The sequence below is a fragment of the Ammospiza caudacuta genome, chromosome Z, assembly GCF_027887145.1.
Source record: "Ammospiza caudacuta isolate bAmmCau1 chromosome Z, bAmmCau1.pri, whole genome shotgun sequence".
NCBI lineage: Eukaryota > Metazoa > Chordata > Aves > Passeriformes > Passerellidae > Ammospiza > Ammospiza caudacuta.
Genome location: NC_080632.1, coordinates 45,249,458 through 45,537,815, shown reverse-complemented (window position 1 = coordinate 45,537,815; position 288,358 = coordinate 45,249,458). Strand labels below are relative to the sequence as shown.

The following is a 288,358-nucleotide window of genomic DNA, read 5'->3' as shown; positions in this document are numbered from 1 at the left end:
TTAACACCAGCACAAGGTCTTGTCTTCTCGGGGGCTGGGGAAAGCACACGCATCTAGTCCTTCAGCTTTACTTCTTTGCCAATCCTTTTCCCTGGGGAATGCCTGCTCTTGTCTTCATCACCTTCTGAGGGAGCAGACATGTACTCACACGGGAATGATGGCCTGCAACCATTTTCTTTCGGCGGCCAGTGGGATCTACTTCATGTGGATCGAGGGATCCATTTACCTGCTGCTTCTTATTGCCAGGCTCTGATAGATGGACACCTGAGGAGAAGGACTCCTTCCAAAAGGCTTTCCACACCTACGGCAAGGATTTTCATCTCATCCAGAAGCAGGTAAAGCCGCAGGACATTCTTGACCTGAGCAGATCATCAGGAGTAAAGCTTGCTTATATCTGGTAACAAACACTGGGCTTCGCTCTCTCTCTTCTCAAGTACCAAAACTGCTCAAGTAGTAACAAAACGGCACATCAAAGGCCTGTGTGAAAAGGATGATCCTGTCTCTCCAGCCCTTTTCTCCAAGCTCCTTTGCAATATGATGATTTATTCTCTCAGACTTGTCGCACAGGTCTGCTGCTGCTTCCACAAGACATTGTGCTGGCATAAGTGGAGTGAACCCGGGAAAGAAGACCTGTGCTAGATGGATTTCTTGTTGATCTGTGCATTACGTGCGCTACCACGTAGCATGATACACGGTTTACTACATTGCACGATGCCTCTCTTTCTCCATCTTGATTTCATTTTACACCCTACTCCATTGACTTCATGATTTTACTTCCCAGTTTACTCCATCTTCTACTTTTTCCCCAATGCAGCCTACCAAGGAATTTTAGATTCCTTCTTTTTCTCTTCACAACAGATCCAGACTAAGACCGTGGCACAGTGTGTGGAGTACTACTACACCTGGAAAAAGGAGCACCGAGTTGCTAGCACTCTTGCTCAGGTGAGGGGGAAGAAAATCCAGGCGTGCCAGGAGGGTGGAGAAACTGGGAGAAGGGGAGAAAACCTGCTGGCCAGCTGTGCCAGACGCCGCTTTGCCAGGATCACATCGTCCCATGCGCTGGCAAAGGCGCAGCAGATGCTGCCCAGGCCTTCCTTCTGCTGCTGCCCTGAAATACGCCATTCTGGAGCCTAACTTTGAGCCAAGGAAGCCGCACCACCACCCAAATGGGCTTTGACTCTCTACAGATGGCTTTCTCAAGGGCTGCCACCTTTGCTGACTCCAATCAGACCCTTCATTCCCCACTGAACTCCTCCTGACATCAGCAATCCCTGTGTTCAGGGAGATGTTGCAGATTTTCAGGCAGTTTTTCTAGCATCCCAGCATACTCGCCAAGAAGCAGCTGCCAGTGCTGTGGCTCCCCTCAGACTTTCCTTACCAGCAAAGAGCAATTTGGTTGGCAAGAGTGAGAGAGAGAGAGAGAAAGAGAGAGAGAGATTATTCTGGGTTCTATAAAACGTCTAACCATGTGTCTTCCCTAATTTGACTGAATTTCCATCCCATTCCCTAGACATTTCTGCAGGAAAACCCGAGGCAAATAGATGTTAGGCAGACAGGCAGAAATAAGAAATGTAGAATTCTAGATAGCCGCACATTTATGCCACCCCTTTGGCCTGTAGGAAAGAGGAGCATTTCCCTCCAAGCTCTGCCTTGGCAGCCCGCCGCAGCCCACTGGCAAAGGCAGCCGTTTCCTGAGCTCTTGAGGGTTTGCAAGGATTTGCTTAGGCCAATAGATTTTTGTGCTGGATGCAGGCATTTCCAGCTTTCTGACGGGAAGGAGACATTGAAACAGGATTCTTTGATTTCCAGGCTGTGGGCGAAGGCAAGAGGAGCAAAAGCCCCCCCAGAAAGGAGGATGGGCAGGCAGGGAAGAGAAGCCGCAAGAGGGCTGGCAGCGCCGAGTGTCCCTGCTGCCAACCGCGCCAGCCGCCCCGTTCGGCGGGAGGCCCCTTTCCCTGCGGCCAGTGCAAACGGTGCGCAAGTTCCTGCTCTTTCTGCTCCAACCTGCGCCTTGCCACTAAAACAGGCTGACCCTTTGCAAAGGCGCCGCAGGGCAAGCTCAGGCCACTTGCACCATCGCCCCTCGCAGCCCTGCTCAAGCTTACAACCCACCTCAAACCCAAACAGCTCACTTAAAACCCAGCCTTCACTATGAAACCTTGCCCTGCCCCAACAACACACACTGCATACAAGTAGGAACAGATCCATCAAAGCTGCCTTTGATGCTGCTGATCAAATTCCAAATAGCATGCAGCAAAAGGAGGAAGACATTTCAAGGCATTGAAACAAGAAAGATCCGACTCATGGTCTGATCAATTCACAACGTGCCACTGCCCAAAAAGACAGAAATTCCTACTGAAAGGGACATCTTGCCGCTTGCTTTAATGGTGTGTACTAAATTGAACAATGGATGCTTTGTTTCCTATCTTCCAGGCTCTTTGAAACCATGCAGGAAAGGGACAAACACAGGAGAAGACATGGCCCTCGCAAAGAAGCAGAGCCTCTCCCCAACAAGAAAAGACCAAATTAGACAAGCCTGCAGCTTGTCCAGCCGGGCCTAGCAAGGGTTAGGCATCAATAGGACTAGATAGGAATAGGACTGGTGTTTAAGCTTTTAGACTTGTCGAAATTCTATTTAGTTAGTTTACATGATAGGAATCTCCTCAATTTCTTACTTAAGGTACATGACTATTATTCAAGATTCATTAGTAGGATTAGATTTATCAGTCAATGTAAGAGGCTTGGTGTTGGCTACGCTGCGTCTTTTGTCATTTTGCCTTTGTTGAGACACAATCTGTCTTTATCATTAAACCATGTTTGTTCCACTTTGTCTTTTGGTCTGTATGAAATCACTCTGGCAATCAAAGACAGCACTTGCCCTGAGAGGAGAATCTGGGCACGCACGACCTCCCCAAGGCCCAGCCCCTTGCTCAGCTGGCAGGACTGGCAAAGGTGTGTCTCCTTTACTGCCAGGGAAATAACGCTGGCGCTTCATCCTTTGATTCCTAAAAATCTCAGCTGCGAGTGGAAAGGGAGGCTTTGTTTAATTCAATGAATTGGATCAAAATGTGTGCTCTGCTCTCACCATCGTTTCTGGCCTAAAAGCAAGGGCTTTAGTCCTTTTTGTAGCCCAGCAACATAACTTTGTTTCATTTTGGGGGACTGATGGACCTGACCACCTTGGAAGACCTTTCTAGAACCCCTCCAATTCTATCAAATTTGTATCCACATGCACCACAAAGGCATCAGTAGTTCACTTTCAGTTTCTCTTGAAAGCACCACTCTCCCACTCTGGGCCTCCACCAATCTCCTCAGCTAAAGCAGAGCGGCTGGGATCATGATCCTCTCTCTGGCTTCCCACAGCTTAGGTATTTGCACTAAAGAAGAAGCAAAGTCCCTCTTTCATCTAGCCCAGCAAATGGCACTGCCCAGCAAGGCTTTGCTGGCAGGGGCTGTGCAGGGTGGAGAGGGGGCGAGGGAGGGGGCAATTGCCAGGCTGCTTCTGGGAAGCCCAGGCAAGCTTGCCCTTGTCTGATGGAGCCAGTGCAGCTGGCCTTTGGAGCCTACAAAGTATCTGCCTTGCAGTGGCACTTGGTACAGCTGCCCCCTCACTTTGCTGCCCTGTGGGCAACATGCAGCCTGCAAAGGAAGCAAGACTGGGACTGAAGCAAGATTTGCTTTGCCTTAACTATAGGCCGGGAAGCAGCAAAACTGGCTGGCTTTTGTCCTATCTGGCACCTAAGTATTAAAAGAAACGCCAAGGCCATCAGTGTGGAAAGGTAATTCCATCAGTGTTCCTTTGTTAGAGGAATGCCTGAGTCTTTTGAGACAAACAGTTTCTCCAAGGCAGCTGGAAGAGGGATATAGAAAGTCTGCATTCATGTTTGCTACAGAAATGCCCCTGTGCTGTCCCTGTCTGTGTGTCCCCATCAGTTGCCCTGAGAAACATGCTGTTTCTCTAAGTTTCAAGGAAGGAGTGATGAGGTGAGTGACCAGCTCAGAGGCCCAAAGGAGGGACAACATCAAGTGACATTATTGGGCAGCAAAAGGAGATTTGAGAAAGGGGGCAGCATGAATGCCTCCACTTTGAGAGGAAGCTTTGGAGTTGCCTCTCGGCTGAACAACTTGCAAATTCTAGCTCCTCTCAGAGCTGGAGGAGAGCCAGCGGGAGGAGTCCTGCTGGTTCTCCAGGGCAGGAGATGAGGTTCTGGGCCCTTGGACACAGACAGGCTCCTGGGCACCTTCAGCTGCAGACACCTTGCAGACAAGCACCGAGAAGAGCCAGGGCTGTCCCTGCACTGCTTTTGCCCGTCTCCTCAGACGACTCAGGAGAAAAGCCCAATGGCAAGGCTCTCACAGCAAGCCTGCAGCAGCAGAAGTAAAAGGGGCAGAGGTGGCCCATGCCTGTTTCTGTCCCATGGCTCCCCTGGGGTTCTACATGGAATGTTGGGCTGTGCCCATAGCAACTGTCGTTGTCTCCTGCTCCTGCGGCCCTTGCTGGAACGCTGGTGGAGCAGCGCTGGAGCAGCGGCTGCAGGATCAGCTCCTGGGCTCTCCCTGACCAGCCACCTCCTGCACTCAGCGCCACACCCGACCTCTGCACCCACATCCTCATCTCCTCGGCTGCCTCCAGGCATCCCCACAGCACTTGGGGATCATCAAAGGTAAGAAAATCCCCGTTTGCCCTCAAAGCACTAACACAAGGCCAGGAGGCTCCAGCTGCCTCTCCCACCAACCACGACACACAGGCTGCGTGCTCACTTTCCCCACACCAGGTTCCACCTCCAAGCGGGCTGCAGCTTCTGAAGGAATCATGTTGCCTCCCGGGCAAACACAGACCTTTCCATAGAGGAGGTAGAGAGCTGTCACAGTGCAGTTGCAGATCCTCTCCACGCATCACCTGCTTCAAAGTTCTTGGCACCCATTGCAGTCCTAAACCTAGCTTGTGGTGACCCCAAAACAAATTGTTCATGGCTGACGAGTTCAGGGCTTCAGTGCCAACAAATCCCCTTATGCCCTGACTCAGCTCACACCTGCTCCAAAGCTGCAAAAACCACAATGATGGCACTTCTCCTCTGGGATCCCTCTCATTCAGGCCATGGAAGCATTTCACTGGGCTTCTCCTCAAACACAGGTGTTCAACTTCAAAAATGATCTGCTATCAGCAATCCTGATGTGCTTACATAGTTACATCTCTGATAGATACATTCTATTTTCATATCCTGTAGATACTTTTTTCAGTGCATGTAGGGCTGGTTCTACCTCATGCTCAGGGGCAGCTGTGAAATGCCATCTTCTCAAGAACACAATCACAGTACCAGAGAAGTTTCTGGCTTGGAAGGGATTCTCAAGGATCACTGAGCCCAACTCCAGGGCCTGCCCGGGGCAGCCTCAACAATCACACCCTGTGCCCAAGAGCGCTGTCCAAACACTTTTGGAGCTCAGTCAGCCTTGCTGCTGGCACCCCTTCCCTGGAGAGCCTGCTCCAGTGGCCAAGCACCCTCTGCGTGAAGAGCCTTTTCCTTCTATCCACCCTAAGCCTACACTGGCACATCTTGCAGCCCATTCTCTTGCCTCTTCCCACTGGCCCCAGGACTGAAGACAGTAGTGCATGGCCTTCTGCTTCCCCTCCTGAGGATAGCTGCTGACTGCTAGAGGCTCCTGCCTAGGCAATTCCACCTCAAAACCATGGCAATGACAGCCAAAAGAAAGGAGCTGGGACAGAGGAGCTCAGGGCTTGCAACGATGAGGTCGAGAAGGAAGGCTACTGACACATCCTTGGCGGAACGATTTCTCACTGGAGCATTGTTTGGATCTTTTTCAGGTGGAAAGGAGAGGCACAATGAAAAGGAAAGCAAGAGCCAACAATCCGCCGTGAGTTTTGCCCCAGGGTTAAAGGGCAGCAAACTGGAGGAATGGCCAGGAGGAGAACTGCTCTTTCAGAGTCAGGGTGGAATTGCTTCAAGCCTGTGCATCCACAGCAAGGCTCTCTCCAGCACTTGCCCTTCTTACCTCCACCTCCTTCTTCCTTTAGGCACATCAATGTTGGCAGCGACTTTCAGGCTGAGCTCCCACAGCTGCAGAGCAGAGCACCAAGTGAGGATGAAGAGCCTGCAACCCTGGTCTGGAAGCCCTGGGGAGAAGATGACTCTGACATGCAAAAACTTGACAGAGGTAGCTTCTCTTCAAGCTTTTCTTCCACCCCTGACATACTTGGATCTTTCAAAGTCTCCTTTTGCATAGAAAGGCAGCTTTTTGCAGGCTGCGCTTCTCTCCCTGTCTCGCCCATCTTCCCATCTACAAGTGTTAGAGGCAAGGAGAATGCTCTGCTTCTGCAGCAGAGCAGGAAAAAGAGCAAGCATCTTGCTCTCCAAATTGGTCAGGCCCATTTGCCACTGCAAGAGAGGAGATTGGCCTCCACTTCTTCTTACAGAAGCTGCTCTGAAGGGAGAGCCAGCACTGCGGGGGCCCTTGCTTCAGCTGGCCCTGTCTTTGCTCTCCTTTTCATGCTCTCCAAGCTGCTGCCTTTAGCTCCTGGCCTTTCCTTCCGCCTTGCATGGCAACCTTTGCTCTTGCTGGCCTCAAGGCTGACTTTGGCTGCCTTTTTGTTGTGCTTGCAGTAAGACAACTGCTGGACATGGCCAGCTCCCGTGGCATTCCCGGGCCAGCAGCTGACCTGGAGCGCGCCCTGCACTGCCTGCACCAGGCACGCGGCAGCCTTCCGGTAAGAAGCGGCTCTGTGGGCGCACAGAAGAGGCCACAGGGAATGCACAAGGCCCGGCCACTGGGACAGCCTTTCCTGCCTGCTCTTTGATGAAGGGTCTTCACAGGGAGCAGAGCACGTGCCGCCTGCTGTGTCTCCTCCAGCTGCGTCTGGGCTGAGCCCAAACGGCTCCAGCAGGGAGAATCTCCCTTCCTCAGGCGGCGGCGCAAGCTCCTGCAGCCTGCTGCCTTGGAAATCGCCTGCAGGTCTGGATGCTCTAAGACATTTGGAGGGGAAATTCCCAGAAGCCTCACTCAGCTGAGGCCATTCTGGCTGCAGGAGCTGCAAAATCATTCACTTGGGGAGCAAAATGCCACTCTTGGGGACCAGCATCAAAGGGCTGGGCAGCAAAAACTAGGCACTGGGATCAAATCCCAGGCTTTCACCCACATGGCATACAGTTGCTTGAATGTCTGAAGAGGCAAAGTAGCTGAAAGGCAGCATCTGTGATTTTTGGCTCATTTTGGATGTGGTGGGTCACCTAAGGCCTTTTCCCCTTGCATCTTGCAGGAGGCTCTGGAGATGTTGCTCTCAGGGGGGCCTGCAACAGCTCAAGGCCATCCCTTGGCTGATTATCATTACGCAGGTAAGCAAAGCAGAGCTTCTTCCTTCACTGACACATGCTGCCGTCCCCTTCAGTGTTGTGGCAAGCGTTTCTGCTTCAACAAATTGTGCTTAACACCAGCACAAGGTCTTGTCTTCTCGGGGGCTGGGGAAAGCACCAGCATCTAGTCCTTCAGCTTTACTTCTTTGCCAATCCTTTTCCCTGGGGAATGCCTGCTCTTGTCTTCATCACCTTCTGAGGGGAGCAGACATGTACTCACACGGGAATGATGGCCTGACACCTTTTTCTTTCGGCAGCCAGTGGCATCTACATCATGTGGATCGAGGGATCCATTTACCTGCTGCTTTTTATTGCCAGGCTCTGATAGATGGACACCTGAGGAGAAGGACTCCTTCCAAAAGGCTTTCCACACCTACGGCAAGGATTTTCATCTCATCCAGAAGCAGGTAAAGCCGCAGGACATTCTTGACCTCAGCAGATCATCAGGAGGAAAGCTTGCTTATATCTGGTAACAAACACTGGGCTTCGCTCTCTCTCTTCTCAAGTACCAAAACTGCTCAAGTAGTAACAAAACGGCACATCAAAGGCCTGTGTGAAAAGGATGATCCTGTCTCTCCAGCCCTTTTCTCCAAGCTCCTTTGCAATATGATGATTTATTCTCTCAGACTTGTCACACAGGTCTGCTGCTGCTTCCACAAGACATTGTGCTGGCATAAGTGGAGTGAACCCGGGAAAGAAGACCTGTGCTAGATGGATTTCTTGTTGATCTGTGCATTAGGTGTGCTACCACGTAGCATGATACACGGTTTACTACATTGCACGATGCCTCTCTTTCTCCATCTTGATTTCATTTTACACCCTACTCCATTGACTTCATGATTTTACTTCCCAGTTTACTCCACCTTCTACTTTTTCCCCAATGCAGCCTACCAAGGAATTTTAGATTCCTTCTTTTTCTCTTCACAACAGATCCAGACTAAGACCGTGGCACAGTGTGTGGAGTACTACTACACCTGGAAAAAGGAGCACCGAGTTGCTAGCACTCTTGCTCAGGTGAGGGGGAAGAAAATCCAGGCGTGCCAGGAGGGTGGAGAAACTGGGAGAAGGGGAGAAAACCTGCTGGCCAGCTGTGCCAGACGCCGCTTTGCCAGGATCACATCGTCCCATGCGCTGGCAAAGGCGCAGCAGATGCTGCCCAGGCCTTCCTTCTGCTGCTGCCCTGAAATACGCCATTCTGGAGCCTAACTTTGAGCCAAGGAAGCCGCACCACCACCCAAATGGGCTTTGACTCTCTACAGATGGCTTTCTCAAGGGCTGCCACCTTTGCTGACTCCAATCAGACCCTTCATTCCCCACTGAACTCCTCCTGACATCAGCAATCCCTGTGTTCAGGGAGATGTTGCAGATTTTCAGGCAGTTTTTCTTGCATCCCAGCATACTCGCCAAGAAGCAGCTGCCAGTGCTGTGGCTCCCCTCAGACTTTCCTTACCAGCAAAGAGCAATTTGGTTGGCAAGAGTGAGAGAGAGAGAGAGAAAGAGAGAGAGAGATTATTCTGGGTTCTATAAAACGTCTAACCATGTGTCTTCCCTAATTTGACTGAATTTCCATCCCATTCCCTAGACATTTCTGCAGGAAAACCCGAGGCAAATAGATGTTAGGCAGACAGGCAGAAATAAGAAATGTAGAATTCTAGATAGCCGCACATTTATGCCACCCCTTTGGCCTGTAGGAAAGAGGAGCATTTCCCTCCAAGCTCTGCCTTGGCAGCCCGCCGCAGCCCACTGGCAAAGGCAGCCGTTTCCTCAGCTCTTGAGGGTTTGCAAGGATTTGCTTAGGCCAATAGATTTTTGTGCTGGACGCAGGCATTTCCAGCTTTCTGACGGGAAGGAGACATTGAAACAGGATTCTTTGATTTCCAGGCTGTGGGCGAAGGCAAGAGGAGCAAAAGCCCCCCCAGAAAGGAGGATGGGCAGGCAGGGAAGAGAAGCCGCAAGAGGGCTGGCAGCGCCGAGTGTCCCTGCTGCCAACCGCGCCAGCCGCCCCGTTCGGCGGGAGGCCCCTTTCCCTGCGGCCAGTGCAAACGGTGCGCAAGTTCCTGCTCTTTCTGCTCCAACCTGCGCCTTGCCACTAAAACAGGCTGACCCTTTGCAAAGGCGCCGCAGGGCAAGCTCAGGCCACTTGCACCATCGCCCCTCGCAGCCCTGCTCAAGCTTACAACCCACCTCAAACCCAAACAGCTCACTTAAAACCCAGCCTTCACTATGAAACCTTGCCCTGCCCCAACAACACACACTGCATACAAGTAGGAACAGATCCATCAAAGCTGCCTTTGATGCTGCTGATCAAATTCCAAATAGCATGCAGCAAAAGGAGGAAGACATTTCAAGGCATTGAAACAAGAAAGATCCGACTCATGGTCTGATCAATTCACAACGTGCCACTGCCCAAAAAGACAGAAATTCCTACTGAAAGGGACATCTTGCCGCTTGCTTTAATGGTGTGTACTAAATTGAACAATGGATGCTTTGTTTCCTATCTTCCAGGCTCTTTGAAACCATGCAGGAATGGAACAAACACAGGAGAAGACATGGCCCTCGCAAAGAAGCAGAGCCTCTCCCCAACAAGAAAAGACCAAATTAGACAAGCCTGCAGCTTGTCCAGCCGGGCCTAGCAAGGGTTAGGCATCAATAGGACTAGATAGGAATAGGACAGGTGTTTAAGCTTTTAGACTTGTTGAAATTCTATTTAGTTAGTTTACATGATAGGAATCTCCTCAATTTCTTACTTAAGGTACATGACTATTATTCAAGATTCATTAGTAGGATTAGATTTATCAGTCAATGTAAGAGGCTTGGTGTTGGCTACGCTGCGTCTTTTGTCATTTTGCCTTTGTTGAGACACAATCTGTCTTTATCATTAAACCATGTTTGTTCCACTTTGTCTTTTGGTCTGTATGAAATCACTCTGGCAATCAAAGACAGCACTTGCCCTGAGAGGAGAATCTGGGCACGCACGACCTCCCCAAGGCCCAGCCCCTTGCTCAGCTGGCAGGACTGGCAAAGGTGTGTCTCCTTTACTGCCAGGGAAATAACGCTGGCGCTTCATCCTTTGATTCCTAAAAATCTCAGCTGCGAGTGGAAAGGGAGGCTTTGTTTAATTCAATGAATTGGATCAAAATGTGTGCTCTGCTCTCACCATCGTTTCTGGCCTAAAAGCAAGGGCTTTAGTCCTTTTTGTAGCCCAGCAACATAACTTTGTTTCATTTTGGGGGACTGATGGACCTGACCACCTTGGAAGACCTTTCTAGAACCCCTCCAATTCTATCCAATTTGTATCCACATGCACCACAAAGGCATCAGTAGTTCGCTTTCAGTTTCTCTTGAAAGCACCACTCTCCCACTCTGGGCCTCCACCAATCTCCTCAGCTAAAGCAGAGCGGCTGGGATCATGATCCTCTCTCTGGCTTCCCACAGCTTAGGTATTTGCACTAAAGAAGAAGCAAAGTCCCTCTTTCATCTAGCCCAGCAAATGGCACTGCCCAGCAAGGCTTTGCTGGCAGGGGCTGTGCAGGGTGGAGAGGGGGCGAGGGAGGGGGCAATTGCCAGGCTGCTTCTGGGAAGCCCAGGCAAGCTTGCCCTTGTCTGATGGAGCCAGTGCAGCTGGCCTTTGGAGCCTACAAAGTATCTGCCTTGCAGTGGCACTTGGTACAGCTGCCCCCTCACTTTGCTGCCCTGTGGGCAACATGCAGCCTGCAAAGGAAGCAAGACTGGGACTGAAGCAAGATTTGCTTTGCCTTAACTATAGGCCGGGAAGCAGCAAAACTGGCTGGCTTTTGTCCTATCTGGCACCTAAGTATTAAAAGAAACGCCAAGGCCATCAGTGTGGAAAGGTAATTCCATCAGTGTTCCTTTGTTAGAGGAATGCCTGAGTCTTTTGAGACAAACAGTTTCTCCAAGGCAGCTGGAAGAGGGATATAGAAAGTCTGCATTCATGTTTGCTACAGAAATGCCCCTGTGCTGTCCCTGTCTGTGTGTCCCCATCAGTTGCCCTGAGAAACATGCTGTTTCTCTAAGTTTCAAGGAAGGAGTGATGAGGTGAGTGACCAGCTCAGAGGCCCAAAGGAGGGAAAACATCAAGTGACATTATTGGGCAGCAAAAGGAGATTTGAGAAAGGGGGCAGCATGAATGCCTCCACTTTGAGAGGAAGCTTTGGAGTTGCCTCTCGGCTGAACAACTTGCAAATTCTAGCTCCTCTCAGAGCTGGAGGAGAGCCAGCGGGAGGAGTCCTGCTGGTTCTCCAGGGCAGGAGATGAGGTTCTGGGCCCTTGGACACAGACAGGCTCCTGGGCACCTTCAGCTGCAGACACCTTGCAGACAAGCACCGAGAAGAGCCAGGGCTGTCCCTGCACTGCTTTTGCCCGTCTCCTCAGACGACTCAGGAGAAAAGCCCAATGGCAAGGCTCTCACAGCAAGCCTGCAGCAGCAGAAGTAAAAGGGGCAGAGGTGGCCCATGCCTGTTTCTGTCCCATGGCTCCCCTGGGGTTCTACATGGAATGTTGGCCTGTGCCCATAGCAACTGTCGTTGTCTCCTGCTCCTGCGGCCCTTGCTGCAACGCTGGTGGAGCAGCGCTGGAGCAGCGGCTGCAGGATCAGCTCCTGGGCTCTCCCTGACCAGCCACCTCCTGCACTCAGCGCCACACCCGACCTCTGCACCCACATCCTCATCTCCTCGGCTGCCTCCAGGCATCCCCACAGCACTTGGGGATCATCAAAGGTAAGAAAGTCCCCGTTTGCCCTCAAAGCACTAACACAAGGCCAGGAGGCTCCAGCTGCCTCTCCCACCAACCACGACACACAGGCTGCGTGCTCACTTTCCCCACACCAGGTTCCACCTCCAAGCGGGCTGCAGCTTCTGAAGGAATCATGTTGCCTCCCGGGCAAACACAGACCTTTCCATAGAGGAGGTAGAGAGCTGTCACAGTGCAGTTGCAGATCCTCTCCACGCATCACCTGCTTCAAAGTTCTTGGCACCCATTGCAGTCCTAAACCTAGCTTGTGGTGACCCCAAAACAAATTGTTCATGGCTGACGAGTTCAGGGCTTCAGTGCCAACAAATCCCCTTATGCCCTGACTCAGCTCACACCTGCTCCAAAGCTGCAAAAACCACAATGATGGCACTTCTCCTCTGGGATCCCTCTCATTCAGGCCATGGAAGCATTTCACTGGGCTTCTCCTCAAACACAGGTGTTCAACTTCAAAAATGATCTGCTATCAGCAATCCTGATGTGCTTACATAGTTACATCTCTGATAGATACATTCTATTTTCATATCCTGTAGATACTTTTTTCAGTGCATGTAGGGCTGGTTCTACCTCATGCTCAGGGGCAGCTGTGAAATGCCATCTTCTCAAGAACACAATCACAGTACCAGAGAAGTTTCTGGCTTGGAAGGGATTCTCAAGGATCACTGAGCCCAACTCCAGGGCCTGCCCGGGGCAGCCTCAACAATCACACCCTGTGCCCAAGAGCGCTGTCCAAACACTTTTGGAGCTCAGTCAGCCTTGCTGCTGGCACCCCTTCCCTGGAGAGCCTGCTCCAGTGGCCAAGCACCCTCTGCGTGAAGAGCCTTTTCCTTCTATCCACCCTAAGCCTACACTGGCACATCTTGCAGCCCATTCTCTTGCCTCTTCCCACTGGCCCCAGGACTGAAGACAGTAGTGCATGGCCTTCTGCTTCCCCTCCTGAGGATAGCTGCTGACTGCTAGAGGCTCCTGCCTAGGCAATTCCACCTCAAAACCATGGCAATGACAGCCAAAAGAAAGGAGCTGGGACAGAGGAGCTCAGGGCTTGCAACGATGAGGTCGAGAAGGAAGGCTACTGACACATCCTTGGCGGAACGATTTCTCACTGGAGCATTGTTTGGATCTTTTTCAGGTGGAAAGGAGAGGCACAATGAAAAGGAAAGCAAGAGCCAACAATCCGCCGTGAGTTTTGCCCCAGGGTTAAAGGGCAGCAAACTGGAGGAATGGCCAGGAGGAGAACTGCTCTTTCAGAGTCAGGGTGGAATTGCTTCAAGCCTGTGCATCCACAGCAAGGCTCTCTCCAGCACTTGCCCTTCTTACCTCCACCTCCTTCTTCCTTTAGGCACATCAATGTTGGCAGCGACTTTCAGGCTGAGCTCCCACAGCTGCAGAGCAGAGCACCAAGTGAGGATGAAGAGCCTGCAACCCTGGTCTGGAAGCCCTGGGGAGAAGATGACTCTGACATGCAAAAACTTGACAGAGGTAGCTTCTCTTCAAGCTTTTCTTCCACCCCTGACATACTTGGATCTTTCAAAGTCTCCTTTTGCATAGAAAGGCAGCTTTTTGCAGGCTGCGCTTCTCTCCCTGTCTCGCCCATCTTCCCATCTACAAGTGTTAGAGGCAAGGAGAATGCTCTGCTTCTGCAGCAGAGCAGGAAAAAGAGCAAGCATCTTGCTCTCCAAATTGGTCAGGCCCATTTGCCACTGCAAGAGAGGAGATTGGCCTCCACTTCTTCTTACAGAAGCTGCTCTGAAGGGAGAGCCAGCACTGCGGGGGCCCTTGCTTCAGCTGGCCCTGTCTTTGCTCTCCTTTTCATGCTCTCCAAGCTGCTGCCTTTAGCTCCTGGCCTTTCCTTCCGCCTTGCATGGCAACCTTTGCTCTTGCTGGCCTCAAGGCTGACTTTGGCTGCCTTTTTGTTGTGCTTGCAGTAAGACAACTGCTGGACATGGCCAGCTCCCGTGGCATTCCCGGGCCAGCAGCTGACCTGGAGCGCGCCCTGCACTGCCTGCACCAGGCACGTGGCAGCCTTCCGGTAAGAAGCGGCTCTGTGGGCGCACAGAAGAGGCCACAGGGAATGCACAAGGCCCGGCCACTGGGACAGCCTTTCCTGCCTGCTCTTTGATGAAGGGTCTTCACAGGGAGCAGAGCACGTGCCGCCTGCTGTGTCTCCTCCAGCTGCGTCTGGGCTGAGCCCAAACGGCTCCAGCAGGGAGAATCTCCCTTCCTCAGGCGGCGGCGCAAGCTCCTGCAGCCTGCTGCCTTGGAAATCGCCTGCAGGTCTGGATGCTCTAAGACATTTGGAGGGGAAATTCCCAGAAGCCTCACTCAGCTGAGGCCATTCTGGCTGCAGGAGCTGCAAAATCATTCACTTGGGGAGCAAAATGCCACTCTTGGGGACCAGCATCAAAGGGCTGGGCAGCAAAAACTAGGCACTGGGATCAAATCCCAGGCTTTCACCCACATGGCATACAGTTGCTTGAATGTCTGAAGAGGCAAAGTAGCTGAAAGGCAGCATCTGTGATTTTTGGCTCATTTTGGATGTGGTGGGTCACCTAAGGCCTTTTCCCCTTGCATCTTGCAGGAGGCTCTGGAGATGTTGCTCTCAGGGGGGCCTGCAACAGCTCAAGGCCATCCCTTGGCTGATTATCATTACGCAGGTAAGCAAAGCAGAGCTTCTTCCTTCACTGACACATGCTGCCGTCCCCTTCAGTGTTGTGGCAAGCGTTTCTGCTTCAACAAATTGTGCTTAACACCAGCACAAGGTCTTGTCTTCTCGGGGGCTGGGGAAAGCACCAGCATCTAGTCCTTCAGCTTTACTTCTTTGCCAATCCTTTTCCCTGGGGAATGCCTGCTCTTGTCTTCATCACCTTCTGAGGGGAGCAGACATGTACTCACACGGGAATGATGGCCTGACACCTTTTTCTTTCGGCAGCCAGTGGCATCTACATCATGTGGATCGAGGGATCCATTTACCTGCTGCTTTTTATTGCCAGGCTCTGATAGATGGACACCTGAGGAGAAGGACTCCTTCCAAAAGGCTTTCCACACCTACGGCAAGGATTTTCATCTCATCCAGAAGCAGGTAAAGCCGCAGGACATTCTTGACCTCAGCAGATCATCAGGAGGAAAGCTTGCTTATATCTGGTAACAAACACTGGGCTTCGCTCTCTCTCTTCTCAAGTACCAAAACTGCTCAAGTAGTAACAAAACGGCACATCAAAGGCCTGTGTGAAAAGGATGATCCTGTCTCTCCAGCCCTTTTCTCCAAGCTCCTTTGCAATATGATGATTTATTCTCTCAGACTTGTCACACAGGTCTGCTGCTGCTTCCACAAGACATTGTGCTGGCATAAGTGGAGTGAACCCGGGAAAGAAGACCTGTGCTAGATGGATTTCTTGTTGATCTGTGCATTAGGTGTGCTACCACGTAGCATGATACACGGTTTACTACATTGCACGATGCCTCTCTTTCTCCATCTTGATTTCATTTTACACCCTACTCCATTGACTTCATGATTTTACTTCCCAGTTTACTCCACCTTCTACTTTTTCCCCAATGCAGCCTACCAAGGAATTTTAGATTCCTTCTTTTTCTCTTCACAACAGATCCAGACTAAGACCGTGGCACAGTGTGTGGAGTACTACTACACCTGGAAAAAGGAGCACCGAGTTGCTAGCACTCTTGCTCAGGTGAGGGGGAAGAAAATCCAGGCATGCCAGGAGGGTGGAGAAACTGGGAGAAGGGGAGAAAACCTGCTGGCCAGCTGTGCCAGACGCCGCTTTGCCAGGATCACATCGTCCCATGCGCTGGCAAAGGCGCAGCAGATGCTGCCCAGGCCTTCCTTCTGCTGCTGCCCTGAAATACGCCATTCTGGAGCCTAACTTTGAGCCAAGGAAGCCGCACCACCACCCAAATGGGCTTTGACTCTCTACAGATGGCTTTCTCAAGGGCTGCCACCTTTGCTGACTCCAATCAGACCCTTCATTCCCCACTGAACTCCTCCTGACATCAGCAATCCCTGTGTTCAGGGAGATGTTGCAGATTTTCAGGCAGTTTTTCTTGCATCCCAGCATACTCGCCAAGAAGCAGCTGCCAGTGCTGTGGCTCCCCTCAGACTTTCCTTACCAGCAAAGAGCAATTTGGTTGGCAAGAGTGAGAGAGAGAGAGAGAAAGAGAGAGAGAGATTATTCTGGGTTCTATAAAACGTCTAACCATGTGTCTTCCCTAATTTGACTGAATTTCCATCCCATTCCCTAGACATTTCTGCAGGAAAACCCGAGGCAAATAGATGTTAGGCAGACAGGCAGAAATAAGAAATGTAGAATTCTAGATAGCCGCACATTTATGCCACCCCTTTGGCCTGTAGGAAAGAGGAGCATTTCCCTCCAAGCTCTGCCTTGGCAGCCCGCCGCAGCCCACTGGCAAAGGCAGCCGTTTCCTCAGCTCTTGAGGGTTTGCAAGGATTTGCTTAGGCCAATAGATTTTTGTGCTGGACGCAGGCATTTCCAGCTTTCTGACGGGAAGGAGACATTGAAACAGGATTCTTTGATTTCCAGGCTGTGGGCGAAGGCAAGAGGAGCAAAAGCCCCCCCAGAAAGGAGGATGGGCAGGCAGGGAAGAGAAGCCGCAAGAGGGCTGGCAGCGCCGAGTGTCCCTGCTGCCAACCGCGCCAGCCGCCCCGTTCGGCGGGAGGCCCCTTTCCCTGCGGCCAGTGCAAACGGTGCGCAAGTTCCTGCTCTTTCTGCTCCAACCTGCGCCTTGCCACTAAAACAGGCTGACCCTTTGCAAAGGCGCCGCAGGGCAAGCTCAGGCCACTTGCACCATCGCCCCTCGCAGCCCTGCTCAAGCTTACAACCCACCTCAAACCCAAACAGCTCACTTAAAACCCAGCCTTCACTATGAAACCTTGCCCTGCCCCAACAACACACACTGCATACAAGTAGGAACAGATCCATCAAAGCTGCCTTTGATGCTGCTGATCAAATTCCAAATAGCATGCAGCAAAAGGAGGAAGACATTTCAAGGCATTGAAACAAGAAAGATCCGACTCATGGTCTGATCAATTCACAACGTGCCACTGCCCAAAAAGACAGAAATTCCTACTGAAAGGGACATCTTGCCGCTTGCTTTAATGGTGTGTACTAAATTGAACAATGGATGCTTTGTTTCCTATCTTCCAGGCTCTTTGAAACCATGCAGGAATGGAACAAACACAGGAGAAGACATGGCCCTCGCAAAGAAGCAGAGCCTCTCCCCAACAAGAAAAGACCAAATTAGACAAGCCTGCAGCTTGTCCAGCCGGGCCTAGCAAGGGTTAGGCATCAATAGGACTAGATAGGAATAGGACAGGTGTTTAAGCTTTTAGACTTGTTGAAATTCTATTTAGTTAGTTTACATGATAGGAATCTCCTCAATTTCTTACTTAAGGTACATGACTATTATTCAAGATTCATTAGTAGGATTAGATTTATCAGTCAATGTAAGAGGCTTGGTGTTGGCTACGCTGCGTCTTTTGTCATTTTGCCTTTGTTGAGACACAATCTGTCTTTATCATTAAACCATGTTTGTTCCACTTTGTCTTTTGGTCTGTATGAAATCACTCTGGCAATCAAAGACAGCACTTGCCCTGAGAGGAGAATCTGGGCACGCACGACCTCCCCAAGGCCCAGCCCCTTGCTCAGCTGGCAGGACTGGCAAAGGTGTGTCTCCTTTACTGCCAGGGAAATAACGCTGGCGCTTCATCCTTTGATTCCTAAAAATCTCAGCTGCGAGTGGAAAGGGAGGCTTTGTTTAATTCAATGAATTGGATCAAAATGTGTGCTCTGCTCTCACCATCGTTTCTGGCCTAAAAGCAAGGGCTTTAGTCCTTTTTGTAGCCCAGCAACATAACTTTGTTTCATTTTGGGGGACTGATGGACCTGACCACCTTGGAAGACCTTTCTAGAACCCCTCCAATTCTATCCAATTTGTATCCACATGCACCACAAAGGCATCAGTAGTTCGCTTTCAGTTTCTCTTGAAAGCACCACTCTCCCACTCTGGGCCTCCACCAATCTCCTCAGCTAAAGCAGAGCGGCTGGGATCATGATCCTCTCTCTGGCTTCCCACAGCTTAGGTATTTGCACTAAAGAAGAAGCAAAGTCCCTCTTTCATCTAGCCCAGCAAATGGCACTGCCCAGCAAGGCTTTGCTGGCAGGGGCTGTGCAGGGTGGAGAGGGGGCGAGGGAGGGGGCAATTGCCAGGCTGCTTCTGGGAAGCCCAGGCAAGCTTGCCCTTGTCTGATGGAGCCAGTGCAGCTGGCCTTTGGAGCCTACAAAGTATCTGCCTTGCAGTGGCACTTGGTACAGCTGCCCCCTCACTTTGCTGCCCTGTGGGCAACATGCAGCCTGCAAAGGAAGCAAGACTGGGACTGAAGCAAGATTTGCTTTGCCTTAACTATAGGCCGGGAAGCAGCAAAACTGGCTGGCTTTTGTCCTATCTGGCACCTAAGTATTAAAAGAAACGCCAAGGCCATCAGTGTGGAAAGGTAATTCCATCAGTGTTCCTTTGTTAGAGGAATGCCTGAGTCTTTTGAGACAAACAGTTTCTCCAAGGCAGCTGGAAGAGGGATATAGAAAGTCTGCATTCATGTTTGCTACAGAAATGCCCCTGTGCTGTCCCTGTCTGTGTGTCCCCATCAGTTGCCCTGAGAAACATGCTGTTTCTCTAAGTTTCAAGGAAGGAGTGATGAGGTGAGTGACCAGCTCAGAGGCCCAAAGGAGGGAAAACATCAAGTGACATTATTGGGCAGCAAAAGGAGATTTGAGAAAGGGGGCAGCATGAATGCCTCCACTTTGAGAGGAAGCTTTGGAGTTGCCTCTCGGCTGAACAACTTGCAAATTCTAGCTCCTCTCAGAGCTGGAGGAGAGCCAGCGGGAGGAGTCCTGCTGGTTCTCCAGGGCAGGAGATGAGGTTCTGGGCCCTTGGACACAGACAGGCTCCTGGGCACCTTCAGCTGCAGACACCTTGCAGACAAGCACCGAGAAGAGCCAGGGCTGTCCCTGCACTGCTTTTGCCCGTCTCCTCAGACGACTCAGGAGAAAAGCCCAATGGCAAGGCTCTCACAGCAAGCCTGCAGCAGCAGAAGTAAAAGGGGCAGAGGTGGCCCATGCCTGTTTCTGTCCCATGGCTCCCCTGGGGTTCTACATGGAATGTTGGCCTGTGCCCATAGCAACTGTCGTTGTCTCCTGCTCCTGCGGCCCTTGCTGCAACGCTGGTGGAGCAGCGCTGGAGCAGCGGCTGCAGGATCAGCTCCTGGGCTCTCCCTGACCAGCCACCTCCTGCACTCAGCGCCACACCCGACCTCTGCACCCACATCCTCATCTCCTCGGCTGCCTCCAGGCATCCCCACAGCACTTGGGGATCATCAAAGGTAAGAAAGTCCCCGTTTGCCCTCAAAGCACTAACACAAGGCCAGGAGGCTCCAGCTGCCTCTCCCACCAACCACGACACACAGGCTGCGTGCTCACTTTCCCCACACCAGGTTCCACCTCCAAGCGGGCTGCAGCTTCTGAAGGAATCATGTTGCCTCCCGGGCAAACACAGACCTTTCCATAGAGGAGGTAGAGAGCTGTCACAGTGCAGTTGCAGATCCTCTCCACGCATCACCTGCTTCAAAGTTCTTGGCACCCATTGCAGTCCTAAACCTAGCTTGTGGTGACCCCAAAACAAATTGTTCATGGCTGACGAGTTCAGGGCTTCAGTGCCAACAAATCCCCTTATGCCCTGACTCAGCTCACACCTGCTCCAAAGCTGCAAAAACCACAATGATGGCACTTCTCCTCTGGGATCCCTCTCATTCAGGCCATGGAAGCATTTCACTGGGCTTCTCCTCAAACACAGGTGTTCAACTTCAAAAATGATCTGCTATCAGCAATCCTGATGTGCTTACATAGTTACATCTCTGATAGATACATTCTATTTTCATATCCTGTAGATACTTTTTTCAGTGCATGTAGGGCTGGTTCTACCTCATGCTCAGGGGCAGCTGTGAAATGCCATCTTCTCAAGAACACAATCACAGTACCAGAGAAGTTTCTGGCTTGGAAGGGATTCTCAAGGATCACTGAGCCCAACTCCAGGGCCTGCCCGGGGCAGCCTCAACAATCACACCCTGTGCCCAAGAGCGCTGTCCAAACACTTTTGGAGCTCAGTCAGCCTTGCTGCTGGCACCCCTTCCCTGGAGAGCCTGCTCCAGTGGCCAAGCACCCTCTGCGTGAAGAGCCTTTTCCTTCTATCCACCCTAAGCCTACACTGGCACATCTTGCAGCCCATTCTCTTGCCTCTTCCCACTGGCCCCAGGACTGAAGACAGTAGTGCATGGCCTTCTGCTTCCCCTCCTGAGGATAGCTGCTGACTGCTAGAGGCTCCTGCCTAGGCAATTCCACCTCAAAACCATGGCAATGACAGCCAAAAGAAAGGAGCTGGGACAGAGGAGCTCAGGGCTTGCAACGATGAGGTCGAGAAGGAAGGCTACTGACACATCCTTGGCGGAACGATTTCTCACTGGAGCATTGTTTGGATCTTTTTCAGGTGGAAAGGAGAGGCACAATGAAAAGGAAAGCAAGAGCCAACAATCCGCCGTGAGTTTTGCCCCAGGGTTAAAGGGCAGCAAACTGGAGGAATGGCCAGGAGGAGAACTGCTCTTTCAGAGTCAGGGTGGAATTGCTTCAAGCCTGTGCATCCACAGCAAGGCTCTCTCCAGCACTTGCCCTTCTTACCTCCACCTCCTTCTTCCTTTAGGCACATCAATGTTGGCAGCGACTTTCAGGCTGAGCTCCCACAGCTGCAGAGCAGAGCACCAAGTGAGGATGAAGAGCCTGCAACCCTGGTCTGGAAGCCCTGGGGAGAAGATGACTCTGACATGCAAAAACTTGACAGAGGTAGCTTCTCTTCAAGCTTTTCTTCCACCCCTGACATACTTGGATCTTTCAAAGTCTCCTTTTGCATAGAAAGGCAGCTTTTTGCAGGCTGCGCTTCTCTCCCTGTCTCGCCCATCTTCCCATCTACAAGTGTTAGAGGCAAGGAGAATGCTCTGCTTCTGCAGCAGAGCAGGAAAAAGAGCAAGCATCTTGCTCTCCAAATTGGTCAGGCCCATTTGCCACTGCAAGAGAGGAGATTGGCCTCCACTTCTTCTTACAGAAGCTGCTCTGAAGGGAGAGCCAGCACTGCGGGGGCCCTTGCTTCAGCTGGCCCTGTCTTTGCTCTCCTTTTCATGCTCTCCAAGCTGCTGCCTTTAGCTCCTGGCCTTTCCTTCCGCCTTGCATGGCAACCTTTGCTCTTGCTGGCCTCAAGGCTGACTTTGGCTGCCTTTTTGTTGTGCTTGCAGTAAGACAACTGCTGGACATGGCCAACTCCCGTGGCATTCCCGGGCCAGCAGCTGACCTGGAGCGCGCCCTGCACTGCCTGCACCAGGCACGTGGCAGCCTTCCGGTAAGAAGCGGCTCTGTGGGCGCACAGAAGAGGCCACAGGGAATGCACAAGGCCCGGCCACTGGGACAGCCTTTCCTGCCTGCTCTTTGATGAAGGGTCTTCACAGGGAGCAGAGCACGTGCCGCCTGCTGTGTCTCCTCCAGCTGCGTCTGGGCTGAGCCCAAACGGCTCCAGCAGGGAGAATCTCCCTTCCTCAGGCGGCGGCGCAAGCTCCTGCAGCCTGCTGCCTTGGAAATCGCCTGCAGGTCTGGATGCTCTAAGACATTTGGAGGGGAAATTCCCAGAAGCCTCACTCAGCTGAGGCCATTCTGGCTGCAGGAGCTGCAAAATCATTCACTTGGGGAGCAAAATGCCACTCTTGGGGACCAGCATCAAAGGGCTGGGCAGCAAAAACTAGGCACTGGGATCAAATCCCAGGCTTTCACCCACATGGCATACAGTTGCTTGAATGTCTGAAGAGGCAAAGTAGCTGAAAGGCAGCATCTGTGATTTTTGGCTCATTTTGGATGTGGTGGGTCACCTAAGGCCTTTTCCCCTTGCATCTTGCAGGAGGCTCTGGAGATGTTGCTCTCAGGGGGGCCTGCAACAGCTCAAGGCCATCCCTTGGCTGATTATCATTACGCAGGTAAGCAAAGCAGAGCTTCTTCCTTCACTGACACATGCTGCCGTCCCCTTCAGTGTTGTGGCAAGCGTTTCTGCTTCAACAAATTGTGCTTAACACCAGCACAAGGTCTTGTCTTCTCGGGGGCTGGGGAAAGCACCAGCATCTAGTCCTTCAGCTTTACTTCTTTGCCAATCCTTTTCCCTGGGGAATGCCTGCTCTTGTCTTCATCACCTTCTGAGGGAGCAGACATGTACTCACACGGGAATGATGGCCTGCAACCATTTTCTTTCGGCGGCCAGTGGGATCTACTTCATGTGGATCGAGGGATCCATTTACCTGCTGCTTCTTATTGCCAGGCTCTGATAGATGGACACCTGAGGAGAAGGACTCCTTCCAAAAGGCTTTCCACACCTACGGCAAGGATTTTCATCTCATCCAGAAGCAGGTAAAGCCGCAGGACATTCTTGACCTCAGCAGATCATCAGGAGGAAAGCTTGCTTCTATCTGGTAACAAACACTGGGCTTCGCTCTCTCTCTTCTCAAGTACCAAAACTGCTCAAGTAGTAACAAAACGGCACATCAAAGGCCTGTGTGAAAAGGATGATCCTGTCTCTCCAGCCCTTTTCTCCAAGCTCCTTTGCAATATGATGATTTATTCTCTCAGACTTGTCACACAGGTCTGCTGCTGCTTCCACAAGACATTGTGCTGGCATAAGTGGAGTGAACCCGGGAAAGAAGACCTGTGCTAGATGGATTTCTTGTTGATCTGTGCATTAGGTGTGCTACCACGTAGCATGATACACGGTTTACTACATTGCACGATGCCTCTCTTTCTCCATCTTGATTTCATTTTACACCCTACTCCATTGACTTCATGATTTTACTTCCCAGTTTACTCCACCTTCTACTTTTTCCCCAATGCAGCCTACCAAGGAATTTTAGATTCCTTCTTTTTCTCTTCACAACAGATCCAGACTAAGACCGTGGCACAGTGTGTGGAGTACTACTACACCTGGAAAAAGGAGCACCGAGTTGCTAGCACTCTTGCTCAGGTGAGGGGGAAGAAAATCCAGGCATGCCAGGAGGGTGGAGAAACTGGGAGAAGGGGAGAAAACCTGCTGGCCAGCTGTGCCAGACGCCGCTTTGCCAGGATCACATCGTCCCATGCGCTGGCAAAGGCGCAGCAGATGCTGCCCAGGCCTTCCTTCTGCTGCTGCCCTGAAATACGCCATTCTGGAGCCTAACTTTGAGCCAAGGAAGCCGCACCACCACCCAAATGGGCTTTGACTCTCTACAGATGGCTTTCTCAAGGGCTGCCACCTTTGCTGACTCCAATCAGACCCTTCATTCCCCACTGAACTCCTCCTGACATCAGCAATCCCTGTGTTCAGGGAGATGTTGCAGATTTTCAGGCAGTTTTTCTTGCATCCCAGCATACTCGCCAAGAAGCAGCTGCCAGTGCTGTGGCTCCCCTCAGACTTTCCTTACCAGCAAAGAGCAATTTGGTTGGCAAGAGTGAGAGAGAGAGAGAGAAAGAGAGAGAGAGATTATTCTGGGTTCTATAAAACGTCTAACCATGTGTCTTCCCTAATTTGACTGAATTTCCATCCCATTCCCTAGACATTTCTGCAGGAAAACCCGAGGCAAATAGATGTTAGGCAGACAGGCAGAAATAAGAAATGTAGAATTCTAGATAGCCGCACATTTATGCCACCCCTTTGGCCTGTAGGAAAGAGGAGCATTTCCCTCCAAGCTCTGCCTTGGCAGCCCGCCGCAGCCCACTGGCAAAGGCAGCCGTTTCCTCAGCTCTTGAGGGTTTGCAAGGATTTGCTTAGGCCAATAGATTTTTGTGCTGGACGCAGGCATTTCCAGCTTTCTGATGGGAAGGAGACATTGAAACAGGATTCTTTGATTTCCAGGCTGTGGGCGAAGGCAAGAGGAGCAAAAGCCCCCCCAGAAAGGAGGATGGGCAGGCAGGGAAGAGAAGCCGCAAGAGGGCTGGCAGCCCCGAGTGTCCCTGCTGCCAACCGCGCCAGCCGCCCCGTTCGGCGGGAGGCCCCTTTCCCTGCGGCCAGTGCAAACGGTGCGCAAGTTCCTGCTCTTTCTGCTCCAACCTGCGCCTTGCCACTAAAACAGGCTGACCCTTTGCAAAGGCGCCGCAGGGCAAGCTCAGGCCACTTGCACCATCGCCCCTCGCAGCCCTGCTCAAGCTTACAACCCACCTCAAACCCAAACAGCTCACTTAAAACCCAGCCTTCACTATGAAACCTTGCCCTGCCCCAACAACACACACTGCATACAAGTAGGAACAGATCCATCAAAGCTGCCTTTGATGCTGCTGATCAAATTCCAAATAGCATGCAGCAAAAGGAGGAAGACATTTCAAGGCATTGAAACAAGAAAGATCCGACTCATGGTCTGATCAATTCACAACGTGCCACTGCCCAAAAAGACAGAAATTCCTACTGAAAGGGACATCTTGCCGCTTGCTTTAATGGTGTGTACTAAATTGAACAATGGATGCTTTGTTTCCTATCTTCCAGGCTCTTTGAAACCATGCAGGAAAGGGACAAACACAGGAGAAGACATGGCCCTCGCAAAGAAGCAGAGCCTCTCCCCAACAAGAAAAGACCAAATTAGACAAGCCTGCAGCTTGTCCAGCCGGGCCTAGCAAGGGTTAGGCATCAATAGGACTAGATAGGAATAGGACTGGTGTTTAAGCTTTTAGACTTGTCGAAATTCTATTTAGTTAGTTTACATGATAGGAATCTCCTCAATTTCTTACTTAAGGTACATGACTATTATTCAAGATTCATTAGTAGGATTAGATTTATCAGTCAATGTAAGAGGCTTGGTGTTGGCTACGCTGCGTCTTTTGTCATTTTGCCTTTGTTGAGACACAATCTGTCTTTATCATTAAACCATGTTTGTTCCACTTTGTCTTTTGGTCTGTATGAAATCACTCTGGCAATCAAAGACAGCACTTGCCCTGAGAGGAGAATCTGGGCACGCACGACCTCCCCAAGGCCCAGCCCCTTGCTCAGCTGGCAGGACTGGCAAAGGTGTGTCTCCTTCACTGCCAGGGAAATAACGCTGGCGCTTCATCCTTTGATTCCTAAAAATCTCAGCTGCGAGTGGAAAGGGAGGCTTTGTTTAATTCAATGAATTGGATCAAAATGTGTGCTCTGCTCTCACCATCGTTTCTGGCCTAAAAGCAAGGGCTTTAGTCCTTTTTGTAGCCCAGCAACATAACTTTGTTTCATTTTGGGGGACTGATGGACCTGACCACCTTGGAAGACCTTTCTAGAACCCCTCCAATTCTATCAAATTTGTATCCACATGCACCACAAAGGCATCAGTAGTTCACTTTCAGTTTCTCTTGAAAGCACCACTCTCCCACTCTGGGCCTCCACCAATCTCCTCAGCTAAAGCAGAGCGGCTGGGATCATGATCCTCTCTCTGGCTTCCCACAGCTTAGGTATTTGCACTAAAGAAGAAGCAAAGTCCCTCTTTCATCTAGCCCAGCAAATGGCACTGCCCAGCAAGGCTTTGCTGGCAGGGGCTGTGCAGGGTGGAGAGGGGGCGAGGGAGGGGGCAATTGCCAGGCTGCTTCTGGGAAGCCCAGGCAAGCTTGCCCTTGTCTGATGGAGCCAGTGCAGCTGGCCTTTGGAGCCTACAAAGTATCTGCCTTGCAGTGGCACTTGGTACAGCTGCCCCCTCACTTTGCTGCCCTGTGGGCAACATGCAGCCTGCAAAGGAAGCAAGACTGGGACTGAAGCAAGATTTGCTTTGCCTTAACTATAGGCCGGGAAGCAGCAAAACTGGCTGGCTTTTGTCCTATCTGGCACCTAAGTATTAAAAGAAACGCCAAGGCCATCAGTGTGGAAAGGTAATTCCATCAGTGTTCCTTTGTTAGAGGAATGCCTGAGTCTTTTGAGACAAACAGTTTCTCCAAGGCAGCTGGAAGAGGGATATAGAAAGTCTGCATTCATGTTTGCTACAGAAATGCCCCTGTGCTGTCCCTGTCTGTGTGTCCCCATCAGTTGCCCTGAGAAACATGCTGTTTCTCTAAGTTTCAAGGAAGGAGTGATGAGGTGAGTGACCAGCTCAGAGGCCCAAAGGAGGGAAAACATCAAGTGACATTATTGGGCAGCAAAAGGAGATTTGAGAAAGGGGGCAGCATGAATGCCTCCACTTTGAGAGGAAGCTTTGGAGTTGCCTCTCGGCTGAACAACTTGCAAATTCTAGCTCCTCTCAGAGCTGGAGGAGAGCCAGTGGGAGGAGTCCTGCTGGTTCTCCAGGGCAGGAGATGAGGTTCTGGGCCCTTGGACACAGACAGGCTCCTGGGCACCTTCAGCTGCAGACACCTTGCAGACAAGCACCGAGAAGAGCCAGGGCTGTCCCTGCACTGCTTTTGCCCGTCTCCTCAGACGACTCAGGAGAAAAGCCCAATGGCAAGGCTCTCACAGCAAGCCTGCAGCAGCAGAAGTAAAAGGGGCAGAGGTGGCCCATGCCTGTTTCTGTCCCATGGCTCCCCTGGGGTTCTACATGGAATGTTGGCCTGTGCCCATAGCAACTGTCGTTGTCTCCTGCTCCTGCGGCCCTTGCTGCAACGCTGGTGGAGCAGCGCTGGAGCAGCGGCTGCAGGATCAGCTCCTGGGCTCTCCCTGACCAGCCACCTCCTGCACTCAGCGCCACACCCGACCTCTGCACCCACATCCTCATCTCCTCGGCTGCCTCCAGGCATCCCCACAGCACTTGGGGATCATCAAAGGTAAGAAAATCCCCGTTTGCCCTCAAAGCACTAACACAAGGCCAGGAGGCTCCAGCTGCCTCTCCCACCAACCACGACACACAGGCTGCGTGCTCACTTTCCCCACACCAGGTTCCACCTCCAAGCGGGCTGCAGCTTCTGAAGGAATCATGTTGCCTCCCGGGCAAACACAGACCTTTCCATAGAGGAGGTAGAGAGCTGTCACAGTGCAGTTGCAGATCCTCTCCACGCATCACCTGCTTCAAAGTTCTTGGCACCCATTGCAGTCCTAAACCTAGCTTGTGGTGACCCCAAAACAAATTGTTCATGGCTGACGAGTTCAGGGCTTCAGTGCCAACAAATCCCCTTATGCCCTGACTCAGCTCACACCTGCTCCAAAGCTGCAAAAACCACAATGATGGCACTTCTCCTCTGGGATCCCTCTCATTCAGGCCATGGAAGCATTTCACTGGGCTTCTCCTCAAACACAGGTGTTCAACTTCAAAAATGATCTGCTATCAGCAATCCTGATGTGCTTACATAGTTACATCTCTGATAGATACATTCTATTTTCATATCCTGTAGATACTTTTTTCAGTGCATGTAGGGCTGGTTCTACCTCATGCTCAGGGGCAGCTGTGAAATGCCATCTTCTCAAGAACACAATCACAGTACCAGAGAAGTTTCTGGCTTGGAAGGGATTCTCAAGGATCACTGAGCCCAACTCCAGGGCCTGCCCGGGGCAGCCTCAACAATCACACCCTGTGCCCAAGAGCGCTGTCCAAACACTTTTGGAGCTCAGTCAGCCTTGCTGCTGGCACCCCTTCCCTGGAGAGCCTGCTCCAGTGGCCAAGCACCCTCTGCGTGAAGAGCCTTTTCCTTCTATCCACCCTAAGCCTACACTGGCACATCTTGCAGCCCATTCTCTTGCCTCTTCCCACTGGCCCCAGGACTGAAGAGAGTAGTGCATGGCCTTCTGCTTCCCCTCCTGAGGATAGCTGCTGACTGCTAGAGGCTCCTGCCTAGGCAATTCCACCTCAAAACCATGGCAATGACAGCCAAAAGAAAGGAGCTGGGACAGAGGAGCTCAGGGCTTGCAACGATGAGGTCGAGAAGGAAGGCTACTGACACATCCTTGGCGGAACGATTTCTCACTGGAGCATTGTTTGGATCTTTTTCAGGTGGAAAGGAGAGGCACAATGAAAAGGAAAGCAAGAGCCAACAATCCGCCGTGAGTTTTGCCCCAGGGTTAAAGGGCAGCAAACTGGAGGAATGGCCAGGAGGAGAACTGCTCTTTCAGAGTCAGGGTGGAATTGCTTCAAGCCTGTGCATCCACAGCAAGGCTCTCTCCAGCACTTGCCCTTCTTACCTCCACCTCCTTCTTCCTTTAGGCACATCAATGTTGGCAGCGACTTTCAGGCTGAGCTCCCACAGCTGCAGAGCAGAGCACCAAGTGAGGATGAAGAGCCTGCAACCCTGGTCTGGAAGCCCTGGGGAGAAGATGACTCTGACATGCAAAAACTTGACAGAGGTAGCTTCTCTTCAAGCTTTTCTTCCACCCCTGACATACTTGGATCTTTCAAAGTCTCCTTTTGCATAGAAAGGCAGCTTTTTGCAGGCTGCGCTTCTCTCCCTGTCTCGCCCATCTTCCCATCTACAAGTGTTAGAGGCAAGGAGAATGCTCTGCTTCTGCAGCAGAGCAGGAAAAAGAGCAAGCATCTTGCTCTCCAAATTGGTCAGGCCCATTTGCCACTGCAAGAGAGGAGATTGGCCTCCACTTCTTCTTACAGAAGCTGCTCTGAAGGGAGAGCCAGCACTGCGGGGGCCCTTGCTTCAGCTGGCCCTGTCTTTGCTCTCCTTTTCATGCTCTCCAAGCTGCTGCCTTTAGCTCCTGGCCTTTCCTTCCGCCTTGCATGGCAACCTTTGCTCTTGCTGGCCTCAAGGCTGACTTTGGCTGCCTTTTTGTTGTGCTTGCAGTAAGACAACTGCTGGACATGGCCAGCTCCCGTGGCATTCCCGGGCCAGCAGCTGACCTGGAGCGCGCCCTGCACTGCCTGCACCAGGCACGCGGCAGCCTTCCGGTAAGAAGCGGCTCTGTGGGCGCACAGAAGAGGCCACAGGGAATGCACAAGGCCCGGCCACTGGGACAGCCTTTCCTGCCTGCTCTTTGATGAAGGGTCTTCACAGGGAGCAGAGCACGTGCCGCCTGCTGTGTCTCCTCCAGCTGCGTCTGGGCTGAGCCCAAATGGCTCCAGCAGGGAGAATCTCCCTTCCTCAGGCGGCGGCGCAAGCTCCTGCAGCCTGCTGCCTTGGAAATCGCCTGCAGGTCTGGATGCTCTAAGACATTTGGAGGGGAAATTCCCAGAAGCCTCACTCAGCTGAGGCCATTCTGGCTGCAGGAGCTGCAAAATCATTCACTTGGGGAGCAAAATGCCACTCTTGGGGACCAGCATCAAAGGGCTGGGCAGCAAAAACTAGGCACTGGGATCAAATCCCAGGCTTTCACCCACATGGCATACAGTTGCTTGAATGTCTGAAGAGGCAAAGTAGCTGAAAGGCAGCATCTGTGATTTTTGGCTCATTTTGGATGTGGTGGGTCACCTAAGGCCTTTTCCCCTTGCATCTTGCAGGAGGCTCTGGAGATGTTGCTCTCAGGGGGGCCTGCAACAGCTCAAGGCCATCCCTTGGCTGATTATCATTACGCAGGTAAGCAAAGCAGAGCTTCTTCCTTCACTGACACATGCTGCCGTCCCCTTCAGTGTTGTGGCAAGCGTTTCTGCTTCAACAAATTGTGCTTAACACCAGCACAAGGTCTTGTCTTCTCGGGGGCTGGGGAAAGCACCAGCATCTAGTCCTTCAGCTTTACTTCTTTGCCAATCCTTTTCCCTGGGGAATGCCTGCTCTTGTCTTCATCACCTTCTGAGGGGAGCAGACATGTACTCACACGGGAATGATGGCCTGACACCTTTTTCTTTCGGCAGCCAGTGGCATCTACATCATGTGGATCGAGGGATCCATTTACATGCTGCTTCTTATTGCCAGGCTCTGATAGATGGACACCTGAGGAGAAGGACTCCTTCCAAAAGGCTTTCCACACCTACGGCAAGGATTTTCATCTCATCCAGAAGCAGGTAAAGCCGCAGGACATTCTTGACCTCAGCAGATCATCAGGAGGAAAGCTTGCTTATATCTGGTAACAAACACTGGGCTTCGCTCTCTCTCTTCTCAAGTACCAAAACTGCTCAAGTAGTAACAAAACGGCACATCAAAGGCCTGTGTGCAAAGGATGATCCTGTCTCTCCAGCCCTTTTCTCCAAGCTCCTTTGCAATATGATGATTTATTCTCTCAGACTTGTCACACAGGTCTGCTGCTGCTTCCACAAGACATTGTGCTGGCATAAGTGGAGTGAACCCGGGAAAGAAGACCTGTGCTAGATGGATTTGTTGTTGATCTGTGCATTACGTGTGCTACCACGTAGCATGATACATGGTTTACTACATTGCACGATGCCTCTCTTTCTCCATCTTGATTTCATTTTACACCCTACTCCATTGACTTCATGATTTTACTTCCCAGTTTACTCCACCTTCTACTTTTTCCCCAATGCAGCCTACCAAGGAATTTTAGATTCCTTCTTTTTCTCTTCACAACAGATCCAGACTAAGACCGTGGCACAGTGTGTGGAGTACTACTACACCTGGAAAAAGGAGCACCGAGTTGCTAGCACTCTTGCTCAGGTGAGGGGGAAGAAAATCCAGGCATGCCAGGAGGGTGGAGAAACTGGGAGAAGGGGAGAAAACCTGCTGGCCAGCTGTGCCAGACGCCGCTTTGCCAGGATCACATCGTCCCATGCGCTGGCAAAGGCGCAGCAGATGCTGCCCAGGCCTTCCTTCTGCTGCTGCCCTGAAATACGCCATTCTGGAGCCTAACTTTGAGCCAAGGAAGCCGCACCACCACCCAAATGGGCTTTGACTCTCTACAGATGGCTTTCTCAAGGGCTGCCACCTTTGCTGACTCCAATCAGACCCTTCATTCCCCACTGAACTCCTCCTGACATCAGCAATCCCTGTGTTCAGGGAGATGTTGCAGATTTTCAGGCAGTTTTTCTAGCATCCCAGCATACTCGCCAAGAAGCAGCTGCCAGTGCTGTGGCTCCCCTCAGACTTTCCTTACCAGCAAAGAGCAATTTGGTTGGCAAGAGTGAGAGAGAGAGAGAGAAAGAGAGAGAGAGATTATTCTGGGTTCTATAAAACGTCTAACCATGTGTCTTCCCTAATTTGACTGAATTTCCATCCCATTCCCTAGACATTTCTGCAGGAAAACCCGAGGCAAATAGATGTTAGGCAGACAGGCAGAAATAAGAAATGTAGAATTCTAGATAGCCGCACATTTATGCCACCCCTTTGGCCTGTAGGAAAGAGGAGCATTTCCCTCCAAGCTCTGCCTTGGCAGCCCGCCGCAGCCCACTGGCAAAGGCAGCCGTTTCCTCAGCTCTTGAGGGTTTGCAAGGATTTGCTTAGGCCAATAGATTTTTGTGCTGGACGCAGGCATTTCCAGCTTTCTGACGGGAAGGAGACATTGAAACAGGATTCTTTGATTTCCAGGCTGTGGGCGAAGGCAAGAGGAGCAAAAGCCCCCCCAGAAAGGAGGATGGGCAGGCAGGGAAGAGAAGCCTCAAGAGGGCTGGCAGCGCCGAGTGTCCCTGCTGCCAACCGCGCCAGCCGCCCCGTTCGGCGGGAGGCCCCTTTCCCTGCGGCCAGTGCAAACGGTGCGCAAGTTCCTGCTCTTTCTGCTCCAACCTGCGCCTTGCCACTAAAACAGGCTGACCCTTTGCAAAGGCGCCGCAGGGCAAGCTCAGGCCACTTGCACCATCGCCCCTCGCAGCCCTGCTCAAGCTTACAACCCACCTCAAACCCAAACAGCTCACTTAAAACCCAGCCTTCACTATGAAACCTTGCCCTGCCCCAACAACACACACTGCATACAAGTAGGAACAGATCCATCAAAGCTGCCTTTGATGCTGCTGATCAAATTCCAAATAGCATGCAGCAAAAGGAGGAAGACATTTCAAGGCATTGAAACAAGAAAGATCCGACTCATGGTCTGATCAATTCACAACGTGCCACTGCCCAAAAAGACAGAAATTCCTACTGAAAGGGACATCTTGCCGCTTGCTTTAATGGTGTGTACTAAATTGAACAATGGATGCTTTGTTTCCTATCTTCCAGGCTCTTTGAAACCATGCAGGAATGGAACAAACACAGGAGAAGACATGGCCCTCGCAAAGAAGCAGAGCCTCTCCCCAACAAGAAAAGACCAAATTAGACAAGCCTGCAGCTTGTCCAGCCGGGCCTAGCAAGGGTTAGGCATCAATAGGACTAGATAGGAATAGGACTGGTGTTTAAGCTTTTAGACTTGTCGAAATTCTATTTAGTTAGTTTACATGATAGGAATCTCCTCAATTTCTTACTTAAGGTACATGACTATTATTCAAGATTCATTAGTAGGATTAGATTTATCAGTCAATGTAAGAGGCTTGGTGTTGGCTACGCTGCGTCTTTTGTCATTTTGCCTTTGTTGAGACACAATCTGTCTTTATCATTAAACCATGTTTGTTCCACTTTGTCTTTTGGTCTGTATGAAATCACTCTGGCAATCAAAGACAGCACTTGCCCTGAGAGGAGAATCTGGGCACGCACGACCTCCCCAAGGCCCAGCCCCTTGCTCAGCTGGCAGGACTGGCAAAGGTGTGTCTCCTTTACTGCCAGGGAAATAACGCTGGCGCTTCATCCTTTGATTCCTAAAAATCTCAGCTGCGAGTGGAAAGGGAGGCTTTGTTTAATTCAATGAATTGGATCAAAATGTGTGCTCTGCTCTCACCATCGTTTCTGGCCTAAAAGCAAGGGCTTTAGTCCTTTTTGTAGCCCAGCAACATAACTTTGTTTCATTTTGGGGGACTGATGGACCTGACCACCTTGGAAGACCTTTCTAGAACCCCTCCAATTCTATCAAATTTGTATCCACATGCACCACAAAGGCATCAGTAGTTCACTTTCAGTTTCTCTTGAAAGCACCACTCTCCCACTCTGGGCCTCCACCAATCTCCTCAGCTAAAGCAGAGCGGCTGGGATCATGATCCTCTCTCTGGCTTCCCACAGCTTAGGTATTTGCACTAAAGAAGAAGCAAAGTCCCTCTTTCATCTAGCCCAGCAAATGGCACTGCCCAGCAAGGCTTTGCTGGCAGGGGCTGTGCAGGGTGGAGAGGGGGCGAGGGAGGGGGCAATTGCCAGGCTGCTTCTGGGAAGCCCAGGCAAGCTTGCCCTTGTCTGATGGAGCCAGTGCAGCTGGCCTTTGGAGCCTACAAAGTATCTGCCTTGCAGTGGCACTTGGTACAGCTGCCCCCTCACTTTGCTGCCCTGTGGGCAACATGCAGCCTGCAAAGGAAGCAAGACTGGGACTGAAGCAAGATTTGCTTTGCCTTAACTATAGGCCGGGAAGCAGCAAAACTGGCTGGCTTTTGTCCTATCTGGCACCTAAGTATTAAAAGAAACGCCAAGGCCATCAGTGTGGAAAGGTAATTCCATCAGTGTTCCTTTGTTAGAGGAATGCCTGAGTCTTTTGAGACAAACAGTTTCTCCAAGGCAGCTGGAAGAGGGATATAGAAAGTCTGCATTCATGTTTGCTACAGAAATGCCCCTGTGCTGTCCCTGTCTGTGTGTCCCCATCAGTTGCCCTGAGAAACATGCTGTTTCTCTAAGTTTCAAGGAAGGAGTGATGAGGTGAGTGACCAGCTCAGAGGCCCAAAGGAGGGAAAACATCAAGTGACATTATTGGGCAGCAAAAGGAGATTTGAGAAAGGGGGCAGCATGAATGCCTCCACTTTGAGAGGAAGCTTTGGAGTTGCCTCTCGGCTGAACAACTTGCAAATTCTAGCTCCTCTCAGAGCTGGAGGAGAGCCAGCGGGAGGAGTCCTGCTGGTTCTCCAGGGCAGGAGATGAGGTTCTGGGCCCTTGGACACAGACAGGCTCCTGGGCACCTTCAGCTGCAGACACCTTGCAGACAAGCACCGAGAAGAGCCAGGGCTGTCCCTGCACTGCTTTTGCCCGTCTCCTCAGACGACTCAGGAGAAAAGCCCAATGGCAAGGCTCTCACAGCAAGCCTGCAGCAGCAGAAGTAAAAGGGGCAGAGGTGGCCCATGCCTGTTTCTGTCCCATGGCTCCCCTGGGGTTCTACATGGAATGTTGGCCTGTGCCCATAGCAACTGTCGTTGTCTCCTGCTCCTGCGGCCCTTGCTGCAACGCTGGTGGAGCAGCGCTGGAGCAGCGGCTGCAGGATCAGCTCCTGGGCTCTCCCTGACCAGCCACCTCCTGCACTCAGCGCCACACCCGACCTCTGCACCCACATCCTCATCTCCTCGGCTGCCTCCAGGCATCCCCACAGCACTTGGGGATCATCAAAGGTAAGAAAATCCCCGTTTGCCCTCAAAGCACTAACACAAGGCCAGGAGGCTCCAGCTGCCTCTCCCACCAACCACGACACACAGGCTGCGTGCTCACTTTCCCCACACCAGGTTCCACCTCCAAGCGGGCTGCAGCTTCTGAAGGAATCATGTTGCCTCCCGGGCAAACACAGACCTTTCCATAGAGGAGGTAGAGAGCTGTCACAGTGCAGTTGCAGATCCTCTCCACGCATCACCTGCTTCAAAGTTCTTGGCACCCATTGCAGTCCTAAACCTAGCTTGTGGTGACCCCAAAACAAATTGTTCATGGCTGACGAGTTCAGGGCTTCAGTGCCAACAAATCCCCTTATGCCCTGACTCAGCTCACACCTGCTCCAAAGCTGCAAAAACCACAATGATGGCACTTCTCCTCTGGGATCCCTCTCATTCAGGCCATGGAAGCATTTCACTGGGCTTCTCCTCAAACACAGGTGTTCAACTTCAAAAATGATCTGCTATCAGCAATCCTGATGTGCTTACATAGTTACATCTCTGATAGATACATTCTATTTTCATATCCTGTAGATACTTTTTTCAGTGCATGTAGGGCTGGTTCTACCTCATGCTCAGGGGCAGCTGTGAAATGCCATCTTCTCAAGAACACAATCACAGTACCAGAGAAGTTTCTGGCTTGGAAGGGATTCTCAAGGATCACTGAGCCCAACTCCAGGGCCTGCCCGGGGCAGCCTCAACAATCACACCCTGTGCCCAAGAGCGCTGTCCAAACACTTTTGGAGCTCAGTCAGCCTTGCTGCTGGCACCCCTTCCCTGGAGAGCCTGCTCCAGTGGCCAAGCACCCTCTGCGTGAAGAGCCTTTTCCTTCTATCCACCCTAAGCCTACACTGGCACATCTTGCAGCCCATTCTCTTGCCTCTTCCCACTGGCCCCAGGACTGAAGACAGTAGTGCATGGCCTTCTGCTTCCCCTCCTGAGGATAGCTGCTGACTGCTAGAGGCTCCTGCCTAGGCAATTCCACCTCAAAACCATGGCAATGACAGCCAAAAGAAAGGAGCTGGGACAGAGGAGCTCAGGGCTTGCAACGATGAGGTCGAGAAGGAAGGCTACTGACACATCCTTGGCGGAACGATTTCTCACTGGAGCATTGTTTGGATCTTTTTCAGGTGGAAAGGAGAGGCACAATGAAAAGGAAAGCAAGAGCCAACAATCCGCCGTGAGTTTTGCCCCAGGGTTAAAGGGCAGCAAACTGGAGGAATGGCCAGGAGGAGAACTGCTCTTTCAGAGTCAGGGTGGAATTGCTTCAAGCCTGTGCATCCACAGCAAGGCTCTCTCCAGCACTTGCCCTTCTTACCTCCACCTCCTTCTTCCTTTAGGCACATCAATGTTGGCAGCGACTTTCAGGCTGAGCTCCCACAGCTGCAGAGCAGAGCACCAAGTGAGGATGAAGAGCCTGCAACCCTGGTCTGGAAGGCCTGGGGAGAAGATGACTCTGACATGCAAAAACTTGACAGAGGTAGCTTCTCTTCAAGCTTTTCTTCCACCCCTGACATACTTGGATCTTTCAAAGTCTCCTTTTGCATAGAAAGGCAGCTTTTTGCAGGCTGCGCTTCTCTCCCTGTCTCGCCCATCTTCCCATCTACAAGTGTTAGAGGCAAGGAGAATGCTCTGCTTGTGCAGCAGAGCAGGAAAAAGAGCAAGCATCTTGCTCTCCAAATTGGTCAGGCCCATTTGCCACTGCAAGAGAGGAGATTGGCCTCCACTTCTTCTTACAGAAGCTGCTCTGAAGGGAGAGCCAGCACTGCGGGGGCCCTTGCTTCAGCTGGCCCTGTCTTTGCTCTCCTTTTCATGCTCTCCAAGCTGCTGCCTTTAGCTCCTGGCCTTTCCTTCCGCCTTGCATGGCAACCTTTGCTCTTGCTGGCCTCAAGGCTGACTTTGGCTGCCTTTTTGTTGTGCTTGCAGTAAGACAACTGCTGGACATGGCCAGCTCCCGTGGCATTCCCGGGCCAGCAGCTGACCTGGAGCGCGCCCTGCACTGCCTGCACCAGGCACGCAGCAGCCTTCCGGTAAGAAGCGGCTCTGTGGGCGCACAGAAGAGGCCACAGGGAATGCACAAGGCCCGGCCACTGGGACAGCCTTTCCTGCCTGCTCTTTGATGAAGGGTCTTCACAGGGAGCAGAGCACGTGCCGCCTGCTGTGTCTCCTCCAGCTGCGTCTGGGCTGAGCCCAAACGGCTCCAGCAGGGAGAATCTCCCTTCCTCAGGCGGCGGCGCAAGCTCCTGCAGCCTGCTGCCTTGGAAATCGCCTGCAGGTCTGGATGCTCTAAGACATTTGGAGGGGAAATTCCCAGAAGCCTCACTCAGCTGAGGCCATTCTGGCTGCAGGAGCTGCAAAATCATTCACTTGGGGAGCAAAATGCCACTCTTGGGGACCAGCATCAAAGGGCTGGGCAGCAAAAACTAGGCACTGGGATCAAATCCCAGGCTTTCACCCACATGGCATACAGTTGCTTGAATGTCTGAAGAGGCAAAGTAGCTGAAAGGCAGCATCTGTGATTTTTGGCTCATTTTGGATGTGGTGGGTCACCTAAGGCCTTTTCCCCTTGCATCTTGCAGGAAGCTCTGGAGATGTTGCTCTCAGGGGGGCCTGCAACAGCTCAAGGCCATCCCTTGGCTGATTATCATTACGCAGGTAAGCAAAGCAGAGCTTCTTCCTTCACTGACACATGCTGCCGTCCCCTTCAGTGTTGTGGCAAGCGTTTCTGCTTCAACAAATTGTGCTTAACACCAGCACAAGGTCTTGTCTTCTCGGGGGCTGGGGAAAGCACCAGCATCTAGTCCTTCAGCTTTACTTCTTTGCCAATCCTTTTCCCTGGGGAATGCCTGCTCTTGTCTTCATCACCTTCTGAGGGGAGCAGACATGTACTCACACGGGAATGATGGCCTGACACCTTTTTCTTTCGGCAGCCAGTGGCATCTACTTCATGTGGATCGAGGGATCCATTTACCTGCTGCTTTTTATTGCCAGGCTCTGATAGATGGACACCTGAGGAGAAGGACTCCTTCCAAAAGGCTTTCCACACCTACGGCAAGGATTTTCATCTCATCCAGAAGCAGGTAAAGCCGCAGGACATTCTTGACCTCAGCAGATCATCAGGAGGAAAGCTTGCTTCTATCTGGTAACAAACACTGGGCTTCGCTCTCTCTCTTCTCAAGTACCAAAACTGCTCAAGTAGTAACAAAACGGCACATCAAAGGCCTGTGTGAAAAGGATGATCCTGTCTCTCCAGCCCTTTTCTCCAAGCTCCTTTGCAATATGATGATTTATTCTCTCAGACTTGTCACACAGGTCTGCTGCTGCTTCCACAAGACATTGTGCTGGCATAAGTGGAGTGAACCCGGGAAAGAAGACCTGTACTAGATGGATTTGTTGTTGATCTGTGCATTAGGTGTGCTACCACGTAGCATGATACACGGTTTACTACATTGCACGATGCCTCTCTTTCTCCATCTTGATTTCATTTTACACCCTACTCCATTGACTTCATGATTTTACTTCCCAGTTTACTCCACCTTCTACTTTTTCCCCAATGCAGCCTACCAAGGAATTTTAGATTCCTTCTTTTTCTCTTCACAACAGATCCAGACTAAGACCGTGGCACAGTGTGTGGAGTACTACTACACCTGGAAAAAGGAGCACCGAGTTGCTAGCACTCTTGCTCAGGTGAGGGGGAAGAAAATCCAGGCATGCCAGGAGGGTGGAGAAACTGGGAGAAGGGGAGAAAACCTGCTGGCCAGCTGTGCCAGACGCCGCTTTGCCAGGATCACATCGTCCCATGCGCTGGCAAAGGCGCAGCAGATGCTGCCCAGGCCTTCCTTCTGCTGCTGCCCTGAAATACACCATTCTGGAGCCTAACTTTGAGCCAAGGAAGCCGCACCACCACCCAAATGGGCTTTGACTCTCTACAGATGCGGTTCTCAAGGGCTGCCTCCTTTGCTGACTCCAATCAGACCCTTCATTCCCCACTGAACTCCTCCTGACATCAGCAATCCCTGTGTTCAGGGAGATGTTGCAGATTTTCAGGCAGTTTTTCTTGCATCCCAGCATACTCGCCAAGAAGCAGCTGCCAGTGCTGTGGCTCCCCTCAGACTTTCCTTACCAGCAAAGAGCAATTTGGTTGGCAAGAGTAAGAGAGAGAGAGAGAAAGAGAGAGAGAGATTATTCTGGGTTCTATAAAACGTCTAACCATGTGTCTTCCCTAATTTGACTGAATTTCCATCCCATTCCCTAGACATTTCTGCAGGAAAACCCGAGGCAAATAGATGTTAGGCAGACAGGCAGAAATAAGAAATGTAGAATTCTAGATGGCTGCACATTTATGCCACCCCTTTGGCCTGTAGGAAAGAGGAGCATTTCCCTCCAAGCTCTGCCTTGGCAGCCCGCCGCAGCCCACTGGCAAAGGCAGCCGTTTCCTCAGCTCTTGAGGGTTTGCAAGGATTTGCTTAGGCCAATAGATTTTTGTGCTGGATGCAGGCATTTCCAGCTTTCTGACGGGAAGGAGACATTGAAACAGGATTCTTTGATTTCCAGGCTGTGGGCGAAGGCAAGAGGAGCAAAAGCCCCCCCAGAAAGGAGGATGGGCAGGCAGGGAAGAGAAGCCGCAAGAGGGCTGGCAGCCCCGAGTGTTCCTGCTGCCAACCGCGCCAGCCGCCCCGTTTGGCGGGAGGCCCCTTTCCCTGCGGCCAGTGCAAACGGTGCGCAAGTTCCTGCTCTTTCTGCTCCAACCTGCGCCTTGCCACTAAAACAGGCTGACCCTTTGCAAAGGCGCCACAGGGCAAGCTCAGGCCACTTGCACCATCGCCCCTCGCAGCCCTGCTCAAGCTTACAACCCACCTCAAACCCAAACAGCTCACTTAAAACCCAGCCTTCACTATGAAACCTTGCCCTGCCCCAACAACACACACTGCATACAAGTAGGAACAGATCCATCAAAGCTTGCTTTCATGCTGCTGATCAAATTCCAAATAGCATGCAGCAAAAGGAGGAAGACATTTCAAGGCATTGAAACAAGAAAGATCGGACTCATGGTCTGATCAATTCACAACGTGCCACTGCCCAAAAAGACAGAAATTCCTACTGAAAGGGACATCTTGCCGCTTGCTTTAATGGTGTGTACTAAATTGAACAATGGATGCTTTGATTCCTATCTTCCAGGCTCTTTGAAACCATGCAGGAAAGGAACAAACACAGGAGAAGACATGGCCCTCGCAAAGAAGCAGAGCCTCTCCCCAACAAGAAAAGACCAAATTAGACAAGCCTGCAGCTTGTCCAGCCGGGCCTAGCAAGGGTTAGTCATCAATAGGACTAGATAGGAATAGGACTGGTTTTTAAGCTTTTAGACTTGTTGAAATTCTATTTAGTTAGTTTACATGATAGGAATCTCCTCAATTTCTTACTTAAGGTACATGACTATTATTCAAGATTCATTAGTAGGATTAGATTTATCAGTCAATGTAAGAGGCTTGGTGTTGGCTACGGTGCGTCTTTTGTCATTTTGCCTTTGTTGAGACACAATCTGTCTTTATCATTAAACCATGTTCGTTCCACTTTGTCTTTTGGTCTGTATGAAATCACTCCGGCAATCAAAGACGGCACTTGCCCTGAGAGGAGAATCTGGGCACGCACGACCTCCCCAAGGCCCAGCCCCTTGCTCAGCTGGCAGGACTGGCAAAGGTGTGTCTCCTTTACTGCCAGGGAAATAATGCTGGCGCTTCATCCTTTGATTCCTAAAAATCTCAGCTGTGAGTGGAAAGGGAGGCTTTGTTTAATTCAATGAATTGGATCAAAATGAATGCTCTTCTCTCACCATCGTTTCTGGCCTAAAAGCAATGGCTGTAGTCCTTTTTGTAGCCCAGCAACATAACTTTGTTTCATTTTGGGGGACTGATGGACCTGACCACCTTGGAAGACCTTTCTAGAACCCCTCCAATTCTATCAAATTCATATCCACATGCACCACAAAGGCATCAGTAGTTCACTTTCAGTTTCTCTTGAAAGCACCACTCTCCCACTCTGGGCCTCCACCAATCTCCTCAGCTAAAGCAGAGCGGCTGGGATCATGATCCTCTCTCTGGCTTCCCACAGCTTAGGTATTTGCACTAAAGAAGAAGCAAAGTCCCTCTTTCATCTAGCCCAGCAAATGGCACTGCCCAGCAAGGCTTTGCTGGCAGGGGCTGTGCAGGGTGGAGAGGGGGCGAGGGAGGGGGCAATTGCCAGGCTGCTTCTGGGAAGCCCAGGCAAGCTTGCCCTTGTCTGATGGAGCCAGTGCAGCTGGCCTTTGGAGCCTACAAAGTATCTGCCTTGCAGTGGCACTTGGTACAGCTGCCCCCTCACTTTGCTGCCCTGTGGGCAACATGCAGCCTGCGAAGGAAGCAAGACTGGGACTGAAGCAAGATTTGCTTTGCCTTAACTATAGGCCGGGAAGCAGCAAAACTGGCTGGCTTTTGTCCTATCTGGCATCTAAGTATTAAAAGAAACGCCAAGGCCATCAGTGTGGAAAGGTAATGCTGTTAATTTTAGTGTGTTAAAGGAATCAGAGCGTATTTGATGCAGACACTTAGCTTCTCCAAGGGAGGTGGACGAAAGACATAGAGATTGTGCATTAAATTGTTAAATCTATGATTACATTAAAGCATTTGCCATTCCCAGATATGTCTGTTCTTAATGTTGTCATTATTTTGAGTCCTCTCGGTATTAGGTTTTGGTACATGTTCTCCTATTAAGATTGGTATGACTGTCATCCTCTCTTTATATTATACCTAACTGTATCTGCTTACAAAATATATCTTGTCCTAAAACTCAATCATCTTCATATAATAGGTTAAAATTAGTTTTATAAAATATTTTACTTTTTGTACATTGTAGGTATTCAATTTGTTAGATTTTCAACCTGTTCTCTTGCAGCCATGAGAGACTTAATATTTGAGGTAGTCTTATGTTCCTATACTTATGTAACAGTAGATGTTAGTTTTTTTTCTACTTTATCATTATTTCTTTTGCTCCTTATATCCTCTTGTTTTCATATGACTTCCTCAACTAAATTACTTTCTAATTTTAAAAAATTCTATATTAGTTATGTACTTAGAGTAACAAAAACACAAATTAAATGGCTCCACACATGAACTGACAAATGAAGAAACAAAAGATATAGCATATGGTAATTATAATAAATGGCTTAACTAAAAATTTGTAAAATTAGTACCTCATCACTCATTTTGACTTGTCTGTCTTATTTAGATGGAGATGTCTCACCACTTTGCTGTAATTTAGCTTTAATAACATCTCTGTTAAGTAGATGCCTATTGAACAGACAAGCATTATTTAAATAGACACTTCAGCAGTGAATTAACTTTCTCCTCTGCAATTAAGTAGCTGTCCATCATATTTATCTGCTCACTAAATCATCTTTCTGTATCTTCATTATTATGTATTAGCTATGTACAGTGTCAGGCCATGTAGTAACTGCTTTCCGGTACTAGGCTTGAGTCCTTCACATACTTACTGATGGTACTGGGTAGAAGAGAGAAAACAGTAGTAGCTACTCAAAAATCTGAGGATGGGTGATTTCTAGAGTTATGAAAAACAAAGACATGTACTTGACTTCTACAATAATAAAATGCTGGGTTATTATAATTGTATCTTTTGTCTACGGTTGCTTTACTCACATTGCATGCGCATCTACAAGCTTCATATTCTGCTTCGGATTTGTCAGATTCAGATTAATTTTATTTTGCAGTGTTCATTCTGGGATGGAGACCAGGGAGAATAGGAGAAAAAGCGTATGATGCTTTCTTCAAATTCTTCCATGTCACTTACAGTATATGTTTTCTAAAACCTGAAATTCACAGAATCACAGTTGTAAAGGATAAGGTAAAATTTTCAGTTCAATGATTTAGACTTCTCATGTACCATGGACTACAAAGCCTTATATGGCTAATCCAGTTTTAAGCCAAACCCATGGACTTTAAACCAAACAAGTGAAGATGAAAGTAACCATTTAGTTTTCATCTGAATGTGCTTTTAAATTTGTTTGTTTTCATTACTATTGTGCTTACCTTGGGTAACTCCATTCTTTTTTACCATTTGCTTTGCCCTGATGAGATATAAGTACATCCTAATAAAATAATCTTTCATCTTTCTTTTGGTTGCCCAGTCAAACTGAACTGATAAAATTCTAAGTTTCTCTAAGGTTTTATCTTTTCTTTAGAGTTGTTGAAAAATTTTGTTTAGTCTCTTTCATACCCTTCTTTGTTCACTGAAATACATGTATTAGTTAAGTGGATGGGGCCACTGGTGGTCACCTAGCCCAGCCTCTCTGCTCAAGCATGGTCTGCTGCACCAATGGTACTCAGGATGCTGACAGCTTTTGAATATCTCTGGAGAAGGACACTCCACACCCTCTCTGGTCAGCCTATTCCAGGGCATGGTCATCTGCACAGTAAATAAGTTCTTCAACATGTTCAGGTAGAACTTTCTGAGCATAAGTTTCTGTCCTATTGCCTCTTGTCCTATTGCTCAGCACCACCAAGACAAGTGCATCTCCCCAGCACTTTCCCTTCAGGTACTGATGGATGTTGATGACGTCCCCTCTGAGTTCTATTTCCTCGAGGCTGAACAGGTCCAGCTCCCTCTGCTTTTCCTAAGAGAGATGTTCTCTCAACCTGCTGGCAGTGCTAAGCTGTTGCTAATGCCTAAATTAATTAATTTTTTTAAAAATCACATTTTTTGTATTCACAGCAGAACTGAACATTTTAGTCCTGTAGGTACTACTACTTATTTTAACTACTTTCATGAAATGCAGCCTAGGAGTCCACAGAAATGACAAATTTCATTCTAGTTGTGTAGCAAATTATTTGACTTTTATGTTTTCCCTTTATCCTGGGATTAGAATTCCTTCCGGTATATTTCCCTGTCTTTCTTTCTCTTGTTTCCAAGAGTTCTGAAGTGTACCATGACAGCATATTCCAATAGTACTTCAGACAGATGGTCAGTTATAACAAAGAGAATCCGCAAATATGTCTTAATTTTAAAAATAGTATCTCTCTTCAATTTTCATGTCCTTTTTCTAGTGCTAAGGTCTGTTCCATATTCAATGAAACCAAAATTACAGCTCTCTCAGGAATAGATTTATTATTAATTTTTTTAATACTTTGGTTTTTTATAGCTGTTTGTTTTGCTGCAAAATTGTGTCCAAAAGCATTAACATCATCATTTGGCATACACTTCTGTATACACTGAGCAATTTCTGGATTTCAAATGAGGTAGTTCATTTATAAAAGTTTAGCCAGGCTCAGCAAAGAATATCTGTCTGTTAGTTCCTTGCAATTCAAATACAAATATGAAAATAATGTTCATATAGTCTATTAAATGAATAAAGTAATGCATTTTTCCCCTGAAATATATAGTGGCTACAGTTTTTCAAGATTTGCAATAGGGAGATACTAAGTTAAGGTGGTAGAAGTAGTGATATTCTCCTCATTGAAGAGATATTTTTCCCAAGCTAGCTTTTGTTCATAAAGAGATAAGTTATATGCATTTACATCAAGTAAATTACTACAGTATCTCCCATAATTTTAAGATTAACAAAACCAAGAATCAAAGAAATAACTTACCAAGCAATCTGTGCAATAGAAATATTAACCATTAAGTAAGTAGCAAAAAATATCTTAGATTTCTCCTTTTAGGCAGCCTAAAACAACAGCCTAAATGGGATCCTGCCACTTATTGAATTGTGCATAGTTAATTATAAAAGCTTGGAACCATAAGATTGAAATTCTGTCTTTTTGCGACTAGATCAAGGTCATGCTCAAGAATAATCTAGAAGTAGTGCACTGCACAAAGGCAGTCCTTGAAGAGAAGCAATGAGCTTCTTCCTCCAAGAAACACATCTGAAAATTTTAGATTAGTGCAAGTCAAATAGTTGGATGGAAGAGACAGATAAATTTAAACATGTGACACATAGGACCATTTAAGTTCTTGCAAAACAGAACCTTGAATTTTTGTTCTTGCAAAACAGCGCCTTGAATTTCATGCTTCCTGACAGCAAAGACAGCAAAGTTTATTTTGGTCACATTTGGAAGTTGTGTATTAAAATTCATACCCAAAACTTCTGAGTGGTTTTTGCTGTCCCAGATAAAGTGGCTAAAATAGTTTAGCTAACTTAATCCACTCCTCCATAATCATGTTTCTGGGATAATCTAAATTTGTGCTATTAAGTGAAAGAAGAGGTGGGGCTTTTTTCACTGCAAGTTCATTAGCTTTAACCTCAATTTAGTTAACATTTTATTATCAAAAAGAGACATCCAGTAAACAATAAGACAGTTTTAAAAACTTAACTTCTGGACTGAATCTCTATCACTATTAGCCATAACTATCACAATTACCTATCACTATTTACTTGGGCTCTTGTGAAAAATCTTAACACACCACATTCTGTTCTCTTCTCCCTGTGCTGAATGGCCAAAATTAGTCTATTGGTAATTTTACTGTATCCATTACATTTTCTCAAATGAAAGCTGCAGTCAAGAGTAAACCTCTCCAGTTCTATATAAAAGTTTTCCCACTTGAATAAGCACAAACCAGGAGGTTTTTCAGGAGTTCAACTAAGTTCTGCTATGTTTAGCTTTTTAAAATACATTGTTATGCTAAAACATCAAGGCTGTATATTGCATAGTATTAAACTTTACACACCTAATTTAAAGGTAAGAGAGGTTGAGTTTGAAACAGTGATCCCAATTCATCATCCCGTTATTTTCCACTGGTTCTACATTCATTCTTCCTTTCATTCTTCATCCATCTACCTTTTTGTCTGGTGCATTTTTGGGACTGAAAAAGAAATCCAATTCAGCTGAAAAGTAAAAACTAACCTGGTTTTGTAATTTCATTGTGCTTCAGTTTCCTGGTGCAACTTATTATATCTCATATCTATCATATAACTATAAGACTACTTGCTTCACAAACAATAATCACATATCCTAGGCACACTGAGGTATTAAAAAGCCAATTTAGGTAGCTGCAGTTTAGCTATTGTTCTACACAGTACTCTATTATAGCATATGACTCTTCCTTCTATTAGGGCGCTCTTGCTTTATGTAGTAGAGAACCAGGATGCCAGCTGAACTCCAAACCTTGTTACTAAAAATGTGTCAAGTGGGTCAATCAGGATGTGAAGCTAAAAAAAAAGAACCACTGAGAAACTGTTCTGTGGTGTCAGATCTGTTCTCACAGAAGCAGCCTGCAACCTGAAACACACATTGTTGTAGCTCTACAGATCTGCCCCTTTTGGCTTCTCACTGCTTGGGGGACAGGATAGTGTCTGTGGTCTCTCTGCATGAAACAGCCTGTCACAGTCTGGCTGATACAAAAAGTGGTTCGCTTAAAGTCACACCCAGCTCCTGTAGGCAGGACTGGTTTTCCTTAGAATGGACACTTTTCCTACCAAATCTGTTACCAGTTTGTGCTGAAGAAAGTTTCTGCAAACACCCCAAGGTAAAAGGATAGCATTTTATTGTGAAAGTTTGTCTCTTTCTGACTTTTGCTGCTTAAATTCCTGAAGTATTAATACTGCATTAACAAAACATATTTGGACTGTTCATCTTGAGGGTTTCTTGACTTGCAAATATGAAACTGCATGAGCTGGAGTTCTCTTCAGTTATTGTTCCAAAATGGGCTTTCTTTTATGTGGAAAATGCTGCATGTATATGAAGAAAGTTATTAAATTAACATAAACTAGTGTTATAATGTTCATGCTCTCACTGATATGGAATAGAATTACAGAGATTTCTGTGGGTACTACCAAAAACATACTACTTGAACTCAATTTTTCTTCACTTTAAACTTCAACAGCCTGTTGGAATACAGTGAGTGGCTGACAGGCAATGAATGTTACAAGGACCAAGAGAAGGCTAACTTTTTGGTATGATTGGTATTTTGCAGTGTGTGAGACAGCATTTATAAATCATCTACCATAGCAGGGATTATGTACTCACAGCATCAGGGATTATGTAGCAGGTAAATTTTCCTCAGCATCAAACCTCTGAGGAAAATTTATCTGATAAAATTCAATACAATGACATCTGAAGAAAGTGGACGCATTGGATACAGGAATCTGCATAGGACAGTGTTCACAATGAAAATGGATTATCACAAAAGAACAGCATATATTGATGATCCATTGGAAAGTGCCATTACAGAAAAGTTTGAATTGTGACATAAATGAGAACAATTTATCCATAGGATTTCAGAAAATTAATGGCAAGTAATGACTTAAAATTTGACTCCTTTGAATTTCAGACTCCTATAATTCTCCATACAAGTTTCTCACTGACAATACAAATAAAATCTTCAGATACTAAGTAGAAATAGTGATTTGCAAAACCAAGATATCTGTCATTGACTGCAATCCTGAAAAGGCATTACAGGCCACAACATACAATAAAGTAAGTTCCCATTCTGAAACTCTCATTCATGCAAGCAACCCTTGCTCATATAAGTAACTGCAATAAAGTTAGTGTGTCCTCTAATGAACATATACACAAACCAGACCCCACTATTCTGGTCATCCCACATCAAAAAGAGACCTAGAATGAAAAAGATTCATTTTTACATTGGAGTCTGTGAGTCTGTGTAACACACAGGTATGTGGAAAAGTATGTTTAAAGCCTACATTGATGCCTTTTTTAAAAAGCAGTATCATCTTTCGGTAGCTGTAAGAAGACTAAAATACAGATATTTTGACTAATATACAATATTTTGAACATAATGGTTAATTTAGGTCGATATGCAAAGCAATGTTCATATTTGCATTAATACAAAAATATTCCATTATCACATCATTGATAATCCTCCTTCTATGCAGCTGTTAACCAGGGAATGTGCTTGTTGTCCCTACGGAAATGAAGTAAAAGTAGCATGTTGCTTTTTCTTCATGATATTAAGGAATGGAAAAGCTTTCACAATGTCAAAAATTCAAATATATAAGTGGACTCAAGTAATTCTTCCCTATGACTTCTTATTAAAAAAACTCCAAACCATATAATGTAAACTTAATATGCAAAAAATGTAATAGTGTTTAAAGCTACAGATATGTTTGGCTTTTAATCAGGTTGGCTTTTCAATCTCGGCTTTTTAATCTGTTTAGGCTGGAGAAAGCAAGAAATAACTAAGAAAACACTCCCAACCCACACAGAATGTCACTAGATTCAGCACAGGTCAGGTGAATGCCAGCAACATATACTCAATCCCGCACAAGACTGTTTCACTGTGCTTACTCTGATCTCAAAATTGCATGTAAGTGCATATAAAAATATTTTGTCAAGAGAACAAAATATTCACAAGACTGCATTCCCTGTGAAGCCCCAATGTCCCTTGAGCAAAATAAATAACCCATTGTAAATAAATGCTGAGCTACTCCCATTCTCCACATTACATCTTTATAATTAATTTCGCTTTCTGTAAATGTATTACCACATAAAACATACAAGAGGAAATTAGCAACTGCTGACTACCCCTTATCCTGAAGTATAAAAACTGACTAGTTATGTTAAGTATTTGATAGAATCAAATGTTCCATGTGAAAACATCTACCTCTTGTGCCCAAAGTTGGAACTGCCACAGACAATTTTCATTAACCAATCCAGAATAAAGCTGCTATACTATACTATACTATACTATACTATTATTATTATTATTATTATTATTATTATTATTATTATTATTATTATTATTTCCCTTCAATGCTGATTCATACTAATAATATAGTTCTTCATAGTGTAAGGATAGTGTGTATCTTTGCACAGTCCTTTTCTCTCTATGAACTTAAAAATCAGGGCTCAGTGAGGGACAGGGTCTCCTATGGAAGAAAGCCACACCAGGAAATCACCACGTAAAAAAAAGTTTCAAAAGCATAGATTTCTAACATAACTAAGTTAAATTAGATGCCAAAGCTAAGGTCATTTCAGAAATCTTAGAGTAACTTCAAGACCAAGAAGTACCTGATGAATATGAATTTCTATTTTGCTGCTAAGAGGCTTAGAATGCTGATTTTATTTAATGTGGGTAAAAATCAGTAAATGGAATCAAAATCTTTAGAGAACCAGATTTGGTGTCTTTAACCTGGTGTTTGGAGATGTTGGCAAGGTTTTCCATTCTGTATTCCTCCAACCCTTCTTCTAAAACTTTGTTTTATAGGCAATTTATTTCTGATTTTTTTTCTGTTCCATAAAGTTTTCATACTTTTTTTCCCCTAATTACTTTAGAAAAGATTTTCTGTACTGCTTCTATGTCACAGTCTCAATTAAAAGAGCATTAGAAAGGCCAGAGTGGGCCAGAACAAGAGGTCATCTCTTAGTTTCCTGCCTTCAAAAATGAGAGATTTGAGATTTCCCCCAGCCTTCCTTTATTTTTGGTATCACATTTCTAACTTATGGGAAGTTGACTGCCACTCAGAGAAAATAAAAAGGGGAAACAATGAACAGAAAAAAAGGAAGAGCAGTACTGATGTAAGTCAAAACAGTGAAGAAGGGATGCACTTAGATAGACAAATTATTGAGTACCTATATAGCTTTAAAATTATACATATTGTTGTTTCAGGAAGCCTGAAAGTTCATCTCCACTTAGAAGAGTTTTGCTGTTATACTCTTTTCTGATATATTGCCTGAATTCAGACACACATCAATGCATTTGCAAGGACTTGGGTAAAAGTAGCCTGCTCCTCTAATTACCAACTCTGCTTCAATTAATTTTTGCTGAAAAATACTGAAGTCCTCAATTCTTTTGAAAAGCAAGTACATAAGTATCATAGAACCATTAAGGTTGGAAAAGACCTCCAAGATCATCAAATCCAACATTTGACCTACCACCACCATGCAAAATAACCATACTACTAAATGCCATTTCCTGAATGTCTCCAGGGATAGTGAATTCCCACTTCCCTGGGCAGTCCATTCCAATGTTTTGCTAATCTTTCAGCGAAGAAATTTCTCCTGCTGTCCAGCCTGAACTCCCGTGGTGCAACTTGGGGCAACGTTCTCTCATCCTTTCTCTTGTTGCCTGGGAAAAGATACCAACCTCCACCTGGCTAAATCCTCCTTTCAGTCAATTGTAGAGAGAAACAAGGTCTCCCCTGACCTTCTTTTCTCCAGAATAAACAACATGAGCTCCCTCAGCTCACCTCACAGGACTTGACCTCAAGACTCTTCACCAGCTCCATTGCCCTTCCCTGGACTCATTCAATGTCTTTTCTATCATAAGGGGCCCAGAGTTGGACACAGGATTCCAGGTGTGGCCTCACCAGTGCCCAGCACAGGGGGACAATCCCTGCCCTGGCCCTGCGGGCCACAGCATTGTTGATCCAGGCCAGGATGCCATTGGCCTTCTTGGCCACCTGGGCACAGCCTGGCTCATGTTCAGCTGCTGCCACCAGCACCCCCAGGGCCTTTCCAGCCACTCTGCCCCAGCCTGTGGCACTGCCTGGGGTTGCTGTGACCCAAGGGCAGGACCCAGCACTGGGCCTTGTTGAGCCTCACACTGTTGGCCTCAGCCATGATCCAGCCTGCCCAGATCCCTCTGCAGAGCCTCCCTGCCCTCGAGCAGATCAGCACTCCCACCCGGTAGCTTGGTGTCACCTGTGAACTGACTGAGGGTGCACTTGATCCCCTTGTCCAGGTCACCAATGAGGGCATTAAACAGGACTGGCACCAGTACTGGTGGCTGGCCATCAGCTGGATGTAACTCCATTCACCACCACTCTCTCAGCCTGGCCATCCAGCTACTTTTTACTCAGGAAAGAGGAAAAAAAGAGTAAAAGAACACCCATCCAAGCTATTGTCTGTCAGCTTCTACAGGAGAATGCTGTGGGAGAGAGTATAAAAGCTTTACTGAAGTCCAGGTAGAATACATCCACAGTTTTTCCCGCATCTATTCAGCAGGCCATCTGTTCATATGCCCGAAAACTTTTAAGAATTTAAGAAGCGTTTAGATGATGCGCTCAGCAGAGGGGAAGTCTTGGTGTGACTTCCCCTCTGCAGGAATAAGAGTTGGCCTCAGAATGCTAAAAAAATTGCTTGGAAACTGCAAAAGGAAACTGCAGTTTGATCTTTGTCTCCCTCTTTTCAAGGAATTGGATATTATATACTAAGCTGTTTTAAAGAAATGCCTTTATCAAAGCAGAAGGAAGGTGTTTGGCACCCAGGGTGAAGTCTCTATGCTTTAACTTTCTTCAGTTCCCCCAATCCCAAATCTAACTGGACGTGTGCATGGGTAAGGTTGTGTTCTCTAATGCTCAGCATTATTTCTCCCCTAAAAGCAAAGCCTAATACACAAAGCTCTGCTGAGGAGAACCAGATGCAGACCACCCTGGTCATTGTGTAGGTGTATTCCCTGATGTCCCAAATGGATTCCTCACCCCACTCCTATACCCTCACTTTTTGAACTAGTGTGCCAGATTTGTCTATGCTACATGCTCAATTTTGCAGTTTCAAAGTAGTTCCTTTTCCTAGACTCCTTTTGAATGTCCTGGTAGACATACTCCTTTGTACAACACTGACCATTAGTTTGGCTTTGCTTTTTCCATCCCTTTATTTTTCTAACAGAATAATTATTACAAGCCTTGATTGTTGTGAAGCAACTCAGACCACTAATAAGCAATGTTTTTTCTCTGTAAAACACTTTTCATTTTAACATTATTCCTTGTAAAAAACATTTTTCTCTACCCAGTAAAAAAGGGTAATGGAAATACAGCTGTCTTCTTTCACTAGGATTTCATGACTCAGTCACTAATGACAAAAAAGAAAGAAGAAATGCACACATCAAAGGTTATGGAAGCAGTCTTTGGTAGAAGTTAAACCAGTCCCTTAGATAATGTATGTGCTAATTTCTTTTGTGCTTCACACAATTTCTCATTTTTCAGCTGCTGAACTGTGTTATAAAAGGAATAGCTACACATTTATCTAGCTGCAATAGGAATAGTAAACTGAAATACATAAGAACAGATGCACCACCAAAGGTCTGTCTAGCCTCAAATACTTCTAAGTATTACCAGAATCAGATTCTTATGGAAGAATATCAGAATGGGGAGACTATATAATGAGATTTCTCTGTAATAAACATGGGGTTCAGGAACTTCCCAAGCCAGCAATGTTTCAATAACCTTTATGTTCAATAACCTTTTCTTTCTTTATTTTGTCTTTTTCTTTGAACTCACGGAAACTTCTGCATCAACAGTACTTCTGGCAACTATCAAAGTACATATTCAGTTGTGCTGTAGAACAAGTATTTCTTTATTTTGGACCTACAATCTACTGGTTTTATGATAACTCCAAGCAAATGGGATAATGAGTCACATTCTCTGTGCAATTCATGACTTTATAGATATAGATCATAAACCAGAATGATCTCTATCAAATGTCTATTTTCTACGCCACAGACTTCAAGTCTATTCAGGTTTTTTCCTCTCATATATAGGTCATTCTTTATCTTGATCTTTCTATATAATTTCAAGTTTTGTTAAATACATCCTCTGCTATACTGAACAGGACTAACTACGAATTTATTTTAATGAAGCCTATGCTCTAAAAAAGGCTTGTGAATACACACTGAAAATAGTTTCAACAGTAAGAGCTTATAAATGTGCATTATACTTCCTTTATTTTAGCCTTTGAAATAGTAAATAAAAGAAATCTACTTTTCTCATCTATTTATACATTCCTTTTTAAAAGTATGGAAAAAAATGTATTGACATGATTCAGTGAGAGTAAAAAGAATAAGCATCAGAGATGTAGTCAGATATTGTTATTAAAAATTTCACTTAATTTATTTGTCTTAATTTATATATTTATTATTTAAACTTTCTTGTAATTACATGAACATTTCTATATATACCATTCAATTTTAGTAATAAATGAAATTAAAAGAAAGATAATTATTAACTTAATAGTAATGATCAGAAAGTTTATTAAAATAATATATTTTAAAAGGAAATTTTTCATACAAGTGACTACAAATTCTCTATAATTTGCATTTCCTACATTTTTTTTGAGAAACAGGACATGTTGTCTGAGCAATAACTCTTAATCATAGGAAAAAAACTTAAGACTTCGTTAACTCGATACATGAGTTAGCTTGTAGTTGTAGGGTCCTGAGAAGCCCTAACCTCATTCTAGAACAACATAGAGATATTGTTCAACAGAACACACCATTCCATGGCCTTGAGAGTCCAGGTTAGGAATGGCTGCTATTCAGATGTGACTGAAAGGGAAGTGTTTGGCAAAAAAAATGCTGGTTTGTTTGGTTCTTTTCCCCCTTTGTCTGAAATTATCTTCTTTGTATCTAGTGTTATTTCCAAGATGTTATTTCAACTTTCTCACGCCTGGTGTCTGCCAGGAAAATAATTTATTGACCTTTTCACCCCTTTAATATACAAGTGCACTTGAGTGTAGCAATTGCTTAAAGACCTTATTCTCAGCCAGTTCATTATGTTCTTTCTTGAAACTATTTATAAATTACCATACATTTAAAAAAATCTGTTACAATAAGTAACGCAAGCATTTCATCCTTAGGAAAATGTGAAGACTAACCATTTTCTAGCATTATGCCTTTAATTTCTCCCTTTGTTTCTCCTCCAATAAGAGACTATCCTATGTTTCTTGCACAAATTCTATTACAATCTTGTTAAGAATTTTATCTTCTGTGATCACCACCTGAAAGAGCCACCATAGTTTTCTGAGACTTCATTCTTCCTTTTTGCTCCTTCCAGTTTCTAAAACAAATTTCCGCTGTCTCTTACTTAATTCCATGTTCCACTTTATATTTTGTTTTAAAATACACCGATACCTCAATTAATCAGTAACAAAAGGAATATTAGGCATAATGTGAGCCTGCTACTGAATGGAACAGGGACCCCAGTGACAGAGGTTCCATAAAAAGTAGAATTACTGAACTTCTTTGCTACAGTCTTCACTGCCAAGGCTGCCCCTTAGAAACTCTAACCCAGAAGATTAGGGAGAAGGTTTGAAAAAAAAGATGGACTTTTCTTTGGTTGAGAAGGATTAGGTGAGACCATTTAGTCAAACTTAACATCCACAAGTCCACAGACATATCCATGAATGCTGAAAGACCTGGTGGACACCACTGTGAGACCATCTTTGAAAGGTCATGGAGATCAGGAGAGGTGCTGAGGATGGGAAGAAAGCAAATGTCACCCTGGTCTTCAAAAGGGGCAAGAAGAAAGACCTAGGAAACTACCAGCCAGTCGGTCTCACCTCAATCCCTGGGAAAGTAATGGAGCACTTCATTCCGGAGACCATCATTATCCACATGGATGATAAAAAGGTGATCAAGAGTCATCAACGAGGAGAAATCGCATTTGCTCAGCCTGATTACTTTCTATAATGAGGCAAGTACCTGGACAGATGAGGGGAAAGTAGTGAATATAGTCTACCTCAACTTCAGCAAGTCTTTTGATACTATCTCTAATGACAGGAAAACACAAGGTCCTGCATCTGGGGAGGAACTACCCCAGGCATCAGCACAGGCTGGGCCTGACCTGCTGGGGAGCAGCTCTGTGGAGAAGGACCTGCAGGTCCTGGTGGACAAGAAGCTCTCCCTGAGTCAGCAGTGTGTCCTGGTGGCCAAGAAGGACAATGGTATCATGGGGGCATTAGGAAGAGCATTGCCAGCAGGTCATGGATGGTGATTTGGCCCCTCTACTCAGCCCTGGTGAGGATACAGCACTCCAGATGTTCTGGGCTCCTCAGGACAACAGAGACATGGAGCTCCTGGAGCTGGTCCAGCAGAAGCTATAAAGATGGCGGGACTGGAGCACGTCAGTTTTTAGGAAAGGCAGAAGGAGATGGTTTTGGTTAGCCTGGAGAAGGCTGAGAGGGGATCTATTGATGCATAAGTGTCTGAAGGGAGGATGTAAGGAGGGTGGACCAGGCTCTTTTCAGAGGCACCAAACAATAAAACGAGAGGCAATGGGCAGAAACTGGAACACAGAAATTCTACTTGAACATGAGGAAGAACTTCTTTACTGTGAGGGTGCCTGAGAACTGGAACAGATTTCCCAGAGAGGGTATGGAGTCTATTTCTCCAGAAAAGAGATTATTCAAAAGCTGTCTGCACACACTCCCAGGTACCGTTGGTCTAGGGAAACCTGATTGTGTAAGGAGGTTGGACAAGACGACATAGGGTGGCCCTTGCCAACCATACCTAAATCTGATGATGCTTTCTGATTCTGTGATCTCCTTAAATAGGTGCTTTTCTGGCTTTTTTTCCCCCTTCATTTGACATCACACATGGTGCATGCTGTAGAAATAAGATGTTACTTTTGAAGGGTATTGTGCTCCAGCTATGGGGGAAAGGGGCATGCTACATTATCTATTAATCCAATATCAGTAAAACCTATTCTGGTACCACTGCAATGTATACCAGGACTAATGCATGGTTTACTCCATGCCAAGAAAATCACAATGTGCTTACAGCGTGCTTGTAATACACTAGCCTCCTCTCTGCCTATGACCAGTTGCTCAAAATTGCCTCCTTTCTCTTTTTATTATTCCACATACTGTAATTGCTGCTTATCCAGCAATAAACTGAATTACAATCTCAATCTCAAGAACTGAATAGAGGTTCTTTAGGAGAGATCTAAGATGACTGGAAGATACAGAAACACTTTGAGCAGATCTTATAAACCTGTTGTTCTTTTTATTTATCTCTTTATTTCTGCCAAACAACTCACTTGCAGTACCTTTAGAAATCAAACATGAACACAAATACATATTACCTGTACTAGTGTAGCTTAAAGGTAGAGCATGGAGGAGGTTACACAAGCAACACCAAGGTCGAAGTCCTTAGTAAGTTTGGCTTGACTTGCTTTAAAATCTCAGGATCCAGTAAGACACTTGAAGTATTCCAACTGTCAAGGCATGTATTTCAAGAGCAGCCTAACTCAGTGGAGAATCTAGATAATGGCAGCACAATAAAAAAGAGATGTTATAATAAGCACATAAACCACATCCATGTACCCTCTTCTTAAAGTCTTTAAACTAGATTAAAGTGATCTTTAAATAAATGTACATTACAAACTGTAACTATCAAACTAAAACACTAATTAAGTCAGATATGTTACAGTACAAATTGTTTATCTAGGCACAAGGTTTTAAAAAGTTATTTCAGCTTCCTTACTTAAACTGGTTAAATATTTTGTTGTAACTGCAGACTCCATGCTTCTCTAGATTAAGAAAAGGAGAAGATAAATTGGCAAACACAAGCTATCATTGTTTCACTAATAGATCTAAGGGGAAACCTAGAATTTATATAGAAAAGGCCAATCAAGACTGAATCTGTAACTGGTGATTTCTTCAGAATCATAGTTATCACTAGCTGGGTTACTTGAGAGAATCTACCACATCCTGAATTTCTTCTCCTACTTAAAACAAATCTGAGAAAAGGCCAAATGTTTTCATTCTTCAGGAGTAGGGTTTTTAAAATATAGGATGTCATGCAATAAACATCTGAACACAATTTTTAACATTTTAATCCTATTATTTGAGGTCTATGAACATTTCTGTCATGGGACTAATGGGAAATGGTTGGCAGTTGATTTAGGTTTCCTGCTTTGATATCATATTTGATGGTATGATATTTAAATATATGGGAAGATTAAACAATGGAAAAATAACAAATAATATTTTTAATTACAGTGGAAGTTTTGAAAACTGGTGCACCTTCCATTTACATGGATTTTAATCACCATCAAACACACCAAAGGTCTGATATCAGTATGAGAGTATCACAGCACTTATTCCATTGGAGACATTTTTATTTCTGTAATACTTTTTAATATAATCCCACTCTTTTTAATTCCAAGATGTTCTCTATCCAAAAGTAATACTTAATATTGTTTCCAGTTCTACTAATACCTATTTTGCATGTTTATGCTTGAAGAAATTAAAAAGAACTCTACAACTGAAGAACTGTTTTATTTTTCAAATGTTTCTGTTTTGTGCTCTGTTTTTGCTTTTTGCCTTCTACTTTCCTATTCATCATTTAGCAAAAATCCTCATAATCATTTGAAGGAATATTAACTGATGAAGATAAGATATATATTGTATAATTTTAGAGTTTACAGAAGAGTTGTATAATAAAAATAATAAAAGATAATTTGAAGTATCCTGATTTCAAGAGTTGATAGGCGAACTCAACTTCTGTGACATGGTAGCCAGTCCTGCTAAGAAGGAATAGAGAACTGGTACTTTTGGGAAAACCTCATTTGCTTTCATTACAGTCACAAATCTTGATTCACTTGGAGGGAGGCAGATTAAATTGTTTTTCAGGCTCAGGACTACTGGAAGCTGAGTTCACGCCTCAGACTGATAACCCATTATGTCAAGTTGGAGAAAGAGTTCTTAATTTTAAAGTAACTTATTATGCATCAGGTTTCTAGAGCACTACTGAAAGAAAAATCGTATTACAAGAAGTTTGGATTGTATCATTACTTGCCCTTTATCAATTACATTTACAAGACAATACGCTTAGACATTTGTGTAGAATCTGCAATACCTGTATATTTTCCATACATGAGAGTCTATTAGCAACATACAGAATATGAGCAAAGCTTTTAGTAGCTTGATATTTCTCTTATACAGAACTTGAATTCTGAGACAAACAACAATTAAAAAATAATTTTCAATACATCTCATGTCCTTTTCATGACAAATAACATACCAGTAATCTGAGCCACAAGAGGGCACACAATAAGCATCTGGCAGTCCAGTGGCCACAAATATATATAACTTTGTAAAAAACACTGTGAAGTATCTTGTGTAAATGTTTCAGAAAGCCTAGAAAAGTTAATGTTTGTTGGAACTACAAACTTAGTAGAGCAATGTAAATTCTTTCCCCTCAAAAGCATACGTATGCATGACTTTTGATGAAAATGCTTATGTATTTATCCATAAAAATACATCCTCTTTTCCACTGAGCCTTAGAAATTATTTCTCAGTGCAACTAACTTCTAAACGCTGTGTCCATGCTTATATGTGTACATGCTTGCATGTCTCCACATATTGTATAGTTGTTAGCTTCTGTGTGAGTGAAAAGTAAGAAACCATGTAAGTACCAGAAACTAGGTAAGTGGATTTGTAAAGATGGTATGAATAAAGGAGGTGAAATAGTTTCAGAAAAAAAAGCTAAGTGGAAAACTGAGAAGCAAAAGCCTTCTATGTTCTCTCTTTCAAGCCCTGTCTGTTAATTTTCTTATGCTGTACAAAACTTTGAAATATATAATGCTGTAACCAATTAATGTAAGTGGAGAATTTAGATCTGGAGTAATTAGTGTTCCATGATTCTGTAATTTTGACATAATTGCATACAGGTATAAATTCAATGTGCAAGTTCCTTATCACTGCAGGGTGATTTTGAAGACATAATTTACACAGGAAAAGGCTATTCATTGAACAGTCGTGGCGTATTTCAAGCCAAAACTAGATCAAGAACTGATAGCAAAAGCTCATAGCTAACATTCCTGATAGGAATTTTCAATTACACTTAGTAAATCTTCAGGTAATATTTAAGTGAAGCTCTGCATTACTGTTACTATTTCCTTCTCTTTTCATATCACAGTCCCATGTTCTTCCACTTCAATAGCCATTTGTCTTACTTTTGCCATTTGTACTCCCATGAATTACTCTGGCAAATACTACAACTCTATTGTTTTATTTTTCCATTCACTCTAAGAATACTTAAATAGTACATATAGTAAATACTACGTAGTAGATATACATGGTAAAAAAATCCCTAGTTTATTATACTTAAGGAGCTTTTACTGCTAATAAAGCCTTATTTTATGAATCTACACAAAGAAGCAACCTCTTGCCTGAGAGAACAAGTAGACAGTCTTAAGTGAAACTAGAATAGATCTACCTTACATACTGTTGACTTGGCCTCCTAGAGATTACCCCTTCCTACACTCTATGTGCCTGGCACACGAATACAAGACATAGCTAGCAACCTCTTCATGTAAACAAAACCATGTTTGGAGTCAAAGTTCAAGTGCTGTCTCTGTTACAATTTGAAATAAATAGGCACGGTCTGAAAAACAGAGACAATTTCTAAGGACTGCTGACAGGAATTCTCAGATCCTTCTGTAGAGAGAAGTGGGTGTCCATTTTTGTCTGGTTCAAATCAAATTCTCCACAAGCCTACTCTGGTCTTTGATGCTTTAAAAATCAGAATGTAGAATTCTCTCTGGCTCTGTATGACTGAGATGTGTCTGCCTCAAATCAAATCACAGGATGAGTACCAATATTTCCTGTGACGGTTTATGGTAGTAATAATAAGGTATTTCTCTCTACAGGGGAAGAAAACTATGATGACTGCTACTGTAAACAATGCAAAAGGCAGAACAATAATAGAAGTATGAAAAACCAATAGGCAAAATGGAGATAGTCAAGAATATTCACACTGGCACTTTCGCAATCTAAACCATGACTTTCGAAAAACAGTGCTACACAGGAAAAAAAAGCTGTCAGGGATCATAAAAAAATTTAAAATTGGCACCTGTAGAAAGCAGGTATTCAGGAACAGCTACCTTTACAGCAGCTCCACACTCTTAACAAATTCTTTACTGGTAAATCCTTTTATAAAAAGGATTAAATAAAAATATAAATTTAAAAAAAATTTGCTTGCTAATGCCTCAGTTTCAATCAGAAAAGTACAAGTTGCTGAAAAGCAAGCAAGTAAAAAACTGCTTCAGAGAAATATGAGACTCCCCTCCCCTGCCTTTTTTTTTCTTCTCTGCAAGATACAAAGTATTGATTGTGAACAGGTAACCTTTTGGAAATCAGTTCCATTCTAAGGAGGAAAAGGTTGCACTCCACTAGCATATGTCAGGAGATGGACTGAAGGCTGCTCTAATGAACACAGATTATTCCTGAAGAACTAAGGGAGATAGGAAAGATGGACGTAGGAAAACAGAATTGTAAAAAGGAATTAGGAGAAACTTCCCTCAGAAGACTTCTAACTATCCTTTTAAACTTCTGGCGCCGCATATGTAAGCAGCTTGCTTCTACCGTCAGCGTGAAGTACTGGCATTCGTAACACGGTCCCTAGAAGCCGCAAACGAGCCGACGCTCTAGGCCAAGCTTTGCCTGTTAAGGGCCCGGCAGAGGCCGAGCAGGTCGAGGCGCGGCGGCGCCGCCCGGCTCTTCCCTTCCCCCGGCCCTTCCCCCGGCCCTTCCCCCGGCCCCGCGGCCGCGGCTCCGGCCGCACGTCCGGGACGGGCCGCCCCGCCCCCCGCCGCGTGACCGCCCGGCTTCCGGGGAGAGCGCCGGGCCGGCAGCGCCGCGGGTGCCGCCACGGAAACTTTGGCGGGGCGGGCGAGCAGCGGCTTCAGCAGGGGCACCACCATGTCCGGCAACGGGCTCACTTACAGCGAGCAGGGCGGAGAGGCGGCGCCCGAGCTGGCGCAGGAGGTGGCTCCCACCGTGACCCCCTCGGCTCCTGCGGCCTTCGGGCTCTTCAGCAGCGACACCAAGAAGTAAGGGGGCTCGCGGGCGGGCGGCGCTGGGCTGGCGGGGCATCCCACAGGCAGGGACAGTTCCCCTGGCCCTGGCCGGGAAGCCGGGCCTCCCGCTTGACTCCTGTCGTGACTCCGCGGAAAAGTTCGCTTGCTTGCGTTTAAAGTGTGCATAGATAGTGGGTTATCTGTAAAGTGTTTCTTTTGGTTTGTTCGAAAAACTGCTTATCGATTCTCCTCTGTTTCGGTAGCTAACCGCGGTGGAATTGTCCTAATTTTGCCTTCAAATGTGTATATGTAAAAAAAGTGTTTGTAAAAAGAAGTGTTTGTGATAGTTATGGCTGGAAATGTAGTGGATCAGTGCGAGGTGGCCAGCTCGAAGTGGGTGTTAACAGTGTTAACAGTCTCTTGGTCGGAAGTCAAAATGAGGAAATGGAGAAGGTAAAAAAAACCCAGCCAAGTGCACTGGTACAGAAAGCTTTCAGCTCCTTAAAGTAAAAGTGGATTGGAGAGGAAGAATGTCCAAATGAAAGGATCAAAAGGTTTGCTAAGCTGGAATTGTATTCTACAACAAATTGGAAATCTATTCCAAGAGCAACCAATAAAAAGCACCATAAACTTAAGGTCTCATGTACATTAGAAAATCAATTGCTACGTCTTCAGTTTGATTGTTCTGCACAAAGAGAACATCTATGCTCTGGAAACCTTGACTGATGTGTTTATTTGTGAGCCACAGCAGAGTAAATCACGAAAACATGAACCTGCAGACACTCTTAATGCTTAGCTCTATAAGACAGTAGCTGATGGGCCTCCTCAGTTTGCCAGATGAGTCTTATTTCTTTTTCCCTTTCTATTTTGCTAAATACTTCACTTTTTGATTCCAGTTCAAATTTTCTCTGCTCTAGTATAAATGTGCTTCTGCAGATCTGTGTGTTTTAGCTGATTTACATTGTTTGCACCCTTCTTTCCTTATCCCCTTCCGTAGAAACAACTTGGCACTTTATTTCCAAACTATTATTTTGCTACTTTCTTTTTACCACGGTGTGGAGGGTATCCTGTTCATTGAACATGGCCATAATTTTCTAAGTAACTCATAAACATCGGACTGTTTTGCAGATACAGTATGGTTCTCTGTTTTATTAAATGCAGAAGCTGAAGTGAGTGATTCTACCCGAGGCTCCCCAGTGATCTTAGGGAAATACAGCTCTGTGGTCCTGAGATGTTTTCTACATGTATATGGAAGAACCAGCAGCTTGTGCTATGTGAGCGTGCCAAATTAATTAATTGCTCCTCTAGACTTGCTCTTACCCTTACAGGAATGTAATTCTCTAAAGGAATGACTTGAGAGAAAAACAGACATTGCTGTCTGTGGTGTTTTGTAGCTGACAAGCAAATTCTTGCTGAAATAGGGTGTTATCCACAATTCACTTAATGCAGTTCACTTCAGCTTAGCACTTGCGTGGTTAAGCTCTGAGTAGTTGAGGATTGGGTAGTAGAGGAGCAGATGCTGTACAGGGAGGGTGATTTGTGTAGTGTGAAAAACCCACTGGACTGCAAGTGAGGGTTATTGTTAGAAAAGCCGGCTGTGTGGCACTCTAGTTGGAAAACGCAGTATTCATCAAGCATATACATTGTATTTCTAATAGTTCACTCTAGTAATAGTGCGAAACCTGCTCAGCACAAGGCAATACAAGAGAATACAGGGAAGTGCAAGATGTGTCCTTACATCTTTTGCATGAATGTGTGCATTTAGGGTTAAATGAAAATTACTGTTAGAGTTTTTTAAAGGTTGTTTGCTGATCTCTCTAGATTGTCTCTCATTATTGCTGAAGTACACATATCTGATATTATTGTGTTTTTTCAGTGCTTGGCAAACTTTTTTGTTGCTGAGGAAGTGGAATTCTTCCTTGGGTCTACTGATGATACAAGAAATACTCCCTGTCAGCAGAGGGATACATATATAGTTTATGGCCCAGAACATTAGTGCAGTGATGTTAGATCAGAGCCCCGTGCTTGCCTGTTGCCAGTCAATCAGAATAATATAATGTAGTTGATGTATAAGTACCAAGATAGTATTGTAAGCACTTCATTGAAAAAGTTCCAGTCTTTTATCTTCGTTTTCCCCTGTTTGTCATGAAGAAGTAGGCCAAAATGGTTAAGAAAATAATGAAGTTGTTAGGATGAGTTGTTTTTGATCCTGATCCTTAGGAGCCCACACAGAGGCACAAATCAGTATTGGTACACTTAAATCTGAAATCCAAAGTTGGTCTAATATAAATTATTTGTCCTGGTTTTTTACTCACATTTCAGTTGGACTACTCTGCTGAAGTTCATATCGTCTAAAAGCTCTGAACATCCCTTGGTGTAAAAGCCTATGTGTCATTCTCTTGCTAAAGCTGTGTTTTTTACCTTTAGCATTCAATGATCTGTCCACTAACTTTCAATTAAAAATGTAATTTCAAATAAATTACTGAACATAGTATTTTTGGTACATGCTTGTGTTGTAGCTTGGTTCAAATATGTGCCATTGGTATTGAAGATATCTTAGTTGATCAAAATTTCTGACCTGGTAACATCTTTATCCTGACAAAATGCAAAGTTTTACTCTTAGAAGATTATTAAAAATAACTGTTTATTTAATGATCTTTTATCTTAATATAAGCAAGTTGCATTATGTTGCACGCGCCATGTGCAAGCATCGTTTCTCATTGCATAATACACTGTATGTATCCACTGCAGTGAAAGAAAATAGCAAACATAAAAATAAAATTTTGGTCTGCTTCTGTGAGATGACTACATGTTCAGGACAAAAGAGAGGCGGTAAGGAGGAGGGTTTTCTAATCTCTCTGTAGTATTACAACGTGTATATCAGGAACTGATTTCTTACTGGTGCTTACTAAACTAAAACTGTTCTTGAATAAGAGATTTCATAACAAATGTATTACACTGGTGCTGGCTTTTTCTTGTGTATTCAATCCTCACTAAAGAGGCAAAATAGAACTTGTGGTTTTGGTATGTAGTGCTGTTAAAGCCTTTTGGTTATTTAGATGAATGAAGTAGATCTGGTGTTCGGAGTATGGAATTTTTTGTGTTCATTCTGTTAAGCATCTCAATAACTAAATAATTGAAAGATCTTACATACCTGAGATGAATCAATCTCAACCTTCTTGTGTGAAAAGGGCCCTGTTGCATGACTGGAGATGCCTTTTGCTCTCTTTCCTCTCTTCCTCTTTCACACTTGTCACATGAAATGACATGTATGGTATTCCTTTATAAAAATTGTGTATTTATGTTTTAAGAATGTATTTGTGTGTCCAAATTGGCCGTTTCACACTTGTCTGTGAACTGAAATATTCTAGATATTCCCATGTCTCACATGTTTCAAAAAGTAGAGAAAGGCTCAGATTCTGGTCCCCAGAGTAATGGAAACAGTCTCCAGAGAAGTCTCTGTCCATAACAGAAATTTTCAGCAGAAAATTTGTAAGAGCTGATACGTTATGTGAATCTTCGTACAATCTGAATCCAGCATATGGGCCTCAAGCTATTTCTCATAGTTCTAGATTGATGGACTCCATGCAGTAAACACTGCCTAGCTGGAATCTCAAAATCTCCTGTTTAGTGTAGAGAAATATTATGTGATTCACATTACCTGAGTTAATAGAATATTTTTATAGTTACATTGTGCTTTATTACATTATTATTGCTCTGAGTGGAGGAATGAAAATTCTAACCACCTTCCAACATGTAAGAGTACCTGGAGAGCTACTTAGAAACACAGAATCCCTGTTAATTGCATGTATTTGGTTATAGCTATAACTGCCTACATCTAATTGCAGGTGGACAGAGGATTTTCATCTATATTAATTGCATTTTAAACAAAACTTACCGCATGTAAAATTAGAATATAATAATATTTGGTACTTTGAAGTGGTACAATTTCAGCAATAAAACTAGTTTTTGCTTTAGCTGATAAAATGTAACAAGAGGTGAACCATAGGAGTAACATCAGTAGATGTCAATTGCTAAGTGCAGTATTGAAGCAGATGGCAAAATTTATAGCACATATTTTCAACTTTACTCATTTGCATCTTTAAACTATTTCTGCCAAGCAAAATACGTTTGTAATTTATTAGATTTTTTTTGTTGCAGGTCTGGCTTACATGTTTTGTTGAGCCATTTGTCAGAAAACTCAGCAGTGCTGCAAACTCATTTTTCTTTGCAGAGATTTGCAAGCCTGTTTTGCAGAGAGCTGAAGGTGGTGATTTCATTAAGATACTCATTCCCCAGTTCTCTGTGCAGAAGACTTTTCCAAACCCATTGGAGCTAAAAACTTGCTTTCAACAGCTGCCAGTGGTGTTCTTGTAGTCTTAAATTGATCTAGTTTTGTCTTGGCATATTCTGTTCAACCAGTCATGGAGAGATTGTACATAGATTGCTGTTTGTGAAATTCTTGGAGGAGACTCCAGCTCTAATATTCAAACTTGATGCATGCACTATCTCACTGGCAAAACTACTTTCTTTCTCCATCTGTTACAATGGCCCTGTGCCCACCAATATGGTTGTATGCCAGTTTTGGTAGGATGTATAACCCAGCAAAGATGAGTGATTTGGATGAACTGATAAGTCTACAAGATGAAATCTGAACCCTCTAGTCAGTACAAGAATAGGAGCTAAATGCAGTGTACAAATGTGGGCATGCTATTGCAGAACATTTGTCCAACTGAAATCTGTCAGATCTGATGGGAAGTGCCACACAGTGAATATGTTCTTATTGCCATGCGCTTGGCACATATGAGGATGCAAACAATGAATTGTTGATTTGCTGTGGCTCTCTGTAATGCAGTCACTATATTTTTGTGGCTTTTTTATTTGCTCCAAAAGGCAAGTTTTACAGTTTTAAGGTCTTCAGTGTGGTTTCTGCATATTTACTGCATTGTCATTTATTTGTGTTAGACATTTGCTTTGATCTGCATCCTGAATGGTATTAAATAGACATATCTACAGGTCTTACAAGGCTGAAATTCCACAGTTTTAGTTCTGCTTTTTTTGAAGGCTGTTCTTGTTTGTGCCACCCCTTGATAGTTTTGGTACTTGGAGGAAGCTAGAATGGTTTTCACGTTCTGCCAGAAGATGAGCAGCCTTGTAATGCTGTTAAACAGTGTTTCCGAAACCTGGACATATATGTAAATATACTAGCATTGAGTAGGTTCTGGCAACACCACCTCTGTGGTGGTATCTTTCAAAGAAGCCTTTTCTCAATATTTTTGGGAAAGCTGGAAACACTAGGGGTTGGACTCAATGATCCTTGTGGGTCCCTTCCAGCCGAGATTATTCTGTGATACTGTTTCTCACTTATAATCCCTTCACAACTATCAAAGGCTGCAAAGAGATCTATAAATGTCTGCAAATTCTGAGCACTAGCCTCAAGAAAGGCTGTAAGTTGACTCAGCCATTTAAGTGGCAGCACCACTTCTGATTACATTCTTTCAGCCTTCAGAAAACTGTCTTCCACTGAGGAAGATTTCTCTCTGGAGTTTTCCTGCCATATTGGTGGTGTGAGTACTATCAGAAATGGTTATATGCAGTGCAGTTGCAAGACTGAATCTTTTCATCCTTTCAGACAACATTTCTTGTTGCTGGGTGAAAGTATCTTTAACTACTGTACTGACAACAGATAATGTTAGCTCAAATCACAGTCTGACCCAGAAGGGATTTCAAACTGCTTTGTTATACTAGCTGCAATCTGGTTAGAGCTTTTGAAATATAGATAGTTTACATATCTGCATTGATGATGGTGGTAGCAGCAACTTAACAGGTGTTGATGCACTGAGTTGCTCAAGTGTTGCTCAGGTTGTATCCATTCACAACAGAGAACTGGGAGATGCTTTATTTAATTTTTAACTTTACACTTTCCTGTTTCCTCAATGGGACAGAAAGAGTGTAACTAAACATCCAGATTGCAAGTGCTTTGAGAAATTAGTGGCAAAGTTAACAATTAAACTAGTTAAATTATGCTTCTGATCAGACTATAACTGGTTTTGTTCTCTGTGACTCTCACCCTTACAGGATACTACAATCATCCTGGTTTCCCTCACATCTCTAGTCTATCCTTTAAAACTATTTAGTTTGCTTTTTGCATAATGTGCTTCTTTTTCAGATTGAAAAATCAGGGGTGGCTGAAAAAGAAGTAAATTCTTACCTCGATTTCTCTTTAAACCATAGAACAGCTACACTCATAGCCATATGATTCAAGGCTTTCTTGAAGTAGTAGTTGAATTCTGTGTTGTGAATTAGAAGTAAATGCTATAATGGAAAAGAATGGTAGTACTGAACAGCACCACAAGATGTCGTTCAAACAGTTTATAGCATAGACCACAACACAGTGAAACTCAGATTTCTGACTTTCCTACTAGAAGAGAACACTAAATCAACAAAATTAACTCAAATTGCAGCATATATTTGCTACCAGTTAAGCTTCTGTGTTTTATGGGTCTGAAATTAATTTGCAGTTCCTCTTTAAATGTTAAATTCAAACTTGTTTACAGTTTACACAATAGTATGACCTAGAATAAACCAATTTATTTTAAGCAATTTGCAGTACCAGTAAAATGTCAAGAAAAAAAAATTAATTTTTTCAGGAAATGTGGGATGTTCCCTAGGATTTCATTGCTGCTTAGGTGGCAAGAGTAAAGGTTACACTGCTCTGTAAATATGTATTTTCTGCTTCAAACTTGGTAACATCCACAGTATTTTGAATTTCATATTGAAGGCCAAAAAAACAAAAATTATTTTGCTCTGGCTAAAAGTATGTCCTTCCAACTGAAGTCTCTTGAATGCAAGAACAGTGCAATTGGTACTGTGTAACTGAAGTTATACAGTGGGTGGAAAACTTGAAACAAGAAATGCATTGTTAAAACTCAATGCAATGAGACTTCTGTAGCTTCTGTTCTATAAGAGCTTTATTCCATAATATCAAAACTGGTGAAGCTTTCTTCTTCCCCAGTGGTGGATTTGTTTACCACTTCCTAATTTTTTCCTTACAGTGCTATAGTGCTATATTTGTATGTGAAGATCTTCTGTCTCACCAGGGTTTGTTTGTTTAGAATTCACTGTCCTTTCCTTGAGGGGATTACAGCTGTTCCCGAGGTTATTGTTGCATTGCTAGTTGGGCTTCAGTTGCAGTTTTGATACTCATGAATCTTCTGCTTAATTACTATGAAGGCTCATGATTAGTGGGTGACTTTTGTGAGTAACTGGCATGTCAAAACTGTAGCAAAACTTGAAAATCTGTGGATTTAATCTTACAGTGTTGCTAAAACCGATAGAAAATAAATGTGTATTTTACCAGAGTGGAGCAAGTGTTTGCTTAGTAATAGTTCTTAGGAACATGGCAATGCAGTGACAAATGCCACAGATTCTGGATTAATATTTTAGTATAACTGCAAGTTTGTCATAGTTCCTATGGGAAGGCAAAATAACTGAGACAGAGGCCCAGATTTATTGCTGACATAGCTGTTTAAACCTCAGTGATATACAGTTATGCCTACCTTTATTTTTCTGTAGAAGTGGGTAATATTGTGCATTGGAATCTGTGATCTTAGGCTTAATCTCAGCAAGATGCCAGTTTTAGTGACCAGGTGTCTGCTGACATTAGTATGGCATATTCAGAATTTTTCTTTTGGATGCTTCTTTGCCATAATCAACATGCAGAGTAAGGTGATCAAAGTGTTTTCTGGCATAGGATGCCAGGCTTTTAAAGCATAATCTTGTGACTGTCAAGATCTAAGGTTGTTTTTTGTCCTTTTTTTTGTTCCTTACACTCCATATACTTACCACACCACTACACCCACCATACTCTTTTATTTTGGGGCAGTTGTAAAGACGTGGCTTATTCCTTTTTTAATGGCAGAAGAATAGAGGCCACAAGAAAGAGCATGAGAACTAGAAAAGATTAGCTGGTGGTTTTTGTTTCTTTCTGGTAGAAACACCTATAAGTTGAGTCCAAACTGGTAGGTCTGTCACTGGTCCTACGATACTCATACCCTTATTGTGTCTATAAATGGTACGAAGGTATGAGGAAAGCAGTATTTTCATGTAGAAAGAAAAAATAGTGTATATCTTAAATGCTACAAGTAAAAAATATAAAAACATAGAAGAAAGTTAGAAACCAACTACTTCTGCTTAACATTCAACCAATGTTTCAAGGAGAACATATTTTGGATGTGTTTTATGATGTCCGTCATGTTGTGTCATTGCAAATCTGTCATGTGTGATTCCTGCTGTGAAAGTTAGGTGATGAGTTTGCATTTCTAATTTATACTACTTTAACTTTCAAATTGTAATACTTAGGAATGCAAGCCTGTGGTGCTAAAGATTACAAAGGCAGCTGGGAACTGATTTTTTAATACATTAATAATTGACTTGTTGCCTTTTATGGTAGATGTTATACAAGTACTAAAGATCATATTTCATAGCACATACTTAATATTTCATATGAGTATAATATTTCTAATTGTTGTCTATAGCAGTGCTTTCAGCTTGCAACTTTTGAGAACAGTAGGCCTATATTGAAGTAGATGTTAAGACACTAGATTATAGCTTGGGCACTCAAGGGAAGTCTCATAGGGTTCTTAGAATACATCATTGGGCAGATAGGTGGGAATCTTCCTGTTTTTCTGGGGTTTGTCTTTTAATCACTCTTGGAGAGTGATTTTAACTCTTCCTACTGCTAGGGAAAACGGCTGAGACTATATATCGATACTCTGCCAAAAGTTTGGTCTTTTTTCATCTGCTGTTGTTGGGACCATTACTTTCGTGCTTCGTATAGTTCCACATAATTTGTCAACTATCAGATTAGGTTTATTTAAACCTGGTGTTGCTCCTGAAGTAATAAAGTTTATATTTCAATCATCTATAATGTGTACCTAGCTCTGTAAGTGTAAAGTCTCTCAAAGTTTTCACAGGTAGAGGCAAAGGTATTGATGCAGCTGAGGGTTGCTTGCATTTTCCTGAGCCCCTGGCAAGTGAAAGTAAGTGATAAAGAAAGTATTTGTCTAGGATTGTGTATTGAGGAACTGTCACCTCAGCATAACTAATGAGTATAGAAACATGAACCCTAGTGTGACTGCAAAGCATACATTTATGTTTACATTTATTTCTATTTAGAGGACTTTTATTAAAAGATTGAAATTTCCTTAAAACTTCTTAATGATCAGAATATGAAAATACTTGTACTGTACAGTAAATTATATTACAAAGTACTGAAATGCATTTGCTTTTCCCATTGTTCATTGAGGCTCTGATAAGAGTTGTTTTTGGAGGGAAATGACCTTTGAAATTTGCATATGGTATTTGTTTCTGGAAGTTAAAACAGCAAGGGAGTGCATATCCTGTTACTTTGTAAGATTTTCTTTTTTTTTAGAGTAGTCCTCACTCTAGGCAGGAAACCTTGGTTGAGTTCAGTGATTTTTTTAATTGGTTTTTTTACATACTTCACTTTAAAGAATGGAACAAAACTCCACAATGCTGGGCAAAATAATTGAGGTGTCTTGCACTATTAAGTCTGCTCTTAAAGGGAAAAACTTTGGTGTTACACTGAAACCATATCTAACTGTGGAAGAAAAAAGGCTTGCTGCTGCTGGTGATCAAGATGGATGTATGGAGCAATATTTTACTCTGTAAGTATCTAATATTTGCTAATCCTGGATTATTATTTGTTAGAAAAGATATTTAAAAAACCAAACAAACCATCTATTCAAGTAACAATTGATTTCCAAATTGATTCATCAAGAACTGTTGTTTAATTTCTAATTTTTTTTTCCTTTATGTTTTCCCCTGCCACTTTTCTCATATGGAAATAAGATTGGTTGAAAACAGATCTTCATATATAAATTTCTGTGGTTTATATCTTCCCAGCTAACAGTTCAAAATGTTTTCATTTGAAGTGTATGATAGAATGTTTTCTATAAGCATTTAGAAGTAGAGCTCATCAATAAACATTCTTCTGTCTTTACATCTTAAATTCACCTTTTTCTTGTTGTTTGTTACATTCTGGGGGACAGTCTTCATCATGTACTTGGATCTTGTTGTGTGTAACTTCCTCCATTTTTGCTACTTCATCCTCAAACTCAAATTATTATTTCTACATTTTCCGCTTTGTTGACATATTCTTCTTTGTTTGTTTGTTGATTAGTATTCTACTTTCTATTGGTTAATGAATTTCTCACTTCTCATGATAACTGGTTCACATGCTCAGCCTTTCTCTTGTTCTGGGTCAGTGATTTTTTAAATCAGTGGGCTGTGGTCATAGTCTCTCCCTGCCAGAATTGCCTTTTATCCAGTTGGAGCTGATTCCACACTATTGCTGAGTTGTCTTTATTAGTTTACTCTTTGTCTTGGTGGTCCTGCAGAATGTTGTTGTGGCCCATCAAATTTGCATTCTTGGTCTGCCCTCAGGGGTGTGTCCTTCTTCCCAGGCTTTGCTAGCCTCAGCTGGGGTCTGAGATCATTGAAACATATCAAGCCCTAAACGTTAACAAGGCAATTCTACAGTCAAGTAGTTAGTCTTTCTAACACAAAGACCTCGCTGTGAACTCGCTTGTTAGCTGCTATCCATTTCATAGATTGAATCTCATTTGTTGTTGATTAGGCTTGAAAGTATACAAAGGTGAAACATCAAAGAACATCCTTTCTTAAGAAAATTTTTACAAATTTCACATTTTGCAACAACAGTAGGAAACTGGAACCAGGAGCATAGGACTAAAAACAACTTTTTGAATCAAGTCTTGTCTTTTTGCTGTGTAACTTTTCTTACCATGTTGTACAGATTCCCGCACAGGGAAGAATTATGACTTAAGCAAAAGGAATTGGAGGTTTCTGAGTTTCTGTATCCAGCTAGAGCAAAGTGTCAGGCAAAGTACTACAAGCTGATCAAAAAAACCTGAGACTTACTTGGTATCCTATGAGGAATAGCTGAGTAGGAATGGTCAGCAAAATCAGCTGTTCCTGTGGCCAAGAGTGATGGGAATAACGAGAGCTGCCAAAAATTAAATCAAAGCTACTCTTCCTAAAACGTAGGAAATGGAACTATACAGATGGATTAAAAGGTAAAAAGCCCAAATTATTAATGATATTTTATGTATAGCCTCAAACCAACAAATACTTTATTTCTGATATAAAAAATAAGGATATGGATCTGAGGGGAAAATATAGAGTGACTAAAAGAAGTGTGGTGATGTAGAGGTGAATACAAGCATCTTCGAGTCAAATCAAAAAATGTAGAGTTTAATCTAGAGAAAGGTGTGACTTTATCCTGGAACGGGAATGTGGATAATAGGAAAACACATATGGCATCACAGCATTAGTTATTTTTAACAGATCTATCAACCTTGAGTGGTGTTACAAGAAGGTACCTTGTGTGCTACAATTTGCCTTTGAGGAAGGTGTCCAGCTATAGACTTACTAAGCTGATGGGAGCAGTATGCAAAACTGCAGGACAAAATTGAATGGGACATACGTTTTAAATGACCAAATACACAATCAAACAAATGTAACAAATAGAAGACTGACCTTATAGATCTTTGAACATAGTCCATGAGTAGCTAAAGATGGTAAAAACCTTTGAGTGTGATGCAGACAAAATAGGGAGTTACCAGTGATATTTGTGAAGTGGTACTAAAGCAGGCAAGGAAATGGAATGTTTCCTTTTTTTTTCCTTTTTTCTTTTTTTTAAGAGAATCATTAAATATTAGGCTGTCAAGTGAAGCCAACATTGACAGTATAGGGAATCTCTAATAGATTGCTCCAATTATTTCATTAAACACTTAGATTTGAAAAAGGAATTAGACTTAAATTGTAAGTTGCATGTAGTTATCCTAAATTTTAGGATACCTTAGCTTAGTAGGAAATGTGTTGATTGTTTTGTTTTTGGGGGTTTTTTTCCATCTGGTTGCAGTTCTTACATGGATGTGTACTGGAATGTGGGCAATGTGGATTTCTTGTGGGGAGGCACAAAGCAGATGCAGTACTGGTTCTGAAAGTATGAGGAAATTTCTTTTAGAGTGATTCTGTCCCTTGCAAGTAGGAAAAACACTAAAGGGTTTATGACCAAATGAATGACAATATTTTTTCTCTTTGTAACTAATTCCAGCTTTGGCTTACACCTTCTCATATGAAATTATGAGAGCAGTGATAAATCAATATATATCCAGGCTCTGCATTCACTTTTAAAATCGTGTCTGGATATATTTGATCTGGCTGAGATGGAATTATTTTCCCTTGCAGCAGTCTTCATCATGCTGTGCTTTGTATTTGTAGTGAGAACGATGTTGGTAACACACCAGTGTTGTTGCTGTTGCTGAGCAGCGCTCACACAGGAGTCAAGACTGCCTCTCCAATATCCCCCTTCCCTACCAGCCTGGAGTTGGGCAAAACCTTGAAGGATGTGTGGCCAGGACTCATGGTCCAGGCAGACCAAGGGGATATTCCATACCATATGATGACTGGTCATCAATAAAAGTGAAGAACAAGGAAAATGGGTGGGCGTTCTTTCTTCTTCTTTCTTATTGGTCTTCCAGAGCAACTGCTAAGTCTACTAAAACCCTGCCTCCTGGGGAAGTGGCTGGACATTGCTTGCTGATGTGAAGTAGAGAATAAATGTTTTGTTTTCTTTTCCCTCTGCATGCAGCCTTTGCTTTTGCTTTATTAAACTGTCTTTATCTTGACACATGAGGTTTTTTACATCCTATTCTATCACCCCCATCTTGCTTCAGGAAGGGAGAGAAAGAATGGCTTTGTGGGCATCTGGTGTCCCACTATGGTCTACCCACTGTGTTGCCTTTCACTTGTTTGAAAGTTCACAGGGTTTGAACTTGGAAAGTCTTCAGAGTTCTTCAGAATATTTCAGGTGTCTCAAGTTTCTATCTACTTTTATCTTTCAGTAAATCAGGCAATCTAGATGTTACAAAAAAGCTGTTTCTTCAAAGAATCTTTTTTTGTAAACCTTCATACTCTATAAGTGCAGTTAGACTGTGATCTGTTTACTTCTAAAAAGCCGAGCAGGATGAGGTTTCTTATTAGTGACAGCTAATAAAAAGCTGTATCTACAAGAGAACATTCTTATTAACTTGATATTTTTGTGAGAGAATTTTATTTCAGCTCTTAAAAGTGATTGGACACTGTATGTGTCTAATCATCAAGCTGTCTTAGTCCTACAACTGGTAGAGCGTACTTCAGATCTGAGGCTTTTAATCCTTAGCATAGAGGATAGCAAATTGCAGTCCAGAAAGGCAGGTAGGAGCACAAGGTTATATCCGTGATTCTTAGTGAAATTCAGAGCATACTGAAGTTTGGATTTTTCAGTGACTTACATAAGCTGATATTATATTTTAACACAAACACGCCAACTTCTAGTTGTTACATCTGGCCCTCTCTGGAGGACAAGGGAGAAGTGAATGAGTTGTTGATTTGAACTAAGCTCTTCTTGTGCTTTAGGATTTCAGCCTTCGAGACAGGTTCACTTAACAGCAGATTGAAGTTGCATGGTCTTACGTTGTTTTTAGAATCTGTTACATTCTTTTGCTAAACACTTCATTATACAGAGTAAAAAAAAATTAAAAGTGGGCAAGAGGGAGTAGTGCTTCACCATAAGTTGCTGAGCTGATGCAAGCCTACAAAAAGGTATTCTGGTTTGATTTTTTAGTTTTTCTAATTGATGCTTTACTGTATTTTTACCACAGGAATGAAGACCTAAAACAAATGTTGGAAAGCAGTAAAGATTCTGCAAAGCTGGATGCAATGAAAAGGATTGTTGGGGTATGTGAATTGTTTTTTGTTACTGTTTTTATTTGTTAGGGGATATGGAAGTTTATTATTATTTTTATTTCTTGGATGGGAATAATGCTTTCCTTTTACACAGTCTTTACCAGATTAGCACTTAAGTCTTCAAATGATCTCTAAAAGTTGTGGTGAAGAAATGGTAAAATTCTTACCTTGGAATTTTGTGTAGAAATTGGTGTATTTGGATATATGCAGTCACATGCTTTAAAAATATTTATGTAACAGTGCAAATATACCTGTAAACAACTATTTTCAGTGAGACCTTGAACTGGAAATGGCTATCAAGAGATGCTTCAAATTCATCAGACTGAAAACAACAGAAATGTGCAGGAATAAAATGACAAGTTGCATTTACTATTTTTATTTTATTATTGTATGAGGTTTTTCTTTTTTGATTGAGCATCATCCCTGAATATTTGATAACTTATTTCAGGTGAATGTGTGTGATTGAATAATGTTTAACACTATTATATGTTTAAACCCTATAAACAAAACTTCATGAAGTGGATGGAATCACTTTATTTCTTCTTAAAAGCATGGGAAGAATGTACTACAGGTGATTGTTCAGTGTCCATTTGACTTTTTTGTTTTGAGGCTTTTGAATCTGTTTTCTGTCATTGTTTTTTCAGTCTACTCGGGATGTGCTTTATTTTTCTACTTGATTTTTGCATACTTAATCCTGTCCAAGTACATACCAAAGTGAGTAGATACAGGTGGTGTCATGTGATCGTGTTCTTTCCTCTAACTCCAGAGCTGGCTTCCCCCTTCATGATTGTCCAGTGATGGGAATTTTAATCAGGATCGTTGTCCTTTTGCCTGTAATCCCTTAGTCCTGCCAGAGACACCATTTACCTGTGAGGTCCGGGTAACCTATTAGCTGTTGTTTCATAATGTCTTTCTTGGGAAAGGTTTTTCGATTCATCTTCTCCAACATGATGTGGGATTGCTCAAGGGTTTGACCAGTCTGGCATACAGATGTACTGTTGCAAAAACACATGACCTTTATAAGTGCCATGGTAAACTTACATTCTTCTGCTTCCCTCAGAAAGTCATTTTTTTTCTGGTTATTGCTGTGGGCAGAAGAGTTGTGGCAAGTTGCCTCTTGCTCCCTTGTTTTTGTTTTCTGAATAGCTGGCCAAATCTTTTTCTGTATTTGGAAACTGTTGAAACTGAATGTCATTGTATATTTATATATATGGGGGGAATTAAAAAACATTAAATTGAATCAGCTTTAAATTTTAAACCAAGGCTTTACTGGGTTGGTTTTTTTATTTTCCTTTTTTCGTACAAAAAATGCTGTCATTACAAATGAGTATGCAATGAACAAACTCTGTAATTTTAGATACCTGCTCCTGCTGAACATTCAAAAGAGGTTTTAATGGCTTCTTTAATTTCCTGGAAGTGTCATACCATGAAGTTGGAGATGTATAGTTAGCAGTGATAGCTGTGATGCTTGATGGACTTTGGCTGAAGTGATCAGGCTCAAGAGGTCTTCAGTGAGGGAAGGCAGAATTTACTGGGCACATTGTTTCTTCTACTCCCCCATTTTCCAATTCTGACAATTCTCTCCAGTTTCCAATAGCAGATTTCTATCCTTTTTCAAGTTCATGTTTGTTGTTTTCTGTTCCTGTTCTAAGCGCTCTGCACTGCAGGAAGAGCACTACTTCCCCGAATGGCAGTGTGCAACCTTCTGATTTTTGGATATTTTTCCCTTGCTCAGCTGCTGCTACTTGAGGTAGAAACAGCCCTCTAGCATATAGCGCTGACCATCACTTAACAGTTGAGTTGTTTGATTTACTGAATCCTCTGTTTTCAGTTCCTTTCATATCTTCAAGGTATTTGCTGTTTCCTGTGCTATGTTTAAAGTGGGTTTCACACCAGATACCTGGCACTAACCTCTGGCTGACGTAACAAACTCAAACAATGAGCTTTACAGGTCAAGACTGGGACATTTCACAATATGAGCATCAGGCCTTGTAGCAGTGGCAATAATGTTCTTGTGGAGCACAAAGGTACTTTTGTGCTTACATACAGAGGGGACCTTACATCTCTCAGGAATGAGATGTGTTTTTCAGAGATGAAAGGCTTCCTCTAGCCTTATTATTACAGGAAAAAGGAACTCTATTGTCAGAGTATCACTGGAATGCTTATTTTCGAAGTGTTAGATAGTTAAAAAAACTTAAAGAATCCACAACTTCTCTGGCCAACCTGTTCTACTGCCTCACCATCCTCACAATGACTTTTTCCTAACATCCAGTGTAAACCTACCTTCTGTCAGCTTAAAGCTGTTATCTCTTGTCCAGTCATTACATGCCCTTATAGAAGTCCCTCTCCAGCTCCCTTTTAGCTACCTTTACGTACTGGAAGGTGCTCTAATGTCTCTCCAGAGCCTTCTCTTCTCTAGGCTGAAGCCTGTCCTCACAGGGAAGATGCTTAGTAAGGTGTCCTTAACCACGGAAGGTGGGTTAGTCTTTAAGGTTCCTGCCAACCTAAACTGCTCTGTATGACTATAATTCTAGGATACCAACAGTTGTCTTAAATATTTTAGTATTTAAGAGGCTTAACTTTCATTTGTTCATATAGGTGTGATAGCAAAGTAGCAGGAGAATGCTGGTGCACTTTTTGTGGTCGCTTCCTCCATTAAGATAGTTTGTGAACTTTCTCTTATGGAGATGGAGATTCATTACAAGTAAAACAAAATCTGTCTTCCAGAGAGTGACTTAAAACAGCATTGTTTCAAGCATAGGAGTAGTCCAGTTTTGATCTCACTTCTCCCTTTATGCGTGAAGGTACCTAAGTGTACTTTTAGCTAAAATATGACTTTCATGATCAATGACCTTTTTTTTTATCAGTGTGTTATTTTGCATGTTTCTTCTTCTTATATGCATGCAAAAAAATAATTGCAGTCTTTGGAAGAATATAAGCAACACAGCTGGTTTAGAAATAAATTTTTGTGTACATATTCTACTATATGCATGAAAACATAAAGCTGATATTTCTTTTAATAGATTCATTGATCTTAAAACAATGAGTACTAGATAGTGAAACCTGTTTGAATTTCTGGGGAAAAACCAGGGAAATTTCACTCCTGAAGATTTCAGAGCATAAGTTTAGGAAACTGTCACATGCCTGAGTTCCTCAGAGTATCATCCATGTCTGTGTGTCTCTCATGTGGAAAAAAAAAAGTACATCTTAACATTACACAGCACTTGCACTAGAATGAATGTTTTTATGCAAGAACTCCAGATGTATAAGACAACACAAATAAATGGCAAATGTCTAGGCACAGCCACAAAAATGATTTGATAGACATTAGTCTTGGAAAGAACCTTTATGTTGTTTCAGGTTAATGATCCATAAGCTAAGGCGGGTCTACACGAGTTGTTATGCAATAATGAATCAAAATACACTTTTTTAAAAGGCCTTAAATATGTATTTACATGATACACTGGAGCTGTTACGGTAGATCAATTGAATAATCCCAGTAATGCATAGAGTCATATAATTGCAATGTATCAGGGAGGTCTGAGGATCATCCCTGTTTTTGAGTATTGTGACTTCTGTTGCACCAAGATAAGATGATAATTTTTCATTCTTTCTTACTTCTCTGCAGTGCATCTTGTTGCTAAGTTCTACCTTGTCATTTTGAATTTGGCATTTATTGTGGAGACCCCCCAGTCCTGAAAGTAGTAAATCTATTTTAGATTCTTAGTTAAAAACCCCTTGGAACTCATTTAATGTGCTTGCTTTTTCTCAGTACTTGTGTCACTTCCTGTGTTTTAATACAGATGCAATGAACAGTTTAAGATGTTAAATGGGTTAGATCAAAATGTCATGCTGGACAGCTGCTCTTACTCCCTTTTTGAAAGACTGAATAATAGCTTGAGCTACAGCTGCCTTCTTTCTGGCATCCTCCTAAGCTTCTCAGAATATGCGGTTTACTAGATATTTCCTGGTTTTGTGTGTTCTTGCTTTTGTTGCATGAGATCCTAACTCTTTATGCTTTTATTGTGTTTTATCAATGAAATACACAAACAGATCTGTGAGTTGAGAATATGAAGTTTAATCAGCTGTATAATGTGGTGTAATGGTTGGAATGTAATGGTCATGGACATGAGTAACTGCAGCTGCAAACTCCTGTTTCTTTGTTGGATCCCTGGGTATTTTTTGTTGCTTATGTATCTTGGACCCCAGTGGACATTGGTGATAAGAGATGTTCCTCAGGGGTCTGTACTGGGACCTGTACTGTTTGATATCCTCATTAATGACATAGATGATGGGATTGAGTGCACTTTCACCAAATCTGCAGGCCGCACAAAACTGAATGGTGCAGTTGACATGTGTGAGGGACAGGATGCCATCCAGAGGCATCTGGACAAACTTGCAGTGTGGACCCATGGCAGTCTCATGGGGTTCAACAAGGCCAAGTACAAGGTCTGGCCCTTGGGTCAGGGTAACCCCCAGTATCAGCAGAGTTTGGTGGATGAAGGGATCAAGAGCAGCTCCGACAAAAAGGACTTGGGCGTGCTGGTGAACGAAATGGTGTCTGTGAGCTGACAATGTTCACTAATAGCCCAGAAAGTTGCCAGCAAGTTGAGGAAGATGATTATGCTGCTCTGTTCCACTCTCTTAACAGAGTCCCAACCTGAAGAACTGCATACAGTTCTGCATTCCTAAGGACAGGAAAAACAGACATGTTAGAGTGGCTCCAGAGCAGGCCACGAAAAGGATCTGAGGGCTGGAGCACCTCTCCTGTGTGGGCAAGCTGAGACAGTTAGGGTTATTCAGCCTGGAGAAGACTCTGGGGAGATGTTACTGCACCTTCCAGTACATAAAGGCGTCTGTGAGAAAGCTGGAGAGGGACTTGCCAGTAGGGCCTGTGATTGCTGGATGAGGGTGGGTGGTTTTAAACTAAAAGGCAGTTGATTTAGATTAGATTAGATTAGATTAGATTAGATTAGATTAGATTAGATTAGATTAGATTAGATTAGATTAGGAAGAAGATTTTACAAAGATGGTGGTGAAACACGAGTACAGGTTGCCCAGAGAGATGGTGAATATCCCATCCTTGTAAACATTCAGTGAGGGGCTGCCTGATGTGTGATTATCTTGAAGATGTTTCTGCTTGCTGCAGGACTAGATGACTTTTAAAGGACTATTCTATGATTTCTTAGTGAGACTTTGTGGGTTTTGATTAATGTGATGTTTGGCTGGCTGAATCTTGACCTTGAGCAAGACACACAAATTCTTAGAGATGGGAGTGCTCTGGGTCTGTATCAGCAAGACTGAAGCTGATGTAACTTGATGTAGCATCGTCCTGAAATTCCAGTATTTGCAGTTTAGACATAAGGCACTGCCAGACGTCCTACTGGATTTATATCTAAGCAGAACATTGTGCAGCTGTAGTGTATATGAAAGTATTTTATTCCTTCTTATGTACCCAGTTTCCTACAAATAACTTCCTTCTTAAGCTATTTGAACAAGACCTGAAGCTAAGCCGGGGTTTTGATGTTTATGATCTTTATTGTGACCGTTTTATTGTTTGTGACATGCCTTGTTCATGATCAAACACGAAAACTTTGTTTCAAAAAAAAATAAATTGGTGGGTTGATTGATCTTGCTTTTACTGTGTGGCTTTTGTGGTTTTTCTTTCTTTTTTGTTCTGTATAAACACTTTATGGCCTTCTGTGTTTAGCTTGCTTTTGAAAATAACTTGATTTTGTTTTTAAAGTGTGATGTTTATTTTTATTTTTCTCCTTGGTTCTGTTGCAAGCAACAGCTGTTCCAGGCAGAAGGAGCAGGACTTAAGCTTCTATGACTTCTTGGATTTTGTTGGGTTGGCCTTTTTTAACCCCTCCACCACCCAAAAGGTCATTCTGCGGGGCTTTTTGGGTTAGAAAGGTCTTTGGTTTTAGCAATTTTGAAAGCTTTAAAAATTATTTGCTGTCTTATGTGTTAAAGTCCAGTTCAAGTCCACTCCAGCAAACTCATAACCAGACAACACTGAAGAGTTTTTATTGTATGGATTGTATCCTTTAAGGTCTAGTAATTAACAAAGCCCCAAATCCTTATCCTCAATTTCATGGAAATGAGATTTGAAATAAAGATCTGTCATAAAACAACGAAACCCAAACCACATTCTAAGAATTTATATTGTTACATTACTCAGATTTGTCTCTTCTTTTTTTTTTTTTCAGATGATTGCAAAGGGGAAAAATGCTTCTGAGCTGTTTCCTGCTGTTGTGAAGAATGTTGCCAGCAAAAATATTGAGGTATTCCTCTAACTTGTTAAACATACTGTTGTGGAAAATCTGTTTATGAAAATTTTGTCTAATTGTATTAGACTTCAACATAATGCATAAAATCTCTAGTATCATTAATGGAACTTCTTAGGAGTTTATTTCAATAATGACATTATGGTAATAATTTTATGCATAAATGAAGGAAACCTGTTGGGTGATTTGGAGGAAGAAGTAGTAGCTCTTTACATTTAAAAGAAAAATTACTTAATTTTAGAAAGTTTATGAGGTATGATGTAATTGAGGAAAGTTATTGTAGTTCAGTATTTGAAGTGCGGTGCTTTTTGCAAAGCTTAGGTTTGTGCTGCCTTGTATCTTTAAACATCTGTTGCAGATCAAAGCTGAAAGGTAATGTCTGGGTAAAAAAAAAAGGTGTGTTCTTGCATCTGTATTGGGTGTTATTAGACAAAAAGTAGCTTGCTCCTGTATCTTTTTTTTTTGTTGTTGTTTCTTGTAAGAAAGCAAGGGGGGAAAGTCCATCCTGGACTTGTGAAAATTCAGATTTCCAGAATGCTAAAAAATTGAGGTTCTGTTAGAGAATGATGTGTTTAAATCCGCAGGGTTACTGTTGTATAACCACAGGGTGTATGTAGAAAATGTAACTCTGATGCTCACTAGCATTACTGCACATACTCTGACAACTTCTCTGTAGAAGTGTCACAGTTATAGTCGACTTTACAAATAAAATTTTGATAAAAATAGCATCTGTAAGTTTGTAGTTTGAGACCTCATGGTGCCTAACAAACATCAGTTTGATGAAAGTAGAGTGAACATGCAATGACTTTAGTTACTTCCTACTGCTCAGGATTGTAATTTTTAAAAAACGTGGGCAACAGTTGTTTGAAGTATTGGATTTTAAGGAGAGAAATCATTTGAATGTATGCTTCAGTTCTTCTGTCCTCTTCTGAAAATATGTGCTTCAGACTTTATTATTTATTGTTATATTTTTATTATTAGTAGGAACAAAAAAATATTTTTTCCCTGGCTTATGGCACTAAAGGTTATATTTCCAATAGTAATGGCCTCAGCAAACTCTTTTCTCACTCTAACATGCCGTGATATAATGGATGAAACATCAGTTTTCTTCCTTAGTTACATGGATGGATAGTAATAGTCAACTTTGAGTTTAATTTTAGCTTTGAAGAAATTATTCTTTTTTAGTTACTACTTTGAAATCTTTGGGTTTTTTTGTTCTTTGAGAGAGTGGATTTATTTGGTCAAGGCCAAGTATTGAGCTCTGGTAAGTCAATGAGGTGCAAATGTGCAAAGATGCTAATTCAGAGTCTTTCAGGAATTTACTGTATTAAAATAATTTTAGAAGTTGTAATTGTGCTTTTAGTGACAGGCAGTAAAAAGATGTGGGTAAAAAATCAGACTAGTTAAATATTTGGTTCAAATGTAATTTATGTTTGTAAGTTATGAGTAGTCTTAAATAAAATTTTTAACAGGGAGACCTTAGACAAAGACAAGTACCCTAAACAATATTATTTATCTGGAGTTCTTTTAACTGTTAGGGCTGGAGCCTCTAGTCTGACAGAAGCAAGACTGTCCTAGTTCAAGGCTTTTAACCCAACCAGTAGTGAAGCTGAGACTGTATTCCTGGTAGGTGTGCACGTACATGTAAATATTTTATCTGTACATACACAGAACAAATGTGCATGTAGAGAGGCACTCATGTAAATTGCCACGGGATATTCAGGTGAGCACAAACAGTATCAGCAGCTTGGCAGTTCAAGATGGTCTGCTAGGGGGAATGTGTGTATATATACAGTGTTCATCCTCATGGAGTCTGCCCAGTGCCTGGCCCATGGATCTCAGTTACCCCTGTTGATGGCATCTGGACATATGAGCCCCTAAGGCTGTAGCCCTTTCTCGTTTGCTGGTACAAATGTCTTTACACACAGGAATCCCTCTAAACCAGGACTCTTCTGCTCCCTCATGGACTCGCCCTTGCACACACAAGTGTATGCACCTCTGCGCACATACAGGTGGATCTGGCCAGAACTTTCTTGCTCCTCTACTATCTAAACCCCTGTGGTTGTGCCCTTGAAGAGATGCACAAAAAATCATGGTTCTTGTCCCTAGAGACCCACAGGCCATGGGCTTTCCTTGCATCAGGATGGGACTTCACTGGTCTGTGGCATAGCCAGCTCCTCCTGAGGTCTTGCCCATAGATGCTCACACCCACACCTACTTCCTTCCCAGACCACCCACTTGTCTGCTGGTGCAGCTTGATGCACCACAGACAAATTGGCTTGTGCTTGGTTTCACATATTCTGGTCTCTTCAGTTACACACATGCTCATGGGGCCATCTAGCTTGTGGTCCCAGCCTAGGTGCTGGCAGCCAGACCCTCACTTTTTCCAGATGCTTGCCTCCTTGGGCTTAGAGATCCCTATTGCTTGATCTAACATTGCAGATGCTGGAGTCATACTTTAATCCTCTCACTCTCGCCTCTCTAGTTGCTGGTGCCCATGGACATAGCAGCCATCCAGCCTGTGGCCTGACTGTAGGTGTAGGCACATGAATGCATCTTCACACCAAATAAAGAAAACAGTTCAAAATTAAATTTAGTAAGTCAGTGCAACAGATTGTGCTATTCACATGCAGAGAACAGAAGGATAGATGTACCAATTATCAAACTGTTCAGCCCTCTTATCCCTGATGTATTACTTTCCAGATCATGTAGATATCCCTTGCTTCTCCTTCACTTTAATTCTTCCCCAGAACATCCCATGTCATGTCTAAAATACTTTTCATCTGTGTCCCATGTAAACACCTTCAGTCTGAAAGGAGCTCTAGTCTTTGTTGATTTTTGGTGGTTTTAACACCTGGGCATAGGAGCTGCGGCCCTCCTGAGGTTTTTCTGAGAGGAGTGTGACAGGGTATCCTTTCTCTGAGTCCTAAATATGTTTTCCCTCCTATTATTTTGTTTCTTTCTGCATCTCTGAGCTGATGGTTCCTGTCATGGGCTTGGGAGAAACTAGAGCAGGATGTTGTGTGCACACATCCCTCCATCCCCCGTGTGGGAGGGATGCTTTGTGGGTGTGAATATGAGGTCTTAATCACATAACCAAACATTATTAGTAGAAGCTTTTCACTGTTTATATTTTATGGACCTTTTCTCCTATTTTAAAACAAATAGACAGTTATGTGAACTCACATGTCATCATCTGTGCTGTAGTTAAACTTCCCTACTTACCTATTTTTCCACCACTTAATGCTAACATATTTGTGCAGGAAGAGACTGTTAAACTGAACAGAGATCAAGATATTTAGTAAAGCCATCTGACAAATTTCTCTATCAATTTGAGTTAGATGACAAGTTTAGGTTGTAGTGTAGATGTACTCGTAGCCATCTAGTTAGATGTTTTCTGTCTCGGAGACTTTATCATGGTCCATTACATAGGATGCTTTATGAGAAATTACTAGATTAAGTCCGATTCTTAGTGCATTGATCCTGTTTCCTGAAAATGTTTTGCCAACTTTTTCCCTATTCCTAAGAATTCTTAACCAAATCTGTCTATACAAGTTGCTGCAATGCAGTAGCCCAAAATACACTGATTTATCTGAGTAACCCTGAGAGTAGCTCAGTTGGCTAGGGCATGGTGCTAAAAACACCAAAGTTGTGAGTTCCATCCCTGTATGGGCCATTTGTCGAAGAGTTGGACTCAGTGATCCTGGTGTCCCTTCCAACATTCTGTAATTCTGTGGATACAAATTCCGTAATTCTGGATACAAAACATTCTTTGTATCCATGTCATTTTCCTGAATTTTCTGCCCAGAAATGGCTGCTATATTTTTTAAAAATCAGGGCTCAGTGCTCTGATGCAAGAAAATGGAGATGAAGAGGTGGTATAATATGTTAATTTATTTGAAGAGATGCAAAGGACACCTTATTGTTTACACAAGTGCCTTAGGATTTTTTTGTTGTAATTGCATGCTGACCTCAGCTTGATTATATGCACTAAGTCATGGTTGGTAAGGATACAAAAAGTGACCTAATAAACAATTGGTGGTATAGAACAAAAATTAAGTCTTCATCAATAATTCATGGATTTTTATGTGCTTATATTGATAAATTAATTAAACAAATCTGCCTGTGTTCCTCAAGCCTAATGTGCCCCTGTTATGATTAGGTTTATAGAACAGAGCATTTTAACATTGAATGAAGGTAAATGGTAAAAGAATAGTGTAGTCACGGAGCTCTGAGTGCTTCCATTTCTAGTCACAAAGTGGTTTCAAGGAAAGGAGGCTTTCTTAGCACACCTGCAGTCATTCAGTGCACAGGCCTCTTGTGGTCAACGTTGATTGCTACTTCTTTAACTGAACAAAAAATAATTTAGCGTGGTGTAACCGTCTGTGATTTAATATTATGGTTTTTTGCCAGAATTGGCACAAAGATAGGTCTTCTGATAGTGACAGTAATTATTAGTACAGCTGTAGTTGAGGGTCTTTCAGAATTTTCCATTGTAAACCCCAACAGTCAGTTTACTACTCAAATGTAAAAAAATGTTTTCACTGCTTCCTGGGTATGAAGTGAATTAAACTTTCCTGGGGTAAAGTGAATTAAATTGAATACACTCCTCCCCAAAATCATGCTGAGGTTTTCCTAATCTTTGGACATTGTATCCTTTGTAGTATGCTTTGCTTATGTTGCATCTTTTGAATGCTTGTAGTCATGCAGAGGTGAGTCTAACATCCTTTGTTTTCATCCAAGATAAGTGCTTTTTTAATCAGATTTGAAAGTAAGTTACCACAGTTCATCTTTAAGTTATATTCGCTTTCAAATGTGTTAAAGTAATTTATTTTGAGTTTCAAGGTAAAATAAAATGGTCTTGTTGAAATTCTTGGCTATTTCACTTTAAACTATTTTCTATAAGAAAAAAAAATGTGCTCAAGTGATCAGTTTCCCCATGTCAGCATCTTAGCTTATTTTAGTCTTAATTTACTAGTTAATAATATAAAGCAGAACTTTGTGTTACTACTCTTCATCTGACTGTTAAATTAATTAGGTAGCATGCAGCACCTCAGGCATTTCATAAGACATTGGGAGAAGCACATGGGTGCTCTGGGATCTTTTAGCTTTTTCTTAGAAGAAAATGTTGGTAAAAATGTGAAATCTAGAAACTAGTTTTATAGAATTGTAAAACTTTCTCATTGTGAAATTCACTGTGTTTTTTCTTTTCAGATAAAAAAGCTTGTGTATGTTTATCTGATGCGCTACGCAGAGGAGCAGCAAGATCTAGCATTATTGTCCATCAGTACTTTCCAGCGTGCTTTGAAAGTGAGTGACTACTAAATAACATTTTATGGGGAATTCGTAGCTGGTAGCACAAAAATAATATATCTGTGTAAGTGTAGTATGGTAAACTAAAGCATGTAAATATCTACATCTGCTAAAGTAGTTTTAAGTTACGTGATCGACGTATTTTTTTTCTTCTACCTCAAACCTTGTCAAGCAGCTAAGTAAGCCTGAAAGACGTAAAATTGCTTCACTAAAGAAAAACAGCAGAATGGTGCTTTCAAATCAACATGCCAAACATATAATTTCTGGAATGACTTTTCTCATTCCAACGTAACTCGTATGTGTGGAAAAAAGACCCCGTTATTACCATGAACCGCCTATATTCCTTTTAGTTTAGGTCAAAAAATGAGCTTTGTGTACAACAGAGAATTGAAACATAAGGAAGACAGTAGTACCTAAATTAAAATTTTCAGTGTCTTGCACATGGTGCTTTTTCATTAAAAACACTGAAAAAGTAGCTTTTTGTACTCTTGTTTCAAATGAGATAACAATGAGAAATTGGATGAAACAGCAAAGTTTAGGATTGCCTTTGAAGTGTGACTATGGAGAGAAGAAAGATTTATTAAGTATCTGTTCTGAAATTTGGCCAGTTTTTATAATAAGAGAAGATTGGGCTTTTTGTGTACTCTTCTTGTATTCTAGGTTAATTTCAGTTATGTTACTTAACCCACACCTTGCATCTTGATGGAAGATGTTGTGATCAGAGCACCAGTTGTGCAGCTGTAGGAGTATCTCACATCAACTAGAGAGTTTTCTGTCCCCTTCCCTTGAACTTTCATCCCAATGTCATATGTACTGCCTTCACTATCTGATTGCCACAAAAAGCTAGAATTCAAATGACTTTGTATCCAGTGTTTTTTGTGATATATGTATACAGTGAACACTCCTCATCGCATGACTCTTTTAAAAGCTGTGAGTAATGAGTGCAGAGGGAGGAGTGATAATGTTGTGGCTGAGTAGCAAAAAAAGAACTGGTGCTGTGACAAGGGGGTACACACCAAATAGTGGAGATTGTCAGCAACTAAAGAAATTACTAAGCCTGCTATGAAAGATAGGTCTGTTTGGTTTTTGTAATGTTTTGTTTCTCATTTTATAATGATTCTAATTTGGCTTTATGTGTGGAGATTTTTTTTTTACCTCCCACTGTTGAAGGAACTTTTTATTTTAAACTAAAGTGGCTGCAGATGAGCTTTGCAGACTCTAGTAGGAACAAGATCTTTTTCCAGAAACAGTCAAATAAAGAGCTTTCACCATCCAGATACTTAGTACTTAGAAGCTTCTAAGATGTAGGGATTTTGAGATCTTAGTTTAATTGATAATTAGGTAATACCAGTGTGAAAATATGTGTTGCCAGCTGTCAGTCCTTGGGAGAAATGATCTTTGGGAGTTTACCTTATTGCAAGACACTGTACAGTATAGTGAATTACTAATACTGCAATTTCACTTTGCTAGATTTCAGGGGATTTAGTACTTGATTAAGCAACATTTTTCCCTTGTGTTCCAAACCCCATGATTAATGAATATGTTTACATAATAGTTCATCCAAATACAGATGTGTTGAATCTCCAGGCTAACCCTAGTATTGTAAAATTGACCAAAGGACTGGCGCAGAAGAAGAGAGGATAAGAAATAGAAAGAAATCTCAAAACATTTAGCTGAATATTTTGACATGTTCTTTGAAATTATTTTTGTTACTGGCTTCAATTTTTAGCTTGCAATAAAGCATAGAATGGATATTTGTCAAGAGCTTGAATGGGAATGTCACAACTGAGAACAACATTTTTATTTGACATTTTGTAAATACAGGCACTAAAATTGAGTTAGTCTGTCTCAGAATATATGAATTCCACTTGGATTGCAGCAAATGTATCAGATTATTAAATAAAATATTCATATTTTTATCCACAATTAACATATTTTTGCTGGAAAATTGCATTATGTTAATGTTTTCCTTTGTAAAATTTTCATATTTTCTTAATGTTTAATGTTCTGTATCTTTATTTGTTTTACTTTTTTTTGTTGTTTTGGAAGTATCTTTGTGTGAAGAAATTGTTAGCATGACCTTCACTTGCAAGTCTGACTTAGATTTACGTGTTTTAATGTGTCATCACTAATTAGTGTAAGCACAGCAGTGTATTTAATGACTTGTTTCTGCACTATCTTATTTTATTTCACCCCTTCACTCCTGTTTTTTAGGATCCTAATCAGTTAATCCGTGCAAGTGCTTTAAGAGTTTTATCCAGTATCCGTGTCCCAATTATTGTTCCTATTATGATGCTTGCTATTAAGGAAGCCTCTTCTGATTTATCTCCTTATGTGAGAAAAAATGCAGCCCATGCAATCCAAAAACTGTACAGGTAAGTGATTCTGGCAATTACTGAAAAACAATTTGCAATAGTTGTGGGCTACGTTTATAAAGACTACTGTGAATTCAGCATGTCTCAGATCTATTTCTTTAAAAGGATGGGATGGACGTAGACATTCTGTCCCTCAGCTGGTTTGGTTGTAATTCAGGCAGTTCTCTTGATTGCTAGATTTAACAGGCTAACTATAAAGAGATACAAAAAGAAACTGATGCACTACCTTTTGTTTTTTAAGATACTAGTTATTTTCATCTGTGTAACAACTATTTTGGTGGGTATTCACAGAATCTATGAATTTACTGTTTCAAGTATGTATCTTTCATCCTTGGGCATTTGCTTGAAAGTAATTTGCCACACATGTGACAAAAGAATGCTAACGTCTAGAAATTTTATCTGTGCAAGTCAAAATCTTTCAGATCTTCTTACTTCAGAAATTCTTGCTTTGTACGAGTTCTTATAAAGATGTGGGTACTGGTTTGCAGAGGTGGAGTCAATGGAACCCGTAACTTTACAAAACATTTCCAGGCATTTATTCTACTACTTCACTTTTATTTCACCAATTCCAAACAGTGGAGGTTAAGAGATGTTAGAGGTTCTGAATCAGGTAAAAAACACAGTAACAGAATCTGGAGAAACTGGCCTATCTCCTTCTATTTTCCATGTATTCCCTGTGGTAGTGAAATGGACATGGAGCTAATATGATAAAGGAAAACTAATGAAACTGATATTCTGTTTCCTTAATGGTTCAGACGGTCTCAGAGGGTGCATCCTTCAAAAGCTGTCTTCATGCAAGCATCCTAAGTATCATGATACAAGATTTTGAGCTGCTGTAGCTGGAAATTCCTCCTTACCTGGATTAGAGTAAGCTTCATGATTACTTCTGAGTGGAGCTGGAGTTAAAAATTGTGTCCTTAGTAACAGGATTTGGAAGCTGTTTATAAAAAGCATGTGAACTTTTATTTTCACATTTTCAAAACTTACAGTACAAATCCTGTATCTCATAGTGCTAGTTAACTATGGAACCAAGGGAGAGAATATAATTTTCTTGGTCACTGGAGGAAGCAACAGTATAGGAAACTGGTGAAGAGGCTATCGAATTAACCTGCCCACAGGCAGACTCAGTTGGCTTGGCAGAAAGTAAGAATTAGGTAGTAGTTAACAAGCTGTCTTTGTATACTTTGTTTAAAAAAGTTAATGACTGATAGCTAGACAATTCAGCAATACTGAATCATTGCATTACTGATCATACATTGGTGGCGAGGCTGACTATTGACCTACTGCAACAAGTAAGTCATTTCAGAATACTAATTTTTGAGTTGGTCAGAATCAAAATCCAGAAGGAATGGATTTTTTAAGTAAAACTCAACAGATAATACACTCTCCTGCATCTAGCTACTCCATCTTCTGCAGCCATTTGAATAAGAACTAGTAACTATTTATTCTAATATGTTTGTATGCTCCATTTGCTTTTTGGTTTTCCCAGCTTCTCTGCCTGTTTGATAGTTCTGTATTTCAGTTAGTACTCTAGTCAGGGTTCTGGATGCAAGTTCGATACTCCAGTCTTCCCTTTATTTAGTGTCGTAACGGGAGGAAATCACAGCCCTCTTTGGCCTCTTCTTTTATTTCCTCTTTGAAAATGGTCCCCTCCTTGTCTTAAATATCAGGAAAGTGGAGGGGGAGGAATGTAAATACATTCAGTCACGCCTTTCTGAAGTCTTTCTTGATCACATAAATAAATGGTTTTGCTGAAGTTTTTTAGCTTTAAGTATTACTTTCTCTCTAAATTTTCTGCCAGTTTTTAAAAATTTGAAATAAAACCTTTTTGAGAGACTTTTGCCTTTTCCTCTGAAGGTTTTCGTCCTTGACTGAAGATCCAGTAAAACTTGCTTTACAAAAATAGAGGTTGGAATGAAAAGTGATCATGAAAGTACTTACAAAACTAAGTACTGTTGTGTTGATTATGATGATGGTGGCTTCTAACAAATTTTTGTTACTCATTTTGCGTGTTCTGATGTTGCTAAGTCTTAGAGTCTTAGTGAAGTAGTACTCAGCCAGATAATGACTTTGTGTATCTGTACCTGGAATGATATACTGTGCATTAGGGCAGTCGATCACTCAGCATTAAAATTGAAGTATGCAATGATGACCAAATACTCCCTCATTTATCTGTAGTTGTATCCATGTTGAAATCACTTTTCAAAGGCACAGAACTACACATCTCTAAGGGTCTTTGTATTCATTTTCTATTTTCTTTTGACTTGGCTTTAAATTCTTCTGTGCTGTATAGATCCATGAAGGGGAAGCAGCTGGAATGAAAAGTTTGTCCTTACTTGCCTAAGAAGCAAGTTTGACAGTAGTGGATATCTCTGGCAAATTTTTCTCTGCTCTTGTGATGTGAAAAGATACCACAAAGGTTGTTGCTTGCAAGTTTTGCTTTTTCTCTGCTTTTGGTATTCTAGACTTCAAGCAGTCTGTTTTCCATTAGCTTGCACACCAGCTTTGTACAGGTACACTTGAATATCATGTCCACTTGAATATCATGGAATTTCTGAGTTCCAATACTTCTGACTAAAACTAGTGTTTAACTTAAAAGTGGTTGAAGTGTATTACTCAAAGCTTTATGTTGATAATTAGATAATAAAAGTATATTAAAAATCTTTGTCCTGATGTTCATTCACCTCTGAATTATATTCATGCTGAAATTAATTTCTGCAAGAGCAGTAAGAACCTTGTCATGTAGCATCTGAAGTTCAGTCACGTTATCTGTGATGTTGGTTAGCCTGTCTTAATGATTTTTTATGAGTTTTATTTTCTTATAGAATACACATAAAGGGTCTAAGATAAAATTATATTTTTAATTTAATTTTATACTTCTAACTTACTTTCAGTCATGTTCTTTTACAGTGTGTTCTTTGGAATACTTGCTTTTCTGGAAGTGGTTTCTTCAAAGTTCTTTGTTGCTAGTTTGTGTCTAAAGGTCAAAAATCAAACCTGCTTTAATTTTGGGTATATCTGACCAAGTCAGTTAAAATAATTTTATTTTTCCTCCTAGTCTTGATCCAGAGCAAAAGGAAATGTTGATTGAAGTGATAGAAAAGCTTTTGAAGGATAGAAGTACGGTAAGAAACAGATTTGTGACATATGCATTTATTTTTATAGAGTTTACTCCCAAGACTGTCATTCAGCAGTAAGTAATACACTTTCCTAACCCTTGCCAATGTGACTTTGTATGTTTTTAGACAGAAGTATCATTGTGTATTTATGCATTTATAGTATGAATGTAATAGTGACTATCCTTTAATAAGATGTAGTTTTACTTGCATCATGAGGCTGTTAATTAGTTTTTGTTAGCATGTGTTTTATGTGTGCTTCTTTAAACTTTATTTTGAAAATCAAAATTATATAATAATATGAATCTGTGCGAGTGTTTATAAATTTTCATATGCACTTTTTTATTGGGAAATTAGTTTGATAATTTCAGTTAGTTTGTAGTAGTGTAGGAATAAATTAATTGTGTATGGTGCACAGTGTGCCTATTGACATCCATCTATCCTGCAGTGTGCATGGATGTTAAAAATTATATTTGCTGTGCAGTTTGTTCTTGCCAATATCTCGATTTCCACTCTGGTAAATAAGAGATGTTCTGACATAATTTCTGTAAATTTAACACTCCTGTTATATTTAACCTGCCCTATATAGCTACAGGTTTTTCATATGTAGTCCTGAAAGTACTCCACAATCTTCAGTTCATTTTGTTTTGCAGATAAGTTCCCCACTTGTGAACTAGAAAGGTAATTGACCAAAGAATCAAAGTTAGATTTCAAAGAGAAACCAGATTTGTGAATTAAAACATTCTCATGTTCTTCTTGTTCAGATCACTGATTAATTGAATGTAATCCTTTTTTACTATGTGAAAATTTTACTACGTACCAGGTAGTGTATTGCTTCATCTGCTGTTTTCCAAGTGTTTTTGTAACTCAACTGTATCCTCCAGGATACAGTATCCAGGGCTGTATCCTCTTTTAGCGCAGTCAAGGTGTTCAGAGCATAAAAGGTGCTGTTGACTAAAAGACATCCTGTAACTGTCACCGAAGGGTTACTGAAAGAGGTGTGTTAGGGCTTAGTGGCTGAACAGACGGTAAATCAGTTAGGTCTCCTGACTGCATCTGTGCTTGATTTGACAGAGGCCTTTGAGCTTCTGTGAAGCCGCGCCTGCAGTGGTTCTTCATGTATTTTATTTCATGGTTTGTGCTCATAGTATACGTGCAGTCTGTGAATGTGGGATTAGGTTGTTAGTACCAGTGGAGGAATAAAGGGCTAAAAAATACCCCAAAAAAAGTAAAATCTCTGAGTTTGTACTCTATTTCCTGAGCCTTATAGCATATGGTAAATGGTTATCCCATGCCTAATCATTTACACATTTACTTTAACAAAAAGTTACAGAGTAGATTTGGATCTTTTATCTCCTTGGAGTTTGGAATTACTTATGGGGAGATAATGGGCTCATTGCCTATTGGGCGCATACACTGTGTATTGGACACTGTACTTATAAAGATATCAGCTGAAGCAGTAGCTGAAAATGATAGACTGGACTTAGGTCTGCTGGGTTTGTTTGGAGACATACTTGGTTAACTGCAACAACTTTTTGCTCCCTTTGATCCCTCTTTGTCTGTTCGCTAATGAGACCTGGTTCCAGTCTGAGCTGACATCTCAGCTTCAGAATTCTTACTATTTTGAGAACTAATATGAAGACTAATTATTTCAGAAAGAAAACATACATATCTCTCTTTAAGGCTCTCTGCGTCTAAGTGTGCTCTTTCACCCCAGACTCCACAGCTTATGGTGGTCTAAAATTGATCAGTCTCTATTTAATCTTTCATAGTTTTGGAAGGACTACTTTAGCATGGCAAAGCTTTATCTTAAGTAGTACTCTTTTGTCATGTACCACTAAATATTCCCAGAAAGCTTCCGTGTTTACTAACAGAACATGCATAGTGCACAAGTGTTTTGTTAGCAGGTAACTCCAATCTGAATAAGCTTATTCTTTGCCCCTAATTGGAAAATAGCAATTTGCTCACAGTGCGGAAATCAAGAGTGCCATTTGTTGCTAGATTCAGCCTTTAAAATTGGAAGAGATGCAGCTGCTTATAGGTGGTGGTCCTTAAGTACAGGTGTGGCCTTAGGCTGTCGACTTTATAGGTTTAATAAGGATGCATCTTGGGGAAATTTGTGTTAATTTGATTCATCTTTTTGAATTCTTTGAGGGAAGCTTTACTTCGTACACTTAGCCTAAAAGAGAAAACTCCTTCAATATACTTTCTAAAAGTGTTTGTCTTTTTTACGTATTTTACAGTCTTGCTGAAGAAAATTAGGATCATTTGCTGCCATATGAATTCTTCAAATGGGACCAAACTGTAAAAGAACAGCTTTTGTTATAGACTTATGAAGGGCCTGTATTTGATTAGTGAAATGTCTCAGCTTTTTGCAGCTCATGTTCTCTGTTTGACTGTCAAAGTGCCTGAAATCTGTAGGGTGATAATGTGTAACTGGAACCACAAATATTTGACACTGACCTTTGGATTCCTTCTACTTAAATGCAGAGCTGTTCCTTTACATTAATATTAGTTGCCATCTCTTGCTAGCTCTAATCTAATGTCAGTGAATCAGTATGTTCATTAAATAGTTTTTTACCTGAGTTGGAGAGTCCTAGTGACTTAGTTGAATATCAGTGGTTTTCCACTTTTGTTCACTTGATGGAAATGTCAAGTTACTTTTTGTACTTCTATGTACTGAAGGGCTGATAATTCTCAGACAAGCCATAATATGTTAACCACTGGTATGTTAACCACTGTATCTGAAATAATCCACTGTTGATTGATTATTGGTTATTTTGATTATAATGTTTTAAATATTTTTTCTTTTAATCAGTTTGATTTTTTTGATCCATGTTTGGAGGGAGAATGTAATTAGTAATATTAACTAGGTACATAACAGTCTAATATTATTCGGGTGATATTTGACACTGTATTTTATTGAAAAGTAAACTTTTACTCAAAATCTGTTTATTTTCCATAGCTATTTGACCTCAAGCAGGATTTTTGAAATTTATTGCCGTAATCTCTGTGTTAGAGATAGAATAGCTAATACGTGTAGATGCCTCTAAATTTCTGTAAACCAGGGAGTTTTTTTAGAGAGAACATGCTGTTGTATGTTTTTAATGCAGTTTTTGTTGCACAGAAAAGACACAATGTATTTCAATTAGCCAGAGTAATTTTACATTTGAAATAGCAAGACATTATCTGGAGGAGAATTTTACTGTAGTAAAATTAAATAATTTTTAGACAGTATAAGATGTGGGATTTTTTTAGATCTCAATCAGTAGTAAATTTTAATATAAGCTGAGGTAAGCAAAACTTAAAATGAGATGAGATGTAACCTTAACCCAGCACTTCATTAAAATTTCTGGTGAGATAAATGAAAAATCACTCTATTCCTAGAGTGTCTTAACACAAAGATTCAATTAAAACGCAAGCTTTCCGTTAATCTAAAATGCAAAATTATCAAGTGCAAGCCATTGTTAACATACCCTCAAGGGTAGCTGATTAGGAATTAGTCTATCAACAAATCTGTGACTTTTTGCAAGCGTATTTAAATTTTAAACAGATGTTTACAAGTATTTTTACTATTTAGGCTTATAAATTCCTAGTTATGTTTTTACCCTTGGTTAACAAGTACCTAACATTTTGATAAGCAGGTACAAGAGCATGAATACCTGCTCCTTTTGTTTTTCTAGTAAATCACTCTAGCTGAGCAGGTGATGCAATTTTGTGTAGAAGGAAAGATAAGACTATGCTGGTATTCTATGCTAAAATTATTTTTCTCGGGAAGTAATATGGCTAGTCATATGTGAAAGTATAACTGGGTGTTTTAGAGCAAACTAGTTCCCTTTTCTTCTTAGTCTATTCTGTATTGCTTCACTCTAATTCTCCTTTTTCTATTCAGTGATAACCTAGCTTTAACACATAGGGTTTAAGGCAAGATTTGTTGCAAAAGTTCCTTTTGGAAGAAAAAGATACTGTGAAGGACTGTGGTTAGCAGCCTGTGTTTTACAATGCTAAGTAAACAACAATGAAAATGAAGTTCATTAATGATATCTGAGTTATAGCAGGTTAAAGAAAAGTAAAATCCTTATTGGCATTGAAAATGAATCATGCATGTTATCCAAACCTGTAAAGCAAAAAAAACTTGTGACTTGCATTCCACAGTCTAAATTAAAGTATCCCAGGTATATTAAAAACTTCCTTACTAAAGGAAAGACAGGATGTTGTTGGGATATAGTTGTATGGATGATGGGTATATTAAAAATGCCCAAATATATTGCTGATTTGCATCTGTAGCTTTGAGTATATTTTATTTTGTATGGGTACATACCTCTTTAATAATGAATTTATTATTTTGTTCTGACGTTATAATTTTCTATTAATAATAACATGTAACTTTGCTTTAACTCCATTTTGGGGGTGAAAAGACCTTATGCAAATATGTGAGTATAGATGCAAATATGTGAGTATAGAGATTTCTTTTACAGACTGCATGGCTACCAGATAAAATGCAGATTCTTTCTCAGTGACATTCCTTTGATTAAAAGATCATCCTAGGAATTGGTGATGGCTTTGTGATGAAGATCTAACTCTTACACTAAAGCAGTGTATTTAGGCATAATGGGGAAAGAAAGCTGGGTACTCTTCAAAAGTAGTCTTCAGCTGATGAAGTAATATTTTAGTTTAGAACCCAAATGTGTGGGTAAGACAATGTTTTCTTAGCTTATTGATTTTATGATGGTAAATGCTTCAATTTTGTGGAAAAAAATTACTGAGTTTGTGCAGATGTTTCGTTGTGATAGATCTATTATCCAGCTATTAGAAGATAAATTACTGATCTTTTCCTCTTTCCTTGCCTCCAGAAAATTGAAATAAGAAGGGGAATATCATTTGGGCTGTATGATTAGGGCAGGTGGGGTGGCCATTAATTTAAGAGAGAAGAATTGTGGCAGCATGGGCCAACTTGCACTGTATTATCAATCAAACCCCGATGCACTTCTTGTGATGACCCAGCACTCTCAGGTTTTCACAACGTTAATTAGAATTCATGACAAAACAGATGCAAGGAAACGTTTTGTACCCTTCATAATTTTATAGAAAATTTATTGTTATTAGAGGAACCATTTGCTTAGTGTGATTTTTTTCATTACCAGCTTGTCAACTAGCATAGATAATCTGGAGAAAATATGAACTCCATAGATTGGGTGTCACTTTTGTTGATGGTTCATATAGTTTACCTTGGAGCACAGCTAATGGCTGAAGTTCATAGCAACAGCACAGAAAAATGTGGCATCTAGTGGAAGACAAATGAACCATGTTTATTGCTTTAATATAAAAAATACATAAATGGAAAGCAGCATTTGAATTTGATGAGCTCATTGCTAGTTTTGTTGGAGTGATTTATATTTTCTCCTTATACAAAAAGCTACTATTGACACAGTGAGATGGAAATTAACTGACTGTTTTTTAGAAACTGATATTTTTTTGTTTTATATTCTGATTGAATCATTTTGTTTTAATTTTAAATACTTTTATGGAATGTTGAGCATTTAATAAACACAGATTATTAGCTGTTTCACTGATGTTTAGATATATAGTAGGTTCATACTATAGGGGAAACAGTGTAGGCTAGAAAATCATCTCTTATTGAGAAAGCCTTAGGAAATATTCTCAGAGAAATCTGCTAGTTAGCAATGCATTTTCAGTCTGTCACATTCTTACCTTTTTTTCCACTTTCAAATTAAAAGCCAAATTTTAGAAAAGACAGTAATGGGGAGAGAGGCATGATCTTAATAATGTCATGATGAATGGCAATTCCTATATTAACTTGTAAATCTAGGGACTTGCCACAGGAATAAAATGCTTGTTTATCCAGTGCACCTCTTGCATTTCATAGCATAGTTTCAATTTTTTTGCTAATGTCTTTTAAGTGCTCACAAGTGGCAGCATGGTCATTGTAAACTTGAGTAGGAGATAGATGTAATTTGAAATAAGTAATTGTTTCAAACTCCTGTATTCCATTTTGACTCTTTCTTTGTATTAAGTTGTTGTATTTTATTTATAGTAACTGAACTTTTAAAAAAACAGCAGTGTTTATAGGATATATTCTCAGTTTTAAATTATCTGAATTAGTGTTGTATGTATTTTTTGGTCAGCTTTCAAGATAAATCATATCCAAATGAAAAAGAAGTACAGCAAAATGTGTGTACTGAACTACTAGTAGTAAAAGACAAGGGTGCTGTCTTTAGAATTACTGTTGGAAATCTGTGTTGACCTTCACCTATGAACCTAAAAGGGTATTTTTAAGCATTAGACTGAGACTGTTCTGATAGTCATAAACTGATATGTATCAATCTCCCTTGTCTCTATGAAACAGTAACCTACAAAAAGTCTCTCTGTGTGGTCTTAAAGTAGTATGTCTCTCTTTTAAAACTTCAAGTCTGTCATATTGTCCTCTGCAAGCTGACCTTAACTGTAGTTCAGAGTTCTGCATTCTGATAAAAGGATTTTGCACTTTTCTGACGGGAAAGCTTCACAGCTTCTGTGGCCTAAATGAATACCTGCTCAGGACAGGTCTGGGATTAACCACCACCTTCTGCTGAGCTTTGAGCACCCACCTTATCATCAGTTCTCCACAGTTTTTAAATACAGATGTGCTCTATCAGTAACCTATTATTAAGAAGAAAGTTTAGTACAACAACACATAAAAGAGAGCTTTTGTTTATATGATACAGCAAATTATTTTAGATGTAAAGTGTATTTAGCTCTATCAAATAATCAGATTTTGTTCCTTGGAATGAGTTGCATTCTTGTTGGGACCAGGAGGTACCAGTATGTGGATGAGGCTGGAGACAATAAATGCAACTTCACGTTTATTCTTATTCGTAATTCATAAAATCCCCACAGAGCCTGAGACTTGTTTAGCATAATAGCAAGACTATCTTCTGTGCTGTTTTCTTTCAATTGTAGTGTTGAGCGCATACTAATAAACCACATGTCAGCCAAATACAGGGAGAAAAATGTAACATATGAATATCATTGTATTTAATATTTCTCAAAAAATACTGTTTCAATAAACTGCACTTCTATTTAATTGCTTACTTTAAGTCATTGGGGAAATTATAGAGGTTGAAATGCAGATCCCTGGTGCTCCGATAGAATATGACATTAATTTGCTGCCAGAAGGCTGTGCTGCATGCATGCTAACTGCATACATATCAGCTGCTTCATATAAAGTATCATCATTTTAGTTATTTGACTTAACATGTACTCTGACACAAAACAAATCTTAATTAAAGCAATTAGAAAAGAAAGAACACTAATCTTAGGCACACAATTATATGTCCTTATAAGGCATGGTCAGCTTTTGATCTTTTCTTGCAGTTAAAGTAACCTGCTGACAGAATTTTAACTGGAACTCCAATATATATTTCCTCCCATTATTTTAAAAGAAAATACCAGGCAGAAGATTTTAGTAATCCTTGAGGTGTTAGAATATTGATAATGTATTTAATTTTCTCATAAAAACAAAGCTGTTTTGTAGTCATAGCATGTTGATCTTTATGCCTGAATAAAGAGAGGTTTCTTATGAAGGCAAAAAATTGTGTGAGAACATAGCAGGATATAAATGATGCATTCCTTCAATTATGTAACTGTTAAGGAAGTGCTAAACAGCAGGCAGAAGGTATTTGGAGGGTGAGGGGGAGGAGTGTGTTCACGAAACTAAATATAAAATTTTCTGTGACAGTTAATTTTGCCATATTGAGAGAGAAGTTTGAATTCCAGTAATGCCCGGGGAACTTGGCCCAGTTCTTCTTTATTTTGACCAGGCCAGTATTGACAGAATTCCAAAAGATATTGCTGGGCATATGTTTTACTTCTTGTTGTTCCCTGTTACTTCTGAGTTAATTGCAAGTTCTCTGTTAATTTATTTAGAAGCTAAATCTGTAAGAAAAAAAAATTATGCTTACATTGCACTGTGTCTCCAGGACTGGGAGCTAAGATTTATGTCTGCAATAGAAACAGCAAGTGTTTTCTCTGTTCTAATAACCTTACCCCAATTCTATTTTAAATAAGATACCATTTCTATGGGTTTACTTTTTTTTGTTGTTGTTGTTGTTGTTTGGTTTGTTTTTGCTGAATAGAAATAATTTGAAATTGCAGATAATTGCTAGTATTAATTCTGATTCTCGCTTGTGGTCTAACTGTATACCTGATACTGACCTTCTGGGTTATATTTTGTTTTCTAGCTGGTAGCTGGGAGTGTGGTGATGGCGTTTGAGGAAGTGTGTCCAGATAGAATAGATCTGATTCACAAGAACTACCGAAAGCTCTGTAACTTGCTGGTTGATGTGGAAGAGTGGGGTCAAGTTGTTATAATCCACATGTTAACTCGGTATGCACGTACCCAGTTTTTAAGTCCATGGAAGGTAAGTTTATGATTTCTTAAAATACTGTTGTGAGCCTGCACTCTGAATTATTTCCATTGTTGGATTTACTTAGTCTTTTAAGATGCATTTCTTTGGAGACTTCAGTAAAAGCAGAGATCAAATACGTAAGTCAGCTCTCTAAAATTTCACTAACACAAGGCATATACCTTTCTTCAGAGCCTGAGAATTCTCCTTCCAGGGTATAACCTTTCTTATTTACCTGTGGCACATTCTGTGGGTAGCAGAAAGATTCCTTTTTCTGTGGTTCGTATCACTACATAACAAACATTACACTGCTTGTTTAGGCTTTGTTAATGTGCTGAGGCACTGTGCGAAGACTTGAACATATGTATTTAAAATGTGAAATGTTAAAAATGAGGTGATTATTTTCATTTATATTGTGTAAATATGAGTATACTTCAAAAAATTTATAAAAAGAGGTTGGTCATGACACAAATTCTGTCACTTCTTACAGTAAACAGGGCACAGCTCAAGAAACATATGCTGTTAATGTTGTTTCAGTAGAGACCTAACTCTGAATAACAATTTAAATTAAAAGATTACTTCTGGAAAGAACTGTTTAAAATTGCTCTGCAAGTGTGGTTATTTGTGTTTATTAAAGGCTTGGGGATGTTACTAGTGTTAAGTTTTACCATTTGATTGGAAACTCATTCATGTTTAAAAATGTACATTTTAGTGCAGATTATTGTCATTTATAAGTAGTGCGTTAACAATTTTTTTAAGATTCCTTTTTTCAGCATTGGAATAGGGAATAACACCAACTATCACTCTATCACTGAGTTCTTTAAACTGTCTTTTAATATCCTTTGCGTGGGAAAAACGAAATGCAGTGCCATTCTGTGTTAAAATATGTGTAATTTATTGTGTGAAAATAATTATATGGCAATATATTTGGACAAACAGTTCAGTCTGATTTAGTTTATGATTATATTAACTTCTAAAAAAACCAGGGATTATAATGAATATAGCAAAAATAGAAGTCTGAAGTAGAATTATATGTATGGGCTACTAGTTAGATTCTGAAACATCTTTTTCCTTTTTTATGAAAAGTAAATTGGTTGTAACACATCTTCCTATAACATTGCTTAAAATAAGGAAAGTATTTTTAGATAATAAGACATTTAAGTTATGTTTTTCTACTGTCCTTGAGGCAGTGTTTATTACATGTTGATTATTGGAAGAAGGCAACTTGCATTCTTCTCTCTGATATTTAGAGAGAATCAAAATTGATAATCTGCTTTACCTTAAGCTTTAGTCCCACAATACAATTTTAGTCTGTAATTGGACGAAAGGAAAGTTGAAGAGGAGAATGACCTCCTGTCTTTGACTGAGAGGTTTGAGTTCTTGATGGGATTTGGTTTCTTTAAGACTAAATCTTTTTTCACTGAAACTGGGCGGATGACAGTTGCTGCTGTGGCTTCTGCTCTAGGAATGGGAAAGATTTGTGTGAAAATACTGCCTGTGCCAACCTTAAATTAGTCATCAGTAGTAAAGTATTAATAACACTTTGTTTTCACTTTCAAGATCTTCAGTGTAAAATTTAGTTTGTCTACCTACTCAGCAATCTAATTAGCAGATTTTTTTTGTGGTGCTAGTTGAAATGCATGCCTTTGTCAATACATTCTTAAATGAACTCATCATACAACGGGCCATCTTGTGCAGTAGAAGAGATTTTTAATTTAGTTTATTTGCATCATTATGGATCAGTATTTAGGCTGTTTATATGTAAATGTATGATTTGAGGAACAATTAAGTGTTGACAAAGTAGATTGCAGTCATATCAATTGCAGTGCATTTTCCATAATTTTTCTAACTGACATCTTTGATGATAAATAGTGGATGCCAAGTCAAAGCCGATTATACAGTGCACTAGGAATTCATGGCGCTGTCAGAGAGAAGACCGATTGACTTTAAATTTACATATTAATGAGAAGATTTGTTAAGAGGGTGCTTGACTATAGAAAATAACAGCATATTTATAGGGCACGACACTTTATAAATAAAGCTGATGCAGGAAAATGGAAATTAAACCTATCAGATTAATAAATTCAAGGCTGCTAAAATGCATATTTGCATTTTTATTCAGTAAAATTTTCCCTTACTTTTTGAGGAGCATATGTTGTTTTTGTTTCAGTTAAGCTAATTCCTAACAAGTAGTGGTGTAATGTTTGGAACTGATTTCTTTAGCATTTAGAAATCTAAAAGAAAGTTTTCGAATACTTGCCAGTTATGGAGAAAAATCTTTTTTTGGGTAATATGCTTTAAATTGTTGCAATTACCCATTAACCAAGAATACTTAGATTTTTATTCCTATTTCTAGATTCTTTGAAGAGTATAATTTTTAATTCTAGTTGTAAATGAAGAAAGGAAGAATGTCCTTGGTTTATCCTATTTGTCTTAAAATACTTGGGGGTGCTTTTTGGGTGGTTACATGCAAATAGCAGTTTCAGAATAACCTTTTTTTGATATGAGCTGTATGTATTCTGCTTTAACATGTGTTAGCTGAAATGAGACAAGACACTCCTATTCTGGAGTAAAAATACCTGCTTGGGAATTAAACCACCTAAGAACTATTCCAGGTTTTCTGGGAAGTAAAATACTTGATAGCAGATAAAACTGTGATGCATTTCAGCTTAAATGTTTAAATGCTTAAGTGTTGTTGCAGAAGTTGTTGGGACTGCCAAGCTGTTTGTAAATACCTCCTGAACCATAACAGCATGCAGTCTAATAAATAAAGATGGGTAGAATAATGTTGTTGGTAGTTTTCATGAATACATTGAGTTGTAGTCTAGCAGTTCCAGAACTGGTTTTCAAGCTGTTCAGCCATCCCTGTTTTTGCAAGGAGATGAGGATCGCAGGAGGTAGGAACTACTTCAGCTGTCCTGGTACACGGTTACCCCCAAACTTGTGTGATATTTGTGAAGGCAACTTCTGAAAACAGGTGACTTGATCAGAAGTTTCAACAGTCTTTGTATAGAGCAAGATGGAGCTAGGAGCTGCAGTCTAGCAAAACAAATGAGCCTCTCAGGGCCATTGAGCTTCATTTCAGACAATTGAGGATTACATAAATAAACTTTCTTGGTGTTCAGTAAGGATTGGGAAAGAATGGTGAATTTAGATTGATCATGGGCTTCAGTCATTATGAAAATCCTGATAAGTACTTATAGGAATCATGTCTCAGGCTTACATTGTAGGACTATTTATTGAAGTATTGCTCAGTTTAAAGTGCTCAGAATTTGGCATAATTGTTGGGCTGGGAGGGATTGAAGGGGAAATTAAGCATGAAGAAAACAATCTGAAAGAATAAGGACTTCTTTGAGAAAAACATGAAGTATTTGAATGTCTATATATCTAAAAGCATGAACCATGGAAAGTAGCCCAGCTCTCAGTAATTAGAGGAAGAAACAGATTGAAAATATTTATTGAGGTCCCTTCTGGCTCAGCTGTTGTGTGATCTCTTTGTCTCTTGTTAAATGTTTTATTTTGTTAAATGTTTTCTGCTCTTGCAGTACATTCTCAGAATCTTTTAGCTATGAGTTCTTAGTGTATCCCATAAAGGTCATGGTTTTGTGTGATGGAGTTCAGTGTCTAATAGATGCTTCAGACAGCTGAGCAGTATCTAAAACTGCTTTAGATGTTTTATTTTTTTTCTTGTTCTCTGTGTGGGGGTTTGCATTGAGGGACCGGTAATTGTGAATTATAAAGTTTCAAGCACAGCACACAGAAAATAGTGTCTATCCTTTACTTCTGTAGAATTTGTTAACAGTAATGAGCATCCTGAATCAGTTCTGCTGGTTTACTGCAGAGCTTAATAAAACTTCTAAATCCCCTGCTTTTAAGCTGAAGTGAGGGGTGTATTCAGAATAATAGCCTCCGGTTAACTGGGTTACATAGATAAAGCAGTAAAAATGAAACATGTTACAATACTTAAAAAGTATTTTGTATGCATATCATAATTTAATAATGAATCAGCCTGAATACGCATTTTCCTTCTTTTGTTTTCCAACACAGTAGGGGATCTACAAGTTTTATTGTGGTCTTCTTTTACTGTGGTAAGGAGGCATAGATGCGTATTTGAGAAATATACAGAATATCATTAAATCTTTAAGAATAAAATTAATTATGATATGGTATGTATTACTTATTTAACTTGTCATCTCAGTGAAGTTTCTTTGTAGATATACCAGGTGATATTCTTGCTGGGTTTTAAATTTTATTTTATTTTTTCCCCTGCCCTAAAAGATTGTGAAAGCAGAGAACTCTTGACCATAAGCTGGCTGCTAAGAGCAAAACATTATATTAGGAAAACTAGTTTACAGGGAAGTTTCTTATGTTGCTTATTTCTTCCTTTTTTAATATATCCATCAGAATCTTCAGTGTGAATTGGGGCAGTCTGGAATCAGTTACTGTTTCCCTTTTTATCAGAGTGCAGTACTCTCTGACCAGCTTCTTTTAGATATGCACCAGGTGGGGTTAATGTTTAATATAAGATTCATTTATTTGAAGATATTTAGTGAAGTGTTTGGGGCATAAAATGGACTAGCTAGCTATTTTACTCTCACATCAATTTTATTGTTTCCTTTTGTGTGCCCTACTTAGTAAGATGAGAGTAATTAGTGCATAGATTTTTAATAGAAAAACTACCTCAAGCTGATTGTGGAAAGTTTGGATTAAAGAAACTCTTCCAGCCGAAGAAAAGCTGCCAAAGGGTTAAATTTTGGGCACAATAATTCCCTGATTTGTTTTGTTTTGTGGCTGTTCAGCACATACTGTTGGTATCAGAAGTATAATCTGCAGATAAAAATGCCATTTGTCTTTGCAGCAGAATGTTTTGCTGTGGTTTCTGTTAGTCCCATGACAGAGTTGCAGAATCAACTCAAACTAAGAAAGGAACCCTTTGTTTTTCTACAAATTTGCCAGCGAAGTTTCCATGTTTCCATGCAGTACTGTAGTCTCATCTTCTTGATTCAGGCTGAGTTTCTTTTTATTATGTATATATATAGGGTAAGAGGCATTCTAGCTATCTGTTGCAAATAAGTTGTTAAAATTGGTTTTATCTCTGTCTAGGTAATTTTCTCTGACTTAGGGAAACAAAAATTAATTAGAAGGAAAGAAATATTTTTTTACAGAAATCTAAATATCAACTGTGTAACTGCTAATAATTTTTAATTTAAATATTAGATGTGGCAGATCCCCATCATCTCATGAGCCACTAAAGTTTCTAGCTTTAATTCTAGCCCTTTGAATTCTACTTGGTCATAGAAAATTGTGTAAACTGTATGAGATGAACTCTGTGTTAACTTTGAACTCTGTGTGGACTTTGAGGCCTTCTTGGGTGCCAGAATACTCATGAATTTTGTTCTGGGCATCTGTCTGTAAAATATTATCTCTCTGTCTAGTAACTTTTGCTAATTGTTAATTCCTTTTCATAATTGTACCAGGATTTTCTCTGGATAATTAGAAGAATTTTAGAATAAACTTGTTTAGCTACTTTGTGAAAATAAACCTTTATCTGCTGTGTGAGGAAGATGTGTGTGAGGTGAGACATCTGCTGTGAGAAAGCTTTAGGTTCCTGACTCTGAGCCTGTACACTTCTGTTTGTAATATCAGGTAGAATTCTTGACTGGTAGCGGCAGCTCTCTAAAGAACCATGGGGTATAGTAAATGTGAAAAATATTCAGATTATTTGGATCATTCTTCTCTTTGATAGTGTACGCACAAGTCTGTTGCACTTTATTGTTGGGAAAGTGCCAGTATCATGTACCAAGAAGAGTGGGGGTAACTGAGGCTTGAATTAGAACAGCATATCTGTTTATCAATAGAATAAATACACCACCAGTTGTTTGTGTGAGAATGCCACTCATGTAAATCAGCAGATGTTTTAAGATGCTTTCAACTTCTTTGCTTACTTAGGCATTGCATACTTACCTACTTGCAGCGGAGGGGAAAAAAGTCTGTAATGCAGTATTTAATGGCTATTGATGTTGTTTAGATGAGTATGTCAGACTTTCTAGTAAGGGTAGCAAACTGCCACCTTTCAGATTGCCAATTTAAGTACAAGTACAGTTATCATTCTTCAACAATTTAGGATAATTTTGTGTTTTAAAAATTTGAGTATCCTAATTAACATATTGAGCTATGGCTGTAGTCCCGATATCATTTAAATATTGGATAAACATTTTAGTAGCTGTAAACAACCCTAAAGCTACATGAAAATTAAAAGAAATGTATGAGTATGTTTCCATATATGGGAAACGTTCTCACTGACTTTACCTTTTAAAATCATGTATCTTTTTCTGAGAGGAAAGGCAGTTGAGTTGCTTTAAGATATATACATGGTGATGTAAGTGGAGTGTGTACTCAGAACAGTAGCAAAGGAGGAACGCAGTGGTGGCTAACAGCTGACCTGGAGGCCTCACAGTCATGGATAACCCTGATTAGAACTCAACCAGTCTCGGCCATTAGGGATGCAGACAGCTATTGGCCAGTTAGCCAGCTGGCAGCCAAATTCAGCCGTTCAGGACCAGCCGCGCAGGCTTTCGACGGCTGCATAAAGGGAACTGCGCTCTGTAAAATTTGCTGTTGCCTCGTGAATCTCGAGTGTCATGTGTCCGTCCCGACTGCAGCAGAGCACTGGGAGCAATTGCAGTTCTATACAGGAACTGCAGCATGAGTGATGTGCAGTTCTGAAGCTCTAGGATCATCCTTGTCTCTGCATACCCCCTGTCTATAAGTCATGAGATGTGGTGACTACTAATTCTAGAGCATGTAGTACCCTTCTCCTGGTTGCAGTCGCAAACTAACAAACAATTAACTGGTTAATAAAGATAAAGGTTTATTAACTGGTTTTCTTCATGGTTCACTTACTTTGCAACCCTGTGGAAGAATATTTTTTCTTGGCAGTTGGTTCACATTTGCTTGCTATCTTGATGTCTTATACTGCCTTTTCAGATACATAAATTGATACTAAATTTTAACTTGAAAAACAGGTCAAACATTTAACCAAACATCTGAATAAAAATTCCAAATTCCACTTTAATTTTTGTATTTGAGAGTAAAAAGAGTGAACTTTCAGCTAGAAACAAATGCTACCTTTTTCTTCCCTTAATCTTTCCTCCTTCTTAGTTTTATTCTGCAATGTTTAATTTATCTTTTCCTGTTCTTTCTTGTACTTTCTTCCTCTTTTCTTATGCTCTAAATATTTTTTCTGTTCTTTGCTTTGCATCTGTTAGTCTCTTCATTGTCATTGGGCCTTTTCCCCAAAAGGAGGAAGGGTTTTTTTCTTGGTAAGACTAAGCTGTTTTATATCTCACTTCTGTTTTGAGTATGGAATTGTTTTGAATAAATGAAAGTAAAAATGATAATGGATTGTTTTAGTTATATCTGCAAGTGTCACAAGACTATTACAACACCAATTGCACATTTGAGGTTGCTAAAGGAAGATGTTCATTACTGCAGCATATTTAAGTCTTAGCCCCTCTTTTCAGACGCCCGTCCTAGGTTTAATTGCTGCTTCTTAGAGAAATGAGAATGAGCACTCCTTCAGTTTCCACATAAGTTGCTATGAAAATACTTACCACAGATGTTACTGTAGTTGTGATATACTGCAAAAAATTAATGTTCAGTTGTCCTCAGACCACTGCTTCCATGCATGTGATGCTCTTGTCTCAGATGTGTACTATAAAATTTTTGTGCATATGGATTATCTTAAGGATGTTTATGGTTTTGGGGTTTTTTTGTTTTCATTAAGCTTTTATTTCATTAGCTTTTCAAGTTTATATTTAGAAATTATGTTATTAGCTAAGTGAGTTTTTAAAAGCCTCTGCAAGGCTGAGTTGAAGTATTTTAAGTCTTTCAAGTATAAATGTGTTTACATACTCATATTGTTTCAAAAAATTGTGGGGCTTTTACTAGAATGAAATAAACATGCTCATCTGAACTGGTATTATACAGGGTATTGTATACATGATAATATTATTAGTAGACTACAAATAAAACTTGATTTATGTGTTGTCGACCATGTAACTTTTATATATGCTAAAGGAAACTAAGAATGATGTAAATGAAAATACTTTAATGTTAAATTTCACCTGCCTTAGTCAGATTCTCAAGACTGAGTAGGTGTCTTAGTTTCTTTGTGTAGCTTAAGTATCAAAGCTCACTATTTTTAAAAATTGGAAGTTTTTTATAGAGAAAACTTTTTTGAATTGCAAATGAAATTTTCTCAAACTAGTAGAATTTTATTGTATGTCCTTAGCTGCAATAAAATTTAGCTTTTCTTAAGAAATATAAAAATGTTTTGCTGCGTATGAAACATGGAACTCCAGAGGTTAATATCACAAGGTAAGCTGACTTGAAATACAAGTCCTTTTAGTGAAAAAGGCCTTGCCCTTGAAGTTGCCCATGGAATTTCCATTAATACTTCAATTTTTATTAACTGAAAGCATGTTTATCTCTTTGTATAACTCAACTCTTAAAATCCACAAATGTGTGGAATCCACAAAAGCATGCAAATCTCTTATCAAAACCTCAAAAATAAAGTTAAAGTTTCCATTGTACTTTATTGGAATTATATTGCATCTTCTATGTAATTATGTTAATATATGACATTTTCTGTACAATTCTATTACAATCATTTGAATAGAGTTGTAATCTATACAGTGGTCCTTGAAAGAGGGTACTGTTTTAAGTTCAAGTCTGTTTCAATGGCTTCAGATCTGCATAATGCTACAAGTCCAGCTGAACCCTTAGGTTTTCCTTCTGACCTCTTTATCCAAATGGTAATTAATAGACTATAGTTATAATTGAAGTAAAAATTATAATGTATAAGGAAATCAGAGTAATATAACTGTGATCTTGCAGTCTATATTGATTCTTCATTACATTGTTTACCTAAGTGAAAATGCTTTTAGACTTGCATAGGAACAACAGATCTAGTCTTTGGAAGACTGACAAAATGCAATGTTAGGTAATGTGATAATTTTGTATTGATATTTTGTATATATAATATAGGCTGTGCGTTATTATTTATATTGTGCACTCCTTGATCATTGCATTCTGGAGGTCCTATAACTGACTGTTTGTTCAGGAAGCCTTCTTACAAATTTTTCCTTGATAAAAGATGTCATATCACAGACCACTAGTTATTACCCGAATATTTTTATATTTTGTGAGGTAAAAGTGATAAGTTAAGTTTCTAAAATTCTTATTCACTTTTAAGTAACTTTGTTGCTGAAAGTTGTTAATGCATTGTGTTCAAGACCACACAGAACACACTGTTCTGGTCTAATGAAAGCCAAGACACTACCTTTCTGTCCATTCAGGAATAGGCACAGTTTGTAATCATTTCTGTAACATCCTGCATCCTGGTTCTGTGACTCAGTGTTTCTTATTTGTCTTGTAATCCCCAGCCTGTTCCTTTCCAATGGTTCTTAACACATGGGCATCAGGAGTTTGTTAGGTGTTGAAAATTGTTTTCTTTCAATGTAACAAGAAAATTTTTCCGTAACTATGTTTAAACAGGAAAATATTTTGAGTATTACTGGGTAGTTTTGTCCTATGGAAGGGTAAGTATCTGAAAATTTTAACCTTTAGACACACTAGGTTATGATTATTCTGTAATATGTCTGGGTGTTCAGTGTTGTTCAAAATGCTACACCATGCCCTTGTCTTCAATTGTCTTTAGATGTCTTCAGTTTTTATGGATTTCCTGTAGGCTCCATACTTACAGAGTCTTCCCAGTTCCATGCAGATTTTTTTTTCATGTTCAAGGGAGCGTAAAATGGCACTAGAGGCTTACACTTAGGCATTTGAAATACTTCCCTATTTCTACAGGGACATCAGAGTCATTACTATATTCTGTCAGGCCATTCACAGTAGCACAAATCTTTATCACACAAGTGGTTATAAATTGCAGCTTACCTTAGAATGAGTCAGTATACTTTTTGCTGGCTGTTTAGTACTTGAAAGAAAACTATTACTTATGGAGCAGAGGATCTGGTCCCTTTATTCTTTATCTCTTCAACTCCTTTTGGCTTAATAAGCCAAACTTATCAAACTTTGCTTGTGCCTTCTAAAGCCTCTCTCCAGCCAGGCTGCAAATTATGTTGGTTACACTTTACTTTCTCTACTGTCTCAAGTGTTTTTATCATGTGAGGTTGTGCCTTTTTTTAAGACCTCTAACAATTCTTGTCAAGCTTTATCTCTGCTGAGAAACCTGAATCATATTCAAGGTTTTGCTGTTGTGGAGAAGATGAATGCTTCTACTAGCATGTGTCTGTTAACAAGTGTGATTGGTTGAGGTCTGGTCTTCTGTCAGAAACTTCTCACAGCTAATATACTGAGCAACAACAGGTCTGTTCTAGTGTTCTGAAACTCATCTATAAAGCAGGTGGAAGGTTTTAGGTAGGCATGTTCACATACAGCATCAAAATTTCAGCTCTAATGAAATGCATTAATGCTTTAAGTAGCAAACTGTTCATAGATTATCCTCCATTTTCCCTTTTCAAGGAAACTGTTTTTCATTCAGCAGGTGAATACTGATCTTGGTGGGCTAAAGTAGTTCGTGGTATTGCAGTCAGTCACCAAATAGTGACTAGTACCAAAATTATTCTTATTTTCAAAATCTAGTTTATCCAAAACTCACTTAAGAACAGTTCTTGGAAATATTAGAAAGGTCTCTGGAAGACAAATAATCCTATTTGCTAAAGATTTTGCTACAGGCATCAAAAGAAAGCTGTGAGTGTATTTCTGTATGAAACTGAGGAAAGAAACTGAAATTTGTAGCTTCAAATAATTTATACCTAACCAAGGAATGCAAATATTTGAATCATTTTTTCCACACAAGATGGAGTTAAGGCTGGCAAAGTGGGAAAATACTGTGTGTTCATGCTTTGGATGTCATTGAAGCTTTGTTTTAACTCAGTATGTGGGTGTATGAAGCTCTGTTTGGAGGTAATTGTAGTATTCACATAATACTACAAATGTAGTATTTGGACCCTAAATGGAAGTCACATTCTCAACTTTTATGCCATATTAAATGTAACTTCTAGCAAAATCTCAGTTAAATGTTAGCAAATTCCATTAGCGTTTTTTTAAAGTCACTAAGTAAATGAGCTATCTGCCTGATTCTTCATTTAAGCTGTTAATACTTTATGAGGATGTCTCTGAATTGTATGTCTGGAATAATGTAAAAAAGGATTATGCATGTTCTTCCACACTAAAATACTCACTTCTCTGCTGTGAATAAATCATAATAGATGGGGAATGCACAGAGTCTACTTGCAAATTGTAGTCTGGAATACTGTGGTCTCAGTTTTTAATCATTTTATTCTCCCAGGGTTCTGAACTTTTTAGTCATTTTGCAATTTAGAAAAGCTATTAACTGCACAATTAAATTATGTGCTACTACAAACAGTTAAGTGTATTTAATGGAGTTTAACTAAAAATTGCCACTCTTCTGTTCTCCCTTTACCACCTAGTGCTTTTGAAAATCCAGTAGTTCTAGTGATCCTATGACCACAGAGTTAGACAGATCATTTTACTGCTCTTGGTGAAAATAAAACATCCTTTCAAAAAAGCAAACAAAACAATAAACTTACACTGGACTGATTAGTTTTAAATCAGCTGTGAAACTGCATCTAAAGGGATTGAAATGACAACAGAAAGCATTGGAACATTTGAATCTACTCCCAGAATGCTCATGCTATCTCTCTATTGTCAAAAAGGATTACAGGATTGGTTTTATTTCTGATAAAGGTGCTAATATATACTGGTTAGCATCAGTCTGAGTTCTAAATAGACATCTGTGAAAGTAAAATTTGTGTGTTGCCCATATTTAGCATTTCTTCAGGGATGTGTGAAGAAGCATATTACTCAGTCTAGTGTAGTGCACTGTAGACAGTGAAGATTACAGAATAAGTGCATAGGACATCATCTGTCAGTTGTTGATTCAATAGTTAATTACTTAGTTAAAAAGTTAAAACAGACTTTCATCTTCCAGTGTAAGAGTCTTACTTTCAGTCCTCTGCTGGCAGGAAAAAATATTAACATTAATAGTATTTATATCTCCATTATACTCTACCCATGCCTGCTTTTTCTGATTAAGATTCAAGATGTAGGCCTAGTATCAGTGTAATGCCACTGAGGTCACTTTTCTTCTCCAGAACACCATAGCACTATTGTTGAGCATGAGGTGCTTTCTAAGATCACTGTGCAAAGCTTTCCCTTTTTGTTAGAACCAAGAGGCTTTGCTTGTGCTTGCTCTCCAGCAACTGGTTCTGTGCCACTTCATAAAAGAGTTACTGCTTGTCCCAATTTCTTTCTGTAGTACAGGCTTCAGTACTTGTACTGCAAGGTTTGTCTGGGGACAGAGCAACAATTCAGCTAGATGTCTTAAGATGAGGTTTCAGCTTGGTGGCCTGAAATTTTGGCAGTAATTTATTGTGTCTGAGTTTAGTTTCAGATTTTCTGCCTAGGCTTAGAATGAGTGAAGAGAATCCTAGAATTGTGTTCTATTTAGAAATAAGCTATGCAGTGATAGCAGAAATTATAAGAATAACCTAGTGCATGTCTAAACAGACTTGCTCAGGTAAATGCAGACTTCTGAGCTAGTTGGAAGAGGAAGATGAAAGAAATGTTGAAGAGGCAGATAAAATAGTCTGTGAGCAGTGAGAGATGTCTCACAGCCGATAGTCTTCATTCTCAATTTACCAGATGCCTGCTGAAAATACAATACAGTGGAGAGGAACCAGTCCACGAGGTTCCTGGAAGAAAATGCCCTGACACAACTGGTCAGGATGTCAACAAGGTAGGGCACCCTACTGGAACTGTTGTTTGTGAGCAGAGAAGGACTGGTGGGTGATGGGTTATGATGGTTGGAGACTCTCTGGGCCACTGTGATGACAAAATGACAGAGCCTTTCATTGTCAGAGAAGTAAGAAGGTGCTCCAGGAAAACTGCAGGGGGAAATAAGTATTAAGGATAAGGAAAAGACAGGTGCCTTTTCTGTAGTGAAGAGGGCAATAATTGTAAAACCAATTGTTCTTGAGGTACCCAGCCCCTGATCTGTAAGACCGAGAGGATCAGGAGGAGAATGAAGCCCCCATGATCCAATGGGAAATAGTATGCTACACCACTTACACACAAAAAAGTGTGTGGGTTACATAGCATCCATCCATGGGTACTGAAGAAGCCGGAGCCTGAGCCACATTCCATCATTTAGCAACAGTCCTGGTTAACCATGAAGATCCCAGTTCATTGGAGTTGGCAAAAATTACACCCATCTACACAGAGGGTTCAAGGGAGGATCTGGGGAAGTCGGGCATGTCAGCTTGACCTCAGTGGTGAGCAAGGGTATGGATGGACCAGGTCATCCTGAGTGCTGTTACATGGCACATGTGGGACAACCTGAGGATCAGGCCTAGCCAGCGTGGGTTTGTGAAAGGCAGGTCCTGCTTGAGAAACTTAAGCTCCTAGGGTAGCCCACTTAGTAGATGAGGGAAGGGCTGTGAATGTTGTCAAACTGGACTTTAGTAAAGCCTTTGAAAATATTTCCGCTGCATTATCCTGGAGAAACTGGCAGCCCGTGGCTTGGATGCATGTATGCTTTGCTGGTTAAAAGAGTTGCTGGATGGCCACTCAGAGAAGAGTGATGGTGTCTGGAGTTATATCCAGCTGGTGGCTGGTCACCTATGCTATTCCGTGGGGCTCACTACTGGGGCCAATCTTGTTTAATGCCCTCATTGATGACTCATGATGAAGGGCATTGAGTGCACCCTCAATCAGTTCACAGGTGACACCAAGCTGGGTGGGAGTGCTGATCTGCTGGAGGGCAGGGAGGCTCTGCAGAGGGATCTGGGCAGGCTGGATCATGGCTGAGGCCAACAGTGTGAGGCTCAACAAGGCCCAGTGCTGGGTCCTGCCCTTGGGTCACAACAACCCCAGGCAGCTCCACAGGCTGGGGCAGAGTGGCTGGAAAGGACCTGGGGGTGCTGGTGGCAGCAGCTGAACATGAGCCAGGCTGTGCCCAGGTGGCCAAGAAGGCCAATGGCATCCTGGCCTGGATCAGCAATGCTGTGGCCAGCAGGGCCAGGGCAGGGATTGTCCCCCCTGTGCTGGGCACTGGTGAGGCCACACCTGGAATCCTGTGTCCAGCTCTGGGCCCCTCATGATAGAAAAGACATTGAAATCTTGGAACAATTCCAGAGAAGGGCAATGGAGCTAGTGAAGAGTCTGGAGCATGACTCCTGTGAGGAGTGACTGGAAGAAAAGGAGGCTCAGTGGGGACCTTATCACTCTTTGCAGTAACCTGAAAGGAGGTTGTAACTGGGTCAGGGTAAAACAACATGACAAGAGGATACGGCCTCAAATTGTACCAGGGGCGATTTAGATTGGATATTGGAAAGAATTTTGTCAGTGAGAGTTGTCAAGCCCTGGAATGGGCTGCCTGGGGAAAGGGTAGAGTCAGCAACCCTAGAGATATATAAAGGACTTGCAGACATGGCACTTCAGGACATGATTTAGTGATGAACTTGGCAGTGCTGGGTTAACAATTGGACTATATGAGCTGAAAGGCCTTTTCCAACCCAAATAATACTATGATTCTGAACTTACACTTGTATCATTTTGGCATTAAATATAGTCAGTAGGTCAGCTTGAGGCTTTAAGGGTTTTTTTCTGATTGAGTGTTGTCACATTGTCTGATAACTTTTCTCCGTGTGTGGGATGATTAATAGAATTTGAAATAACAATTCTTGTACACCAAGGAGTTGCAGGTTTTTAGCCTAGTCTTCTGACTCTTTTGCATGATACTTTGCTTTCCTATCCATCACAATGTGGATAGGAAAGCAAAATCATGCACTATTACATGTCCTGTTTGTCTTAGTGGGTCCTTTTGACTACAGATTCTAAATAATTAGGAGTTCATCAACTTGATTCTGATGAATTTCAGTTCATTAAAATAATTTCCCTGGGTATTGTCATCATCCTTGGTCTGGAACATAATTATTTCATACCAGATCTTAGCAGATCTGAGAAATGAGTAATATTTTAAAATTACAATAAAATACGTGATTAGTAAAGATCATCTAAATACTTCTGCTTTTGGGGTATGAAGAAGGACCTTAATCAGATTTAAAATAAAAGTGTTTTCATAATAGGCATATGCTGCTTTTTATTGGAATTCTGCTGTTCCAAGTATGTTCCAAACAAATAATTCTTAAAAACAAAGGAAGTCAGAAATTTGAGAGCTCAAGCTGTTTCTTTGTAACAGTTATTAATGAGTTAAATACTTTTTCAAACTCAATATTCCTGTTGAATTCAATAGTACTGATCTGCATGCCTGTTAGCAGTCAAGGTGAGGATATTGAAGACTGAATCAATGCAGATTGAATTATCCTCCTCCTGTTAGAGGAAGCTTCTTCAGTGCAGGTTGTGGTGCACTGGGATCAGGAAGTTTCCTTTCACATTGCCTGTCCTGCAGGCAGGGGAGAAATTCAGTTACCATGGGACTTTATATAGCATCCTGAGTTTATAGTTTAGAATGTGACTGCCACAAAGAATTGTGGGAAGAGAAGTAAGGAAATTAAAGTACTTCAGTTGCTATTGCATAAAATATCTGAGTTTGCTAGGCATCCTGTAAAAAACTGAGAGCAAAATTGGCATAAAGTAATGAAACTTCCCTTCATATTTCTTCTTCTTAAAAAAATCTCAGTATCCATCCAAATTGTAATAAAAACCAGAATAAAATGATGGTTTTAATTCATTGTCACTTCTTTCCTCCGTCCCGCCATCCTCCTACCTCTACTAAAGACATTTTTATGGATTCTTTCACTACACCTGAATTTTGACCTAGGCATGCAGCCTTTCCAAGTTTTCTGAAGACCTATATATTATTTTAATTTCAAGTTATTTTCTAGAAATGCCAATTTTAGATCATAGGCTCTAAGTCCAAAAAATACCTGAAAATAGTTTGTTGAATAATAGTAAAGATATTTCATATGTCAGTACAACTTATTTCTAAGGAAATTTTGCTTACATTGTTAATGGGGTTTTCGTGTCAGTGCATGTACTGTTTAGAGCAAATGGGTAGAAAAGCCAAAAGCTATTTTTAAAAAACATACATAAATGTTGCATGAAACTGTGGTGCTGTACATTACTTCCTTAATGAATAAAACCTGTTGATTCAAATGTTCTATGTATGCCCGTGTCTTTTTGTCTTTTGATAGGTTGATGAAGTGGTGGATGAATACAGTGAAAATAATTTCTATGAATCTGATGAAGAACAGAAAGAGAAGGAACAGAAACTGAAAACCACCTATACTATGGACCCGGATCACAGACTGCTGTTACGAAATACAAAGCCCATGCTTCAGAGCCGAAATGCTGCTGTATGACAAATTCCTTTTTGACTAAAATCACAAATCACAAATAATATAATTTTTTAAAAATTTAAAAGATTGAAGAGTGAAATCTACACCTCTTTAAAGCTGGTGAAAATACCTTTTAGTAACTCTAGGAGAAGTGTGATGGATCTATTTTGAATTTAACTTAGGTTGTAAGTGTAACACCTAAACTGATTGTAGTGTGTGCTGCAAATAATACAGACAAACAAAATACTAGAAAAAGTATGAGAGCACTTGAATCCAACTTACATAGCATGTGATGACTCTACCAGAGGTAGCTCTTGATACTAAAACCCTCAACAGTTAGGGTGGCACCAACTGGTACAGTTTATTCGTACAGTTTTATGGAACAGATCTACAAAGAAAGTCGTACTTGTTATTCATTCATTGATTTGTTCTTTCTTTTGAGTTTCACATTTTAAAAGTAGACAATTATACACCACATTTCTAGGGCTTTTGCCCCGGCAGGGTTCCAGGATAGGTACGACATTATAAGTATGGTATGCTAGATTATTCCCATGAGATTTTAAAATACAGGTAACTTTTTAGAATGACAAAAAGCCATGCTCATGTTGAATCATTGTGATGTTAATCAGATCACAGAATATTAACTTTTTAACCTGAGATTGTCGTGTTAATTAGGACTAGATGTCTTTTGAGAGAAGTCTTCCAATGATAATGAATATTCATATCACTGCAAAAACAGTTAGTCCACCATGATTAAGTCACCTTGCTACCTAATCTTAATAAGCTAAATAGAGGAGATTATAGTTGTCCTTTGAAACATACTTTGAGATTCTAACTCATGAGTGTGACTCTTCTCAAAATCATTTATGGTCTGCCAGCCCAGCAGACTTTGGAAACAAGTTGATTAAATTTTTACAACTTTTTGCGAAAATCACTGTTCAATGTCTGTGATATTTCTTAATGTCATGTGAAGAACAAGTATGTTTGATATGTTTCCTGTCCCACTTCACTAAGAGGTTCAGTTAGTTATTACTCTCATTCCATAAATAATTTTCTTGATTAAATATGACTGTGAGAATATTGATTCTCACACTTATGATCTTTAACTTTCTGATATAAAGTTAACTGAGATGTTAAAGGGCATAGTTTTGGAAGGGGCTATCAAAATTATGCTACTTTGAATTGCTCTTACAGGGTTATTCATACTATTCACAGAATTTACCTACAATTAGTTTAATTAGTGGCTTTCCATATGTTTTTTGTCACCAGTAAAAGATACTTGTGGTATATTGCTAAAAAATTTTAAAGTTATTTCCTGGCTTTAGATGTTTTTAATTGCTTTTTATTGTTGAATAATAATTTTTCTTTCATGGGTTCTAGGATTTAAGATATGAAGTGTTACTATAAGGGCTTTACTTGGAGTCTCTGTGATTTGTTTTATTTGAAACAGAGAGTTGATCATGACACTGGTGTAGGAAAGGTTATGACATTACAATCACTAGCATAAAGATCATATTTTGTTTTTTATTTATGAGAAAATCTGAGAAGAAAAAAATGGGTTTTAAGTTGCTTATGTCTCAGTCTTCTGAATTTTGTTACCCTGGATATTGGTATACACCCCTTTAGCTTTTACTTTCTGTTGGATTTGATACTTCAAAATTTTCCAGTAAACACAGCTATTGTTTTATAAATTGCATAATAGAATAATAGAATGAAAGGTTTTGAGTGGAAACTAGATAAAAGGTGACACTGAACTTGTAGTAATAAAGGAAAAGAACATTAAAAAAACTAGTAAAGAATATTTCTTCATTACTTTGTACAGCTGATGTTAGCAATAGTGATTTATCAAGGATGGTATCACTATGTTTGTGATTTAAATTACCTAATGCTTTTTCTCTTTGTCCCTATTTCTATGACCTTCTATGTATTATAGCATACAGTAAATACTGAGAGTAAGTAAAGGTACTGAATTTATAAAAATATATTTATTCCAGTGTTTTCTTCCTCAGTCTACTTTGCTGATTTCAAAGACCACAGGTGTGCCCTTTGCTTTCTGAAGGAGAGTGACCTGCTAGTCCTGTAGGTCTGAAGAAAATGCAGTAGATATGAACGATGATTTGAAGTTGACATCCTGCTCTGAATGTTCTTCCTTTAGGTGGTAATGGCAGTTGCACAGCTTTACTGGCATTTGGCACCAAAATCTGAAGCTGGTATTGTTTCTAAGTCACTAGTGCGTTTACTCCGTAGTAACAGGTGGGTAAAGTCCATACTTCACATCACTGTGTGTACTTTTTTGAGCATATTTGTTTGGCTTATAACTAGCCATGACTATAGTTATGGCTTATAACTAGCCATAGTTATAAGAATGTAACTATTACAAAATTAATTTGATTTTGAAATTGTTCTGTAATACTCACTTTCACTCAGCAAATGAGGATCACTAAAAGTCATTCCCTCATTTTTGGTATCCTGTCCAGGGATCATTGGTTATTGTGTTTCATTCTTATGATTTTTGTTCTATCAAGAACATGACTGCCTAGTTAGTATTTAAATGGAGTCAGTACTAACTGGTTTGTTAGATATCTTGATGTTGTTTCAAATATTGTAAATTTAATTCTGTTGAGTTCCTTACTGTCTTGCTAAGCACTAAAGAAGTCTTCTGATGAACATTTTATTTTCCTGCACTGTAACACAAATCTCAAAATGGGTAAGTTTAGAAGGGATCACTGGATATTGTCCCGTCCAACTTCCTACTCAGGGAGGGTCTCCTGAAGCATAGTACTCAGGACTGTGTCCAGTCAGCTTTTGGGTGTCTCAGGGGAAGGAGGCAACATATGTGTTAAAATTGATATTGCCACTTGATACTGCTGTATCTTCTGTTTCCCTAATCCTTGGACGGTTTTTAAAGAACAAGTTTATGTTTAATTAAGAACATTCTGTTTTGACTTAATCATCTTCAATAGTATTTTGTCCGTTTTTCCATGAAAGGTCTTGTTAGCTCCATTTTATAAGAGTATTGGTGCTATTTTTTCATTTGTATTTCATAGTATTTGTGTAGTGTGCTAATATTTTCTGCACACTTTTTTCGTTCCCTATTCAGTTTTTAGATTTTGAACTTCCATGTATTTGTATGAAAAGCCTTGAAGGGTTTACATGAGACAATATAATTGTTTTCAGAATAACTTTTTAACTAAAAATGGTATTTTTGGCTGGAACTTTGCTGTGAGAATAATTTACTTTTTAAATCATTTTTGTCAAACAGACACAAAGGTTTTTTAAAAAAACTCAGTTTTGTGTGTCTGGCAAGATTGCTCATTCTAGATATACCTTAACTTTTGTCAGCCTTGCCATCAAAGAGCTGTGTCTCTGTAAAAGTTCCACAGCTCAATATCGATTTTTTAAAAGTTGGCAAAGAAGTAAAATGGGACTGTGTAGAGTATTCAGTCTTTTATTTCAGGTAAATCCCTATTGGTTTTGTGTTTGGCTTTATAGTACAGTATGTTTCCCATTCTCTTTATGCAAAGATGAGTAAAGTGCCTAAAGCAATTGGCAGATGATGTATAAATTCATAATCACAGGTTGAAAGGATCACTTGTGTGTGATCTATTGCTTGTTTGTACTCAGGTTTCATTAAAAGAAAAGTCCCTTCTTTCCTGTATCTCAACTAGTACCTTAAATAACACTAGTCTTCTGATTTTTCTGTCTTGAATGGCTCTTCTGTTTTCTGTTACCATTCTGGATGAAACATTTTTGCTTTTAGAACCACTTTGAAATAAGCTTTTGCTGTTTGCCCTTGAAGTTATTTGCCTGTGGTCTTCAAATTAATGTCAACTAAGCTATAATCTAGTTAGGGTGAGAGTGCCTGAAAGTGCATCTCATAGCAATTTCCAGTCTTGTTTCATCATGTGTAGCTGACTATTGCCATGCACCTATGTAAGAATTGCATAAAATTGGTTTAAAAGATCTTAAGTACTTCTCTATTATCACTTTTCTTTGTAAGCAACAGCTGTAAGTATCTTAGGGCTATTACACAGTTTTGAGTAAGAGGAGATAATAGGTATTATGATTTCTCATTAGGATGAGATTTGCAGCATGCAAAGATTTGAGCACTTATGGTTCAGAAAAATTGTGTGTAAGTTATTGCTTAGTTTTTAAGCAATTGGTGACACAAAATCTGCACTTTAAAAGCTTCAGAACTAGTATCTAGATTTCTCTTTGCTCAGTCATCTCGACGCTTTTAAACTCATTCTCATCATACATTAATGATGAGAATGCCCTCTCCAAACATATTTAATGTTTTAGTATTATATTATTGTCTATCTCTTGCAAAGTCTATTATGTAAAAGTATTAGTTTTTTATAGATGTATATATCTGCCAATGTTTACTGGCACAGGAGATCCTGGCGCATTTTGAGAATTTTCATAAAAATTCTTAAGAGAAAAGTGTCATAGCATTTCTTGCTAATTGTGCAGGGATTAACTGTTCTTGTAATTAATGCAGTTATTTCAACTCTGCAGATGAAGCTTGTGTGTTTTTATTCTCAGCTGCATCATCCTGAAATATTTCTTTCCAGAAGGTAGATGAAATGTAAGGCTTTTGTAAGCTATTTCCATTATGTTAAAATGATAAATGTAATTCTGATTTGAATAAATAGCCTCAGCCTACGAAAGGTACCATTGCACTGGTGTCAGTGAGTATTTTTGCGTATTGGAGTTTTAAAAAATGAGAGCCTGGTTTCATCAGGCATCTCTCTTCTGCGAATCAAATTATGAAGCTGGTAGTTGGCAATAAGCTTTGCCTTCTGCGTGCCAAAACAAATGGATAACTAACTTGATGTTCAAATAGAATTGAATTTTCTTTGCTGTATTGAATTATTCTGTGTATCAGTAATTTTGTGGAATGACTCTTATTTTTCTTTTCACGTTCTAGAGAGGTGCAGTATATTGTCCTGCAAAATATTGCCACTATGTCAATTCAGAGAAAGGTATACCCTATTTAGAATTTTTTTAATCACATTGTAAATGAAGCACAGGAGAGTTACTTAAATATATTCTGATTTTCAGGGCATGTTTGAACCTTATCTGAAGAGTTTCTATGTTAGATCAACTGATCCAACTATGATCAAAACACTCAAGGTGAGTTTATTAAAGGCAAATTTTTCTATATACTACTGGACTAATCAGTTTGCAACAGAAAGGTAGAATGTTTTTCACTGATATGACCCAGTCTATTTGGGCTGTTCCTTTATCTCACTCAGAAGTGTAGAGGTCATGAGTTGAGTCACAAGGGGCCTTCAGGCTTGTCAGGCTATCTGAAAGTTCCTGTTACTGTGTTGCAGGTGGAAGAGTGGCTATATTTTCCCCTAGAGTTTTTAGGACCTTTCAGTGATAGAAAGCATTATATTTTTTTTTTTCAACCAGGTATTCTAACATTGAGAGTTTGACTATTTCATGGGAGGAAAAGGGTCTTTAATACTGTTAGCTTAAAAAGAGGTTTAATCTCTTCCTCTGTACAAAATGGGGCAGTGCTTGAGTCCCAAATTTTCTTTGAAGTCAGCATTTGACAGGAGAAGTACTTTAGGCTTTCCTCAAGGCCACATCTCAATGCATGTTTCCAGCTGTTGCCTTGTTGTTTTCTCTGTAGTCATGCTTTAACAAATGTGAAGTCCTTGACAAAACAATGGCTAAAAAAGTGTCTACTATTATGTGCCTTTTCTCTTGTTTTGCTTTAGATTGTCATAGGCACTTATGTTTAGGAGTGGAAGGTAGTTTTCTGAAAGAAACAATATTTTCTTTTCCTTATCTGCATTTTACATGCTTATTGCACTTACATGTTCAAGAATGGTATAGTACAAGATGGCTATGCCAAAACTATCATGTTTAGATACAAAATAAATATATTTTTTGTATTTTATACCAACAATAAGACTGAAGTAAATTTGAGGCAGTTGGAAGCAAAAAGATATTCTCTAGATTTTGGGAATATTGTGAGGAATGCCTTACTGTTATCCAAGAATAATCAGTCCAAAAATAACAGAAAGATGATGAATTTAAATTCCCATATTAATTGATAATATATTGGAGAAGAGGTGGAGAAGTAGAAATTGTGGTTTGTCCTTTCATTGTTTCATTTGTTTCATGATAGCTGAAAAATTTAGAAGACCCTAAACTTTTACATACATTAAAAAATCTTGTCGTTTTCTCCCTCTTCTACTTCTGTAGTTCAAGCCTACCTATTTCAAAATAGAATGGTGAGATTCATGGCTGTAATTAATATGTAGGAGAGCCCTTGAATTATCTCCTGTGCTGTTTGGATTAACGGTTTTTTTAATTTTCCAACATCAAGTTTGCTTTTTTGATCACTGATTAGCATTGAGCTTTCACAGTAACCTATTTTAATCACAAATTCTCAGTTATAATTAATTATCATCATCTCAGAGTCTGTAGTTTTCTAAACAGTTAAGATTTTTTCCCTATTACAAGCATTACTTTGCAGATCTGTGCTGGTTTTTTTTTCTGTTTTATTAATCAGTCTTCTATTATTTGGAACTCTTACACAAATTTTCTTAGTCAGCCTTTGTCTTCATATCTCTGAAAACTGTAGCATCAGTTGAAAATTTTGTTGCCTGTCTTCTTACTTTCACAGTTCATATGTGAAAAAGGCCAGTGAAGATATTTGTGATGTTCCATTGATAGCCACCCTATGCTATAAAATAATCTCCTTTTACTCTTGCATGTTTCTCTTTTTCATTTATCCTCTTGCTTTCTATGCTATTCAAGATGCATATCTTTCAGAGCCTTTTGTGATGTGCCTTAAGAAATTGTTGAAGTAGAGGTGGACTATATCATTTGAGTATCCTTTTCTGGATGCCTCCAAGTCAAAAAATACCAACATATTTCCGAGGCATGGCTTCCCGTTGGGGGCCCGTGTTTTCAGCTTACTTCATTCAAAGTTGAAACAGCCTGGAAGCATAGCATCTTTAAAATATATGCCAAGTGTTGTATATAATCCTCTTATATTATATATAAAGAGGAGGGCTTCCAGGTATGATGTTGGTGTTGAATAAGATCTGAGGAATCTCACAGATGTAAATGTTTAATTCCTGAGTTTAAAGCTCTATTATTACAGTTTATCTGAATATAATGGCCAATTTATTTCTCCCCTGATGCAGTTGTGAGTTCTGTTATTTCTTCTTATACTGTTGTGTGGTTCTTATATGCTAAGGCCTCTTGTGTGGAAAAGCTGACAGAAGTAGTTCAAGCCCATTTGATATGCAATGAAACACTAAAGCTCAGGCTCATGAAAAATGTGTCACCGAACCTCAGTCCTGATTTGTAAACTTTGTAAGTGCTTGCAAGGAAAATATGCCTCCTGAGTGCAATGTGGTACCAGTTAGTACTGATATCTGGTATACTCTATTGAATTCTGAATAGTATTTTTAATATGTATTTTATATACAATAAACGTATAGTGTACATGTGGTACTGTTTATAATATTTTAGTTTTAACTTTTGACAATATGTCTGGCTTTTTTTTCTTTTAGCTTGAAATCATGACAAATTTAGCAAATGAAGCCAACATATCAACTCTGCTTCGAGAATTTCAGGTTTGTGCAAAAGTGTATTCCTTTTATATTTATGATCTCTTTTTCCATTGTCACATGTTTCTCCTAGGCTTAAATTTTTCAAGTTTAAGTATTTTCAAGGATGAAATGTTCCAAATATGGAAATTAAAGCATCTCATACCATAATGGCTAAAGGAGCTATTTGTATATGGAAAGGAATCCAAAAATTTTGTTTCTCTCTCATTCCAGCTACCAAAAAAGAAAAGAAAAAACGTGATGAGAAAAACTCAATCATTCCATATTCTTAAACACAAATGCCAGCAACTTCACTTACACTATAAGTCACTGTATGACAGGGTCCTAATTTTAGCAGTATTTGGCCATTAGTATTTGTTGCCAAACCTCATTTCCATCAATCATTTGATGAAATTGGGTTTATTGTCTCCAATATCTTTACGTATCACCAAGATCTTCTGCCTATATTGAGAAACAGTGTCTGTCCTTTCTTTCCTCTTTGCTTGTGACATCTATTTGTATTGCTTCAATTCTCTGGCTGGATTTCTGTGAAAGGTACTGGTTCTCAGGCAGGTAGGTTTTTCATAGTTTCGCAGATGCTTCTAATTAAATAAACTGAAACCTCTCTGAAGAGAGAGCTCATCAACTCCAACCTTGCACATAAACAAATGGCTGTTTTTGGTAACTGCCCCCTGTCCCAAGCTTTCTTGAAATCAGAGAGTTTCATGGCCATGGGTGACCAAAGCATGCAAGAAATGTCTTCTACAAGTGACAAGGAGGTGAAAAATTATAGCTTCTAATGTGCATTATAGCTTTCTAAGTTTAATTTATTATACAGTATGTTTTCCTCTTGAGAATAATATGGTACATCTTTGTTTGGCAAGAGTTATATACTGACTAGCAAAAATCCCATTTCTTTAGACTTATGTGAAGAGCCAAGACAAGCAGTTTGCTGCAGCTACGATTCAGGCAATAGGCAGATGCGCTACTAACATCACTGAAGTGACTGACACGTGCCTCAACGGCCTTGTCTGTTTGCTCTCCAACAGGGATGGTAAGCTAAAGTTCTCTCCATTTTCTGCATAGCTGATAGCATGAAACATTTTCTTAAAGAGAACCACACAAAGTTTTAGATCACATTAGGAAGTGAGATTTGACTTCTATAAGAATTTGGCTGACAACTGGATAAAAATCCTGCACTTCCAAAGGCTCTGGTATTCACTGGGTAGTTATTTTCTCTTCTGATAGAGAAATTAATTCATCATGGCCCTCAATTACATGTTTGCCTACTTTTTCTTAAAATGCTGTGATTATTAAAGTGTACTATTTTGATTATCATAGGTAGCAATAGTTAGTTACAAGTTAAGTTGCATCAAAGCAGTTGGCCTGTAGAGGGTGCTGAAAGCTTGGAAGTTTTTTTTTGTAGTGCATCAATGCCTAAATGAAAACACATATTAAAGAGTTTTAGGATAAATGGCCCCAAATTTGGCTTCCTTTTGTACTCTAGCCTTCTGTTATTTTTGGATAGCGAAACAAAATTTCAAAGCATTAGGGAACACAACAAGGAGCAGATAAAGTCAAAGAGGGTGTAGCAGCACAATAAGTCAATACCTAATAATACTGTATTTTCTCATTAGTTACCAATGTATATGTCAGTCTTATTTTGTAAGAAGTCAGTAATGTGTGTTAATAAATAATGTCAAGAAGGAGCAAAAGCATAATTGTGGAGTGTCCTGAAGTAGTTCAAATAGTTCAAAGAACTTGGCTGATACTGCTCTTGGCTTTGAAAAGCAGCATTAATGCCTCTGTATATCTCCTGGACATAGTTTTCATGGTAATCATGAGAAGGCCTTTATTCAGGACATCATTTTGGCAGCACATAGAGCTTTCTCTTACTTGTTTTATGAACTGAGTTATCATTCTCAACCGCCTCATCTTAAATCAGAAATTCTTAAGTGGCCTCAGTGTATAGCTTTGTATTTTTAATATGTGTAAATTTCTTAGTGATTTCTTAGTGCTGCAGATCTTATTTCTGTTTAAGCTTTTCTGATTATCAGCTGCATTTAAAATATCTTCCCATATTGTGTTACAAAGTCATGTCTGGACAGTGTACCTTCTTGTATTATACTGAGCAACAACCATAGTAAAAATACAAGTTTCAAAGGTTGTTCTTGGTTTTACCTGATTCTTCTAGCAACCTTCCTCTGAGTAGGCTTCCTTCAGCATGTACAAATCTCCATGTTTCTTCTGTTTTAAACGAAATAATAAAATTGTCACTTCAGAATACAGATTTTGTTACTTAACAATCTGTTTTCTTGCATTATTTTTGTTTTGCTAAGAAGAAACAAAGATAAGAGGAAGAAGTTTTTTCCTTTTATCATAGATTGTCAGTTTAATATTTTCTTCAGTGCGATTCAACATGTATATATATATTTATGTACACACATATATGCATGTGTGTGTATACAAAAGTCTGTCTCAACAAGATTAGTTTTCATGTCTGTTTCTAAGTAGTTGTCTAGCAAATAAAATTATCTTCTTGTGCTTACTGTTCTAAAAGACTGCAAAGGGTATATTGAGGATCTTTTAAACCTGGCAGCTGGCAAATTGCTTTACCATAACTGCAGTTTCTTTATTCCTTCTTTCAAGGAATGGATAGAGTGACATAATTTACATGGTACCTTTCCCCAGGTGGCAGGAAATTACTGATAGTCACAGCTTACTGAATGTAAGAGTTTTGGCATGGTAAGGGAATAAAAAAGAGCTTTAGCATAGTGGATGAGAATAGATTTAAGAGTCTTGGTTAGTCTTGCTTTCCCCTAACTTTTACTGTTAAAGCATGCAAGCAATCTTTTTGCTCTGCTGCTTCTTTCGTGGTCATTTGAAGCCTGGAAGTAGCCCTGCTGCGTTGGTGTAGCATGAAGCACAAGCTGGTAGGTCCAGCAGGTTCTGAGGTTTGTGACAGCAGAGTCAGCTATGCTTTCTCTATACTATTTTCTTATTATGAAGAATTCTGCACTTGAGTGCAAAGAGAGGTGCTCATACTAATTTTACCAAACCATAACAGAATCCTAAGGTACAAGCTTGTGGGAAAAGTGCCTTCTTATTCCATGTGCTTGTAACTGTAGATACCACCCAACACTCAGGATATCTTGGTTATATCTGGCGCAAGAGCTTTACAGTTAATCATTCTGCAGCTTGGGTGATAAGAGTCAGGACCTTATCCAGGACCAGGATATCAAGAACTGCTCTTGAAATTTTCTTTGGTTGCTTAGAAGTGACTTAAAGTCAGATTTTCCTTACTCAGAAAAGCTGTGGTATGTGGGGTAAAAAAAAGGACAACATTTGAGCTACAGAAGTGCAACAAACTCTAGAAATTTTAGTGATGAGTTGCCTTAGTGAATGATTATCGCAAGCTAAACTTGACTGACTCCTGAAGAAAGTGGTTTTGTGAAGCCATGTCGAGGGCTGAGAATTATTTTCCTTCCTCATCTGCTGAAGGAAGGAGAAAAAGAAAAGTTGCTTTCTTTCTCTTGTGTGACATTTGGCATTTGATTCATTTCCTTTAAACAAGTGCATTGATAGTTTCAACTGACTGTTTGGCCCATAAAAGTAATTTTAGATGTTAGAGACACATTATAGGAATTATATAGGGATTATAGGAAGTCTCTTGTCTGACTGTGCTGCATGTACTAGAAATCTGCAGGTTTTTCATAGATGGATGACTTCCATTTTCTGTTGAAAGTTGCCTGGTTGTAGAATGTATAGCTAAAACATTTTTTGCCCTGCAAATCTATATGAAATCACAATTCATAAAATTACTGGAACTGTTAATACATCTGGTAACTAGTACATATCTCTTCAAATTACTGTTAGAATGGCATTAAAGAAAAGCAACTTGTAGCATCCAGTTTGTATCTATTAATAGGGTTCCTGAGATTTGTTATTGATGTTATAAGGATGGAAAAGTTAGCAAGGTAAAAGCTTAAGCTTTGGCTAGTTCTGAGAAGCAGAAAGTTAGGTCGTCTGGGTATTTAGCTATAGTAATTGCCTTTTAGATTGTTTTTAACCTTAATAGCATTGTTAGTATCCCTAATAACAGAATTATTTGAGTTAGAAGAGACCTTTAAATTTCATGTAGTCCAACCTCCCAGAGACCTTTAAATTTCATGTAGTCCAACCTCCCTGCCATGGGCAGTGACACATTGTACAGACTAAGTGGCTTGGAATTCCATCTAACCTGACCTTGAATGTTTTTGGGGAAGGAGCACCAACCAAAATGGCATCGTATCCAAAACCAGTTGATGCAGTTCTGCTGCTTTTAGAAAAAGTAGTTAGACAAACTGTATACTGTGGATAAATTAGTCTTCACTTGTGTGTTTTAGTTGCTGTGAATGTGGGTTAATGTAACTGAAAGAAAATTTGATGTAACATTAATGATTTCAAATGTTTTATTTCTGAATTCACTTTTTGAATGCTTTCTGGTAATATACTCCATGCTGAGATGATTTTCTAAGGTTCTATTATAATGCAGCCAAATTCCCAATTATGGAAGAAGTTTTTAATTTAGTTCTACAGTTTACTGTCTGCTTCATTGTTAATTTTTTTGCATACATCATTATTTGACAAACTGGAACAGTGTATGACTTGAGTATATTTTAAGTTTTTGAGAAGTTGTCAGGCTGCAAGGTCTTCAGAGATTGTTCTACTTAGTCAATTCCACATCAAAATCCACATCAATTCCACTTCAAAATTGTTAGAAGAAACTAAGATTTTTACTATGACTTGAAAATTTAAACTGCTGGTACCCTGTGTAGTCTTTATTGATAAAGGCATTCCTGATCAGATTTTCTGTGATTTTCAGTCTTTATTTTAAGAATTTAATTTACTTTTTATAATCCTTTAGATATTATTTAGACTGTTTCAAAATTCGTGTGTCCGTTTATCATTGCAATGTATGGACTTCCTCTTTGATAATTCTAGTAGGAGTTACATTTTAAAATTTTCTTACTGCATATTCAGAAGGGGAGTTTTATCTCCCCTTCTAGTGTTTTACTGGAACTTATTATGGTTTTGAACATAAGTGTTTGTCTTTTATTTCTGCTCATTTTTGTATCCTTTATGTGCACAAAGTAAACCTCACAGAGTATGACAATGCCAGTCCTTATTCTGATACAAATGCATTTTGATTTTGTTTTGTATTTTTTCCCAGTATTTAGACTTTTGTAAAATAACCATATTAGTCTAAAATTGTTTACAGTCGTGATTAACAAATTGTTTACAATTCTGGTTTATTTTCTTTTAAGTTTGCTCCCACAGATAGCATGACAGTAGTTCCTATGGTGACATCTCATCTGCTGCAGTGGATATTACCATAGTCAGTTTTATATTGTCAACAAGTGTTTATAATAATAACTTCATGTGCACTCATTTTTTAGGGTTCAGTTTTATTTTTCTTAACTGTTCATTGCTTCAGAAAATACTGAATGACGAAAGTTGCCATTCCAATGTTCCCCACTATAAATATTCCAGATTGTAATTTTCAAGTTTCAAGAAGTGGCTTCCTATTTTAATATCTGGCAAAATACAGTGTAAATTAAATTGATCTGTAGGATTGTGCAAGACCTTGAGATGTTAACCTTGCTTCAAGAAGTTAGTCTAGCAAAATGACAGATGTCATGTCAAATAAAAGATGACACAAAAAGCTACAAGCTAAAATCTAAGCATTTCAGAGGCAAATGACATAATGATATGCTCAGAGCTCTTGGAAGGCCTTTTGCCATAAGGAAATTTGCCTTCTCAAAAAAACCCAAAACAGCAAGAAAAGCCCACAACCCCACAAAATTTAGACATCTCTGCCCCATACTGTTCTGTTGAAGCTTGAGCATGTTGATTGCTCAATGAGTGGTCCATGTGTCAGATTAAATCAGACAGAAATGGACGAATACGTCTGTTTAGCAAATGGTAGTTAGATTTCTTCATCTTTCCTTACATGAGTTTACTCTTCCGTGGAAGCTTGCCTCTGCTCATGTGGGGTCTTTTTAGCTTCAAAAATTGTACATTTCATACAAGCTGATCAGGCTGTGAATGTTACTTGTTGCAGTAGTTAAGCACTCCAGTGCATAACTTTGGCATGAATCTTACAACAGCTTGCTATTTAGAAGCTTCATTTGAATGTACTAGAGATTAGGTTACGGACCTGAGAGAAACTGTTTATATGCAGAAACATTCTTTGCATTTAGAAAAAATGCAAAGGAGGTGTTTAGATATTTCTCTAGCGTATGAATGAGCTGTTACTTTTAATGCAAGCATTTTTATTCTCATTGCAGACTGCAAATTACTTTTGAATATGCATCATTTTAATGAAAATCATATTTTTTTGCACTCGTTCCTCAGTTTTATAGGAAAAACCTGAATTGCAGCCTCACTAAAAAGTAGTTTCATACAGTATGTACTAGGTTGGTAATTTTACATTTAGAATGTTTGTGTCCTCTATTTGCTGGTTGTAACGTGATTCAGGAAGCTGAACTTATATTACTTAGTAGAATGGTTTACCTCTTTCTTACCAAATTAATATAATTCAGTTCTGCAAAGCGTATTTGGAAAGCTTTTACATCTTTTACAATCAATTATTTATGGCTTTTTCTTTTGCATAAATGCTTTTAAAATTAATAATTTGTTTTGTCTAAAACAGAAATTGTAGTTGCTGAAAGTGTTGTTGTCATTAAGAAACTGCTGCAAACTCAGCCGGCACACCATGGTGAAATTATTAAGCATATGGCCAAACTCTTGGATAACATTACAGTGAGTATTTGTTCATACACTCTTATTTGCCCTGTCAACTGATAATGAGATTTTTATCTCCTTTGAATTTGTGCTGTAAATGGAAGTAGGTATATTAGAGAAATACAAAATATTTTTTTTTAACATAAAATATTTCTTTTCATGATCTTAGTGGAAAGGAAGTAGAATGTATCAGATGGCTCCAATTTGTGCCTTAGGTCTGGGAAGCTATTTTTAAAGAGATCCATGGAAATGCTAAGTATTGCTAGTACTATTACTCCAGGATGAATAGCAAGTTTAGAATGTGGAGTGGGTAAATTGAAATGAAAATCATGAGTTTACTTAAGGATTATTCACCAGTTGTCTTCATGATCTGGAGAGGAGTTTGAAAGTTTTATTTCAAACCTTTTTCCCCAAATTACATGATCTTTCCATGGTATCAGATATACTGCTGTGAGTGTGTTGCAGTGTCTTGAAGTTGCATTTGTATCTTCTGGGTATTTGAGATTCTGTAGTATTTAACATTAAAATTTGAATTATTCTCCATTATCTGTCTTTAGACTTAATTGGCCTTTAGGTATGCAAATACTTAGCTCTCAAATTCTCCTCACAGGCCCAGTAATTGATAAAACATTTAGTGATTTGTCCTAAATTAGAGTGTAGCTATGACATCTAGTAGCTATCTATTATATCCTTAACCAAAAATGTCAGATTTTGATCTGTCAACAATTATTTTTCTGTTGAGAACTGTTTAATTTCATAAAATTACATATTTAACTATTGATTTTCACAAAATTACATATGTGTTGATAATGGAGCAGTTTCTAAATCAGCGAACCTTCATTTCTCCATAGTCGAATTCAGCAAAGTTTAGAGTATTAAAAGAAAAAAAAAGATGGTATTCTTGGTTCATACTTATGGAAAAATTAAATAAATCTTTGGCTGCTAAGAGCTGATGATCAGTTTGTAACTGATAGAAAGAAAATAAATTTTACTGAATTGCTCATATCAAAATAAGATACTGTTGCTAATTACATATCAAAGTAAGTAATACTTCATGTATAATAATCACCTGTATTTTCAGAAAATTTGTGCAATATTGTGATGGAATATTACAATTTCAAAAACAATGTTCTGCCACTTTACTAAATGAGTTTGGCGTCTTATTTCCACATACTCTACAAGAGAAAATAGTTGCTTCTCTAAATGTACTGTTTAAAACTTAGAAGAGTTTTGTAGCTACTTTATACAATTAATACTTTCAAGTAAATACTCCAAGTTTTGTGGAAAAGAAAATCCTTTTTTAAGTCAAATAACAAGGATGGGGAGAAGACATGCTGTGCTTAAACTACTTTAACATTCTCAGGTTTTACAATATGAGGTTATATAGAATATCAGAAAATGTTAAGTGGTAGGAGAACAGTCTGTGGGATAGAGCAGTCATTGGAATAAAATAAAAATCAAAATCTGATCCTGGCTTTTATTCAAGAACAAAGAAGTGGTGATGAAGAATTGGAGTCATGTAGTCATGAACCTACAAGGAGCTGTAGGTTCTCCAAAGTGATTTTTTGACATCTTTCTATGACATTTTAAATTACAACTTCAACACACTTACCCTTCTTGGTGTGCTTAAGACTTTGAATTAAAGAATATATTTTGAAGAAGTTCATAATTATAAATTTAAGTGCTGTATCATTTTTCTGACTGCCCTTAAAATGCCTGAAAATGAATGTATTCCTTCACAGAATGATTTGGGTTGGGAGGAAACTGTAAACATCATCTTGTCCAAACCCTTAACTCCTTACTTCTGTAAAGGATAAGTGTATACATTTCAGAATGAGTATGTAATTACTGGAGGTGTTAGTTTGAGATGTCAACACTTAATATAGTATTACTGGAATTCCTGACATCTGCACTTGTACTTTAAACACTGATCTTATTATGGCAAAAGTGGTTGTGAGTTGACATAACACAATTGCCTTGCGTTCTGTCTGGATTTTGTCAAGGATTCCTAACCATTATTACATTGACAAATGATATACATACTTACATGCATACACACAGGTGTACATACTTACTTTTCACAAGGCTTTTTGGCATTTTGGTTGGTTTTGGTTTTTTCCCTTGGCCTCTCTTCTGTTGTTGTAAAGTATTAGGATTGAAACATGGAGGACCTACCCTATAGCACTATACAGGCGTATACCCCTGTTTTTAGGGTACTCTTGCATTTGCATGTAGGAAAAGCAGCCAAATGTGAGCTTGAATGGACTGGAAACTCAAGGATGAGGGAATGTAAACAAAGAAATTCTTTGTTGCTTTTTAGAGTTGAAATTAATTTAGTACTAGGTATTACACAGATGAAAGCATGAAGAGGAAATTGTTAACAGAATTAAATACTATTAAATCAAAAAGCCCGTACTGAAAAAAGAAGCTTTTTGATTGTTCTGTCATGCTTTAGTTTAAGTCAATGGTAAAGAGCCACTAAAATAAGCAAAATTGTTGTAACCTCAGGAATAGACTTTTGAATTTGTGCCTGACTTTTTGTTATTGATATTGTTATAAATTTCACTTGTGCTAGCCTGAGATTGTGATGGCAGTGTTGAGGTGCCTGAATATCTTTCACAGCAATGTTTTTTTCAGGTCATTTACTTTTCTGAAATTTACTTGTTCTTGTTCTCATCTTCATCCACAGAAGCCATTTAGAAAGAGGTGGGATATAGAATATATAGAAGATAACAATTTTGCCTTGTAAAATTAATTAAATAAGAAGCTAAATATTAGGACCATATATGAAAAATAGTAAGACCAACTATAAGGAATATCAGGAAGTTCACCTAAAAATGCTGAACTCTTGTAGATCCCTGTCTCTAAATTATGATAAAAATTAGGTCCATTTCAGTTTGTCCTTAGATTATTTCTTACATATCTGAAAATAGTGGTTACTTTTGTTCCTTTACTTTTGTGTGTTTTCATTTGTATCTTAAACTTTTATCCCAGGTGTGCCCAGGCAAAGATCCATGAGGTCTATTTTGTGTGTGGTACTTGCTGAGTTCTTAGAGCAGTGCATAGTACAGCGTGATCTAGCTGTGTTCCAGCCTCCTTTCCTCACACCCATCAAAAGCTGTAATGGAGAAGTACATGTCTGATGGTGTCCTGAAGGCATTAAACAAGAGAATAATTGGATCTCTATAAACTTCTGTTTTTAAAAATCATAAAAACGTTTCCATTTAGTTGTCAATGTGTTAATAACATTGTCGTGCTTTGCAATTTATTGACTTGCAAAACTGTGAACCAGAGATTGGAGTAGTGCTTATTTGTGTCAGGTGTGCACTCTGAGGTAGGCTTAATTAATTTAGTGTGTACAGCTTTTATACTGATAGAAGTTTAGAAAATATACTTATGGGAAGGAGCCATTTAAAGAAGGGTCAGTTCAAAAACTGTTTTATGCATTTTATCTCCAGCAGCAACAAAATCTGATGCTTTAGGGAAAGGGTTTTAAAGCTAAGAGAAGTTCATTGTGGTGCACCTCCAGTGTATTTTCTGGAATAAAGTTACTGGAAGCTTCTACTTACTGTCCACATCATCATGCTTACTAATCTAAAAATTCCAATTTCTCCTCATATTCCATGTGTCTGATCAACTATTCCCCCCTCTCTTTGCCTTTTCCTGATGTGTGGGTTTTAAAGTAGGGTGACCATAAGCGTGCCCAGTGGTCAGATATGCTAGACAAATCTTATGCAATGATATCATGATACTGCTTGCTTTGTGCTTTTTATCTCACTTTACTGGTGTTGCCTGCCTTTTGACTTCTGCAGAACACTGACTTAACAACTCTACAACTCTCTGAAAATGTTCGTGATTCCACAATGTATTTTTCCTTAGAAATGCCTTGGGAATTCATCAGTATGTGTAGAATATGTTTTTGTGTTCTCTTCTTAATGTTCCAAGGCCAGTAGTCTCCAAATTTGTTTCTGCCTTTCATTTTTTAGAAAAATTATTTGTTATGGTACATTGTATTTAGTAAGGACTAGTATATGGGTGATGGGAATCTTGACTTCCAGTGTCACTTTTCTCTTACAGTACTGTTAAGGCAGGTTTTTTTCTTTTGATAGTTGGTGAATTCTTACATTCTTGTTTTTCATTACAGACTTATTCCTAGTCCTTCTAGAATATGAACAGGAACATTAAACAAGCCTAAAGGGTTTTCTGATCTAGAGATGAGGAAGAATACTTCTTGATTGGATAAGACATTCCAAATATAGAGTAAAAATAAGATAGTGATGTGTAATTTTTAAGAGCTTAATATGCGAGGAAAATCACATCACTTATGGATGCAATTAAATGTTATTATTTACTGTTTTGGATTGGGATTATTATTACAAGACTAGTGGACTCATAGTTTTTAACACTGCTCTGTTCACACAGATAACAAACTTGACTTTCTAGTCTTACATAAATACTGCTCATAGTTCTGTTTCTAATACGGCTTCACAGAACAGGGAGCTTGCTTTCTTTAATTTAGTTCTCCTTTCTTGTGGGGTGGAGAAGGTATCACGAACTATGACTTCTGTATCTTTGTGTGTATTTCAGTTCTGCAAGTTTCAGATTCTAGCCACATTCTTTTACCTTCTTACTTTAATAAATAATTTTTAAACTTTTGTATTAGTAATGATTTAACAAACAATTCTCATAATTTGACAATTTTTTTACTGACTCGGATATCTATGTGGTTTTTTAGAATTTGAGAGGAATATGTTGCCAATGGGATATTGTGTCCAGGGACACTGAACTTGAAGTAAATATTCTGCTTGAATAAAACACAATTTAAAAAGAAAATTGTACATTTTGTAAGAGGTGCAGTCACCAGTAAATATTCTCTTTTAAAGGAATTTTATATGTAGAGGTTCAAAGAATAGATGAGTCCTTGAAAACAAAAAATGAATACTTCTCTTTTGCTCCTATTCTTTCCTGTGTACCTTTTCTTCTTGCTGTCAGTCTGACATTTCAAATCAATTTTATTTCTCTTTCCATTTCTGATTCCAAGTAAAATTTTTAAAAATTGCTAGCATGCAAATTTTCTCCTGGATGCAGAAAATTGCACCTCATTTGCAATTTGAGTATCTTTCATTTTGTGACAGATGGGAATAACCAAAACTGGTGATTTTAAGTTCTACTTTACCCTTGTGTTTTGTTTGAATATATTGCGAGCTGAACTACCTTTCAGTAGTTTTTCAATTGTGCTGCTTAGAGCAATCTGTAAAGTCCTTATGGTATCTTTCTCTAATTGCTGTAAGTAACCAGAGTCTTGGTTTGAGGGGAGTGTCTGGCTGGTTTTTTGTTTTTCTTTTGTAACCATTTATTTATTTTCCTTGAGACAGGTAATGGGTTGAAATGGCAACAGAAACTGCCTCCTGGTACTAAAGGCTTAAAAAGTGCACTTAACCACTTGCTCGGGCCATATGGAATAAAACATCAGGCAAAGTAATTTACAATCCTGTTTGCCTTTGAGGATAATGCAGAGTAGGGCTGAATAATGAAAGTATTATTTCCTGCGTTTTTGTCAATTCAAGGTCCCTACTTAAGCTATACTGGAAAAGGCAGTGAAGGTCTAGAAGGGGCTTCATTTCTTGTTTGCTGTTTTGAGTACCCTGGAAACAACAGCTGTAGGATCATGTATTTGATATTACATGGTTGAGAACTGGAAGACTTAAACAGGGAAAAAGAAGTCTGAAAATATTGTGTGATTTTGACCTCAAATGAATCCAGTGACACAGAAACATTGGGTTCATCAGTTCGACATACACTTTTCATTAAAATGGCTTCTGCTCAGGGTTTGATTCAAAAAGTCTCTAATTGGTATTGATTCTTATGTTTAATATATATGCAGTATTTACATAGTAAGCTAACCACCTGGTTAAAAGACAGATTCTCACAAGAAATTTCTGTCTTCCATTGTCACTATTTTTCAAATGAGGTTTTGCTTAGTTTAATTATTTACCATTGTAAAACTAGTATATTACTCTAATAAATTTATTTTACAAACTGGAAAAAAGACTTGATGAGTAAAACACTGTGCTTAAATGCGCACTATTTAAATATATTTAAATACATTTAATTGTGGTTTTAAAGTGTAGTCCTGTGGTTGACTAGGAAAATACAAGAGCGATACTTGCAGGTCATTATTAATGCTATTACTGAAATTGGTCTGCTCTGTGAGCTCTGTTTGCTTTATCAAAAGACGACAATATGAAAAAGAATGTTTCTGGTAGGCTCCTGTCCAAACTATGGTACTTGATGATCTCTTGTAGAATTTTAGTATTTTAACACGTCTGTAATAAAATATTTTAGAAAAACAAATCTAGCGTAACTGAAATCTGAAGTTGCCTATATATTCTTATTTAGAGGTATCTATCTGTACAGTAGGCAACTTGAACTGCTCCAGTACTGGAAAATCTAATGTACCACTCAATTACTATTCTTTAGCCCAATTTAAAATAATAGATTGGGTGTGAGGTCTTAATGCAGTGTAACCTTTGGAACATTAGAAATAACCTCTTTCCCTTTTGAAATCAGTGCACAGTAATGGCATCAGTCTTACCATTTTGCAGACTAACATACTCTGAGTGTGTAAAGTTTTTATACATAGCAGTTTTTCAGTAGCTTGTTCGTCTCTCTCATACTGTAAATTCCAAGGCTATTTAACTTTTTGTCAACTCACATTAAATAATTCATCTGTATCTTGATCTGTATTTACTTATATCTATATATGTTAAATCACTGTGTTATACTACTCTCAGCATTTTATGTTGCCTCTATCTTAAATTTCTTCCCCATAATCAGAATTAGCTTTATCTCTTACAGAACTTTTGGTTGTTGTTGTTGGACTCTGTTCTGTCTATCCATTATGTGCTTTTTCTTTCAGTGGAGGCAGTCCTCTGTTTTCCCCATGACATGCCTGTTTATATTTTTGTTGGCATGTATATTTTTAACCATGTCAAGTACAGAGGCAAATACTGTCAATTTGACTTCATTCAGAGTTGTTTCCAAACTTTTTGGAGAACATTTAATCCTTAAAAATTCTTGCAAACATGATTAGTATTTCTTTAGTAGGCTTAGTAGGCCATTTTACCTTTTTAGAATATACTTTCATAAGTAGTACTTTCAAATGTTACGAGATTACTGAGTAAGATACTTAATATTAGGTTCCCGTTGTCATTCTGAGAAATAGATATTCATATATTAATAACAGACATGCTGGAAAAGCAATTAAAGCATATATGAAAGTTACTAAGAATACTTTGAGAACCACAATGCTGCATTTCTAAAGCACGTATATTCTGTGAATCTTATCCAAGGCAAAACTCACCCTACCATTAGTGTAAGCTTATTAATAAAGATTATTGTGTAGTATAAGGGCTAATGAAAAACGTTAGTATGAGTTTTTCTGATCCTTTTAGAAAAAGCAATAAAATTTCGTGAAATTGCTGTGGAAACTTTTCTTTTTCCTGAATTACAGTCTCTTTTTGCTAGACTGGAACTTTGAAATGTCAAGGGAAAATGTTGAACAAGAGGCTGTACAGAATGTTAGAGCACCACAGTCTGTTGGAGCACCACAGTCTGTTGACACTATGCAAGACATGCTTCTGAACTTTCTCATTGCATTCTTTCTTCCTTCTGCTCAAGGAAAGAGAAAAATGTTTTCAAGGGATGTATGTAACATAGATGCAATTTTTAACTTGACTACCAGGTACTGTAGGCTAAGCTCACCTTTTAAATAATATATAAATAATATACACATATTTTAAAAGAATATGTGTATATTATTTCATTTAAATCTTAACTGCTTCTATCTAAACTGCATGTTGCATGAGCTTCTGTTTCCCTCTGTGCTTTTCCATTTCGCCTTCTCTCTGGTTTTGGCATTGCTGTGCTTCTGAACTCAGCATCATAGACTGGGAGTTCATCTAAAAGCTACTACTGCCAGTTATTTCAGTGATACTGTCAAGCAGCTCCAAAATGGTAAGACCCATGTGAACTTTTTGGTCAGTGTTTCAGTTAAGATGGTAGATCCCATTCAGAAATTGTGAATTGCAATTTTGAACTTCTGTCTCACCAGTATTCTGAGTTTAACTGGTCTTGTTTGCCAAACTGCAAGTCTTACTGTCATAAAATTCTGAATAAAAATGAAGGAAAGCTAGAAATAAAGAAATACATATGCTTCTAAACTAGATAGCCAGGTGTTTACTATAACCTGGTGGCAGGAATTCACAACTACATCTTGAAGGCTTGGGCTGTGTTCCCAAATCTCATCAGCTTGTACTATGAATATCAACATATCACTTCTGTGTGCCTCTGTATCATCAACCTGTAAGTCATGGGTTTTGGGTCAGAATCAGTATCTTACATTTCTATGAATATTCAGTCCTCCACAGTGGCTGTTTTTAATTTCACACTGCATAACTTTTATGTCACTTGTCTTTAAATAGTATTTTGTTTAACTTGTTATTGAACAAAAGACACCTACAAGTGTGCAAGTAGTCTTTGTGACTTTGTTAACTTAGAGTGCTCAATGTTGTCTCAGGTTCCAGTAGCCAGAGCCAGCATCCTCTGGCTCATCGGTGAGTACTGTGAACGGGTTCCAAAGATCGCACCTGATGTTCTGAGGAAGACAGCCAAGAGCTTCACGAATGAAGACGATCTTGTGAAGTTGCAGATCTTAAACTTGGGTGCAAAACTCTACTTAACAAATTCAAAGCAGGTAAGCCTAAATTCAGTGTTGTATGTATTTAGAGTCATGGCAGGTTTTGTACAGTCTGCATAGATCAGTAATGATTTCTACTATAGAAGTAACCAAACCTAGTCGATATTATTCTGTGAAGTAAAGCAGAACATATGTTTTCAAGAAATGTAATAGACTAAATCTAATCATGAGTCTTTAAGTGTATGCTGGATCATAAATGGGAATATAGTGACAAGATAAACTCTTTTTTGTATGTGTCTTTTGGAAATTGTGATATTTGTACTTCACATAAATAGAGAAGATCTGTAAATTGTGTTAACTATACCAGGTAGTAGATTTTGATGATGTGATTTAATGTTTTCTGAAACCAAAACCAGAGCTTTCAAGAAAGTGCTGTCATTTTGAACAAGAAGTTGCCCATTTTTTTGTTCAGGGTATCTAAAAGGAAATGCCAGTAATAGGCCTTGTTTTCTATTTTCAACAATGCTTGATTTAAAGATAGTAACCGGTTTCTCTTTTATTTATTTTGTTGGTTGGTTGGTTTGATTTAGTTTTTCCTATATCCTTTTACCTTGCATGAGTTTTAATATCACTAGTAGTAAAAATAATCTAAAAATGTCAGATAAAAAAAGACATGAACTTAGATCCCCAAGCAGCTGAAAACAATGGCTATGAGTGGTGCCAGGTGTCTCACTCTTCCAAGTGACAACACTGTGAATCCCATCACTGACTGGAATGTACCATTTTGACACTAATTTTTCACTGGAAATCCAATTATTGCTGTAAAAGATTATAAAATCAAAGATTTTTTTTCCAAATGTAGAAGAAATACATTATCTGATATATGTACTTTTCTGGGCTGCTAGACCTCTATGTTTTAAAACAGTTTGCACAGCATAGGATTTTGCATCTCTGCAACTGTGATGTCTTCTTGTTCCTTGATAGTTATATGCAACTACAGCAGTGATCTGTCTTAGGCTTTATTTTGTAGGGCATGTGGGACATGAAGTGTCTTTCCATGCATTCAGATTGGAGTGAATGCTTTGCTTATACAGTCTAAAATGGGTCAGTAATAAAAGGTGACTTCTCTCTGGCAGTGCTCCTCTTAAAGAAAATGCTGACTGAGATAAGAAAATATTTGGGTTTACTGTCTAAACTGTCCTCTTTTAGCACATTATATTTACTAATTTTCCATATAGTTTTTGTAATTTTGCACATAAATTCTTCCACATCATATATGGTCAAAAATCTGTTGCATATGGATTTCTGTGATGCATTTTTTCCTGTGATTCCTTCAGTGCATTTCACATCTTAATGCATTTTAAGTCATCATTGTAAGTGCTCTTCAAAATACTCTTTATTCAAACATGGTAATGATGATAAAGCAGAAGAAACTGTCTCTGAGATGCCTACTAAATGATAAATTTCATCAAAGGGTGTTTTCCTCTTGTAGTTTTAGGTTATGGAAAAATAAGTTATCTCAAGCGGTCAAGGTATCCACATAAAATTGCTGACAGTGTATGTCTGGTAACTTGATTCGAAGTTCCTTTCAAACTGGAATACCATGGGTTTCCCATTAGAGACTGACAACACTCTTCCTATATCTACATGATTATTTCCAGGAGGAACTCTTCTCTACTCACTCAGTATTAAAATTACTTCCTGGCATTACTTCACTTCCTAAAAAGTCCAGCCATTTTTCAGTTTCATTTTTAAAATTTGATGTCAAATCTTGGGGAGTTGATGGCCCTGTTGTAAGTCTGTCCACCTCTCCTCAGTCACCTGTTTTCTGTCTCCATACCATATCCTATGACGTAGTAATTTTATGAATAATTCATCCGTTTCATCCAAAGTTAATGGAGTTGTGAAAACCTCAAAGATAAAATTTCACTTTATTGAAAACACTCAATGCTGACTGAGTAGATGAAAAGATCTCTTTCACCAGGTGAGGGAAAGGCAGGTTGAACTCATCTTGACTTAACTTCTGTTAAGTCTTGTTTGGAGAAAAACACAAAGTTCTGGAGTAAATAAGACTTGCTTGTTTTACTCATTTTGTCTAAGTATATTATTTTATTTGCTTGTAGTTTCCTGAAGTATATGGTGAAACAGTGAATGCATTCACAGGATTTTGAACAAGATTTCTTAAAATAAAATTAAAATGTACTTTAAATCCTGAGATCACCTCATGGACTTTCAAAGACTTCCCTATAATTTAAGGAAGTTTCAGGTTCAGTTATATCTGGATAGGTATGTAGCAAAAACAGACTTCCCTCTGGTTGTCTGTATTTTTTGATAAACTTGGTTTGTTTTTTCAACACTTAGGGTCATAAAACCCTGAGTGTGCTAGACAGCACATATAAGAGAAATATGTCATATAGCTGCCTAAGATGCTTCTTGCATGTAACAGAAAAAATAGAGATTTTGATTTTTGATAGGCTTCTGTAGTGTAATGCAGTAGGACTCCCACCAGAAAAAATCCCAAGTAGCTGTAGGGTGTAAATAGATATGTCAGTCGTGGTTTAGCACAATAGCCTTATCTTGTGCGTTCAAAGAATCAAGTTACTGAAAGCTAATGATATATAGGAGTGGATAGATAACTGTTTCTGTCTCATTGTGGAGCCTCATCTGTTGATAAAACCTGTATTGTAAAATATTCAAGTGGGGATCTACCAAAAAATTAATTACTGCTAATATAGGATAGGCATTAAATCCTTAAATAGAATTATTGTCACTAGAAAATTCCAGAAATGTTGCTAGAGGATGATTGAGTTCTAGAAATACCTAAACCTAACCCTTCTAGCCAAAACAAAATGTACAAAAAATAATAATGGCTTCAACAGTTTGGGGATAAAAGAAATTATATTCAGCCTATACAATGTGCATGGAGAGATATCAGGAAATATTGACATGTGATAATAAGTGTCTTAAATCACAGATCAAAATACTTTGTCACTATTCTATGAAGCAGTCATGGTTTGCAGAATCTGTCATGATTCACCAAATCAGTGTGCTTGCTGAAATGATTTTCAGCTTCTTTTGAGAACTCCCTTGTTGGAAAAATTTACATGTATTTGTTGGGGGTTTTTTTGTTTTTAATTAAAAAAAATTGTTTCTATCAGCTACCTCCATGTAGAAAAGATCTTCTGCTTGTTTGATTGCTTTACTAAAAGAAAATTTTTTAAAAATAGATTTCCTCTCTGTTTCCATGAAAACTATAGTGTATGTGATAATAGCAAAGAGACTTCTTGGAGACACAGAACATTCTTGTTTATAAGTTTGTTGTGTATTTATCTATATTGAACAATATGAAAATTATATTTTAGAGGACATAACAGGGAAGAGGAAAAGGGAGAAGATCATGGAGAAAATTATCCCATTAAAGGAATTGCAGTCTTTCAGGATCAACTCTTTATCTGTCATATTTGTCTTTATGTAATTCCATCAACACTCACTGAAAAAATGCCCTCTGTGACAAGGCCTTCAACTTTTCCCATCCTTATAGCAATTCACAGGTTAAGATCATTGTGTTTTATGATCCATTCCACTAAGCTTCCTGCCATGTCAGTGAGGAGTCTTGTCTTGTTTTACAGTGGAGAAGTGATGACAAAGGCTGCAGGAGGTATCCCTCATTTAGTTTAATGCATGCTACCTGGGAACCCTCCCTTCCAATTCCATTTACATTGAACAGCGTAAGTCCTGCATGAGTGCAGATTATGTAGGCTCAGTCTGATGCAGTTGTTTAAAATTTTATACCCTCATACAGAATTAGCTGCCAATAAACTGTGAAATACATATGGGAAAGTTTTGCCTTTCCCAGAACTAAGACAGTACCTCAAGAAAAAAAAAAAAAACCTTTTCACAGAGCCATTCTTGGGTATCAGAGAGAAAAAAGAAAGGAAAATATTTCATTGACAGTTTTTTTAAACTATGCTGTTTTATTATTCTAATGTATAATGACTAATTTATTCCAATCTCTGGTACCATAGGTTATTTTTTAAATGCTTGCATATGTTGCATTGATGGGGTTTAAATTAGAACCATTTTCTGTTTACTGTGTGTCTCATTTACAGGAGTTAATCAGTACTCTGAAAAAGCATTTTTATATCTCCAGAAAAAAACTTCAACTTGCATCCTCAAGTTGAAAATTATTAATCTGAACTTTTTTTTTATCAAATGGCATATACAAAAATTAACTGATTTTTTGGACATGTTTTTCTGCTCAAATGATTGAAACTGTGTTATAGTCATAGCAACAGCATGATAAACAATATATATATGCAAGGTTGTTTCTTTGTATAATGTGGATAAGTCTCTCATGATTATACGTTATTAACCATGTCTTATGCATCTGTTCTGAGCTGAAGTACCAAAATCTACTTCCTTAGGATGGTATATTACTTCTGCTCTTTTTCTTGTTTGGTTGTTTGTAGAGGAAGTAGCATACATGTTTCAAATTAATCTAGTGGATTCCAGTCTATTCAGCAGTGTTGCTCTGGTTACACTACATTATTTTTGTTTTCTGTGTTTCCTTCATTTCTTACATTATTTTCTTAGCTTAAAAAATTATCTGAATTGTTAAAATTATTTAAGATGTTAATATTCTCAAACATCAAATTAGGAAGCTGTTATTATGCTGTAAAAACCTGTGATAGTGTAAGTTGCTGTAACATAAATAAATAAATGACTGATATTACTGAAGGCTTTAAGAAAAAAAAATGGAAGAAGTCTTTTATCCTGGTTTTTAGAGGACATCAGCAGCTTGCTTTTATGAAAAAGTAACAGCTAAATGCGCTGCAAATAATTTGCAGTAATCCAGTTCAGTGATTCATGTGTCTGCTTTAATGGGTCATAATTCAGGATAAAGTAACTGAGTGCAGTCAGAGTGCAGACACTGCTTATGCCAGGGACAGTATCTCTTCATAAAACACACCTCAGCAGAAGCAGTTTGCCAGCCCCCTAATACCCTCTGATGTTTTGATGTCCTGCATATTTTTCCGATTAAGTTTTGAGTGCCATGTTTTTAGTTGTATTTCCACATTCATTATCCTCACGTAGACCCTTCAGCGGGTTTGCCATATATGATTATTTTTTTAATGATGCCTTTCTTTCCACTTCAGCAGTTTAATAATCTAGCACATGGCTGCTTCTCAGTACTCAGCATTCACCTCCCCAATACAGAAGAGGACATGTGCTTTGGCTGCAGAATTCCATTTGCAGCTTTAGAAATGCATATTCCCTGTGGAGCAACATTTGTTTGACATAACCATTCATTTTTATTACCTCTTTAAATATGTTTATCCAGAGTTATCAATAATCATAAATAACTTGTATTCTGTTCTTGTCCTGTTTTTTTCCACAGACAAAATTGCTTACCCAGTATGTATTAAATCTGGGCAAGTATGATCAAAGCTACGACATCAGAGACCGTACAAGATTTATTAGGCAGCTTATTGTTCCGAATGAGAAGAGTGGAGCTTTAAGCAAATATGCCAAAAAAATATTTCTGGCACAGAAACCTGCCCCGTTGCTTGAGTCTCCTTTTAAAGGTATAACTGCCAAAATCATTTGGTAAATGTTCATTGTGTAAAGGAATGTGGCAGCTTATTCTATTTCAAATACTCTCACAAATTGTGTCACTTAGCAAACAGAAAAGATTAATATGCAAGGATGCTCAGTCTGCTTACTTGCTTTTCAACAAGCAAGGTGCACGGTGCATTTCTCTAACAATAAACCTTGGCAAAATGATCTATTTCTATTCATGTAGATTTTAAATTTTATTTAAATAACAGCAGGTATGTCTTTTGAGGAAAACTATTCTTCAATTTAGGAAAATAGCTCTAGGATTTTACCTGGACTTAACAATTAGATGATTCTTAATGTGAGTACTTCAAATGTTATATGAATTTGAAATAAATTGAATCTCTGTAGATATTTTTTTCTCCAAAATAACAATTTTCCCTCTGTGTTTTGCCTGTTGTTTTACCAGTAATATTCATTGTCTGTCTTCTTAAATTAAAAGGCTATCAGGCTATCTAAATTAAAAATACTCTATTATTGTGACAATTTGCATTTTAGTTTTCATACTTACTTAGGTCTAGTTTTGAAGCTTTAAAAGGAGCTCCATTTTGAAGAAAAACTATTAAAATTCTGGATGTGTTTGTGCCAAGACATGTATATGGATTGTTTAACTGTGCTGTCATTCTTAATATTCACAGTAAAGTAATTTTTAGAGAAGCTACATTTCAGAGCAACACCTCTAAACACACTGACTGATTAGCTTTTTTATTGACCATTATGGGAGAGATTATTGTAATCTATGGACTGAAATCAGTTTTTTGACCTATGAAGAGCTTCCTAGTTTATATTTATTCCATGACATTTGAGGTAATACAATGGCAATTACCTTTAGCCCTGATTAAGATTGCTCCTTGTGGTATAGCTCACAGTGTTTGTGTGTTTCTTCCCCCTCCCGCTTTTTTAATAGATCGGGATCATTTCCAGCTTGGCACCTTGTCTCACACACTGAACAGCCGAGCCACTGGGTACCTGGAGCTGTCTGACTGGCCAGAGGTGGCACCTGACCCCTCTGTCCGAAATGTCGACGTGGCTGAGTCGGTACGTCTGCATCACCGAAAGTAACTTTGCTGAAGGCACTCGTCAATACAGAGAGTTAGCCCAAAACTAGAAGTATTTAAATACTATCTGTGGGCTGTGTTGAAAGCCATTGATATGTGGGAATGTCCTGTTGCTTATTTTATCTTAGAAATCAAGCATCTGGCAACTTGCTTAATGCTAGTTCTTTTCAATGACAGAAGTGACTAAACTGTAGCCACTTCTGCTTCATTTTTGGAGTAAGTAGGCTTTTTTCACCTCCATCTCACTTCTGATTTCCTATCTTTTATCTCCACTCTGCTGCAGTATGTTAATTGAGTGTAGCTGGACTACCAAAGTCAGAAATGAAGAGGTTGGTTTGTGAAAAATCCAAGGCTAAACAAACAAAAACAAAAAGGAAAAAGGTAATGCAAACAACAAAAAGCAGCTGCAAGGGATTAGATTATGTATGCTTCAAGTGTCGAGTTTGGAAGAGATGAGGGTTTACATTTCAGATAATCTGAAGAGGATTAGGAAAGTTTATGATAGGAAAATGTCAGCTACTAGTGCATTAGTCATGTGTTTACACATTGGGCTTGTCATCTACTAGCAATAGCTTTTTGTTACTGCAGTGTAAACTCTGAGGGAAAGTCATATTTTGGTACGAGAATTGTGAATTATGTGTTGGGTACCAGAATGCTGCTGGAATATCAGGGAAGGCTTTTAAGTAGTAGCTGAAATGTAAATATATTGATATATAGTGTGCCAATGGTGCTCCTGGAGGTGTGGCATTGTAACAGATACACAGAGAAAAGCGTGCAGTCCTGGTAATGAACCAACTTCCTCAGTAAGTCATAGATTAAATCATTTGCTTATGAGGTATTACACACAGAAAGAGCAAGAAAATTTAAAAAATAGGTCTGACTTACAGAAGCCAGTAGACAGCAACCTGGTAGAAAAAGCATTTCTCCTTAGTACTCTAATGTGTTTACCTTCTTATATACATTTCAGGAAAAGTGATATTTGTACAAACTTCTGAAAGTTTTTATGGAAAGAATTTTAGATAATCAGCTCAAGCAGAGGATTATAAATGAAAGGGTTGGCATGAAGGAATTTGCCAAGGTGCTTTCATCCATAAGACCAAACCCATAAGACCAAAAAGTATTGCAGGAAATTGAACAAATGGTGTAACATCCATCTACAACATAGTAAAAAAATCCACCTCAAGTAAAAAAAATCCACCTCAAACTATTTAAACCTGAAAGCCAACTGGAAAATCCTTCAGCCATGTTGGGGTTTTTGCAAATATTTTCTTTGGAGGGTATCTAATTTTCATTAATTTTGTGGTTTCCCTAATACTGCATGTGCCTACATAGCATATGTGAGTAAAGCTGAGTTAAGCTGCAATCCACATGCAAATTGTCATATATACCCAAAAGAATATTGGCATTTTCAACCAGCTTTTGGTGTTAAAGAGGAAGCCAGTGTGTCTCTAGAGCTGTTAAGCCTTTCAGGTTAGAGCCTATTTCAAAACTTAAGTCTTATTCCAGATCAGATCAGTCAATGAGGCAGGCCTGTATCACATTGTTGATAATTGATAGAATTGTCTGCCGGTTTGTTTTTCTCTCCTGTCCTGAATTTTAACATTGCTTCTCTAGTAGCGTAGTGGTATATGGAAAGAAAAAAAGTCTGGCGGAAATGCTGCCTCATTTTGGCATTCTCTTGGTGGCAAAAAATTACTTTTATTTGGAGAATTGCAATGGAAGTGAAAAATAATTTGTCTGTGGCTATCTTGAGTGTCCACATCTGTTTTCTGCAAAAAATAGGATTATTAAGGTGGTGGATTTAACCTTCATTCCAGTTGTAGTCAGCTAGATCTAGAAATACAACTCTCAGATTTCATGTTCTTTTGGCATAGAAATTTATTTATCATTACTGATGCTTTTAATCTAGCTTACTAAATCTTTTTCTGGACTACCTAATAGACATCTCTCATTTTATGGGTATGTACCAAACTTCTAGTTCTCCTAATTGTGTGAAGTAAGAGAAGTTTAATAGCTTCTCTTGACTTGCTCAGATGATTTATTTAGCAACAGCTCTGAATGTTTTTATTCGATGTGTTGTCTGAATACTTTTGTATTGCTGGTTGCAAAGTAAACTTAAATTGAAATTTATTTACAGGCAAAGGAATGGACTGGAATTCTAGGCAAGCCAAAGAAGGAGAAACCTACTGAAAAGTTCTACTCTGAATCAGAAGAGGAGGAAGATGAGTCTGCCAGTACCAGTTCATCGGGTAAGTGTTTGGAAAGCAACTTGTATTTTTGCTGCCTGGAAAACTGTGTCTTCAGAACTGTCTGGTACATAAAAAGAAAAAAAAATTGCAAACAAAGCCAGAGCTGTGTGTAAACTCAATAAATTGGGGGGTAAATTTTACATTCACCATATTTAATAAGTTAACTTTTGATTTGTTTCCCAGGCAAAAAAGCTGGCATGCTTCTTTTATCCTTTTTGGAGTCTAATATGAGTAAGGAGAGTTTGTAACTCCAGTTAAAACTGAAAGCACATAGCTGTTTGCAGGAGAAGTACCCAGATGCTTGGTTGTCAGGAACCTTAAGTCTTAAGTGTTTTTTGGCATTTGGTGGTGGTGAAGAATTATTTTGATAGCATGTGCTGCTGTGCTGATAAATGGCCAGATCTGTTTAGTTGTGTAGTCTTTCATGAGATTTATTAAACAAATTGTGTTACATTATTTCTCTGAAGTTCTACATGATGTTTTCTGTTTATTATAATGTGGATATTGATGAAGAGGATAACAGCTACCTATGAAGTTCAGTAAGCAGAGGTTCTTTTAACTGTTCTACCATTTATTGTCAGATAGGCAGTTCCCCAGGACAGCTGTTTCAGAAAATGTTAGCATATTTCAGATGTAGTAAAGATCATAATTCTTCCAGGTCCAGACTTTAAACCCAGAAAATGTCTAGCATTAGAGACTTGAAAGAATTATCAGTATCTAGTTGAATGAAAGAGGGTCATCTTAGAATACAAAGATGGAGCTGCTTCCTTCCAGTTCGTAAGCTGAGGAAATATGCAGAAATGTTTAAGAATTGTACCACTGAAATTAGTGATTTCTGAAGTAATGGAAGCATATACTCACTATAGATATTTGAATATTTTGTAACTATGTGATTAATTACAGGATTAATAATTTGTTTAAATCAGTGATTCAATCATAGTCACTATGGGTATTTAAGAACAGATTATCTAATTAAGCAACTGTTTGAGAAGATAATTTTGCAGCTGAGCGAATGTAAAGACTAGAAAATTTGAGGTCATCTCCAGCTCCTAATAGGGTTATGTAACTTTGAAGAATCCACATGTGATTAATTTATTATTCAAATTTCTAATTTGAAAAAGTATACTACTGTAGGCTGAAGAGGACAGATCTTTAACTAACAAAATTTTGTAGATATAAGGGGAAAGTAGTTCCCTTGCCTGCTTTTGGCACAGGGTAGATAATACTAAAGCTTTCAACTGGATCTTAAAATACCAAACCACTGTTTAATTTAAAACAAAATTTGATTTCTAAAATACTAATTATTTAAGCTATTTAGATCAAAATTGTAAGGCTTGTTTTCATTTCAGGGAGTGAGTCTGACAGTGAAAGTGAGAAGGAAGATAAAGAGGAAGGCAGCACTGATGAGAGTAGTGGGAGTTCCTCTCCCAGTGAAGAATCAACTGACAGTGAATCAGACAGCCAAGAAAGTGCTGCTAAGAAAACATATAGGGCTGTCAATGAAAGGTAGGTAAATGTTTGTCTGGTTTTAATTTTTTGTGATACTAGCTTATAAAGCACTCTTCCTGTTACCAGTCTGCCAAGCCTTTAATTAGGCTATTTTGGGTGTGTGTTGGCCAAGGAGTGATGTCAGGGTATGAACCTAGTTCATATTTTCATTACTCAGGCTAGTCTTATGTTTGGAATTAACTTCTGACTTCAGTAAAATCTTGGGTGGCTTGTTGAAAATTGATGTAACCTTGGGAGGCTGAATAAGTGATCAAATAGTTGTGTGAAATACTTAATTACCTTTGATGCAATTTTGCTGAGAGCTAAAATTAAGTCCTTCAACACTTTGCCATTATGTAACTAAGACAATTGATTTTTCTAAATAATGCTATATTAAAAAGATTATGATCCAAATATTAGAGGCAAGGGCTGTGAAGGGAAACGGTCATAAGATATTTAAGTGTTAGTGCTTTTAAGATTGCCTATTATCAACAGCATTATCATGTATTAAAGTATCATTAAAATTTTGAGTAATTGGGGCTAATACCTTGGATTGTATGAATCTGTTTCTTCCACTGCTGTCAGCAAGTGGCCTCTGCAGACACGACCGCCCTTTACTTTGTAGTCTGCTGCCAGCTCACTTGATGAGTTTGCAGCTCAGCTCAGTCGTGGCTGACAGCGCTGATTGGGGCGCAGTACACACTCTGCTCCTTTTATTACAGACAGTAATTAAAGCAGCTCGCCTTGCCACTTCCATAACAAACACAGCATAATGCCCTAATTATGACTTTATTAATTTAAGTCAGGATTTAATGATTTTAAAAGTGATTTATATTGTTTTTCCTGTTCAGAACAAATGAAATCTGTAGGTTAAATTAATACAGGCTTTTCATCATCGCAAAGTTAAAAAGCTAGTTACCAGTAAATTCTTTTCATTAGAATAACATCTGAAATTTTAAGCAGTAAGATAAACAATTATTACCCATCAAAACTGGCTGATGTGCGGTAAAGTAACATTTTTAATCTTCAAAGCTAGTTTTAAAGCTAAGCTAAAGATAAATTATTAAAAATCAACTTCATTTATGTAATGGGTTCACAACAACTTATTTGTTAATGCAACTAACAGCTACTGTTAAATGGCAGTGAATGAAATATGGATGTTGTCATGAATAAACTTTGAACAGTATATAGTAGTGAATTTTTGTTTGTCATTTACCTCAAACAAGTTTTTAAATGTTGTCATACTGAAACATAATTTTCAGAACCTGTTTTTCACCATGATTGTAAGAATCAGATGTACTACATTACACTGTTTTTGTGACATGTACTACTGTTCCATTTTTGGCTTTGCAAGCTTCAAATTTACTGCTTTATGCTTTTGGTTAAAATTTGGGGAAGTAATTTTAGCTTCAGTTACATGGGTAGGCATGGCCTAAACATTATTTATTTGAAATAATTTTGATTAAATTTTATTTAGGCAATTCAGTCATAGGAGGTTCTTGAGAGGAGGAAGACTTTACTCTATTTTGATCTCTGTCATTTCAGATTTTCATTTCTCCTTCTCTGTATTTTTTTCATCTGAAAACATTGCAGTCTCAGTGATGCAGCATAGTACATTCTTTGGTACTGCTCTTAAAGCTAAGCAAAAATGTGTAACAATTAATTATGAGTCCAGAGGGACTCTTAATAGTTGAGTAGTCTAGATTTGTTTAATTATTGTTGACCTTGTTACCCTTCAAGCACTTCAACAGCCAATTCATTGTCTTGGGAAGGAAGCTGAATCAGGTAGTGTATGAAACACCTGATTTAGAAGTATAAAATAGTTGTTTGCAAATCCAAGAACAGAGTGTTTTTTTCTATATGCAGTATTAATTTTTCTGCTCCATGACAACTGTTAAAAAACAATTTTCATTTCCTGTGGTAGTAACTCACCCTGAGACAAAAAGGTAACCTAGTAACTAGTTTTTAAGTATTTTTAGATGTGAACAAGGCAGATAACATAACAGCTAGCTGTTAACACAGACCAACATAATCCAACATTGGTGGGTGAACAGAATTTCACTGTGTGAAGCTGTAAGGTATTCAATGTGACCAAAGGTGTAGGAATATAACAGCTCTTGTGTATAAACTCTTTAATGTCTTGAACAATTTGTAGACATTATAGGTCTTGTTTCTAGGTGATGCAGTTTTATTCAGAAGAATTAACAAAGGAATAAACTAACTAATTTGTTTTCTTTAAGCAATATTACTGTACAAAAAGATGATTCACTAAAATTCTGTTCATCATAGGCGGAATAGTATGAAAGCATCTTTATTTTAAAGGGGGGCTGTACTTCCTTTTGTAATGTCACAAGCTTGATGCATGCAAATAATATATTTATTTGTTCACATTTTATTTGGCTGTTTTGCTGCTTTAGACTACATATGATGATGTACTGTGTAGTGTAATAGAACAGTTTTGTGTAGCCTTAAACTACTTCGTTCATAGGTGAATAGTTTTTTATTGTGGAGAAATCATGACTTGAAACTCATTTAATAAAACTTTGAAATGCTGATGTAGGATATTGCTCAAGCTGATTCCTTTGGTGGTTTTACATGTCTCTTAACGCTTTTTTTAAATATGTAGTGATTCAGAGGATATTAAAAAGAAAGCAGAGGGGATTTCCAAAAAGAGAAGCACGTCCAGTTCCTCTGATACAGAGTACACTTCATCAGATGAAAGTTCTTCAGGATCCAAATCAGAATCTGACTCTAAAAGTGACTCTGAGTCTGGAAAATCTAGAAATGCTACCTCTAATAAGGTTAGTAAGGTAAAATATGTTTTCTTAAGGCCTGTATAAAATATGAGAATGTGTATCTAACCATCTATCCTTGTTTCTTTCTGTTAGAGTGAAGATGGGTAGCAGTTTTATGCATACCTAAAACAATCCAGAATTTATGAAAAATATCTTTTTACTTTTCATAGAGAGACCAGTCAAAAAGTAGTTTGATAGTTGAAGCAAGTAAGAGTGTTTTTATAACAAAAAACATTAATTATAAAAATATAAATTACAAAATTTCAGTTTATTATTTTATGTTATTTTTAGTCCTTATAGGTGAAGAATAATAATAGAATCTTATTATTTTTTATACACAGAATATAATATTTTTCTAGTGGTCTATTATTCTTTTATAATTACATTAATTGGTTTTTAATTTAATTTTTAGGTTATTGTTGAACTGGTGAGACTTAATACATGCATGTGATGGTTATTTTATTAAAATTGAATCTTAAAGTATAGCTATAATACCTGGGTCTGAGAGGAAAGAAAACCAAGAACCAAATGTTAGTACATTGTTTTTTAAGTGTTTAAAGATGTTCTTCTAGAACTCTTAGCTTAGTTTTAAATTTTTCTGTTAAAATTGAGAATAGTATAGTTAATGAATCTATAACTGAGATGTATATATATAGGTAAGTAGCATTAATATTCCTAATGAGAAATCAACTTTTACTTGCTGTCTGTGTTTGATAGGAATATAGAGTCCTGTTACTTCAAATTCTGTTAGCTTTCTTAAAACAGATATGAAATAGCAAGCTTTATAATACATATTTTTTAAATTGGTTTCGAAATATGTGAAGATGCAAGAACACGCAACAGAGTCATTCATGTGTCAGTTTGGGATTTAATTGCTTACCGTAGTGAAGAAAAAGCGCCTAAAAGTTCTTTACTCAAACTAGTGTTATAGAATTAACTATTCATGCTATTGGCATTAATTGGTTACTATTTACCCATGTACTTTGTATTTAAAAATAAATAAATGAGGAACTTTTTGCCAAATCTCTTCAGGAAGAAGAGTAAAAGAATTTCTTACACTTATTTTTCTGTTACCAAATACTTCCTATGCAATTCTTTCTATATCTTTACCAAAAAAAAAGTTGCAGAGTAGAATTGTAGCTCAGAAATTTCCATATAAATTCCGATATATGGTATTGAAAATTAAGTGAAACTTAATTTCTCTTAATGCATTTTAAATTAAGCTAAGCCATTTCAGTCAGGACTCCTGTATAGACGGCAGATTAGTCAAAATAGACATCCTTTGTTGCAGTTCTAGCAATTTTTGAATTTGAATAGCAATTTTTGAAGCTGGTGAATAGGTGTGTTTTGATCAGTTAAGAGGTAAGGCTGTTGAGGCATGTATTTCTTTTAAATAAGGAGGCAAGGCTCTCCATTTCTCTAAATCTTGAACTAACATTGTACATGATCTTTGTTTTGCAACTTCATAGGTGTGCCTGAGAACTGTTGAGTTGTGATGTTAACTTTTAATGTGTTCCCTTCTTCAACCAAGTAGAACAAAAGATGAAGTGAGGCTGTGTTACTTGAGAAGTGGAAATGTGTTTTGATGTTTTGATCAGTTTTTTGCCCAAACAACACATCGGGTAACACACCTGTGTATCAAAAGATTTTTTCTTCTAGAGCAGCCAGACTGGATCCTGCAAAAAAATGGTAGCACAAAGAATACACCTTGAATTCACTTAGAAAAAACTACTTTAATACTAGATGGGACATGAATTAATTGTAACACTTTGCAGCCCCCCACATCATCACAGTATTTTTTCACCAGAAAGTTATACATACTCTGATGTGCTTAGTTCTGAGCAGGCACTGCAAAGCCATGTTCAAACTGTCTTCTCTCTGCTGCATTTTTCCATTTTTCTCAGGTTATTGACACCATGTAGATAATTTCTGTCACTATAGTTCTCTAAACTGTTTGGTTCTTTCACAGGATATGTGAGGACTACTAGCATAAAGAAGTTTTTTGTATTTTAAAACAGCAGAATGTGTGAAGTGAAATACACTGAATATGAGAAATGGAATGTCCAAGAAGCTTGGGGTTGAGTTGTTGAAGTCGATGGAAAGTTGTCAAAGCCTTCGATTTTAAGAGAAGAGAAGGAACATTGCAGTAGTTCTGAAGTCTTAGCACGTAAAAGGAAATGTGTTAGGAGCAAGAAGTATTTTTAAACAGTTGATAGAAGAGTTGATAAGAGTAGAGTCAAAAGACAGAGGGGAAAAATTGCAAAGCTTTTAAACATCACAAAAGACATTACAACAAATAGGAATGTGTTCATATGCATGGCAGCAAGAATAGTAGTGAGGAGATAATTGAAAAGCGTAGAGTTCACTGTGCAGAAGCTAAATCTTCCTAAAATTCTTTTTCATTTAGAAATTAGCACATTTAATATAAGGGCAACAAACTTGGCTGATGAACTGTAAACATCAATAGTCATATGTTAAGGAGTAGGGGGCAGTTAATTTAATGTCCTTGAACAAGAAGAACTGTTTCAGTATATGGTATTAATCCCTGGACCTTAAAGTTATTTTCCACTTAAACCATGTTCTATGCCTGCATTCAGGTGTTTCTAGTACTTGTTTATTTTTAGACATGTAGTTAGATAAGGTGGTGGTGGAAAAGAAACCCAGGTATTTTTTATTAGAAGTGATTGCTATGCTAACTAGCTTAATAAGGTTTTTTGTCAGAAAACTGTTTTGAGCACTGTAATGATAGATGAAGGTAACTGATGGTAACCTAGATAACACATTCCAAGCTAGAAAGAAAAAACAATTTTTAACAAACTTTAAAGAAGATTATAGTTAAAGTCTTATATATAGACCCCTTATGTGTCAAGGTACATCTTAAAAGAACCACATATATTTTTTTCTGCTCCCTTCCTGACTTATTTTCAGACCACCCAGGAAACAGATGATTTCTGCCAGACTCTCAGAAATGCGTGCTTTATTCTGATTGTTTGTCATTAGAAAAGGCATTACTTATGTTATTCTGTGTGTTCTTAATTTGGGCAGTCTATATGGGGATATTATTCATTAGGATTTCCTTTTCAGTAAAACTGAAAAGATTTTCTGAAATTAAAAAAGTTGTGGTTGGTGAGCTCTATTTTTATGATTTCTCAGTTTGCTACATGTTATGAACTACATTACATTGCAGATGTTTTGGGTGATGTTTACCGTTCCTTATATATTGTGTTGGGTGCCATTTCCATGTTCTGCAAAATTTTCTTGAAAAAAAGGTTTTATTACATTCACACTGGAGCTTAATTTCTACATACATCCATGCACTTACTGGCATTAAAATACACTACCAATAATTCAGATTATTTTCCTGAGTATGTTATTAATGGTTTAGTATTTTTTCTCCTGACAAATCATTTTGAAAAAGCTGTTGTCTTCACTGTAATTGAGCTGCAGTGAATTGAAAAGTCAGTCTCTTGTACTGCAGTCTTTTATATAATTTTGAAATATCAATAATTTGAGGTGTTCAGATACATACTATACTGTAAGCGTAAACACTGTAGAGCTAAAATGCAGATTTGAGGATGATGCATGTATAAGTAGGTGTCTCTACAGTGGGATTTTAAAATCAGCTACTGTTGACCTCCTTCTACAAGTATAATACAGTCACTCAGCTGTTAAAAACCTGATCCACTATTTAAAAAATATACAAAAACAAATTGTCTATCTTTCTGCCTGATCTCCTTTCAAGTGCTAACACAATGGAAACAGTGGGTGATCTGTCAATGCATTTAGATTGTCAGTGATGGTTTTGTATAAATATTGGGAGGATAAGAAATAAAATTCGCACAGCAGAATATGATTTCATCTGCCTTTTCTCTGCAGCTCCATGGCTCATGCTGCAGTGTGAAATTCTCATTTTACACACTTTGCAGGCGGAGCACATGAATTATGCATTGAGCAAGAGAAATCTCCTGCTTCAAGTCCTATATGCATTTACCAGGTTCTATCTCTATTATCAAGATGAATTGCAAATGGAGAAATGTTTGATGGAATATACCTTAACTTCTTTGTTTAGTATTCTGCTTTTCCCATAGTGGGCTTTCTTGGTAGAATACTGTTTGGGTTATATTGTAGGCTTAGTTTTAAGAGAAAAAAAAGGAAAAATTGTGTTACAGAGAAATGTCAGACACGTCAGAACCTTTTTATTGTCTAGATTTCAGATGCAAAGCTTTTTTCCTCAATTGATATAGATGCAGTCATTGGCTATTTATTGGTCATAGACAGCCAATCAATTTTCTTTTCTTGGACAAAACAAATTACAAATAATCATGTTTGTTATAGGCAGGACCCACATAAATAGATTTCTTTGGTGTTTTCTACAGAATTGCACACAATTAGTGTACATACCTGCAAACCTGTATGTAGAAATACATATAAGCATGAAAATATTGGTGTGGTTTTTGTATATATAGCACCCAAACACACATATGAGTAGCCCAGTGTTTTCTTAAGCTTCAAACACTCATTTGAAGTTGGAAATAAGACATGATGACACTTAAACATTACCTTTATCTGGATTTAATTAGCCCTTGATTTTACATTTCCCAAATGGTAGTCAGGTTTATGCATTTTTTGCTTTTTGTTTGGTGAAATTGTTTACTTGCTTGTTCTTTATAGTAAACTGATACTCTTAAATGCCATCTTCTGCTAAAATGTGCAGTGAAATTTTTCCTTACATTCGTTCAGGAATTATTTTTTTATTTGTGCCTTATTTTAGGACCATTTTATTTTGGTTTGAACTATAAGAAGTAAATTCTCTTGAAGGATTTTTCCCCATTTTTAAACATTTTTAATGTAGTAGATTCAAAGTAATATCAGTGCAAGGATAGATTTCACCTTATAAAAGTATGCATCAAGCCTCGTTTACTTTTTGTACTTGTGACAGAAAAAGCAAACTGAAGCATGCTATTGGTATTATTTGTGACTTAGACTGCCCATCTTAGTTGTCTTCAGTAAACAGATCCACTAAACAGTGAGGATTCTTTGGCAGTGACTCCTAATTTTTTAGAAACATGTACTGAAGCATATAGAATTCTCCTTGTAGGACTCTTGAGCCACTTTTTAGAGACTTTTAATTGGCTGCATAATAAAGGAGATGGACACAACCTATCTCTATGGAAACATTTAGCAAATATAAAACCATAACTTTCAACTTTAATCATAGTTGAAAGTAGAATTGTATCTTAAGGATAAGTAGGGACAGGTAGTGAAAGTTCAGAAATTGAGGATATTTTTAATATATCTGCCTTCTGTTTAACTGAGTTCTCCTTTAGTCTGTTTTGATTTCTGAAGAGTTTTCTAGTTCAGGAAAAGGGTTGTGATACATAATTTGCAGTAAAGGTGCTGGAAATAACCGCTAAACTCGAGATTCAGGGGTAAATATTCACCAAATGATACTATAAAGTGGCTTGGAGTTCATGAGAAATATCGTTACAAAATTGTGTCTCTGACATGAGTAATTCAAGTAGAACTTGTAGCTTATGAAGTGTACTATTTGTCCTTATTTCACAGTTCTAAAACAAAAGTAGCCAAAACAAACTTAGTGACTTGCTGATAAGCACATCTCCAAAGAAAGGTCCGGTAGTTGTGAGCAGAATGGAATTCAAGAAACTTGGTTCTGCAGGAGTCCCTCAGAAATTCTGGACAAAACATATCAGAAGTTGTATCGCTTCAATGCCATTTTAAAGCTTTTTTGTAGTATTTTCTTTGTTCAGAGGAGTTTTAGGTTTCAGATAAATCACCAGTAGTAGAACACTCAAATACCATAAGGATGAGGATCATTAAAGTATCATGATGTAAAAATAACTTTTAAAATAGTGGCTCCTGTTCTTTTCATTCCACAAGATGATTCTTCTCCCAGAATACCTCAAGCATATCTGTAGGGATCATGTAAGTGACTACTGTCTGAGCCATGGTATTTATAGGAAGATCATGATAAGTGATTTCATCATGGCTGAGGTCAAACCTGGTAGTCATTAACATCAATGGCTTCAAATAGTGACAATGTTAGCTAGGTTCTTTCATCTTCTTTGCAAGAAACCATAGAATTCCTTGCAAAATTGAAAAAAGGTAAAATTATTATCATCATTTGTTTGCAACTGACTATCAAGCTGAGAGACCAGAAGAAAGGGAATGTGCCTTGAGAAAAGAGGTGTTATTTTATTCTATGGTGCTGGTTAAAGGAAGTGGTTCTAGCTGCTGAGTTCACTCCAGGCTCTTCTAGAAATTTGTGTGCCTGGGTGTCTGAAATGCTTAAGAAATTATGGTCTAGATGGGCATAAAGAGATTTACTGATTCATTTGGACCTGTTAATTTATTCGAAGTGGTAAAATATTTCCTTATGAATTTGGCTGTCACATACTGTTTAAGAGGAAACAGGTAAACTAGAAAGTGTGACTCCTGGAAAGACTACATTTAAATTACTTGAAATAACTTGGGTAGTGAGCAATGTCTTAAGGTCTAAAGGCAGTTAATATGTTTTATAAAAAAAATTACAAAGCCTTCTGTTTGGTATGTGAGCCAAAGAGAACAAAGGGAAAAGAAATTCTTTAGCTGACCCAAATGAAAGATGCATTAGAGTGGGCAGGAACAACATGATGACAAAACTCTTTGCTACAGAAGTTTCTGGCTACATCCAAAAATCAATTCTTTATACTAAACCACCCTCTTGGCAGAGTGTACTGAGCTGTAGCACAATGAATTCTTTCCTGAATCACCACTGTCTAGACGTGCTCTGTAGGTATAGCCAACACTTGCTCTTATCAGATTTGTTTAGAACTTTTTTAGTTATTGAAGCAAATTTTGTTTAAATACTCTGTAATGGTACTGGGATTATTACTTCCCTAGTCTTTACTTCAGGTATGGCCAATTACAACTCATCTCAAGGTTAAAACTGAATTTTTTTGGTGACAAAACTCAGCTTCCTATTAAGTAAATCTCAGTAGATAATTGGACAGAATTCTGTGCTCCTAGATAAGTGCAAATTACACTGTGTTTCTTATTGAATTGCTTTTGACCTGTTTTTCATATGAAAACAGAAATGTTAGTACACAAATCTTTTGTCTTAAAGAGATAGCAGCTTTATTTTTTAATTAGCTCAACAGAAGTGTCTGATCTGTCACCAGATGTTTTCTGCGTAGCAACAATGATTAATATTAGATGAATGCAGGGGCTACCGAAATTCAATTGTGGCATTTAGATATAGTTTAACTATATAAACAAATCTTTCTCAGTAGGTGAATTCTTTGGATGCCACACCCTGAACATGGATACATTCTGTTTTATGAAGCAGTAAAATAAATGCATTTGCTTTATGAATGTACTAAATGCTTTTCTTTTGCTGATATGGTGAAAGATAAAATATTAATCTATTTTGACAGAAAGAAGAAAAACCAGTGCAAGAAGGAAAGACTCCAAAAAACCAAGACATGTTTCTCTTAGATTTAGATGATTGTAAGTATTAAAGCCTCATTTTTCCCAAGGCATAAAATCAGTTCAGTTAATTCAATGAAGTTAAATTTCTGAAACATTGATTCTGTTAATATATTGTACTAGTTTCCTGACAAAATAAATGCTTAGACTGTCAAGTTATTTTTAAGCACAGTTATTACAATATTTTGTTTTATAATTGAGGAACTGTTTCAAAATTTAGGATCTCCCACCGTATACAACATTTACTTTGAGCATTTGTATGTGTCTGGACTTGTTTTCTGTTAAAGTGGACTTATTTTCTCGGGTTATAGTGGATGTTACTTCTACAAGCCCTGTGCAATCTCTGGGCCAATTATGGTATTATATTAAGATGCTAAGAATCACATTTCTGAAGAACTGTGAAATGGTAGTCTTGGAAGGGTGAGATAAAGCTGGCTCTGGTTTTTTGTCTGTGCTTGTAGTACCCTTCTTAAAGTTTACTTCTGTAGTTGCAGCCTATCAGAATTGCATTAACATGTACTTTGCATGTAGCCTGTAAATGAAAATGTGCTACACAGTATCTATCAAACTGAAGGATAAAATAAAGGAAAAATAGGAAAGGAGGAGAAAATACTTCTAAAGTAAATCGCACAGTCTGTTCATGTGTAAGTTGTATACGTATTTTCATTGCTTATTCTGAGTATTGGGGCCATATGTCTAAAAAAGTAATCTTATATTTAGAAACAAGCATATAACATATTCTTCAAATATTCATCAATGTGAATACCAATGTATTCATCAATGAATATTGATCAAATATAAGTAGAAGAGTATAACATTTAGATGAGGACATAAAACTTTTTTGTGCAATGAAAAAAGAAATCACTGTTTTTTCGCAGTATCTTAAATTGTTTTTCCGTTTAAGTATCTCTTACCTTTTTTTCTTCTAGTTTGTTCTGTAACAACTCCTGTGGCAGTTCCTACGGCAGCTGTTTTGTCCCCAAGTTTAGCAGCAGACCTAGAGGGATTAAGTCTGTCGAGTTCATCAGTCATTGATGTAAGTAGCCTTTAAAAAGTGGAAGGGTGCATGTAAGTTTAAGAATTTCACATGTTTTGAGGACATCATTAAAGTGTTTTTTTTACAGTACTTTCACCTGTAGAAGTTTTATATGAAATTATGGTTTATATGCAAGTCTGGCAGCATTTTTTGATTTGTAATTGCATTCTGAAATGTGGATAAAAGTATGAATATTGCATGTCTGAGAAAGATGCCTTCAAGAATTTTTAACCTTATCTTTCAAATTGTCTTTTTCTTTGCCTCAGGGAAACTTTAATTCAGAAATTAAGTATCCAAACGACAGAGGTCTTTCAAATAATTAATCTGCTACACTATCAAAAATAAGCTACAAGAACATCACATACTTGCTATTAGTCTGTTTGTGTATCATACATGCTTCCAATCATGACATTTTGCTACTGGGAAGTAATTTTTCATAAATATATGAAACATAGCCCCTGGGTGCAAATAAAAAGGGTATAGATTTACAATCAGTGGTGTATCAGTATGTGTCATGATTCATTCTGTTAGTGCTTTGTAGTACTTGCCATTAGGGAATCTCAAAACTATAGGTGTAATTAGAGTTAGCAAACTCATGGAGGTAGAGGGTGTTCTTTATTGTGGGAAGGAATAGTAGTTTGTTCTCTTTCAATTGGGTTTTCTTTAGTATTTTGTGTGTGTCCAATTTTTATTTGCAATTTAAATAGAAATTGCAGTGGTATAACAGGGTGCATATCCCTGTGAAAATGGATGGATGTGACCAAACAAAATACCAGAGAAAAAGGCATTTTTTTAGCCTAGCCTTGTTTCTAATGAGGTTGGTGTCTAGAACCTATGCTGCAACTTTAATAGTCACTGATAACCTACTTGGTGCTGATACAAGAAACAGTAGTTTGCAACATCAAATATTTGTTAAGTAAAGGAGTTACATGAGTGATTGGATTGAATTCAACTTTGCTTATGATTCAGTTTTATCTTTACAGGCTTCAAGATTTGGTATTGAAATGGGAGACTTTCAGATATTTGTTGGATATTAGCTTTATCTAAGATAATTGGCTTGTAACATAAATTTCAAGCAGGCCAGGGACATGCAGTCGCTACAACTGATATGCAGTCATTGATGTGTCACATCAATGACTACATCTGGCATCTGAAGATGCCAGTAATACTCTTCCATGTTATTTTGTAGAGCAGTATACAGTCTTAGGTATAGCTGTGGTGTTACTCTTTGCACTCCGCAGTTGCTTCTTTGCCATCCTTTATGGCTTTGACAGCTTAAAACACAAGCTGTCATAGTTTATTTGGCTTTGGATTAGCTTAAGAATGGCTCTGGTGTCTTTTCTTTACTTCAAAATTATCACCTTTGAGAATAAATTAGAGATAGCAATCTGTAATGCCAGAGGCTTAGGTGTCCCTGCTTGCCAGTGTCTTTATTTCTTTCATTGTTTATAGCACATGAACATATATTCCACTCCCATATTCATGCTTTCTTTCCTCATGATTGCTGCTGTTCATTTGCTAAACTGCTTCTCCCTATTCTTCTGAAGACACCTACAAAGAAATAGAGCTGTTAGATAAACAGAGCTAGAAGGTGTAGGCTGAAGAGTAGAAGTTGTTCTGTATGATGACTGTGCAAACTGCTTCCTAAGTGTTACTGAGGTCTGGTGACCAGCGAAGAAGCTGGAACATTTCCTCATTCTCTCTGCTCTGGAAAGAACCCAGCTCATGTAAGATTTAATTGTTTCTGCCTGGATGGTGATTACATTTTGGTCTGTATTCAGTTTTGAGATCTAAACTCAGCTCTGACTGCCTTTGATAGTTGCAGATGTACATGAGGTCCTTAGCCGAGTTTTCTGCACCAGGGAGCAATGGAAATTAAATACTAAAGTTAAAACTCATTCTTTCAAATTATATCCATATGTTTAAAAAGTCTTAAGTGTGTGCAAGTAGTTAGATAACTACAATCCCATGATGTTCAGCACTGCCAGATAATTTTCTAAAAATGAAAATATAAAACTGGCATTTAAGACTTTATGTGGGAATGTGCATCTTCAAATAGTATTTTGAATTTAATCTATGATGCCTAATTCTAAAGATACTTTAGAAAACTTCTTCCTTCAGTGGGAGAGAAAGTGAATATAACTGTAGGGCACATGCCAAACTAACAGTGAGAAATTAATTTATTACTAGGCAATGGAAAGCGTGGAGTAAAAATAGATAAGTACAGTATATGACCTTAATATCAAAGAAATGTAGCAGCCACTTATCTTGGAATATGTCGAGCAGTCTATTATTCAAATCATTCACCACTGTAATTGGATACAGCTTTTAGAAAACTTTTTAACTTCCAAATTCATAGCTGCTGAGTGTTACAAAGAAAGTATAAATACAATAATGGTTTTACAGTTATAGGAAAACCTACAAAACCAAAATATTCTTGAATAAAAACTGCACAGTCTAATGCTTTGTCCTGTGGCTCATTTGTTTTTATCATCATGTTTACATACAGTACATTTCCCCCTCATATAAACGCATGCATGCGTATTATAGTTTGTTCCAGGAAAAACAAAATTCTCTTGTAATTCATGAATAACCTTCTTCCAGCTGAATGCAAAATGTAGTAAATCTGTGTGCATTCTTCTGTCTTGGTACATGGGGATTATCTTCAGATTTGAGTGAACCAGGTAACTGATCTCACCAGAGGTTTCTGTGAGGATTCTCATGGTATGCAGGCAAGTGATGGCAAAATTAAGTGCTTGAGGAAACTGCAGTTGGCGTTGATTGAGTTTCAGATTAATAATTTGCAGTTTTGAAAAATATGTGAAGATGCAGTGCGAATCAAAAACAGGAGGCAAGACAAAACTGCAAGCTTTCAGTGTGAAGCAGTTATTGGAAAACACTGAAAATGGGTGTTTTCCCCAAAAGGGTTGTTATAAAGTGAAAAAAGAGGTATTGAAAGCAAAACTCATGATTGACCTAAGGACAGAGAGGATTAAAATCTGCTACAATAATTAATATTTTGAGCAAAAATGGTGAGAGGAGAGAGAGGAGAGCTATAGTAATAGAGAAAAGCTGAAGAGGGGAGTGATCTGTTCCTCCTGCCACACAGCTGATGAGGAAAAAAAAAAAAAAGCTAAACCATGTGTTCTTTTCGAATTAGGATTTTAAATGGTAAAAATGTATCTCCTAAATGTGGAAACCCCTGAGTATGCTGCATAGGATAATTAACTGGCAAAAATGACACTTGCTTTTGTGGGTAAAATTAGTGAGAAGGAAATATTTCTTTGGTAGCAAGAAACCTGTTATGGTTCAGAACAGTGTTAGTGCAAGGAAGAACTGACAGGTCTATATGAACCGTGGTGAGAGAAGAAGTTGGATGAGGAAAAAAATGTGTGGCTGTATGTTCTGAGTAATATTTAAGGAGAGAAAATGGTTTCCCTGCCCCCAATAGGATAGTTTGGGGAAAAGGTCAGGAATGACTAGGAAAATGTCACCAAGAATGCATGTACCAAATTGGGGAGGAAACTTGTTGTAGTGGGGAAGTGCTTATAAAAATATTTGTTGCAACAATTTGGACTTGCTGTCAATTATTCTGCATATAGAATCAAGGTATAATTGAAGAAGCGATACTGCTTTACTCACTAAGGTTTTATTCAATATGTTCAGTGTTTTTTCACGATAGTTGTCGCTGTCAATGGTATGTTTTACTGTTCCCTACTACCAGGCCTTCCAGAGAAACTGTTTAGGAAGGGAGGAGTACATCATCTTGTTTTCTTTTTCATATCTTCTAAAGAACTTTTGACCAATCTACACTTTTAAGAGCTTCTTTGGAATTGTGATGTATGAAGAAGAAATAATAGCTTTTGTGAAAAGTCAAGGTCAAGCTGCAGACCTGTCAAATCAGATGATAAATACATTTAATTTTAAATTGAGTACAGACTTAGAGAATTCCTTGAGAAATAGCAAACATAAACTTCCTCAATATTTAATTAAAGGTATTTTCAGACTAGGAGAACACCTTAAATGGTATTTTATTTCTAAGTTGTTGACAGTCCTTAGAGGGGAAGACTTTCTTATAATTTAGGTGGCTTTGTCCACATCGGCTGTTTCTAATACCACTATAACATGTCTTGAAACTGACTCTGAAGTCTATTATTTTCCTGTTTGAAGCATCTCTGCTTAGAAGTACTGGGCACACAAAGGCTGCAGTAATGGGTTATATAATGGCTGTATTCTCGTATGCAGTTTGCAAGAAAGGTTAGCATGAGGTGTTTTAAGAATTTTCAAAGTCCTGCAATTGAGAAATAAATAGTAGTTATTCCAAATAGTTATTGGCATGCACTTCATGATTTTTTTTCAGAGCTTTGCTAGCAGAAATTATTCTTTAACTCTGTACATTTGTCATTCATATAAGCTCTGGTCTAAGTGCTTACTTCAGGAATCGCTGCGTCAGAAGAAACATTAACTTGTTCTTGTTATGAAAGAGACATAGTGCAACCAGTTATGATAGCAGCAGATTGTGGGCAATGGTGGTCTTCTGCCCATTGTTCTCAGGCAGATTTTGATCAATTACCATTGTTTTCAAATAATTAGTTTTGCATTTCTGTAAGTATATCCATGCCCTCTTAAGGATGCTTGTAAAATTTTTTACTCTGTAAAAAGAGGATCCTTTTAAATAAGCTTTCAATATTAGTCACATCTTCTCTTCTATCCTTAGGTTTTGTAATCCTGTATTAAGAAAACACAAGCATATGATAGAATTTTATTATTTTTATAGCTTAGCATTTGCCCCCTTGTTTTTTAGCTTCCTGTAAAGTCTTATCTCTTTGCTGTTTCATCACAACATTTTTCCCATATGTTCAGTGTTTTCATTATACTTCTGAAGCCCATGTTTTAATATACAGATTGAAATTGGGAAGGTTTGTTGTGGGGAGATGAAGGGAAAAAGTGTGCCACAAGGCAGTCTACATGTATCCTATTCCTGGGAATGTTCATGACTTTGCTTGTGTTGTTGACCACAACTGCACATTAGACAGAGATATTTGTGCAGTTCTGCAGTTTACAGCTTAATTTGTGAAGGTGGGTTTTTTCCCTGTGGAACAGTCCCTGTTGTCCCCTACAGGATTTGTAACTGGCAAAAAGCATAATTGAAACCATGTTCTACAGTGTATGTTAGTAGGGTGCCTAGGAAATTTGTATGTGTGAAGCAAGTGAAAAGGCATAGTCTTGGATTTAGGAGTTAAAAAATAACTTTGTCTTAGTGCCGCCCAAAATGCAGCTATGTGGCTGATTAGGTGTGACTGATGCTTATGGGTCCAGTGGATACAGAACTGGGTGTTACATATGGAAAATGAGTTCTATTTTTGGCTTACTACTTGCTGTGTGATCTGGAGGGAGTATCTTAATCTTTTAGTTTTCCATTTGAAAAATGAGGATAATGATGCTTACTCACCTTGGGAAAGCACTTGGAAAGCTACAAATGGATGTAGCTGCTCATCAGCAGATATTAACTTTTGCCAAGCTAGAAGAAGAAGAAATGATACAAAGACTCCCTCATACTTTTTTTTTTCTTTGTTCCTGTAAAATTGCTGTATAAGTGGATGCTCTTATATTGGTTACAGAGAAATGTGTAGCATCAGATATTTGAAAGCTATACTGTCCTTTCAGAAATTGCTTCCACATACTTCTAAAAATGTTAGCTTGGAAAATAATCACTTGCCTTGACACTACTTGTTTGTCATTTCACCTCTATTCTTTGTTTATAAATGCATTTTTAAATAGTTGTGATATTTAATAATGTTTAAGCCTTAAAAATACGCTTCTCGTGTTTATTAGATGCATTCATTCTTAAAAAAATTTGCACTTCAAAATCTCTCTCAACTTATTTTCTTCAAATATATATACACTATAAATGAGATACTGTTTATAATTATAAAAATTATATCAATATAATTTGTAATAATTGGTTAGCAACTTGTATATTAATGTGATTGTATTCTGAATGACCAGGCCACTGATTAACTTGATTCAGTCCTATATTGCTATTTTGCTGTTTTGTTATCTTTGAGTTACAAAAAATAACCCAGCATTCAAATGTTGTATTTAAAAATAAAAGTGCAAAAATAGCAAAATAGAGTGCAATTGCAGTATTAAAGTCTTATTTATAAAATAGAAATTAAATTGTGGGGATATCACAAAACAGAAGCTCAGTTAAATAGGTTTCTCTGAGGACACCTTTTGATCATTTTTTGCCTTTCATTAAAATTCAGTACTGTCCTTTAAACTAATCCAACTTTTAAAAATATTTTTTTAATATAATTAGATGCTTAGGTTTATGGCAGAGTTTAAAATAATGCTTCTTTTTTTTCCAACACGAAGAATACATTTTTTGTGCTCCTTAAAATAGAGCTGCTGTAAACAGGGTTGGTGCCAGGTGTTTAAAAACAAGCATGCGTGATGCATGATGATGATTCCATAAGTTATTCTTTAAATGTGTATTGTGGTAATGTGTGTAAAACATAGCGTGTCTGTATGTGGTTTATGCTCTGTAACTCAGACAGAAGAGAGAGGTAACCTAAGCTGTATTTTTCTGTTATTTTGTCAATAAATGTAGCTCTTAAAAATTTCAACCACATCTTTCTAAGGTAACATTTACCTCCTCACATCTTTAGCATCTATCAGACATGACATGGGACATATTCATTGACCCTAAAAATTTTCATCAGTCTCATGCACTGGAAGGGGGCAGCCCCAGCCAGACAAGAGGCTCATTTCAATTTTAACGGCTGTAATTAAAGGTTAATTCACTGAGTCAGGATTAACGAGGAAAGTACAAATGATAGGCAAGCAGCTGCCTTTATAATACAGGATTAGAACAATGCAATTACAATAAGAATTAGTAAAAACCAACTTCCTGAAAAGGTTCTGTAATAAATGAACTGCATTTCTCTGTTCTTAATTGTGGTACTTTAACATGAAGTCTCTGTGCAGCATAGTTTTTGTTGTTGTTGTTGTAATAACAGTTGATCAACAGTGTGTCTAATAAGACAGTATGCCAACCACAGTGACAGCAACTGTTATACTGATAAATATAATACTGTGCTCTACTGAAAACCTTCAGACTTACATTTATATTGCAGCTGTATGTGCTGAACACATAGATGACTGCTTTGAACATTGACATTAGATTTCTTTCTCTTATTCTTTTGCAGTTGCTTACTTTAGACACTTTCTTTAAATAACCTTAAAAATATATCGAATTTTACAAAACACTTACTGAAAAGTTCCTGTTTACATTATTCCTACGAAAATTTATGAGAAATTCTAAACATCTGACAAATAATTCTAGTTTATAAATCAATATATATCAGATGCCCTCTGACTTTAACATCCTGCTGTAACTATGTGTATGCTTTCATTGCATTAATTGGTAGAATTTGAAGTTGGTATAATTCATGGTTTCAGACAGTCCCATCTTGTGCAGTGCCAAGTATATGCATATAAAATACTTTGCAAAGTAAAGTTCTGTCACTTCTAGGAATTTGCTTTAAAATTCCTGACTTGTAAGTAAATGTATAAGATAAAAACAGCTTTGTAATAAAGGAAAAACAAAGTAGCATTCCGAATCAAAACATTAAACTACTCTCTCATTTCTTAAATTCAAAGCAGTTATAAACAGAATAACTGTGCCCAAATAAATTATTTCTCTATGGAAATAAGTAGTGTGAAATTTCTCAGACACTCCTGTTCTGAATTGCTATTTTAAAGTCCCTTCACTTCCATTTTCCCTTTAGTTCATAGATCTACCTTTTCTATAGGTATTTAACAATTTCTATGTTTACGGTTTATTTAAAATTTTTCAAGTATATGCTACCATATGTTCTTGAATATTCAAAAGATAATATTTAAAATAGCAGTCAGGACACTTTGAAAACTAAAGTTTCTTGAAAAACTATGTATTTTTATCAGTCACCTTAGAGTTATGCTGAAATATGATGAAATATACCTGGACATTGTTACTTTAGACCTAAAAATCCAGCAGTATTTTCTTAGAAATCAGTACTAAGATGAAAATATTTGAAAGTTATGTATGAAAGTTATGTTTATGTTATAGAAAACTATAAGCACACTGTCTTTTGATAATAAACAGTAATATTAATGCAGGTTGACTTTATAAAACTTTACTTATGTATTTAACAGTAGTTGAATGTTTTATCTATGCTGTAGGATGAGAGTATATTGTATAACAATGGTATTTACTTTATTCTAGGTACTGTTTGGCTAAAAAGCTGGCCAGCATGTGTTTCCAACAATATTTTGACATTAAAAGCTCCAAGAAAGCTCTTTTTGGTGAGGGCAGTTGATAACTTTTCATTCATAATTAGCTCATAGAGAACCGAGAGACATTTCAGGGAAATTGAACTGTCAGTGGGTAGAAACAAGCATTTGACCTCATCACATTGAGTGGGGCCCATCATAATTTGTTCATTTGGTGCCCATCAGCCCAGCCTCATCTCTCATACGGCACCTCGCTGACCTTCCCTCTCCAATTCCACTCAGTTCAGCTTTAATTATGACTCTGCAGACCCGAAGAAATATTGCAGCTTGCTCTCAAAAACCCTGAACTGCCACTCACCAAAAGATTGGTTTTTAACAGGTAATAAATGCCCAAAGGAAATGGTGCTCTGTCCCACACAGAGTAAAGCTGGAGTGGGGGTGCAACGTTATCATTTTTTCGAGGTATTCCTGCCTCTCAGTTGTCACTTCCCCAGTGAAAATTTTATTTCATTCAGAGAGCAGAAGACCATTTCTAGTACTATATGAATGGTTTGAGTTTGGCAATTTTAATCTTCTTTTTGAGACTAAAAGGAGGTTTTACTTGATCTGCTAACCCAGAATTGCATTCAGGTAGCCAAATATTGTTTAAAACTGAAAATAATAATTAAAGAAGAAGTGGTGTGTGAGGGAGGGTTTTGTTTGTTTGGTATTGTTTTTAAATGACGGTTACTGAAAAGCTCTAAAACTTAGTCTGACACCTGGAATTTATTTTCTTCTGTGATAGGAAATTAAGTAAGATTCTCTTATCACCATTGGTAAATCTTACTGTAAAAGTGATTATAATGTGAACAATTTAAATATATGACAATTGCAGAGGAGCTGTGGTTTGCCAGTTTACTGGCAAGTATTATTTAATAGTTTTGCGAGATAAGTGTTAAGAAGACACAAGATCTGTTTGAAGAAAATACAAATTGCTACTGATTTTAAATGTGTAGTTCCATCTTAAAGAATGTTCCCACAAATTTCTGAGCAAATAAAAATATTCAAAACTACAGTACTAGAGAGTGTATCCTTGTGGTGAATGTTAAACTGTCAGCAGGATTTTCAGGTCATTTGACAAAAAGGATACAGGTGCTGTAGCTAGCAGTGAAGGTGACTGCTAGTTTCATCAATCACTTTGCCTTTCTTTAAGTTGATACATAATGGACCCCTTCAATCAGCTTCCTTGTTCTTTGTCACTTGTTTAGGAAGAAGAAAAAAGAGGGTGGAAGGGCTGGACTTTAAAGTCAAGGTTATAAAATGAATCGTTACTTATTTACACAGGATAAGGAGGATAAGTCAGAGTGAGAACGGGCTCTTCATAAAATGTCGAGTTTGTCAATGGGTGATAATATGCAGTTTGAAGCTTCGTGCAGACCTTGAACAGTGACAGTAGTTGTCAAAGCAGTGATTCTGAACCAGAATTTTAAAATAAGACATTGTTTAGTGACAGAGACACAGCATGTACCAGAAAGCATGTTAATCAGTGTTCACTTTATTTTCAGAGGGTCGCAGTAAATGATAATCCAATGACAAAGTTTGTTTAACTGCAAAACTGGAATTATAATAGAAGCAGAATGTAAATTTATATGTCACCTAGAATGCTGTCAATATGTTTATGTAACATACATTAAATATAGTTAATAGTCAATTCAGCTTCATTACAACTGTATGCCTAATACATTACTTTTTTTGAGGTGTGGAGAAAGAATTATTTTTTTAAACTATCTATGTAACTATCAGTTCAGCAAGTTAAAATATTTCAAATTTTTCCCCATATCATACATAACATTGATAAACATAGAAAACTGAGTTTTCCGGTATTAAGATTTCTTACATTCCATCACAACATTGTGAGGTTATGATGAGTATTTTGAGGACTATACATCAGAATAGAAAGGAAAATTTTGAGCTTTAGGTAGAAATTCTTCAAAATACAACTTCTCGTAGTCTCTGCATTCAAAGACTCCTGCTATTATGGCAAAAATTCTTTAGAAGCCTTCTTCCTTCAGTTACGGCTGTGAATTGTTTGTGGGTTTTTTAAATGACTGATTATAGTTTTGGATTTTTGTACAGAGGGATGACTCCAAAAGCCGTAGGGGTCCTTTGTAATTTTAAGTTGTTTCATTCCAGTTCCACATGTATCCAACTATCCAGAGAGTCTGTAAGCCTTGAAATTAAATTCTACTAGTTAAATATAGACAGAAATAGAAATAAATGCTTTTTAACTAAGAAACCATCTTCATCGCTGAAATTTTGATTTTCTTTTTAGTTTGGCATACTTGAAAAAATAAATAACCAGGCTTTGGTTGATGCATGTGCATCAACCAACAGCATCTGCACTTTTACTTGAGGAATCACCAGGACATGGCATGAAACACCTTGTATTCAAATTATAATACTGAGATTTTTGTCCAAAAATGTTAAGAGTAAAACTTTTTTGAGAAAATAAGTATTTGATCATTGAAAGTAAAAGCTAAGCATGGGACTAATTCAGCAAGTGGAGAGATGTTACTGCTAATAGGCCGTACCTTCCCTATTGTGCACTAGTAGTGTATTGCCACGTGATTTGTAGGCTAGCAGTACAAAGGGAAATGCAAGGATGTTGCAGTTGTTAAAATGGAGTGACTTGGAATGTTTTAAATTATGTAAGTGCAGATATATTTTTATGTGCTTTAGAAGTTCTTGCTAACAGTTGCAGGAAGGGGATACCCTCCATTACCCACCTCCAAACAAGTGTTAAGGTTGTTTTTAAAAAGGTTGGTACACAATGTGCCATTGTGTTCTCAAATCAGAATAATTTAGAAGTGTTTCCTGCCCTCCTGTGCCACAGACTGTACAGGATATTGGAGAGACAGAAGACTCTAAAAGTCTGTTGAACAATGCTATGATTAAACAATATATATCACAGAGATGGGTTTTAAAAGCTTGTTTTGGTCCAGATTTTCACCTTATTTTTACATGCTTTTCTCATAATGGCTTGATGAACAGGGCCTTGACATATTAAGATTAAAAAAGGTAGTTCTAGAATCTTCATAATTCATATTGATTTCTGTGAAGTTCGTAAAAATTTTCCTTTTTAACTTTTGTTCACTTGGGTTAAGAAACATTTCCATCTTTATATGGTTGCAAGTGTTGCTTGTTGTTTCTAGTCTCTGTCATCTATATTCTTGATTTGAAAATGGCAGAAGAATTGGGGAAATGTACATTTGTAATAATTCTAAAATACATCTTTCAGTTGTGTAGTGCAGTTTAGGAGTTCATGACTGCAAAAGGTGGATTGTGTAAAACTTTACTATTACTGCATTGGAATGTTTTAAGAAAAAAATGTATAAAAATGATTCTAGTTCACTGAAGGACCTTCAGTGTAACATTAGCACCATTAGAATGTATGCTTGCTACATGAATCATAAATTTGAGCTACTATGAAATACATTTGTGTACTAAAAGATGCTTTAAAATGGACTAAGTTTTAATAATGGTCATTGTCACAGTCTTCCTGCTGCTGCATTTATGCTCAGTGAGCTAACAATCTGTGGCAGTCTTGGACAATAGTAACAGTAATACTCTACATTAGTAGGACCGAGATAATTGCAAAAGTAGATGAGAAAAAGTTACCTACCTAATTTGCTGTCAGTCGTCCACATAGTTAAAGGTCTTAACCATGGCTACAGCTACTGCCTACATTCAGTGTCTGTGTGTGTACAGTGAAGCCTTCATTAGAGACATCCATGGGGTGAGGCTTTTGATGGCAGCATGCTGTGCTTGGTGTTGCTTGCATTGTTCTGAGCAGTGTGGGTGGGATTGAGTGGTGTTTCTTCTTACAAGTGTGAAAAGAAATGTCATTGTGAAGGGTGAATATGTCTTTTGACACCACGAATTTTGTTCCTGAGTCAAAACAATAGTGCTTTTAAATTTAAACAAATAAACTGAAGGTAATTTGTTATAAATAAACCTCTTTGTTGCTTAACAGACTACTAACTAGTGCAGGATTTTTTTTCTTGCTTTTTAAGGATGGAAAACAAAGCTTAAGGAAAGCAAAACACAGAAAAACAATGTTATCGTGGCCTCAGGTCAGCTATATTTTTTTGCAATCTAAGGATTATGGATTTGTTTAGGTTAAAATATTATGTGTATAATTAAATAAAACTTGGAGAAAATTGGCACATCAATATCAAGTATAAGAGATGTAGTGTGGTACACACAGAGATTCTACTCCTGCACTGAGGAAGTGCTGATACAGATGTCTACATGCAGTGAGTTCAGTGCTTATTTCAGGTTTTTGTCCTTGTGAGTAGTCTACTGTGCATTAGGATCATCCTGATAGAAGCCAGAATAGCATGTTGCATTCTTCAACAACAGTGTAGTGAACAAGATTCAAATATAGTTGTATGAAGGTGGAAAAGATGTAATTTGTATTCTGGCATTCATAAATATCTGTATTAGATTTTTAATATAGTGAATTAAAGGTAAAATTCACTTTGGCTTGTGGGTAATACTGTGTTATTACCCACAAGTGTAATATGTGTTTCAATTAAATTATACACTTATCCCAACAGATGACGTCCTTTTCTGGGGAAAAATTTGAGCTAAATGCTTCTATTGAAAGGAATCAGTATGCAGGAGTTGTTATTGTATGAATCTAACTGTAAGATTATACGTTATGGCCAGTAGGGTACAGTGTGTTTTCACTTTAGAGGTCTCTGGAGTACTGGCTGTTTGCCAAAAATCAAAATACTGTACTAGAAACCACTTGTAGGAACTTCTTTGAAGTCATTTAGACTCAATGCCAAAATCCATATTAATCCTTCTCAGCAATGTCCACTATTTCAAATTCATAATTAGGATGCAAGGTGAGGCTGACACCTTACTCTGTTCTTCTAACTCCTGAACTGCTTCAGGTAATCATAGAATCAAAGAATCATTGAGGTTGAAAAAGACCATTGAGTCCAACTGCAAACCTAACACTGCTGAGGCCACCACTAAACCATACCTCAAAGTGCGGTTCTCAGACTTCGCTGTTTAGTGGTCAGTGGAAAAATGGAATCACTGAATTGAAGTAAATTACTTGGCTTTGTATTGGGAGAATGCCTTTTATTTGAAACACCTAATGACAAAGTGTTTCATGCTGCTTGATGAAAGTCTCACATATGCATCAGCCACCAGACCATGTGGTTTTCACCTCGCGGAATCATACATAGGACAAAAGGATAGAAAATCTTGAGATCTTCCATACACAGATATGAATTTCACCAGTTGAAGTGTAGGAATTTTCTATTAGTGTTCCTACAAAAAAAAATTTCCTTGGTGTCTTTTTAAGCCCTTTATACAGTCCACTAATGGTCCCAGCAGACCTTCTGGAGGAGAATGTGTACTTCTGAATTTATACCAAGGTTTGTGTCCCATAATTATGTGACTGACTGTAGCCCTTCCTTTCATACTTGTTTAATAACTTAGACTTAATCATGAGAATATTCTCATTTTGTTGCTAATGGAGTTTTGTCATATGTGGCATTTAAAAAGATTTTACTAATATTTTCATTTGATTATTCATGTGATTCATTGTGCTCAGCAGAAGAAAAAGGCAAAGACGCCAAATCTCACATAAAACCAGGTGTTATTGTAATACAAAGCTTTAGGCTCCATTATTTATGCAAAATGCAAGCTGTCTCACTGCCCCCCCAGTTACACACTCTGTTTTTGAAGTTCCTGATTAGTCTGGTATGGAACTACTAAGATTTTTCTGCTGTTCATGAACTCCAGGTTAAGGCCCAATTCTTGTTCCTTTATATCATATAGTCATATTCATGCTCAAAGAGCAATAGTTTCTATTGATATAGAGTAACTGCAATTGTGTCTAGTTGATTCTATTTTAAGAAAACCATATGAAAAAATCTGAGGGATATAAAAGTATTAGAAAATAGATAATTTAGTACTATAGAAGATTTTGATCATCTCTGGATTCACAGCTTATATCTGTGAGCCGGTGCAAAGCTGTGGGTAGGAGTCAGAGACTGAGGCAGCAAAGGGAGCCTTTGGCTGGGCTCTGCTACAGCCGCCTGACCAAGGGGAGCCCATGGACCACACCTTCCTGCTCCAGCACGGGAGGCCTTGTGCCCGAGGGCGGTGGCCTGCAGGGGAACTCAGCCACCCCAGCAGCTGTTGGGAAAGTAGCTCGGAGGGCTGTGGCAATCCAGGAGACTCCTGGAATGCGTGGAGGACACCTTCCTGGGGCAGGTCACAGCCAGAGGGAATGTGGTATGGGATCTGTCGGTCACCAGTGCAAGTGAGCTAACTGGACACCAGGACTGGAGGCAGCCTGGGCTGCAGGGATCACGTGCTGGTGGAGTGTGCAGCCCTGAAGGATAGGGCTTGGCTAAGGAGTAAAAGTTCAGCTCCTGAACTTTAGGAAAGCAGACTTCCAGTCCTTTGGGAACCTAGTCAGTGGGATCCCCTGACAGACTGCCCTTAGGAACAAGGGAGTAGAAAAGAGCTGGCAGGTCTTTAAGGAACTCTTGCACACAGCATGAGAGCTGGCAATCCTCAGGAGCAAGAAACCAGCCAAGGGGGGCAAGAGACCGGCATGGCTCAGTAGGAATTTGCTGGTCAAAGTTAAGGGAAACAAACCAGGACAGGTGACCTAGGAAGAGTTTAGAGATGAAGCACAGCTGTGTAGGGAGGCCATGAGAAAGGCCAAGGCAACAAAAGTGGAATTGAACCTGGCAAGGGACACAAAGAATAATGGGAAGGGCTTCTACAGGTACAGTAACCAGAAAAAGAAGGTCAAAGAAGAGGTACCCTCTCTAATAAACAGCCCTGGAAAACTGGAGAACTGGTAACAACAGAAATAGAGAAGGCTGAAGTACTTACCAACTGTTGCCTTGGTTTTCAGTGGGAAACTGTTCCCACACCTCTTGACTGGATGGATAAGAGGATGAAGACTGGGAGAGCCAGGTCCTTCCCACTGGAAGAGACGGTGAGGTTTGTGACCACCTGAGGAACCTGAATGTACCCAAGGAGGTGCATCCCAGAGTCCTGAGGGAATTGGCTGATGTAGTTGCATGGCTACAGGAAGAGAAGGTCCTGTCTGACCAAGCAGTGGCTTTCCATGATGGGTTGACTGCATCAGTGGGTAAGGGAAGGATTACAGATAGCATTTTTCTGGACTTCAGTAAAGCCCTTGACATGGTCCATTACAAGTGATAGGAGCTGGGAAAAGGGGAGGACACTAGGGTAGTAGAAGTACCATCATAACTGGTTAGATTGCAATAAGAAGGATGTGGGGATCAGATGGCATCCAGTCATGAAGAGGGATAATGGGACAAGTGGGATTTCCCTGTGGTTTTGGGCCCCCTTCATTCTGCCCTCGTGCTCTCCCTGTTTTGCCCCCCCTCTGTCTAATTGAAGAGATGTATTTGATGGGTGGACTCTTAGATGGATAAGAAAGTGTTTGGATGGCCACATTCCAGAGAGTGGTGGTCAGCATCTCAGAGTCCTGACGGACATCAGTGATAAAGTGGTGTCACTCAGGGACCAGTGTTATTTAGTATCTTCATTAGTGACATAGACAAAGGGATCAAGTGCCCCTTCAGCAGATTTGCAGATGACACCACATGAAGTGGTACAGTTGCCAGACCTGAAGGACAGGATACCATCCAGAGGGAAATGGACAAGTTCTCTCATAAGAGACTTAAGGCTATTTCATGCAGTTTACCAAGGCAAAATGCAAGGTGCTGCCCGTGGGTCAGAGCAGCCCTGGTACCAGCACAGGCTGGGCATGAACAGATCCCAGCAGCCCTGCCCAGAAGGAATTGGGGGTGCTGGTGGCTGAGAGGCTGGACATGCCCCAGCCACGGGCACTGCCAGCCCAGAGAGCCACACGTGTCCTGGGCTGCATCCAGAGCGGGGTGGGCAGCAGGGCAGGGAGGGGATTCTGCCCCTCTGCTCTGCTCTGCTGAGACCCCACCTGCAGGGCTGCGTCAGCTCTGGGCTCCCAGCACAGCAAGGACAGGGACCTGCTGGAGGGAGTCCAGAGGAGGCCACAGAGAGATCAGAGGGATGGAGCACCTCTCCTGTGAGGAAAGGCTGGAAAAGAGAAAGCTTTGGAGTGACTTAATTGCAGCCTTGTGGTACCTGAAGGGAGTGTACAAGAAAGGTGAAGAGGGACTTTTTACAAGAGCATACTTTGACAGGACAAGGGGCATGGATTCAAACTGAAAGAAGGCAGGTTTAAATTAGATATTGTGAAAGTGGTGAGGCACTGGAACAGGTTATCCAGTCAAGTTATGACTACCCCATTCCCAGAAGTGTTCAAGGCCAGGCAGGAGCTCTCAGCAACCTGACCTAGTGAAAGGTGTGCCTGCCCATGGCAGGCACATTGGAACTTGATGATCTTTATGATTCCTTCCAATCCAAGCCATTCTATGATTACCTTGAGCATGTGATTCTTCTTGGAAGGATGATTTGAAGCCATACAAATATTACAGTTAAAAAAAAAAAAAACGGCAGAGGAACAATTAATTTTGGCAGCGTTACAGAAGCAAACTGTGAGCAGTTTTGTTTGAGATCCATCTCCGGATGATTTAAAAATCAGTGGTAGCTATTTGAGCAGTTTTGGGTTTTATTTCTTTTAAATTTTATTTTTCTTGCAAGGTTTTGGAGACAAAAGTATTAATCTAAAGTATTAATCTATCAATATTGAAATCAAGTAACAATTTTGGGAACTCATTTTATAATGTCTGAAATTGTTTGAGTCCAGTAACAGTTTAAAGATACAATCAATAATATGGTAACTTTAAATTAGCTTCATTGACATGTTAATAATACAGGAAGTGTGAAGCCTAAAAGTTGGTGACAACACAAAAAGAAGGGAGTTAGGATGTATGCTTTTAGAAGATAATTGGTAGATGTAGAGCAGTTAGAGGCACCTTTGGTGGAAAGTGTTTTCCAAAATTCAGCATATGTCCTTGAGTGTCTGTATGCCTAGATAAATTAGCCCAAATTAAATGACAGTATCCAGTGCTTTTCTTAGATTGTACAAATAGGAGCTAGCTTGATTTCTTGTTTGGTTTCCTTGCTCCCTCTCAGGAGATTCTGTCATCACTTTAACAATCCATATTATTGTGACTTAGGTATGCTGTAATGTTGGGATTTCCAAGAGCCTCTTGAAATAATACAAACTAGGAAGCTGACATTCTTTGTTTGCACTTTATTTTATCTTTTTATGAATTAATAGTTGTTTTTTTTTTAAGACCTGTATAAGGAAGACATTGCCTGCCACTAGCTGACTTTTGTTTATCTGTTTTTCCACCTTTCTCCTAATACTAAAAAATTATAGTTAAGTTGCTCTCATGGCTTCAGTTGAAAGATCATGTAAATGTGGCTGGACTGTGTGATAGCCCTTCTCCTCTTGGCTGTTGCAGAGTTACTGGAGCATAGCCTCACTATGAGTGTGAGAGAGGTTATAGCTCTCACAGCTGAGTAGGTAATTCTTGGATTATGTCATGGATATTGCCAGTAGGAGGATTACTTAGATTAAATGTTGTAGTCCACTGCTTTAACAGAATGTAAATTAGAGGAATAGAATTATAATTTTCCTCATCCTTAGAAGCAAATTTATTTTCCCAATAATACATATTTTATCCAAACATATATACATTTACATGATCAAAATAAGTCTATGTTCATTATTGCAGGATTTTTATACTAAAGAACAAGTACAAAAGAAAACAAACAGAATTTTGTGTCTGTAGTAATAATAGTATTAATAGTAACAATGTTTCTTTAGGATCTCTCCCAGACCAAACCATTCTGATTCTTTGTGAGGCTATGGTACTGCAGAGAGGAATGTATGACCACCTCTCTTTTCTGTAGTAGGTTTAATAAACCATGTCGTGATTTTTATTTTAAATAATTAGGGAAAATAGTTTTTTGCATCAATGTAAGCTTAATTAATAAGAACTTACTGAGCTGGCAAAAAGAAACATGTTCATATTGGGAGGATTCAGTGGTTTGTAACTAGTTAGCTCAGTTGCGATAAAGAAAGCCACAACTACTACTGTCAATGATCTTATACTTTTCCCTTTTATCCTCCATGATTAGGGGGCGGGGGGCAGAACCCTGATGTTGCTCTTGATCTTATACAAGAGTTAGTTTAAAAATACTTCCTTTAGGGTGATGAATTATTTTTCAGCGTGTGCAGTCAGCCTTTTGGCTAGTCCAACTGGTACCAAGAAAGTATAACCATACAGTATCAGTGTGGAGTCCCTACGTGTGGTTGCTTTCAGTCAAAATGGGGTGGGAGGGCAGTCAGTATTTTAATTTTTTTTACTGTCTTTCTAAACAGCTGTATAAAAAAAGTTTTGCAAGTTTAATCTTAATAATCTAAACCCAAAAAAGCAGACACAATCTGTCATAAAATAACTATTAGTGACTAGTTTGTATCCTATAAATCTAACTTGAGTTGATAATATGGTCCATTACCAGCTAACTGCACAGAGTATTTTTCATTTTACACTCTTCAGTTACTTTTTAGTGAAGTGTTAAAAAATATGAAGCTTTTCTCCTCTCTAAAATTGCACACTGTCTGTCTGTTATTAGGGAGATAACAGCTCTTATAAATGTTTCAGTAAGCATTAAGTAGACAGTTATGTGCACTCTCATTCCACGCTTATTTGCTTACTGTAATAAACTGATAAAATATGTGTGGTTTGTCTCTGTGTATCTGCAGGCATCATGAGTCACATAGATTTCCTTTAGAAATAATGTTGTGTCTGCAGAATTGATTGGTTATTTTCATAAACCATCCAAAGGTACACAAACGACTTCTATTATTTAAACATATGCTGTGTAAGATTTGTAGGAGATTATCTCCTGGTTAGTAGATGCTTCTTGTTCTGTTAACTCTGTGTGGTTTTATTTTAACCCTAGAGTGATTGCTCGTACCTGCTCCATGGGTTTTATCTCAACTACTTTAAAAATTTTAGAATTAAAACAAGACTCTGTTTACCAGACTGATGCAGCTGTTAAATACATCACATTACAGTCACATCAGCCTTTTTCAGCTCAAAATCCTTACGAGCAAGTAGAGGTTTTGAAAACTCCAGTTTTCCAGAATTAAATTGCTTTGTTCAACATACGTATGTTTTATTTATTTTTAGCACTGCCGCATTAAATGCAAGTGAAAATTAATGTTCTGTACAAAGAAAGATGACTTAAACATAATGTCATTATTCTGAGGGTCCTGTGTGGTTTTGCTGCTACGTATAGTATGATGTTGAAAATAAAAGTGAATGGGCTCACAAGCTTTTTATTACTGAAAGAAGAAATAATGCCGAAGGGGGCATAGGCGTAGATTAAAATCTCTAAAAATTACAGAAGGATTCAGTAAAACTTGAATCAGTGTTACAATTTAACTATAGTGACAGTTTTTTTCTCTATGTGTATGCATTTTAGGGCAGCTCATCCTGGGTGCCATCATGCAGCACAGGTAGGACAACCAGGGGGTCTGGCCTAGCCAGCACAGGTTGTTAAAAGGCAAAGGTCCAAAAGGCTGAGGCCAACAGTGAGAGGTTCAACAAGGCCCGGTGCTGGGTCCTGCCCTTGGGTCACAACAACCCCAGGCAGCTCCACAGGCTGGGGCAGAGTGGCTGGAAAGGCCCTGGGGGTGCTGGTGGCAGCAGCTGAACATGAGCCAGGCTGTGCCCAGGTGGCCAAGAAGGCCAATGGCATCCTGGCCTGGATCAGCAATGCTGTGGCCAGCAGCAGCAGCAGGGCAGGGATAGGCCCTGTGTACTCAGCACTGGTGAGGCCACATCTCCGGTGTTATGTCCAGTTCTGGGCTACTCACTATAAGAAGATCATTCTGGTGCTGGAGCAAGTCCACAGAAAAACAGCAGAGCTGGGGAAGGGTCTGGAGCACAAGTCTGGTGAGGAATAGCTGAGGGAGCTGGGGTTTTTTTATCCTAGAGAAAAGGAAGCTCAGGAGGGACCTTGTCACTCTACAGCTGTTTGAAAGGAGGGTGTAGCCAGGTGGGGGTTGGCCTCTTCTCCCAGGTAAATGATAGAACAAGAGGAAATAGCCTCCTGTTTTGCCAGGGGAGGTTTAGGTTGGGTATTAGGAAAAAATTTCTTCACTGAAAAAATTATCAGGCATTGGAATGAGCTGGCCAGGGAAGTGGTGGAATCGCTAATCTTGGGAGTCTTCAGAAAGCATGTGAATGTGACACCTAGGAGCATGGTTTACTGAAGATGGTAGGGCAGGATAAACAGTTGGACACAGAACTTAGATATCTTTTCCAACCTCAATGGCTCTATATTTCTGTATATCTACTTGACTGACTTCTGACTACTTTTTAAATTTTCATTCCTATTAATAAATATCATTAATAAAGCCAGCCCTAAGTTAACACAAAGAGGCTAGTGTACTGCAAAATACTTTTGTTAACATGAATTAAACATAGATCTTAAACTTGCTTATGTAAAATGGGAGAACCATTTCATGAAAGAACTTTTCTATTATGCATGTCCTGCTCAAATTGAATTGAATATTAAAAGCCAGAGGCTGTGCTTAAAAATAAGGTTTAAATTCCATCTTAAAACTTGAGTTTTGTCATTATTTGAGTAATGGTTTAAAGAGCATGCTAATTTGACTGCTAATAACTTCTTACTGTTATTGTCTCTTTCTGTGTACCAATAAAGTATTCATTATTCAAGGTATTTCCTTTATTATTTCTTGATAACATAGGCATTTTTTTGAGAGTTTGACCTTGACAGTTATTTCTAGAAAACTAGGAAGACTGTTAATCTGTGGAAATTTGGGAATTCTATTCAAAGATGTTTTTGAGTTTTCAGTAACTGAAGGTCCATACGAATTATACCTTTTCCAGTCATTTTGTGTTAGTTATAAATCTGGTCATGTGACAGGTCATTATTTTATAAATATAATTTGAAGTAACTCTGATCTTTCCTTAAAACTTGTGTAAAGGATTCAAATTCACTTGTTTTCATATTTCCTGAACTCCTTAATTTTGAGCTCATTATTTCCTTGTCAGAAGTGTCTGGGATTTTGTTTGCACACTGAATGTCGTTTCTTTATGCTTTTTCTGCAGGATAGACTGCACTGAAACATCCTTAGGATTTTTCTTATTTCTTCTAGCAGCAAGACTATTTAAAAAGTGTCGGCATCTTTCTGCTCTATATAACTGTGTTTTTACTGTTTCAGCAATGTAATTGTTAGACAACATTTTTTGTGGTTTTAACAAGAGAAACAGAAGACAATTTCTCTCTACTTTCGCCTTACACAATGAGCTTGGCGATACCCTTGAATTCTGATGCACAGAATGTTTTTTTCTGGAAAAAACATAACTAACTGTAACTCTTAAAAAACGTGATAATTTAATAGCTAACTGTAAAGCTAAAAATTGAAAACAGATTTATAGTGGAAAGTGAGATAGCTACAACAAAGGTATTTTCAGCACCAGAAATGGTTTTAGGCTCTGTGTCTGATATCTATTACTGCAATTTGCTTATGTATTTCACAGGTTTCTGGTTCACTAAAATTCCAACTTAAAAGCAGGTGCTCTAACTGAGTGAAAAATGCAGTATTCAATTGTCATTTTTGCTGTTCTTGATTTACAGCATTTGCTAACTATTGTGTTATACTTAACAGGTTGCTATGCAAGTCTCTGTGCCAACAAAAACACATGAACTGCTTCATCGAATGAGTGGGAAAGGATTAGCAGCCCGTTATCACTTCTCAAGACAGCCAGGCATTTTGGGTGATCATATGGTACCTGTGCAAGTGACAGTAACAAATACAACTGATCAGAAGATAGAGAACATTCACATTGGAGAGAAGAAATTACCTCCAGGCATGAGAATGCATGAGTTTAATCCAATAGGTAACCATATCCTATCTTTAAAAAATCAGGTTCTTAATCTTCAGCAAAATTTCAAATACAGGAAAGTGGTTTTGCATAGTTACGTGTATACTCATATATGTGTGTGGTGAGGAGGGTAGGTGTACATATCTACACAGACACTCCTCAGCTATCAACTTGTTAGGACCAAACCTTTCTGCATCCCTACAAACTTTGATTCTCTTACTTATTTTAGACTGGCTATTATGGGCTTCTATTAAAAAGGAGGTTTGGATTTTATATTCACAATTATTTTCTTACTAATATTTAAGTGATTCTAAATGTATATATTGGTGGCTCAGAGCATTGCCATTTCCTTGTGAGCTTATCACAGTAGAGTGGTAGTCTATGTTTTAGTTTAGCTTGTGTCTACCATAGTTCCACAAATTGTGTCTGCTTAGATTAGATAAAAAGCAATGTGTAGTCATACCTGATCTAAATTGTTTTACTTTCTACTTTGTAATTAGGATGGTTTTTGGCTAAATTTCTCTGGAAAAGAGTATAAAACTTCAGAAAGAACACAGATCACAGCAAGATTTTTCAAGAGTAATACCTATATACACAATCTGCTGCCTTTGCTCAACAATTCTTTATTTTAGGACATTGTGGTATAATGGAAGGAAGGAGCAGAAGTGTCTCTGCTTCATAATAAAAATTCTTTTCCTTCAATGAGCTACACTATTACGTGAATATATATCATAATAGAAGAATACAGGAAGTGTTCTTAAAGCAGAACAGTGAACTAAAGAGTATTCTTTAAGCTTTTAAGCTTTTAGCTTTTAGCTTTTAAGTAGCTAAGATGTTTGTATTAAATGGTTCTAAATATTGAAATAATTTTTTTAACATAGAAAAGATTATACAGATTTACTACAAATAGCTACCAAAGCAGTTGTCCAGTGCTATAGTTTATATCAGAGTTTAAATTAATAATAATAACTTTTTGCATCTTGGTAATGATGCATGCTTGATCAAGGCAGTTACTTTTAGAATTCTATTAGTTTGGGTTTTTTTAAGTGAACATTTTGCTGCTTATTCCTCAAAATAAGTCCAGCTCAGAATTGAAATATCAAGCTAGTTTTGCCCATGGGCTTTATTTTATATCCCTACCTGCAAACATTTCAAAGAAATAAAGCACAAAGGCTTACAAGTATAAATCTAGAAATACTGTAAATCAGATCAGGAGATACTATAGCCACAATAGTATAGCAATTAACAGTAACCCACTGTTACTGTTACCCACAGTAACCACAGGAGATACTATACCCACAATCGTAGCAATTAACAGTAACATTCACTTGTCTCACATAAAAACATGGGGGAAAAATGTGGAATTAATTAATTATCCACTTCAGGTTCCTTGAGCTCCACAAAGCAATCCTACTCTCTAAAGTATTTATTTCCCCAAGAAAGACATTGCAGTATTTGTCTTGAAAAGCTGTTGGTTTCTTCTGCAGAAAATAAGCTCTGTAGTTCTTCCAAAAATGTTATTTTTCTTGCTTGAATGCAAATTTTCTGTATTATTTATCATTTTGTGTAGAACTAAGCCTATACACCCTGTTCTTACTACATTTTGTGTTTCCAGTGTTTGGAAAACACATCCTACCATTTACCTAGCAGACCCAACAGAAGAAGTGTCAGCATAGACAGGTATTCCTGCTGGAATATAAGTCTAGTTTTTCTTCAGTCACTGAAAGTACTGTTGGCAATTGTCCTGATTCTTCCAGTAGAAATGGTTCAAATTATTTCACCCAAATCCCTGTGCACAACACTTTCTTGTTCTTAAGTGTGTTTGAAACTCCCTTTGAAAACATTAAGCTCAAAGACTTTGATAGAGTTAATTCTGAATTTGAGCTGGAACCTTTAAACTTTCAGTGCTTTAAATAGACTCCTTGGAATACTTTTTTTCCTACTCAATTCCTGGTGTTAGTTGAGACTTCAGCCAGGAGCATTAACTCTATCTTTTCTGCATTTTTGCAAACCTAATCTTCAAATAGTTAAGTTTTGTTACATTTTGTCATGGAGCAGCTGTCTACTTTCAGTTCCTGAAAAGTATCAGGTACATTATGAATAATCTGTAAATCAGACATTTTGCTGCCTGCCTATTATTTTTTATTTTAATTCCTCTCTTTTAAGTGTGCTTTCAGCTCTTTGTTGTAATCTTGAGAAGGCAAAGTCTGCTTCAATGCTTCTTTTTACTTATGTACGAAAGAGCTTACAAGGAAGCTTACAAGCCTTTAACTTTAACTAAAAGCTTTATCTCTACAACATTAGGGAAATAGTGTGGTGATTTAGCCAAGAATCTAAGAATGAGTATGTCTCTTGATATCTTCATTGCCAAGCGTGTCTCAGTCTGCACTGTTTGTATAGCACAAAGTCATCTTCCATGTAGTGTTCATAGTCCTTCTTCTCCCTTCCAACTAATGCAAGTAGAATATTGAGGCACAAGTAAACCACAGTAATTATGAACTTTTTAAGTTCAGCTTATTTTCTATTGTGTGTATTAATGTAGATTTTATTTGTTGTATTTTGCAATTTACTAACTAAATCTGCAAACCTGTGTTATTGAAAATGAAATCTCAGTGCTGGATCTGTGCACAGTTACGAGGATGTCACTTCAAATTTTTTTTTTCTGTAGATAACTTTCCTTTATTTGCTTTTCTAATACAAGGCCTTATTCTGTTGATAGAGCTCTAGGACTGAAATGGCAGCATTTCGTGTGCATTAACAGTGTGAGAGGGGGAGTCCAGGATGCTTAAACATGCAAGTGTGACATTTGGGCAATGCCTATTTGTAATAAAACTACAACTGTTGGATTTTTTTCTTACAGAGCATTTTGGGGGTTTTAGTTATGTGAAGTTTGGGGGATTGCATCTGATGTCTTCTGTTGCCTTGCATGTGTACTTTATCTCTTAAAAATCTCTTCATGCAGAGTGTCTTGAGCCTGGAGGATCCATTATTGTTACAATGGGGATTGACTTCTGTGATTCTACCCAGACAGCCAGTTTCCAGTTATGGTAAGTTCTTGGGAGGGGGAAGGTAATTTTTTGCTCCTGGAAGGTAAAACTAATGTTCATTGGAAGTCTACTTGGTGTTATCAGACTCACTGTTTTTTTAAATATTCAAAGAATTAAACAAAATTTACAACATTATATACATCCACAATGTTTTAAGAGAAATAGCACATTATTAGTGTTCAGTTTTACTTTTAGAAGCTTTATTTTTTTGTCCCACTCTTCTAGGGATTCTTGTTAACATTGTCTGGAAAGGGGCAGTCATGTCTCACTATTCTATTTTAGTGTTTTGTGTGTGTTCTCCCTTGTAAGAAACAACAGGTCAAAATGACACACAGTGTGAGCAGTTTTACTACCCTGAGTCTTTATTATGGGTGCTTATGGTTCTTGTAACATGACTGCCTGAAAACAACCCCAAAATTTGCCCACAAAAGAAATGCTATAGATTCTTTTAAATCAACAGTGAGAATGAAACCAAGTAATTGGCTGGCCAACTAAATCTTGTCTAATATGCCTGATTTACATTTTTTGTGCTCATTATTGGCATGTGCAACATCCTCTTTCTGCCTTAGGCTAGCAGGGAACCCATTCACCTGGTGAGAGTTCTGTTACAAACTGGCATTTGAAAATGGGTTAATTTCAACATTGGGAAAAAATGGATGGAGAGAAATGGATGGGAGAAAACTTGAAACCTTCTTTTAGGGGAATGTCAGGTTTATGGAGTTTTTAAACTGTGCAGAAGCATATATAGGCCTACACAATTTAATTTTTTGACATATTTTGAAGTAATGGATTTTTTATATGTTTTGTTGCAAGAAACACAGCTTTCAATATTCAGTACAAAAAGAGGGATATTGAATAGACAGTCATATTGCTGCATTTCAGTTTAAGGGAAGCCCTTTGTGAAAGTTCTATACTTCTTCCTTTGGAAAATTTCTGTAGCAATTTTAGTATACTTATTAGCTGTGCTACTAAGCACAGCTTGTTCAACTGATAAGTTATTGGAGATAGCATGAAAATCCTAATTATAGAGATGTACCCAAGTGATTCCGAAAGTACCACTGCTAAAATAACATTTCTTGTTCTGGGGGCAAGGAGGTTTTACTATTCCTTGTACAGCAGATGCTCCTGCATAGACAGTTTACACATATTTGTACTTCCAGCAAAATCTCTGCAGCATGTAGTTTATGCACGTCATGCTGTTATAGCTGTCTGTATGCTGTCTGCTGGAATTTGGAAACAGCTTTGAACTGTTGCCTGATGTTTGTTTAGAAAGGAGGTTCCCTTTTAGGCAGTGCAGTTTCAAAATTGCTTCAAAATCATAGACTCTGACTCTCTTTATCTAAATAAATTTTGAATTCTATAAAATAGTATCTTCTTGATAGTTTATCAAGCAGAAATATTATTTTTAAAATAAAGCAGATATTTTTCTTTCAAGTATGTAATTTCAGTCTACCAATGATTTGATTTTTAACTTACACCATTTGTTGCTAAGAATCTTAGCAGTGATGAGGATAAGCAATGTAGCATAACACATTGATTTTATGCAGATCATCACCTTTATGTTTTGGGAGGTCTGCTGTATTAGTGATATATAAAAACTGATTACTTTCTCCAACATTGCCTAGTAATTGTTTATTATTTTCCTATTAGACAAACAAGACAGATCAATATTCCTGAACACCAACCAGACTATGAGTAACATCACTGTAAATAGATTTGCCTGAGACCTCAGTGGTGTATTCATTTTAATGATTTAGACAATGTGAGTCCAATGACAAAAGCGCTCAAGCTAAGTTTAAAATTAAATTAAGAATAGGAATTGCTTGCTTTGTTCGTTTACTAATTGATAGGGCCTTGTTTCTTTGCTGTTATTTCCTAGAAAATAGTATAAAAATAGGTAAAATGTTATTTGCATTAAATTTGCTATTTTACACTGAACACTTATTTTGTTCAAAAATCCTACTGATCTTCATTATCACTGAAGAAACTGTGCACATGTCTTAAAGAACTCAGCTGCAGGCTCTGTAACTTATTATACTTTTCAAAAAGCTTTTATCCAAAAGAAGGAATGACTTCTAGAAGTTTGTCAAATGTTGTTGAAATAATGTGCACACAAAGGTGTCTATATTCTCGTATTTCCTATTAACATATCTCTGTGAAAGATGTTGTCAGTTATTTTACATTTTTGCTAGAAGCATATTCAGCAGTAGTGTTCCTGATCATAAGAATTTTCTTTACGTTGTTCTAAGAGGAGCACTTTATCTTGCATCAAATGTAATTGATCCTGAAGCAGTGTAATCACAATTACTCACTTTCTTAATTGGCCTGCCCAAAATCAGAAAATGGAAACCGATCGGCAGTGTTTAAATCAATAGCTTTGTAGTAAAGCTTGTGGGGGTAGGGACATAGTGGTAATGGGTAGATCAATTGGTCTTAGATGCCAATCATGGACTGTGTGTTTTGCATAGCAAACACTACCCTTCAGCTTAGGGATGTACTGTTGTACTACTGGTTCAATAAATGCAAACTGTATAAAGAAAAAAACTAACATGAGTCATAGAATATTTAGATCTTTTTCTGAATTTGTTGTACAAGTCAAGGACAAGGAAGGAGAAACTGCAATATAGAGGTTTGAAGGAATGAGCTTTAAAAGACCTCCTGCTCAAATACTATTTTTGGTAAGCAAACCTTACCAAGATCACACATCTAATGAAAGCAGGGTGAAATGCCTCAACTTGAAAACTGTGCCTAATGAATTTATTTAGAATGTATATTAGGATGTTCACAGCATGTACTCGTGACAACATCTCTTCATTGTTATTTTTCTTATGCCACTTCCTTCCAGAGGCAGCTATTTCAGCCACACTGGTGTTCTGCATGATAATGCCTCTCAAGCAGAAAGTTAAAGAGAAATAAATGGAGGGATTCAGCCTTTTAAAAGATTTTTTGAATGTTACTCTTTGTTTTTTTGTTACTTTTTTCTCATTTTGCAAGCAGGATATACACAGTTTAGGAGTTTAGAGCAATTTGTTATTGGCTAACTCATATGCAAGGTAGGTTGCTATCTTGTTGAATTCTAGTTAAAGTTTAGTGTATTCACCATCCAAGTAAGAGACCTGAGCCTTAGCTAAGCAGGTAGGCATCAGTTGAGCAAAGAAAAGGTTGGAATGGATTCTTGATATAACAGACTATCTGCAATACTCCACTGACTGTGGAATTACTTCCTTTTTTCCCCATGTCAGATCTTAAAGATTTCCATGTTAGTTGAATCCTTGAGCTCCTAGTGTTCACCATGTCAACAATCCTACCACTTGTGTTATCTTTATTGTCTTGCATGTCTCTGCTTTTCAGATATTCTCAAGTCTTTCTCTCAACTTACTAGTTTTTTGAGATGTCTGAACAACTATATGGGAGCTCTGCTATGTCAGAATTTTGCCCATGGATCCTTGTAATGAAAATATTTGAATCCCTTGAGATGAAAGACAGGGAAGGTTATAGAGACAGAGAGTTAGAGCCCTTACATGCCCTTACTCTATTTTTGTATGTGTATTTAGCTTTATTAATTTCTGTCTATGTTTGTATAACTCAGTAGGCAAATCTCCAATTTCTTGTAGGCATGATGAATAACTAAAGGTGAAGAGATGTCCTTTTTATAACATTGAAAGCTTATCTTTACATTTTCTGTCTTATTCTTTTCTCTCCTCTCTTTCCAAATTACCTTAGTTGTTCCCAAAACCATAAAAGAGCCACAGCTTTAAAGATAAAATTAAGTTACAGAGAGCCTGGTTCTCTTCTTTTTTCTGTTCTTTTGAAAAGTACGCAGGGAGCTGTTTAGCTTTCTTTGAAACTGTTTGGTGTAGGAGAGATGTCCATGCCATGCATCTCTCTCCCTAGTTTTGATTTTGCATTTCCTCTCCATCGTTTTCTCAAGGTTTAAGTGCAAAAAAACACAACCAGAGCTCCCAAGAAGAAAAATCAAATGAAAGCAACGGCTTTTGTGCTTTTCATTCTTTTTCAAAATAATTCGGTAATTGGAAAATTGTGTGACATGAAGAGGTTTTTTAGGTGGTTACTTATACTGGCATTTCTTAGTGTCTCAGTGTCATCAGAAGGACCCGCTCCTTCTAATGAGGAGAATACATACTCTTGTATGTCTGTTCATTTGGTCTGTCCTGTACTATATAAAGAAAACATTTTGGTGATTACTCCAGAAGAGTTTGGTGTAGCAGAAAGAATCTAGCAATTCCTTAAATGAGGTAAATTCTGTGAATGAGATTTTAAAACTTTGTTCAGTCTGTTCTCTGCAGGTTTCATCTTATTTTAGAAGCTTTTGCTCTGAATTTTATTTTCAATGGAAGAGATTTTTTGCAGCATGAAATTTGCTCGCTTCACTCTGTGTTGATGTAGAAATCTTCCCAAGCAGAACTTCTAGCTGCAAAGCAAGTAAATGAAGAGGGTTGGTTGGGTAGCAGTCAGTATTTCTGTTGAATGCAAACATGCATTCAGGTGTAGATGCTTCCACAAAAGCATCTGATTAAAACTATGTAGTGGAATATGTTATGGAATATATTAAAAACTAATGTTAGAGATGCAGGATTTTCTTCGGATCACTGTCACTTGCATTTTCACTTTTTTCTTGCTGTTTCCTTCCCTAGTGCTTTCTCAGCAGATCACCAAGTTGCTTATAAATGTAAGAAAAGCAATCTGGTACTCTTCTCTTTATTTCATTACTCTAAAGTAGTCAGTTGGCCCTATTCCAGAACAAAATTATGCCAAGATAAATGACTGACCTGGAAAAAACAAGGCTGGACATGAACAACTGCTTTCATTTGTTCTATTGCTTTGGCCTTTTTCTCATGCAAAAGCAGGATGCAGTCCTTTCCTTTCTTCAGCAAGACTAAAGTCAAGTCCCCTATACTTTTAGTCAAGTCCCCTATACTTTTCTATTCCATATTTTGTTTTGCAGGAAATTAATTCTCTCTTAGTGTTGCTCTTCCTCTCATGTTCTTTTTTTTAACATGTCTGGGGATTTTTGTGAATACAAGACAAAAACAATAAGCTGGTTTGGGAAAGATATATTCTGGGACAAGCTGCTGCTAGGAGTGAAACAAAAAAGGATAGTAATCAAGAGCAAGAATATTCCCAGTCTTATTAAAATACTAATTTATTAAAAGCCTTGGAAGTTAAAATTTTAACCACTGCTATTGTGGAATTTTCAAAGAAGTCATTGACAAGTGTTAGCATTATTTACTTCAGTTTTAAAGAAGATTTTGCCATCACTGTTCTAAAGTTATGGTAGACAACTTCTTTACCAGGAGCCCTTCAAAGCCAATTTTTAAAAAAAAGCAACTAAACTGAGAGGAGAAAAGGAATAGCCAAGAGTTTCAAATGGCAAGTGCTAGCTACAGATGTGTGCAGAAATCTTTAAACTGTGCATCTTCTGAAGGGCTGAATCTTAGTCTTGCAGTGTCAGTTATCGTGGAGCTAGTAAGTCTCCCTTTGTTTCTGTGAGAGCATTATTGTCTTTGTCTCTCTTTTGTTCACCTTGATGTATGCATCAGAAGATAAATTCATGTGATACTTGCAATTGAGTCATGAAAGTGATGTTAGTCTTTTAAAAATATAATATGTACAGTTTAGCAGTTTTTAAGGAGTCAGTAAGAGTAGCGATGTGTAATGTTATTTGCCCATAAGTTCACGGTTAAATACATAACAGATTTTGCAAGCTACTGTTAGAAAGATACTGTTGTAAGACATCCCCAACTGTTTGATCCTTTTAAAGCTTCCCTCTAAGAACTTCTCATTAAGTATTCATGTTCCTCTAAGGCTGTTACTTACCAACTTATTGCACATGCTAATACCAGAAAACACGGTGTTTAATTTTTGAAATCAAAAACCACATTCTGTTGCCCTGAGAAACTTTGGGTGTTTTTTCTGGTAAGCTGCTTCACCTTTCTCTTTCAGGAAAGTTAAAGCAACACCACCTGAGAGATGCTTCAGTGCAGCTTGAACCAGTTGTCCAGTAGATTTTTAAAAGTTAATGTAATTTTTTGTATAAACATCATTTATATTAATGAGATTCTTGAAAATATAAATGAATAAGTTAAATACACTGAAATTTAGTTCACTAGGTATTGGGGGAAGTTAAGTGTTTGTATTCCAAGCCTCAATTTTATTCTCAAATTTCTTCATTAGCTATCTGATGAAATCTCCATCTTTGGAGATACTCAGAGCTCAAATAGACAAGGCCATGAACCAAGTGAGCTAAGGTGACCCTTGCTTAAGCAGGAGGTAGAATCAGGTGATTTCTAATGCCCCTTCATATTGTGGTTCTCTGGAATTATGAAGTAACTTTTGTTAAATTAAATATTATGAGTTCTCTAATATAAAGATGTAATAAAAGAGATGCAGATCAACAAACAAAAGCTGTATATTTAATCTGTGAAGTGTCTGATAAAGAGAACCTATAAGGAAGGATGATTTTCTGTAGCTGAGAAAGAAATTTACTGTAGCACACTGGAATTAAAGTAATGCAAAGTAACCCAGATGCTGACTAAAGTAAAATTAAGAACAAAGTGGTTTTGAAGAACAAATAGCAATCAGAATTTCTGTTTGTAGGCTATGAAGAGTTCATGTTTTATCAAAGAATATATATTAGCTATTTATTCACTAGAGGAAATGAAAGTGGAATGTTTGTTAACAGCAGAGGTATCAAGTGGTCCTCTTAAGCAGTTATGGACATAAAAAATCCAAGGGATACTCATGCTTTTATTCCTTCTTGTTGTGGAAATATTGTTATAAGCATTAAAGCAATCTAATAATTGATGTTATAAGTCAAGTTTATGTACAAATGGCATCTCTCCAGTCAGTGTGGGACATAAATCATTGTACACAAAATGGTTTATCTGTTTCATGCTGAATTATGTAGAGTACATCTTGCTTAAATATGAAACATAAGAGAGGTTGAACAATCAGTTGAAGAGTGTCAATGAAGGTATTGTTGAAAGTGTTAGTCTTATAGTCCAAGTAGTAGGTATGAATAGCAAAAAATTAATGAGGCAGTTGATTAAAGACTCTTCCATCAGCTCTTAAGATGATTGAGTTCTTAATCACTATTCAAAAGAAAAACTAAAGAAAAAATAGTTCTTGCTTATTTTACTGTGCACTTAATTGGGCTAGATAATCAAACAATCCCTGCTCTTTTATTATAATAATGACTTTAGAGACAGATGGCATTTAAGGTAGTACGGGGGGGAGATTAGTACGGGGGTAAAAAGTTTGAATTTGTTAGCTTTTACAAGCAGCGCTTAATAAATGATTTTTTTATAAAGGAAGTATTGGGAGTTTGAAGGGATTGTTTCCCTGTATGTGTACTAAATAGCAGTTCTCAGATAAGTTAGCATAAATGTCCCATTTTATTTGAACAGCTCATACTTGAGACTGCACTCATAAGCATAATTATAACACACTGGAAGCTAGAAAATAAGGACATACTAGTTCCTAAGCATTTCCTTTTGTAAATGGGTAATTACAATAAGTATTAGAATTGTGAGTAGAAGGACTGTAAAATGCTTCTCTGTTTCCAGGTGGCTTGTCTTGCATCTTTAGGAAAGGGACATGTGTGTTTTCTATATTATTGATCTGGTGTTTGCTTTCATCAGTCTCTAGTTTCAGAACTTTGAAATTGCAGAGTTATAAAATATCAGTAACACATATTTTAGGTTAATTTAAATAACATGGATGTTAATGGATGAAATGTATTTTCCATTCTAATGATTGTATCATTATATTTAAGTAAGATATCTGAGGCATATCACCAATCAATATATATTGACTATTTGGTACACCAGGAAAAAAAAAGGAAAGTGTTCTTTTCTAAAAATTTCTCAGGCCTTAAAGCATTAACAAAGATTCTGACTGGATGTACTGATCCTGAATTGCTAGGCAAATCCCTTATGGTACAGTTAGTCAATGAAACATAGCAGGGTGAATGTATCTTGAGTTCCTGTAGATTTGAAGAAGTCTCATACAAAATAGTTGGAAACTTAGGGAATTGAATGGATAGTGAGAGGAAGTTCACTATATGGTATTTATTTCTTAAGGAGAAATGTGTAACATTTGATAGTATTTTTTAACTCTGCCATTTTAAAAATGTTCTGCAGTTTTCCAGTGTGCTTTTACATTAACCAGTATGCTCTGTGATTTTGTTTAAATATACCAAATAAAATTGTTTAAATATACCAAAACCGAAGTTATCAAAAATATTTCTCCTTTACTAATGTATTTATTGTTTGGCTTGTTTGTGGGTTTTTTTCCAGACAATATCATCCTTTTGTCTGAAATTATATGTTTTCTATGTTTACTCCTATTTCTAGAACAGCTGTAGCTGATGACAGAATGCATAACAGTTCTCTCAAAGGATTTGTGAAATGCACAGTAATTTGTCCTTTGCAAGCATTTAGATTGAGTGTGATGCTTTGTAGGTCGCAAATAAACATTGATTTGAATAAAAGTTATATTTTCAGAAATGCAAGACTATGCCTACCACATTTGTACTGGAGAAAAATGGATCAGCTTTACTAATGTAAGAAGTTAGCTTTCAAATTTATAAGTTATAAATCGTACAGGTAGTTTTTATACTTTTTCATGATTTTACAGAAAATTTGAAACTGATATATGTGTATTTATTAATCAATGTTGAAGCACTTGCTTGATTCTCTGTAATTTCTCTTTTCTAGCACAAAGGATGATCACTTCAATGTTAACATTCAACCCCCTGTTGGAGAACTGCTCCTGCCTGTCACTATGTCAGAGAAAGATTTTAAGAAAGAGCAAGGTGAGAAATACTTCAGCAGCTTCAGTAAATTTACTTGGGAAGAGAGCTGCATGCCTTTCAATTTCCAAGCATACAGAAAGTGCTTCCAGTTGTAGGTGGTTGAGACTGTTAGTATTCACTCTGACAAGTAGTTTAAAAGTATCTTGAGAAGGATGTGCCATGATATAATGCCGTCTTTAAAGGATCAAAGCCCACACTTTACCTTAAAACAGTCTTTCGGCTCAAAGCCTTTTGGCTTCCCATCATGAACTGTGAATACCTTTCCTACCAGCAGTAAAACAGAAACTTGTGATGCCAGCTCAAGGAAATGAACCATTTATACATTTGTATTGCATCGGGTTTTACTGTTCTTTATTCCAATACTAATTTTCATACTGTTAATGTACCTGTTCCTTAGCTACTTTGAAGATTGTTTTAATCTTTTCACTTTCAAACACTTCATATATAAAAACTACTCATGATGGAATACTGTTTTTTATACTTCTGCATTCTACTAATACTGTGTTTTCAAAGAATTTAAGTCTTTTATACTAATCCAGACACAAACCCCCATAAGAGCTTTTAGTGACTTAAATATTTATTCAAAATACTGTGCTTAGGTTTGACCTAAAATTGTGCTTAGATTTGACCTAACCATATGTTAAATGGAATAGTCAATACTGCTGTCCTTAATTTGGATATGATTCTTGGATATTTTAAAATATAAGTGGTTACATTTTGGATGCACTCAAATGTAGTAGTGTTTACTCATATATCTCAATGTTTGGGGATTTACATGTGTATGTCTCTTCACATTGAGATGAGAATATGCCCATGGGATCCTGTCTCATTGCTGTGTAAGGCTCAGAAACTCAGTATATCCATCAAGCAGTCAAGAACACCAACGAGTAATGTTATATATTATTAGTTATTGCCTTTGAGCATTTCTTGCTTTTGTGTTATTGAATTATTAAGAAAGTAGTTTAAATACTGTCTAGATAATTTGCAGTTAAGCTTATGGCTGCAGTGAAAAGTTAGGATTGTGCTTTGTTTTCATAACCAATTGATACTTATTTGCTGTTCTTACCCTTTGCTGGCTAAAGCCTGCCTCTCTGCTTTATACCTGCTCAGCAAACCAAGGTGAGTGATTGAACGAGACTGTGGTACATTTATTTTAAACTGTTCCCTTCTAAATATTGTAGCTGGGGTTGTAGTGAAAAAAGGCAGGTTACTATGCTTCTTCCCTCCCTGTTTTTATGTTGGCTTGCTTTGTGGTATTCTGATGGAGTTTTTGTATGCTTTACTGTGACTGAGGGCTTTTTTTCCTTCTGACTGGCCATACAGAACCATGAACACATAGAAGAAGTGTACTTGGAGAATAGCTGTGGTCCTCTGTGGAGTTGTTGCCAAAATTCCTTTTTCTTCTGCCATTTTACTTCTATGGTTGTTGATTATTTGTCTGAATAAATCTGGCAGCTGTTTGCTATGTTTAATAGAGCAGAAAGGCTACTCTGAATAAAGCTATTTGAAAATTTGTTTATATGAAGTATTTGTAAATCCATGAAGGTCTCTTGGCATTTCTGTATCGCTTGCTCTGTCTTCCTGAATTCATTCTTTGATGCAGGACTTTGCAGGCTGGCAAATTTACTACAGGTTTAAAAACCTTTCCTATTCCATCTTTTTTCTTATGGATATCAGCTGTATCAGAATATTCTTTGTAACAGAGGTCTGAATTCTACATTTTGCATTCGTATTTATTACAAAGCTTTAGGAACAGGTAGCATATGGGAAGAATTACTTTGTGTTCTTGCTAAATGAAAAATCCAAATTACAATAATAAATGCAGGACAATTTAGAAGTTGGTATATGCTATTCTATTTTGTGTTTAACTTCAATTTGCCTGTATTCTCCAAATGAATCTGATTTATATAACTTGTTTTTCACTTGTCATGCTTTTTCCTTTTTTTTTTCCTTTTTTCTCCTTTTTTTTTTAATTTGGTTGGTTGGTTGGTTGGTTTTGTTTAGTTGGTTTTGAATGTGTTTCAAGTCCTGTATCTGGAGATGGTTTTATTCGTTACCAAAACAGATAGGTAAAAAATACTGAAGTGTTTGAGGAGAATATTAGAAATGCAAGGAGAGAATGAAAATATGTATGGGTTTTAAGGATTTTTACATCTAAATTGCATGTGTAACCTAATATGAATGCTAAAGAGAAAATAGCTGGTATTATACTGCTATGTAGAAGACAATTCATTGCTACACATCTTTATTCAATTACACTCTGCTGTTTTACATTGTCTGTTACATTTGTATATGTCCATTTTCTTCCTGATGGCATAAAGAGAGAGGAGCAGACAGGTTATTGAATATTCATGTCTGTGAAGGTTATCTGGTGGTAGCAGCAGAACCTCAAAAGCTGTTTTTGTCCACATGCTGTGCATTATATGCTTAGCTTTGCTGCACCATCTCCCCTTTCCTTTCATCCTGAGCTCAGAATCCTCTGGTTGAGTAGTTCCCTGGAAAAGCAACTGAGTTAGTAGTTGTTGTGATTGACAATTTGGAATGAATGGATTAAAATATTAAACATTCTTTACCTTTTTGCTCAAGTATTTTTTCTGATCCTTCAGGACTCAGAATTTTATACCCTGTTTTATATCACATCCCCATGTAAAGTCAAATTGGCATAGCAGGAATTCTGCATGAGTGGAACATTTAGTGTTGGGAGCTCTGTATCCAGATTTCAACTTGTCTGTTGTTTTTGAAATTCGGTAGCAAAACTCTCTTTCCCTCAGTTCAGAATAGGACTAGTCTTGCTGGCTAGCATACCTTGTTACCCATCACTGTAATTTTACCAATTTAATCTTCTTTTATTATTTAAAATACTTACATTTATTTCATCATATCAGGTGGCTAGCCCAGACTAGTTCCTGCTTTGTGCTCAGGCTAGAGTTTTCTTGGATTCTTGTGTTTCAGGCAATATTAAATGTGTCATGTGATTGTTATAGCTGAATATTAATCAGAATTTTTATGATGGCATTTTTAAAATAGGCAATTAAAACTACTTTAGGATTTTTTTTTTCTCTCAAGAGACATGTTTTTAAATAATTTTGTCAACTTTTTTTAAAAGTGTATACCTGAATCACATTTAAAAAAAAACCAAGCCAACACCAAAACCCAATCTTGGTTAAGTAAACATATATTTTACCTAATTTTATTAAAATTGTATATATAAAATTTGTTTTCCTAAAAAGCAGGATGCTAATTCTTTAAATGGTTGGATGTTTACTATTTTCTGGCCATTGACTACCCCAAGCAATCATATTTGATGCTCCTTAATTAGAGTAGCCTTTTTTATTTCCAGGTTCTTTTCCACCTCAGCAATCGAGACAATACATTTGCTTACCACGCTGCTCTCCTAAGTGTTCTTTTGCATGTAAATTAATCTTGATTCAGTTTACACTGTCATGCTGAGTGGTACAAATTGCCTATAACAATAAAACAGCATGAGTTAAAAATAAAGGGGGGTGAAAAAGCAGATTGAATGTGTGCCTTACTTGATAGGATGTTACTTTGCTTTATGCCAATACATTAGTCGACGATAATGAATCTTCTGTTCTGAAAAGCATGGTTTAGTTGATTTTTTTAATTTTACTTCAATGGAGCAGTACCCTGTCTTTTATAGAACAAGTTAGACAAACCATTAATGACAAGAGTGTTAAGGTTAAATATGAAGCAATGCATTCACTTTTCTGAGTGCTATCCATCTTTCCATTTACAGGAGCTTGACAAAAGTACTGGCTTTGTACAACATTTCCTTTAATTACATGCTGCGGGAAACAGGCTTTTAACATAAACATAGTTGCATTCATTTATTCAGCATTTGCTCTTCAGTAGAGCCTAATGGAGAAGGTTTAAATCCTAAATAAGTACACATATCTCTCAGCAGTGTTATGTCAGTCCCTGTGCTCTGCTTAAAAGCAGTCTTAGTCTGTGTATGTAGTTTGTAAAGCTTTTGCCTAATAGTTAAACAATTTGAAATAGAATGTTCTACTCAAGATAAATCTGATTGTTATAAAAGTTGTATGCCGATTTTTGTTCTCTTTCAAAAATCCTATTATTTACTCATCAGCTGTTCCATTTTTACTTTCATATTTCTTATTCTGTGACAGCAGCACATTCCGGGGCATTAAAATGCTGGATTTATTTTTTTAATTGTTCTTATTAAGCATCTTGGTACTCCTATTTCCTCTGAGTTAGAACTGTATGTGCAGCCCTAAAACATTGGCCTTTTGAGACTTTTACGTTGTTTTCATTGTTAGTGTTCCTTCAGATGCTTCATATTTCTGCCTGAAGTACCGTGCTCCTTTGTTTGCCTGCATTTTCAGCTTCTGAACATACTGTAAAAAGGCACTCACAGTATTATGTTGTAGTTACTGTTGTGTTTTAATCAACATGAGCATCTAACAAATCATTCTTCTAAACAATGGATATTGATAGAAAAGCGTGAGTTTTGTTAAAATGTCCTTGAATGTCATATCCTTCTGTACCTTTTCTTCATCATATGTTTGGATGCAATCTTTAAATTTCTGTTCCATTTTGTAGTCATATTCAAATAATTTCACTCAAACAGTTTATGTTGATATTTTAGAGAGCTGGATGCTAACTGAATTTACCAGTTTCTAATGTGCTGACTTTCTCTTAAATAACTAAATTGAACCAATTACTACTATCTGAATTTAATGATAATTTTTAGCAGTTGGATATGGAATTATAATTAAATGTATGATTGAAAGATTATAAAGGATCTTTGTGTATGTTCTCACTTAAGCTGCACCTTTCCAAATCAGTCTTACTTAATATTTAATTTTTGCGTTTGCATTCTTCTTTTAAATTAAGCTTTTTATGAGGAAAAAACTGCCTTGGTTTCACAGTTGCATTAGTATCGCAGATGTCATTGTTCGGCTATTACTAATTTGTTTCTGATAGAAGGTCATTGCAAGTAAGACATTAAAGTAAGGTAATTATGTGAGTTCTTATGAAATTGTTTTCTCAATAAATTATCCAACTTTTAATGCCTTGTTTTTTGTTTAGGTGTCTACTATTTTGGTTTAATGCTTAATAAGCGAGCAAATCTTACTGTATTCTTAATTAAATACTTAATGTTTCAGGAATACTGACAGGAATGAATGAGACATCTACTACAATAGCTGTTGCTCCACAGAACTCTACTAGACTTGTAATAATTGAGAGAGTAGTGAAAGCAGCTAACCTGGGTGTAGTTCCTTCTGGTCAAGATAACATACACAGGTAAGATTGTTTGTTATTTAAAGTATGACTATCTTTTAATATTGATTTATTCATTCAAAATTCATCAACATTTGATAATATTAGAGAAAATTTTATAACCTATACTCTAAGGAAGAAGCTAGCAAATTATACTGAAATATATAATACTAAGCATATAGTAACTTGAGACTAAGTATTCTGCAGCTCATTAATTGAGTGTATATAGAAGTGTCTAGATTTTACTGAACACAGTTAGAGGAAATTGTCCGTCCCTTTTTTGTTTCAAAGGGAAGAGGTAGCCTTTTAGAGCACAGTACTTTCTAGAAGGTTTTGGGGGATTTTTTAACTTTTGTTTCTGTTTCCTATAGTAAGTAGCCTGCTCTAGTTTTATCATCTGTGAGGAGCAACTTGTTTTCCAATATTAGTTTTTTGCTTTCCTACATATATATCTGCAAACAAAAGCAATTACCTGCCAAGAAAGTCATTGGCCCTGTCAAATTTCCAGTTTTTACTTGTAGATTAATCCATTTCATCCAAATGTTATGATACAGAATGCGAGTGGAATTAATGCAATTGTTAATGACAGCTTTTAATGTGATTAACTCAAAATATTTAGTCCTGTGAATCTGTATGGCTTCTCACTTCTGGCAGGAACACACAGATTAACCTGGTCTTGAAATAAGAAAACGAATACATTTCCCTTACCATCTACTAAAACTGTTCACTAAATTCTGAATTATCTCTAGTCCTCTGAATTTTGCTATTCAGTAAAAGCAAAGTATCTTCCTTTAAAGAAAACAACAGTCTTTTGTTTGAAATTTTGCTGACTGAGATGGCTGTTTGAAAGGGTGAGAATTCTGTAGCCTACAGAAGATTAATAACCTGATATTGTTGGATGTAGTCTCTTTTGCATTGCTGGGCAGTTGTAGTGCATTGTATTAACATTAACCCAGCTGGATTTTCCTATGTATTTGATACGGTTAATGATAAAATTCTGTTTCACCATAAAAACATGGCACAGCTAGTGCATTTGCACTGAAATGATTGTCACTCTTGACACCTGATCCTCCATGAAAGAGTCCTCATTTGTTGCATCCCTGAGGGATCCGTATAGCCTGTGTTCTCAACATCAATTCAAAGACTAGGTGAGAGTGTCAATCAAGAGAGACTGAAGTGTTTGCTGCTACAGGTGCTCTCCATCTTTACCCTATCTATCACATGAGACTTATCACATAGGCATGGATTGTTTTGTTGACTGAGTCTCAAAAAGGCTCCCTAAAATAATAGCCTAGCTCCTAACTCAGCCACACATTTCCTGGCTGTAGATAAGTTTCTACTTTGATGGTGTTTTCTTTTGCTCTTTTGGTTTCTTTTAAGGGAAGTTTTCCACAACAGAGTCTATAACCAACAGTAAATATATTGAAGGTGCACTTACTGTTGGGTACACTTCTTCAGAGACAGTGCTTAAAGGCATGTTTGGGACAAGCTGAAGCATTCAGAGTGCTTCAGAACATCCTGAAATCTTCTTTGATTTCTTAGATTCAAAATACAATGTTTTCAGTCTGCCGGAATAGTTATAGAATAGATTATAGAATAATCCATCAAGCAAAACATACAGTTTATAAGAATTTAAGTGGCCTTTGAGAAATGCCCAGCAGTTGATAAGCATTTAGAAAACAGTCCTTTATTTGCTTCACCGTAAGTAAATGGAGTTCACAGATATGATGTAGTCATAATTCTACCTAGATTTTACTGAGCAGGAACATTACGTAATTGATGCTGTGATAAACCTGTTAATCTTTAAAACAGTAATGATTCATCATTAGAGTAAATCCTAGATTCACTTGAATGAATATTTGAGATAGATATTAGATAATTAATCCTTCCAAATTGCTGAAAAAAAATGACCAAAATAGTTTATTTATACATACATATATATATATATACATACATACATATATATACATATATATATATATATATGTAAGGTAAACATGTTTGGATTAAATGAACTCTGTTATTAGAGGAAACAAAAATCAAATTTTTCTGTCAGAAGTCTCATGGGTACATGAACTGTGACTTTTATTTGATACACAATTTCAGAATAACAAAATAAACAGTCACCTTTTATCTTGTCTAAACATTTACAGATTAAATAAAAATACATTAAAAGTGAATTTTCTAATTTTTATAAGATTGTCATTTGTCTTGTTTTATTGCAAGTGATATTGCAGAAAAAAAATTACGTCCAAAAACTTTTAGTTCATCATGCTGTTCTGTGAGGACTACTTCAGCTGACTTCTTGGAAGAAGTCTTTTTACACAGAAAAATAAGTACTGTTTTTTAACTGGCATTCTGCATTGTGCAGCATAAATTACATTAACCTATTAGTTGGTCATCCCCAATTTGAGTATTGCTGCTTAATGATGGCTAATGCCAAAAAAATTGTATTGCCTGGTAATGCAATATACTCATTCAAAATGAAATTGTACAGTTTAATACAAGTGCAAGAGTATCTAATGGACATGAACAGGTGTGTTTCATGGTTTCTTTCAGTCTAAACGTATTCACATTCATGCTGAAGATGTTGTCATGCTGGTGGAATCCAATTACTGGTCCTTAAATTAATAACCCTATTAGGATTTTATTTTTGCACCAAGTAAAAACATTTAGAGCAAATATAATGAAGATTCAAAAGTAAATACTTGAAATAAATATCAACAGAGTAGCATACAGTCACCAAAAAGAAATGAAATAAGTGAAAACAAATGTCAAATACCTCAGCTATATATCTGAGCATATCGTAATGTAGCAACACTTTCTTAAATGCATTTCCTTTCTCTCTTTACCATGTGGCTACTAAATTTGTGTATTTCATTACAGTGTAATAATTTAACTGTTAAATGAATGTAGAACAAATATGCCAGGTGACATAGGTGATTCTGCTTTAAACTGTCTTTTCTGACTGGTTTTTATTTGAAGTGACAGTTGCAAAAATTTTTAACTTGGTAGCCTATAGATACAGACCTAGATATCAGCAGACAAAGGTGTAGGTAAATATTTATTATTTGAAAAATAAATTTGCTGTACTATTTTGCTTTCTTTAGAGTAGTTACGTGATCTTCAGTGGAGTTTATTCAAGGGCTTGGATTACAGGGCCTTGTAGGACAACATGAAATGCGTTTGCATGTCCTTAATAGGATTTAGCTATTTTATATATTGATCTTTCTTGCTTTTGCTAATAAGTGGAAACATTCTGTCAATTTTAAAAGGCTTCTTCTAGAATAAAGAATGTGAAATGCATTTCAAAAGAGAGATTTTCTTTAATTGGAAATGTGTTTTCTTAAATATTAAAACTTCTGAAAGAAGAGTTCTTTTTTTCCGTAAAACATTTTTTCACAAGACTGATTAGCATAATTGTTGGAATATCCACAGCTCTTTTAATGTTCTAAGAACTGTTACTTGATGTTGATAAAGTGATTTTAAAGAGTCAGCTGAGTCACCAAGCTTTTGTCTTTTGGTTCAGACCACAAGTGAGGGCACCATTTGAATATCTGAAGACAAAGACACTGCAGGGAATTAAATCTCTCTGAATAACTACCTTTAGGGAACAAGTACTTTTCAGTTTAAGTATGTCTGCTGTTTGTTGTCAGTGGGGAAAACATATTAGGAATTGTTCTGTTTTCAAGGTAAGAGGGTACGTAATGGAGGACATTTATTCCCTCAAAGTTGATTCTTCTGTAGAACATCACTTGAGCTCCCAGTCTCTACTTGGGCAGTAATGTTCATTGCTTTAGATACAACAACAACAACAGCAAAGAAATCCTGGCTGCTCTATTTCAAAATATGATAAGATGAAGGCATTATTCAAGATTTTCAGTCATATTCTATTTAACTGACACAAGATTATTTACCCAGAAATGCCCTTCATGCTAGTTTTACTTTCAACGTGTTGCTTATTCTTCTCAGATGAATATTCTAAAAGTTCCTCAGGTCTCTTCCTCCTTTATTCATTTTCATCTCCTACAAGTATAGGTAGTCATCATCTGCCTCACTTTGATTATAACAAAAGATAACAGATGGTGATAGAATGAAAAGACTAGTTGCAGACTTGAATCTTATAAAGACTTGAATGCTCTCATAATCCTCTAGAAATTGTCAAAATATTGTCTACTATTACATAAGACCCTGTGCATGAAGGAGAGATGTTTCAGGCTAAATTGGCTTAGGAAAAAAAGTAATGGAAATACACAGAGAAGGTGATTTTTCATGCTACCAACAAAAATATGGTGCAAAGCTTTTAAAGTGTTGGCAGCAGCATATGGCAGAAAAATCTGTTCAAAGCAAAGATCACAAGCTGGATTTACTTCTTCACTCTAATTTTGTTTTATACTTGTGTGCTTCTATTGACGTCAGAGTATAATGTGCAATGGGATGGAGAATCAGGCCATCTTCAACTACCTACCTCTCTCTCTACCTTCTACTTCCCAAAGCATTTCTTAAATGGGATGCATCATACTACAGAATATTACTCATTTCAATGACTGTGGCTCTAAAAGTGGTGCAAGGTAGATCATCTTTTCCACTGTTTTCATTCTTGAAGACTACCTGTGCAGTGCCCAATCAGTCAGTGAGATAAAACTCTGAAGCTAGTAGGGTGGATAATGAAGAATGAGGTTTAGTCGACCTTACCTTACTTAATGGTCCATTGCACTAGTTTGTTGCTGCTGTTGTATTCTGGAAGGAATCCTCACTTGCAAGCAGGAAGTAGCAGTATTAGAAAGTGAGCATGGTGTCATATACATATCTTTGTTCTGCAGTTCGTCAGGATGGCTGTAACCATTGTCTTGCCCTCTGAGACACACAACAGCATTAATTTCAGTCCTCAAATTTCACATTATCAATTCTATAATTTCAACAACCCCATATGGGATAATCTGAGGGTTTGGAGAAAATCAAATCTCTTTCAACAACGAAGCTCTAAAGTGTTCAGAACAGCCATTTCACATTTTAAGATAGTGATTTTAATGTCTTTCTCCATTACAGTCACAAAATGTGGCGATACTAACAGCCATCTCTTCTTCCTAGACACGACCAGGACTTGCAGAGGGAGGATTCTCATCTCTTAGTGGTGTCATAGTAGACACCTGAATTAGCAGCAAGCAAGCTAAGTTTTAAACAAAGAAGCATGAAACAGCAGTTCTGCTCATTGCTGGGGCAGATCTAACCTAGCTCAAGCACTGCAGTGCGTGCAGTTACTGTGCAGTTCTGAAACCTACGTTTTTAAGGACACTTTACTAAACCATTTAGATATGGTAGTTTCTTCAGAGCTTGCTGTAGAGAGTATGACATTGCTTAGTGTACCCTTCACTATCTGATTCCTTGAATAAGCAATTATTGAACAAGATGTAAAATACCATCCACATGTCTTGTGGAGGCTTGTGTTGCTACCCTTTAGCAAAATCAGAAACATACTGTGTAAATCATTTATTATGACAGTAGACACACTAAAATTGGTGAGAATTCATACTCTGAATAATATGAAAACAACAATACCAAATGTAGAAACTTGCATAAAATGTTCAAAATCCAGAAAATACGGAAATCTAAACTGTGTTTCACTAGCTTTTATTTCTCACCCCATGCATCAGCTTGACAGTCTGGTTATATTCACCCCTTTTTATCATTTTGCAACCTGTCATGTCCCATTTATACTATATTGGCAGACTGATTCTCAAAGGAAAGAGGGTTTTGTTTACAGACAATTTTGATTATCAGAGAATGTCGTGGTTAGTAATCAGTTATCCTCCCCACATCTTTTTAATCCAGCAACACTTAATGTGGGGAGAAAAGGTATGCCATGGTGTGTTTGTGTAGGTACATTTGTACTGAACCAAACTCCATCTAATGGGGTCCACCTGGAAAATTTTTCTGTGCATGTCATCTTCCAGTTTGCACTAAATTTGGAAGAATTCTAAGGCAGAAAGTTAGTAATCAGATCCCATCACTTTAACATAACAACCTAACAACTGCATCTACTTCCAGCATGTCTGCTGGAAACAAAAATACGCATCTATTGAGGATAAACATCATGTATAAATTTCTGAGAAATATAAATTCTTTATAGTTATTCACTTGAAACAGAGTATATGTTGTCAGTAGCTGATTAACAGGTCTATAAATCCACAAAGACTTTTTTAAAGGCCTTTTCTGTTCTGTGTGCAGGCATGGCTAAGGTTTTTTACTAAGCAGTTAGCCTGTTGGAGAGCTGCAAGGAAGTGAAACCAACCTTTACTCCTGCAAAGTACCTCCTTTGATGCAGTTACCTAAGACTGTTTTGCTTCTCTAGTTCCTTAGCTGTGGGGCTCAGTCTTCCTGTTCTACTCTTCTAGAAGGCTTCAGTGGGTAGCTGTGTAAATAAACTTGTAAGAGGCATGCAACTTTGATTTTTCTTCCTAATCTCTCAAGTACGAATTAATTAGAGAGCTAAATAACCTAGGCAAAACAGCTTTTGTGGTAGTCTTTACCTGTAGGAGACAGAATTTTAAATGGAATAGTAGTATATCCATGTCCACCATTATTTCACCTTTTATTTTAAGCAGGACTTTTAAACTCTTAATGTTTTCTTGCTTTATGATGGAAGTATTTCCAGCTTTTTGTTTTGGGAGGTTTGAGTTTGTTTTCTTTATTTTATTTTATTTCTTTATTTTATATTCTTTATTTTTAAAAAGAAAAAAAAAACCACCTAGGCTAACCATTTATATTTTTTTAAACAGGCAGGACTAGAAGTCTTTCTGCTTATTAACTATTCTTAGGTTAATTTTTTTATTACTAGAGGAAAACAAAACTGAATTTTATAAGTATGAAAGTACTCATTCTGTAGTTCCTCATATTACTCTTCCTATTACCTTAATCAAGCCTAATCAAATCCTTAATCAAATCCTAATGTTCCAAAACCTTGAAATTTTCTCTCTTCTAACAAAAGGGCCCTGAGTATACTAATACTATTTTCATGTGTAATATCATATCAAGATTTTAAATAACTGGTGTAAAATACTTGATCAAGAGAATGCCTTCACACAAAATCATTTTAATGCCCTTAACACATAGATACATTATTGTGTTAAGGAGCTTATATGCAAATTGCAAGATTTTTAAATAACTTTAGGAAATTAAATTTGGTCTTAACATCGAAAGTATATGAGTGAGTCATTTTAGATACGCTCTTGATCAAAACAGATTGTTCTAGCCTGGCTTATTTGCTCTCCACTAGAGGACAGCACTGCTTTTGTATCTGAATGGTATAAAGTGATAAATATGTGCAGCATTTTCTTTGAAAAACAAACAGGAGCCCTTTGAGCCAGTTATTTAAACAGAAAATGCTTAACACTTTAGGAACTAACTGAGCAGAAGACTGTCTTTGATTGTAAAGGTCTCTGAGTATTTAATATTTAATATTTTAATATCATTCTATAAAATAATCTACTTTCTTGAAATTAAATAATTTTCCTGCAAATTAAAATTTATAGCCTGTTTTAAAAATAGACTGAGTATAATTCTCAAGCATGTGTCATATTAAATGTTCAATTCTACAGGGGAAAAAAAAGAAAGAGTGAAGTATATGAAAAAAAATAGATCGAGTATTGGAATTAGAATTTTCAAGGTGGGAGGACCAAATACTTTGATTCAAGCTCTTAGCTCATTGAAGTTTAAGGGAGGAGATATAAATACCCACATATAAAAATGCTGATATTTTTAAACTAATGATAAATTTGGAAGACGATAAAAAGTTCATGCAGCATCTTTTTGGAGTAGTGCTATGTATTGGACAGTAAGTTCAGACTACCCACTTGCATTTCTGCATTTTTGTTAGAGGTACAGTGCAGCTGCTTACTGGAAACTGAGGACAGACTTAAAATCTATTTTAGCAATGCAAATAAACATGGTAAAAATATGTAAATTTGAGTGCAGTTTATTTTACAATTTTGTTATTTTCTACCCCCTAGAAAAATAGATAATTTTGGAAAATAATTACATTATTTTAATGAATTAGGTATTTTGAACAATTTGTTCAGAGATAGTGTTAAAATTGCATTAAATATGCAGGGAAAAAGAAAGTCACATTATCATAATATGATTTTTAAGGTAAATAGCAATCAAATTTTATTAGTAGTAGCCAATGTTAAAATCATCAGATTAAGTTCCTTCTTTTTGTGGGTATGTTTGTGTTTACAGTTTTAGTATTAAGCTCTCTCTATCCCCAGATCAGAACTAATACCCAAATACTTCCTTTTCTCCTTCTAAGACTTACTCAGAGAATGAATACAAGTAATTTTTTTTAATGCAAATAAATTCAAGTAGCCAATTTTTAGATGAGTTGCTATTTATAAGGTGAAATCTGTACATAGCAGAGCAATACAAAGATTCAGAGTACTGAAACTATAAGTGTAAGGATCTTTGTTGCCCAGTTGACATGCTGGAAGCCCCTTTGTAGTTATTCATTCTTATATTTACAAATGGAAGACTAATTCACAGCAGTATTATTTTCCCCTTTGAATATATTCATTGCATAACTTGATTACACATTTGTCAGCTTTGGACTAATTATTTTTCTACAGCTAGGGCAGGGCCTTGCATCTTCTGATTGTCTTCCTTACTAATAGGATTCTGTCTGCTTCAGCAGGCAGTAATTGAAGGCTTCATGTACAAGATTTAAAGAAAGGGCGGAGGGAAAAAAGTTTTAACCTCCATGGGCCATTGTCACCCTTTGTGGTAAGCAGTAGAACAGAAAAATAAGAAAATTTAGCTTGAATAAAAAAGTCAAAGAGGAAGAAAAGCACTGGACAGGAGAGAGTGTGTTTTAACGCTGTTGAATTATGTGTAACGAACCCAGCTCTGCTGTAAATATCCTGATTTACACTTATTCATAATCTGATAGTGAGTGTTCAGGTATAAATTTACTTTCTCAAATGTTGAATTTTAACAAGCAGGTTTTAAGTGAGTTAGTCTGCTGCTGTATATTCACTGCCACTGAAATTTTCAGAACCTTTCCTTCAAAAAATGCATCTCCTTATAGTAGCTATATCTTGTCTACAAAAAAAGAAAAAATTACTCCCGTCTGTATTCAGACTTGTCATCATTGCAAAGTCAGTGTTTGGCAAACGCTGTCACATTTTAGTATCTGACACTCTGTGTTTTCTCTTTATATCAACTATATATCAAATTTTTCTCTATGGTTATCATGAACAAATTTTATTTTCATTGGAAGTCACAGAGACTGTATGCTTTATTTTTAACTCCTGAAAGACCGAGTTATTTTCTAAAAGTATATAGTACTTTATTGGTGCTGAATTTGTTTCTTAATGTATATTTCCTTATCTACTGATAGGTACTACATTTATATAAAAATAATGTATTAACTCCTTCTCTTTTTTGCACATCACATATGCTCGGAATATTTAACATTCTTTCTAAAAAAATAAATTGTAAATGTTCAGAATATGCAAATATTTCTCATGGTTTTTTTGTTCCAATCTGTCTTGATTTTTTTAAATGGGAAAAATACTAACAGCTGCAAATGTTCCTGAATATTTTAATGATGTAAAATCAGATTTAGAATCAATATTATCACAGAATTAAATACTGCATCATAGCAGAAACAGCCATCTTGAAGCTATTAGTAAATATTTGGATTTGTTTTCCAGATGCATTCTCATTTGCTTTGGTTTTTGGGGGTTTTTTTGTTGTTTGTTTGGGATTTTTTTATATTTACAGATGGATCCTTTGTTGCAACAGAACCATGCTCATAATACATGTCTTATGTTTAGAGTTGTCCACAGGACAAATTCATTCTTTTGGACCTACAATCAATCAGTGTGCATCCTAGATTTAAATGTATCCCAGTGCAGTTTTCAAGGCTTCCTAAAGCCAAATTTCATGTTGGTTTTATTGTCTTTTTTGGTTTCGTTTGGGGATTTTTGTTTGTTTTTAATTCAAATTCTAACCTACAAAGTGAAAAATTATTACTGACCTCATGGAGAAAATGAAAGTTTCTCATTAAGCGTGAACATATGTTATTAGTGATTAATTTTTTGCTGCTGAGAGATTTTTTTCATGCCTTTCTAGGCTTCCCTAGGTGTTTAGTTGAGAACAACACACCTTTTGGAAAATTCTTGAGGGTTTATGGTAAGAGTTAGTATATAAATGCAATAGCATGTATTTAGTTGAAAAAACAGCTATTAACTAAATTCTTCAATTGCAGTGTATTTAAAACATCTAAATAACTGACAAACCAGTTTTACTGCCAGTGCCAACTGCTCCATCCTGTTATAACTGTATTCAGTTTTACACATTATACAAGTGTATTTATAACTCTCCTTAGAAACTAGATTATATTCCCTATTCTAGGGAGCAAATTTTGGTTTCCAAAGTTCAAAAGCAGCAGTAAACCCACTGAGTTGTTCTCTTCTATATGTGCATTTTTAATGGTGAAATAAGTCTTCCTCTTGCGGTCCAATTCTTCCTTCACCGAGCGATTCCAGGCGCCATATTGGTGACCATGGATAGAAGCTGATTAGCTGCTGCTAGTTATGCGTATTAACGCTTTGTGTAAAATTACCTTAGTATCAGGCCCTTTGCATCTTGCAAACCACATGCAAACTCACATTTTATTGATTTTATGTGGTTTTTTTCAGGCCTATGGAAAAGTACTATTGATCCCCTAAATGATTTTGCAAATTCACATGTAAAAATATCAGCACAAAACTCATCTCTCATGCTTTGGACCACCTTGGCTTTGCCAGAATGCTGACTTTGTATCACTTTCAGCTTTTGATAAAAGAGGGTAAAATCAAGCCTCGGGGCTATGAAGCACAGCAGGAGTGCCAACTAGCAACCTATTTATGTGCATACTCAGAGATAATCTGCTTCTGTGTTGTCCCAAGGCACAACTGTTAAGTAAATAAAGTGACTAATAAGACTATTGTTTCTATAATTATCCCCTGTGGAAGTCAACAAGAGAAATAGTCATCTTCTATCTTGCAGCATAAATAGATGAAGTCATTGATATAACTAGCTAAGTAGGTAATTTTTGTACTAGTAATATTGTTTTATAACCTTCTATTAAAAAGAGAGGTCTTTGAATGTATCTGTAATCCAGACAAAAGAAATAGATTGACCTATGATGGGTGACATTAGAAAAGTGCCCCATGTTTCCTTAATTAGTATAATGTGTTATGAGATTTTTATATGCTTAGTTTAAAAAGAAAAAAAAAAGACAGAAATTACTTCTCGTTTAAAAAGAATCTGCTTCCTGCTTAAGTGGCTAATATTTTAATTAAGTCTGGAGTGAAGTTTTTTGAGTATCTCCTGATAAACTCCCTCCTTTATGTAGATGGTAATTAAACAGATCCCCAAGGGCCTGGGTAGGCGCTTTGCAAGGCCCATGCTGATTGTCAGACAGGAGACACTGACCAGTTGGTTTGCTCTTGAATAGCCCATAGCGTGCTGTCAGCGCAGCAGTTTGATTTTTCTGTATTGTGAGCTGTTGTCAGGGCTAACTGGGTCCTATTGTGACTGAAGATGTTGCGCAAATTGAGGCAGATGGCTCTGATTCAGACACGTGTCATTCAGAAAGAGGAGGGGAGATTGGCCCTGCAAAGTGGGGTCAGACGGGGTCACAGACCTGCTCTACACTTGTTAGTGTTTTCAAAAGCCCATGTGCAGCAACTTTGTTGTTGAGAAGTAACCAAGAAGGGGGGAGAGCATGTTGTGCTCCTTGTGGAAGATGGAAGGATGGACGCTGTTGCCATCCTTGCTTCCTGTCTCTTGGGCCTGGCTCTGCACACAGAATGAATTAACAGGATTGACAGAAGTTCATTGTGCCTAAAATGGCTTTTCAGTCAATTGTGGTGCTTAAAAGGATAGTTTTGCTTTTAATTCCATGTAATTAGTGGGTTCTTCATGTCTTGGAATTTAGTAATGGTGCATTAGTCCTAACTTTTGTCTGTCTGATTGTTTAGTAGTTTTTTATTGCCTTTGTAGGATTTTTAATAATTATAAAATGTTTAAAAATATTGGCCACATTTTTATGGTTCTGGAGATAAATTCACAGAATAACTCTGTCTTGCTGCTACTGTCATTTCAAAGTGATTGTTTCATGTTTATAATTTTGACTGGTTTTAGTTTTAATTAATTTCTGGGATTACAGGAGGAGACATATTTTAGTAAGTACAATAGTTTGGCTTTTTATATATGTTCTACTACATTTAACATAGTTGTATTGTCTTTGGGGCACCAACTAATGAAAGCCCTTTGAAAATTCTATACAGCTGTAGTCAGGTTGTCAGTGTGTATGAATATGGTAGATAAACTGAAGAATCAATATTTACATTAAAATTATTTAAATAAGATTTCGTTTGTACTCCTAAATACAAAATTTTGCATGATACTTCTTTGCCCTTATAAAATGCAAAAATATTTACATAAATTATGTTTGAGGAATTTATGGGAGGTTTTATGGTTTATCCCCTGAAATGCATTTGTGAATTTAGAAGTACTTTATTATATTTGAGCTAATTTAACTCTTGCAGAAAGAAACATTGGCAGTCTTTGACCTTAAGATCCTCAGTGATTTTTCTCTTTTCTTTTTTTTTAACTTTTCCCTCCAGGTTTGCAGCTAAGACTGTGCACAGTGGGTCACTGATGCTAGTCACAGTGGAGCTGAAGGAGAGCTCTACAGCACAGCTTATCATAAACACTGAGAAAACTGTGATTGGTTCTGTTCTGCTGCGGGAGCTGAAGCCTGTCCTGTCCCAGGGGTAACCTGCTTACATCTGGACTTCAGAATCTGGCACACAACAAAAGTGCCTGGCATCCACTACTGCTGCCTTTCATTTATAATAATAGCCCTTCCATCTGGCAGTGGGGAAAGAATACACTCTTGACATTCTTGTCTTCTGCTTTAGAATGCTAGTGCATATCTATCATGTATGCAAGTCCTTTCCTTTTTTTCTGCTTGCTAACCAAAGAACATATATTTTACTGTCATTTATCTGTGCTTTTAAATGTATTTCCCATTTGTTCTACCCTAGTCCTTCCCTCTCTCTTCCCTTCCCCCACTACCTTCCTTCCCTATCAGCTTCCACTCCCCCCCATAGTGGACAAGTACTAGGTAATAAAGTTCAATGGAAATCACACTGCTTGAAAACTGAGTTCAAATGGCAGGTGGGTTCCAGCAACATACACAATGAGTATGTGGTTCACAGAGAATTTTAGCGTGTGAAAAAACAGTAAGTACAGCAAAATGGTTTTCTAGAAATGCTTGTTAACCTGAACTCTACTGAGAACGTTGTTCCTACCTACTGTCATTTTCTCAAGTATTTTGTTAAGATGCTAATAAAGTAGTGCCTATGAACAGAGGCTCCCTCCTTCTTGTTTTGGTAAAACATTGTTAACAGACATGCTGGTATTGTATATACCTGGTTACCTGAATTAAATACAAGCAAGGTGGACCCTGTACACGTACAGCAAATTGTTCTTGCAAAAGTAGCCAGTGTTTGTACTCCTATGAAATTGTCTGCTATGCGGTTACACTTTTGTTAATAAACAAAGCCAACAGCTGCCTATTTTCAAATTGGCCTGCTCATAAAATACTGATTGAATTGTTCAAATGTGTATTAAATGAAATACTGATTGTTAGACTGTTGTCGCAAATACTGTCATCTAGCTTAATGAATAGTTCAGCTTTATTTCAAATTTCTTTCTTAAACTAGACTAAAACATTTCCCAACTTTGTATAAACCAGGGCTTGACACAAAGAGAAATTCATAGCCATATCAACTGAACTAAGCTGGGGAAGACCTATCGCCTTGCACCAGTTGGTGTACCCACTTTTCTTGATACAGCTCAGTGATTTTGTCAGGTCACTGATTTTGACCTTCCCTTCACATTCTGGTTGCATGGCAGGATGGAAGATGCTGAGCATTTTCATTTCTTATCAGTTCTTCTTACTTCCCGAAATGTTTTTTCCTAGTAACTCTTGGCTCTGCTACAGGGAAGATACTTGAATAAGTGTAACCTTTCTCTGTCACCAGGACCTTTACATGGTCCTTAGATGCCCAACTAGTGCTGTTCTGGTTTAGAATTATACAAATGCTGCTCTGTTTAAAGTGTTGTCTTGCTTCACACTAAATTCTTCTGAATTTTTTGTTAAAATTTAGTAGAAATAAAAAGACGCTCCTAATGCTAAAGAGAGGTTAGGTTTTTAAGGCAGTTATCTTGTGCTTCTGTGAGAAATGTGGTTCTAGAGTTTGCTCTAGCACCCAAAACCAAACAGGAATCTTACACCCTCAAGGGAAATGTACATGTTCTTAATCAACATTCACATTTTTTTCTGAAGCCCTAATCCTGCGGTAAGTTTGCTATTGAATTAGTTTTCAACAATGATTAAAAGTTATTCAAACAGATAAAAAATTAATTGTAGAAATTACTGTTGTCTCAGGGGAACTGCAGATTGGTCTGTAGATTATCTTTAATATTAAAGACCCAGTGAGAAAATTGTGAGGAAAAGGTACAGAAACATGCTTCCTGAGCAAAGACTGAACTGTAAAAGCTTTGGCCATGATTGTAAAGGAGAAAACAAACAATAATTGCATCTCATACCACAGTATAAATCAAAGAAAAGCACATTAATGCTGTGTAAATTACACACATTGCTGAGTATTTTCTGCCTCCTTAGAGTACTTTATACATTTAGCAGTGAAGCCCAGAAACATGTATAATAAGGATATTTGTGGAGTTTCTGGTAGTAATTTATATTTTTCAGCATTCAAGTGGTTCAATAACTCTTAGTACCAGTCTTTGGCTGATCATAGAGTGGTTTGGGTTGGAGGGGGACCCTGAAGATCATCTAGTTCCAACCCACTTGCCATGGAATAGGACACATTTCACTAGACCAGGTTGTTCGGAGTCCTGTTGAACATGGCTTTGAGCACTTGCAGGGGTGGGGCATCCACAATTATGCTGGGCAACCTGTGTTTCACAACACTCACAATAAAGATTTCCTTCCTAATATCTGATGTAAACCTACTCTCTTTCAGTTTAAACCCATTCCCGCTTGTCCTGTGTCTACATGCCATTGTAAATGAATAGTCTTGCCTTCTCTTTTCCAGACTGGACAATCCTAAATATCTCAGCCTTTTCCCTCTGCTCCATCCTTCTGACCATCTCTGTGGCCTCCTCTGGACTCCCTCCAGCAGGTCCCTGTCCTTGCTGTGCTGGGAGCCCAGAGCTGATGCAGCCCTGCAGGTGGGGTCTCAGCAGAGCAGAGCAAAGGGGCAGAATCCCCTCCCTGCCCTGCTGCCCACCCTGCTCTGGATGCAGCCCAGGACACGTGTGGCTCTCTGGGCTGGCAGTGCCCATGGCTGGGGCATGTCCAGCCTCTCAGCCACCAGCACCCCCAATTCCTTCTGGGCAGGGCTGCTGGGATCTGTTCATGCCCAGCCTGTGCTGGTACCAGGGCTGCTCTGACCCACAGGCAGCACCTTGCACATGACCTTGTTAAACCTCATGCAATTCCCATGGGCCCACCCTTAGGGCTTGTCCATGTGCCTCAGGATGGTATCAAGTGAATTCAGCTTAGTGTCATCTGCAAAATTGCTTCATCCTTCTGTCTATGTCATTAATGAAGACACTGAACCACACTGGTCTCAGTGCAGACCTTGAGGGACACCACTTTATCACTGATGTCCATTGGAACTGAGCTATTGACCATGACCCTCTGGATGCAACCTTCCAACCAATTCCTAATCCACCTAACAGTTCACCCATCAAATCCCTCTCTCCAATTTGGAGAGAATATTGTGGAGTACTGTGTCAAGGGCTTTACTGAAGTCCAGAAAAATGCTATCTGTAATCCTTCCCTTACCCACTGATGCAGTCAACCCATCATGGAAAGCCACTGCTTGGTCAGACAGGACCTTCTCTTCCTGTAGCCATGCAACTACATCAGCCAATTCCCTCAGGACTCTGGGATGCACCTCCTTGGGTACATTCAGGTTCCTCAGGTGGTCACAAACCTCACCGTCTCTTCCAGTGGGAAGGACCTGGCTCTCCCAGTCTTCATCCTCTTATCCATCCAGTCAAGAGGTGTGGGAACAGTTTCCCACTGAAAACCAAGGCAACAGTTGGTAAGTACTTCAGCCTTCTCTATTTCTGTTGTTACCAGTTCTCCAGTTTTCCAGGGCTGTTTATTAGAGAGGGTACCTCTTCTTTGACCTTCTTTTTCTGGTTACTGTACCTGTAGAAGCCCTTCCCATTATTCTTTGTGTCCCTTGCCAGGTTCAATTCCACTTTTGTTGCCTTGGCCTTTCTCATGGCCTCCCTACACAGCTGTGCTTCATCTCTAAACTCTTCCTAGGTCACCTGTCCTGGTTTGTTTCCCTTAACTTTGACCAGCAAATTCCTACTGAGCCATGCCGGTCTCTTGCCCCCCTTGGCTGGTTTCTTGCTCCTGAGGATTGCCAGCTCTCATGCTGTGTGCAAGAGTTCCTTAAAGACCTGCCAGCTCTTTTCTACTCCCTTGTTCCTAAGGGCAGTCTGTCAGGGGATCCCACTGACTAGGTTCCCAAAGGACTGGAAGTCTGCTTTCCTAAAGTTCAGGAGCTGAACTTTTACTCCTTAGCCAAGCCCTATCCTTCAGGGCTGCACACTCCACCAGCACATGATCCCTGCAGCCCAGGCTGCCTCCAGTCCTGGTGTCCAGTTAGCTCACTTGCACTGGTGACCGACAGATCCCATACCACATTCCCTCTGGCTGTGACCTGCCCCAGGAAGGTGTCCTCCACGCATTCCAGGAGTCTCCTGGATTGCCACAGCCCTCCGAGCTACTTTCCCAACAGCTGCTGGGGTGGCTGAGTTCCCCTGCAGGCCACCGCCCTCGGGCACAAGGCCTCCCGTGCTGGAGCAGGAAGGTGTGGTCCATGGGCTCCCCTTGGTCAGGCGGCTGTAGCAGAGCCCAGCCAAAGGCTCCCTTTGCTGCCTCAGTCTCTGACTCCTACCCACAGCTTTGCACCTGCTCATGAGTATTCTTCAGGGACAGCTCTTCACACTGCTTTTTTTTAGGCTCATGGTATCATTTGTACCCACTTGAGAAAGTAATAGAGGGCCGTGGTCCATGTTCTTGACATGGCTACCCTCTGGCAGCATTATGGATCTTAGTCCCTGGTAAAGCAGTGTTGCCTCTTGTGACTCTGTCAGGCCAGCATGATATTGTGATTTGAAAGTTCATGCTGCCTTCCCAAAGTAGTAATCTGGAGATAAAGATTATTTAAGGGTTAGTATTTAAATAGCCATATATATTTCTGCATGTATTAAAGCTCAGCTCTTGAGGAATCTAAACAAAAGCATGTGTGCCTGTCTTACATTAACAGTGAAAGTTGCACTCAGTCATAATTCAACCAGTAGCAGTGGTTAACAATAGTTTCTTAGTTTGGTTAGCTATCATTTATACTCAGTTCTTCCATTATTTAATCATTTGTAGAGGCATATTAAGTGTTGATGCCAAATCTAAAATTCTCTGTGGAGTGATTTGCTTGTATCAGATAGCAGCAGCTCTTACCTCTGTGGGCAGGCTAATCAGTTGGGAGCTGCACACTGAGAGCCACCTGGCTTCACCAAGTATTCAAACCTGGGCACACTTGGAACATACCATCATGCACAGCTTGGGACACAAGAGCAAGGCTAAAGCATAGTACTGCAGGACTGCCGAGGTGGGTTTTGCTAAGATGGTCATCAATTGCATCAAGGTGTCGTTGAACGAGTCGGGGGTGAGGGTTATTTACTGAAATTAGCAAGGTTTCAAATGCATCAGAACATTTAGAAACAGGAAAAACAATTACAACTACCAACTCACATATGTTACCATAAAGAGACATTGGGATATAATTTTATTAACTTTAATCATATTGAAGGTATTGAACCTCGAAAAGACTACAAAATTATTGTGGTCTACTACAAGCTATAAGACTAGTGCTGGCAACTCTGAATTGAAGAATTTTTCAGCAAGAGCAAGGACAAACAGGTAAGAAAGTTTCTGCATAGTGAGAGATTGATAGTTTACCTTTGCTTTCCTGCCCAGCTGTTTCTACAGAAACACACATATTCTCCATAGCAAAGAGTAAGGGGTTTCTTTATATTTTTTTTAACAACTAAACTTTCAAAATTGGTTACTCCAATATAAACCATTTTGAAAGAATAGGGTGTGAGGAGAAATTGTTTGGTTACTGTTGATGGCAGAATATAAACATAGGCTTGATGCATGACAGTAAAAATAACGTAATATTTCTGCTTATTTTTCTTTGACATTTTATGGTGTTGTAGAAAAGGATAATGTATTTTTTCCCTTCGTACCCTGCTTTAATTCTAATAATTAATTTCTAAAGAAAAATAGCAGAAATAAAAATGGGTCTGAGGCTAGAGACAAAATAATGGAAGATAGAATAGTACGTGAAAGGATAGTGGAAATAATTAAAGTGGTTTTAGAACTGGGACATGATACAGTATAAGAAATAATGAATTACGCAGAAAAGATAAATTGAGCTTTCCTGATGATCTTTTCTACTAACTCAGGAACAAGGTGACATTTTGCAACATTTCACAACATTTCCAAAGCAATATATTTAAATTTGAGGAAAGCATTTGCTTTTACTTCCTCTGTGTTTTAAACACAACATGTACTTAAGTTCTTGTCATCCACTGCAGGTGTACATCAGCAAAGAAATATACAGACACATATTAGGATACAAAAACCCAAGGTCTCTAAATTCCCTTCATCTGAGCCTTTGGGCTAATTACTGATATATGGTGACAGGATGAAATCCTTTTGCACACTTTGCTTTGCAATAGTCCATTGCCAGAAGTAGTGTTAATTTTTTTTTTTAATATGCAATTACTGAACTGCCTGGTTTTGCATACCATATTTTACATGCTTGAATTAATTTGAACTTAGGAATTAAATGCCCTAACATGGTTTCTGGTAAGCAATATGCAGGTAAGTTAAGTTGTCCCAAGCCCTCATCTGACTTTCCATGTGTGCCCTGAAACAAGTAAGAAAGGATTGGACTCTGTTCCCTTCTTTTTCTGACAGTTTTATTGTTCTCCCTTTCCACATATTTCTGTTTGTTTTGACATTAAATTTACCCTTGTTTAACACTTACATTAAGTGTTTCCTTGTGCAGAAGCCATGCTTTGCTATGTTTACACATGTGGTTTAATTGCTGATAGGAGCCTTTGTGCATGACCCTTTGTGATAAAAGCAATAATTCTGCTGTCTTTATCAGCTGGTACACTTGTACTTTTATATAGAACAGTCCAGTGAACTATTTGGAAGAGCAAGAGATTGTGAATGCCACTGCATTTCCTGTCCCTCAGGTAAATGGTTTTGCCTCAAAAGGTGCAAGGTGAACTACTCTTCAATGGCTGGGAACTCTTGAGCCCCTGCTGTCACTGTAGTGCCACAAATCCTGATTCACGCAAATTGTGTACATTGTGGTGCATATACATTTATATTGCCACAGACGCAAGTTTCATAATGCCCAGAGAGGCTGTGGATGCCCCATGCCTGGAAGTGTTAATGGGCAGATTGGATGGGGCCCTGAGCAGCCTAGCGTAGTTAGTGTAGGGACATCCCTGCCCTTAGCAGAGGGATTAGAACTAGGTGGTCTTTAAGGTCCCTTCCAACAAAAAACATTTTATGATTTTATGATCTTTACAGGTAGTATTATTCTAAACTCCTTTTTTCTATCATACATGCATAGGAGAGAGGGCAAAACTGAGTTTTGCTGGCTTCTACCACTGCTTTTCCAGTCCTCTCCAGGTCTTGGCCTACTCTCATCCTGCTCCTGGTGACTTCCCTCCTCCTCTGCCACCTTCCCAGTCATGGCTTTCAGAGAACATGATGGTGCCCTTAGCACCATTTTATGGAGCACATGAGTTGTCAGTTGCCATCCACACCTTCATATACCCCTCTGGCTCAACCCAAACCTGTTTTTTCTCCTTGATGGGAAGTTTTTAGACTAAGCCTTGCAAAACCAGCTGACAAGTCTCACCTCATGTTCAGGAAAGAGCAAGAGCTGTTGGCACACTTGGGTCCTGGACACCTTCCCATTCTGTAAAAACACTGATGGGCTCTGGATTTGTGTCAGGAGGTGGTAAAAGGCAGCCGTGACTGCCAGGCACAGCAAATGGTAGGAGGGTGAGGGTCCTTCCAGCCACCCTGCAGAGCTTCAGCCATGTCTTGGACCATGGGACACCCACCAGCTTAGGCTCACAGCAGCACCCTAAGTCCAGCATCTGTAACATAGCAAGCAAGGGAGGTGCGGGGAAGGCAGGACCCTTTTGAGAGGCAGCATCAGCCCTTTTCCTTCTGTAACACAGCTGCTGGGGGGAGTTCTAGGCTGAGAAGTCTGTACCTGTCTGAGGCTTCCCTGTTGTGACAGCTGCCACTCTTGGAGACCCTGGCAGACCTCAGCTGCAGGTCCACAAGGGGCAGCTGACTCTGCCCTGGGTCACTGCAGACCCTCTGATCTCCTAAAAGGTGTCCAGGAAATTGCTTGTATATAACAGCATACCTTGCTGCAGTGGAGCACTTCTCTCTCTTTGCAGATGGTGTTTAACACATGGAATAGTTTGATCCTGTAGTATCTATAATCTCATATAATTTTCATTTTGGTTTTTGTATATTTATGTGAGGACTTTTAGGCATCTAATTGCTCTCTGCAGCAGTGCACAGCATGCCAGCTCTTACTGAATCCAGTTTGAAAAGTGAGTGACTCTGAAACATCAGTTGTGAAGGAGGTAGAAGAGAAGAGAGAGCAGTTCAGTTATTTCTTTAGACATTTTTTTCAATACTGTCAAAAAACCAGGAACCCATCCCACTTGGTACCAGTAATTCCTCCCTCTTCTGTCTTTCTATATGTTTGCAGATATCCCCTAAAGAAAAGCAGCAGGATCATTTGGGTTTAAAAACCTCATAAGCTTTTCTATGAGACAGCAGTGTTTCGGTGTGATTGGGGGTTGATTTTGGTGGTCCAATAATTTCACTGATACAGTTTGGAGTGCAGCCCTACAGACATTTGGATTTGACACAGCTAGGAAAGACTACACTGTGGTAAAGGCAAAGTGCGCTCCCATTCTTTTCCTCTTGCTCTTACATTGTGTGTGTCAGTGCTATGCTAGAACAGCACCAAAGTGGTTATCAGAAAACAAGAAAGGCACCTCTTTGATACTGAGTCCAAAAATAACTGTTCTGCTTCATATGGATCTGTGGGCTCTGCCAGTGCTTGGGCTTGGGCAAACTTAGTAGGTGGCTCAGCTTCATGTAATTGAAAGTTATTTTGATTTCTGCACTGTGGTGTAATTGCTCGAAAAAAACATGTTATTTGATGATTAAGATTCTGGAGTGAATTGTGTTCTTTTGGGTTCTTGCACTGTTTCTCCATCAGGGACTTGGTTTCAGTGGTGTGCAGCTGCTGGAGTTGATTTACAGTGCTGCGGCTGTGGCTAGTCATAAATAAATCCTCTTATATAGTTGTTATGAACACCTGTTAGATCATCTGTCAGCAAAGCGCTGTTCACATTTATCATGGTGCGGTAGTTATTTTACCTCAATCCATTTCCGACTGACTCGGCCTCCATCACTGGATTACTATTACCACACCATAATCGCTCGTTTCCACTCCATGTTACAACTTGCAGATAAAAGATTTCACTACTTGGCCAAATTTCATAAATAAAGGAGCAGTTCAGTGCAGTAAAAGTTTATTTTTGTCATCATTTGTCACCCCATTATTCTATAAATCAAATGGAATAGCGCTATTGCTAGCTCAGGCGTTGCTGTCAGCCCTAGGCATGGAAATGGTCCGTTTCTTCTTTTTAGATGAGATGACATGTCTTTCAGACTTAACTGGCTTATGGCTTTGTTTCACCCATTTTATTTTAACGGCCCTTCAGAAAAATCCTTGGGGACCACAGAGACTAAAGAAGTAAAATGGAATCAGAAAACACAGTAAAACATTCTGCTTTAGCTGTGTTATGTACATTTCCCTCCCCCGCAATCATTCATTTACAAACTCCTCTGCAAAAATAATGGATCTGGATATAAACAGCCCCTCAATGCATTCTCCAGCTTTACTCAGACTTTATTGTTCATGTCAAACCCTAGGTATGAAAGGGGTTTAGCATCGGAGAGGGTGCTACAAAGTCCTGCTAAGGCTTCTGCTTCTAAATGGACTTCCAGACTGCTGAGGGATTGAATTGTGGGGTTGTGCTTTTGTTTCAAAGGTCTTTGCTAACGACTTGCATTTTGGGGCCTGAACCACCTAATAAGGCTGTGCTATGCCTCACTACACAGCTTCACAACCAGAACGTTCAGGATTCAGGATGTCCCTCTATGCCTTTCCCAGCACAGTCTTCACAGAAATGTTGTTTGCTTTTTTTGGTTTTTCAATAATATCCTAACTCTAGCTATAAAACCTGTACTTGGGACATGCCTTGATTTTTTGGCTCTGTGTCTGTTACAGATGCTTGGGGTTTTCTTGATTTATTGAGAAGTTAAGAGATGGATCTCCGACTAAATTTTGAAGAAAGCAATATTCCTTGGTTTAAAAAGAGCCAGATAGGATGATGATAAAGAGATGGGGTAATAGAAAAGGGTTTATAGTTGATATTATACTTCTGAGTTGGTTCTAATTCAAGTTACATTCTTCATAGTCATTATGTAGCTCATAAATTCAATAAAGTGTTTTACTATTACTATAAAAATGACAGGAGGGGGGTTTTATGTTGTAAGTTTCGTTAGTTGCTCTTCCTGTTTTATGTTGAAGTTCTCAGGCCGTTATGTCATTAAACTCCATGGAGTCTGAAGGGCTCAGGCCCCTCTGTTCCTTATCACCGGTGCAGTATCTGCTGTGGGGTAAATGTCTGTGAGACCAGTCTCTGTCCATCATCACTTTCCTTGTAAATGGCTCTCTTTGCTTCCATTTTGGATTTGTTTTTTATTCGGAATTTCAGGTACCTGCCTTTGAGAGGAGACAACTGGAGTTTCAGGCTGGCTGCGGCCCCACTTTGGATTCTGAGCTGTGGATGTGAATTCTCAGCTCTGGCTGAGCCATTCATGCGAAAATTGCCCAATCCTCTCATTGCAGTGGATCTTAGGTAGCTGTGGGAAGAACCTGCTGGCAAAGGAGCTTGCTGCACTATGGAAATAAAATGACTTCTGAGTGTTCACACTTCCTTTTCCTTCCCAGAGACACCTGCTGAGACTTTTCCTCAACCACTCTCATTGTAAAATTCTGCACACATCTAGCTTTGATATTCTTGTTTAGTTTGTCTGTGCACAAATGTTTGCAAACATAGCCTAAAGCATTTGCTGTGAAGGTCTCTAAAGGCAAATCCAGGAAGGATTTTCCTTTTTCATTGATGGGGGAGATGAATTTTTTTCAAAGGCACTGTAGAATTTCTGTTATTTCTGCTTCATTATGGGAAAGAAGCATCAAATATCTGATCCTTGAGCCTTTGCTTTCTCCAGATGTTTGCTTTGCACACAAATAATCTGCATGAAAACAGGAACTGCTAATTCAGTGGCCAAAGTGCATCAGGACCCTAATCTAAAACCTCCCAATCCATCCAGCTGTCTGGCATTTGCTATTATAGGGCACCAACAGAGAAATGAGGCTGTGGCTTTATCACTGCACCCTGGGTGACAACTTGATTTTCTGCTTTCACCGCAGGCAGCAGCAGCCCAACATGATGGGGCTGTTAATTTGTGCATTTCATGGTGTCTGTCAGGGGGCCGGGAGAGGAGGGTTTCAGGAGAAGGGAATGGAGCATGTCCCAGCCTCGGAAGCACCTGTCTGCATTGACGGCAGAGAGCACTTCTTATTAGCGTGCAGGTCTCTAAATGCAGCCCCGGGATGACAGCCTGGCATTCCCAGCACCCACACAGTGTGACAGGCGCAGGCAGCCGGTCCCATTGTTTGCCCTTGATGAGCATGTCATTAATGGAAATGGAAGAAAGTGAGGGCCACATCAGTATTCAAATAGCCTCCATCCTCTCTGCCATTCAACCGCCTGGCTCAGGCGGCTGCAGATTTCCTTCTGCAGCTCCACTTACACGTTTCCACAGATTTATTCCCATTGCATACAAATCCCCTCCATGTGGCTCTGGCCCCATGCCCCCCCATTCCCCTCACATGCACAAACATATTCTCCAGCATCATCTGACCCACCAAAAATAAAGTGGGTGTTCTTCCCCTTCCTCCCTGTTTTGTGAATTGCTTAAGTACCATTACCAAATACGTGCTATTTACAATCCAGGAAATGGAAGATGCTATTTATTTAAACTTAAAGCATCAGCAAGGGGCTGATATGTTGTTTGTAATGTCCTTGTTTACTCACAAGCAGCTGTTGATGCTTGTCTGAGTGACCTCTTTCACTACAATACATTGCAATATGTTTGGTTTGGAACATTTCGTCTAGTAGGTATGAAATAAGAGGATTACAGGCAAAAGGAGAAATGACTAAAAAATCCATATGCCTCCTTAATGACTGAAAACACCATTAGAGTAATGCTGTCTCCCTCAAAACCTTTTTTCAAGATTCTGTGCTTTGAAAACAGCCAGACCATGGATACGTGGAGACAAATGACCATCTCACTGGGGTACATCATCTTAGGCTGCCAGAACCCCTTTGAGCTTGCAGGTACCTTGTGATCTCTTTGGAGGCAGCGGGTGTGTTTGCCCTCTGTATTTTCATGCATGGACCGCAGCAGAACACAAGTTGACCATTAGTGCTCCTGAGCAGTCCAGCAAAACAAACAACAAAATAGCATAGTGCTGCTATGAAGAATGTACCTTGAACACACTGGCATCTGGCCAGATCTTAAATGTATGTTTTTGTGCTTTAGTTTTGTGTTAGTCTGTTTCTGTAATAATATAATTAGTGCTCACAGGGGAGGCTATTGACACTACCACCAGGATCAGTTTGCTCTTTGCAGTATTTCCAAATCATTCTCGTTACACATTCAGCCTGCAGGTTGTATGTGGTACCCCTTGTCTTTGTCTGCTCTTGTCTTCTCCAACCGGTAGTTTAATCTCAAAACTAAAGCTCTCTCCACTAAAGCTCCAATTAAAGCCTGGAGTTAATAATGAATGTACATTGCTGGGTGATTTCCAAACCCTGGGACATTTTGTAGCCCTGTTTAACCCCAGGAGCTGGAGAAAGTGAGCCCAGAGATTTTTCATTTGTCATTCATAAATCATTAGTTAGTTCCAAAACTACATATTAGAAGCAGAGCTGTTACAAAACGTTTTGATAAGCAAAACCACTGCTTCCTCATTATGTCGTTCCTCACACTCCTCCCAGCACTGCTCTAGACTCAGAAATCCTACTGTGGTGTAGATATGGCTGGTCTTGGATGTGTTTGCCCTAAAGGGTGCTTTTCTTCCACTGGTGCCTGTGGGGACTATCCCAGCACTCTGCTCCCAGAAGCTTGGGTCCTGGAATAAGTGCAATTGTGGTATCCATCTGGTTTTGGCTATGATCTCTGGGAGCACGATGGTGAAACAAGTGGCAGGATGGGTTGCCACTTAGATGCTGAAGGTGCATCTCAGTATGATGATCTTTGTGAGCATAGGTGCATTCTTTCGTCTTGGCTCCTACTGCTTCCCCTGCTCTTCTTTCTTTTGCTGACCAGCTTGGATTGCAGAAAACAGGTTGAGTTTCACTTTTCTGTACTTTGTGCAGAGCACTCTGATTTCAGTAGGAACCTCTAGGTGTTGCTGTGATATAAATAATAAATTTGGGCATTCATTCAAAGAGGGCAGTTAAAGTTGAGTGAGACCAAGAGAAGAAACCTGCAAGTTCTCTTGTTTAAAGTGATTAATCCTTTCTGTTTAGTTTAATAGTTCAACAAATTGCAGAAACTGCATTTTATCAGGCTGCTTTCAGCCCAAATAAAAAAAATGAAAAAAAAGCTTTGCCATTGGCAAACACCCAAAGACCAGTCTTTCTTCACCAGAAACACATCCAGAAATGGCTGTGTAAGACTTTGTCGAAAACATTCAAATTAAAGCCAACTATGGTGTTATGGCAAGTCAAGTACCCTCTTCCTGGGTCACAGCCACAAGCAAGATCCAAACAAAATTAGGGGACAAGTAGCTCACCCAGAAAAAAGCAGAAAATTTTCAAAACTGATATATCAAAAATTGTGTTCTAGAAACCAAAATGTTACCATCTTGAAAATTAGTGGAGAAAAGTTTTATGTGGCAGCCATCCTAAAACAGCATCTTGCCCAATGTACATATCAGCGGCAACAGAAACAAGTTAAGAAAAACATTAAATTCTATTCTGGAGGAATTGGTTACTGTCCTGCTTTTAAAACTAAGTCAATTTTTAAAGTAATTTGGAAGATGTGACAGATACACATCTAATCTCTCACCAGGAGGTAGAACTTACAAATGGAGAAGAGACTTCCATAGAAAAAGTTTATGGGGTACATTTTCAGAAATAATGAGTAATTTTAAATGCATCATACATTACTGGGAACTATAGACAGCACCTGACTTTCTCAGTTCAATTCATGGTCCACTGAGGAGCAAATCCTTGGCCCATCTTCAGTTGGACACACAAAAGCTGAAACAAATGAGATGGATGTGCCTATATCCAGCTGTACCCAATGGCTTGCAGATAGCAACACTCATCTGATTGCAAGCTTGGACTGGAATGTCATTATCTCAAGCAGACTTTTTCTGCTTGAGGTGAGATTGTGGCTCCTGCATTTCTAACACCTTGAGTTGTCAAAGAGCTGCCCATATTCTGCTTTATTGCTTAGCCCTCCTATGAATTCAGTGGAGATCAGAAGTCGTCCATAATTTGTTTTCTTTGGATTTGAATAAGTCAGAGATAGATTTTATCTTTGGCAATGCAACCTAGAAATTCTGTAGATGACATCCAAAGGACAGGTCTGGATTTGTCATCTGCAGAGCAGATCTGTGCACATACAAATATGTACAATGAGCAAGAGGACAATTTCATAATCAATATGTAGCTTTTTAACTCACCAGGCTTGTACACTTTATTCTTCAGGGAAGATAATAATTTTTCCTGTGTAAACAGCTTTTTGATACAGAGGTTATACCACTCCTTTGTTGAGGATAGTGTAACAGCCTTTAGGTAACATGCAAACTCTTGTTGCAATGCCTAAAAGACACTTGGGAAGATCATAGAATGGTGTGTTCCCCATGTCCCTGATGAATAGAAAGTAAAGTAGCCAGGCTAGGTTTAGGCACAGGAGAATTATCTGACACTGGGGACAGTGCACTCACAGAACAGGCTGGCTGGAGAGGTTGTGGAAGTTCCAGAACTAGAAATCATTACAAGTTAAATAAAGAATCTGTCAGTATGACATACAGTACAGCTTTATGACACAGACAAGATAATTTCCAGCCTTTTTTTTCCCTGTGAATGTGTAAGGAATATTTCAAATCTAGTCGCTCTTTCATCCTACAAACTCCTTGATTAAGTTTATATACTGGGACTATATCACTAGGGAACAAAAAAAGTTTGTTCAGTTGCCTTCTGCTTTGCTCTTTTCTGAGCTCTCCTCTCCTGGCCAGGTGTCTGCCTTTCTTTTTCTTTGGTCTGTGAAGTGGTCAAACACATAATTATGAAGATGTGGAGTTGCATAAATTATGAATTAAGATTATGTGCGTTCCAATACTCAGATTATTGCTACTAAGTAATACACATCACACTGACTGGTTTTTGTACCACTAAGTGCTGCTGGCTCCTGCCTTTCCAGAGAAGGAACATATTCTGCACTGGTTCCCTGAAGCAAAATATCTGCCTATTTTGCTTGTCAGAAATATGTACTTCTCAGGAGGCATAAAATCTTTCTACAATTAAAAGGTAACATAACACTGTCTCTACTGCTAAATTTCTTAATTCACCTATTTACTCTTACTGCATTCCATCATATCTCTCTTGATGGCATATCTAAGCTACTTTTCTTTCTTAAAGTCCTATGATCGAAACATTTCTTCATAGCTTGGCACCCATTTTGATTGCTTCAGCTTTTCTATGCATTTTTCCATTCAAAATGTTGCAGTTTATTTACCAAGCCCTGTATTTGATGTGTTTGATGTATCTGTTCTTTTTTTAAAGAATCAGACAGATAGCATCACTGACATTACCTTTTTCAAAATACTTCTTTTAAACATGAAGAAATTTTCTGGCTGAATTTCCAGTGACCCTTAAATATTGCTAGTTTTTAATAGAGTATTTTCCTCAAGGATTTCATTTTTGCCTTCAATTTCATAATATTTAGTCTACATTCATCCATCTTTTCTTACCCTTTTTTTCCCCTTCTGGAATTCTAATGGCTGTAAGCAGAGTTTTCCAGGAAGTCTCACTTCACGGCTCCACTTCTGGAAGCAACTCCTCGGACCAACTTGCAGAACACAAAGGAAAGGGAAAGACAAAACTATTGCCACTGCAATGCTTCCAACATCCTCACTGTTTGGCTTCTTCCCTGCATCTGAAAGTAAAAACTATAGTGAGCACTGGTGAGACTGGTAGTGTGCTGCAATACTGGTAGTGTGCTGCATCCCCTTTTAAGGGGATGGTATGGTTGTATTAATCAAAAATTTGTCCTTTCTTTTCTTTTCACATACTTTGAAGTGAAAGTTGCTTTAAAGTGAAAGTTTCTTTCCCTTTAGTTCTTCATTTCATCTGCAATTAATTAATGGGTTTATGTAGTGAGTTGACACCACCTTTCCACAAAGCAGCACTGTCACCCCACTCCTCATCTGGCAGATGATACAAAATATAACAAAAGGCTCATGGGTTGAGATAAGGACAGGGAGAGATCACCCACTGTCATGGGGAAAACTGGTTTGATGGGGAAATTAATTTATTGCCAAGCAAATCAGAGTAGGATAATGACACAATAAAAAATAAAACCAAATCTTAAAAAAATTTCCTCCATCCCCCCTTCTTCTGGGTTCATCTTCATTGCCTTTTTTCTCTTCCTCCTCCCAGCAGCAGCATAGGGAACTGCAAAATGGGGGTTGTGGTGAGTTTAACACATTTTGTCACTTCTTTCTCTTCTCACTCTTCCCCTACTGCAGTGTTGGATGACTCCCATGGGAGATGCTCCTTCACATACTTCTCTAGTGTAGGTCCTTCCCATGTTCTGCAGTTCTTCATTAACTGCTCCAGTGCAGGTCCCTTCCATGGGATACAATTCTTCAGGAATAGGCTACTCCAGTGTGGGTGCCCATGGAATCACAAATTCTGCTAGCAAACCTGCTCCAGCGTAGGCTTCCAATGGGGTCACAATCCCCTTCGAAGACATTGACCTGCCTCAGAAACCTGCCTGAGGTCTTCCAGGGACTGCAGGTGGATCTCTGCTCCACCATGGTCCTCCTGGGGCTGCAGGGACACATCTGCCTCTCCATGATCTGCACCAGGGGCTGTGGGGAAATGTCAGCTTTGGTGTCTGGATAATCTCCTGATCCTCCTTCTCTGACTTTGTGTCTGCAGGGTAGGTCCTCTCACATAATCTCACTCCTCTCTGAGGCTGCAGTTTCTCTTCGGCAGATTTTTACCTACTTCTATCCTAGAGCCAGCTGGCTCTGGCTCTTTTGGACATGGGTGAAGGCTCTGGCAGTTTCTCACAGAAGCTACCCAAGTAACCCTGCACTACCAAAAGCTTGCCACGCAAACCCAATAAAGTTTGGCTGGAAGCTCCTGTTTTTTCTCCTGCACCTGCACACCCACTCTAAATTCATACATTTTCTTTATGTTTTCACAGGAATTCCATTCATGCTAGTACACCTATGGATGACCCAAAGAGATTGAGGTGATATCATTATTGCACAGAATCCAAACACAGCAAAGAAATAGGTAGCTTTAGGAATGATGGAAAAACTAGAAAAATTTTCAAACTGGTCACTAGACAAATCAGAAGAAAAACAGTATGTGTTATTTAGATTTTTGTGACATATGTCATAGTCTCTGTATTTCCCATATGAAAACATATTTCTCACAGCCCTAGGGGTGAGAAAAGATGGTTTCTCCATTTTTATTTACAGTCAAGATAAGAAGTGTGACTTTGACATATTTGGATGTATATGTCTATCTTTAAGGGGGATTTTAATGCTTTTGTGGAATTTTAAAGATAAACTATCATGCCTTATACATGTTATACTGCCTCCTTTTGCATTATACTTCCCTTGTGTTATATGAGCAGGAGTGGTGTGGTTGTCTGGAGCTGGGTGTAAAATGTTCAGCCAGGGGTAGGCATTAGGGATGGTGGGTTTTTCAACAGAAAGCAAAGCAACAGTCTCCGTAAGAAGGTGGAGGTCCACTTTTTGGGTGTATACATGTATCTCTTGTCAAACTCATCTAGGTGCCTTGCCATTTAATTCTTGAGAAGTAAACTGGAGATAGACTTGTCAACACAGTCTTGTCATGAGGAAGACTTCATTTGGAAGCCCAGCAGCAGAGATTGCTCTTATTGTGCTGTAGATTATTTGGTATGATTTTCTTTGTCATATCTTTGGTATTGTGCATGTTTTGAGAATAAGCGAGCCACAGTTTTGACCTGTTTCTTCTAGATTTTTACATTATTTAAAAACCAAACATAGATAAACATCTTTCCTTTTAAAAAGAAAAGTCTACATTGGAATTAAAACTAAACATGATTTCTTTCAAATTATACATTGGATGTTGCCCTCCTCATTGTATTGGTTTTGTTTCATTGACTGTAGTCCTTTATTCGGATTGTATACCCTAATATACCCTGATATTTGTTTTTAATGAGATGCACTTCTGTTCTTTCACTGCTTACTAACACTTTAATTTGAGAAGCTGTTTTTGCTAGCCCTGCAAATATCCAATGTTCTTTCCAAAGTCAAGTCCATTTCCTGCAATAACCTTGCTTTGACCTATTATCAGTTATATCACAAATTATTCAGTCTCTAATTGGTTCATCTTTTAACTACAAATTCACATGACTTAGCTTTATTACATAGCTCTGTGACAAGCTTATGTGGATTAAAGGAGTCTCACAATCTCAAGGAACTATCTCTAGCTGCTTGTACTTCATTTTACTGCTATGATAGATTGCTATGGTTGCTAATATTAGGTTTTTAGATATACTCTTGTCATTCCTAAGGATGTGTTGTGTGTTAGGCATTATGTGGAACTTTTTTCAAAACCTAACAGGACTTTAGCATGTAAAGCATGAATATAGCAATATGGAGGATCTTCCCTTCTCCAGTTATTGCATGCTGTTTTCTCAGGAAATCTGAAGATGCTGTAGCTTCTTACTCCTTTTAGCCAGATCTTAAACAAAGGGATGAAGTTTGCTTGGTACCTACCAAAAATAGTTTAATACTGTAGCAAGTGACTAGCATGCAACACGGACACAGGTGGTAAAAGGTTAAGTGCTCTCCCTCTGGTCCCTTACTATTTTAACATAAGAAAAAGACATTGTTTACACTTTGACATCTAAACTAGACAAAAGCACTACAGAGAAAGAATTTCAAGACAAGCCAGTAATCAAACATATCTGTTTACACTAAACATGCGCTGGAGCTGGAGAGCTAGAAAGAACTTGCCTCTGTCCCACAGTCTTTGTAGAGAATTTTTTTTTAATAAGCAAACCAAGGAGTGGTCGCCTTTTCCATACAGAACATTATATTATCCGCCATACTAATGTTTGCCTTTTTGCCTGTTGGTAAGATTCCTACGTTTTATTCAGATGCATGGCTAGGTCTCTAGCGGCTGCTCAGGATGCACCACAAAAAGGGAGAAAGAGTCTTATCCTTGATGCAGCCACCACCTAAAACAATGCTTGAAGGAGAATAGCTATTCAGTCAGCCCAAGCATCCATTCATGTTGCATAGGGCTTGTTGTTCTGCCATCTCTCATCTCTCCATTAATTAATGGTGAAAATGCATATAACTAGGAAAACAGCAAACATAAGCAGGGAATTAATTTATTTTTCATAAATAGAGATTGCCTCATCAGTAGAAAAGCAAAGACTTGAAGTGTCTCTTCATGTTCCAATTTTTGTTCTGAAGCTGCCTGTTCCATTGCTTTCTCATCTCTTTTATTTAAACCAAACAACAATCAGTAGATGATGACATTTAAAAAATATTGTGGCTAAGGAAGAAAGTACTTTTGAGAGAGATCCAGGTTCAGCAGCTGGAAATGAGGGGAAAAAATTGGGACTACACCAGTCTAATTGGTTTTGTTATAGAACAAAAATAGCTGAAGCCAAAGAGCAGTAAAATGCACTCACCTTTATTGTAAGCATTTGAAGCTGTGCTAAATGGAATGGGGGGAAAATCTGCTCTTTGCTCATGGCACAAGGCATATATTAGAAAATAAAAATAATTAGTTGTAGAAACAACAGTTGAATTGTGCAAAGTGTTTTGCCTAGATTCCAGGAATGGTGGCTTTAATGAGGCCCTACACTTCACAAAGAAGCTAAAGCTGTTCTTAAATGAGTTTTAATAGGATATTTTCACTTTCTTTCGGCTCTTTGTCCTCATACACATAGGTACCCCGAGTGTGCACACGTTATTTAAGCAAGTTCTACACAATTCATCTCCTTGACATGATGAACATGCTACTAAACATAAAACAGCTCCCTATCAGATCCTCACACAAGAAATCAGTGGCCTTCAAATCAAATCCGAGGCCTATTTGCGTCTTCTGCTCTGCATTACAAAAAAGGATTTTAATTAGCCAAGAGACACCATTCCCATCGTCCCTGAAATGCAACTGGAATCCTAATTTCTTAGCTACACCAAATAGTAATAGTAATTAACAGAATTAATTGTAATTTCTTAGCTACAACGAATAGAAACTAACTTCTGAAAAACAATGTTTTACAAGCCAGTGCTGACTGGAGTTAGGAATATGACCAGTCATGTTGCAGGACCTAAAAGATGGGCATTATACTTTGGGTTGTGAAGAAAATTGTGTGAATCCAAAGGTGAGTCCCTTGAAAAGGAGAGAACAAATACAGCAGTGCCACGGTGTTGTTCTCTTTTGGAGATGCATTGAATCTTTAGCATTACTCAGTTTTGCTCATCTTGAGGGACAAGAGGGCAAACTTGAGGCACAGATCATGTGAACAGGTACCAAAACTGTGAAGTCTACCATAAGGGTATATGCTGTCATAAGTATTGAATCATGCATGTATCAGTATTGCCCTAATATTCCAGGCTTCCTTCATCTTGTATAGGTAAGCAACAAAAGCACAAGAAACAACTTCTATTACATTTTCATCCACTTAGAAAGCATAATGGAAACCATTTTTTAACAGCAGAAAACAGAGTGTGGGAAGAGGCATGTTGGTGTTGATATGGCATTATTCTTTCATTTTTCCCTGCTTAACAATGTTATTGGATGTATTTGTTCTTTCTAAAACAAGAGATGAGGATAAAATGACAGGAAAATAATTTAATGGTCTACCATCCTGTCAACTTCTGGAACCGTTTGTCCTGAGCTGAAATCCAGGTGAACGTTCACACCTTATTAAAAGATCATTTCAAAAAGTGCATATGGGTGTGTATGAGTGGGTAGGTGGGTGTGGTGGTGTGTATGTGTTCAAAGTGGCTTGAGGAGTTTTGCGCTAAATGTTTAGATGCTTTACTTTTCAGCACCATTACTGTCTTTTCTGTTTGGAGAAAAGAAAAAAAAATCTTCCTTCCAGCTCTCTTCTACCTTCTTTTAATTATAGATAACATTCTTAATGTCTCCCTAGCATTACTAGAATATTTCTGCTTGTCAGCACATCAGAACACAAACCCAGCAGAATGGAAGGTACATGATATACACTTTAAAATATTTTGAATATTTTGGGCTGAAATATTCTGTGGATTGAATGGAGAGTTCCAGAGAGTCTGGAGAGGTTCCAGGCTTCCAGCAGGCAACTGCTAGCCTTCTCTGCTGCTACCAGCCCTGCAGCAGGCAACAAGGAGGGGTGGCCTCTTCCAAGCTATTTGAAGAACCATTTCAGTTTCTGGTGCAGCAGTTGCCCACTCTGTAAGAAACAATTATCACACTGCATCACAATTCAGAGAAGACTCAGAATGGAAATGGAGACAGGGTGATGGGACAAAATGTGTCCTCCTTCAGAGCTGAGGTCCATTAGGTGTGCTTATGTTGCTGCAGTCTACTGTGCTTGTGGATAAAAATAGGAATCTGATTTTGAAGGATCTAAAGATCTTGAACTGAGGGAACTTTAGACTGGACAGCATAAGGCAACCAGTACTTGGGAAGCAGATTCTTGAGCTGCCTTCTTTGACTCATACAAGAGTGGTGTGCAAACATCTCAACCACAACTCATTATGGAAAATATTATGTAAGTGGTGTATCTGAATAATAGATGAAACAAGCATATAAACATCCAGACAGAGTACTACCTTTATTTACCTTTGGCTCTGTCAGGAAAACCTATATAAAATTTGTAAAGGTAGCTGTTTATTCCTTAATAGGTAACCGAACCAAAAGGGAAAGTACATTCTCTTATTTTAGAGCCAATCTGTAAAACAGCTACATATTTCAATATGCTGCCTAATGAGAAGTCTTCTGGGTTCTGGTACAGACAGAGTGTCTGTATCACAGCAATGATGCAATAAAAAATGAAAATAAGAAATGCTTCACAACGGAATATCCAGAAAAATCATGTACCTGCAATTCTGATAGCAAATATTCTTTGTTAGAATAGTGTTGTTATTTTAAAGACAAGGGTGAATTAAGATCTGAGAGGCAAAATTATCACATTTCTTAAATTGTCCATCTTATCTAAATCCAGATCAGCCTGTCAAACATCTGTCAGGGCAATATATGCCTTATCCACTTATCTACCTAGAATCAGAGAAGGGAAAATACACATAATTGTATCTCTAACAGAATTGCACTGTTGCATAATTATTGAATCCATAAATGAAATCTGAAATCTCTGTAACCCAAAGCTAAATAAATATTTACTGGTTTGCAGCCATCACTCATGATAAAAATAGGTTAAGAACTGAGATTGGAGTTTAAATATATGTTTAACAGTGTCAGAAATACATACAGTTTGAATGCAGGCATATTTTTATCATCAGAAGGCAACTGGAAAGGAGAACAGCAAACAATAAAAGAACCAAGAAGATAAATAGCCAAAGCATATTGTTTATTGAGTATTGACATCAATACTCAAACGTAGTAATAAGATCTGGAAATGAAATTATGTTTGCTTTCACTGGAGAACTGGAATGAGAAGATTGTAGTACCATATTGTGGGTCTCCTGAGTGGCATGCACAGTGTTTGGTATATGCAAGTAAAATAAAGGAAATCTTGGGTACACCCAAATACCCTAAAACTATTATATTTATCTTATGTCATATTTGTAAAAGACAAGTACAAGGCTAAAGAAGATTTCGTACATAGAGAGTAAATTAATAACTTAGTAATTATCTGTCACAGAAGAAAGACATAATTTTATACCAAAGAACATAAGCCTTTTATTTGTTGTCTCACTAAAACACTAAAATGTTGAGAACATAAAACGTTACACTTTCTATCTGCTAATGCACTAAGCTTTGTGATGAACACACTATATATATTTTACGATATGGAGTTAGGGTCCACGAGAAAACTTTGAGATTTACATTTTTATCCTGCATTGACCTTTTGGCTTCACTCCCTAATTAAGCAAGGCATGGTAAAGAAAGAGATTATTATGAGGTGGCTGGGTCCCCAGGGTGTTATGAGGTACCACACACAGTTAAGCTATCTCAAGACAACCATGTTCTCTAGAGTTACTTTATTGCTATTATAAAAAATCTTTATTATGGGGAAAAATATGTATTTTTATGCTAGAAGAAGATGAAGATGACAGTTTAGGATGTTGAATGGTAGTTTCAGCTGAGCTTTTTGCCCACAGAGACTGTAAAACATCGAAGACTGGGCAGCTTTTGATTGGCTCCTTTGGATCCTAAAGGGGTAGATTAATCTTTGTAAAATTCATAGTTGGAACATTGTACCATTAACTGGCACTTTCCAGTTATCAAGATACTTTATGAAACTGAAAAAGTCCTATTACACTTTCTAAAAAGGCAACTTCGGGGGTGTGGCTCTTATGAAACCATTTAATCTCTGGAGTATTAGGTACTTTCCTCTCTGCCCTGTGCTTGATTAACCCCCCGCATGTAAACCTGCATTCAGTAACCTATTTTCGTTTCTTCTCTGTTGTTCACACCCTATATAAACATGCAATCTTATAACATGAACTTCCTCAAGGTCCTCTGCTTTTCTGTCAGAATTGAGACCATATTTAAGCCCTTGTGGGACCAAGTCTTAGTTCTCATTTTTGGAATCACAGCTCTGTTTTTAATCACGTCTACTTTTTAACCTCTGCAACAACTATATAGTACACACACAAAAGCTTGTATCTTCTTTGCATCTTAGGAGAGTAAATATACAATGGTCCTGTTGCTTTTAAGCCTTATTCAGTATGCCTCACATCAAAACATTTGTGCAGTGTGAGTAGAATATCAGAACTACCAGTGAGTAGCAGAAAATATGCATGTATTTACAGACTTTTAAAGGTAGTCCTACTTTAAAGAGCTACTCCAGGAATACAGTGATTATGAAGAAACCTGGGGTCATGAAATGCTCTTTGTAGTAAAACTGTGTGTATGCCCCATGGATCAAAGAAAGATACCGAACAGACATATGTCTTAAAGACTAGATATGGCCTGCTTGACAACACATTGATTTATGCCCACCACTGTTCTGAGGCTGGCTTAGAGATATTTGATTTACACTGGATAGATTGCCTCCTGCTAAATAAAGTCCTGTGTCATTGCTCATAAACCTGAACTGCATACAGCAGTCTCAGTGCTTTGTTAAAATACCACAGTGAAGTTCATAGTGCCTTATTAAGCTCTGTAGTTCAAAGATTAATTGTTGAAAGGATAAAAACCTTTGTGCAAACATCTAACAAGCTTCATAAGTCGATGACAATTAGCCCTGTGAAGTACTCAAGAGCTGTCTGTCAAGAAGCTCAAACAAAAGTGACAGGACTTGGTCAAAAAGAGCACCAGTTGCTCCCATCCCTATGCCTGGTGGGATAAAACATTAGCCCTCAGGGACAGTGCTTGGCCATCCCCCAACTAACAACTCTGCTTGCCAAGGTCAGACCTCATAGCTAATAGACAAAAGGGGTCCTAAGGAAGAACAAACCACCTATAAATGAAAACCAGTAAAAACTCCAATTAGCACTCTATTTTTTCAGGCAACCCAGAATGCTGGTGACACTTTTCAGGTAAGCTCAGGTGTTATGAGAGATGACGCTGTTGCAGTAGGTGGCACTATTCCCCTCTTCCAGCCACAACAGCACCACCAAACACTGGGAAGTGCCATCTTTGGGATGAGACATAAAACTGAGGCCTTGACCAGTTGCAGTTATTAAAGGTCCCATTGCACTTTCCACAAGATTAACTGTGTTAACCTCAGTGTCCTGGCTGATTGCATTCTGTCTTCCTAAATTCCCCCTGTAGTTTCAACTGGACAAGTTAATCTGCACTTCCTGTTTTAGATATCCGCGCAACTGTTGCTGTGCTCGGACACACAGCTGCTGTGCTTCATCCTGTGACATGCTCCAGTGACAGCCAGCACAGGCACACTGAACCTTGCATAGCCACACAAATTCCCCAAGGAGCATGGAAGAGGAGGGCATAGTTGTGACCTTTATTTTCAACAAAATGGTGTGACATCCTGGAGAGGGAATGCACTCTTCAAAATAGATCAATCATTGCAACACCAGCAAATGGCAATAGCAGTTACTTGGTGGGACATCCTGCTGGGTCATGTAACTCCATCTTCCCAAGGCACAATGCCTTAAGGACCACCCCTTGGCTTGGGTAGTTATGGCTGTCTGTCTTACTCCAGACCTCTTGCCTGGCCAAACTCATTCTTAGGTTTTTATCTCTGGACTGAAGAGGCAGAGAAGGAGCATGCTGCAATTTCGGCATGGTTCTAGATTAAACCCATTAGGTCCTATTTCTGAAATTCTTCTTGTGCAAGTGGCCTTTTCCAAAAGAGGCAGGAATGAAGCACCATGTGAACTAAGCAGTGAGAAATCTGGAGTAAGGTGACCTACTGTGTAAATCACTATAACTCATATATGGCTTTCATTTTTCTCTCAGTTTTGAGGTTTCGTAGCTAGACTGAAGGTTGGGCAAAATGCATTCTTTCTACCTTCAATTCTTCCTGCTGTTTCAGTTGGATACTTCCTTTGTCACATCATATCCCAAACAATTGTGTTTTATTGCTGGAAAATGCGTTTCATTTTAGTGATTGGGGATTATACACACATGTGATTGACTATAATGGAACGACATTATGTGAAGGCAAGGAATTATTATTTTTCTGCTTATTTAGAGAAAATAAAAGTTATTAATTAATTCTTCTTAACTAGGTGATGATATTAATATTTGAACTCCATGAGAAGACTGAAATAGTCTGGTTGGGTGATTGGGAATTTAAAATAAGTCAGGTGTCAAAAAAAGAAGCATATAATTATCATGGAATAAGGAGAAGTTTCTGAAAAATAAACCACAATTTGTTGTCTGTTTTCTACTTTATGATATTTCCACCGAAAATTGTAATTCCTTTTTTCTATGTTCTAGTCCCCTTGTACACAGTGTCCCCTTGGGAAGCGGGGCCCAAGAGCCCTTTCTAGGATGGGACAGGATATTACAGCTTGGTTTGTGCGCCAGCATCCTTAATATTTCCTTCCTTTCAGAAGCAAATAGAGCGTACCCTTATCTGAATGCTAATTTCCTAGTTAAAACCCTCCCTTGCTGACAAGGGACTGAAAGAGTTTTAAATCACAGATGTAGAGTATCAAATGCAATAATGCTCTTGCAATAGTGCATTGAAGCCTCAATTAATTAACCCTTGGGCTAAGTAGGCAGGTACATGGTGGTGGCCACAGGCGGTGGATGGATGAGATTTAAATGGGCATCTCATTTCCTCAGCACGGAACATGCCGTTTGGTTCAGAAAGGAGTCATTTTACACACTCGCCTCATTTACGCTCAGCTTTAATCCCTTTAATTCCACCTGAGATCCAAGCAAGAATGGGAAAAGAGAGAGAGGTGCAAAAGGCTACAGAGCTGGGCTTTGTTTACATATGTTTCCCCAGGGGCACCCACCCCCCCAACAGAGCCAAGGCTTCTGGCCTTTTCATTCGGCTGTGGGGATCCAAAGCAGTTGTCATATGGAAATGGTTAAAGAGAGATTACAGGGAGCTCTTCACTGCAATCCATCCTGTTTAGAACCTGAAAAGTAACAAGCAGGGAGAGGAGGCTGAGAAAAGAGGCTGAATCTTATCCCCGTGGATGCTGAGATGGAGCAGGGACTTAGTGTTGGAGGGTCAATTTGCAGAGCCTGTGGTGCTGAGGGCCTCCACTCGATGACAGCTGCCGCTGCCCCCTCAATGGCACATATGGGTGCATGTCCACATCGGAGGTAAATCGTGTTCTGTGGGCGATGTAAATCTCTGCCATCCCTCTGGATGGCTTTTGCATGAACATGTATATGTGAAAGCTTCCCTACCCAGAAAAGGGACTGTTCTGCCACATATCAAGCATAGCAAATGCTGTAAAAATAAAAGCATCCCCCGATGGTTTCTTTGATTTGCTTGGAGGTTTTTTGATCAGGCTGTGCTTTGCTTCTCTGTTTTGCTTGCTTTCTTTGATCCTCCTAACACAGAGGTCTGCTATCAGAACCTTGTGCCAAAATTTAGAGCAAATGTCACAGAATATTTACGGATAATGAATTTTGAATTTATTATAGTTATTGCACAGAAAATGATACCTCAGCACAGTGCACCTTCAATCAAAGATATGCAGAGAAGTGTGTGACCTCTGCAACCAATTAACCCAGATAGAATTTGAAATATCAGATATTTGCAACAAATTTCATCTGAATAAGACTGGAAATTATTCACAGAAATATTCAGTGAATGGTAGAGAATAAAGAACCTATTTTTAAAAACCCAGAATCTCTTTCTTACCAGCCACTGAAAAATAAATGCAAAATGTATTATGCATTGCTGTTACCTTAGGTGCCTGGCTATGCTAAAACAGCTGTACACAAGGTAGTGCTACTTATACGAAGGTATATAAAGAAGGTTTGAGACGCAGTCCTGTTTTTAAGGAGATCCAAGCTGTTTGTATTAAATGCTCTGCATCAGTGTGCATTTGCTCCCACTGTGTGTAGCAGTGCTGTGGAGGACAAAGCTGGACTGTTCCTGGTGGGACTGTATTGATGGCACATGCTTGTTTCTCCAGATCTTGTTCTGTGCCAGCCCCATTTATGCACATCCAGAAGCCTCTGCAGATAAACCCAGCAGTGGGTGATACAAAATGGAAAGGCATCTCACACACCCCTTTTCCCCACTGCCTGCACTGATGGCTGCTGGAGCCACACACATTTGTCACACCTGTGGTCTGCTGCCTTTTTGTGCAGTGTCTGGAGAGACGTCACCTGGGTCTGGAGCTTGGGAAGATGCACTACTGGGGATGTGATGCACTAGGGTGGGATGAAGCCTACCACAGTCATGGCCCGCCCTGTCCCACCTGCCATCCCCACTAGGCCACAGGACTCTTCATCTTATTTCCCTCCACACAATTTACCATCTGTGAGCTTGTCTTTAACCTAATAAAAATCATCTCGCTTTTGACTAACAAGAAAAGGAAACAGTGCTCATTGTGGGGTTTGGGGAAAATGGCTTCACTAATCTGCAGGATGAGAATGGAGTGATTTATAGGCGGATTTAACTGTGGGCCATGATTAGGGGGCCGGTAGTAAGTGCATTAGATGTCTAAGTGTGGCAATAGAGTAAATAGGCGTTTTATTTATCGCAGTGCCAGGGGCCTCTTAGCGGAAGAGCGCTTCTCCAAATTGAAATATAGCAGAGTTTACACTCCTGATTAGGGCTTCAAGCGCAGAGCCCAAGGCTATCAGCGGACAGAAACAACGCTTGCTGACACCTAATTGTCACTGGATTAATGTGCAAACAGGGACAGCAAACAGCAACAACAAATAACCCGGTGTCAGAGCTGCTGGTGGCAGTGTCCACTAAGTGACTGGGGGCCAAATTGAAGTTTATATCTCAGAATCCACTGAGATCAATGCATCAGCTGGGTAGACAGGGCTGGAAATATTTTGCTGTTATGTGTATTTACATATGGTACAGGTGTGGAGCTAGCCATAAAAAATATTTGTTTTCATGCCAGATGTGAACCATGTGTGCTGTATTGCCAGGTACCAGCAGAGGCTCCCCCTCCAGAAATTCATATCCCCCTTTGAATGCCCCCACATTCACCAAAGTTAATTCTGTACAAACATGCCCAACGTGTAGGTGTGATTGTACCCGTAATAAAAGAAGTAAGGCTTGTAAGGAAAGGTAACATACTGTATTAGACCAGCTGATACTTCATGAGGAAAGACAGACAAGATTCTGAGTTTTAAAAGCCTTCTTTATGCAGCAAAATTCATAATCTATATGTGTGAATTCATAAGCCTCAGAACAGGCAACTGCTTCCTTCTTTGAATTATTAAGGGGGTATGTATCAATATTATTCTATGGATTCACAAATATGCCCATTGTTATCATGTATATCATGTGAAGCTACATACCATATGCCTGTAAGCTAAGTACAGGCAATATTGTTCAATTTATTTTCTTTATGCTTCATAGCCATTCAGGTAATTTATGTGAATAAGGTCTTTTGCTCTACGATCTTGTGACTTTCACTGGCATCTCCATATAAAATTTTATAACCCTGTTTGTGAATCAAATCATTCCCACAACTACTGATTCAATCTGGGTCGCCACCTGTCCAGCTTTGGACTGGAGGAAGCAGTTTAGGCATTTGAGCTCTGGATTTTCCACTTCTAAATCTGGTTTGGCTTGCTTATTGCAAGGTATATCTACTCAAGCTCTCACTACTGCAGTAAGAAAAAAAAACACCCTGTTCTCTTAATTTATAGTAGCCACCTCTTTTTAAATTGAGAAATTAGTACAATTTCCTTGGAACAAATAAAAGTGATCAAAAAATGAGCCTGAAAACAAATGCAAGAGTAGGTTAGCAGCCATGTAGTTCAAGTATTCATTTTTTCCCATAATTAGCTGTTGAAGGAGGAAAAGTCACAAATATATGATTTATATCACTAAATGTATTTCTAAAGTTCTTAAGTTTTATTGACCATGAAAGTTGGTCTTTCCCTGTGTTAAGAAGTGAAGAAGCTATAGAGCTAGCTAGTGGCTCAATGGTGCAAAGTCTTATGATTTAATCTTGACATTTGCAATTTTTTGCTGTAAAATATTACTTTCTTTATTTCAGGACTTTAGTGTAAAACCTCATAATTTCCTTTAAGCTCCATTTGATTGTCAATTGCACAACTCTCTCCAAATCTTAAAGCTTATGATTTTCATACACATAAGATTTATTTCTTTTGTACCACAATAGAATGTTCTTTGATGCAAATTCTCCTTATTTCTCTTGCATCCTGATCTTTCCCTGCTTGTAGCTAGGATTTTTTTGTGTGTGTGCAGGTGACAGATCTTGGGTTTGTGAGCTTTGAACTTTCTTTAGATGCATTTAGAAATGTTTCAAATATCCATGTCTGAAATTGAACCAGCTGCAGATCTGATCTACTCTGCTTAATGATTTCCAGGAAGTGGTGGCCTTGCTATTGACACATTTGGAAAAGAAATAAGATCAATTTTCAATATTGAAACCAGCCCAATAGCTATTTACACAGAGTTTATTTCAGAAATTCAAAACTGCACAAGGGTAGGGAGAAAAGGTTTATACCGCAAAGTTGCAAACATTCCTGTTTTTCTCTTAGTTCATTTAGAGTCAGAAAATCATAAAACTGGGTTTGCAACAGGGAAGTCCCAAGTTCATTTTGCTAACAATATGCTTGATGAATTCAATGTATTTTTAATCCAAATGTAAAACTCTAAGGACATCCAAGGTGCTGACTAGAGCATGAAAATCTAAATTAATGCTCTGCCAGAATGACAGTACTTAAACAACCAAAATATCACCCACAGGCATTACGTTTTCTGAGAAGTTCATAATCTATATATTGTTATTGTAAAGATTGTGGTTTCATGCAGAAAATAATTCACAAATCATAATTAACATCGTTCCCAATAGGTGACCAAAGGCTTTAAATAGACATTTTACATTTTGCTGTTTCAAAAAGCTATACAACCCTGTAATACATAATTAGTACAATACATACCATGTATATTGGGCAATACTGTTCAATATATCAGCAAAGACCCATAAATCAAGGGATAGTTTTCCTTAACTGTATGTAATGTTGATATTTTATATTTTAATTACCTGAAATCTGCCAGTTAATATTTTTTAACTATATAGATTCACTGTTCATAGCCAATGAACTATTTGAAACAGGTTAGAACTGGAAAATGCTCATTTTACAGACTGTTATAAAATGGGTCCTGTTTCCCTACTTGGGCAAAATGCCCAGAGGAGATAACAGGAATTTTGCCTGAACAAGGACTGCACAATTAGCAGCAAAACATGCCAGTCAGAGTGTTTTGCACTGAGGAATTCTGAATAGTGTTGCCCAATAGAAAATGCCTGTGTCTTCCCCACAAACAGGAATGTGCCACTAGGTATGAGAATTTAGAGCCCTTCCTGCAGAAAGAGAGCAGGAAAAAAAAAAAAGATGGGTTGATTTGTAGCGCTAACAAGCAAAATCCAATTGTGAAGGACCTCACTGCGTCGTCCTGTCTACTGGTGATGCCCGCTGCCAGGCTCTGCAAAGGCACTGGGCTGCTGGCCAGCACAGCCAACTGCAGGACTGGGGCCTAAATCTATTCCTCACTAGCAGATCTGACTGCGGAATTAAAGCTTTCAGCCACAATTTTCAAGTTGATAACACATGGACACAGTAATCCCGCCCATGTGATAGCAATTGCAGCACTCAAACAGTCGATTGTAGGCTCCTCTGGACAAAGAGTTTTTGTTTTATTTATATATAAATCATCCAAGTGCATCTACCAGGCTGTATAGATGATAATAGTAAAGAGATGATCATGGCTTCCAGTACAGATGCAGCAAGGAAAACACTGGGATATTTCAGGAGGAATGAGAAAAAAGTGAGAAGACAGCAAGTTGCATTTAGTTCACTGAACTATTGAGGGAAGAAGAACAATTAAACCTTGGTTTTAACAAACCCTTATTGAGACACTGATTGCTCTGTAACAGAAATAGTTGTGCCACGCTGACATTTATTCATTAACCAGTCATGAATTTGTGTCACATATCAAATACTAGTAATGAAACAATATCAAAATGACGGTTTGCTTTTTAGCCCTAATACATGATGGGTATTAACACGCCTACACAAACATTTTAAACATCATATTAAAATATGTGTTTGAACAAATATGAGTTGAGGGTTGGTTTAAATTATTACAGGCTTCAACAAAGTCTCATTTGAACAAAAAGGGGTACTGTTGTGCAAAAAGCACAAGAAAAAAACCAGCCTTTCAAGTACTGTAGGGCTGCCAAATTACTCTGCCAAAACCCCCATTACAGATAGGTGGGCTGAAGCGGGAACACAGTCTTGGCTCTATTGGACATTTTCACACAACAAAGCGTCATGGCATAAATTAAAGTCTGGGCATGAAAGACCTAAATTGCAGAGTTTAATTTCTGTGAATCAGCTTTTTTATTAATCTTCATTTTTCCTACCACTCAGTTTTGTGAGCACCAGACTGCTAACTGTAAGTTGCAACTATTCTTTTTAGAAATAAAAGCTGTGGTTAGAAGGGTTAATAATGTGAGTTAACAAAACAGAGTATACCAGTGAGTTTGAACATCCTCAAAGAAATGTGAGTAATCTATCTAATCAATTACTGGATCCTATAAAGTGCCTTCATATTTTAGGTTTCTTCAGCATGATGGGATCTGCTAATCACTCAGCTAGCCCACAGCCATCAGGGAGGGAAGGTCCTACTTCCATTCTGTTTCCTCCCCTCCTCTCCCCCTGCTCCCAGTCAGGCACTTCTGGCACTTGTCATGCACGCTGACCGTCCCCAGGCTCCTCTGAGAACTGATTCAGCATGCCAACCTGGCAGAAAACTAATGCAGCTAAAAGGAGGTGATTTTCTGCTGGGTGACTGAACTGAAAGAAAAGGAGGGAGGAGGGATGAGCAAAGATGGTACAAGGCAGGTGGTGAGACCATGTGGCAGCAGTGAGAGAGAGAGAGAGAGGAAGAGGGAGAGGGAGAGAAGAAAGGACTAGTGAGGAGAGGAGTCAAGATCTGCCGCTCTGGGAATCAACAAACCATGAGACAGCTACTCCTACAATTGCAGACCTGGATGGTGATTTTGTTGTTTGGTTTGTCTACTGACAACACTAACTCGAAGCATTCGTGCTCCAAGACTACCAACACAAATGCCAAGGTACTAGCAATACTATTAGCATTCACAAAGAATAGCTTGTGAATTGGAGGCAATAGGGCACAAATCCAGTAAAAGCACTGGATTAAAGGCAAGTGGCAGCTTGGTAGACTGTGCCTCATCTAGCAGAATAATAATTTAATTGAATGTCATGTTGACAAGTGAAAATAAGTCGAGGTGCAGAAACCTCCTTTGGTACTTCCAATCACAGTGGGGCAGTTTTTGACTGAATGGGTCACCAGCACAGGGTCCTCTGAGAGCCCCCAGTTCAGATGTAAGGATTTTTCCATTGAGACAGCTGACGTATAGAGAGCCTTTCAACTTAAACTACACCAAACAACTGTACACCTTGTAAAATTCTCTTGAATCTTCCAAGAATGACATCAGAACCTTTTGTAGTGGCATGTCCCACTACTGGGACACCAAAGAAATTCTGATGAGGGAAAATTCTAATTTTTCTCTTGATGCATTTCCTCTCTGCTTCCATTATTTATCAGGATCACTAGGTCCCTGTCTGCCACCACAGCAAGACATACACTCCAAACAAAACCATACAGACCTCTGAAAGCAGTAACGTAATAGGCCTAATGATCTGATTTTGGGTGTGATTTTTAACATTAAAAAAGCCTGGTTTAGTTACAGGAAAATTAAGGCTATATGCAGAATAAAAAAAATACTTTTCAAGTGTATTCCAAGTTTGGAAGACGATGCTTGTTTTGGTTTTTAAGTGTGTTTCTTCACTGCCTTAGAAAGAAAACCATTTAGAACATAATAAGCTATTAGTATCATAGATGTAAAGGCCAAAATATACACTTGCCCATGACAGCAGTGGTTAGGACGTTTCACACAAAGTAAGAATTCTGCACCTGGGACAGGGCATGTATGGACAAACTGGAGAGCAAGAGTCTGAAGAGAAACTCCATGAAAAGGGATCTGTGGCAAGCTGAACATGATCCAGCAGTGCCCTGGCAGCCAGGAGGGCCACCCTTGTCCTGTGGGGCATCAGGGACAGCATGGCCAGCCAGGCAAGGGAGAGATTGTCCTGCTCTGCTCTGCTCTGCTCTGCTCTGCTCTGCTCTGCTCTGCTCTGCTCTGCTCTGCACTGGGATGGCTTCACCTCAAGCGCTGGGGACAGTTCTAGGTGTCACAATGTAAAAAAGACATTCAGGTATTAGAGAGCATCCAAAGGAAGGTTATGAGGATGATGAAAGACCCGGAGGGGAAGCCGTATGAGGAGTGGCTGAGGTACTTTGGCTAGGGATAAGAGGAGATTGAGAGGAGACCTACAGCTTCCTCCTGAGGGGATGCAGAGGGCCAGGCACTGGTTACTGCTCTGTGGTGGCCATTGACAGGACAAGGAAATGGCATGGAACTGTGTCAGATGAGGTTTAGGTTGGACATCAGGAAAAGATTCTTCACCCAGTGTTGGCTGGGCACTGGAACAGGCTCCCCAGGGATGCGGTCACAGCACCAAGCCTGACAGAGCTCAGGAAGCACTTGGACAATGCTCTCAGGCACATGGTGTGACTCTTGGGGGCTCCTTGTGGGCTCCTCCCAACTCAGCATGTTTTATGATTTCATGTAAATACATGGACTGATAAAAACACAGGAAAATTGGTAGTAAAGACATGTGGGAAACACTTGATTTTGTGTATGCATAGGGGTAGAAACGTAAAAATACAAAAAAGAGACCGTGGCTAGTGGTGGACCAACATGCTTTTTGCAACCATACTTTGAAATCTCCTAAACTAGACGGGAGTATTGTTTGGAGGCCCCAGTCTATGTAAAGCAGCTTAAATCAAAATGGGACATTGCACTCTGGGACCTATAGTCTCTAGGACTTAAAATATGAATGGAAACTGTGATCATCTGTGCTTTACATCGACAAGGTGTAGCCTCTTAAAGGGAGTGAGGAAGTCCCAGTGAGACCCCTCTGGAAAGTTCCAACCATAGGGAAGATGGACATCTTAGAAAAATTAAATTAATCCCATAATAGTATATAAATCTGTAGAACATAGCCTTTTAAAATATTCCTAACTCTCAAAAGACCTAATCAACGTGACACAAATTACAGAATCTTTTAAGAGTGTTGGTATGATAAAAAACCCCATGCTTTTGTCCCTGTGGAACGTTAACAATATCAAGACAAGCTGGTTATCCAAAATATCAGTAAAATTACATCTCTTCTGCCAAGGTTGATGAAATTATGATGACTACATGTCAGTTTTTTCCTGTTTAAAGGGAAATCTATGGTCAAGTATGCCTTGAAGTTCTTCAGGTTCATTAACAAGGTCAAAATCAATGTTATTTTACTGTTTGGAATCATTTTTGGCGGAACAATGAAAAGAAACCATAGTAGAAGTAGTCTTAATATAATCATTTTCTTTTCATTGTTCTTTATGGGAAAATAATTTGGCCCGAAATTTAGTGGTCCCATCAGGGAGGTGATATCTTTAAAAAGGTGGTCTGAAGGACAGGTTTTACTGTACTTTAATAGGCTTATAGATTAATATAAATCTTAATATTCATAATCTGTACTCTTCCTTTTCTCAATATCTCGTTCATCTATACATCTATTTGTAATGTGTGTTTCAAACATAGGTTAAACTTTATTTTATCAAGAGTACCAAGAGTACTTTAGGGATAATAATTTCTGAAAAAGTCAGCAGCTCAAATGTATAGCTAGTTTTTCTCTCAAAACAATTTTATTAAAAAAAACACTGGTGCCTTCTAGCTGAATGTTCTTTGAATATTTAGAAATACCTTATTGCCTGGAATAAAATATATCTATTAAATAGTGGTTATTGCTGCAATGAAATGCACAGTTATCAACCCAATTAGCATTCCTGATCAAAGATAAAAACCTGGAATAATTCAATGTCGAAACTACCATTCCATTTTTAATAGAGATATTTGTAAAATTAATCACATAATTTTAATTTTCAGACCAGAAATGCAGCATTGTAAGCTTCCTGTTACAGCACATCTTGTAAGTAGTGTGTAAGCCCACTTTTTGTAGCATGATTTTTCAGAGGAGATGAATGCTAGGAGGCATAGCAGAAAGATATCTAAGCACTTGAAATATTTGTCCCCAAGGACACCTAGAATATTTATTCTAGGTGCAGTGCCTTTAAATGGGACCAGTTGTCATTTGTTGTTGTTGTCATTAGTTTTTATGTAAGCTGTACATAGGAAAATTTACAAGTGCCTGCTAATGCCTCTTTGTATTAACAGAGAACAGTACTAAGCAAATGCTGCTTGTGTGAAGTGATGAGCATTACTTTATAATATCCAGCCATTATCTACTAACTGAAAAATTAGTTGAGCTTTGGTAAATTGCATGCACAGGCCAGTACTTATCTACTTTCTGCTGATTAGAGCATGAAATATTTGCATGATTTGTATTGCTTTTACAGAAATCAGGACAGAGCATGTCAAATATCCCCAATACATGAAAAAGCAACATCTGCTACATGGAAGATACTGGACCAAATCCTGTTTGTGTTCAGTGCAGATTGTGGTAACAGGCAGGATTATTTTGCAGGTACAGCCCAGTTGAGAATGTGCCCAGAAAGTCTGCTTATATTTTTACCTGTCACCTCAGCTGTGCAGAATCAAGTGATTAATGTATTACTCTACTGGCTATTACAGAGCTGTTGGTCTGTTTTGAATTTCTTTTAACTGGGCAGGAAACCACTGTTTTCTTTCTAGCATGAATACCAAAATGGATTTTGTAACTAATCAGCAAGATAGCCCAGATTTTTTTCTGCCAGCTATTAGATGGCTGATCTTGGACTGGATATACACTTAAAGCTAAAAAAAATATCCAAACTAAACCAACAATAAAACAAAAAAACCCAACCAAAACAAAAACCCCACACACACAAAAAAAAAACCCCTGCTGAATTATGTCTGAATGCTGAGAAGCATTAGCAGAACTTTGCAGCCGAGCTGACCATCTGGAATAATGGACAGTATTGGCTGTCTTCCATTAGAGGGAATCATTCAAAGTCATAACGGGCAGTGGTCACTAGGGAAAGGAAAGGAGAGAAAGCTAGTCATTCTTTTATATTTGTATGGAGTATTAGTGAAGATTTATTAAAACACTTGTCTTATTCCTACATTTGACAGTCATGGTTATTAATATCTTTAGGTACCTTTGATAAAGATACTGCTTGCTATATTTCAAAATGGTTTACAATAGTATATCAAGCGCAACCTCTTTATTGTGGGATTTTGAAGTTGGAAAAAAGGGTGGTAATATCACTGGGATTTCTGTGGTAGACAGAACAAGAGGGTTTGCTAAAGTTTAATACTCGAAGAAAATCTGGTTTATCTTTTACAACCCTACATTTCTTATTGCATTGTTTTGTGTATCATTACCTGCCTTTTCTATTAGAAGAGTTTATTAATACAGCCACACTTTGACTGAGGGTTGAAAAGAATTCCGTTTTTTGTTTTCTACGATAGTAGTTTGCACAGTGAATTACAATGCACTTCAGTTGGCAACGTCACCAGATAAAATATCACCATGAAATCTTAATCTAATCCTATGTAGTGGTTAAAATATCACTATTTCATTTTGCTATTTCAGCAGAAGAATTAGTAGCACGCATTTTTATGACAGAATTATTTTAATAATTTATTTGGTGGTGCTTCTTTATAAGGGCATTTCCTATGTTTTCTGTGATTAAAAAAAAAATCAATAGTCATAAATAAAAAGGGAGTACTGAAAAAGTTTGTAGGCTTATGACTCATTTTTTGTTAAACATTCTCTCAAATCTTGAAATGCACCATGACTCCTAAAATGCATCTAATGGGCCAAAGGACATTATAAGTACTGGTGACAAATATTACTGAAACATGACTTGACAAGCACAGGACTCCTATATTTAGGATGAATAAAACACTTTACACTAGTTTTAATCATGAACAATTCCTTTTGTGTGAATAATGGACATCACCTCACACACATCCAAACCATGTAAGTGCCAGGTCAAGTTCTCCCATTGTTTACATGTCACAGCCCCAGAGGAGTTAATGAAGTTGCAAGGCTATACAGAATTAAGTTCTTTATGTTCTCTAACCTCATATAATGCATCCTAATTTTTATGCATGAGTAATTACCCCTTAAATATTACCCATTTAATATTTACCCATATACAGAATAGGAATCTCTAATCAGTTATTTAGGCCATAATTAAAACTTGTTTGGACTATGCTCCGAAAAAAAGCAGACTTTTTTCAGGATGACCAATTTTAAAATATCGATGAGTAGAAGAAAACTATCGCATCTATCTTTCCTTTTCCAAACTCAAACCCAGCATTTACTAATAACAGCATCCAAGGAAACTTCAGCTCCATGGTACAGGATGGTAGGTCTCCCAAAGTCTGACTATATTCGTATGCATGCTTGTTGTTCCACCCCTCCAAGCTGTTATAAAATCAGAGGTATTCAGTGGGAAAGGAGCTAGCTTACTGAGCTTCATGAAAGGTATTTTCTGTTTTCTGACACTTTCTGGACCCTTGTGTGTGTACTGTGGTGGGAGCCTGGAGTTTTTTCTAAGTTTTGCAGCAGTCTGTTCTCAGCCATTGCAGCCTTCTCATCTCCCTGAGTTCTGGGTGCACCGTTAGCCGCTTCAATGATACTCATTTTAAAAGGTTAACAAATGAGAAGCTAAACCAACCATACAAATAACAGCCAAAAGAACAGTTTCCAAAATGTGTTGCTGTAGTGCCATTTCCAATTTAATATTCAGACAGAGTAAAGCTAAAGGCCACCAAACCAGGTGGATGAAATAGTTCTGCATTTTATGACTCATTCTTGAATGAAATCTCTTAAATATTGCTAATGAAGCCAGTTATCATATACAGACCTGTAATGCGCCCTTTCTAAGCTGGTTCAGTTACATTTCCCTGTCTAGCAATTTACCCCAGGCCCCTATTAAATGAATTATCACGGCTCCTAAATCATCTCTGCGGGGGTTTACGCTAATCCCATCAAGACACTTACACTCCCTTTCTTCCCTCCTAGTGACATAATGAATTATTATTTCATGGGGAGCTGTTAAAGAGGCCCCTTTGGAAGAGTTTAATGCGCAGCACAGGGAAGGGGAGGGAGCTGCCTGCCCGGGAGGCTGTGGTAGGTACCTCAGCCCGGGGCTGCCTGGACACTGGTGATGAGACAAAGGGCACCGGCGCCCCAGGCTCCCCACAAACCTTCTGGGGCTGGCCCTAATGACGTCCCCAGCCCCAGGGATGACAGGCAGGCTTGCTCCCCCCTCCCCACTGTACCCTGCCCTCTGCTTACCCTCTTTGTCATGAAAAGCAAAGAGAGAGGGAATATAAATGTTTTCCTTAACCGGAGGAAGCACCCTGCTCACAAACCACTTGCTGAATCCATTAGGCTAATTTATTAAACACAATTTGCCTTGTGTGGCTGAACTGAGTAATGATAAAAGCCATAAATATGGAGAAAGCAGCAGCACAGAGCCAAAGACTCCATGGTCCCATGCCCTGTTATGGCACTCCTGACTTGCAGGGACTGTCGACATGTTATCCCTTCCTTCAGACTTTTTGGCACAACCTGAGAGGGGCACAGGGTCCAGTTCAAGAAAAAGGCATATGACTGAGTCATATTCATTCCCACCTTCTGGATGTACCTAGCTAGGGTGAGAATAGGTCTAAATAGTACTTCAGTACTTCTGCTCTAAATAGTACTTCAGTTTTCAAATGAATAGAGAAAAAATATGTATCTTACTTTTCATTTGATTAATAAGAATCAAAGGGGAAGGAGAGCTTTAAAAAGTAGTAGAGTATGAAAAGGACTGCACATTGAAAATTTTCAGGCCTCTTTATTCTCATATCAGAGTTCCACAGATATCTTTCTAGACAATGGTTTGTTTCTTCCCTGTGAAGGCCCATAAAGTGGGTTGATACTGCAAGTTTGGTCACAACATTGAAAACACACCCAAGGCCAGACTGTCACGCCATGGAATTCTTCACTGTTCCCTCAACATCAGCAGAGCACAGAAGGTACAGATAATATCAAAGTTTCTCCTAGGATTAATGGCAGGAGAAGAGCATTCATATAGAGCATATCAGGTTTACATCAGACCCAGAAGGGCTACAGGGTAAAGGGCCCTTAAACAAATCCTGGTGTGTAGGTTAGATTTATTTTACTTTCCCTGTTCCTTAACTTTGGGTGTAAGATCCAGCAGCGAAGTGATCACCTGTAGCGTGACAATCAGGAGTGGAACAATCCTAAATTATATGTCTCAGTTCCCATTTGCTTCTCTATTCTGGTGGATACTATTAGACCATAGTATTGTGAAAGAAAATGTGTAGGGTTTGCCATTTTGCAAAAGCTTCTCAGCTCTCATAATCAATTTGGTCAGTTATTGTAAACTTTTCAGGGATTTTTCAGTTTACACACCAAACTACATTAGCTAGGGTAAAACACGCAGAAAGACCTGTGAAAGACCTGTCTAGAGTAGTTTGCTTTCCAAACCTGCTTCTGTAAAGTGTAAACACAAGCATTGTTACCCCTGTTCTCTTTGACAATCAGCCATTTAGAAATTTAAGGTATGTTGGAGCCATGTATTTATTCACTTTTGGTAGCCCTACCTAGCACACATGTATCTGATCCTCTATTAAATACATGTATACTTGGGCTTTCCTCAACAGGTTGTGTTTCCAGGTTATGTTCATGTTCTGTGAAAAGATACTTTGTGTTAAACTTACTGACTTCTGTGTGATCCTGTTTGCTATTCTGTTCTTATTTATTCATCAGCTCATCAGCTTGATTTTACTTGCCTCCACTATCTCCTCACTCTCTTGTCTCTTTTCCAAGATGAAATTGCTGAGTTTGGAAGCCATTCTATTGCTATGATCACTCCCTTTGTCATCATCAGTACATGAGGTTCTTCAAAATATGCACTTGAAGTGGAACTGTGGAAATTAAAAGAGCTATGAAAACAGAAGTACATCATGGACCTTTGATTAGCTCCATATACTAAGTACAAATAGATGAGTCCAACAAGTTGAAGCAGATGTGGAAGGGCTGTAGATTTATATTTGTGCAACACAGACATTCTGACTTTATTAAAATCAGAATTAATTAAGTGACACTACAAGAAAACTGGAGAGGGACTCTCCATCAGCAGCTGTAGCAATAGGACAAGGAGTAATGGGTTCAAACTGTAAAGGGGGGAAATTTAGGATAGATATGCAGAAGAAATTCTTTCCTGTGAGGGTGGTGAGACAACACAAGAAGTTGTGGATGCTCCATTCCTGACTGTGGTCAAGGCCTGGTTGGATGGGGCTTTGAGCAACCTGCTCCAGTGGGAGATGCCCCTGCCAGTGACAGGGGAGCTGGAACTAGGTGGTCTTTAAGATCTCTTCAGACCCAAACTATTCTATCATTCTATGATTTTATGATAATCACCAAGAAGAAGGAAGGTGCTATTCACTTGGTAGACTAATCTGTGCTCCTCACTGACTTCTCCATTCCCAACATACTATAGAGCTCCCTAACCCTGAAAGAAATCCTACTCCTTCCTCTTAAAGCTAAGCTATGAAACATAATTTTGTGCAGTAGTTGGAGGAAATAATTACGGCTCTCACTAGTTCCAGCTATGGTAGGAGACAATGAGTAGGGGAGAACAGTGTTTTCTCTGTAATCTTTAGTTAAATAACTATAAATACTCCCTTGAAATTGTTATGCTCTGTCAGGTTAAACCAGAGGTGCATGAAGAATTACATTTTTAATTTAGTATCCATTTCTGCTTGCAAGGATTTCCATTTTCTCAGATGATTCAAATCTCCTTCCAAGAGAGTGGATTATAATGTCAAAATAAAATAATGTCAAAATAAAATTCAACTGTACCACAACAGATTTTGTAAAATTTCAAACTGTTAAAATCACCTCCCAGCCTTGGAAACTTTAGCTTGATTTTTATAAAAACTAAACGCTATGGGTTTTTACAAAGCCACATTTTTGTCTCTAATAATATACTCAGGACATCCAAAAATTCGGTATGATTTTTGGAGTTGTGACAGAATTCTCAAAGTAGTTGAATCCAATCTGATTTCAAGTGAAATCTTGGAAGATTCACATCTTCCAAAAGCATTTTGCTGTATGCATGATTTTAAAAAAAGAACTAACCTGCTGCAGAGGTAGCCATAGACTCTGCCTGTTGCCAACATTACTTTGATAGAAGACAGGCCCCACTTTCAAAACTACAGGGCTAGCAAAATTATCATTCTTGTAGATAGGCAATGAGAAAATTAAATAAATTCAATTAAAAACAATTAAATTTTGGGGTCTGCTTAAGTTTTTTTAAATTAATAAATCAATTACCCATTGACCTCCAATTATCCTGACTTTCATGACAGCAGTGTCTTTCACCTACTCACTTTTTGGAACAGACAACATGCATAATTGTGAATTGCCTCATCTTAGTGTTATCATATGTGTATCATCATGAACAGCTTAAAAAAAGTTAAAGAACAGTTTGTGCCACTAGGAAGTATGAAAGATTAGTTACTAAACATTTAGAAGACTCCAAATGTGATTTAGAAGCATATCCAGGAAGTAATGAGTTTCCTTTGTAATTTCAACAGCTCTAAATAGTACTTCAGTTTTCAAATGAATAGAGAAAAAATATGTATCTTACATTTCATTATCTGCAGTCATTTGTCTTCAGTCTGAAATAAGAGGTATGACTTTATTATCAGCAGTGTTGTTAGAAAATTCACTTATTCCAGATAGACAAATTGCCCAGCTGATGATGAAAAAGTTGATTTTTCTTAGAGCTAGAACAAAAGTTTAACTTTCATCACCTCATCCCATGTGGTATCCAGACCAATTTTATTGTGGAGATAAAGATTATTCCTGTGTTCTCCAGATGGACAGGACTCCAGAAAGATAACACTCTTAGTAATGGTTTTATTTCTGATGCGTATTTTCAGATGTCTTTAATGAGGCATTATGATATGATGTAATATGTGACTCATCAGAAATACTTTACATGTTTTCTCTGTGAATTATCCCAGACTTTTGTCCTGTGCTGACCCTACAGTGTGTAACCACAATTCTGTAGAATAAACAGAACAGTGACTGGAGAAGTAGAACAGTGATTGGAGAAGTTTTCATATGAAACTTTGCCCTTATTTCTTGCTTATGTAGTGTAAAGTATCTCATGCAGAGGAGAAAATTCTTAGTTCAAAGATCTGCCTCAGGAGAAGTAGGCCTGGTAGCAAAACCTAGGACATTTCAATGTCCCAGTGATTTATTACTAGAGCAAGTGGAAACATAGCAGACTACAATATCATTTATCATTTAATTACAGATCTCACTGGAACACCTAGTGTCTACCACACAAATAGTGTGGGACCCTCCCTGTACATTGCCTCCAAAGAAATGTCCTATGATACTACTGGGTTTTAGATTTTAATTGACAGTCTTTCTAAGATTCCAATTATATTTAAGTTTTGTATTAGACTTTCAGCACAATCAAACTTTCTGTGCTTCCTTTTCAAAATGATAGGTGATTTTCCTGTAGCAATGTGATTCTGCAGGAAAAGATAGAGGTCAGAGCTCATCAGAATTTCTATTTTCCTTCATAGGACATCTTGGATAATGAAACAGGAGAAATGTTTGGTAGTCTTGTTTGGGTTCTTTTTAGTAAGTTATTTCCTTTCAGTGTACACTAGAAAGGCACGCAGATATTCAATACAGCTCCCACTGGAGCTACAACACACTGCAGGGGATAAAACAGCCTCTAAAATGTGTATAGTACTTATGGTTTATTATTGTGGAATCTTTAATTATCTGTGGATCTCAAAATATCATGGAAAGTATTGATCGATTAAGATGCACAAGGCCCCTGGGAGATAAAATAGGATATTTTTTGCTCTGCAATGGAAATGGAAGTGTGTTGACTTATTCAAGCTCACATAAGAAATCCATGGAAGAGCTGAGAATTTGGGAATTGTGATTCCTGATAAGTCTCCTGCTCAATCCAAAATCTTCCCCTGGAAAATATTTTTTAGGACCAGTGAAAATTGAAGGAACCCACTACATACATACTAAGGGTAGCACATTACGATTTTGTAGAGTCAAAGGATATAATACCTGGAAAATCTTTTCCACTGGTTTTGAATTGCAAAACATTGAATCTGGAGATCAAGTGAAGACAGATGTATTTGATTTTGCATAGAATAATCTGGAACCTTTCTTGGACACTTCTTACTGGTATTGAGCTTTGTCATTGTTAATATTTTTCCATTTAAACTAACTAGTTATTTGAAATATGTACATCCCATATTATTATTATATTATTTTATTGTTATGATATGATATGATATTATATGATATGATATTATATTATATTATATTGTTATATTATTTTATTATTATATTATATTACAAATTTTCTGTTAAAGGCAAGCTGTTATTTATGATTTATGCATATTTAAACATGTTATTCCATTAGATTTTGCCTTCCAGTCTCAAATCAGAATTACCACTCCTTAGAATAAAAATTAATTTAACATTAATTTGTGAATTACATTCTCTAATACTGCTAGGAAATTTGAATTAGGGCTATATGCTCCAGCTTTACTTTCTGGGAGCAATTCAGTGGAGTTCTTTTCTGAAAAAATGACACCAAATTGAGAATTCAATATTTTCCTCGAAATAAAAACCATCTTCACTGTCCACAGAATCCTTACAAGGAGTATGAGCTGAATGTCAGGATTTATTAGCAAATCCTGTCTGCTGAGGGCAGCTACAATATTATACTAATTCTAAACAAACAGTTTCAAAACAAACTGAAGCTAAATTACTTGATGATTCTCACCCATCTTGGTACTTAACATGTTTTCATCATTATCTGCTTGTGCCTTAAGACTAAAGGGAACAGCTCTTGAAACTGCTGAAGCACCAGAACTTAACTCGCACCAGAACTTAATTCAAAGGTGATTTTAGGAAAGTTGGTCAGTGGTCAGCGCGGTGTCTTCTGCCCTGCCCCATCTAACCCCCAGTGACATGTTCCCTCCACTCCTGAAGGTAACTGGCAGAGATTGCAGTTGTGTGTGGTGATTTGGATTGACTCGGTGACCCAGCTGACCACAAAAAACATTGAATTTCAAACAGGTTAGAGAAGGGGTTTCAGTCTCAGTGTGGTCCCACTCTGGAGAGCACAGACACGAGGCACTGAATAAGGCAGGGCTGCCTCTTTCTGATGGCAGTGTGGCCTGAGGTGGGCTTAACTCAAACGTGAAGATTCACCTCACTGCTTGATAATATGCCCTGAACAGTGAGAGCTTAAGGAATGGCAATTAAGAAAGCACAATCACAATTTTATCTAAACAGATTATTTGTGAAATACAACCTGCACCAACAGAAATTATGATTCTGATGTTTATGGTCACATTGAATTATCTATGATACCCTGCTAGCATAGTCTTATCTTCCAGCCTGTATGCCTGGGAAGATTCCAGCACCTGCTCCTGCTCTGCCATTGTAGGGCACTGATCTTTCAATCATTAACTGGAATTTTTGCTTACTCATTGGGGATTTTTTTAAAGCAGACCTGCCCTCAGTCTCATAACCTCTGGGTATGCAAAAAACCTAAGTCAACAACATCAAATGGAGATGTAACAGGGGACGGAAAAGGACGATTTTTTGGTGGAATGTGAGTCTTCAGTGGACATTCACAGTAAATATAATTTTAATTTCCAGCCTGATGAAATGCTCTTAATGCTGTTTATAAATACTTAGTTTTACTCTTCTGCATAAGGTTCAGATACTAGTAAGTCTCTGCTTTGAGTCAAGGTGGAATTTACCTGCAGAAAATGTCTCTTCTGGGACACATGCAAACTGGAGTTCACTTCATGGTGAGGGTTCAATTTGTACCATGGTTTCAAAATTCTGTTTAAAATAATTTTAAATTAGGAAGGAAAAAGAATCACAATGTCAGTAAAAAAAGTATATCTCTTTTTTTTTGTGTATTAGCATCCTCTCTTTAGCTGGGATACAGATACAACAAAGTTTGGAAAGATGGGACTGACATTATTTTGGAGTACCCAGTATTAGACTACAAGCTCATATTAAAATACCATGTACAATCAGGCCCTGGATCTAAAGACTGGGTAATGAGGCCCTGTATCCTACATTTTCCTTTGACTCACTCATTTTGTGCAAGTCAGAGCCTCACTGCCTCAATTTCTCTCTGCACCATATGAAGTGAACAGTCGCTCTTCCATGGCCTGCCTTTTGCAGTGATCTAAAACCTCTGTGAGAAGGGTTTTGTACATGCAGAGTATTATTTATTCATAAAAGGCTGTGGTTTTATAAATGCAGTAACAGCAACTGTATTTTGAATATTAGAAAACTTTTTTATAACTGTCTATAATATTTATAATGTTCTAAACTTCCAAGAAATTTTTGCAATGTGAATAAAGTGAAATTGAACTCCAAACATTAGCATCCTTTATTATTCCTGTTTCAAACATAACCCTCTTTTCTTTACCTTACACAAAACAGCCCTATTTCCAGTTCCATCACTGCTCTGTTAAGTAATTTGCGAAAAGCTAACAAAGTCTGGCTACATCCTCATAGCGACTGTTTAAACCCATTACTTTCTCTTTTAATCAAATCGCTGTTGTGTCAAAATATACAATTCTCGCCATGAATCTCACTGGCTTGTTACAGTTCACCGGTTGACCTTGAAAATGTTTGCTCTCCTAAGCGTCTTCTCTTCGGCCTCCAGCTAAATTGCTCAAGACCAGGCCTGATCATTTTTCTATACACAAGACTTCTCATTAACATAAACAGAGCAGCAAGCTTTACTGCAACAAACAAAAACCAGCAGTAGAAGAAGAAAATTCAAGAGAACTTTTGGATGCAGAATGTGGTCTGCGCTATTTAGGGTCTGATGTATATTAAGTGATTTTTTAGAAATTCATGTCCTGAATTTTGTACGGAAATAAACCCCCCCAACTTCAAATAACACTGTACCATTTCTGTAACTGCTTTACCTCTTTGTATTTCTTTCTTCATTATCTTTACTGAAAAAAATATCTTAAGCCATTGAAGGGCCAAGATGGGAACATGTATATGCTGCAAAAGCCACTCTCTCATTAGCATCAAATATTTCTACAGATCTTAAATGAGGAGTTAAGTGCCAGGGTCTATTTTCATTGTTTAATGTATTAAAGTAAATAAAATTGTATCTAAGATGTGGACACACAATTAGTTTTGAGTTATTTATCTGGAGTTTGTATGGTTTAGAAAAACTCCATCTTCTTGGCTGATCCTGTCCTAATGCATTTAACTTCAGCCATCAGCTATGATTAAACACCTGCTGTTGTGGGGAAACAAAGCACACTAATCCAATATGTATTTCTGACATCTTAAATATCACCCAGTCCCCTGACATCAGGCACAGCTTTTCAGCGGGATGGAATTCCAGAGCATATTTTTCTAATTTATGGATGGACAATAAATCAAAATTAAGCCTTGGGCAATGAAATATACATCAGTGCAGAATGAACTGACTGCAAACTAGGGCAGAGAACAGCAGCAGGGAGAGGGGTGCATTAATGGAGTCCTGAGCTGCAAATGCTGATGTGAAAATTAAGAAAGTTTCTCTCATATTTTTTTATAGAGAGGAAAAATAAAAACATAGCATAAGCCGAAACTAAGTTTACCTGCTCTTGGGGAAATTGTCCCACTGGTCTTGATGCCACCATTTTACACCAGATCTGCAAAAGGGATTACTTGTTAGCTCACCTCTATTCTAATCTATTCAAATGTTGAGTGCTTGAAAGTTAATTGGAATGTTAATTTTATGGGTTCGCAGGCTGCATTAGGGATGCTGTGAAAGGAGTAGGAGGGAAAGTGGAAGAAATCCAAAGAAAAGGTGGGGGGCAAGGGGGTGGAGGAGAGAGAGGGAGGAAAAGGATTTTGGAAAAACAAATTTCAGAGGGAAGGTAAGAAAAAGGTATAGACATAATCTGTAGTGAAAACCTGAAGGTGATATATGCCCTATATAACTTGTCCTAATCAGTACCACCCCTGAGGTAACAGCAGCTCATTTTTTTTTTTTAGAAAGTGAAATCCTGGCCATTACTGGAAACAATTGGGAGTTTTCCTTTCATTTAAATCAACAATGGCTTTATTCCCTAAGCTTGTTAAATAGCATAGACTTCCTCTTGTCTAGAGAGTAAGGTATTGTACTTTTTCTTTAATTTAATATCTCTTGTGGAGGGGGAACATAGTATTAACTATCAAGAACAGACAAATCTGAAAGACTGTGAACAAATTTTGTGAAACTAAAATACTAGCCTTACAGATCCACAAAATCTTCATCTTTAATAGGTTCAACCAAGTAGAATCTAAATTGCCTTAAAAGTTGCATACAGATGAGCTTTTATTCTGATGAGATACTTAATTATTTAATGTCAGCTGTTACATGGTTTAGTTTCTGTTGTACCAAATTCTTCCAAAGCAGAAACAACAGCCACCTATGTCCTAGAAAGGTTTTGTATGTCACCTACAGAGGGAGCTTTTTTCATCTGACATCTTTTGAACATGTAACACATCAAAATAATTTCTTTATGTGGTTGCCAGCCAACTGCTCTACCATTAAGGGACCCTCAACAATCATGACACTGAGAACACCTTTTGTATCATTTCTAAGGATGTGAGAGTTCCTACTATGTTCAAAGAAACTACTTTTGCTTAAAGATAAACCAGGACCTTGGGTTTTTTAAATATGCTCTCAGGGGTTACACCTGGTCACATAAGTACTCAGCAAGAAGGATTTGCAGCACACTTAAATCACCTGGGCTGAAATGAGTGCTAAATACTCACAGGTCAGATATGTTTTTCAGGTGTGAATAATTCGTGAAGCACTGTGAGAACCTTAACCTGAAGGGAGGTCAGCATGGAGCATGTTGTAATTGCTCTCTGCTGGAAGATACTGGAAGGGAGTTAAAAGTCTCTTAATCTATTTTGTTACATTATGCCAAGGAACTGTGCAAAAGCAGAAATTAACCTGATCACACCTGTTTTGTTTACAGCTATGCAAAGCTACAACTGAAGTAGGAGGTTTAGAGATCTTTGTCCAAGTTCAGATTGTCATATATTTCCAAAGTCCTTGTCTTTATCATGTCTTGAACAATTTAAGATTTTTTTCTCCAAATACAAATGACTTTGAACATTTTTTAATTGAGGATGGAATATTTTTACATCATTCCTTCATTGGTATTTTATATTTATTTATGTGTCCTTCTGGATGCATTTAAGATTACAGGCAGTGTACAGTCTGTGGTTCTGTGAAGTATTTAGGAGTCAGTTAAAAAATTTAAACCAAAGAAATAAAACATGGGCTACCCTTTAAAAATAGTAAACCCATCCCAATTCTTTTCCAGCAGCAGCCAGCTGATGTGAATATGACTTCTCAAACATTGTTGTACTCTTGTGCTCTAGTTTTATATTTTGTATTGTGCACCACCATGTGATGACACATCAGTCTTGGAACTATCACATATCAGTACAGTGTTCAGCAAATAATTCCTTGAAGATTTCAAATTTTTTGCATAATACATACTAGAAATTATGCCAATCAGACAAAGATAACTTTTTGTACAAATCTAAAGGTTTTGTCATCACTTTTATGGATGGAGTTGAGGAGAAACAAAGGTTGAATCCTCTTAAGTAAGGAGATAAGTCTTATGGTTGCCAGCAAATATCTCCAGAATTTTCTTTTAGGGATCTCATGTTACCCAGATTGAAGAGAATATCCTTAATGAGAACCAAAGCTGCTCCACACTGCTATTTGTTCTTTTCCTCTTCACCTTTTCTATATTGATTAGACCTAAACATTAAAAAAAAAAGGAAACGTGCAGCTGAATTTCAGCAGGACACCCCAATGTTATTGATTTAACAATGGAGGATATAGAGTCTGCCTGCCTCTTCTTCAATATAAAACACTTATATTAGCTTCAGCAATGCTTGGCTCTTGATAGAACATCTATATCTAGCCCTTGGACTCAGCTCTCACCTTCCCTTACCTGTGGAATATCTGCCCAGCTTTTCACAGCTCCCTTTTTACCATTGACCTGCCACAGATGAAAACTCAGAAGGAAGAAAAATCAGGAATCAGAGCTGCTGTCTGAAACATTGGTTTCTTCAAGACAATCACACCTAGAACACTGTGAGTCTCCCTTTTCTGATGCACAGTGCATTTTGTAATCCAAAGACGTGCCATTACATAGCCATTGTGTTGCTTCTTCTGAAACCTTCAGAGAGAAAACCTATGCCTGTGGAGGTGAAGCAGAACACAGCAGGTCATTCCCCAGGTTCTTTGAGTTGCTTTGCTGTGATTTAAAGGCTAATGCCTACAAAATTAGATGTTGAATAACCTTTTGGGGTTTTTGAATAGTATGTGGTTGAGCAGGAAAATGGATGGAAAATTGGATTAGGTTGTTCCTGCCTATTTCTCATTCTCCTGCTGACCTAGCCTTGGGATAAGTTAACTCCCTCTTCTAATTTGGGGTTCCCCTGCTGTCTTCTCCAGGTGAGATACTGCAAAACCTTCTTAAAGAGAACAACAAGTAACATCTAATATTCCAGTCTGCCTGAAGTTTTTTCTAAATAAACTGCAAGAACATTCTTAGGACATTTAAAATTAAGTAGAAAGATTAATGAGTGAATGTACATAAAGGGTTGAACAGGAACTGTGACACAGTATTTCTGTTTCTTTGTCTTTCAAGGAAGCTGATCATCTTGGGTAAAGAGGTCTAAAATAGATTCAGCCAGCTATTGACTATAATAGGAGTTCCATGGTTGTTAGGCTACATCCTGACCTTGGTGAATTTGGTGGAAATCTGCATAGATTTTAATAATGAATTTGTTATTAAAAAAAAAAATAAGTGATAACTCTGTTGCAGTTATATTTTAGCAACTGTTTTTAAAAACCTTAGTTTAGTATGTTATACAGAAATACAGGCCAGTTCTGGACATTGCAAAAGTGCTTTACTACACACATGGTCAACTTGTGCCATCTCTTTTCATGGCCAGAGAAGAGTAGTCAAAGCAGCAGAAGGTATAACGGAGTAGTTGGACACCAGGAAAGGAGTTTGACAAGGCTGTCACATCTGTTCAATATGTATAGTGAAATAATAATGTGTATTGCTGTTGATGGTTGCCATAGTGGTATTAACATTGGCAGAAGGAGATGTTGTAATCTCAAGTACGCTGATGACATCCTCGTTGCTGAGTCTGTGGTTTTTAGTAGCAATGCAAGTGGCTGAAGCCAGTGTGGGCTCAGACGCTGTGGATGACACTTGACAGCAGCATTACTGAATGGAAATGAACATGTTGAGCAAGTAAAGAAGTTCTGTTCCTCAAATCTGACAGAAAAATGGAGTTTGCCACATCCTTACGGCAAGAAGAAAAAACCAAAAAAGTTTTCAATGACCCATTAAATACGTGAAATAATCTACTTCAAATTACAGTGTGCACAAAGAGAAGACTTTAACATCTAAATTTCATTGACATGAAATTCAGATGTTAAGAGGAATGGTGCAAAATCTAGGGTTGTGAAGAGATTCACTGTTTTCCTATCAACTTGAGACGATCTTTAGTGGAGTCTGGATCTTCTGCTGCTTCTCTAAATAATGGTGAAGCAAAACTATGTTAGCAAGTTTACTATCCTTTATGAATATTGAATCAAAATAAGCAGAGGCTCAGATCCAAGGCTTTAACCAGAAAAGATGAAGACCAACACGCACAAATGCAGCTACTGTCAAGCTGAGTTAAGGCTGTAGCAATGATGACAATCTCAGTCTGAAGAGAGCATGACAACTGATTGAAGGGAGGAAGGGTCTGCTTCCCAAATCTCTGTGTCCTTCAGAATTACTTATTCTGAATTTTTGAATACTCTGACAGGCAGATTGTGAAGGAAGAAACTGAGACACCAGGGTAAATAGCAACTTGCACATATATATAGAAAAGAAATCCAGTGCAATGTGTTGACAACAGATTTATTGAGTAGTTTTTGTGGCTGAAAATTACTATTGAAGTGTTATATTTCAATTCCTGTTTCTTCATATTTTTTGATAAAACACATTGAAATGTGAGTTCATGCATGTATTATCATAGCATGCAGAAGGCATGCTAATGGTTCACGCTGCTTGTGTGATGTTTTGTACAAATGGACAATGCCAGTTTATAGTCATAAGAAAAAAGAAAGACATGAGAGAATAATTGAGAGTATATTTAACACACTTGATTTGAAGAGGAATTTTGATGGTGTTTAAAGTCAGATTTCTTTTGAAGCAATCTAGTTAGAGTTTGTGGGGACATTTAAAAAACTTTATGTTTGTCTTATGTTCATGAATTAACCACTTGGACTTCATCACTATTATTACTATTATTTTCCTTCTTCTTCTTACTCTATTAGAAAAGAGGCTATGAATGGCCAAAAATGTTGTGCATATGGTCGCTTAATGCCACAATATAAACAACCATAGTGTAAGAACTAGAGCTGGGTTCAGTAGACCAATGTTATTTCTTTGATACTTCATGAAACATGCTATCTATGTTTAAGAAGATTCCTCTGTGGTTGCCATGAGATGACTAATTACACAGAGATGTTTGCCAGTGTCTCAAGAGTAGTTTAGTCTTGCATATTTCAGGACACATCTGCACTGAAGACTCCACTGAAATTTTTTTTAGTGTAATCTGGCTAGCTCCTAATTTAGCCTGAAGTCCATGGTAGCTTTGGTTTGGTGTTATTCTTCCTCAAGTAATAAGAGTAAAACTTGGCTGCACAGAATTTCATACAGTCATGCTGCTGGTGCTATAACAAATGTAAATGCAGAAGCAGATATATCTCCAGATCAAACTTTAGATTGTTCTTATGATTAGAATTACATTTTAATTATGAATTGACATACAACGAATTTTATATGAATTTGGATAAAATTTATATGCAGTCTAAAGTAAAACTGTACTTATTTTGAAGGAAAATTTGCTATATGATGTGAAAAGGGGGTGGGTAGACTTTTTAATTACAAAGAGGCTTTTAATTTGCCTAGGTAGACATGCTTCTCTAAGAGGTGCATAATTGCCTTTACCAATACAAGTCTGGAGTTTGTGTCTAAGGACCCTAATTCTGGTGCAGTTGGAACTGTTCTTGTGCCTGCACAACACACCTTGCAGCTTGTAGATCAGCTCCTGATTTCCTGTGAATTACAGCCTGCCATATCAAGAGAAACATTAAAACCTGTGCCTGTTTCCCTTGCAAAACCGCACTGTAAACCATGGAGATTCAGCAGATCCTCCATGTGCAGCTGAACTTATTTTGCAGCATGGCACAAACTTGCAAGAGACAAGACACTTGACGATAAGCAACTCAACAGCTATCCCAAGGCCAGTCTTAAAGACTGTCTTGGTGTGAAAGACAAGTGTCTGCTAAGGAAGGCAGGAGCCTCCCTTGGAATGCAAAATGTAAACCCCTTCCCTCCATTATTGTAATTTTGAAATTAAGGGGCTCTTGAGCAAAATATCAGAACAGGACTAATAGCTCTTCACGAGCACATATAATAGAGCAAGCAAACAATGACGCCTCCGGCCCTCACCCCACACAGGGCGCGCACCCAGCCCCGGCTGCCAGGCCGCGCCGCCCTCCCTCTGCTGCAGTTCCGGGCACGGCCGGCAGGGGCGCTGCGGGCTCCCGGCCGGCAGAGCAGTGCGGTGATTCCGCCACGCCTGCAGGGGGAGCTGTGGCGCGGGCTCGGGGAGCGCGGGGCGATGGCGGCTCGGCCCAGATGGGCAGGGACGGCGGAGAGACTTTGCTTCACAAACCCTGGGGCAGCCGATCCCTGTGCCCCAGCAGGACTTAGGGAAACAGCAAGCTGGGCCGGCAGGACGTCTCAGCAGGCATGGGGTGCCAGGTTACAGTGCAAGGAAAGCGCAGAGCAGTGCCAAAGAAGTGGCAGGGGTGGGACAGCGGCGGCCCGGCTCGCAGCAGGGCAGGGAGAGGCGAGCTCAGGATCCCGGGCACGGAGCAGACAGGGATGGGTCCCTCTCTTAGTGAGGTGCATGTTCATATGGCTGCTCTCAGGAGCAGAGGCTCACCACACAGCAGAAGAGGCAGCTGGGCTCTGGTGGCAGCAGTGAATTCCTCCCCCCCAAGCAGCAGCTCTGACTGTCCTCCTCCAAAGCCAAGAGAGAAGTGCAACCAGAGGGCCCCCTCCCCTGATCTTGGCCACTTCTTTTGTTTTTCTTAAGTACGCAATCGTTACTATTTCCTAGCAAATTATGGGAGAAAATTCCTTAAGTAAAAAGGAAAAAAAAGCAACCTAACCCCCAACAAAGACAAACTCTCGGATATTACATTTGTGTAAATGTTGATAATGAAATAATTGCAAGAAACAATAAATATTTTGTGCTCAGGTAAATTTAACCCATATTTCTAGCTTTTCTGCTTGTTTTGTTTTAAACTTCTCTAATTCTTCCCTTCTTGTTTCATATTTTATTGAACTGTATTGGCAGAACAGCTGGGAGGGCAAACTGTGACATTAGAGGTGAGGACAAGCAACCAGTGGCAGGAGGAGATGACACTTCTTAATCTGCTGTCATTGCTGAAACAGTGCTGTGGAAGAGCAGAAATCACACCCTCTCCAGGGAGTGGAAGAGTATACTTCCATGGATAGACACAGCAACATGCAGTCACCTGAAGTGGTATCAGATTGTGACAGTACCAGCACAAAAGCCATGCCAGCCATATGACTTCAGGACAGATAAAAGGTTTACTCCTGCTCAGACACAAACCGCCTGATTATACTTTTTGCAGTGTGATAATCACTGTAATTATGTTTGGAGCTCAACCTTGATGCTAGGCATCCTTCTTCAAACTTCATTGGAAATTCCTTTCTCCCAAGAACTGTTAACTTCCAACAAAAAAACACATTATGTGGAAGACAATAATAGTGTGTCCACTCGCTCATATCTGTAGAAGAGATCAGGACTATACAATGTAGATCAGAATATTAAATCCATTTTTTTGATTGCGCTCTTAACAGGATTGCTCTACTGGGAACCATACTGCATGAAAAATCATAAATAAACAGAAAACTCCCTGCAACAGGAAGGAAACACAAGGGTTTTCCTGTGTTATAAGAGCAGATATTTAGATAGGCGTACAGATACCAAAGGAATGACCATAAATTTAGCTAGATGTTTGACTTCCATTATTAAACACTTCATTTCAAAATACAACACTTCATTAAGGAATACCAGTGTATTGAATCAAATTCTTACAATTTTCTTTTTTCTAGAGAACTTTGAGAGCCACCTTTCAAAATTCTCCTTTGGCAATAGCCAAAGTAAATTTCATATTATGTATGGTTGTACTTCATTTCTGTGAATTAGATTGTGACAGATTTGTGGGGCTAAAGCTCTTTAAACACATGGAAAAACAGAGCAGATCTAGTACAATACTACATGAAGCACTACAAGTACTTCAGTTATACTAGTACTAAATTAAGTCAGAAATCTACCTCTTATTTAACAGTGAGAAGATTTGGGTTTTTGTGTGAGTTCTGTGGAAATATTTGTCTGAATGCAGGGCAATCAGAGAAAAGTGCATTTGAAAACATCAAGGAATGTAATTTTATGTACATGGAGTAATGAATTTATAAAATTAAATAGACTTGAACTAAGAAGCAAGTGATGGGTTGCTTTGGAGGTTTAGTCCTGCATGTGCCCTTTTTAGATTAGAAAAGAAAGAATACTGAAAAATTTGTACTAATTTGTTAGATTTGGTGATGTATTGAAGATTTATTATATTTTCAGTGAAGTAAGACAAAATGATCCTCTGCAATATGGGCTGGAATACAGAGAATTATAAGGAAATAATTGATTCTTCATAAGTAGACAAATGAGTGTGTTCATATTTTGTGTGTTCATTACTTACAACATTTACACATTTATGAGTAAGTATGGCAGATCTGTTCACACACATTGATTAGCTACATGTTCACTCAGTAAATCTTTCTGTCATACTTACCTGTAGTGCACTTTTGTCTGTCGCATAAATAACCTCATAAATGTTCATACTCTCCATCCTGGGGAGTGAGTTTAGGGTCTCTGAGAGGCATTATGGTGCTTATGGCACCATAAGCAGGTATCATTTGCATATGCACAGAAGAAAAATGGCATCAAGTATGATATTCATGCTATTGCTTCTCTGCTGTTCTCTCAGAGACTGCCAGGCTCCCTTGTGTAGCTAATTTTCCTGATGAAAATGGGAACTATCTACACGAAACTGAAGGTTTAATCAAATTCTTCTGCTTCTGGACTGCAAATATGCACAATGCACAAAAGACCTGAGATGAGCTGTTGCTTGTTCTCCTGTGTCTTCACTCACATGCATAAATTTTTCTCATGTGGGGATTTTCTAATGTTTTAAGAAAATTTACTGAATTAGTGGATTTTTACATGGCTTAGTTATAATATTTTATGCACTCTAACATTTCATGATTCATCTCTTCACAACCCCATAATTTCTTGTGTTGTAATATGTGCTGGAAAGTTGATGAATGCCAGTATTTGCATGGGCAAATGTTCCATGATGGAAGACAAGCCAAATGCAAGAGTGGCCCCATCTTTTGTCACGAGGCACCAGGCGCTGTTCTCTAGCAGGGCTGAGCTGTTTGGCGTGTTTGGACAAGGTGAGGCAGTATGACAGCTCTGGGGTTCTGACAGGGACATCTGGAAACAGCACCAGGTAACATAAAGTTTTTGTGGATCCTGTTGAACGGGGCTCACCTTGCTGCAGATGGGGTTTTGTGGGTTTATTATAAAAACAGAGAGCGTGTACTGCAAGGAATTTTCTATGGGTATATTTTCTAGATATCTGTACTCTGATTATCTATGGCTATGACTGAAAATAGCAAAATTTTGCTATGGATCGAGTCTGTGAATAACAACAGAAGTATTTGCATGCATACTCATGACACCTGAATAAAGAATTTTTCCCTCCCTATGTCTTCTCTTACTGCACCTTGAACCAAGCTGGTACCAAGCCTCCCAGGGCCTTGAGCATTCCAGGAGTGAGCCTTAAGGAGACTGCTGCAATTTGCATATCGTATCTAAAGACATTTTTGTTGAAAGGATCTGTAGAATTATATTTTTGTAATGGACACAAGATTTTGTGCTGCTATCATTTCTCCTCAACAGAACAACTTTATTCTTTTGCAATCAATGTCATCAGTTTAAGTTCATCTAAAAAAACAGACATTAGCATGTTCATTAGCAAGATGATTTAACTATATCTTAAAGCACAATAGTGAATTAGATTCATATATCAAGGATTTTGCTCTTCTACTTGCCAATATTTGTAATCACAAAACTGTGCTTTCCTCAGCAATGGCTGCAGTTGGCCCCAGGAAGTTTGTATTTAAATCATTCTCTTAAAAGAGTGGTACTTTTATGCTGTTTTGGTGCCTTTCAGCTGAAACCTTGAAAATAATCAGTATCCCTGTGTTCTTCATAAATGGAGGGCTGCAAACAGCCCCCCTATTTCAGCATGTGATATGTAGCAAAGGCAGGCATTGAGTAATTACACTACATAACATAGTGGCTTTGTAAGATGCAGTGTTTTGGAATATTCTTGTAAAATGGTGAGGGTTTTTCTCTTGCAGGGAACTCCTGACTTGCTACAACTTGTTTTATGGTTGTCCTCTTTATACTCCACCATACCTTCTTCCCCAAAGTGCTTTCTATCTCTTACTGAGAACTGAACTGGTCCAGTGACTTGAAGGTCCATTTCCAGGAAGAACTTCTAATTCATTTTAATGGAAGCTGTGTGTTTCAATCACCTGGACTACCCTGATAATCTCAGCTGCACAAGTGGTGCTGATGATACAATTTTCTGCTGAATCAGAATGTAATGGAAATCCATGCTTGTTGTTAGGGGAAGTCCTGTCTGCAGAAGAGCATAAAGCCAAGGCTTGCTAGCTCGCATTCATCACTTCCGCAGGCAGAAAGGGACAAAAGAGTTATTTGTTGAGAAGATTGGGTTAAAGTGTGTGGGTGTCAGCTGCAGGATCTTAAAAGCTGTAACATGTACATTTGCTTCCTACAGTCTACAACTTCATCTGGGCATTGGTAGTTACTTCTAGCTGTGAATAGCTAAGAGGTACCAGGGAGAAATCTCTTTTCCGAAGGAAACAAATGCAGCACCATAATACAGGCATTGCACAGCAGCTGGGAGCAAGGTGATCCCCAGAAAGTATTTTGTTTTCCTGCTGGGACAAAAAGTGTTATTGAAAGTGTAAGATATTAATACTAAAATTACGTTCATTTTATATCAATGTCATCATATTACTGGAAATCAAATTCCACATACTTCAGCAACTTCTGTTTGTGACAATTTATTAAGCATAAATAAAGAAGTGTCCTGGGCTGCAAGAAGTACAATGTAGCAGAGTATACTGCAGATTTGTTCTTTTTTTCACCCTACACTGTGCTAAGAACTGTGTGAGATTTAAAAAGGTTGGCCCTGTTAAGAACTAATACATGCTGGAGGGGGTGTCTTTTCAAAGCACTTTCTCTGAAATGAAAAAAAAAGCTGTTTAAATATTGCATTGATAACATTTAAAATGATCTTTCATCATTTCTATCTCAGAGAATGATAGCGATACTATAGCAAGTGACAGAAATAACCTTTTAATAAAAGTGAATTTTTATAGTAGGACTGGATAGCTCAGGATATTAGTAATGGAACATAGAACCTCTCCCTTCTAGCTCATGCGTTCATGTCTGTCCCTGCCTGGTAAAGACCCAAAATTATTATCATCAGATGGCTGCTTGGGGGCCCAGAGGAAACGAGTTGGTGGTCTTGGTCTAGTCACTGGCACTAATTGCCATCCTTGCTGACAGTCTTGTTAGACAGCCGGGGAAGCAGCCCTGCCTTAATGAACTATTACACAGGTTTTCTATTATACCCCTACATTCAGACACCTGAATGCTTTGCAGATATTAGTCATATTGTCTTCACAACAGCACTAGTCAGCAGGGACATATTTACCCCTGTCTGCAGATGGGGGAGCAGAGGTACAGAGCAGCTGTACTTAGTCATGCGGGACGCTGGAGACAAAGGTGAGCGCCAGGTCCCGCTCTCCCTATTCAACCCTAGCTGCAATGCCATCTCCCCAGCTCGTCTGGGCTGTAGCAAGGGTTCCACCAAACAAGAGCTGGTGCATGACAGAGAATGGGCACTGCAGCTTACTGTATCCCATATAATGTGTGCTCAATATTTCTGAGCGTTTGCGCTAGGGCATGGGAAAGGTGCTGCTGCAGAGAAATGTTACAGGAGCCGTGCATTATTATAGGAGATGTATTTTCAATAACGTGGGGAACAAACTTGCCCACTTCTAAGAACAATAGACCCACAGACTGTATTTCTATGAATCAGACAGTTTGTGACTGATGAGGCTTTTTTCCCAGTTTGGCATAATAAGCAATTTACTTCCTCACTGATACGGTTATTGTCACAGCTTTTGCACTAGTGTTTGATAGCATTGATTAGTTTGTGCTATGCTAATTTTTAGCACAAGGAGAGAATTGATTTACTTCAAGCTTAGTATATTTTAGCACTGAAGTGGAAATAATTCCATTGAAAATATGGAAAATGAGCAGTCACCTTAACAATTGAATAAATGACTTGACATTTGTGGGGCTAAAGTATTCGATAGATAAGAAGATTTTCATATTAAAAATAAATCATTGGCCTACCTATTATTTAGCTAGGCTTGGAATCATGAATAAAGGGTCTCCCACAGAAAGTGAGAGAAGATTATTGACTGAGCCTCCATATTAAAAAAATTAAATGGGTGGCATTTCCTGGTTCCTTATGGGAAAAAGTCGGTGCATTTAGGTTATGGTCAGAATAACTCAATAATTTTTAAAGCAGTTCTTTTATCACAAAGTCATAGATGATGTGATTTCCTGCATCTTCTGCAGATACCAGGTAGAAAATCTTTAATAAGGATTCCTTGTATGAATTATTCACAACTCAGAAGTGTGTTCCATATTCAACCAAGTTAAAAGGAAGCAAAGCATATGCTGCATCAAAGACCTTGCATGAAGCAGGAGGAAAATAACAGAAGAGTGGAATCTTTCTGGGGAAAGAAAAAAGGTTACTTTTTAGTAAAAGTAGTAGCAAAAGTAAAACTGCTAGCAAAGGCTGCTGTCATGTCTAGTGGAACTAAACATATTGTGAAATAAATATTACATTACCATTCTTACAAAATCGAGCACACAAAATACTCTAAAAATATCTGAAAGAGCTTGTCTTTCCAGTATGAATTTGTTTCACTTTTTATGATTGCTTTACTACTAAACATATTTGCCTGTAGGGATCCACATCATGGAGGGCAATACGAAGGAATAGGTAGCTCTAGCTCCAGTTAACCCATTCACAGCATCACAGAAGAAAAAAAATTAGGGATGAGGACTCTAGTATCAGCTCCATCAAAGGCACTAAGTCATACACTGTGAAACAGAGATCGTGTATATCCCCTTAGATGACCAAGGTCATTATAAGCATGGTCCTCACTTTCCAGGTATGAAGAAAAAGTCTTTTGATTAGAAGCAATAATTAGCTTTGATGATTGAACCCAAGCTCAGTGGGAAATTTCTTATGAACAGATAGAGTGCTTTTGGTATATTTTTTACTCTGAAGAATTGAGTCCCCAGTTTTAAAAAACTAGGTATTGAAAATTACCTGATGTCTTGCTTGCAACCTCAGTGGCATAAATCCTTATCTATAACATGCAAGCCAGAACCCTTCCTCATCTCACAGGGATTTTGGGAAGATAAATTAATCTGTGTTTGTAAATCCCAAAGAAAATAATACAGGAACACTGCATAAGAAGCTTTAAAGAGATTTAATAATAGTGTATTCAGTGCTGCATTTGAATGGTGTATAGTAAATAATGTCACAGATTGAATTATGAGAGTAAAATAAATAATGAACACTGAATGAGACCTGGTTCCTGCAGAAATAAGTATGTAATCTTGTAATTAGTACCTATCATAATGTATTCCTATAAAAGAGACAGATCAAATTTACAGAGGATCCCTTTGTTGTAGACTTTTCGGTCATGATCATATAGCCTGAACATGCTTTTGGTGTAAGGGAAGTTCTGAAATGCGCTTTTCTTCCAAACCACAATAATAGCAAGAATGTGAAACAGCTGCTTAAATGTGCCCAACAGTCTCCTGACCAGTTAGAATTAGACATGCTGCAGTTTTAAGTTTCTTTTTGCATCTTTTCCCTAAAGCCTCATCATGGGGTGTTGTAGTAGGGGTGAGATGTCCAAAAATACAACTGTCACAGATATGAGTTCCTTGAAGACAGCAAGACAGCTGAGATCTCTTCTGTGGGCTGAGAGTCCTGTGAAGATTTACCCTTCATAAGGCTCATTTACCTGAGACCAACTATTGGAAATAGATTCCTTTTGATGTAGCAGTAGTCAAATGTCAAATCAGGGGAGATGTCTGTGCTTCTCAAATATCTGAGAAGTCAGCTACATGTTGGGGAAAATGTTGGGGCCCCATTCTAATTAGATTCAGTTTGTGGTCTTTGGGAAAGAGAAGAGAAAATGGTATTTCTCGCACCATCCTCTGAATTACCTCTGCTCAGTTAACTGCTTGAAATTCTTGTGCTCCTGTTGTAGTGAGTGTTGAAAGAGCAGCAGGAGCCTCTGTCAGTTGCTATGAACGTCTCTGAACAGTAATTTATATAAAGACCTGGTAGGGTTTCTTTCAATTGGTCTTGTTTTTAACATAGCATTGAAAAAAGGTTTGTGGTGCTTTTCAGTTTTGGAGGTGGACACTTCTTTAAGAGAAGATTAATCCTTGAATGTCATTGCAGCTGCCTGATAGAGCCTTTTGAGCAGAAAAAAAATCTCATGTGGCTACCTGGATTGTCTGAAGTTGCTGGTTGTTTCCAGAACAGGTGAAACACATATTACAATTTTCTGGAATAGAAACAAGTAAGAAGCAAACTGTGAGGTTTGTCCAGTATTGTCTGCTGGTGAGTTTTGCTGGTTTTCTCTGTTCCACCATCTCTTCCACTTTCCCCTCAAGGTCTATTTGCTGGTATAAGAGGTAGAGAAAATTCTGCACAAGAAATACAGGAATAATTCCATTTGACATATAAAATGGACTAATTTTCAGAAAGTGCTGAACATCTACTCTTTTAAATTTGGGCTCCTTCCAAATGTTAAGTAGCCAGAATTACTAGACACTTTGAAAAATTGCTCTTAAAATACTAATATCATTAGGGCTATGGCAGATGAGTAATCCAGCTGCAATTTTTTAAACATCGGAGATAAACTAATACAAATGTAGTAAAGTGTCTTCAAAATGTAGATAAATCATTTTGCAATATGCTATGTATCTTTTCTCAGATGTGTAAGAGTATGTTGTTGTTTATCCTGTCAAGTTTAGTACATCCATATTAAAGGATATCCTGTTGCTTCTTTTGCATAATAAATCCCTAAAAATATAAGATATGAACTGATGCAATATTTCCCTAGAAATATGAACAGCAACATCATATCACATAGGTAAAAGTAGTTGAAAATAAGATGCAGTAGCGCAGAGAAGGAGATATGAAGCAGACAGAATAACCAGATTAAAGGAACGGGATACTAAATTTGAAGGGAGTACCAGTTCATGCCTCCAGCATAGGATAGAGAGTCCTGGAACACTATACTCTGTTTCAGAGAGCTGTCAAAACGATACATAGTAAAGGGTAACATGCAACACATGACTACAAAAATCAGACATATTTAATAAATATTTGAAAGTTGATTCCTGGGAAAAAGGAAACACCTTAAAGTATTTACAGTCCTTGGGGCATTAATTATTTTGGAATTGTTTTAGTTAGACTTGTGTTGAAGAAGAAACAATATTAACCTAAAATAAGAATCTTTTACACGATGCAGAAACATGTAAGGCCTCTGTTACATGGAGCGTAAAGGATACACATTAAATAGCACGCCAATACCATGAACAACTACAGAGCGCTGAAGAACAGCTGTAGAACTATAAAACAACTGTAACAATACCCGTAGAGATAATAGAAAGTTGCGGCATTGACTTTTGACTTTTCTGTATTAGCTCCTTTATTTTATTTTTTATGATCTCTTTACTTTTTCAAAAACTGTATATTGAATATGATATAATTTCAGAAAATGTATATTGTTTAAAGTGTTCCATCTTAAACAGAGCGTGATCAGGTTTAGGTGAGGAGACAGACCTGTATGGAGCCACTGCTAATCCAGAGAAGTGAATAATTTGATAGCAGGTGATTATTCACCTCTTGCTCTCTGAGTAGTCCAATCATTAAAAAAAAAAGTTTTCACATTTTAGTTTCACTGGTTACAGACCTAATGCCCCTCTCCTGGGTCACATAATGAGAATTAGAGGCATATTTCTTACTGCAGTGTTAAGAGACCATTTTCTGGCAGCTAATTAATGCTCCATCCTTACCTAGACTCAAAGGAATTCCAGTCTTCTTATTTCTTAAGGAATTTTTTTTTAATAAGGGAAGCCTTTTTCAACTGGAAGGTATATCTTTGATATTTTAGACATTATTGTTTCTTCTAACAGTATTTCAGATTCCTTTATAATACAAAGAAATTTATTTTTGATGTAAAATATTTTAATTACATTTCTGAATCTCTGTGGTTTGTCTAATACTTTAAATCAAAACACGTGGCAATATTCTTGCATGGGTTTTTCTTTTGAAAATCACTTTTATTTCACCAATAGCAGATCAGCTTATATATGTAAAAAAAATATGAACAAAGGGAAAAAGTCTGCATAGTGGTGGAAGTAGTTCAAATTATTTCTGTTCTAGAAGACAAACTGAATTACGTGTGCTTGAGTAGATAAGACTATGTGACACTTTATGTAAAACCCAAGTAACATAAGAAGAACCTGAGAGGAGGATAGTCTCCAATTCACTGAAGCTGGTTTTATTTAAATCACACATATTTGTTTACACTTTAGAGTAAAAGTAGTTCCTAACTCTTTGTCTTTTCCTTTTTAAGATGGGGGAAAAAAGCTATGCTAGGGCATAGTAATAGACTACAAAGACTGTACAGAGCATACTGCTTCCACATGCATATGCTCTTTTGTTTAAGAGAACGTGCTTACAAAGAAAAAAATGGTGGGCTAGAGAAATCAATGACACTGGAGCAAAAAACACAAATGGAAATTCTTTGAATGGCTTGCAATGGGACAGTGGAGTAATAGGAACTCTCAAGTGCCAGCAAGATAGAGGAAGTATCTACCTTTTTGGAGAGGGTCCTGAATTCAGCAGGATCTGCAAGCTTCTGGGATTTTTTGGTAAAGAATATCTCAGTGCAGTGATAAGTGCCACCTTTCCTCTTGCAAGGTACTGCAGAGTATTTTACTGAGTTTGTATCAGCAGGCTTAGCTTTTTACTTGGAAAAGAAAATTACAATTCAACACACCACCCTTAACTGTTGCTCTTTTCTCAGCTAGGGAATTCAGTCTCTCAGTGCCTTTATATCAAGATGAGGCTAATAGCCATCAGCTTCTCCAGATCTGACTCCTCAGAGGAGCAGCTGTTCTTTAAGGAATCTTACTTTTGGGCCACAGCTATCACCTGAATAGGAGGCTTGGACCAGATGATCCAGAGGTCACTTCCAACCTCAGCCATTGGGTTTGTGACTGTGTGGTTAGGAAAATGGTAACAATTGTGGTAGCACAACCTCACTGAGGGGTGCGGATGTGGGAATTAGGGAGCTTCGAGCACTGATTTAATTCTTGACAACAGCATGTGTTATGCCTTTGGGAATGTAGTCTTGAACTTTTACTGAACTTACCAGTATCAGCCATCATGGATACTTTTACAGGACCTGCCCAACCACTATGTTTTGTGGATTAATTAGCTAATATGTCTTCAGTGATTTGCATATGTAAATGCTATATAAATGCTAAATAGATATTAATTCTGAAACTTGCTGCTAGCGCTCATACCACTTTCTTTCTCAGTGTACAAAGCCTGATTTGCCCAAGGATAGAGCTTTCCCCCACTGCAAAGCAGCAACTGATAGTCTTCAGTGTTGTTTTCAGTAGTCTTTGAGGATTTGCATCCTCTGATGCAAAAAAATGCTGTCTAATACCAGGATTTTATTTAAAATTGACAGTGAAATCTTTTAGTATGATTCCTGTTTTCAAAATAGAAAAGCTTTTCCTCCTGTATTCTTATTTTCCAGTTCATCAATATAGCAGAATTTATAAAATTACATGCCTTGCTTTGTGCTATGCTTTTTTATTTTATAACAGTAATTATGGCATCCACCTTGTGGTACGTGTCATCAGCATGATGCCTGAACCACCTTCTCAGCTAATGGTTATTTGGAGTGATGTACACAGCTCCAACTTACCTGTTTTTCTCTATCAGTCACTGTGAAAACAAGCCGCTTAGAAGCAGCAGATCTCTAAAATTTGCACCATTTAGAGAGGAAAGACCTGGGTGAAAACAAATGGTTTATGTTTTCAGCCAGAAATAAATAAGGCATGGACTATGGCTCTCTCATCTACGAGTTAGTTTTATTAAAGAGTTAGAGCAAGCTCCAGTTTACAAGATATTCAGAACCATATGTATGCATTAATTAAAGGAATGTGGAGGAGGAGGAGGGGATCTGAGAAAATAACAAAGCAGCAGTGTATGCGTGCAATGATTTTTCATTCTGTTTCGCTTCAGCTCTGCCCCTGCAACAGAGGATCTAATCAATCTGCCGGCTATTAAGTTTGTTAATTGATAATGCATACTAATTAGGCTGTGCGCAGTTACTTAAGAGACTTTGCTAAGGTGATTGTAGGCACAAGTCCAAATGGAGTTTAAAGTATTCTGTGTGAGGTTAAAACCCATCAACCAGAATAGATGGATTTTATATTATAACAGAAGGCACAATATACCCATAAGTATTTAATGTATTGCACAGTTATCCATTGTTACATATCCTAAGTCTACCTAACAATTAAAAAAATAAAAATAACCTCTAAAAGAAGGTAACTAAATTAGGTGTATGAATATGTAGATATAGTAGAGATGAAAGGAAGCTGAAACTGAACCAGCCTTAAAATAAATACTCATACTAATTTTCACACTTATGTCTGCTAAAAATAGTAGGTAATTCTGCTGCAAGGGAGGAGCAAGCATAACAATAACTCATCCTAATCTAGCTTTATGAACTTTGACAATAAGCTACATAAAACTGACATGCCTTTCTGCCCCCATCCAATAGGGCAATAAACCAGTAGTTACAGAGTAGCAACAAAAGCATGTCAACTAGCTATTTGTAACACATAGAAAAAGTCAGAACTATTATTTGTATAATTACTACATTGTTATGAATCTAAGAGTCTCCTTTCCGTTTCTAGTGACTCTTTTTGAGGTGTTCCTGACCTTAAAGAGGTAATTTTTTACATATTAATAGTCTTGGTCTTTTCTCCCCCTTTCTTTTTCTTCTTTTCTATGCATCATATAAAATGAAAGTTCTTTGCAATATAAATTTGGAGTTGGCAGGCACTAGTGATGGAGGTAGTGGGCATTTAATTAGTGAATGAATTGTATTCTCATGGTGTGGCCATTGGACCTAAAATCCAAGCTATAGTGCTTTATTTAACTATATGAAAATGACTGGGTGACACTATTTAGTATGTAGGAAACTATTTTTTAATTACTAAGGACTTAGAACCCAAAAGAAAAAAAAAACACCTTGGGAGAGAGCAGACTTCACATATTGCAACCTTGTTGAAGGAAATTTATTGCAATGAGATACATCATATTTTAAGAAGAACTATTGAAGTAGAGATATTTTTATTATCTGCATGTAGTCAGTGGATATAGTTGGACTGACAGGATATATGTACCAATAAAAAAGTTTTGGTAGCTACAACCATAAGGGTGAATTGCATATGTTACAAATATTACCTGTTTTGTATGCAAAGGTTGTGTATTATGTCAAGGATTGTGGGGAAATTAGTTTTTATTTGTTTCCTATCAGGCAGTGGCTTCAACTTTTGTGTAGTACAAGTCTGGGGAGTCATAAGGACACTTATCTAAATGGCTGAGCTGTGACCCAGAGGGGCCATGCACAAAGCCATGGGAAGAAGGTATTCATTAGGTTTACAAAGTTTAGCAATGCAGCCTTCACAGTGAGAAATATAAACACAGCTCGTAACAAACTTTCCTGAAGCTTTCTTCCTCTGAGAGTTCTGTGGGAGATGTGATATCTCCTATCCCTTCCAGTGCTTCACTTAACGGTCTGTAATGAATGAGTAAATAAAAGGAGATGAGCTTAAAAGGCAATCAAAGTAGCAGGGAATTGCTAGCATGAACGAGTGATTCTCACTAGACTAGTACCTCTCAAAGAGGATTCAAAGAAGATAATTTTACAGGGAGTTTGATAGTAGGACTGTGGACATTCTTACATACTGACTCTGAAGACAATAGGATCTGAATTTTTCTCCCCAGCACCAACACTTTTCTGGGGCACATTCCTTGGGTGTTATGTCTCTGTATGGTCTCCTTCTCTCTGATGGGGAAATAGGGGCACATCCAGAGAGTAGATCTGGTCAACCAAGATCAGAATGGCCCTCTGGAGGCCCCTGTTGCTCTACAGACCTCATCGTGCTCCTACAAAGGATGAGGTTCCTGATGCATTGAAATCTGTCTGTACAGGAAGGTTGGTGAATTGTGCTGAAGATTTTTGGATATTTCCATAAAGCAAGATGTTTCAGGGGGAATAGCTTCATCCATCTATCTATCTGTCTATCTATCTGTCTATCTGTCTATCTGTCTGTCTGTCTGTCTGTCTGTCATGTAAAACAAGCTGTCATGTCTATCTATCATGTAAAACAAGCTACACCACTGGTCACTCCTTGTATTGTGTCCTCTCATGTCAGCAACAAATACGTGTTCTGAAGAAGCTTATCTTAACACCAGCAATAAGTTGATCACTGGTAATTATTAAAGAAGCTAGATTAATAACTTTATTGATTATTACTGAAGGGGAACTTAGAGAGAGGTACAACATGGGTTCTTACATTTTGATGTGTGGTTGAAACAACAGAGTTTGCTTAGCTGTTGAACAGTCTCCTTTAAGGCTGTCCACTGAATGAAATGAGAATATAGAGCAGGTTAAATCATGCTGTGCCTGTTCAAGAGACCTGCCTCTTCCAGGAATATTGCGCCTGCATTATTGAAGAGGGTTCTGCTCTGACGTGTTTCTTTAGTGCACATCAGTGAGATTTTAGCCCATAATGTCAACTAAAGCGAAGTAAATAGTAGGAAAAATGTTCTGCGAATATTTGCTCAAAGTGGAAAGTGGATTTCAATTAGACCATGTTTGCAATGCTTTCACGTTTGCTTTCCAGGAACACTTGAGTGCTCAAGCTTTATTAGTATGAATAACTCATGAAAAAGTGAATGCTACGTCAAATATTCACCAATAGCAGATTTTGAAGAGAAAATTCACTGGAGAAGTGTGTGACTAATTTTGAATAAGAAGTACTGCTGAAAATTTTACCATGTTACTATCACTTTGTGGACAGCTTACAAAGAGAAATAAATGTAGTATCTGCAGATAATTTTCAGCAAATGTTCACTACTTCTAATGTAAAAAACCTCACAGTGATATTGTCATTTCTGTAAGGCCAATATCCATTGTTTCTGGTTTCTTATGAGATTAAATTCTTAGCATGCTTCATAGAGGTTCAAGCACCAAGGGTTCCCATGAACTTGACATTTGAGATTGCTGGGTAACCTCAGGACTGGATCACTAATTCTTGCTTCTGTATATGTATCATATGCAGTATACTGTACTTGTTATAGGTTACACTTTTAGAAAATTGTGCCTACTCTCCTACTTGAGTCATCTTAGAATTTTTTTCCTTGATGATCTGGGTTAAATGTACAGCATTTATGTTTTTCAATGCGCCTCTTTTTTTTACCTTATGCACTCGATTTACTATATTCTACAGAATTGTATTTAAGATTTATAAAGTTGGCAGGAAATTTGCTGGATTGTGGTTTCATAAATTGGTAGGGCTTGATGTTTTATTTCAATGCCACTCCTAAGAGTTCAAGTGACTATTCAATACAAGAAAGAGTATCCTCCTCTGATTTCAATTAGAATACAAATCTTACAGCTAAAGACAGAGAATTTAGATAGGAAAAGAATGCCACAAAGTAAGTAATACTAATTATAATTCTAGTCTACCAGGAATTAAACCACATCTGAAAATGAGTTTTCCAAATTCTCTCTTTCTAATTTGACTGCTTCCTTTTACACTTTCACTCCCTTTCTGAGTCTTCCTCTCTTCTTTCATGAGGGGAAGAGGAACATTATCACCATCTCCTCCTGGTACTTTTGTAGTAGATGACAAGATATCTTCCTCGACATCATGCTTCCTTTACTATACACAAAGCCAGAAGCAGAAGCAAAACAATAGCAAACAAACAAACAAACAAAAAGAGAGAGAGAAATATTTTGCCTTTCACTTTCACAATGCACAAAGGAAAATTATTAATATTCAGCTTCATTCTCGAGTGTGAAGTAAATTATATAGACTTAAAAATGCAAAAATGAAGATGAATGAAACTCTCTCTTGCTTAGTGATCAAATAAAAAATAAACATTTGCCTAAAATGATTGCTATTGCTTAATACATTTTATATGAAATAAGATACTCCATTGTATAATTTCTTACAATATGTTATGCTTTGTTTTTCTGCAATACTATTTTGCTGATTTATAAAATATTAAAATAGATTCCTTTTCCTGTTCAGCAGCAATTTCTTTATATAAACAAATGTTTGTAAATGCTTTAAGAAAAGAGGTATTAAATTGGTTAAAACACAAACCATTAGTTAGCCTCACAGAGAAAAATCTGCAAATGTGAAAACAAGAAGGGAAGAGTACAATGCACATGGTAATTATTGCAATTCATCAAATCATAGCATATGCACTAGCATTGAAATTATATCGTTCAAACAGCACACACTTTTTACATAGCCTGAAAAATTCCTTGCTTTGTTATAGACGGATGTACAAATAATTCATTTGATTTGCCTTATGAAACATATATGCATGATCTCTCTAAGGGCTGTGTTGTATTTGCTGTTGAATATAGTTTACACTATTTCTATATAGATTCTTCCAAGGAGAAAATCAGAAAGAAACTGTTCAGATCCCATAATTCAGTATATTACAAGGCATTGGATGTACTGAAACTCATATATTATTGCAAGATTTTATTTAAAAATTGTTCAAGGAAGCATGAAATAATGAATAAATTCCAGTCCTGAATCTTTCTGCATACAACTGTTTCCCTGTGAAGACTGATTGGTCTGAGTAAAATCTGAAATGGAGCATTCCTTAGGCACAGAGGGAGATTTCCTTTATCCAAATCTTCTTAACTTTTGAAAGCAGTGTCCACCTAAAATTGAAATGCAATTGACCTTTAATTTACGTTTTCATGTTTGTAATCTAGTTTCTTTAAATTACATTCTTGAAATGCCTTCTTCCAGTAAATATACAAATCTTCATCCTTTCATTTTAAACCAGAGTTTATCACTGGTACAAGCTTTATGACAAAGAAGCAGAAGAGCCAAAGGCACATGTAGTAATTCTGGTTTAGTAATTTTTTTTTAGTTGGATAAGTGCACACAATGAATTTTATGCATCAAAGTTTAAGTATCACAATTCCTGCTCCCAGATCAGGTGAACCAGAGAACTTCAATTCCTTTTCTTCCACTTAAAACTGAAGTGAAGTAAACTGAAATTGAAGACTTTGCTTTCTATTTTGTTGTTCATTAGTAGCTTCAGTTTACCTCTTGCTTTTCTGATTTTGTGTGGAAAGTCATTGGCTTCAGTAGGGTTTCTCTTGATTTATACCAGTTTAAGTAAAACTCATATTGGCTCTTTTCTCTCACTGAAGATGTTGCCCATGAGATGTGTCAGAATAATGACTCAGGAAAATGAAGTCATAGACTAGACAGGGCTCCCAGAGAATGAGCGGCCTTGCACACTTCACTGGTCCCACATCAGTGTGCGCCGATGCTGCCGTGACGAGGATTACCTGGGGAGGTGCCTGACATTCTCCGTGCCTGCTCAATCTGTTCTGTGTGGCAATAGAGGTGATAACTGTGTTGTGGACATTTGTCCTCAAAGAGTACATTTCTCATACCAATAGGCTATTGACTTTCAGTAATTGCAAACTTAGGAAAGATTTTTATTGGTGTGCTGGAGATAAAATATCTCTTGTCCCACTGTCGTAGTCTTCCACAATGATTAAACTGCAACAGAAAAAGAGACAAATTTGGTCCCTTTTTCTCACCTTTCTGAACAGGGTGTTGGTAGCTGCCTATATAATCAAAAAATCAGCATACAGAGATTTATTTCACAGCAGGACTTGCGCCACAAAACTGTAAGGCAGTTTGTTAATGATCATTTGTCAATTTTTTTTTGTCATAACTGAATGTCAGTAAGGAATACTAAGGATGAGGGAAAAAAAGAGTATCTGATTAATAGTCTTACCTTTACAGACAATTATTTAAAAAAAAATTAGTAGACTTTATAGAGTCAATCGTTTTGAAAGATGAATTTGACCAGTTATATTACTTGTTTAAAATATAACAAATACACCTGGAATTATAATATACTTTGCACAGTGGATGTCATATTACCTTTTTTGGTGATTACGTCAATTTAGTATTTCACGTATTATTAATAATTCCTCATTACATAAAATTATTACTAAACTGGCAATTAAGTGAATGTGAAGGATCCATATGCTGAAGTGTTTGTAACATTTCAATTATGATCCTCACATCAGATGTCTTCTGGTGTACATCAATAACATTAATGAACAATGTTTTTGCCAAAACCACCCAAATCCTTTTCATTATCTGATTATATTATATATTATATTTTCACAGACTCTTGATACATGTTCCTAAATATTTAGATACTAGCTTCAGGAGGAATCAGGTGGTCTACTTTCTGGCTCTGTAGCACAAAAAGGTTTCCTCATGTCTCAATAGTTATCAAATCCAGACATATTAATGTTTCAACTATTGGCAACTTCTTATTTCAACATGTCTTCTTGTCATGTTGAAATCAACTTGTTGACCAAAATCAATCAAAATCAACTTGATTTTATGCTTAATATTTTTCTTTGAATTTATGTTTCCTCCCTCTCTATTAAAATAAAATTTCTCCTAAATTAAGGACACTTCCCTTCTCACTGTTGTTCTTCAAAGACAGATCCATTCTCCTAATTTAAACCAAATATCTCTCAGAGAGTATACAGGACAATCTGTACAATGAAAATCATAATGTTGTCTTTAATTCTTACTTTCAATCCATGAACCACATAGATTTATTATCATCTTTCCTGTAAAAGAGTAAGTCAAACAATTTTGAAAGACAAACCAGATGAAGAAAAGTAATAAGTGAATAAAACAGACAAGTAGTATGCATACAAAACCCCCTACTCATTCAGCTTTACATTTCCCCTAGCAAGGACATACAGGTTACTGCTCCAAAGCAAAATGTATTGAGTAAGATAAGTGAACTTTAGAAATGTCCCTTCTTTCATGTTTGGCTTGCTGGTTTATTCTGTCTGAGTCTTACACCATTTGTTTCGTTGTGCTTTGAAATGATGGACTGTGGGACTACCAGTGCAGCACAGATCTTGCCTCCCTGCAAAAAGATGAAGGAAACTTTGCTAAAACCTGTGATAAAGCCTGCAAAAGTTTGACCAGTGGTGATTACTGACCAATGTTTGCTAGACACAGGCTGTTATTCTCACTTGTAAAAAAAATCTTGAAAAATTATATATTTGGATGTGTCAGTCTGATATTACTGCAGAAGGCACAAATATGAGATAAACAAACCACAGAGAATTTGTTTCCTGTTGATCAGTGGTGATGGTTTTCATGCAGATTTGTGTGTCTGTCTTTATGTCCAAAAGTCTAGACTGATAAAGTATCATTTTATCTCTTGTATGATGCAAATTAGTAGTAAGTGGAGAAATACTACTGTTCACATTTATCTCAACAAAGAAAGAGTGAAGTTAGAAGCTGCTTCTCCTTGAAACTTGGATGAAACCTCTAATGAAGGCTCAACACAGGAAGAGGTAGTTTATCTCTCATTATTATCTCTCAACACACGGATGATCACATCACATCACTGCCTTGGAGCCTATACCATATGGATAGGATGTGGTATAATCCTGCAGAGTGTCTTAGCACAAGGGCAAATTATTCTTTCTTTTTTCAATTTGCAGAAAGGTCCATTCTTTAAAAAAATTAAATATTGCTGAAAAAATAGCTTAGACATTTGAGTACTATAAGGCAGAGAGGTCCTGGGGAAGGTGACAGAAAAATTTTCTTCCCTATTATTAAATTTTTGGGTTGGAAGTAAGAAGATTTGCTCCTCCACAGGGCCAAAAACTGCAGTCACTACTTAGAATGCAGTGGCTTTTTCAAGAATGTTTCATTAAAATACTAAAACACCAAGTACTTCTTATATTGGTGAAGATAATTCACTTTTAAGAAAATGCTTGGGCCCAGATTTTCAGAAGTAGATACAGATTGTAAGTGTTCCAAAATTCAGGTTCCCAGTTTCTGATTCTCAAATCTCCCTGAAAAGTTTGTGCAGAGAACATGAGTGACAGCATTTCTTTTCAACATCATCTCTTTTTAAGCTCTCTTTCTTTGAGAACTCCAAAATTGATTTATCTAAAATTATTCATAATTTCTACTTGTCCCTCCATATTTTTTGAGAATATTCATTAGATTCAAAACTTCATGTAAGCATTTTTCTGCACTGCTCTATGTGCATAGATGACAAAATGTTAGAAGTCATAACCTATTCAAGTCTCCCATTTTGTAATGCTAAAGTGACCTTTTGGAGACAGGTTTGAATTTTGGATTGGTTGAATGGTGGATTTCTGCAGAGCAGCTATTCGCCAGAAATAGCACAAAAATCAAAAATTTTCCTGCATATTTTTGTCAGTTGCCCAGATTTTCATGGATTTGAAAGTGGCAATATACAATGTTGAGTGGCTTAGAAAAATGCAAAAGGGGGAAATCAAGATGGTTTTCCTAGTGGAGCTTTGATATGTGCACATAATAAATTTGGTTTACTCTCCTCAAAAGACCATCTCATTCTCCCCCTCTCTTCGTCTTTCACTCATGGACTTCTCACATGGACACTCATTCATACATATTCTGCCCTTCAGCTTTGTTGCCTTAAGTGATCATCTATTGCTTGTCAGTGGAAATCCCTTTTCTCCATCCTTTTCCTGTTCACAGAACCTCTCTTCATGATGCAACAAGGGTCTCCTTATTTGAGTCTAATTCATTGCTAAACTAATTTAGGAAAAGCCAATTTGAGTTGGAGAATCTACCTTCTGTGAAGCTTCCAGCACCAAGAAGTCCTTTGGTGATCAGTTAATCAGCAATGATGCAAGTTAGAGGTGTTCTAAAGTTACTTTCTCTTCATGCTTAACTGAACCTTCCAGGGCGGCAAAAAGTTCTACTTGCAACACAGCTCAAACCACAAAACCACAATACACAATAAAGGATAATCTTTGTCACACAAAACCAGAATGAAATTAATGCAGTATGCAATTTTTTTCCAGAACAAGAGAACCCTTTGCCTTCACTAATTGTTTAACCACCACCAGACACAGAAATGAGAGAAAAATATCCATGGATTTTCTGACTGTGAGTAACTAGTACTTAGCTAATTGTTTTAGACAAAATGCTGTTGTAACTCATCCAAGTCTAACTTGCTTTTTTTAAGATAAGAAAGTACCCATAGTTCATTTGGGACTGCCATTTTCTTGAAGAACCTAGATTCTGGTAAATTCCAGAACCTTTGAATCTGTGAGAGATTGATGACAGCATTGCTGTCTTTATCGTGTGTCTTTTTAAAACCTTAAATGTTCAAGCAATCTGGTTTTTTGGGTTTTTGAAATTACAGTAAAATCAGCATTTTTCCCATGAAAAATAAAGTAAGCCTTTGTTTTCACAAACTCTTGCTAGTATTGATATATATAATTTTTTTCCATCCCCCACAAAGGTAGTAAACTATCCTCAAAACATTCATGGCAAATGTGCCTTGCTAAAAATACAATCTAGTCATCCCCTATTGGTTACATCTAGTCAATCCTACCATGTTAACATTTGCTCCTTCAGCATTTTAGAATACAATTTTCATTTTGCTTTCAGGTGTATTTCTTTGAATCTATCCACTGCTCTTACTATTCATTCTTTGTAATAATGGAATATCTGCACTTCTTGTAATAATATCGCACCTAAAATAAAAAGCCAGCCCAGGACTCCATTGTGCAAGAAGCTTGTACAAAAGCAGAAGCATAGAGTCTTTAGGAAACATGCAGTCTAGATAACAAATTAATTCTACTGTGGACAACAAAACAGAGCTATATAATGTTGGTCAGTATGGTGGGACGTCAACTCCTCCATTATTTGTTAGCACAAGAGAATTGCGCAGTGCAATATGAGGATGGATAGAAAGTATCCATCATCATATGGACAGAGGAAAGCACAGGATGGAGCTCTGACAAAATCCTGATGGTATTGATACCTATCGGTATGTTCCACTTCCCTCAGAAGTTAGCAAGCTACCCTCAGAAAAAATTGCAACAAATACAACTTTGGTGTGAAAAAACACAGTTTATATTTTCACCTTGGCCTTGCTGTGTTTGGGCCAAGAGACTTCATGAGGATTAACGCCATGCTCAGTG

General features: G+C 38.7%; 1 protein-coding gene across 1 annotated transcript; it reads left to right on the top strand.

The window, feature by feature from the left end:
• The first annotated feature begins 59,788 nt into the window (after window positions 1–59,788).
• AP3B1 (adaptor related protein complex 3 subunit beta 1) lies at window positions 59,789–213,445 on the top strand. Its single transcript, XM_058824532.1, has 27 exons — window positions 59,789–60,007; window positions 73,723–73,798; window positions 80,020–80,094; window positions 85,312–85,407; window positions 87,625–87,785; window positions 90,844–90,910; window positions 99,142–99,321; window positions 115,569–115,730; window positions 117,868–117,965; window positions 120,643–120,697; window positions 120,777–120,848; window positions 123,257–123,319; window positions 124,214–124,346; window positions 129,987–130,096; window positions 138,657–138,833; window positions 144,175–144,361; window positions 145,300–145,430; window positions 147,588–147,699; window positions 149,049–149,205; window positions 151,814–151,988; window positions 159,416–159,488; window positions 160,397–160,503; window positions 182,489–182,720; window positions 185,668–185,752; window positions 194,491–194,588; window positions 199,736–199,874; window positions 212,522–213,445. The coding sequence occupies exons 1-27, from the start codon at window positions 59,877–59,879 to the stop codon at window positions 212,673–212,675; spliced, it is 3,306 nt and encodes a 1,101-aa protein (XP_058680515.1). The 5' UTR covers window positions 59,789–59,876; the 3' UTR covers window positions 212,676–213,445.
• Window positions 213,446–288,358: the final 74,913 nt, after the last annotated feature.

What these genes read in the sequence shown, in the direction of transcription:
- AP3B1 (XM_058824532.1), top strand. Translation starts at nt 59,877, where the DNA reads ATGTCCGGCAACGGGCTCACTTACAGCGAGCAGGGCGGAGAGGCGGCG. An exon ending in CTATGTCAATTCAGAGAAAG is followed by an intron (nt 120,698 to 120,776) that starts GTATACCCTATT and finishes TCTGATTTTCAG; the next exon opens with GGCATGTTTGAACCTTATCT. An exon ending in GCATGAGTTTAATCCAATAG is followed by an intron (nt 182,721 to 185,667) that starts GTAACCATATCC and finishes CTCTTCATGCAG; the next exon opens with AGTGTCTTGAGCCTGGAGGA.